The sequence below is a fragment of the Budorcas taxicolor genome, chromosome 5, assembly GCF_023091745.1.
Source record: "Budorcas taxicolor isolate Tak-1 chromosome 5, Takin1.1, whole genome shotgun sequence".
Classification (NCBI taxonomy): Eukaryota; Metazoa; Chordata; class Mammalia; order Artiodactyla; family Bovidae; genus Budorcas; species Budorcas taxicolor.
In genome coordinates this window covers 157877889-158164381 of record NC_068914.1, presented here as the reverse complement: position 1 = coordinate 158164381, position 286493 = coordinate 157877889, and the positions used below count along the sequence as shown (strand labels likewise).

Genomic DNA, 286493 nt, shown 5'->3' with positions numbered 1-286493 from the left:
CTGCTCCTCTGAGTAACTGCAGGGTTGTTCTGGCCCATGTCTCTCGGTGCTCTCCTGGTACATTTCTCGTTACAGGTCAAAACCACAGACCGGTGTTTTGGTTTAGTAGATACCAGGAGACGTGGTTTTCATTGTAAATAATAATTGACTGGCCACCCATTCCCCTGGACCCTCATCACTCCTGGGTATATGGAAATTCAGGTTCTGGAAGTCCAGGACTGAGATCACACGCTCATCACAGTCCTCGGGTCCCTGGGGGAGGCAGGCACCGCGCGTCCTGTTCACCCCTCATGGCGGTCTTGAGAAATCTCCTGTCTGCATTCGGTGCCAACAAGACAGGAGCTCAGAAAGGCCGGCTCAGCCACAGTCACCCCGAGAGGTGGCATTGAGGCAGGCAGTGTTCCTCCACTAGACTCAGGACACTGCTGAGACCTCACTGCAAAACCTGGATCCCTTCAGTCCTTTCCTGGAGCGGTCAGTGCTCCCTCGAGAGCAGGGCTGGCCCTCAGGCTTCCTTCCAGGCGCCCCCTCACCAGCTTCTCTCCCTCCAGGCACCAGCTTGCTGCAGGAAGTGGTCTACTTGGTGAGCCAGGGGGCCGACCCTGATGAGATCGGCTTGATGAACATCGACGAGCAGCTCCCGGTCCTGGAATACCCACAGCCAGGCCTGGACATCATCAAGGTGGGCTCGGGGCAGGCGTCACAGCCCACGTGAGCCCCTTGGGGCCTTCCTGTGGTTGCTTCTGAGGGGTTCCTGGGGCCCCTTTGGTTGGAAGGAAAGCAGCGAGCTCCTGGGACCCCAGGTGGCCGGCAGGGAGAGACTGCCGGCCTGAGCTGGTGATGATGACCCTGGAACCGAACCAGAGGGTGATAGGGGGTAACTTCGAGGAAGAAAGGAGGCAGCTGCCGGGAGTAGGGGGGCAAGGTGGAGGTGAGGGGCCTCCTCCTGTGGTTCATCCTGCCTGTTGGGGGGACTGGGTAGGATGTGTTTGCATCATAAATACTTGGTACCAAGAGTGAAACAGACATCCCCGAGTCCCGTCTGGCCCACCCCTCATGTTATCTGTTTTTTTTTCTCTGCACCCTCCCCTCTGCCACGTCTCAGTTCAGGCCTCACTTCCCGCGTGGCCCCCTGTCCATTCTCCTGTGAGATGGGCATTCTGAAGCTCTGAGAGCACCCCCACACCCCCAGGTCAGTGTTCGCATTGCTGCCGGCCGAGCCCCACTGTGGAGCTGAGTGGGCGCCCGCTGCTGGCGCCCTGCTCCTGGCCTTGCGGTCCCGCCCAGAGCTGAGCTGACCCTGTGACGTCAGAGCCCTTACAGCACTTAGAGCCCACAGGACAGGAAAAGCGAGGGTCCTGGTGGTCGAAGGGTGGCCCCTCCGGACAGGAGCAGCGTGGACGGGCTAGGGCCTGTCGGCGGGGACCCCTGAGTCAGGGCCTGGGGGCGGAGCGCTGGCTGATGGAGGGGCCGGGCGTGGCAAGGTGCAGCGGGGGGCCCTGCGCTGAGACCACTGCAGAGCCCAGCGGCCCTCCTCCCTGAGCTTCTGTTTCCTCTGTGGCCCTTCATGGCCCGTCCTGCGGCCGCTCTTGGCCGCTCCAGGCTGCAGCCCGCCCTCGTGTCCTCTGAGCAGACCCTTGCCGGTATACTTAGACTCAGGCTGTGGGTGCCTGCGTCTGGCTCGTGTCTGCCCCCGCCACGGTCCAGCCTGGGCAGGGCTGGGGGTCGTATCTCAGGGAGACGTTTCTGGGGCAGGGGTGCTGGTCCTGACTCATCCAAGGCCCCATAGGGCCCAGGGCCCGTCAGAAAGTCTGCGTGTCCTCTGACCGCCTCCCCTCTCTGCCCGCCACAGGAACTGACATCTCCCCGCCTCATCAAAAGCCACCTCCCCTACCGCTTCCTGCCCTCCGACCTCCACAACGGCGATTCCAAGGTAACCCTGGCTCCCCACTGCTCCCAACCGCTTCCTCCTCCTGGAACCAGGGACCCGTGTGCCAGTCCAAACTGTGGTCTGTCACAGGCACGAGTTCCCAGAGAACCTTGGTGGGGTGGGACCCCCGGAGAGACGTCCTGGAGTCTTGTCGCTAGTGTTTTATATCTGTGTTGCTTACCTGGGTTCTTCCTCACAGTTGAACTTGACCAGCCAGGGCTCAGCCTCTGCCTGTTGGAGACCTAAGGACTCAACAGCTGCTTTCACTGTCTGCTTTTTTTCCGTTTCCTCAACTGCATGAGATGTTGGAGACCTATAGTTCTCGTCACCAGGAGGGTCAGGACCATAATTTTTCCGTCTTCTGCTGATTTTAAAGCAGAGCTAGAGACACCGCAGCGTTCATAGCAGCCCAGTGTCCGATCGCCAGGCTGCGGAAGCAGCCTCAGTGCCCGTCCCCAGATGAATGGGCATGAAAGGTCTGGCGGGTGTGTGCGGTGGGAAGCCATTCGGCCGTAAAGAGAGAAGGGGGTTCTGCCATCTGCAGCAGTGGGGCTGGACTTGGGGGGCCTTAAGCCAGACAGAGAAGGACAGAAACTGTTTGGCATCACTTGATGTGAGTTTTCCAGTGGAATCTGAAAAACTGCAGCAAACTAGTGACTGTAATAGGAGCAGCCAGACTCAGAGATGAAAAGGAAGCCAGTGGCTACCAGTGGGGAGAGGGAAGGGGTAGGGCCAGACAGGAATGAGGACTAAGAGATACAGACTGTTGTAGAAAATGGACATGAACTTGGGCAAACTCTGGGAGACAGTGAGGGACAGGGAGGCCTGGCGTGCTGCAGTCTATGGGTCCCAAAGAGTCAGACATGACTGGGCAAGTGAACCACAGCAACAACATGTATAAAATGAGCTACAGGGGTATATTGTACATCATGAGGAATATAGCACATGTCTTATATAATAGGAATATACTCTTTACAAATTTTGAATGACTATTTTATACATGTGACATATAGAATACTGTATATCAGCTATCAGTTCAGTCACTCACTGACTCTTTACGACCCCATGGACTGCAGCACGCCAGGCCTCCCTGTCCATCACAAATTCCTGGAGTTTGCTCAAACTCACGTCCATTGAGTAGGTGATGCCATCCAACCATCTCATCCTCTGTCGGCCCCTTTTCCTCCTGCCTTCAATCTTTCCCAGCATCAGGGTCTTTTCCAAGGAGTGAGTTCTTCACATCAGATGGCCAGAGTATTGGCGCTTCAGCTTCAGCATCAGTCCTTCCAGTGAATATTCAGGACTGATTTCCTTAATGATTAACTGGTTTGATCTCCTTGCAGTTCAAGGGACTCTCAAGAGTCTTCTCTAAAGTATCAACTGTAGTTTAATAAAAACAAAAAACAAAAAACAAGTAGTGCTAGAGGACAGAAATGTGATTAAACACGCAAGCAATTGTCCTAGCTGATGCTGCCGTGTGGACAGGAGTCCATCTCTGCTGAGACAGGGCCACAGTGAGACGGTATTTGGTCCTGGCGTGTGAAGGGCTGGCCTCGCTGTGGGTAACGGGGTAGGAGAGGACCTTGTAGATCAGTGAAACCCGCTCGGGGTGGCCTTCCTGGGCCGGAGGGTTGCAGACTAACCTCCTCCGTCTGCCCGCCTGTGCTTCCTTCCTCCCCCTGCCCACCCCCACCACCGCAGGTCATCTACATGGCCCGGAACCCCAAGGACCTGGTGGTGTCTTATTACCAGTTCCACCGCTCGCTGCGGACCATGAGCTACCGAGGCACGTTCCAGGAGTTCTGCCGGAGGTTCATGAACGACAAGTGTGAGTGTCTGTGTGTGACGTTCCCGCGGGGGTGCTTCCCATCACCCCAGGGCTGTGATCACCGCGGGGCCGGCCTGCTTCCCTGCTGGTGGGCAGCGGAGCATGGGCTGAGGGGGGTCAGGAAGTTTCTGCCAGGCCGAGCGGGCATCTGACGCCGAAGCCCGTGTCTCTCCCCACACCCCTGTGGTTCTGAGAAGTCCCTCAGTTAAAAGCATCCGTATCCCTGCCTGGATTCCAAGCTGTGAGAAGTGGCCTAGATACCCCCAGTTATTGCCCGAGGCCAGCGTGGAGGCTGCGGCTTCGTGTGAGGGCCCCGGGCCTTCAGCTGGATTTGAGGGTCAGGCTTGAGCTGCAGGCCGGTGTGGCAGGTGGGGTTCACTCCGAGGGAGGGGCGGGACGGTGCTCTGGGCAGGAGGCTTGTTCCCAGGGGAGAGGCCTGAGCAGGGGCTGAGCATGCCAGGGCCCCTCCATCCGTGTCTGCCCCCCCGCCGGGGAGGAGTGGACCAGGGAGGGAGCTGTCCCCTTGGCCGTGGGGTTGGTTCTGGTCCCCCACCTGCCAACCCTGGCTTCTCTGCACACCTTGCTGCTTAAGACTTTGCACCCAGGAGAGTTTTGAAATTAATTTGTCTGGAGACTCTCCTGCAAATACACTTCCTGTTTTATTTCCCAGCTCAGGAAACCCTCAGCCTGGTTGTCCATTCGTTGTCTGGCCCAGGCAGGGCAGGGGTTCTGCAATGAGATTACGTGGCAGGAGCAGGATAAAGCGCTTAGAGGCAGTACAGGAGCGCAGCACCCCAAGTTTACATGGGACCTGGGGCGGCTGAACTGGAGCCTGGCTGAAGACCAGACCTCCTGAGTGAGCTCCCCACAGTGCCTGAGGCCCTCTCTTTGCTGCCCTTGCGTCTCTGCTTCATCCCAGCCTGGGGAGGAGGGACCCCGGATGGGAAGGGACAAGTGTAGGGCCCCAGCGCTGTGCCTTAAGGCCCTGAGAACCTACTGAAGGCCTCTGTTCAGCCTCCCTTCCCCCAGCCCATCAGCTGGCTTGGGCCCCTCCTGGTCTGTCAGGCGTTTGGTTCCCAGAGCCGTGTTTTAAGTCCTGGTTTGCGTTCCCGCCTTTAAAGCATCCACCAGCACGGGAACACCACCACTGCAAATAGTGGGTGTCCACCGCATTCACACTGCCCCCTGCTCAGGCCGGAGGAGTTGTAAGTTACCCAGTACAGGCCCCTCCACCTCGTGAAGGTCATGTTACTGCCCAGCACTGACGTTCAAGGCTGTACACGCTTGCTGTGGTCCCCCAAAGCCGCTGCACCCAAGCACCCAGTCCTGTTTATTCCCCGCTCTGAGAAGGCTTGCCTTCTCTGTCCACGGTGCTGAAGAGCTTGAGTGCTGTGCAGAAGAGGCAGTGAAACTCGCTGTCTGTCCACTGACAGCCAGGGCGCACTGCTCCGAGGCCTGTGTTGGGGGTCGTGACACACACACTACAGGGCGGGAGTTGGGGGGGGACTGGCCCTGAGTGCCAGGGGACAGGAGCAGGGTGGAGGAGTGCCTGCATCCCCCGTCTTCTTGGCCTCCCTGTCCCCGAGTCGCCCCCCACCCCTCTGCCACCCCATCCTCAGGCCCTGGTTGTCTGTCTGTGAGTGTTCTCTGGGAGGGTGGGGGTGTTCTGGTCTCCCATGTCCATTCCCAGTGGACCGTTCAGTCCTAGGACGCCGGTCTGCCTGCCAACTGTGGGTCCAGACTTCGGAGCGTCTGCTCAGGGCCCCCAGGGTTACCAGCCTGCCAGTGAGTTGGTCAGGTCCCTTCCTTCTCTGGACTCGTCCCCATGCTGAAGATCGGGACGGCTGGCCTGGCCCTCGTGTCCTGCCCTGTGCGTGGGTCTCCTCCCAGTGTGGGAGGAGCAGGGATGTGCCAGGCTGACGGGAGGGTGCGAGACCTGGAGTCTGAAACCTTGGCTGTGGGAGACTGGGCCAGGAGGGCCAGGGTTCATCCGGCCGCGGGCCCAGTGAGGCCTTTGGCTGTAGCCTGCGCTGTTGATTCATTTCTGCCCACTCACCCCCATCCCCTTGCAGAGCGCCCCCTTCCTTCTCCATAAGTGGCCTAAAGAGGGCCTTCTGCTCTGCTCCACTCCCCCGCCAGTGCCGCCCTGACCAATACCTCCACTCCCAGGACCCACGTCTGGCTGTGGGCCTAGGCTGCTGCTGTGCCGTGCCTTGCCAGCGGAATGGCAGACTGCTGATGCATTGGGCTGGCGGGGTTGGGGTCCCCATGTGCCAGCCTTGGTCGTGCGGGTACGCATGGCTCTGGCACTTGGGGGACTTCAGTAGTACACATGGGACCCCCAGTGCGTCCCACCAGAGAGGACACACAGCGATGCCCCCGCTGGTCCCCAGGGGCCGAGACCTGTACCTGCTTCTCTGGGGGCAGCAACCTAGTGGTAGGGGGTTGGGGGGTGGGGCGCAGGTTCTGTTGTCATGCCGTTCACAGAGGAGGAGGTGCAGACAGGTTCAGGGCCTGCTCCGTCTCACGGCCAGTGAGGGTGTGAGAGGCCGGCTGCCTCTGATCCAAGTCCTCGTCCTCTGCCCTCCTGCCTGGCCACTGTCTGATGGTGCTGTCTGCCTCGGACCCCGCCTGCCTGTGCCCCCCCTGGTTCTCTGAGGCCCCTTTGCAGCCCCCTGCCCTGCTTCCTGCCCAGCCCTCGCGGATCGCTCCAAGCTTGCCTGGCATGGGAGGTGCCTGCCCCAGGCCTTGGGGCTCCCTCCCAGCGCTGGTCACTCCCGTGTGGCTGTCACCAGTGTCCTTGGGCTTTGCCATCAGGCTGGGAGCTCCTCTGGCCTTGGGCTGTGTGTCGTGTCCTGGGGTTCGGGAGGTGGATGCGTGCTCAGTTAAGTGAGGGCCCCGGCAGTGTGGCCACCACTCTTGACTGGCCCCTGTTATCCAGCCAGACCTGCTTCCCAAGGCCCCACCGGCCCAGGGTCCCCCACATTCTCTGGCCGAGACCTCCCTCTGGTCCACCTGGAAGCCCCCTTGGAAGCTGCCCTCACAGTGAGGGGTGTCAGTGTAAACCAGTGGTGAGAACCCGTAGTTTTTACGAAGAACGCTGTGAAGCGGCCTGGCCACACTGACTGTTACATGGGTCCCCCTGTGGCCATGGGACCCCAGCCCCAGGCCACAGCCCAGAGAGTCGTGGGACACACTGGCTGTGCTGGTGTGAGCTCGCATGTTGGGACGGCCTGCTGCCCCTCTTGGTGCAGAGCCTCCCGGTCCTGCCTGTGTTTGATATGTGCGGGCCTGGCAGGCCCCATGTCAGCTCTGTCTAGAGTGCCGCGCCCCACCCCACCCCACCCCACCCCACCCCAAGCTCTTGTCTTCCCGACTGCAGACCAACTGGCCCTGGGCCCAGCTCCTCTGGGTGGCCCTCTCTTGCGGTCACCACGTGTCCAAGAAGCTCCTGGAGCCGGCATCTGCGCACCCAGGGGACGGAGGCCTCCCTGCTCAGGGTCGGGCCTTGGGCGTCTGGGAGGTGGGGCGGAGGCCAGCGGACGGGAGTGGTGGGGCAGGCGGCCAGGGGGCGTGCTGCTGCCTGAGGAGCCGGAGCTGCATCGCAGCTGCTGGGCAGAGGACTGAGCCGCCATCCACGCGCCCGTCCCTCCTGCGACCTCTCCTGTCCCCTTGTGTCCACAGTGGGCTATGGCTCCTGGTTTGAGCACGTGCAGGAGTTCTGGGAGCACCACATGGACTCGAACGTGCTTTTCCTCAAGTACGAAGACATGCACCGGGTGAGTGCCTTGGGGGGCGCCTGCGGGGGGGCGCCTCGGGGCGGTGCCTCGGGGGCGTGTCCTGAGGGGGTGGGTGCCTGGGGGTGGGTGCCTCGGGGGCGTGTCCTGAGGGGGTGGGCACCTCGGGGCGGGTGCCTCGGGGGTGTGTCCTGAGGGGGTGGGCGCCTGGGGGTGGGCACCTCGGGGTGGTGCCTCGGGGGCGTGTCCTGAGGGGGGTGGGTACCTGGGGGGCGTGTCCTGAGGGCATGGGTGCCTCGGGGGCGTGTCCTGAGGGGTGGGTGCCTCAGGAGTGTGTCCTGAGGGGGTGGGTACTTGGGGGGCGTGTCCTGAGGGGTGGGTTCTCGGGGGTGTGTCCTGAGGGGTGGGTGCCTTGGGAGTGTGTCCTGAGTGGGTGGGTACCTGGTGGTGGGTGCCTCGGGGGCATGTCCTGAGGGGTTGGGTACCTGGGGGCGTGTCCTGAGGGGGTGGGTGCCTCGGGGGCGTGTCCTGAGGGGTGGGTGCCTCGGGGGCATGTCGTGAGGGGGTGGGTACATGGGGGGCATGTTCTGAGGGGTGGGTGCCTCTGGGGCGTGTCCTGAGGGGCAGGTCCCTGGGGGGTTTGTCTTGAGGGATTGTGCCCTGGTGGTTAGGTGCCAAGGGGCAGGGGTGATGCTCCAGGCTCTGGTCGGTCCCACAGTGGAGCCCTCAGGGAGGGTGGGACCTGCAGTGCCTGGTCATCAGGGGTGCGTCTGGGACCCCAGGGTTCCAGGTGGGCCCAGAGCCCTTGACAGAGCTTCACCTCCAGCCCATGCAGGCCCCCAGTGGCCTGGGCCGTGCGCCACTCCCAAGTTAGGGGTGGCCTGCAGTGCTTCCGAAAGGTCTGTTTATTTTTATGCTTCGACAGTGGTGGAGCACCACCAAGCACCCTGTCCAAGGTGAGGGGACCAGCTCGGGGTGGCCGAGTCTGCGTTTCTCGTCCAGGCTGTCAGTCTGTCTGTCTGTGGGGGGCGGGGAGCTGGTGTGCAGGCTGCTGACCACCCAGCGGGTGTGTGCTGGTATCTGGCCTCTGCTCCCTGGGGCACGTTCTGGGCAGCGTGTCCGCCGTCACATGTTTGTCCATCCACTCAGGGCTTCGGGCATTTGGGCTGTTTCCATTCTGGGTAACTATGAGCAGAGTTCTGTGGGCGTTCCCGTGTCTGGGTGGACACTAGTTGTCTTTTCATCTTTTTTTTCCTCTACCTCTGTGCTGGGATGGGGGGGCGCGGGGCTCCAAGGCAGGGCGGGATGAGGAGCCCGCCTGTCCAGCTGCAGACGCAACTGTAGGGCCCAGTGCCAGCTGGCAGGTTCCTCCCAGCGCCTCGCTTTTGAGTCACTTAGTATTTCATCCCGAGAGAGCAGGGCGTGCAGTTTACAGAAAACTTCAGAGCTGAAACACAGCCCGCTTCTGTGGCCTGCTGTGGCCTGCTGTGGCCTGTGGCCCGCTTCTCCAGACTCGCCCGGAGGCTGTGTCTGCCTTGCAGGCCTGCGGGAGAGGAGACAGCCCCTAACACTCTCCTCACGTGGCCCAGCCACTGCCGGCCGGTGTTTGGTCTGCCAACAGACAGCCCTGGCTATGGGCAGGATGCTGGGCACAGCGAGGCTGGGGCAGAGGCCGCGAGGGGCTTCAGTGATTCCTGGGGCAGGACGTGGCCATGGAGGGGCGGGGCTGTGCGGTGAGCTGGTGGGCAGGGCCCCTCGGAGACGGTGAGGCAGCGGTAGCTGTGCCGTCGGCAGTGCGGGGGTGCCGGGGCCCATAGACGGCTTCGCGTCAGCGTAACGAGCGTCACTGAATCTTCACAGTGAGCCAGGTTCCCTGCCCCGAGAGGTGGGCTGGCCCTGGGGCCCCAGGGTCCCCCGGGGCCTCCTCAAGGCTCTCCTGAGTGCCGTTTGTTTTCCAGCTGATGGCGTGGAAGGAAGGGGAGAGCGAGCTGGTCCTGCCCCTGGCACAGTGCCCAAGCGCCTTCCTTTACTGCTTGCTACTTTGGGACATGGCCGCCGCTACATCAGGGTCTGCTTCCAGATTCCCAGAGGTCCGGGGCGGGAGCTAAGCGCCCTCGGGCGGTCTCTTAACCCGGATTCTTATTTCCTGAAGATTATGATGTCTGGTTTGTCTCGAGGACTTGAGTTAGGCCATGCATAAAAGGTCCCCTGAGTGGTGTTCTGCAAAGGTGCCGCCTCCGACGGGCTCCCGCATCCCCACCCTTGTCTTCCAGGACCTGGTGACCATGGTGGAGCAGCTGGCCAGGTTCCTGGGGGTGTCCTGCGACAAGGCGCAGCTGGAGTCGCTGATCGAGCACTGCCACCAGCTGGTGGACCAGTGCTGCAACGCCGAGGCCCTGCCCGTGGGCCGGGGTACGTGCCCACCCGGCCCCTAGGGCCCCCGCCCCCTCCCTGCCGGCGTCCTCACGCTTTCCAGACCCCATCCTCCCCCTCCCCGTCCCTGAGTCAGGGTTCAGCCTCATATCTCCAGAGCCTTCCACTCCCCAGGGGGAGCGGAAGAAGGTAACCCAAAAAAGGGCCACTGAGGATCCTGGAAGCCCCTGCTGCAGTCAGCCTGTGACCCTGCACAGAGTGCAGAGTTCACGGTGGGGCGGCTGCTGGCGGGGGAGTGTCTCAGGCTCTTTGGGCAAGAGGTTTTCAGGCAGACACCTCCTCAGACGTCCCCCACCCTGGCAATGGGTTTGGGGCTGTGGAGTTGAGGAGCACAGAGCGTGCACACAGCTTCCTCGAGCTCCAGCTGGCTCTAGGGGTCTGTGTGAGCAAGGGCGTCTCCCTCTGTTCCCCAGGGGAGGCAGCCACTCAGGTGAGGTGCAGCGCATCCCAGGGAAGGGGTGTGTGTGTGTGTCTGTGGTGTATGTGCTATGTGTATATGTGAGGGGTATGTGTGTGCACACGGGGTGTGTGTGTGTGTGTACGCATGTGAGAGAGTGACAGCAAGCAGGAAGTGCAGACCTCTCCAGGGCTGGTTGGGCAGCTGTCACAGAGGCCAGCACGCCCTCCCGGCCCGAGAGGCCGGGGGTGGAGCCGTCTGCGGTGCGGGCAGGCGTTCCCGCAAGAGTCCTCCCAAGGTCCACGGGGGCCGCTCTCTGTGCCCCGAGGGCTCGTGCTCTTTGCAGCTGCTTCCCGGTAGACGGCCCAGGCATTCACATCCGTGGCACCTCAGATCGTGGCCGAGGCTGGTTCCTAGCTCCCGGGTCGGAGGGGAGGGCTCAGGAATGACACCGCGCTCCACGAGCAGCTGCCCAGAGGGGAGAGAGGAGCTCCTCCGCGGCCTGCCGGGCTGCTCTGGCCCTTCGTCCTCCCTGTACGGAGCGCTGGTTGGGTTGCCGACCCATGTGGCTCCCAGGCTGTCCTGAAGGTCAGGCGGTTGGGTGCCTTCCTGTCAAGGCAGGCGGGCCACTCTCCGGGAAGACGTGTGTTAACGAGCCACGTCACCCTGCCGTTTATTTCCTGGCTGCATCTTCACGAATGTTTATAATTTAAGATTTATTTGCTCTTTTTTAGTTTTGCTTTGGCTGTGTTTTGTTACCCTTGGGTGTGACCTTCTCCAGAAGCCCCCCTTCCGGCTCACTCGTGTGGTTAAGAAGTGTCAAGAGCATACTGCATGCACAGATGCTTCTTCCGCTGTGTTTGCTTTTATCATCGTTTACCTTGGTTTTGCTTTATTTCAGTTCTTCGGTTTTGTTTTCTTTTAGCACATTGCCTCTTTGCTCGGAAGACCTCCTTGCGTTGGTGAGAATGCAGGGGCTTGAGTAGCCAGCTGCATTGCTTAGATTTGATTCATGTCACAGCATAAATTGCACTGTCTTGAGTCCAAATCCTAAACCAGGTGGGTGACTCCTCTGACGAGCTCTCGGCTGCCTCAGCTGAGAAAAATAATCATGGAAAAAAAACATATGGTGTGGTGGGTCTAGAGCTTGTAATTCTGACCCTGAGGTGTCCTTAGAGGGTAGCAAGAACAGCCTCTTGCTTCTTTTCCTCTCCATCACCAGCAGATAATTTTTCATCACCGAAGAGAAAACCCGTATCACTTTGGATCTGTTAGCTCAGTGTTTCAGGGTTGCAGTTTCATACATTAGGTCCTGCCAGGACAGGGGCGACTGTTACTAGCGCAGCTTAATGAGAGATGCTTGCTGGGATGGTCAGAGCTCTGCCGTCAGAGATGCCGACGGTGAACATAATTTTAGGCGAGCATCTCAGTGCCCTGAGGCCGGTGTGTAAAAAGCTTGGCCACAGTGCTCTAGGTGACACACTCACTGCAGACGGAAGGGCAGGAACCCGTTCCTGACTTCCTCACAGTCACCATTCGTAGTGACCAGAACCGAAGACCTTGTAGTTAAGGAAGGTGGGTTCAGCAGCTTTCGTCATGTTGATCTCTCTCCCTTCACAAAGAAGGGGAAGGCCCGTGCCAGCCCATCAGTTTGTTGGCTCCAGGCCCCTCATGTCCTGCAAGGGGTGGGCAAAGGGGGTCTGACCAAGCCTCACTGGACTGTCGCTGTGATAGAGCAGCCACAAGGGCCTGGGTGGGACTGATTTTGGTGTCGAGTTGGGAGCTCTGATGGTTTTATTCCCTGTCAATTCTCCCCTGACGTCACACGGGCAGGCTTCTCGAAATCTCCACCCTTGACCTGGCCCTGGCAGCTCCCTGCCCACCATGAAACGTTCTGCCTTTGTGGGGATGATTTTCGGTTTCCCTTTAAAAATTCTCCAGAAGCAACAGCCGCCTTGGTGGAGCTGTTGAGCTGCCTGAGTAGTGGTGTCACAGAGCACACAGATCCCACATGGCGCCTGAAGCGCAGACCCGGGCCACGGACACTGCCCATCCTCGGGGGTGTTGGGACTCACGCGCCTGCTCTGCCTGGTGCTGGGGGCCAGTGGTGGATGGGCAGTGCCTCCCCAGGGCCTCAGCTCTGCACATTTCTGGTCCTGGGTGAAAGCACACCGGGATGGCCAGACTCAGGGAAGCGGGCTCAGCTAGCCTGTGGTTCACTCGGCCGTCGTGGTCCCCACGGGACAGGTTCAGAGGGGTCCGGGGATAGGTGTGAAACCTTCCAGGTCCCTCTCCCCAGCTCCCTGTGGTTTGGCAGCTGGGCTGACCGCCAGTGAACTCAGCATGCCTGCCCCTGTCTGTGTTGCAGGAAGGGTCGGGCTGTGGAAGGACATCTTCACTGTTTCCATGAACGAGAAGTTCGACCTGGTGTACAAGCAGAAGATGGGGAAGTGCGACCTCACGTTCGACTTTTATTTATAATATCAGCAACCGCACACTTGCATGCTCACAGTACCCAGACACTATAGCTCAGAGTCCCGTTTGCACTCATTTGTTCCTTGCTGGACAGACTCTGGAAGTGAGACCCCGGGGGAGGGAGGGGACATGGCCGGAGAAGCTGGAGAAAGTGGGTTTGAGTTCTGATCCAGAGCAGCTGTCTCGCCTTTGAAGTCTAAAACGTCTGCCCACAAAGATGGCGATTCTGCTGGACCACGTGTCACGTCTGTTAACATATGCAACTAGAGTGTCTGCCTTTATTACGACCCACACTACATATTGTATTTTATAGAGCTTTTCACTGGAAACCTGAATAAATGTCAGTAAACCAAATAAAAGTTCATTTCCGAGGGGCTCAGGAGAGCCACACCCAGGTGGTAGGAAGCGCTCAGGGTTGACTTTATTTTTTTTTTTTTGTCATTCACACGGCACAGCCATTCGGTCCTCCCCTGGTGAGGACCGGGGTGAGGCTGGGGTTGGGGGCCCGAGCTTCCCCGGTGGCTCTCAGTTCTCAGCAGCTGCCCTGAGTTGCAGCAGGAGCTGTTCGCAGGGCGGGGGGTGTTTTCAGAGGCTGCCCTCGGGCCAGCGGCCCCGAGGCCGACGCAGAGGACCCGGAGGGGTGGGCATGTGATGCGGTGACCCAAGAATGGCCCCCTACCCCCACCCCCTACCCCAGCAGAGACATAACCTGCTCAGAACCTGACTTTTCATTCCACGGTCTTTGATTCCCTGAAGCAGAAACCTGCTTATGTTGGCAAACAGATGGCTTGATAGTACTTTCTAGAACTCCTGGGTTTATACCTACTGTTCATTGTTGCGTCTGGGCCTGCGGCTCTCAGCCCCAGAGACCCACCGAGTGCGTGTGGCGCCCCGTCTTGGCCCGGATGGCCCGGTGGTGTCGCCTTGGTGCTGCTCCAGGGCCTGGAGGCGGGGGTCCGCCCTGCCCCGCCTCCCGCTTCGTTTGCTGGCCCACGGCAGGCTGGAGGAGTGACGAGAGGTGGTGGGCGAGCTGCAGGGCTGATCGACCTGCACGCGTGTCGCCGCCCCTGTGCACCGGGTTGTCCTGGCTGTCCGTGGCTAGAAAGTGCCCGGGGTGGTGGGGCCAGAGGAGTCGCCTCCTCCGCGGGAGGGTCTGTGCTGAGAGCGGACGCGAGCGCTTCAGTCGTTTTGTCGAGGAGAGCAGCTTGGACGGGGCAGGTGGTCCTCGGCATTGTGCAGTGGGCTTGGCAGCACCTCTTTTCTGTGTATCTGAGAGGGTGGCTGCTTTCTGTGAAATTTGTTTTCTATTTTTCTATTTTTAGTACTGTATGGATGTTACTGAGCACCACGTGTGAGACTTCTCTGTGCTTGCTTGCATCTTTAATAAAGACATATCCCATGTCTCGTGTCCAGCCTGTGCTGACGGGGGGTGGGGGCAGTTGGGGGGCCCCCCACCCTGCCATGGTCCCCTCTGGATATCAGGGCGGTAAGAGCGAGCCCACTGACGCCCGCCCCTGGGGTGAAGGTCTTGGCCTGGATTGGGTGGGCTGGGTCACCGGGACTCAATATTCCAAGGGCTGAGTGTCCCTTGCTGTGGGTCCCGCCACCTTTTGGAATCTCTTTGCAGCTGAAGTGAGAGGGAGGGTGTGGGAGAAGAGAAGTGGGAAGAGGTTTGGCCGCACGTGGGGTCCAGGGCTTTCGGGCTCAGTCTGGGAAGGTCCCTTTCAGCAAGGCAGATGGTGGTGTAGAGTCTGAGCTGCTGACTTTCCTTTGCCTCCGTGAATTCCAGAGCCCATCTAACTGATGCCTTGTGGGAGGGAAGTCCAGGATGTTCTTTTATTGGATAAAAAGCCTGGACTCTGAAAAGTCATGCTGATCTTCAAATGAACTAGCTCCTTTGGGTCTCCGGTGAAGTCCCAGAATTTATTTTGGTGTCTGGGATGACCTAGACCCCCCTTGGGCCCACATCCAGTCTGCTATGTTCCGGGCGGCGGGGGAGGTCCGCTCCTAAATCACCTGCAGATCACCTAAAATCAGGCAGATTATAATAAAGGTGGAGCCGCTGAATAGAGAGGCAGGGTGAGGCTGCATGTTCACGGAGCTCAATGAGCGTCCCCTCCAGCCCTGCCCAGTGGATGTTTCACCACAGTCCCTGGATCCACTCAGGACACACTTCGGATGGCCGTGGGCGCTGCTGGCGGCACTAGGGTCCCCAGCCTGTGTGGCGTGCCCGCTCTGGCAGGGAAGTGATGTCATAAAACCTGGGGTGTGTTCAGGCCCAAATGGGCTGCTGGGGACCCGTGTGCTCCTGAAGGACCAGGGAGGCCAACAAGAAGAGGCCCCCTGAGTGGAGACCAGGGGCAGGTGAGGGACCCCGGGCTGAGGGCCGCCTGGGGATGGGGGTGTGTGCTGGGCAGCGCTCAGAGGCTGGCAGCCGGTGCGGCCAGGAGCCCAGCTCCCAGAAGGCCTCAGGGGTCATGAGAGTTGGATTTTATAAGAAGAAATGAAAGCCCAAGAAGGCTTAACTGAAGGAATGCTGCCTGGAGGTGCCCCCCTACCCTCGACCCCTCTGCAGGTAGAAGGGGTAAGGGGCCGGTACCGGCCTCCTGGTTCACCAGATCCACAGAAGGAGGAGGTGGTTGGCTGTGTTAGAACATCCCCAAGGTACCTTCTGCCCCAGCCCCTGGCTCTGAGTGCTCTAGGGTGTCATGTGCTGGGAGCAGTTGCTGCCTCTCACACTTGGGGCAAAGTCAAGGGCAAAATGACTTGAGGCCAAAGGTGCTGTGGATCCTACGAGTGAAGCCAGGTTGGAGAGCAGAGTGACCCGGGGGGTAGTAGCCCCTGGGGGTGGGTGGGGTTTGAGGGGCCAAGGTGAGGGATAGATGGACAGGGCCAGAGAGGCCTGGGCAGTGGGCTGACCTTACGGATCCCACCATGGGGTTCTTGCACGTCCCCGTCTCCAGGGAAGTCCCGGCTTGCCTGGCCTTTTGACTTCGCAGACTAAAAAGATTCCAAAAGGCACTTGGGGGACCTGCATAGGCTGTAACGCCCAAGCAGCGGGATTCAGCCACAGCCCCCCACCAGCTGGACCTGTCCCCATGGCCTCCAGGCTCTGACACGGCCATCCAGGACTCATCAACCATCCCCCCCACCCCCCACCACGCGCCTATTCCCTTCATCTGAAATGCCCAAGAAGGCCCTCTCACCTGAGCAGGTAAGCCACGTAAATTCTCCAATCCAGCGTGACAATACATACACTCTCCATCACACTAACTTCACGGGATGGTCACAAGGTTTAAAAGTGGCTTTGAAAACACGAATGTAATTCACAGAAGCGCAGATCTGTGCCTGGCCGTGCTGATGAGCACCCCCTAGTGGCCAAGTCACAGGTGACAGCCGATGTCCGCGGGGAGGCCCCCCAGGCCTGTGGATGCAGGCGGGTGTGCATTCCTTGTCCGGGGAGTACCACGTGTGACACAGCTTTATCGCCTTTCTGAGCGGGGTGGCTGCTGTTTGCAGTGGTGGAGAGGGTCCTTGGGTGTCCCAGAGGACTCCGCCCTGTGGATCCTGTCCTCCCGTAGAGCCTGGTCCCAGCCCTGCCCACAAAGCATCACCTTCCCCCTCTCCCTGCTGAACAAGCGCTTTCAGACTGGGGTGGCACGTCGGCCAGGTGGTCCAGCCTCCCGCAGTGAGGAATGCCCTCTGACATCCCTGGATGTCCAGTCCCGACAGGCTCACCACCTTCTGGGACGGTCATTCCATTGCTGGGGGTCCTCTCCGGCCACTGAAGCAGACCCCCACCTCTCAGCCTGCCTCCTCTCTGGCCTCCCTGAGATGCCCAGCCCTGCCCAACCTGGTGAATGTCGCCCCTCTACTCCCAGGTGTTCCCTGCCTTCCTCTCACCCTGCCCCCGCCTACTGCTCTGCACTGGTCTCCCCGTGCAGTGACACCCTGAAAGCAGGACGGGGCTGTATTTTCCTAGGTCAGAATATGGCATATAATTAGCACCTAATATTTTCTGAGAGGCATCTTGCACTGTTGGAGTGGGTTTCATTTTTTCTGAACACCGTCTGCCCTGCCCCTTCTACTCACTGCTCCTGGTCCTGGCCTTGGGGGGCCCATAACTTCCCAAGAAAGACCTAGGCTGGTGCCCTGCCTCCTCCCCAGTCAGGAACAGAAGGAGTGGTGCAGAGAGCCAGCCCTCCAAAGATGCCGAGCAAGGAGAGGCGACTTGAGTGACAGCAGGGAGATGGCTGAATGGAAGAGACAGGGCGAGAGCTGGCCTGTAAACAGGCGGGATGTGAGCAGGGCAGGCACCAGAGAGGGGCATGCAGGTGGGAAGAAATACAATGCACTGCAATGAGTCAGGCATTCAGTTCTAACCCACTCTGCCCCCACTGGTGGTGGGACCGAGGGGACGGCCCCTTTTCATCTCATAACGAGGAGGTCTCAAGTGTTTTGACATCCTACCCTGTCCAAGCATGCTGTGATTCTTAAGTGGTCAAACTGCCTATCCATCCAACCCCGGAGGAGCTGATCCATAGGGGAGAGCGTGACGTTTTTAGCCGGGGGTGGACTTTGCTGGCGAGGGCAGAGAGGATTGGTTATGTGAGCGCCTGGCACACAGCTTGGGCCCAACACCGCCTTCTCCGAGGCGTGCTGAGCCTTTGCCAAACCTACACATCAAATGACAGTCTGATTCTCACACTTGGATCCCTGTAAGCTAGTTGGCACTGGATGTCTGGGCTGCAGTCTTTAAATCTGTCCCCCTCACCATTGACGAAAGGAATCTGTGCTCTATTAAAAGCCTTCTTTAAAAACCAGAGAATGCTAAATGTGTTTAAAATATGAAAAAAAAAAATCAACCAGAAAATGCGTTTTCCCCTCTTGAGAGTTGTCATCTTTACATGTATCCGTGGTGTCGGGCACCAGCTGGGAACAGAAGTCTTAAAATATCGCGAGCAAGGCCATCTCTGCAGAAGGAAAAACTCCCAAAGCCAATAAGACTCTCTTCTCCAGTCTTTTGCATCCTCAAAAAAAACTTAAGTGATTTGGTTAAAAATCTCCCCCAACCCTATTTTTCTCGTCTCTTATTTCTCCCCTTTAGAGTCCACAGTACATGTGATTTCCAGAAAAAACTTTTTTTTTTTCACTCAAATGCAGCTGGTACCTTGGCACCCATCTCAGTCTGCCCAAGAACCCCTGGCTGTTTGGTCCTCTGCCCAACTCAGCCTGTCCCCTTTGCCTGGACTCCACCCAGACGACACTGACTTAAGCTTGAAGCTCAGCTCGGGTGCGGTCTACTCCGAGAAACCCCTAGCATCTCCCGCTGCACCTCCTCCCAAGGGTGGGGACCACTGCCGTGCCCCTCCTAACAGACCCTGAACCCAGGGACTATCTGCTTCTTGAGAATCAAACCATGTCTCACTCTCCTTGGTGCCGAGAAGTCAGCTCAGAAAAGAAGTGCTGATGTCCGAAGCGTCCCGACTGGCCACTGAATTCAGCCTACCCTGGGCGTCTCAACAGCCTCGGACTTCACCAGCACATCATCTGTGACTCACTGCCTGGGCCCTCTCTGGCCCGGCCACACAGCTCACTCCTACGCCCCCCGCAAGCTCTTCCTCAACTCGGCTGGACCGTTTTGCCCTCTTGAAAAGCCCTCCTTGCTATTTCTGCTGCTGCTGCTAAGTTGCTTCAGTCGTATCCAACTCTTAGCGACCCCATAGATGGCAGCCCACTAGGCTCCCCCGTCCATGGGATTTTCCAGGCAAGAGTACTGGAGGCGGGGTGCCATTGCCTTCTCCGCTGTTATTTCTAAGTGTTGCCAATTCATGTCCACCACCTGCCTCAAGCTGGCCTCAAAAGACAGTCTCCAGGAGGTCACCATGAATTAACTTAGCTCTCTGACGCTGCCATCTTGTGGGTACCCAGGCTTCCATTTTTACCAAAATGTCAGAGGGGTTGCAGATTGGGGCAGACAGATTGTCAGGGGCTGGTGGCTCTCTCCCTCCTGGGTCCCTACCACACTTGGGACTCTGCAGCAGAAAAGGCCAGAACCTTTCTTAGTCCAGAGAAGGAGTGACGTGGGTGTCCCCACTCTCTCCATGAGACAAGCCGTGGCAGCAAGTACTTTTCTCCTTAGAATGGAGTGTGCCAGGAGTGTGCCTTGAATTCTCAAAGAGTAATAACTCTCTATAATGGGATATTGGTTTACATTTGTTAAGAAAACATTTTGTTCCTGGTTTCAAGTTTCCTTTCCCGAGGAGGTGTTTTCAGCCGCAAGTAGAGACTATAAGTAGAGCCGTGCCTCATTCATCACTCTGTCCCCAGCCCGTGTTTAGCACAGCACTCCCTTCCTATCAGGTAATCAATAAATGCTTGTTACCTAACTAAAGGCAAATTAAATGCTAAACACCACTAATTACAAGCTGTCGCGAGATCCTGGTTCTCCGCAGAGAGAAGTGCTTGTGATTGTCAGGGGTTTGCTAGCTGCCCAGGTGTAGGAAACACGAAATTGTTATTTTCTAACTGCTTCTTTGTTCCGGAGGGAGGGCCGTTCCTCTCAGATTGCTGCAATAAGACGTTCGGAGGGCAGAATTCATTAAAATTCTAAACACTGGTATTCTTCACCGTGGAATCTTGTTCAGGGGTAAGATAAGTGGATTTTGATTCCTGTCTTCGCGAACAGAGACAGGCAGTAACTGTTAAGGGAAATGAAAGGCGTCCCCATCTACTGGCACACAAAAGGGGAAAGAAACCCAGGAGCGGCTACCCGTCTCTCCACAGATGATCCTAAAATGGTCCCGTTTACAGACGATAATCAATTATTTGTAGCGACAATGTTTAAAATGTGCAATTTAGTTTCTGGTTGATTGAACTAAAATGAGCAGCTGCGTCATCTGTCAAGGTACATATCCCGCCTGGAGAGGAAGTACCTATTTTAGCAAAGACAAAAAATAACCACGGTGGTTCTTTCCAAAGAGACGCCTGTACCTCATTTCTTTTCGTTTAATTTTATTTTCGCCTAAGGACAGCTCAGGAGAGTCTGGTCTCCATTCTGCGAGGCCACCAAAAGCACCACCGCCAGAGAAATCTCAAGTAGGCTTCCCAGGGACGTCCTCCACTTCTCTTTAGACGGACCATGCATTCATGGCTGGTGCCAGCTCGTCCATCCTTTATTAATAGACGAGGTGGAAAATAGCACTTAACTTTTGAGGGGTTAATCAGTCCCTGCTACTTGTTACTCTACATGAAAGCATAACCTCCACCTATAACAACGCTGTTGATTAACCACGAGATGGTCACAGCCTTGATCTCACAGCCTGGTCTCCCAGAGGTACTGAGCTGTGCTGAAAATGTAGCTGTGAGTATTCAGCACCTGGAGGGCACACATAGCTCTCCACCACCCCGAGTTTCTTCTGGATCACTGAGGGATGAGCTGGCTGCTGGATTATCACAGGCGTAAATGTACTTCCCTCACCTTTCCATGGGTTTGCGTCTCCAGATTCCATCAGAGGTTTTCAGAGGCAAAGTCTCACAATGGTTGTGTAGTAGAGGCTGTAGCAATTTCTCGAGCAGGGAATGTAACTGGTTTCAGTAGTACTGAAAGGTATCTTTTTTTCATTTCGGCTGTGCCACATGGCATCTGGGGTCTTCCCTGACCAGGGATCAAACCTGCGTGCATGCGGGCTGGATTGCTTCACTCATGTCCCGACTCTTTTGTGACCCCATCGACTGTAGCCCACCAGGCTCCTCTGTCCATGGGATTTCCCAGGCAAGAATACTGGAGTGGGTTTCCATGCCCTCCTCCAGGGGATCTTCCTGACTCAGGGACTGGTTCTTGTCTCCTGCATTGGCAGGCAGGTTCTTTACCACTAGTGCCACCTAGGGGTTTACAATGTTATTTATTTTACTATTTATTTTTGGCCGTGCTGGGTCATCACTGCTGTGTAGGCTTCCCTGTAGTTGTGGTGAGCGTGGCCGCCCTCTTGCTGCGGTGCTTGGGCTTCTCGTGGTGGTGGCTTCTCTTGTCTCAGAGCTTAGGCTCCGGGGTGTTCGAGCTTCAGTAGTTATGGCCCTTGGGCTCAGCAGTTCCAGTTGTCAGGCTCTAGAGCACAGGCTTAATAGTTGTGGGGCACGGGCTTAGTTTTTCCATGACAAGTGGGATCGTCTCAGACCAGGGATGGAGCCTGTATCCCCTGCATTGGCAGGCGGATGCTTTACCCCTGAGCCACCCGGGAAGACCAGAGCATGGAGTCTTAACCACAGGATGGCCAGGGAAGTCCTACACTCTTGAAAAGTACTGAGGATCCCCCAGAGCTTTTCTTTTTTGTGAGTTATATCTATCACTATCATACGAGACAGTAAAAGTGATAAAAAGTTTAACATTTGTTTACCAATTCATTTAAAATAACAATAAACCTGTCACACAGTAACATTTTATGAAACGATTGTATTTTCCAAAACAAAAAGAACGAGTGAAGAAAGGCCGTTTATATCTTTACGAATTCTTTAATATCTGCCTTAACAGAAGACAGCTGGATTCTCCTGGTTTTGTTCTCATTCAGTCTGTCGCAGTGTCATGCATCATGGAGCGTCTGGAAAACCCTACTGTACACTTATGAGAAAGTGAGAGTGAACACACAAACAATACCTTACTCCGAAGATGGTTTTGATAATTATGGACTCTCTGAAGGGGGTCTCAGGACACTCAGGGGTCCCCAGACCACCCTTGGAGATCTGCTGACCTGCACAGTTCAGTCCAAGAGCTGGTGAATGGCAATGGGGTTTAGGACACAAGGGGCAGAAGTGGCCTCTGTGGAAAGCACCCTTTTGGTTCCAAAGTTCCAAAGCCTCTTTTGGAACAAGAGCAGAAGAGATGGGGGCCAAAGTGATCGTAAGGCAAACGTACATTCCCTTCTTATGGACTGGTTTTCTCAGTGGGGCCTGAGGTGAGGTCACTCACTTAGGGTGATGAGTTAAAGGGTGTGGGAGGTCTGAGCAGAGAGAAGACATGAATTGACTTTCTCAATGAGTAGAAAACTACCTAGCCAGTGATGGACAGTCAGATCGACAGGAGGAATCCTTCTCTGGGGCTCTCGGCAGGTCACCCTGTAGCTTACCAACTGACAGAACCGTGTGGCCGGGATTCCTCAGTGAGGCTGCGCCTCTGGGGCCATTGCTTCTCTCACCTGTGAGTTAACACAGTGACGAACAGGGTGACGCATAGTAGGACCTGGGACTCCGCCTGCTGCCGCTTAGTTGCTTCAATTGTGCCCGACTCTGTGCAACCCTATGGACTGTAGCCTGCTGGGCTCCTCCGTCCATGGGATTTCTCCAGGCAAGAATACTAGAGTGGGTTGCCATGCCCTCTTCCAGGGGAACTTCCCGACCCAGAGATCAAACCTGGGTCTCTTGCACTGCAGGCAGATTCTTTACCGCAGAGCCACCAGGGAAGCCCGGGACTTAGCCTGCCTGGGTTCTAATCCTGCTTTTGCCACTGACTCACTGTGTCTGTCTGTGCCTTAGTGTCCTATCTGTAAAACGGGAATAATTACTCCTAGAACCTACGTCCTAGGGCTGTTATGAAGATAAATGAAGATTAAGTGCATGTAAAGTATTTAGATAGGTGCCTGGTAAGCGCAGTGCTCCGAGGAGTCAGCCACATTATCGCTACTATTACTGGGCTTTCCTGATGGCTTAGGAAGAACCTGCCTGCAATGCAGAAGACCTAGGTTTGGTCCCTGGGTCCAGGAAGATTCCCTTGGAGAAGGGAACAGCAACCCACTCCTGCATTTCCAATGGGAAATCCCATGGACAGAGAAGCTGGTGGGCTACAGTCCATGGGGTCCTAAGAGTTGGACAGGAGCGACTAAACCACACACCATTATCCACATGACTTACTGAATTGCTACTCAGCCTGTGAGCATGGTAAAAAACTGGCTCATTGGACAACTATTTATTTACCTATCTACTGGGGTTGGAGGAAGACTGGGATGTGAGCGCTGAGGATACCAGGCTGGGAAAAGCAACCTTGTCCTGCCTTTTCCCCAGATCACCGGGAGGAGGACACAACTGGACACAGGAGGCGACAATCAGAATCGCTAAGTGCTAACACGCAGGAAGGGCGCAGACGCGGTCGGGGCTTAGACACCTGCCTTCATCCTGAGGCCTTCCCTTGCGGCTCAGCTGCTACAGAATTCGCCTACAATGCGGGTAGATCTGCGTTCAGTCCCTGGGTTGGGAAGATCCCGTGGCGAAGGGAAACGCTACCCGCCCCAGTATTCTGGCCTGGAGAATTCCACGGACTAGTCCATGGGGTTGCAAAGAGTCGGACACGACTGAGCGACTTTCACTTGGACTTTCTTCATCCTGACCCCAGGCTCTGGGTGGGTACGCTTGGTTTTTTTTTAACAGGTGAGGAGTCTGCTTCGCAGGATGAGACTAACCTCCCCCGGCCACGCGGCTCGAAGAGGTACTCTGCGACCCGTCCGACAGCTCGCGCGACGGCCAGGTTAACAGAAAAGCGCTCCCACGTTGCCCGCCACCTTGACTCTCGCCGGGGTACCCGCCCCCCGGAGGCCATGACCTCGGGCGGAAGCTCCTCCCCCGTGGCGGGGGGCGGAGCCACCGGGCAGGCCTGGCCACGCCCCTCGGCGACAACTTCCTAGTCGACTTGGCCAATCGGAGCTCCGTTTCTTCCCGGGTGGGGAAACATGTTCTCCAGTCAGCGAGCGCCGTCGTCGCTTGGGCAACAGCGTCCTAGCGACACCGCGTGGGCTGGTCCTCTGCGGCCAGGGGGCCCTGGAGTCCGCGCGCGGAGTTGGCTCCCATGAGTCGGAGGATTGAGAAAGGGGCCGGGGTAAGGCGGAGCGGCCTCGGCAAGAGCGCACGAGCCCGGAGCGGGGAGTGTGGGGGGCGCTGAGGAGGGCCCGGGAGGACAGCTCTGGGGTGCCACAGCCCCGGGACACGTCGCATCCCCTCCTTGTCTGTGGCTAAGAGGCGGTAGTGACCCGTTTACTCGTTTCACGCACGTGTGTATGTGGCGCGCTTGCCTGTGCTAGAAGCCGTTGTCGGGTCTGGGGGCTCCTGCGGTGAATTCATTGTTATTTTTCAGTCGCTCAGTCACATCTGACTCTGCGACCCCATGGACTGCGGCTCGGCAGCCTTCTCTGTCCTTCACTATCTCCCAGAGTGAATACTCTCCTGCAGTGAATAGCCCCATCCTTTTTATATTTCTATAAAGACCGACTATAAACAACGTAGAAGGCGGTGAATCTGTCTCCCAGTCTCTCTGAGGGTCACATCACTCTGACTCATGTTTTCTACTTCGTTTGTCCCCACAGCAGCCTTTCGAATATTTTAAGTTCCGCCTTGTAGATGAGGACTTGAACCCCGCAGGGTGAAGGGGGCTGTCCCTGAGAATCACACCACTAGAAGTTGCAGGGCCAGAATTCAAACTGAGCACTTCTGTCTCATGTCAGAATCTTCAGGCTTTCTCGAACATTCCTCTTCCTCAAACTGCAGAAGTGATCCCTGCCTCCCTCAGAACTCTGTTTGGAAGCACTCTCTGAAATGTTCAGCGGTTATTTAAGACCATTGGCTGAATTACCCCATACTTCCTTTACCTTCTGTCCTGAAAATCTTTGCCTTTCAGGATGCCTTGCCCCTGTTAAGAAGACTCTTATTTCGTTTTCAAGAGGAATAATTTAATAATGTTTCTTAAATTTTGTGTGCCACTAAATGAGTGGACTTACAGAAATGCTGTAAAAATTTTTTTTTTATTTTCAACTTTCACATACTGCTGTTCCTTTTCTTTTATCCATTGCCTTCAACAGATGTGTTTACTTGGCTAAATCTGGGGAACTGAAAGTGAATCAGGCAAGGGCCCTTTGATTATCTGTGAACATGTTTGTCTCCTACTCAGCCTTACTGCAAGCTTTAGGAGGGCAAGGATTTATTTCAGTCACCTGTGCTCATGGGAACAACACCATGAGTTTAGGGCCTGGCTCACGGCAGGTGCCTGTGCTTGTAGATATTTGTCAAGAATTGCTTACCGGAGACGTTAAATCTGCTGTCCCCTTTGTCTTCCATGTCCCTACCCTTTTGCAGCTGTCCACCTCTCCCGTGCAGAGATCTCTGCATCGCCCTTGCTGTGACCCCTCCAGCTGACTGGCACATGGAGACAGAACCAGCTCTAGCAGAATGCTCAGGAGTCTGGGGCCCGCCTGGAGCAGGAATCCACTGGGAGCCCACTGGCTGTTAACAAGACAGTTGCTTTCGTAAAGCCTCTTGACAGATCAAGTGAATGTTTAAGGTTAGTAGATGAGGAGAGTCACTGAAGTTTCTCTTGGATGACTCCTTCCCCTGCCAGGGTTGAAAAATAAGCTGTTTAATATAGAGGAGAAAGTGTGATGAGGCAAGAAGCTAAAGTCACTTTCTTCCTTTAAATATCACAAGAGAGCTGACCTTTTTGTAAAATGTATTTATCTAAAATTACCCCAGATCTGGCTTCCCCTGTAGCTCAGCTGGTAAAGAATCTGCCTGTAATGCAGGAGGCCTGGGTTCGATCCCTGGGTTGGGAAGATCTCCTGGAGAAGGGAAAGGCTCCCTACTCCAGTATTCTGGCCTTGAGAATTCCATGGACTGTATAGTCTCAGTTCAGTTCAGTTCAGTCACTCAGTTGTGTCCGACTCTTTGCCACCCCATGAATCGCAGCACGCTAGACCTCCCTGTCCATAAGCAACTCCCGGAGTTCACTCAGACTCACGTCCATCGAGTCCGTGATGCCATCCAGCCAGCTCATCCTCGGTCGTCCCCTTCTCCTCCTGCCCTAATCCCTCCCAGCATCAGAGTCTTTTCCAATGAGTCAAATCTTCGCATGAGGTGGCCAAATTACTGGAGTTTCAGCTTTAGCATCATTCCTTCCAAAGAAATCCCAGGGCTGATCTCCTTCAGAATGGACTGGTTGGATCTCCTTGCTGTCCAAGGGACTCTCAAGAGTCTTCTCCAACACCACAGTTCAAAAGCATCAATTCTTTGGCGCTCAGCCTTCTTCACAGTCCAACTCTCACATCTATACATGACCACAGGAAAAACCATAGCCTTGACTAGACGGACCTTAGTCGGCAAAGTAATGTCTCTGCTTTTGAGTATGCTATCTAGGTTGGTCATAACTTTTCTTCCAAGGAGTAAGCGTCTTTTAATTTCATGGCTGCAGTCACCATCTGCAGTGATTTTGGAGCCCCCAAAAATAAAGTCTGCCACTGTTTCCACTGTTTCCCCATCTATTTCCCATGCAGTGATGGGACTGGATGCCATGATCTTCGTTTTCTGAATGTTGAGCTTTAAGCCAACTTTTTCGCTCTTCTCTTTCACTTTCATCAAGAGGCTTTTGAGTTCCTCTTCACTTTCTGCCATAAGGGTGGTGTCATCTGCATATCTGAGGTGATTGATATTTCTCCCGGCAATCTTGATTCCAGCTTGTGTTTCTTCCAGTCCAGCATTTCTCATGATGTACCCTGCATATAAGTTAAATAAGCAGGGTGACAATATACAGCCTTGATGCACTCCTTTTCCTATCTGGAACCAGTCTGTTGTTCCATGTCCAGTTCGAACTGTTGCTTCCTGGCCTGCATACAGATTTCTCAAGAGGCAGGTCAGGTGGTCTGATACTCCCATCTCTTTCAGAATTTTCCACAGTTTATTGTGATCCACACAGTCAAAGGCTTTGGCATAGTCAATAAAGCAAAAATAGATGTTTTTCTGGAACTCTCTTGCTTTTTCCATGATCCAGCGGATGTTGGCAATTTGATCTCTGGTTCCTCTGCCTTTTCTAAAACCAGCTTGAACATCAGGGAGTTCACGGTTCATGTATTGCTGAAGCCTGGCTTGGAGAATTTTGAGCATTACTTTACTAGCCTGTGAGTTGAGTGCAATTGTGCGGTAGTTTGAGCATTCTTTGGCATTGCCTTTCTTTGGGATTGGAATGAAAACTGACCTTTTCCAGTCCTGTGGCCACTGCTGAGTTTTCCAAATTTGTTGGCATATTGAGTGCAGCACTTTCACAGCATCATCTTTCAGGATTTGAAATAGCTCAACTGGAATTCCATCACCTCCACTAGCTTTGTTCGTAGTGATGCTTTCTAAGACCCACTTGACTTCACTTTCTAAGATGTCTGGCTCTAGATTAGTGATCACATCATCATGATTATCTGGGTCGTGAAGATCGTTTTGTACAGTTCTTCCGTGTATTCTTTTCACCTCTTCTTAATATCTTCTGCTTCTGTTAGGTCCAGACCATTTCTGTCCTTTATTGAGCCCATCTTTGCATGAAATGTTCCCTTGATATCTCTAATTTTCTTGAAGAGATCTCTAGTCTTTCCCATTCTGTTGTTTTCCTCTATTTCTTTGCATTGATCGCTGAAGAAGGCTTTTTTATCTCTTCTTGCTATTCTATGTATAGTCTATGGGGTTGCAAAGAGTCCGACATGACTGAGCAACTTTCACTCCAGATCTAGGTTTGTGCAGTTATACAGATTGGATCTTTATACTAGTTAAATGTTGATTCACTTTCCACAGAGTGCTGTCTAGGACATCCACGCCATTTAGAAGAGGAGATGTAAAGGGAAGGAATGTTTGGGGAAACTCTGTGAATGGAGATAACATATGAACATGATACACTTCCAGTAGGAAAGAGCTTCGTTTTCTACTTTTTTTTCTCTTGGTTCAATCTTTTACTGCTATTTTGCTTAATATGTTTCAGGCACCACCGTTATCTTTTCACCTGTTTTTCTGCAGTTTGACTATTTCTATTACCATTGCTCCTCCTGGCTAATACTGAGCACTCACTGTGTTCCAGGCACAGTTTGGAACCTCTCATTACCTTCTTTAAATTGAGTGCTTCTTGCCTAGGAAACAGTACAGTTATTATCCCCATTTTATAGATGAGGTAGCAAGGATGTAGAGCAGGTACAAAGAGGGCTGCAAAACAGATAGGTGCTGGCATGTGGCCTCTGCTCCAGGACTGCCCGGGGACAGAGCCTGCTTTCTCAGCCAGTCCTCTCATGCTCTCAGAGATGTGTGTGCTCTGCACATCCCTCTGCACGTCTGCACTGGGCTTTGAGGGGACTTGTAACAATACATACAATATGGTAAATAGGAAAGTAACTTCAAGAAGGAACAGTCAGATAATTCGTAATGATTAATATAGCTGGGCTGCAAATTTGGCCGTGAGCTTCTTTTTCTGTTTATTTTTAATCAAATGAAAGAGTCTTTAAATTTTTTATAGTGGTTTATAATTTTTAAAAATTTCACAAATGATTTCACGTAATCCCGTAACAACCCCGTCTTCCTCCTCACCTCCATCTTGCCCGTCCCCCCTTCCCTCTCCCCACTGGTAACCACTGATTTGCTCTCTATATTTGTGAATCTGCCTCTCTTTTGTTTTATTAGCTATGAACTGCTTACACTCAGGAAAAAGAAAATTAAAAACAAAACAACCAAAAAAAGAAAGAAGTTGAAGTTATTTTGTCTAGGCAAATAAGGCATTTTCATTCCTCTGGAAAAAAGAAAGTGTTTCTAATGCCTCCATTGAAAGGACATTTCTCCGGGGGTTCATCAGCAAGTCCCAGAGGACCCGGTTTAACACAGAGTGCCCAGCGTGTAGGCTCAGTGTCCTAGCTATTAAGGGAAACGAATGTAGACTGTTGCATTTGTATAGAATTTTTGAGTAGTACAAGGCACAAATCAGAGTCAAAACTTACAAAATACATAACAGAATAAGATTAAACAATAGCCAGCAGAATAGAAATTTTCAGGAACACCTCCTGAATTTTGTTTTTCGGTAAATGGTGTTATCCGGTCCCTGGGGTTGGTTCCAGTCATTTGTGTGCTTAGCAGTTACCTATTGAACACCTGCCATGCACCAGGCCCTGGTCCAGGCAGTGAGGACGCTGCGGAGATGGTCAGCCACCCTCCTTTGCCTTTGGGGGCTCCACCCTGTCATTTTCTTCTGCTGGGCCGTTTCTGGACTGACTTTGGTCTGCCATCCTTTTTTGCCCTTCCTGTAAAACCCAAGACCATGCTTAGCACCTTGCACCGTAACGGTCTCCCTGCCTTCCACCTGGGCTCTGATTTTTCTTGCTCTGCCTTCCCAGGACCTAAAGTCTGTGGCAGCCATCAAAGAGTGAGCACAGCCTACTGCGTGTCAGTCTCTTTAGATACATTATCTGGGTCCTGCGACAGCTTTTTTTGTTTGGTTGGTTGTTTGGGGCCATGCCCCGTGGCATGTGGGATCTTAGTTCTCCAACCAGGGATCGAACCCACATCCCCGGCATTGGAAGGCAAAGTCTTAACCTCTGGACCACCAGGGAAGTTCTAGCGTCAGCCTGTAGAGGGCTTCACTCAACCATTGTGGGTCACTTGCCCCTTGAAGGCCTGGTGGAAGCCATGTATCCTCCCTGTGGAAAAATCCTCTCACACCCTTTGGAATTTAATCTCAGAGAGTTTGAAGGTCCGGAAGTGCACACACGTGAACCTTGTCCCTAGATCCCAGATTAAGAATGTGCACGCATGCTGTCGCTCAGTCGTGTCCAACTCTCTGTGACCCCATGGACTGCAGCCCGCCAGGCTCCTCTGTCCATGGGATTCTCCAGGCAAGAATACTGGAGTGGGTTGCCATTTCCTTCTCCAGGGGATCTTCCCAACCCAGGGATCAAACCTGTGTCTTGATTAGCAGGTAGATTGTTTACCACTGAGCCACCTGGTAAGAATACTTGATTTAAAGAGAGATATTATCTCCATTTTGCAAATGAGAAAACTGGGTGACGAGGAGGTTAATTACCTTGCAAGTTTGCATGGTCGATAATGGAACCAATTTTGACTCCATGTCTTCTTGACTCTAAACCCTTGATGCTCAGTAAATGCGGGAGTAAGTGTGTAGAAGGTCCAAGAGGGAGCTTTAAAGTGAATATGCCCCTGCTGCGACAGAACATCATTTGATGTCAGAATAGATGGGGAGAAGATTTTTCTCAAGGATCTGGATTTAGCTGCCAAAATCTTCTGTGCTGCTTGCAACTTGTCCCCAGTTTTGTCAAGTGATAATTCCACCCCCCTCCCCCCCCATGATTCCAGTTCCAACAGTTTTCGCTTCTGATGCCATTTCTGTTGGGCTGTGCACGTTTCTTACTCTCGTGTTGAATTATGTTTTCTCTGGATGCCAAGGCAGATGGATGGCACTTTTGTTATGATTCTGATATAAATAGCATCTGTTAAAAACTGGACATCAATGCTATCTGACAAATAAACAAATACATCCGTAGGATAGCCTTCTAATCGTGTTTTTGCCAGTGGTTAGTAAGTGTATTTGATGGTCTGTGACTTGGTGCTTGTTTGGGGGGCACTGGTTTTATTTTCCTTGCTAATTTCAACCTTACTATACGTTTTGATAGACTCATATTCATGAATGTCTTAGAATTCTCTTTATTTAGAAAACCTAAACTGAGGACGACGTCAGGCCGGGGGTGACCTAAAGAACTCATTGCAGTGCCTTGCTCACGCTGAGAACACTGGTTAGCTTTCAAGGTCGAGGGTGAAATTAGTCCAGGCTCCTTACCCTGACCGTGTTAGCTGTTAATAGCCACGGTCCACCCAGAACAAGGATGAACAGAGTGCGCCCTGTGTGCCAGGCCCTGTGGCAGGTGCTGAGTAAAGATGGTGAGTGCAGCTGGCTGTCTCCATGGGAGGTGCTCCCTGGCGAGTAGGGCCACAAGTGAACAGCCGAGAGAAAAGCCTGGAAGCCGAGAATCAAAGTGAAGGTAGATGTGGGGCTAGAGGAAATAGCACCCTGCTCCAGTATTCTTGCCTGCAAAGTCTCGTGGACAGAGGAGCCTGGCAGGCTGCAGTCCATGGGGTTGCACAGAGTCATATACAACTAAGCGACTGGGCACACACACACACAGACACACACACACACACACACAGCTGGTTAACCGTGTTGAATTGGGACACCCACACCCACACCCACACCCACACCCACACCCACACCCACACCGCTGGTTAACCGTGTTGAATTGGGACTTCGCTGGTAGCTGAGTGGTTGAGACTCTGTGCTTCCACCACAGGAGGCATGAGTTTGATCCCTCATTGGGAAACTAAGATCCTGTGTGCCATTCATTGTGGCCAAAAATAAAATTAAAAACAGACAAAAACCAATGTTGTGTTAGTTTCAGCTGTACGGCAAAGTGATTCGATTATGCACCTCCCTATCTTTCTTCAGATTCTTTTTCATTATAGGTTTTTTTTAAAAAATATTTTATTTGGCTGTACTGAGTCTTAGTTGCAGCATGCGGGATCTTTAGTTGTGGCATATGAACTTAGTTGTCACGTGTGGGATCTGGCTGCCATTGCGTTGGGAGCACAGAGGCTTACACAGTAGACCACCGGGGAAGCCCCTCAGTTACAGCCATACAGGTCGCTGAGTACAGTTCATTCCCTCTGGTCCTCAGTAGGCCCTTGTTGTTCACCTGTTTTTTATGTAGTGCAGTATATCTGTCAGACCCCCAATCCCAATTTATCCCTCCCCCCTTTCCCATCTAGTAACTATAATGTCTGTGAGTTCTATTTCTGCTTGGTAAATAAGTTCCTTTCTATAATTTTTTTTAAAGGTTACATGTAGAAAAGATATCATATGGTACTTATTTTTCTCTGACTTTGTTCACGTAGTGTGACAGTCCTGGGTCCATCCATGTTGGTGCAAATGGCATTATTTCCTTCCTTTTTATGGCTGAGAAAAATGGGATATTATATATATACATACATATATATATTATGTCTCACAACTTCTTTATCCATTCATCTGTGAATGGACACTTAGGTTGTGCTGCTAAGATGTGTCTTTTTGAATTAGAGTTTTCCTCTTTTCTGGATTATATAAGGCATGATTACTTTTAAGGAGGATAGGAAGGCCTCATGAAAGAGGGGGCTCTACCCTCGGTCTTGAAAGATGAAGTGTGGTGGAAAAGGAAATTCTAGCAGGACTGAAAAATTCGAGCAGGAGCACGACCCAGTATACAGAGGTGAGGAACTGCGTGGTATATTCATTTGGCTTTTGTGTGAAATGCAGCGGGCATGAAGCTGTGGTGTCTGGAAGTTTCTTGTGGCCAGGTTATTAATGATGTGAGTGACCTTATACCCCACAATTAGGAGTCTGACTTCAGTTTATATACCTGGAGTAGTCATACAAATGCATGTTGTGGTGTTTTTTTTTTAATTTAAAAAATGTAGATTCACAGAAAGGTTGCAGAATTAGTACAGAGAGTTCCCATGTGCCCCCAGCTTCCCCCATGGTACCATCTTACAGAATAAGCATAGTACACTTAGCAAAACCAGGGTGCTGTCTCTGCTGCAGTCCTAGTAACAAATAGAGACTGTATTCAGATTTCACCCATATCGACAGGACTCAGTCTTTTTTCTCTTGGTGCATAGTTCTGTGAAATTTTAGCACGTGGGTAATTTTGCCTTGCACGTTTTTTAAGCCAGGGAGTAATGTAACTGTGTGTGTGCTTTAGCAAGAGAGATCCTGGCCACAGAGGAGGATGGATTAGAAGGGAGTTGGAAACCTGGATGCGATCTAAGGGGCTGTTTCTGGAATCCAGTGAATGAGGATGAACTTGGGGAGTGAAGGGAGGGGTGGAGAGGGTGGGGGGACCAAGGTCACAGGTGTCCTCCAGGTACTGCAGACAGTCCCTGCTGCCACTTAGAAAGAGGGCCAGATCCCAATCGTTGAGAAAGAAGCAGGCCTCAGCTGTCATTACGGACCGTGGTCAGTTTTCTAAGGGCTGCTGCTGCTGCTGCTAAGTCGCTTCAGTCGTGTCCGACTCTGTGCGACCCCAGAGACGGCAGCCCACCAGGCTCCCCCTTCCCTGGGGTTCTCCAGGCAAGAATACTGGAGTGGGTTGCCATTTCCTTCTTCAATGCATGAAAGTGAAAAGTGAAAGTGAAGTCTCTCAGTCATGTCCGACCCTCAGCGACCCCATGGACTGCAGCCTTCCAGGCTCCTCCGTCCGTGGGATTTTCCAGGCAAGAGTACTGGAGTGGGGGTGCCATTGCCTTCTCCTAAGGGCAGTAGGAAGCAATTGGAGTTCTTAAAGCAAGGAAGTAATGAAAGGAGGTCAGCATTTTAAAATGTGGCGGTAGTCTGTGTGTGTGTGTGTGTGTGTGTGTGTGTGTGTGTGATTTGTGTATGTGATGTGTGTATATGGTTTTGGTGTATGTGTGCGTGTGTGTGGGTACGTGCTTGTGGTGTGTATGTATAGCGTGTGTGAGTTTGAGTTATGGGAAAAGAAGTGGTGCTCATGGTGCTGGCATAAAATATCTCTACGTGAGAAACCCAAAATTTAGCGTGAAATTCATGTACAGGACCAGCCTGTGGCGGTGGGCACAGCTCTCCAGTAACGTGCAAAACCGCTAGATTGCTCTGCAGACCGAAGGCTCTGTTCCCGTGGTTTGGTGAGCTAAACAAAAAAATCCACCTAACCCTGCCGCTTTCTTAATTTCCAGAATTCACCAATTCAGAAATAGTTTTTCTTGAAGGAAATGAAACAAAATAGCACCAAAACAAACACCATCACCGCCCCCAGTACCGCATGGAGCAGTCCAAGGGCCAGCGAGCCGCTGCTGTCTCCTGAAGGTCTGTGTCAGCTGACGGGTTGGAGGGGCGTGGTGGGCTCCCTGGATGGTGCCGGGCTCAGAAAGCTGGTGGTGTTAACCGTGATCACTTCCGTCTGGTTTCTTTCTGTTGTTCACCCAGCAGGCGTGTGCAAAATGCTGCTTCTGGGGCCAGAATTGTCTAGGAAACTTGCATATCGTATCAGCAAGCATCGGCCTATACATTTTGAAGTTGGGGTCCTCCATTGGGTGCTCCTTGTGATCCTGGCTGTTAGACAGCTACGGCGAGCTCTGCAAATGCCTCCCCGCGGGCCAGCAGAGCCCCCTGCACGGTGCAGGTCCCCGTGTGCTCCTGCAGGTGGCAGCAGCTGCCCAGCTTCCCGGTACCGGGCTCAGGCGGGGAGTCCGTCGCCTGTGCCCTTTGCCAACATCCGAGGACTTGCTGGGCCGGCTGCGATAAAAACAGGACGCGTTCAATACTCCTGGTCGGCTCACAGGAGTGGGGAGGGCCCAGTGATTTCCAGCAATCACGTCTTAAAAGCCTGCCAGGGAGACCGTATTTGAGTTGGGAACAACCATTTGACGGCCGACGTGCGGTCAGTTCCTCCGAAGCAACTTGTTCTGTCGTCTGTTGCCGCATCTCAGCACACTAGGTGTGGTGGTGAGTCTGGAAATGATCGTTAGGTAAGAGTGAGTTTCTGAGGCACTTTCTGAGATTAGGTGTTTGTGTCCATGGTAGAGAAGGTGTATTATAAGCAAAATTGCAAGAAGCTTTTTCTTTTTCTTTAAGGCTCTGTGTTCTGGGCCAGCAAGGCATTCATGCTGGTATAAATGATCCTGAACCCACAGCACTCAATTCAGTTAGACTCAGGAAGCAGTGTCTTTGGACCGCTGTCATCAGCTGTGGTTTCTGCTTTCAGGGCATTGATGGTTCTTAACAGGGAACGTCTATCCAACAATCCTAAGGGTCATGGATGCGAATTAAGAAAACCTTTCACTCAGGTCACTGGTTCTCAGTACAGGGGACGAGAGTGAGAAATCACAGATGATGCCAAGACTTGTACCTTGGCTAATGGGAAAGAGAGTTAGGATCTGGAACAAAATCCAGGAGTGGCGGGCGGGGTGTGTGTGTGTGTGTGTGTGTGTGTGTGTGTGTGTGTGTGTGTGTGTGTGTGTGTGTGTGTGTGTGTGTGTGTGTGTGTGTGTGTGTGTGTGTGTGTGTGTGTGTGTGTGTGTGTGTGTGTGTGTGTGTGTGTGTGTGTGTGTGTGTGTGTGTGTGTGTGTGTGTGTGTGTGCGCGCGCGCGCACGCACATGTGCATTCTGGGAGGAGAATGCTGTTTGGATGACCAGGCTTCATTAATTTTACAAATACTTTTGGAGCTGCAGAGGTGTGCTGGGCACACTGGGGCAGGGGGTACCGTAGCATCAAACCACTGTTTTATTTCATGCAGTTTATAACGAAGTGTATAATTTCCCAAATGAAGGCATAATTACCTGCTGAGATGCGTGCAGCTCAGGGGAAGGACAGGCTGTAATGAGAGACTCTACCAGGAGGATGTGGATGATGCGAGCAGGGGGATGTCTCCAAGGACGGAGTGGGCACATCTCCAAGGACGGAGTGGGCACGTTCAGATCTGGAGGAGAGAGGAGTTAGCCGGGTGAGGAGCAGGACGGGGGAGCTGGGCAGAGAGGCCCGTGGGGCCGAGGGAAGCAGGTGGGGAGGATGACAGAGGCCGGAGCTGGGTCCTGTGCTGCCGGGTAGCCCTGGCAGGCACGTTGTGTCGTGTATCTAGCGTACGTTTATTGCTGTTCAGTTCACTAAGCCATGTCCGACTCCTCGCGACTCCATGGACTGGCACGCCTGTCTGTGGCTTCCCTGTCCTTCACTGTCTCCTGGTGTTTGCTCAAACTTATGTCTAGTAATTCGATGCATGTTTATTAGAGAATGTTTAAAGACTGATGTTACCACCATCCCAACATAGCTATTTTTGTCTATAAAATAGACCCTGTCCACCCTTGGAAGTAACATTTTTATACCATGTGTATATAGTATACCTTTCCTCTTAACCTTGTCCTAAACATGTTTTTCCATTTCCACGTGTTCTATGTTATTTATAATAGTGGTAAATAATCACCTGCTCAGACTTGGCGAGCCTTGTGTTATATATATTTTTGAAATATTTATTTGTGATTTATTTGGCTGTGTTGGGTCTCAGTTGTGGCCCACGGGACCATCATGTCACGCGATGGGGAGGGGGGTCTTCCGTGGCGGCTTGAAGCTTAGTTGCCCCGAGTCATTGTGGGATTTTAGTTCCCCAACCAGGGATCGAACCCACGTCCCCTACATTGCAAGGCGGATTCTCAACTGCTGGACCACCAGGAGAGTCCCTTGTATTTTATTTTGAGTTAATTTCTGAGCTGGTGCGGGTGGGTCTTATGGTGTATATGGGTAGATGTGAAATTTATGCTGCAAGAGAACATGTTTGTGAAAATGAGGTTTGGGAGGAAGGTGAAAGCCCCCGCTGGGGTCTGAGGAGACCTTGGTGTAGCGGAGGGTGGGGACCCTGGATGGAGGAAGGCTGAGAGGCTCAGACTGGGCTGCTGGCTGGGAAGGAGGTCAGTTTATAAACCGGGAATTTTTCACTAAATTGAATTCAGATGACTGGCTAAATTGTTTTTTACGATACCCTATCATTTGAAATATATTTGTAAATCAACTTGCATTCTTATAATTCCTATGTTTAGAGCAGTGAGGGGTTGCCAGCCAATTCTAAGATCTTAAGGGAATATGGGACCCAGATGAGGGAGGCAGACTGGGCTTCACACATTAGTGCCACGAACCCAGGAATCCTAATGTTTGACTAGTTGTTTATGTAGACGTTGTTTATTTACCACGTTGTGTCCGACTCTTTTACGATCCCGTGGACCGTAGCCTGCCAGGCTCCTCTGTCCATGGGATTTTCCAGGCAGGAACACAGGAGTGGGTTGCCATGGCCTTCTCCACTATGTAGATGGCTCGCTTTTAATTTTCTGCATGTTCTGTTGAGGAGGTTGCAGAATCATTAGACTGTTTTGCAAATGCAGGGTACCCTTTCTTGACCATTGATAGTTTTTTTAATCGCTTTATTAATATGTACAGACTTCATGGTTCTTATCTCTGTGTTGGCGTGAGCTTTCCCGCAGACCACTCACAGGCACCTGGGCCAGTGCACACCCCTGGCACAGTTGGGCAAAAAGCCCGGGGACTCTGGGTCTTGGCCTCATGAGTAAATCTGGCTTTTCCTGCTAGTGTTTCATTTCTCTGCCTCTAAAAATGGATGAAAAATGAAATGAAACGTTAGTTGCTCAGTTGTGTCCAACTCTTGTGACCCTGTGGACTGTAGCCTGCCAAGCTCCTCTGTTCATGGACTTTTCCAGGCAAGAATACTGGAGTGGGTTGCCATTTCCTTCTCCCAAGGATCTTCCCGACCCAGGGATTGAATCTGGGTCTCCTGCTTTGCAGGCAGATGCTTAATCGTCTGAGCCACCAGGGAAGCTAGAAATGGGGATAGCGGTATCTAACTCACAAGGCTGATGATTAACCAGTGGCCAGAAAAATGGGTTCTTGAGAGGTGACGGTGGTTGAATCCCCTAAATACAGCATGTGCTGGTCTTTTAACTCCATTTTGATGTCAAACTGCGAACTTTCCTCATGAGCTTCCTTAAAAACTATAGACTTGTCCTTGTAAATCAGCTTCAGGTTCTTGTGAAGTAGTGGTCCCAGCTTGTTATTAAAACACAGACGGCTGGGCCCCCTGACCCGGGAGATTCAGGTTGGTTGGTCTGGGTGGAGGCTGGGAATTTGCATTTCTGAAAAGGCCCTAGGTGATGTTGGTATAGCTGGTTCAGGGACCACATTTAAAGCACCACTGAAAGCTGTATGTCTGCTTCAATAGCCTTTTAAAACTATATATATATATATATTTGGATGGAAAAGAAATGCGCAGAGAAAATAATAGTAACAACGGAAAACCATGTTCTGTCTGCTTGAGGAATCTGGAAATGCAATAATAGCTCCAGTCCTGTTGAGATGGACCCCGAGGACGTCTCTTGGGCGAAGTCTTGAAGCCAGCCCCGGAGCCGGGAGATGCAGGTCAGGAAGACAAGGCATCACTGTGACTCTACGTGAGCTGTCAGGGTAGCCGGACGTGCTGCAGAGTACCTCGTTCCTGCTCTTTGAAACACGTGCTGTTTTCTTCAAATCCTGAGTTAGGTCTCGAGCTCCTGGGAGGGCCGGGTGGGTCATACTCTTCTTTCTGGCCCTCCACTCGCGCCTGCAGCACTGGCTGGAGAATGAGTGGTTGAGAGCAGAGTCAGTTGGCAAGTGCTTCCACCAAGGATGTTTAGGTGGGACACCCAGACAGGAGGCTCCGTGTTCAGAGCTGTCCGGATTTGGCTCTCTGAAATATTCATGTTGTAATTGAAGTTTCACTAGCTTTCACAGTCCTGCAGTTGGTAGAAATGAGGATCGGAGAAGACCCAACAGGTCATCCAGACCACTCTCCCGCTGGAAGAGGCTTGGTCCCTGCAGTGCACTCAGCAGCATTAGGAGGAATTACTTTTCATATGATTACTATTTTTTTTTTCTCGTTCTGTCTTCAACTAAGTGTTTCTTGAATTGAATCACTTTGCATTCAAGTAATAAAATGCACAACAGGCAGTCCATTTCTGGGTGATTATCTCACTCCTCAGGTGGTGTAATAAGGCAGGAGGCCAGAGCCTTGGCATGCCTTATTGTTATTAGGAAGGGAATTTATGGACAAAATAAAGAAGGTGGCTGTTTGCATCAGCAATAACCACAACGAGGAGCGCGGTCATGGCCAATCCCCCCCACCCCCGTGCTCGGAGCGCAGGGCAGGCAGGAGCCCAGTACCTTAACCGTGTAGGTGGCGGTCAGGGGCGGGCAGAGGCGCAGCACCACTGCCTTCGAGCTTGTTGTTTATTTTGCAAAAAAGCAGCCAGAGAGCCTTGGCTGTTGACTTGATACCTGGGAGGGGCCCGTCTCGGGCACCAGCTCCAGGCTTCACATTGTGTGCCTGGGCCAGTCGCTTCCCGCTGTGCGCTCCCGAGTCCCCACCTATGAAATGGAAAGAGCCGTAGGTGGTTGGGCTGGGAAGGGTTAAGTGATGAGTTTTTTTTTCATAAATCTTAAGCGCATTTCCCGGCTCAAAGGAATCCCTATTAAATGCTAATAGGATTAGAATAATTTTTTTTCCCTCCTTAAAATTCTTCATAAGGTGGAGCTTCTGTGTCTCTTCTTCAGCCTGTGCTTCCACCAAGGATGTTTAGGTGGGACTCCCAGGCAGGCTCCGCGTTCACAGCAGTCCGGGTTTGGCTCTCAACGTGCCCCATCGTTCCTGCACCCTCGGGTGTTCCTTCCTGAGCATGCTGTGGCGTGTCCTCACTTCCTTCACACACGCCCTCCTCTTGCCGCTTCACACGTGCTGTCCAAAAAGGAAAGAAAGAAAATGAAGTCGCTCAGTCCTGTCCGACTCTTTGTGACCCCCGTGGACTGTAGCCTACCAGGCTCTTCCATCCATGGGATTCTCCAGGCAAGAGTAGTGGAGTGGGGTGCCATTGCCTTCTCCAGGAAATCTTCCCCACCCAGCAATCAAACTCTGGTCTCCCACATCGTGGGCAGACGCTTTACCATCTGAGCCACCAGGGAAGTCTGCTGTCCAAAACGCGGACCCAGAAGAAACCCAGCTTGGTGGCCTCCCCATGCAGCAGATGACCGTGGCTGGAGAGGAGCCGTGCCCGCCTGCTCTGTCCCCAGGTTCCTGTCCACGGGCCTCGGGTGGGCTCTCTCAGCCCGCTGCCAGTCGTGCGCGCTGCTTCCCTGCCCTCCTGCTCACCTTCCCGCCCAGCCGGCTGGCCCTTCCCCCTCAGTCCTGAGATGCCTGTCCCCGTCCTCATGTGCTGCTGCTGACCCGACTTCCCTTTCCCTGAGAAAAGAGAGCCGGCAGAAGGGGACTGCCGCGCGCCTTCCGCTCTGTGTCTGCTCACACGCTCTGCCGTCTTGGTTGTCGTGAGCCACCCCTGTGCCTAGAAGAGGCTCTGGCACCCGAGGAGATCCTGTCTCCACTGGCAAACCCACCAGAGCCACCCATTCCCTCCCTTCTCTCCTGCTTCATCCCTCTTGTTCCCCAAGGCTGGTCACGATCACGAGTATTCAGACCCGCTGCTGGTTCTCCTGTGATAAAGACGGCTCTCTGTGGATGCCCATCTCTCCTCTGCTGCCCGCCCCCCACCCACTGCTGCTTTACAGCCAAGTTCTTGGAAACAGGTGCCTCTGCCTGCTGTCACTTATTCTTTTCTGAGTTCATCTGAACTCAGGCAAGCTTCCTGCCAGCCACCCAGTTCCACCAGTGTGGCTACTCTTCAGGCCATCGGTGGCTCCTGCCTGGCTTCGTCCCTCGTCAGTTCTTGGTCCTCATCCTATGTGATTATCTCTCTAACCTTTGACGCACAGCGTCACCCCCTCCTCCCCGACACGCTTTCTTCACTCGGTTGCCTGGACACTCCAGTCCCCCGGTTTTCTTCTTCTCCCGCTGGTTTTTCTTCCTCAGGCTCCTTTGCTGGTTCCTCATGTCCCTGAGCTCTGAAAGTCAGTGTACCCTGAGGCTTGGCCCTGGCAGCTCTTCCTTCTCACACCCCCTTTCCTGGTGGGCTGGTCCGATAGTGTGTGTTTACATGCATTGTATGCTGATGATCCCCAAACTTCTATCTTTATCAGACCTCATGCATCCAGCCACCTCTTCAGTATCTCCACCGGGCTATCTAGCAAGCATCTCAGGTGTAATATGTCCAGAAGGAGTTCCCGATCTTCCCCTCAGACTCGGTCTACCTGCTGTCTTTCCCATCTCAGTTCGCAGCCCCTCGATCCAGCCTTTCTTTTGCACACCAGATTAGATCTGTAAGGGAGGGCACTGGCTCTTCCTTTAGAATGTGCCTGGAATCTGATCACTGCTCCACACTTTCCCCAGAAGGACCCCACTCCCCGCCACATCTTCTCTTGCGTGGGCGATGGCAGGCGACTTGTAGCCGCTCTTCCTGTTTCCTCTCTTGCCTCTGTCGGTCTATTCTTGACATGCAACCAGAGGGATCCTTTAAATACAAAGGCCAGAGCGTAATCCTGTGCCTAACCCTCCAGCTGCTCAGCGTCTTCACAGCCTGGCGCTTGTGGGGCCCAGGTGCTTTCCCTCCGTCTGCCGCCTGCTGCCTCTTTGCCCTCCTGGCGGCTCTGCTCCCTCTGGCTTCGTTCAGACCTTTGCTCAGTGTCACCTGTCCTCCTCCTCTGCTCCATTTATCCCCGCAGCAGTTACGCATGTGTATAGTGCTAGTGCTAAGTCGCTTCAGTCACGTCCCGACTCTTTTCAGTCCCGTGGACCACAGCCCCCCAGGCTCCTCTGTCCACGGGATTCTCCAGGCAAGGAGACTGGAGCAGATCCCCTTCTCCGGGGATCTCCCCGACCCAGGGATCCAACCTGCACTTCTTGTCTCTGGCGTTGGCATGCGTTCTTTACCACTAGCGCCACCTGGGAAGCCCACTCGTGTGTTTAACTTACTTATTTTATTTGCTGTATGTCTTCCATTACTAGAAGCTAAGGTCCCTGAGGGCCATGATTTTGTCAGTTTTGTGCATTGACCGCCCCCCAACCCTGCCCCAAGGCTTCAGTCTAGAAGGAGCTTAATAAGCACCTTTTGATTGAGCATGTATTGAGCCATGTTCTTCTGGAAATTTACCAATGCTATGATTCTAGGTTTCAGTGCAGTTAAGTGTGTCTGGTTGAAGAAGGAGATATGTGGGAGAGTGGCGGAAGCTCTCAGTCTCACCCAGCATTAGCCCTGGGGCGATCCCGGCCTGCAGGGACCTGCCGACAGTCGGTGGCAGATAAGACAGATGCAGACTGATGCCGTGCTGGGCAGTCAGGGCTGCCCGAAGAGAGGGAAGCCGAGCACTGGCCAATGTGGGTTTCCTGTACTTGAGGAAGTTCCGATCCATTTCTTCAACCCTGTAAACTTGAGATTCTTCAGATCCAGTGCTTTAGAGGTGTTGGCTAGCCTGATTCTCTGTACTCAAATAGTGCCGTGCACTTCCACCTCAGTTTGACTATTATTAGTTATGCACTTACGTTTCAGCATGAGGCCCAGTAGGGAAGCCTGTTTTCTTTTTCAGCCGTGCTGGATCTTCACTGCTGCGCGAGATTTTCTCTAGTTGCAGGCAGCAGGGGCTACTCTCTAGCTGCGGTGCACAGGCTTCTCATCGCGGTGGCTTCTCTTGTGGCTGAGCCCCGGCTCTAGGGCGAGAGGACTTCAGTAGTTGTAGCCCACGGGTCAGTAGTTGCGGCTCCTGGGCTCCAGATCACAGGCCCAGTAGTTGTGGCACACAGGCTTAGTTGCTCCGCAGCATGTAGGAGCTTCCTGGACCAGGGATCAAACTTGCTTCTCCTGCATTGGCAGGCGGATTCTTTCCCAGTGAGCCACCAGGGAAGCCTGAGAAAACTTTTTTTTTTTTTTTAGCTGCAAAGGATAGCCAAGTTAGGAGCCTCAGACAGGTGCTGGCTGTAAAACTTCCTTGTAGCCCTGAACTTAGGCCTCTTGGCTCACTTGAGGCAAGGGAGAGTTTGTCTCTTATACCTAGAAAGCAGTGAGTCAAAAATTTGCCCTGATTTCTGAAATGCCAATAAGCCACAGTCTCTGAGTTGCAGATTCCTAAATGCATGTACTAGCGTGGTGACCACTGAGGGCTAGTGCCTTCTGCTGGCGGGTGTAGGGAGCACAGCCAGTTTTGCTCGAACTGTGGGGCATGAGCCTGGGTGGGTGCTTCCCCACAGCGCCCCAGAGAAACAGGACATCCCCAATGCCAAAGGTGCCCAGGGCGGCAGCTGCTCTCTTTGCCTCCGCCTCCTCCCCTCCCTCTCCTCCTCCCGCTCCTTTTTCAGTCCTATTCTGATATAGTTCACATACCATAAAATGAATCCTTTTAAAGCATACAGTTCTGTGGCTTTCAGTGTATTCACTGAGGGTGTGACCGTCACCACTGTCTAACCTTTGTTACCTCCAAAGAAACCCCGCACTCATTAGCTGTTCCATATCCCCCTTCCTTTAGACCCTGGCAACTGCCTAATCTGCTTTGGATCTTCCCAACCCAGGGATCAAACCTGGGTCTCCTGCATTGCAGGCAGATGCTTCACCGTCTGAGCCACAAGGGAAGCTGGCTCCATTTCTATAGATGTATTTATTCTGCGTGTTTTGTATCAGTTGAATTATATAGTATATGGTTGGCCTTAGTATAACATTTTCAAGACTCATTTGTGTTGTAGCATGAATCAGTGTTTCATTCCCTCTTATGGCTGAATTTTGTACGTGGTGGTTTAGTCACTCAGTCATGTCCGACTCCTGAGACCCCATGGTCTGTAGCCCGCCAGGCTTCTCCGTCCATGGGATTCTCCAGGCAAGAGAACTGGAGTGGGTTGCCATTTCCATCTCCAGGATTATGCATAGCCCGCTGAGTGCATAGACCACTTTTCGCTGATCTGTTTCCTCGCTGATGGGCCTTTGGGCGGTCTCCACTCTGGACCCTGTGTGTATACTGCTATAAACATTTGTCTACAGCTTCCACGTGGACATTAGGCTTTCAGTTCCTCACCGATGCTTGCTATTGTTTGTTTCTTTGATTATACCAGCCCGTGTGTGCTGGGTGCTTAGTCGCTCAGCCGTGTCCAGCTCATTGTGACCCCCGTGGACTGCAGCCCACCAGGCTCCTCTGTCCACGGGGCTTCTCCAGGCAAGAATGCTGGAGTGGGTTGCCATGCCCTCCTCCAGGGAATCTTCCCCACCCGAGCATCAAGCCCAGGTCTCCCACACTGCAGGTGGATTCTTTCCTGATTGAGCCACCAGGGAAGCCCCCTTGGGTGTTAATTGATGCCTTCTTGTGGTGCTGACTTGCATTTTCCTGATGACTCATGATATTGAGCATTCTTCATGCACTTGTGTATCTTCTCGGGAGGAGTGTCTGTTCAGACCCTTTGCCCATTGTTAAACTGGGCTATTTGCATTTTTATTATTGAGTTGAAACGGTTCTTGATGTAGTCTACATACTAGATTCTTATCAGATACATGATTGACAAATAATTGACTCCATTCTGTGGGTTGTCTTTTCAATTTCTTGATAGTATCCTTTGAAGCACAAAATTTTTTAATTTTAGTGAAGTCCAGTTAACATTCCTTCTTTGGTTGCTTGCATTTTTCATGTCATGTCTAAGATATCATCACATAATTCCAAGTCACAAAAATTTACATGTATGTTTTCTCCTAAGAAGTTTGTATTTTTCGCTCTTAAATTTAGGTCTTTGGTTGATTTGTCATTAATTTTTGTACATGGTGTGAAATGGAGGTCCCATTTCCTTCTTTTGGCTGTGGATATCCAGTTGTTCCAGCACCATTTGTTGAAAAAACTATTCTTTCTACATTGAATGATCTTGCAGCCCTTATCAAAAATCAATTAATGCTGCATCTAAGGGTTCGTTTCCAGATTCTCCATTTTATTCTGATGTGTTGTGCCTTCATTTTCACTTATCTAGAAGTATTTGCTGATTTCTTTCATGATATTTTTTCTTTGACTTACTGGTTATTTAAGAGTGTGTTGTGTAATTTCTGTATATTTGTGAAAACAGAAGCAGAAGATATTAAGAAGAGATGGCAAGAATACACAGAAGAACTGTACAAAAAAGATCTTCACGACCTGGATAATCACAATGGTGTGATCACTCATCTAGAGCCAGACATCCTGGAATGTGAAGTCAAGTGGGCCTTAGAAAGCATCACTACGAACAAAGCTAGTGGAGGTGATGGAATTCCAGTTGAGCTATTTCAAATCCTGAAAGATGATGCTGTGAAAGTGCTGCACTCAATATGCCAACAAATTTGGAAAACTCAGCAGTGGCCACAAGACTGGAAAAGGTCAGTTTTCATTCCAATCCCAAAGAAAGGCAATGCCAAAGAATGATCAAACTACCGCACAATTGCACTCATCTCATACGCTAGTAAAGTAATGCTCAAAATTCTCCAAGCCAGGCTTCAGCAATACATGAACCGTGAACTCCCTGATGTTCAAGCTGGTTTTAGAAAAGGCAGAAGAACCAGAGATCAAATTGCCAACATCTGCTGGATCATGGAAAAAGCAAGAGAGTTCCAGAAAAACATCTATTTTTGCTTTATTGACTATGCCAAAGCCTTTGACTGTGTGGATCACAATAAACTGTGGAAAATTCTGAAAGAGATGGGAATATCAGACCACCTGACCTGCCTCTTGAGAAATCTGTATGCAGGCCAGGAAGCAACAGTTCGAACTGGACATGGAACAACAGACTGATTCCAAATAGGAAAAGGAGTACGTCAAGGCTGTATATTGTCACCCAGCTTATTTAACTTCTATGCAGAGTACATCATGAGAAACGCTGGGCTGGAAGAAGCACAAGCTGGAATCAAGATTGCTGGGAGAAATATCAATCACCTCAGATATGCAGATGACACCACCCTTATGGCAGAAAGTGAAGAGGAACTAAAAAGCCTCTTAATGAAAGTGAAAGAGGAGAGTGAAAAAGTTGGCTTAAAGCTCAACATTCAGAAAACGAAGATCATGGCATCCAGTCCCATCACTTCATGGGAAATAGATGGGGAAACAGTAGAAACAGTGTCAGACTTTATTTTGGGGGGCTCCAAAATCACTGCAGATGGTGACTGCAGCCATGAAATTAAAAGACGCTTACTCCTTGGAAGAAAAGTTATGACCAACCTAGATAGTATATTCAAAAGCAGAGACATTACTTTGCCGACTAAGGTCCGTCTAGTCAAGGCTATGGTTTTTCCTGTGGTCATGTATGGATGTGAGAGTTGGACTGTGAAGAAGGCTGAGCACCGAAGAATTGATGCTTTTGAACTGTGGTGTTGGAGAAGACTCTTGAGAGTCCCTTAGACTGCAAGGAGATCCAACCAGTCCATTCTGAAGGGGATCAGCCCTGGGATTTCTTTGGAAGGAATGATGCTGAAGCTGAAACTTCAGTACTTTGGCCACCTCATGCGAAGAGTTGACTCATTGGAAAAGACTTTGATGCTGGGAGGGATTGGGGGCAGGAGGAGAAAGGGACGACTGAGGATGAGATGGCTGGATGGCATCACTGACTCGATGGATGTGAATCTGAGTGAACTCCGGGAGTTGGTGAGGGACAGGGAGGCCTGGTGTGCTGCGATTCATGGGGTCACATAGAGTCGGACACGACTGAGCGACTGAACTGAATTTTTTGTTACTTCTAATTTCATTCCCATGTGATTGGAGAACATACTTTGGTGTTTTCAGCCCTCTTAAATTTGTCGAGGCTTGTGTTATGGCCTAGCGTATGGTGTCTGTCCTGGAAAGCGTCCCCCTGTCTCCCTGGGAAGAACGTGTATTCTGTCGTCGTTGGGTGAGCTGTTCTGTAGTCGTCTGTTAGGTTCTGTTGGTTTAAAGTGTTGTCGTTCAGGTGTTCTGTTTCCTCGTTAATCTTCTGGCTAATTGTGTCCATCCTGAAAGTGAGTATGAAAGTCTCCGGTTATTATTGCTGCAGTGTCTGTTTCTCCTTCGAGTTGACCAGTTTTTCCTTCATGTATATTGGCGCTCTGTTATCAGCTCTGCGTATATGTTTGTTTTACCTTCCTTTATTCTTTCTTTAATGCTTTTTCCTTACATAGGTCTGAGTTCTGCTGCACATGAGTTTTTTTTTAATCTTTCTGAAGAATTTATTTTAATAATTCTTACAAGCAGGTCTACTGGTGACATTTCCTCAAGTTTTGTTTATATGATCAGGTCTTTGTCTTTAAATCTGAAGGATGTTTTGGTGGATACAGAATTCTGCATTGGTGGATTTCTTTTTTCCTTTTGAGACTTGAAATATTTCATTCCACTCTTTTCTTGTTTGCATGGTTTCTGAAGACAAGTATGTGTAGGCCATACTTTTTTTGTTGTTGTTGCAAGTGTCATAAAATTTTTGTGAAAACTGGGCATTTTAAGAATGTGGCAATTCTCAAATCATCTTCTCTCTCCTTTCCATTTTGTTTGTTCAGAGGCTCTTCTAAACCAGCTTGGTAAGTTCTGTATTGTTAGTCATGTATGGCCACCAAAGTGTCCCTGACTGGTCAGCAGCTGGGACAGAACTTTCTTTAAATGCCTGGACACAGCAGCCTGATAGTCTTTGCTGAGGGCTCTTGGTGTGTATTGAGCCTTCTGTCCACACTCAGGCAGGAAGTTTACAGCCCTGCCTCGGCCTTCACCTCCTGCTTGTGCAGAGCCTCCCAAGTCTGCCAGCGCTGAGGGCATTCTCAGCTCTTCCTGAGCAAGCACATAGCCCCAGACATGTGCACCTCCTTCTAGATCCCCAGGAATCTGTGGGAGCTTCTCAAAGCCCCTCTGGACATCTTGTTCCCCAGCTTTTCCATTTAAGCCATTTGGTTAGTCTGTTATTTGCTCCACCTGTTATCCACCCGCCTTGGTCAGCTAGAATTTTAAGCAACAATTGCCCCTGAATTTTTTTTTTTTTTTTCCAATCAAATGCCTTTTGACAATAGCTGGTCCTCCCTGGGAAAGCTCTGAATCAGTTCAAATAAAGACAGCCTTGAGTGTGGGGGTGTTTCAGGGAGCCCTCAGGTAAGTCATAGAATGAAGAGTTTATGCGAATGGGGCTTTGAAGGTGTTTCCACCCTGTTCTTCCCCTTCCTGGGTCTGGTGGGCTGCTGGGTTTTCCCTGTGGTGGCAGGATGTTGGTTTCATGGCTACTGCAGATTTGGGTATGAGGGGAGATGGGAACAGGGGAAGTCAAAATGCCACAAAACGGGGGTTCATTCCCAGATTCTGGCATCTCCCATGGGTGAGTACTCCCCAGATTGCTGTGCACTTGGGTTAGTTTCCGGAGTTCTGAAACAGCTGATTCTGACAGTTCTTGCCAGTGTTCTTGTTACTCTTTTGGAGAAGGTTTTCAGAGGCCTTCACCCTACCATTTCTGGTGCTGTTTTCCTCAGCTACACCCCTGACTGTGTGTTGGATGAGCTCAGAGGACCTGAACTTGCCACCCCTACTGCCCTGCCTGCCAAGAATGAGTCACTAGTAGTTGAGGTACACGTGTCCTGTCCAGATGCCTCTTTGTTTTCCCATCTTTGAAGATTATTGGATCTGCTATAAAAGCGAGTCTAAAACCCACAATTTTGTATTCACTTGAAGAGGGGGCCTCTGAAACATTGGTGAGGTCCTGACCAGCGCATTTTTACCATCCCTGGCTGCCCTTTCAGAAAAGGAGGAGACGGGAGGCTGGCCTCACTGGGGGATGTGCTTGAGGGTCATGTGACCTGTTTTTGTTCATTTTCCAGGGATTTAACGTGCAAAATGGCAGTTGTACCAGATTGGCATATTATGTGTCCTTATACACGGAAATTCACACATTCAAGACCTCACTCTTCACCTTGCAGAGTGTATTCAAGGAGTGCTTTCCAAAATATGTTCCGACCTTCTTCATGTGAGTATTCCTGAGCAGATGCTACTGATAGCAGACATCACTGTGTATGTGCAGTACATGCTGGACTCGGCACAGAGGCCTCACATGATATGTTGTCAGCCCAGTAAAGCTGTGAAATAGATTCTGTTACTGTACCTATCTTCTGTATGGGGAATCTGAGACCCAGGTTTATGAAGCCACTTGCCCAAAAGTTACATGGTTTTTAGGTGGCAGGGTTGGGATTTGAACCCAGATATTACAGGATCCATGGAATTAAACTACTATATTATCTAGTATACTACCTCACTTAGGTTTTTTCTTAGTTAATATACTATATTTTTTGAGTAGCTTTTAAAAAAAAATTTTTATGCTATGCCGTGCAGCTCGCAAGATCTTAGTTCCCTGCCCAGGGATTAAACCTGGGCCACGGCAGTGAAACCACCGACCGAGCCTTAACCCCTGGATCACCGGGGATGCTCTGAGTAATTTTAGGTTTACAAAGAAACTGAGTTAACGTGCAGAGAGTTCCTGTACACTTCTTCACTCCCATCCCCAGGTTCCCTCATTGCCAGCGTTTGCAGTAGTGTGGGACAGTCATTACAATTGACACACCGTTACTGATACATTACTAGAGTTCACGCTCTTTGTTTTGTGCAGTCTCTGGGTTTTGATCGATGTATGACGATGTGTATCCACTGTTACCGCATCTCACAGAACTGTCTCACTGCCTGGAAACTCCTCTGTGCTCTGCCTGTTCATCCCTCCCTCCCCCTGACTGCAGGCGGCCACCGGTCTTCCTGCTGTCTCCGCGGTTCTGCCTCTTTCAGAATGTCACTTAGCTGGAATCATGCGGTCCATAGCGTTTTCAGATTGGCTTCTTTCACTTAGCACTACGCACTTAAGGCTCCTTCATGTCTTTTCATGATGTGACAGTTCATTTCTTTTTTTCTCTGAATAACATTCTCTTGTATGGATGTATAACCGTTTGTTCACTCCTCAAGGACATCTTGGTTGCTGTCATGCCTTGGCAATTATAAATAAAGTTGGTATAAACATTTACATGCAGGTTTTTGAGTGGACCTAAAAACCTAACTTATTTGGATCAGTCAGTTTTAAAGCAATAAAATTTGACATTATAATGTCTCCAAAATGTGCATCTTCTCATTTGTTCCTTCCTCCCTCCCTCTCTTTCTTCACACACATTTTCTGAGCCCTAATATATAAAAAGGACTGTCCTAGGGACTGAGGATAAAGAGCAGGTCCTGTAGAGGGTCTGCCCTGGAGGAGCCCATGGTCTTGGAAGGAAGAGGAGGCGTCTCAGCCAAGCAAGACCAGGGCTGGACCAGACACGCGTACGCTGTGGACGCACAGCCCGAGGAACCGGAAGGGCTCAGAGCAGCACAATGAAAGGACAGGCCCAAGGAGAGGCGAGCTGGTCAGAAGTCATGCTGGCCACCGCGCTCACCTGCTGTCCATGGGAGGCCACGGGCACCCGCCGGAGAGCCGGAAGGAAGTCCAGACGATTTCTGATGGGCGTGTGTCTGCTCGGGTCTCTGGAAGGAGGGGAGAATGGATGTCGGGGTGACCGGCAGTCTCCACCACAGACACTTATCGTCACTAACAAATCTGCTCCACGCCCACAGTGTTCTGCAGATATCTCCTCGTTAACTAGCTTTCTGACTACACAAAGAAGAATGGAGTGAAGCAGGATTACCGGATTAAGGGGCGTTCACACTCCTTAAGGCGTTGCCAAATCGCCTTTAGGAAGCTTGTAGCTCCACATCCCCACAGATAACAATTAAAAGTACTTGTTTCTGAGCACCCTAACACAGACTGTTGTCTTTGACCTCTTGTCCACTTGCTATGCATAGACCACATTCTGTTGCGCTGTTAACCTGCATCTCCCCAATGGCAAGGTGACCTTTGATGGTCAGGTCCATCAGATTCATGTCTTCCTTTGACGAGCTGCCACTTCATGCCCTTTGCCTGTTCACCCACTGTGGGTGGGTCTTTTCAGTTATTTGTGTGAGCGCTCTTTGTTAAAAATATGAATGCTTCCCTGGTGGCTCAGATGGTAAAGCGTCTGCCTGCAATGCAGGAGACCCAGGTTTGATTCCTGGGTCGGGAAGATCCCCTGGAGAAGGAAATGGCAATCCACTCCAGCACTCCTGCCTGGAAAATCCCATGGACGGAGGAGCCTGATAGGCTACAGTTCATGGGGTCGCAAAGAGTCGGACACAACTGAGCGACTTCACTTCACTTTATGTGCCATCAGTGTCTTTTTTCATCTGTCATTTGCCTTTTATTTTTATGGATGGTTTTTAAAATGTACTGAATTATTTTTCCTTTTCTAAATAAAAGTAATATATTTTAAATAAATACACTTCAATAAAAATGTCCCTTAGCACCCCTTTCCTCTCCAGAGTGGGTCACCATTGAGTGTTTGGCTGTCAGCGATGGCACATCATTCATGCACACACACGTGTAGATATGTATTTTCATAACTCATATTAAATACACACAATTCATGGGTAAATCTGTGAGCCACAGATACTAGACACCCTGTTTCCTTTTAAGATGTTTTTTGCTTTATGTTTCAATTTGAACAGTTTCTGTCGACCTGACTTTATACTCATGAGTCCTTTCTTCTGCTGTGTGGACGGTCTGCTGTTAAGAAAATTAAATGAACTCTTCACTTTGATATTGTATTTTTCATTTCTAGCTTTTTCATGTGCTTTAAAAAAAGTTTCAGCTTCTCTGCTGGAATCCCCCACATGTTCAGCATGTTGTCAGTTTTCCCTTAATCTCTTTAACATATTTGTCATTCTTAGTTTAAATACTCGATTACTTCCGCATCTGTTCTCTCTGTGGGTCTTTTGATGACTGGTTTTGCTCCTCATTGGGTCATCTTTTCTTATTTCACTTGTCTTGCAATTTAAAAAAGATTTAGCAGCAGACATTTGTGTAAAAAAGAGTAGTGTGTACGCGCTTAGTCATGTCCGATCCTTTGCAACCTCACGGACCGTAGCCTGCCAGGCTCCTCTGACCATGGGATTTCCCAGGCAAGAACGCTGGAGTGGGTTGCCACTTCCTTCTCCAGGGGATCTTCCCAACCCAGGGATTGAATCCATGACTCCTGCGTTAGCAGGCGGGTTCTTTACCACTGGGCCATCAGGGAAGCCCCCAGAAAGAGTAGGGAAGTGAAGCTGCTCAGTCGTGTCCGACTCTTTGCAACCCCATGGACTATAGCCTCCCAGGCTCCTCCGTCCATGGGATTTTCCAGGCAAGAGTGCTAGAGTAGGTTGCCATTTCCTTCTCCAGGGGATCTTCTTGACCCAGGGATCGAACCCAGGTCTTCCACATTAGAGGCAGATGCTTTACCGTTTGAGCCACCAGGGAAGCCCCCCAAAAGAGTAGAGACAGAAGTAAATCATATTTACCACCAGAAAAACGAATGCTGCTTCCGCTCAGGCTTCTGATGAGATGCCTGGCTCAGTTTATTTCTTGGTTTAGCTGTGTCTGGATTTGGTGTCAGTGGTGGTTAGATTCAGGTGACCGCTTGTTTCAAACACTTCCCTTCAGCAGACCCTGAGATCTGAGCAGCGTGGATACTCCAGCCATCTCTGCTTCCTGGCCCATCTGCCAGCCTGGTGTCCTGGGGGGGACTCTGCTTCCAGCCCTCCTGCCACAATTGGAGGAGGGTTTCTCCAGCTCAGCCTCCAGCTTTGTGCACCTCAGGAGGTCCCCCTCCACCTTGCCCGCCTGCCTCCAGTCTGCAGCGGGCCACCAAGGGATACTTGGTGAGGGTCCCATAGGCTTCAGAGGGGCTTGCCTCTGGTCTGTACTCAGCCATTGTGAGCAGCTGCCTGACCTTTAGGGAAGACCCCCATGTCTCAGGGCATAGCTCACAGCCCCCTGCCTTGCTCTCAGCTTCAGGTGCTGCCGCTGCCATGTGGGAAGGCCCATGTGGATGGGTGCAGACTTGCTGTGTGCCTGAGGCTCTCAAGGCAATACAAGTCCATGGGATCGGCCCACACGGCTGCTACATGCTTCCCATCGGTGGTTTTCTCTAAGCCCCTGTCTAGGATGAATCTGCTTCTCATCCCAAGACTTTGCAAGAAGGAAAGGAGTCCTGGGTGCTTTCTCTCCAAGGAGTGGCTGGTCCTTTCTGTTTTCTTTGCATCCTCAGTTCTTTGATGGGTTTCAAACCCTTCTCTCTCTCTCTCTCTTTTTTTAGCTTATCCTCCTGGTTCTCTTTGCTGGGGTCAGAATGACAGTCTCTGTGACTCTCTATATCCTAAATGGAAGTAGAAAATTTTGTCAGTTCTCCTCCAGAAAGATCCTATCAATTCGTACTCCCACCAGCAGGTTATGCAGGTTTGGTTGTTGCTTTCATTTTAAACCAAAGAAGTCATATTAGCCTTATGAAATAAAAAGTTTTCCTTCAGGTAAAATCAGATAGTTTCAAATCAATATTTTCTGATACTTTAAAATTAGAATCGTTGATTGCTAAGAAGGGGGTTCTTGGGGAGCATTGAAAATACACGTGAAAAGTCTGAAAAAAGATTTCAAGACAGAGACAGACATAAAGGGGTCCCTCCGTGATGCCGGGTGCAGGAGGAGGAATTCCAGGGTGCGTGGGCAGAGGGAGAAATATTTGTCACTAGCTGACATGGGGCCCTGCAGCTCCGCCACATCAATCAGCTGCTTCTGAGGTTCAAAGCATCAGAACGGCAGAGGAAAGCAGGCAGCCGCCCCTGCACAACCAGCGTCCTTGGGGATTTAAGTCCCTTCTTCTCCCCCAGGCTCTGAGCCCAGTCTTCTGCCTGCCTGACCTCTCGTATGTAAGCACTTGGCTCCATGTCCTGAAACACCAGCGCAGCAAATAGCAGCTCTATTGTGAGCCCCGTCCTAAGCTCCAGGTTGCATCTGCGGTTGCCCCCTGACCTTTCCGCTTGAGCATCACCTAGCGGGCATCTCAAACACAAACTGATCGGACATGTCTTGACACCTGGCCTTCTCTATCCCGGTAAAGAGCATCATCCTGTATCTAGTTCCTCAAGTGCAAGGAGTTATCCTTGATTTCATTTTCTCTTCATCCCCCAGCCCCCTCCAGCTCACCAGGCCAATCTATCAGTGAGACTTTGTCAGCTGTGTTTCTAGGTTATGTCTCTAATCTGTCTCCCCCCCGCCCCCGCCCCCGCAAAATCCTACCCCCACCACAACCTGGACCTTGTTCAAGTCACCATCACTTCTTCTTGGATCTTGGAATTGCTTCCTCACTGAACTTCTCATTTCTTGCCCCTCTGTAATCTACTCTCCTCATAGCAGCCAGAGTAATTTTTTAAAAGCCATATACGTTAATAAGATCACTCACTGCTTGAACTCTCCTGAGTCTTCCCATTGCCCGTGGTGAAAACCCCAGTCCCCGTGCAGGGATCTGAGGTATCACGTACTCCGATCTCAGCCGTCACTGCCTCCCTGTCTCGCTGGACACACGCCTCTGTCCACAGAAGTCTCTTGCTTCCCTGGACCCGTTAGACTCACTCTTGCTCAGGGGCTCTTTACCCGAGGCTCTTCTCCCTGTTGAGGACACTCTTACTGCAGCTGCTTGCCTGGCTCATTCTGTCCTGGTTTCAGCTCATCAGACTGCTCAAGAGAGGCTTCCCCCAACTCCCCAACCTGAGACAGCTCCCCGGCCACCCTCACCTCCGTGGTCTGTCCTGCTGCCTCTAAGCACATGGCACCATCTACCGTTACATCATCATTTATCTTCTGTTTCTTGTCCTGCTTCTCTCCTCCGGAGTCTATCTAAGCTTTCCAAGAGCAGAGCTTCCGGTCTTACTCACGGCAGTCCCGCCAGTGCCTAGAGCAGCGCTGGCATATGACAGGTGCTCAGAAATACCTTTTGAATGAATGAATTCCACATCCTTTCAAGCCGGTGTTTCAAAAGGGTCTCTTCTCTTCCTGCCTGCCTGCCTGCTTTCCTAAGGCTCCCACATAGCCAGTCCCCACACCTGGATCTCCAGCACCACCCTCTATGACCTCTAGATTTGTGTATTCAGTTTTCGAATGGACGTCCCCACTTGGATATCCCAAACTGAGCTCCTTAGCTTTCCTGCAGACTTTTCTGTTCCAAGTGTCCATTGCTACGAACAAACTCCCCCAAACATAGAGGCTTGGAACCTCAACCATCATGTGTTTTGCTCACAGATCTACAGTTAGGTCCCTGGGATGGCTTGTCTCTGCTCTTTGCTCTTCAGTGGGGGAGGTGCCAAGGCAGGGGGCAACTTGACATCTGGGGCTGGAATCTTCTGGAGGCTGGCCCTCTCGAATGGCCAACAGGTGGTGTGGGCTCTTGGCTGGAAGCTCAGCTGGGGCTGTTGGCCAGACACCTCCACGTGGCCTCCAGGGAGCCTGTGTGGCTCCCTGACCTCCTCACGGCACGGCAACTGGTGTGAGCGTCTTAGGAGGGCCAGGCAGAGGCTATAGTGCTCTCTTTGTGGCCGTGTCTTAGCAATCACATCGTGTCAATTCTGCCCTAGTCACAGACTCATGCACATTTTAAGGGGGAGGGATGTACACCCCACTTTCTGGTGGGAGGAGAGTTAACACGATATCATAAGAGAAGCATGTGTGGTGGGCATCTTATGTGGCCATCTCAGACAAAACCGCCAACCAACCCCATCTCCATATTCCTTTTCTCATGGCTCACCCAGCCACCCACACGAACTTCGTCCTCACCTCCTACCTCACCCAGCGCATCACATCAAAGTGTTCTGTGGACCTCCTCTATTTTAACAGCTCTTTTATTCACCTCTACTTTGCACTCGCTGACCATCACATTAGTGTAGACCTCCGTTAAGACTCATCTGAGCTGGCTGTAATCACCCAACTCGTCTTATACCACCCCTCTCCTCCCCTTTCTGTTTCTCTCCTGTGTGATACCAGAGTGAAGTTTAAGAATGAACGAGGGCTTCCTTGGTGGTCCAGTGGCTAAGACTCTGCACTCCCATTGCAGGGGCCCAGGTTTGATCCCTGGTCAGAGACCTAGATCCTAAATGCTGCAACTGAGAGTTCTCACGCTGCGAGTAAAGATCCCACGTCCCGCAACGAAGATGGGAGATCCCTCATGCTGCCCCTGACACCTGGCTTAGGCAAATAAATCAGTATTCGAGAATGAAGATTGGGCCATGTCGCCTTCTCAGTGACAGTCCTGCTGTAGCATCTCACAGCCAGAGCGCGAAACCAGAGGACAGGGCCACCTGCCTTGTCTCCTGGCTCTCCCAGTCTCCTCTCCTGGCCAGGGTCTGCTCTATGCGGCCCCTCCCCCGGCCGTCCTCTACAGCAGCCCCACTTCCAGCCCCCTATCTCACTCTCGGGGAACACAGCCTTGCCGTGGAAGTGTCACTGTGTCCTCTAAGATTTTCCTGAGACCTTCAGCCTGTCACCCCAAACCAGCCGTCTATGTTCTGGGTCTCCAGTGTTATCCCCGTTAAGTCATCCCCTCCCTGGAGGTCGCTGTGGGTATTGTGAGCGAGAAGAACCCCCAGCACTGGGCACAGGCCTCATGTGTGCACAGTGAGCAAGCTTCAGGAAAGGCGGGCACTGGGGTGACGGCCTGTGCAGCCCCTGGAAGGCCGGAGGGGTCCCTGGATCCAGCCGCATTGCTCCTGAGCTGAGGGCACCTGGGAGCTCTTCACAGCAGGTGGGGGCGCTGGTAGGTCCTCTGTTACCACATCAAACAGAAGGCAGCTCAGTCACCCTGCAGCTGTGAGCAGGCCCCTCGCGGCCTCTGGGAAGGTCCATGCTGACACTCTGAATCTGCTGACATCATCTGGCCCAGGTCACCCCAAGGCTAAAGCCATCGTGTCCCCATGCCAGAAAGGTTCCACTGCTTGATGAGGAATCCTTGTTTCAAGGGAAATGCCTAGAGTCACCCTCTCCACGCCACCGCTTGTGAATGATTCGACGAAAACCGCAGCGACATTCAAGACATTTCACATGTCCAGAATTTACTGCGTGAGACAGAGGTACTAAATGGACTGTGGTCACCAAGATGAAAAGTGAATACAATGGTTTAAAGGTTTATGTGATACTGGAGAGGATGTGGAGAAAAGGGAACCTTCCTACACTGTCGGTGGGAATGTAAATCAGTGCAGCCACTGTGGAAAATGGTATGGAGGTTCCTCAGAAAACTAAAAATGGGAGTTACCGTATGATTCAGCAATCCTACTCCAGGGCACGTATCCGGACAAAACTATAATTCCAGAATTATACATGTACCCCAGTGTTCATAGTAGCGCTATTCACAATAGCCGAGACACGGAAACAACGTAAACAAGCTACATTTTACATAGTGAGTGAGTGAGTGAAGGTCGCTCAGTGGTGTCTGAATCCTTGCAGCCCCACGGGCGATAGCCTGCCACGCTCCTCCAATCCAGGGGATTCTCCAGGCAAGAGTACTGGAGTGGGTTGCCGTTTCCTTCTCCAGAGGATCTTCCAGACCCAGGGATCGAAACCGGGTCTCCCGCACTGTAAGCCAGATGCTTTACCGTCTGAGCCACCAGGGAAGTCCTGTATATATGTATATGGAGTACTGCTCAGCCGTAAAAAGGAATGAAATAATTCCATCTGCAGCAACATAGATGCAGCTGGAGATTATCATACTAAGTGAAGTGAGTTAGGCAGAGAAAGACAAATATGTATCACTTATACGTGGAATCTAAAGCACAACACAAGTGAACCCATCTATGAAACAGAAACAGGATTATGGGCATAGAGAACAAACTGATGGTTGCTGAGCAGCTCAGGTGAGGGATGAAGAGGGAGGCTGGGGTTTGCAGACGCAAATTAGCATGTATAGAACAGGTAAACATCAAGGTCCTACTGTGTGGCACAGGGAACTATATTCAGTATCCTGTGACAAACCATAATGGAGGGGAATATAAAAAAAAGAATGTGTGTGCATGTAAGGATATAACTGAGTCACTTGGCTGTACAGCAGTAATTAACCTAATACTTTAAATCAACTAATGCTTTGATCAAAAATAAATTTGAAAGAAAAAGCTTTATTTGCGATGACATTAATTCTTAACTAGGTTTTAACTTCAATATCCCGTGACATAGGTCCTTTCTAGGGAAGAATCTTTGCCTTTTTCTTTCATTCTAATGTTATTGCTGTTGTCTATATTGATTGAAATGTCAATTTCAGAGGTGAAAACAATGACTGCAGACTTGCCGTTGCAGGTCACCTGCTTGTAAACCTGGATATAGTAGAAGAAATACTGTTTTAGAAGTCTGCTGGGCCCTAGTACACAGTGAAATAGTTTTCATCATCATAGCCTTAAGCATGTGTAGTAAACAGCTCTCTCTCTCTCTGTCTCTCACAGCCACAACTGTTGCAAATCCAGTGCTGTCGTCCTTAGATGTTAGACGGATTTTATTTCAAAAAATCGCTGAGCGAGGAGATGAGTTGAAGAGAGCCTTTCAGCTGCTCGACACCGCTCGCAGCATGACAGTGACCAAGAGTGAGCTGCGGAGGGTCATCACAGCCTTCCTGCTGCCTCTCACAAGAGAGCAGTTTCAGGACGTTCTGGCTCAGGTATCGGGCGAAGGAGGCTCGGAGCCACCCGGCATGCAGCGGGGAGATGCAGGAGATGACGGGGGCGTGTGACCTAGCCTGGCTTTCCCCGCGCTGTCCCACACAGAGTTTCGTTTGTCACAGTTCAGTGAAGTCCTGGCAGGTTTGGGGCCATCACTGTGTGCTTGGGTCATATTTTGTACGTGGCACTATTACAGTCATTCTCTTTTATTGTTTTTCAAGGCTTCCATATACACAATATTTGGGGGCCTTGCTTGGTGGTCCAGTGGCTAAGACTTCATGCTTCCAATGCAGGGGGCTGGGATCACTCCCTGATCAGGGAACTAGGTGCCCCGCCCCGACCCTGCCCACACGTCACAGGTAAGTTCCCAAGAGTAACTAAAAGCGACTGCATGTGTGGTGATGAAGCTCTGTTCATTTTTAAAGGTGTGTTTCCTGTCTGTTTTGCGGACTGCATAATATCCATTGATCTGTCTTCAAATTCACTGACTTTTTCTTAGCATCTCCGTTCTGTTATTAAGTCTATTCAGTGAATTTTTCAGAGAAGGCAACGGCACCCCACTCCAGTACTCTTGCCTGGAAAATCCCATGGATGGAGGCGCCTGGTGGGCTGCAGTCCATGGGGTCGCTGAGAGTTGGACACGGCTCAGTGACTTCACTTTCACCCGTTGGAGAAGGAAATGGCAACCCACTGCAGTGTTCTTGCCTGAAGAATCCCAGGGATGGCGGAGCCTGGTGGGCTGCTGTCTGTGGGATCACACAGAGTCGGACACGACTGAAGTGACTTAGCAGCAGCAGCAGAAACAGCAGTGAATTTTTAACTTTAGACATTGTATTTTTCAGTTCTAGAATTTCCATTTGGTTCTTTTTTATAATTGCTATTTATCTGCTTAGATTTATTGATTTTCTTTCAATCATGAACATATTTCTTTTAACTCATTGCGCATATGTAAAATAGCTGCTTAAAAGTCCTTGTCTGGTAATTCTCATCTTGGGGTTGGCCTGTTTTGATATTTTTTTCTCTTGAGAAGGGTCACATTTCTCTGGTCCTTCGTTTAAAAAAATCTTTTTTTATTTTTTAAATTATCAAAGTACAGTAGCACATTTAGTGGAGATTTGGAACATATAGAACAAAGTTACATATAGTTCGACTATATATTACAATTATTTTTTCAGTAGATAAGTTAAAAATTTTAGTTGGAGTTTCAATATCAAGCGAGAATGGCATTCTATCATGTGTACTATCATGTAAGAATTGAATCGCTAGTCTATGTCTGACGCAGGATACAGCATGCTTGGGGCTGGTGCATGGGGATGACCCACAGAGATGCTATGGGGAGGGAGGTGGGAGGGGGGTTCATGTTTGGGAACACATGTAAGAATTAAAGATTTTAAAATTAAAAAAATAAAAATAAAAAAGAGACAATTCACAATAAAAATGTAACTTAATGAGAAAAAAAAATTAATGAATAGACAGTAAAGTGGAAGGGGATAGTAGACCTGAAAAGCACTATGAACCAATTCAACATAATTAAGATTTATACAGTTTTCACATAACAGCAAGATACAAATTCTATTCAAGTTCCCATAGACTATATACCAGGGACATAAAACAAGGTGCAAACATTTCATGGTCTAAAGGTTTTGAAATCATACTGTCCTCTTATCACTGTGGAAATAGGTTAGAAATCAGTATCAAAAGATATTTGAAAATAACCCACATATTTTCAAGGGCAGTGTGTCCTTTACCAAAAGATCTTTGACTTAGCCATTGAAAGCCTCAATGAAGTTAAAAGACTGAAAAAATACAGAGGGTGATTGTAGAGAAGAAAGCATTTAAATAAGAAATTAATACCAAAATGATAAATTAATATCAAAGATACTTTAAAAACCCCATGTATTTGGAAATTAAATGTCCAGCAGTACAGTATACTAACGCATATATATGGAATTTAGAAAGATGGTAACGATAACCCTGTATGCAAGACAGCAAAAAAGACACAGATGTATAGAACAGTCTTTTGGACTCTGTGGGAGAGGGCGAGGGTGGGATGATTTGGGAGAATGGCATTGAAACATGTATAATATCATATATGAAACGAATCACCAGTCCAGGTTCGATGCATGATACTGTATGCTTGGGGCTGGTGCACTGGGACGACCCAGAGGGATGGTATGGGGAGGGAGGAGGGAGGGGGTTCAGGATGGGGAACATGTGTATACCTGTGGTGGATTCATGTTGATGTATGGCAAAACCAACACAATATTGTAAAGTAATTAACCTCCAATTAAAATGAATAAATATATTAAAAAAAAGAAAAAAAATTTGCAGTTGAAATACTAATTTCGCCTAGTCATTCCAAACATAAAAATTTTCCCCAAACGGACTTAATTTTAGCATTTAAATTAATTAACATTAAAGGTAGCAGTTCATTTCGTCAGCTGCCCTGGCCACGATCCGTGTGCTTTGGAGTCTCGTGTGGCTCTGGCTGTTGACTATGCAGCCTGGTGCCCTGGAGACACTGGACTCTGATATACTGACTCCTTCAACTTTCAATGCCTTTGCTTTGGCAGGCAGTCAGCTTCCAAATTCTGTCTTGCCTGCAGCAGGCAGTCATTCATATCTTGGTTCAGCTCTTTTGCCCTTTTTTTTAAATTTTTTTTTATTTTTAATTGGAGTATGGTTTCTTTATAATATTATGTTGGTTTTGCCATACATTAGCATGAGTCAGTCGTAGGTATACATATGTCCCCTCCCTCTCGAACCTCTCTCCCCCCTGCACCCATCCCACCCTCTAGGCTGCCAGAGAGCACTGGGTCGGGCTCCCTCTGTTATACAGCGGCTTCCCATGAGCTGTCTGCTCTACGTGCGGTGGTGTGCGTCCCCACGCCACTCTCTCCATTCGTCCCACCCTCTCCTTTCCCCGCTGTGCCCGCAAGTCTGTTCTGTATGTCTGCGTCTGCACTCCAGCCCTGCAGAGAGGCTCAGCAGTACCGTCCTTCTAGATCCCATATATATGTGTTAATATGCAATGTTCGTTTCTCTCTTTCTGACTTACTTCACTCCGTGTAATAGGCTCTAGGTTCATCCACCTCATTAAAACGGATTCAAATGCATTGCTTTTTTATGGCCAAGTACTATTCCACTGTACATATGTGCTCCAACTTCTTTCTCCATTCATCTGCTGATAGACATCTAGGCCGCCTCCGTGTCCTAGCTATTGTAGACGGTGCTGCAGTAAACACTGGGGCTCGCGTGTCTTTTCCAATGTGATTTCCTCAGGGTCTATGCCGAGTAGTAGGATTGTTGGGCCATGTGGTAGTTTCATTCTTAGTTTTTTAAGGACGCTCCATACTGTTCTCTGTAGGGGCTGGATCAGTTTTCACTCCCACCTCTTTAGTCTTTAGCTGGGACTCTTCACGCGTGACCTGCACACGCCTGGTTCAGGCGTCAGCTGGAACGTGGACAGAGTGTATACACAGGAGGTGGGGCTCCTCCTCTGTCTCTCTCCTGTTTCAGATCCCCCTCACGTTTCTAATGGCTGCGATTGCTTTGAGTTCAGTGTGTTGGTTCTTCAGGCCAGAAAGACAGTGGGGGTTTTGGTGGGGGTGGGTGGGGGCAGATTTAGCTGCTTTGTGCTGACTACTGATTGTGGCCCCTCAGGTTCAAAGCCATTAAGAACAGGAAACTCTGTACTTGTCCTTTCTTCTGAAGTTGTAAAGGGTTTTCCTCCCAAACCTGCCTGCTTTCTTTCACTCTCCTGAGCCTTTAGATAGTCCCTTTTGGGTATTTTGACAGAGTCTACGGGAGTTGACTGTGGGAGGTTAGTCTGTTCAGAGCTTTCTCTGCCACAACTTCTGCCACTTTGTGTTTTTAAAAAAGCAGTCCCAGAGTCAGGGACAAGTTGGAAGTATAGTGCAAAGAACAACTGTTTTTCCTAAGCCATTTAGAAGGAAGCTGCTTCATTACCTCAAGTGTCTCAGTGTTCAGTTCAGTTCAGTTGCTCAGACGTGTCTGACTCTTTGCGACCCCATGAACCACAGCACGCCAGGCCTTCCTGTCCATCACCAACTCCCAGAGTTCACCCAAACTCATGTCCATTGAGTCGGTGATGCCATCCAGCCATCTCATCCTCTCTTGTCCCCTTCTCCTCCCACCTTCAATCTTTCCCAGCATCAGGGTCTTTTCCAATAAGTCAGCTCTTCGCATCAGGTGGCCAAAGTATTGGAGTTTCAGCCTCAGCATCAGTCCTTCCAATGAACACCCAGGACTGGTCTCCTTTCGGATGGATGGGTTGGATCTCCTGGCATGTTTCCTTAAAACCGGCCCTGTTCCGTACTCCCGCAATGCAACCGCAATGGTAGAGACAGGAGCGTCGTGTCACGGCGACCGACTCAGCCCAGGCCCGGGTCGCAGTCGTGCGGTGCATCTGGCAACTCTCCTTTCATCTGCGCGTCTCGCAGTCTGTCCTTAGTCTTTAGGACTGTGACACTTTGAAGACTGCAGACCCGTTATTTTGTAAAGTGTCCCCAACTTGAGTTTATCAGATGGTAGGCGTTTCCTGGTGGCTAGATTGAGGCCTGCATCTTCGGCAGGAATGTCCCAGAAGCCACGCTGTGCTCATCTCATGACCTTTTGCTGGGTTGCAGGTGACTTCCGCCTGTCCCGTTCCTGCTGCTGTTCACTGCGGTCGCTCCATTAAGGTGGGAGCTATAATATAGACTATATATATAGATATAGCTATATATATAGACCCCCCTTTCTTTCCCCAGCAGAATGTTCTTTGTGCACCTTGTAATTAATAAGCAGTTTGTAGGAGAAATCTCTGAAGCTGTGTGGATGTGTCATTCCTCACCAAACTTCATGTATTCTTTATTGTTTACATATTTGTGGGGACTTGAGATTTCCTGTTTAATAAGTGGGTTATGACCCATTGCTTTCATGATTTATTTTGATATTTAAATTGTCCCTAATTGAGCCACAAGAGCACCTTCATGCTGGTTTCTGTGTCCTTTTGACATGTCCCCAGCATTTTTTGAGCACTTTCTGACTTCCTGATACAAGCGCACCTGAACTTTCCATGCTCAGTCCTGGAATCATCCATCTCTTCAGAGAGCTCTGGTTCTTTTTAATGGAAACAGGCATCCAGAATCTGGGATCTAGGCAGCAGGGCTGCTCATTACTCTTGGACGCCACTGCTCCGGGCCCTCTAAGTGGGCAGAGCTCCAGGGGCCTATACCATATGTACATCGGTGTACATACATGTGCGTGCGTGTGGGCAGAGCTCCAGGGGCCTATTGCAGATGCACATCCATGTACACACATGTGCGTGCGTGTGGGCAGAGCTCCAGGGGCCTATTCCATATGTACATCGGTATGCATACATGTGCGTGCGCGTGGGCAGAGCTCCAGGGGCCTATTCCAGACGCACATCCATGTACACACATATGCGTGCGTGTGGGCTCAGTCAGTCAGGCCCGACTCTGCGACCCCATGGACTGCAGCCGCCAGTCTCCCCCATCCATGGGATAGATCAGGCGAGTGCACTGGAGTGAGTTACCATTTCCTCCTCCAGGGGATCTTCCCAACCCAGGGTCTGATCCTGCTTGTTTCGCTTATTTGAATATGCTGGCATGTGACTCATCACCCATCTCCCATCTCCAGCGCCCACACACCTAAGTGGATGCCCTCTGCCCGCCGTGTGGGTGCGCTCCCTGGCTCTGGACCAGGGCTCCCCCACATGGCAGACACCACGTGTCTCTGCCCCGTCTAATGACTGCAGGACTGAATTGTGAGGGACAGACAGGGAAGAAGGGAAGGGGAGGGAAGGTGAAGAGCTTTCCTCCTCTCCTTTTAAAAAATGTTTCCCCTTTATTCGCTCCCAGAATCTCACAAATACTATATATTGATTCTTTCACCTGTCACTTTTATTATATCCACATTTAAATGAGAGCTTTACTAAGATATGGTTTCCATATCACAACATCCAGCATTTAACGGCGGGCGGGTCTGTGGGGTTTCTGCAGTGACTCTGTTTATTGATTGTCTGGCTGTGCTGGTCTTCACTGCTACACAGGCTCTTCTCTGGCTGTGGGGAGCAGGGGCCACTCCCTGGCTGCGGTGTGTGGGCTTCTCACTGCGGCGGCTTCTCTTGTTTCAGAGCACGGGCTTTGGGGCACCCAGACTTCAGGAGTTGTGGCTGGTGGGCTCAGTAGCTGCAGTTCCCAGGCTCTAGAGCACACGTTCAATAGTTGTGTTGCACGGGCTTAGTTGCTGTGAGGCTTTGTGGAATCTTCCTGGACCAGGGATTGAACCGGTAACTCCTGTCCTGACAGCAGATTCCTTCCCGCTGAGCCACCAGGGAAACCCTTGAGGTTTTTAATATATTCACAAAGTGATTCACAATCAGCACTGTCTGATTCCAGAACATTTCATCATCCCTTCATCATCCCTTCATCATCCATTTCATCATTCATTCATTAGCAGTTACTCTGCACTCCCCTTCCCCTAATCCCTGACAACCGTTAATCTACTCCATGTCTTAAGAGCTTGTGTAGTCTGGCTGTTTCATAAAAAGGAATATGGAGTACACGGTCTTCTGTGTGTGACTTCTTTCACTCAGCGTGACGTTTAGCTCTGCTAGACATCCACGCTGCAGCATGAAGTGGTACTTCGCTCCTTGCTATGACCGAATAGTACTCTGCTGCCTGGAGACGACGCAGCTTCTTTGCCGTCGGGTGCTGGACCTTTGGGTTGTCTCTGTGTTTTGGCTTCTGTGAGCAGTGCTGCTGGGACTTTGACGGGCAAGTTTCTATGTGGACATGTGTCTTCACTTCCCTTGGGCACACACCTAGGAGTGGAAGTGCTGTGTCGCGTGGTAATGTTCTCTTGCTTGTAAAGAACATTTGTCCTCACAAACATTGCATCCGTTCCATCCCAAGCTTGATTGAACTGATCTTTTCTTTATACCAAATGGAAAGTGAAAATATTATTTCCTGCTAATGTCTCCCTATATTCATGAGCTAATGTTAATTTAAAATTCTGACAGCCTCCCAAGCTAATCAGCTATGCAGGAAGAGGAACAGCACAGAAAATGTGAAGTGCGTATCTGTTTTTTTTAAAAGCGACATCTGTTTTAAAAAGAAGTCACTGAGAACCGTAGAACTTCAGAGCCTTTACATAACAGGTTCCCGTGGTCTGTCTTACAATCAGCGTGTGTTTCTAGAATCTTGAGCTCTCGTGACCCACGCATAAACCCAGGAGACTGGAGTGCGGTGCCTTCACAGGAGGCCAGGTTCACTGGGAAAGCAGGGCACAGCTTGTCTCGCTAATCCCTGGACTTCACAGTGTGTGTGACTTTTCTAGGTCTTTTAATGACTAATCCACGTGGTGACACCCAACTTTCTTTTTCAATAGTCAATATAAGCCTAACTGGCAATCTATAAAACTGGTCAAATAGTTCATGGAAATCTCACCCTTAAAATTAGAAAAGAAGGGGCTTCCCTGGTGGCCCAGTGGTAAAGAATCCACCTTCTAGTGCAGGAGACATGGGTTCAATCCCTGATCTGGGAAGATCCCACACGCCATGGAGCATCTAAGCCCATGCACAAATGCTTAGCCTGTGGTCTAGAGCCCGGGAGCCGCGACTGCTGAAGCTCTCTCGCCCTAGAGCCTGCGCTCCACACCAAGAAGCCACTTCCATGAGAAGCCTGCTCGCCACAACTCGAGAGTAGCCCCCGCTTCCTACAACTAGAGAAGAGCCCACCCAGCAATGAAGACCCAGTACAGAAAAAATAAATAAAAATGTACAAAATGCATTAAAAATCAGAAGAGAATTTTCCAGTTTTAATGAATTTATTTTAGCTGTAATTTTATCTCAAGAACCGTGTCAAGAATGTTTGAATGTCAGGGTGATGATAGACAAAGCGTTGTTTGTTAGCTACCCTGTTCCTTAGTTTCATTAATAGTGAGTGATATGAATTTTTTTTAAAATGTGTCTCAGTCTCTGAATATCAATATAAGTTAAACATTTTGAAAGAAGTTGCACCGGTTACTAGATGCCAGAGAAGGAAAGCAAAGTTCTATTCTGGTCTTGGTGGTTGTCCCAAGGAAAGAGGAGCCTGGGAAGGTTCTCATCAACATGCTGGACGTGGATTCACAAACTGTGCTTCGCCAGCTGCAGTCTAAGAATTTGCTTCCAGTGATTCATCAGTGGATGGTTTTGAGTCTCAAGACATTTTTGCCAGAATCGCAAATCCCAGAGAAGTGAATCCTTAGCTGAGCCTTTCCTTTTAGACTGGATCCTTGAGCTTAGTTTGGAAACTAGGCATTGCAGAAATGTATCTGCCACCTTAAAATTTGCATCAGATCACAGGTAGTACCTGTGTTCTTGCCTGGAGAATTCCATGGACAGAGGAGCCTAGTAGGCTGCAGCCCATGGGGTCACAAAGAGTCAGGACATGACTGAGCGACTTTCACTTCACTTCACAGTTCAGTTCAGTTCAGTTCAGTCGCTCAGTCGTGTCCGACTCTTTGCGACCCCATGAATCGCAGCACGCCAGGCCTCCCTGAAGTAGCACTAATTTAACAGGTGGTGCTAGTGGTAAAGAACCCGCCTGCCAATGAGACGTAAGGGAGTGGGTTCAACCCTTGGGTTGGGAAGATCCCCTGGAAGAGGAGGGCATGACAACCCACCGCAGTATTCTTGCCTGGAGAATCCCCATGGACAGGGGAGCCTGGTGGGCTACAGTCCATGGGGTTGGAAAGAATTGGACATGACTGAAGCAACTTAGCACGCACGCATACGTAGCAATATGAAATGTGACAAAAACCTCAACAGTTGATGGACTTTTTTTTTTTTTTTAGCCGACAGGGTGGTTAGTGTAGTGAAATGAGCTTGGGCTCTGGAGTCACAGATTTCTGAGTCCAAGGCAGTGCTGTGCAGGGAGGTCATTCCTCTGCTCTGTGAAATGTGGAAGGTTTCAGCTTCCTCAGAAGGTGGTTTGGGGATGGATGAGTTAAAATCAAGAGCGGTGCCTGTGCCCATTTACGAAGTATGAGCTCCTTCAATGTCAGCTTCTTCTCTTCCGTGTTGACTCTTATCACTGCTAAGACCAAGAGGGCATCCAGTCTGGGAAACTGCATGTTTAATCTGTCCTTGCCCTTCTTCTGTGGGACTAGGGAACCTCTGAGGTGCCTACCCAAGTTGTATCTACTGAAAACCACCCTGTCAGAAGTCAGAGTCCTGGTGTCCTTTCCAGAAAAAGGCTTTGCAGAGGCCCACCCTGTGAGCCACTCTCTCCCCGGTCCCATGTCCTAGTTACACATGTTTTAAACAGTAAAGGGAAATGTGTCCTTTGGGGAAGACCGAGATAACTGTGCTAGGCTTTGAGGCTGGAATTTTAAGGGCTAAGTAAATATCAAACTTGGTTGTATGGGCTCAGGAGCCGTTCAGCTGTATGGGAGGTTGTACTTGTGTATTTGCATGAAGCTTAAAATATATATTTATATTGATTGTGTGTTTATTTTAATTTTAGTTTCACATGCTTTCTGGGAAAGAATTTTGTCACTATTTAAAAAAAAAAATTGGCTTTTTATTTAAAAGTAATTTCAAGCCTCCAGCAAGTTTGTAAAGGAAAGTATGGTACAAATAATGGCCATTTACCCTTGCCCAGATTTGTTGACTGTGAACATTTAACCTCATTTACTTCTGTAATCTTTCATTCCCTCTGCACATATGCAAGCTATATATATTTGAAATACACAAATAATGTGTATGTAATTTCTTCTGAACCATTTAAGACGAAATTGCTTATCCTAACGGTGCTTTCTTTGTTTTTTGGCTGTGCTGGGTCCTCATTGCTATGCACGGGCTTTCTCTCGTTGCTCTGAGCAGGGGCCATTCTTCGTTGCGGTGCAAAGGCTTCTCATTGCGGTGGCTTCTCTTGCTGCAGAGCCCGGGCTCTGGGCTCTGGGCTTCCGTAGTTGTGGCTCTCGGGCTCGAGAGCACAGGCTTCAGCAGCTGTGACACGTGAGCTTAGATGCCCCACAGAACGTGGAATCTTCCTGGCCCAGGGCTCGAACCCGTGTCCCCTGCGTTGGCAAGCAGATTCTTAGCCACTGGACCACGAGGGAAGTCCTATTATTGGTCCTTTACTTCTAAATACTTCAGTGTGTATTTCCTCAAGAATAAGAACTGTTCTCTTACCTAATCACAGCACACTTATCAACTTCGGTAAACATTGAGGTAGTAACACTTTTATTTAATCTAGAGTCCGTATTAACCCACCTGGCCCAATGATGTCCTTTGTAGGATTTTAGATTTAAAAATAACTTTTTTTCTACCTTAAAAGCATATGACTGTATAGAAAGGGTACATGATACTCAGAGAGTAAATTGTGCTGTGGCCTCAGACTGTTGGGAAATATATATATATATTTATACACACACACACATATATATATATTCATACATATGTAAAATATATTAGAATATATTTCTACTACTGTTACTTTATCTTTTTAAAAGACATCTATTTATTTGGCTGAGCTGGGTCTTAGTTGAGGCATGTGGGATCTGATTCCCTGACCAGGGATGGAACCTAAGCCCTCTGCACTGGGAGCGAGGAGTCTTAGCCACTGGACCACCAGGGAGGCCCCTACTTTATCCTTTAGAAAGACCTGTTGTTGTTGTTGTTCAGTCGCTCGGTTGTATCCGACGCTCTGTGACCCCATGGACTACAGCACACCAGGCTTCCCTGTCCTTCACTGTCTCTCCAAGTTTGCTCAGACTCGTGTCCATCAAGTTGGTGATGCCATCCAACCATCTCCTCCTCCTGCCCTCAGTCTTTCCCGGTTAGATGGGCCTAGATTTTAGCTAATTCTGTAGAGGGCTTGGTGGCTTTCGTTGAGCACAGACTGGCATTCTGGTGTGTCTGCTGCTCGTGCTAGGTTTGCTGAGGGCGCCTGCCGACTCAGACGCCTGGGCCGAGTGGCTATAAGCGTTCCTGGAGCGCCCGCCCCGCTCAGCGAAGCCTGCTGTGCTGCCCGCGGCTTGGCCCTGAACTCGCTAACGAGCTGCCATTCTTCTTGTTCGGGTGTAGATCCCCCTCACCAGTTCTGGGGCCGTTCCGTACCTTGTATTCCTGTCCAGATTTGGAGGAATTGACCTGAGTATCAATGTTATAAAGAGGTAAGTTTTTTTTTCTTCCCTCGTATGAAATTGTGAAACTTGAAGTGATGTGAGATAGGACACAAGCACATTAGAGCTAACCATGTCAACAGATACAATCCTCAGGCAAAAAGTTGACTTAGAGAAGATTCTGATGTCTAAACGGGATATGTTTCAGGATAAGAGAAATAATATTGTATTCAAAGTGGAAACACAACAAATTAAAACCAGACCAACATGATTCACAGGTGGTGCTGGTGGTAAAGAACCTGCCTGCCAGTGCAGGAGATGCGGGGAACTCGGGTTTGATCTCTGGGTCTGGAAGATCCCTTGGAGAAGGAAATGGCAGCCCACTCTGGTATTCTTGCCTGGGAAATCTCATGGACAGAGGAGCCTGGAGGGCTATAGTCCGTGGGGTCACAAAGAGTCAGACACGACTGAGCACACCCAGAACAACATATTTCATATGTGGGGCCTTTCATATTGGGAAATAAGGAATTTAATTTTTTTTTCCACCACACTGCAAGGCTTGTGGGATCTTAGTTCCCCAACCAGGGATTGAACTTGGACCCTGGCATTGAAAGCACCACATCCTAACCCTGGACCACCAGGGAATTCCTTGGAAATAGGAATTTAAATTTTGAAGTAAGAGTATTAAGATGCCACATTTTAAATTTGTTCTTTTTTCCATGCATTTTTAGTGTCTTTCGTTGGCTAGCGATCATATTTTTATAGCTAGAAATGAAAAAATTTTTAGAAGATCTTTGTATGAGGTCCTCATAGCTGTAGCCTGAGCATGGGGCTCGTTTGTCCTCATGCTGAAGCCTGAACTTTACTGTCTCTGTCAGCTGTAAAGTTCTTTGATTCTAGTGTGTGGTATAGAAAATATTGTTTTATAGTAGAAGAATTATTGACTCAGATTATTCTGCCTCTAAATGAGGAAGCTTCATTTTCTCAGGAATTGTGTAAACAATTCTAAGAGAATTAAACTTGGTTCTGAAATATTAGCACATTCTGGTATTGTGACTTTCATGATCGCAGCCATCTTGGATGTAGCTCAGTTGTGAAAATTAGTGCAGCCTTGCAGAGAGGGAAGCGGGATTGCTGATTACTGGGTACGGTTTCTGTTTTGCGAGGTGAGCAAGTCCCAGAGATCCCTTGCATCGAAGTATGGATATATTCACATTACTGAAAGTGAAAGTCACTCACTCATGTCTGACTCTTTGTGACCCCATAGACTATACAGTCCATGGCATAATCCAGCCCAGAATCCTGGAGTGGGTAGCCTTTCCCTTCTCTAGGGGATCTTCCCAACCCAGGGATTGAACCCAGGTCTCTGGCATTGCAGGCGGATTCTTTACCAACTGAGCCACAAGTGAAGCCCAAGAATACTGGAGTGGGTAGCCTATCCCTTCTCCAGTGGATCTTCCTGACCCAGGAATCAAACTGGGGTCTCCTGCATCGCAGGCGGATTCTTTACCAACTGAGCGAGCTATACAGTAAAAATGGCTAAGATGGTAACTTGTGTCCTTCCCTGGTGGTTCTGATGGTGAAAGAGTTCGCCTTCGATGCAGGAGACCTGGATTCGATCCCTGGGTCGGGAAGATCACCTGGAGAAGGAAATGGCAACCCACTCCAGTATCCTTGCCTGGAGAACCCCATGGACAGGGGAGCTTGGCGGGCAACAGTCCACGGGGTCACAAAGAGCCAGACACTACTGAGCGACTAACACTTAAAAAAAAAAAAATCAGTGCAGCAGCCCCACCAAGAATGACAAAGTATCATCTGCTCTGGGATCTGGGACTTGTGATCTGCTGATGCTCTCTGTAAGTGATGAGCTAGGATAACTTCCAGACTCATTCAGAAGAACGACTGGTTATTTCATAGGCATATTCATACTCTTGACCTACTGAAACCATCCCCATTTGGGGGATAAGTAACATAATTTGAGTATTCTTTGCTGAAAAAGCTCAACAGTTGGAAAAAACTAAAAGCGGAGAGTTCTTTTTTGTTTTTGTTCAATTGTGAAATCTCAGTCTAATAATTTGAGATGAAAAGTATCATACATTACTTTCTTAAACACAAAAGACTGAATATTTAAAGTAAATTAGAAAGATTTCCAGCTTACTCATGAAGCTAAATTTTCTTTCTTGTTTCAGTTCAGTTCAGTCGCTCAGTCGTGTCTGACTCTTTGCGACCCCGTGAACCGCAGCACGCCAGGCCTCCCTGTCTATCACCAACTCCCAGAGTCCACCCAAACCCACATCCATTGAGTCAGTGATGCCATCCAACCATCTATCCTCTGTCATCCCCTTCTCCTCCTGCCCTCAATCTTTCCCAGTATCAGGGTTTTTCAAATGAGTCAACTCTTCTCACGAGGTAGCCAAAGTATTGGAGTTTCAGCTTCAACATCAGTCCTTCCAATGAACACCCAGGACTGATCTCCTTTAGGATGGACTGGTTGGATCTCCGTGCACTCCAATGGACTCTCAAGAGTTTTCTCCAACACCACAGTTCAAAAGCATCAGTTCTTCTGCCCTCAGCTTGCTTTATAGTCCACCTCTCCCATCCATACATGACCACTGGAAAAACCATAGCCTTGACTAGATGGACCTTTGTTGGCGAAGTAATGTCTCTGTTTTTTAATATGCTGTCTAGGTTGGTCATAACTTTCCTTCCAAGGAGTAAGCGTCTTTTAATTTCATGGCTGCAGTCACCATCTGCAGTGATTTTGGAGCCCAGAAAAATAAAGTCAGCCACTGTTTCCCTATCTATTTGCCATGAAGTGATAGGACTGGATGCCATGATCTTATTGTTTAAGGCCATGTGTTCGAGTGAATTGGAGAAGGAAATGGCAATCCACTCCAGTACTATTGCCTGGAAAGTCCCATGGACGGAGGAGCCTGGTGGGCCGCAGTCCATGGGGTCACTAAGAGTCGGACACGACTGAGCGAGTTCACTTTCACTTTCAGTTAGAGTGAATAGAAAATTCTGTTTCTAGTACTATGGTAGGCTACCTCCGTGGACAACACTTCCACTGAAAACAACTAAAATGGTGGATTAAAGGTAAAATATTTTAATGCATTACTGAGCTGGAAAGAGGAAGTAATTCTTAGAGGCTAAGCATGCGGTAAGACCTGGAATCTAGAGAAGTTTTGTATAAAGACAGTTTTTGCCATGAAGTCTTGGCCAAATCTTGGTGAATTGGTGTTCCAGTTTTGTTTGGTCTTTGGAGTGAAAGGCATAAGAGACAAAGCCTCCAGGGTGTATCCAAGGTGGAAAAGCCAAAGAGAAGACCAGTACCTGTACAGTGGGGACCCCTATACCGTCCTGTGAGGATAATTATCAAAATATAGATCTGCATCACAGACACCTACCAATTTCAGCACTGGCATTGGGTGAATAGAGGAAAGACTGTGATCACAAGTCAATGTTAATGAAGATCTGTACCTAAGATAATGCTACCTGTGTGGTCTGAAAAGTCTCAGGCTAGTAATTTACTTAAAACTGGTCCTGGACTGGGTGTGCCCTTCAAGGGAGGGATACATCTACAACATAGCCCTTAAAGAAAACCACAGATAAAGTGTCACACAGAAAACCTTGAAGACATATGAAGAGACAAAGAATGAGGACCGCAAACAAACGGAAATCGTATCCAGTAGAATGAGATCTGCAAACACGCGCAATGTTGGACCTATCAGATTCAGAATCTAAAACCAGTGTTTTAATATCTTTAAAGAAATGAAAGAATGGATTCAATACACGAATGCAAAACAAGAGGCAACAAAAATAAAGATTTGAAGAAATACAAAATGGAACTGCTCATACCGAAAGGTAACAGCTACTGTGGAGTACAATTTTAGTGGATGGGTGAAAAGAGTGGAGTCACCGCAGCTGAAAAGCGCGTCAGTGGAGTGGAAAACAGGCCTGAAGGTGGTGTCCAGAATGCAGCACAGAAACAGAGATACAAAACATGGTGGACGGGAATAAGGACATGGGAGGCGGGAAGAGAAGGCCCAGTGATACTTCTTGGTGGATTTCCAGATATGTAGGAGAAGGAGTGGGACAGGGACCGTATTTGAAAACGTAATGGTTTAGAATCTCGAGCCAGATAAATAAAAAGGGATGCCTATCTAGACATATCACAGTGAAACTGAGGAACATTAAAATCAAAGAGAAAATATTCAAGGCAGTGAGAAGAAAACCGGGGTTGACTCCAGGGGAGTAACAGTTAGACTGACAGTGATGTCTCAACAGTGACAACGAAAGGCATGAGACTGGGAGAAGCTCTGCAGTGTGCTGAGCTAAAACACTCGCCTTCCTAGGTTTTTTTTTTAAAGCTATATTTGTAAGAATAAGAACGAGAGCTGTTTCTGTGGGAACCCCTGGCCGCCTTTCCTCCTCTTGCCATGGTGTCTGCTCACCCACTGGGATCGGACTGTTTGGAAAAGGGATCCACATCTGGCTCCTTTGCCTGTGATGTTCAAGGTTACCTTTCACCTCCATCTCGTAAACTTTCTTCACACTGACTTGTAGGAAAATGAAGCAGCCTTTACATTGGAATATCCTTCCCAGGTGGCTCAGTGGTAAAGAACCTGCCTGCCAATGCAGGAGACACAGGAGATGCGGGTTCCGTCTCTGGATCGGGAAGATCCCCTGGGGAGGGCATGGCAACCCACTCCAGTATCCTTGGCTGGAGAATCCCATGGACAGGAGAGCCTGGCGGGCCACAGTCCACGGGGTCACAAAGAGTCGGGCACGACTGAGCAAGTAACATTCCCACTTTCAAGGTCTGGACAGCATCTTTGAATTTGTGAAGATTAAAGACAGCAAGAAACATAAAAAAAAAAAAGCCTGAGGATTAAATAACGACATTTCAGACAAAAACTGAGATGGTTCATCTCCTAGATCTCGACTAGGGAAATGCTAGAAGATATGCTACCAGCGAAAGGCAGGTGATCCCACGGAAACTGCAAGGCCCTCTGTGATCCGGCTGGCCTCCTGATGGGACTCTGCTGCTCTGCTCTTGTTCATTGTGTTCCCAAACTGATGACATTCTTTTTGCTCCCATCTTGGCACTTTTGACTGGTGGTTCCCAGTGTCTGCAGCGCTTCCACCAGATAAGCCTGTAGGTCACTCCACCCACACTCTTGAGGCTAACACACAAGTGTGACTTTCTCAACATAGAACGTGAGCTCCACAAGGGCAGGCAACTTTATCCATTTGACTTACTGATGTATTCCAAGTCCCTAGGAGAGTGCTTGGCACAGATCAGGTGCTTAACGTGCTTCACAGGTGGCTCAAGGGTAAAGAATCTGCCTGCCAATGCAGGAGACACAGGAGACATGGGTTCGATCCCTGGGTTGGGAAGACCCCGTGGAGTAGGAAATGGAACCCACTCTGGTATTCTTGCCTGGGAATTTCCATGAACAGAGCAGCCTGGCGTGCTACAGTCTTTGGGGTGGCAAAACAGTTGGAAATGACTTGGTGACTAAACAGCAACAACAAAGGTGCTTAATATATATTTATTGAATAAGAGGTTGCAAAAACACCAACTGAAGTGAAATGAAGTAAAAAGTTGCTCAGTTGTGTCTGACTCTTTGCGACCCATTTATAGACCTAGGCCTGAATACTGGAGTGGGTAGCCTTTTCCTTCTCCAGGGGATCTTCCCAACCCAGGTATCAAACCCAGGTCTCCCCCATTGCAGGCAGATTCTTTACCAGCTGAGCCACAAGGGGAAGCCCAATGACAACCAGCAAACGACACCTATAGTCAACACCCTGAATGACTCTCGTGGATGTAACACTGAGTAAAGGAGGAAGACGTGAACAAATACTTCTGTTCACATGTGAAGTTCAAACCAGACAGACTGAACTTTTTTGTTTAAGGATACTACCTAGGTGGTAAAATTATAAGAAGATAAAAGATAAATGTAAATGAAGATAAAAGTATGTCAAGGCTGTGCATTATCACCTTGCTTATTTAACTTATATGCAGAGTACATCATGTGAAATGCTGGGCTGGATGAAGCACAAGCTGGAATCAAGATTGCTGGGAGAAATATCAATAACCTCAGATATGTAGATGACACCACCCTCATGGCAGAAAGCGAAGAACTAAAGAGCCTCTTGATGAAAGTGAAAGAAGAGAGTGAAAAAGTTGGCTTAAAGCTCAACATTCAGAAAACTAAGATCACGGCATATGGTCCATCACTTCATGGCAAATAGATGGGAAAACAATAGAAACAGTGGCAGACTTTGTTTTGGGGGGGGGGGGCCTCCAAAATCACTGCAGATGGCGACTAAAGCCATGATATTAAAAGATACTCACTCTTTGGAAGAAAAGTTATGACCAACCTAGACAGTATATTAAAAAGCAGAGACATTACTTTGCCAACAAAGGTCCGTCTAGTCAAAGCTATAGTTTTTCCAGTAGTCATGTATGGATGTGAGAGTTAGACATAGGGAAAGCTGAGTGCTGAAGAATTGATGCTTTTGAACTGTGGTGTTGGAGAAGACTCTTGAGAGTCCCTTGGACTGCAAGGAGATTCAACCAGTCCATCCTAAAGGAAATCAGTCCTAAATATTCACTGGAAGGGGTGATGCTGAGGCTGAAACTCCAATGCTTTGGCCACCTGATGTAAAGGACTGACTCCTTGGAAAAGACCCTAATGCTGGGAAAGATTGAAGGCAGGAGGAGAAGGGGACAACAGAGGATGAGATGGTTGGATGGCATCACCGACTCAATGGACATGAGTTTGAGCAAGCTCCAGGAGCTGGTGATGGACAAGTAAGCCTAGTGTGCCACAGTTCATGGGATTGCGAAGAGCTGAACATGACTGAGTAACTGAACTGAAAAGTAAATGATATCCTAAGTGCTGGGAGAGTGGTTACTACGAGGAGGAGAGAAAATATTTAAACTGGAAAAGGGCAGATGGGGCCTCTTTGTATTTGGCTCTAATTCTTTAAAAATCATTTTTTTTAAAAAATTGTGTTTATTTATCTATTTTTGGCTGTGCTGGGTCTTTGTTGCTTCATGAGCTTTTTTCTAGTTGCATCAAAGGGAGCTACTCTCTAGCTGTGATGTGCGGGCTTCTCACTGCGGTGGCTTCTCTTGTGGAGCACAGGTCTTGGGCACACGGGTTCAGTAGTTGCGGCTCGTGGGCTCAGTAGTTGTGGCTCCCGGGCTCCAGAGCACAGGCCCAGTAGTTGTGGCACACAGGCTTAGTTGCTCCGCGGCATGTAGGAGCTTCCTGGACGGGGGATCAAACTCGCTTCTCCTGCATTGGCAGGCAGATTCTTTACCTCTGAGCCACTGGGGAAGCCCCAACTCTCATTCTTAATTTGAGAAGTTGTTAAACAGGTGTTTGCCTCAATTGTAAGCAAACTATGCTTATGTGCTGTACATACTTTTCTGGGTCAGGGTTACATCTCATAGTAACAATTTAAAGCAATGAATTTAATAAACAGATGAGATGCAGCCAAAGAAATAAGTGAACTGGAAGATCGGTCAGAACCATGAGGCAGAGTGTAGCACAGACACAGAACATGTAACTGGAGCTCTTACAAAGAGCGCAGCGAGACAAAGGACGGGAGTGACGCACAGAGACCACAGCCCGGCCCGGCCCACCGATGGGAGGGGCTGTCCTGTGGATCCAAGAAGCCAAGTCTCCAGCAAGATTTAAAACAGAGGTGGGGGCAGAACCCCAAGGACCAAAAGATTCAAAAACAGTAAAACGGGGACTTCCCTGATGGTGCTGTGGTTGAGACTCTGCTCTTCCGCTGCAGGGGCCCAGGGTTTGATACTCTGGTTGGGGACCTAAGATGCTGCGTGATGTGATGCGGCCAAAAAAAAAAAAAAAAAAAAAAACCGATTAAAAAAAAAAAGAAGCCAAAGGGCAACACTTACACAAAAGTGACTTTTCAAAAATAATCTGTCGATTTACTTCTTTCTGGCTAGCTGGGTCTTCGTTGCAGTGCGCGGGCTTCTCACTGCGGTGGCGTCCCTGTCGCCGAGCATGGGCTCTGGGCCTACAGGCTTCCGTAGCTGCACCTTTCGGACTCAGCAGTGTGGCGCCACGGGCTTAGCTGCCCTGTGGCATGTGGAGTCTTCCCGGACCAGGAATCAAACCTGTGTCCCCGACATTGGCAGGCAGATTCCTATCCACTGCGCCACCAGGGAAGTTCAAAAGTGACTCTCAAATGGATGAATAACTATGATGTGTTGGAAGACCATCACTGCCTTCCTAGGACTGTTGATCTAAAGAAAGCAGTTCAGTTCAGTTGCTCCATCGTGTCCGACTCTGCTACCCCATGGATACTGTACCCGCCAGGCTCCTCTGTCCCTGGGATGCTCCAGGCAAGAGTACTAGAATGGGTTCCCATTCCCTTCTCCAGAGGATCTTCCCAATCCCGGGGTCAAACCTGCATCTCCTGCATTGCCGTCTGAAGAGGGGCCCTTTGACAAGTATGCTGGTTGTCATTTCCAGAGCAATTGCTACACGATTAAAAATGGACTGTGTAACTCCCAAACTCAAAAAAAAAAAAAGAAAAAGAGGCACAAAAACTGAATGATAAACATTAGATCAACCCAAAAGAAGGCAAGAAGAATCAGAAGAAGCAGGACAAATGGAAATCCTGAAAATATCAGTAATTATAATAAATATTCCATTTAAATGTAAAGTCCATGAAAAGAAAAACCTAAACATAAGTTTATAGGAAGGTTAAAAGTGAAGAGATTTAAAAAGACATACCATTCCAAGAAATACCAATCTAGAGAAAGCTGGAGTCACTGAGTTAGTATCAGGTGGGGCTCCCTTAAAGGAGACAGAGATGGAGTTTGGGGTGGCAGAGGAACTGCCTTGACCAAATGCAGAGGCAGAAGGAGGAGGGAGGAGGCTGAGGTTGAGGGGGGCAGCCTCCCTGGGCCCCTGGGCCCGCTGATGGGGGGTACGCAGGTATGTCTACCTTTTACTCCTTAAATCTTAAACATATGCTACCTGTAGTATTTTGTATCTCTTCAATACTTAATGAGAACAGTATTAAATATATGACATTTAACAGAGAATTGTAAGGCTGGATTCCTGGTTTCATCTTTAACTTGGGTCCAGCACTCAACTCCTCTGAGCCCATTTCGTTCTATGTAAAATGAAGTTAATTTCCCTTTAAAGCGCTCCAGTATCTTCCCCTCGTCCCACTGTGAAGTCCAGGCTCCTCATCAGGGACCCCCGCACTGCCGGGCTGGTGCCCGCCTCCATCTCTGAGCTCACCCCGTGTTCCTTGGCCCTGCTAAGTGGGCTCTGGTCCCCCATCCCCCGCAGTGCCAGCCCTGGGATGTGCCAGACTCCTGCCACCTCTGGGCTTCCTGCCGCTGCGTGCTGCCTTTGCTTTGCTCAGAGAGCTGTTCCTCCGAGAGAGTGGCTCCTGGCTCCTCAACGTGTGGGTCTCTATCCCAATGCCCCATTGTCCACCCTGTCCAGGAGACGGGCCTTTCCTTCTTACCCTGTCTCTCCCCGACCCCGCCCGCACCGCCTGCCTTTATTGTCTTCACAGTACTTCTTATTACATCAACTTACCAGCAAAGGTCTGTCTAGTCAAGGCTATGGTTTTTCCAGTAGTCATGTATGGATGTGAGAGTTGGACTATAAAGAAAGCTGAGTGCCAAAGAATTTATGCTTTTGAACTATGGTGTTGCAAAAGACTCTTGAGAGTCCCTTGGACTGCAAGGAGATCCAGCTAGTCCATCTGGAAGGAAATCAGTCCTGAATATTCATTGGAAGGACTAATGTTGAAGCTGAAGCTGCAATACTTTGACCACCTGATGCGAAGAGCTGACTCATTTGAAAAGACCCTGATGCTGGGAAAGATTGAGGGCAGGAGGAGAAGGGGATGACAGAGGATGAGTTGGTTGGATGGCATCACTGACTCAATGGACATGAGTTTGGGTAAACTCCCAGTGTTGGTGATGGACAGGGAGGCCTGGCGTGCTGCGGTCCATGGGGTTGCAAAGAGTCGGACACAACTGAGCGACTGAACTGAACTGAACATTGCTTATCTGCTTGCTTATTTCCTGTCTGTCACCGTCACTGGCATTAAGCTTTTTCAAGATTGGAAATGGTCTTCCACTTGACACGCTATCCAGACCTCGGTGCAGGAGGCGCTGGATAAATACTGTGAAGTGGCATCTGGTGTTCTTTGTCCCCATCCTAGCCCCACGGTTGATTCCAAAGGGAGTCTGAAGTGGTTTATGGGTGGACAGAGGATGCAAAATCAGAGTTAATACAAGCAGATGGAGCCAAGCAGCTGGTTACAGACGTCCAGCCAGGCTCAGCCCTTTTCAGCAGGGCTCAGCGTGCACTGCGGTGTAAACGGGAGCCCGCAGGGTCAGAACGCAATGCCGCAGCCCAGGGTGGGGAGGGGGCGGCAAGGCCAGGCCACCCGCGTCTGAAGACTGGGTCTCCACTTCCCCATCGTGACCTTCGGCCCGCCCAGCCTCCTCTGTAAAGCGGGATGTCTGCTAACCCATGGAATGAGGCCTCATGGAGTGCAGGCCATAATTAACTCAGTCCCTGCACCGCCCTGGGAGGTGTCGATGTTGTATTTCATTTTACAGAAGAGGGGCCCCAGGCCTGGAGAAGCTAAGTAACTTGCCTGAGTTCACACTTCTGGCAAACGGTAGTACATAAGAAACACCTTGCATTTAAAAATATGCAGTGTAGAAATTCTTATCATTTTCATCTCTGTGTGTCCTATGTAAACGTTAATTCAGTGAAAACATGCTAACAAGAGGTTTTTAATTGTTGTCTTTAAGGGGAGGTGAGAATGAAATGAATGGCTGTCGGACGTTAAAAGAGCTCGAGGCCCAAGTAGGAGAAAAGGTAATAGAGATCTTTCAAAGTTCTTCTGCGCCCCCCAACCCTACCCCCCGCCCGCCCCCCCCACCCCCCACCCTGCCACTTGTCAAAAGTAACTGCTAGCAGAGGGAACTGATGGAGCTGATGCAGAATGAGCTGGGTCTTGTCATCTGCGTTCTCATGTCAAAGTCGCCTGACTCAATAGATGGCATGTGAGAGCCCGCGTTCCCTCGCCTTCGCCCACTCCGATGGCATCCTCTGTGAGGAACCATGCCGGCAGAAGTCCTGGAATGTTAATTACCTGTGCTTTAACTTTGGATCATCATCCGTACGGTGGCCCTTCGGTTTCTGTCTACAACCGAGGCAAGGTTTTCTTTAGAATGAGAAAACTTACTTTTCAGCAGTAAGTGCCAATCAAGAGCAGCATGGTAAAAATAACCAGAGCAATGCAGGGAGATAGACATTTATGTATGGAGTACTTTAGCCACAAAAGCTCCCGCCTGTGTTTAGGAAGGAGCATGTAGCTTCGTTCCTGTTCGCCGATTACAGGTGGATAGCAGGGCACAGCTCGGGAGGGAGGGGTGTTCACAGCGTTTAGGGTTGGAATCGGACCCCTATTTAAGATGCGTGTGAGCCTGCTCAGTTACATGAGCAGTTTGAGAATCATAGTTTAATTCACTTGATTCAATATGTTGGTTAGAAATGTGACAAATTTTCTTTCCTTTTTGAACTCTTCTGAGATTTTCATACGTTTCCAAATCAAACAGAGCCAGAAACCCACAAAATGTTTGTCTAAACCCCACAAAATGTTCTCCCGGCTTGTGCCGTTAACATCAGAAATTCGTCTTAGTGTGATAAGTTTTCAGCATTATGTGCTCCCAGAAATCTGCTTTCTCTATCGTTTATATCAGTAGGAACCCTGGTACAATCACTTGCTGCTTCCATTGTTGTTCACTTGTTATTCTGTAAGAGATACATAACACACTGGATATTATTTATGGTATATGTCCTCAATTTGTCTCTTCACAAACTGTGTTAATCATGAAATTATCCTGGGAAATTCAGCTGTTTACGATGGGCATCCTGTCAACTTAGATGCCGTTGTGGATCAATAATGTGGCATGACGGTTAGGGGAGCCTGTGGACACAGGTCCGGCTTGTAAGTTACTGAAAGTGAGGCTTCCAAGAGGAAAGCTGGAGGGGACTTCCCACTGGCTGGCTGTCCTTTCATCTCAGCTGTCTTTTCATCCCAGCCTCCTTCCAATAAAGCCCTCCCACTAAGAGTGAGTTTCAACCAGGGCAGTTTTCGGCTGGTTCTGGAGAGAACAGAAAGGTGACAGCCAGGGCTGAGCAGGTGGGGGAGGGGACCCCTGCTCCCTGGCTCTCCCTGCCGAGCAGTCAGGCCCACGCAAGCTGGAGCCCCAGCTCGACCGGAGACCCTGGCCCTGGGCAGGCAGGTGGCCTGGGATGGGCTCTGCCATTTACCAGCTGGTGGTCTTGGGAAAGTCCTTGCCATCGAGTTCCTTCATCCGTGGTTGGGAATAGGAACACCCATCTCATGGTGCTGTTGTGTGGCTTAGAAACATCCGGTATAAAGGGCCTGGAACACTTAGGCGATGCCATCTGTCATTATTATGGCGATTACTACAGTTTCCCTTGACGAATAGGTAGGAACTCATGAATGTCATCCCTTCCCACGGAGCCCAGAATAAACAGAACAAACCCAATACCCTCCTTGGCTGCTGGCTGTGCAGTAGCGTGTTTCCAGCTGCCACTTGGGTCCTGCAGTCGGACCACACTCGAGCACTGGTGACAGAGAGGAACACCTAGCAATTAGTGAAGGAAGGCTGTCTTCATACATATGTTGTCATTGCTGGGTGAGCCACACATTTGGGGAGTGAGAGATGCTAATGCTTTTGTTTTAAATATAAGTCCACGAGCCTCACTGGAGCCAAGAATGCATGCAAATGTCTCTTGTGAATTTTGGGAGCCAGACTTTGCTAAATGTGTGTGTGGTCTAGCCGTCCTAAACCAACAGGCAGTTAGCTGCTGGCACCCCAAACTGCCCGAACCCCAGTGCTTGTGTATCTCAATTGATTTCTTCTGCTGTGAGCTTGGTCTGATGGCTGGTTCCTCAGCCTTGCCCTAGTTCAGGTTCACTTAGGCCCTCCAAGGGGCTTTCCTGGTGGCTCAGTGGTGAAGAATCCACCTGCCAGTGCAGAAGATGCAGCTTCAGTCCCTGGGTTGGGAAGATGCCCTGGAGGAGGGCTCGACAACCCACTCCAGTATACTTGCCTCGAGAATCCCTGGACAGAGGAGCCTGGTGGGGATATAGTCCATGGGGTCGCAAAGAGTCAGACATGACTTAGCGAGTAAACAACCATAACAACCAGACCTTCCAAACGCCCTAGTCTGGGACTTCTACCTCCAACTGTATTTCCTCCCTATGAGTCTCCTGGGATTTCCCAATAGCTCAGATGGTAAAGAATCTGCCTGCAGTGCAGGAGACTCAGATTTGATCCCTGGGTCGGGAAGATCCCTTGGAGAAGGGCATGACAACCCACTGCAGTATTCCTACCTGAAGAATCCCATGGACAGAGAACCTGGTGGGCTACAGTCCTTAAGGTTGCAAAGAGTCGGACCGAACTGAGCAAGTAACACTTTCACTTCCCTTTCACTAGACCCTCCAGTGTGTCTTCACATTCAGTTGAACCCCAGGTCTCCCTGAGCCTCGTTTTCTCTCTCCCATCAAGGCGGAGATAGACAGGGTGGTCTCTGGGTCCAGACTCTCCGCCCTTCGGGGACTGTGACCCGGGGCTTCACATGAGGAGGCTGCTGTCTGTGTCCTGGGGCCCCGTATCGGGGAGGAGGAAGCTCTGCACGCCCAGGTGGTCCCCAGGGTGCCATCCTCAGGCTCCGGGTCCGGGGTCCTGGTCCGATCTGCACTCAGGTTCTGCCCCGTGGGCACTCTGTGTCTGGTGCGCCCCCGCTTGCCCTCCCCTCTCTGCCCTGGCTTCTCCCGGGTCATGGAGATGACTGTGTCCCTGGGCTTCTGTGCCTTTGGTGGGTGTCTCCTTGGCTGCTGTCAAGCTCTCTGGTCTGCAGACCCCTTGTGGTCTCAGTCTGCTGGGAGGCAGCAGGGCTCAGTGGGTAGGACGCACCCCTGGCATGAAGCCCCGTCTCTGCCTGCCCATGGGCCCTCAGGCCTGTCACTGCTCTTTGCCACCATCTCTGAAGGCGAGGCAACAGCACCGACCTGCTGGAGCGGCCACGAGAATAAGTGGGAGTAATGCCAGCGACGCCCTTGCATACAGTGGGTGCTCGATAAATATCCTTCCCTTTATCTGTCCTGCCAGGCCCTCCTGTAACCTTTCCTGTGGGAGCTTTACCCACCTCCAGGTGGCAGCCCATCAGCCACCGCCACCAAGGTGTCTGGTTGTTCTGCCTTTTGAGAAATGTCCAACTGAGCTGAGATGATAAGGAACTTCTCGTCTTGTCCAAGTCTGAAGGGCGCGTAGATCAGGGTCTGCTCACTCACATCTCCTCCAGTCACCAGGAGGCGGCCAACATTCCAGGTCTGACACATGGATACTGCAATATCAGGGTTTTGGTTTTTTCCCAGCATCCCCTTTCTGCCAGTATGACTCTCCCTAAACACGGTGGAACGTCTCCTCATGACTCATAGCCCAGTGTCTTGTCCCCACACAAACCCGTCACTGGCGGTGGTGTTGCTCCAACCCTGGTCACTCCCTGGTGCAGTGGCTGGACTCCCTCCCCTGAGGCATGTGACCATGGGCTGGGGGCGGGTGGGAGCTAATATCTGAACAAATGGAAGATGGAGGGTTTCGTTAGAAAGAGACGGGGTGGGCAGACGTCAGTGGCTTTGGAGAAAGTGACTGACAGTGTCTGCTTCAGCCACCCAGCAAAAGGACCTGCAGGCTGGCTGGGCCTTAATCCTTTGGACAGTGATGTAATTTTTTGGATTTTGCCAGCTACGATACCAATAAGAGGTGGCAGAGACTGAGCATTTACTAGGAGCTGTTCCAAGTGCGTTACTGTGTTTACATATTCAGTTTCCAGGAGAACCCCCTGGGGCAGGTGCTCTTGGGATCCCTTCTTGATGTGGAGGAAGCTACAACAGAGGCTGAGCAGTTGAGCCCTGTGTGCACAGCTGGGGACAGAGGAGCTGCAGTTCCTGCCTTGGCAGCTGGCTCTGGGGTCCTGGCTACTAATCACCAGCCACCCTGCTTCTCAAGGAGGCCCTTTAGGAAAGGCAGTGACACGTCGTTTGTGTGTGGGTGCGTGTATAGTCACTCAGTGCTGTCCGACCCCGTGGACTGTGGCCCACCAGGCTCCTCTGTCCCTGGGATTCTCCAGGCAAAAATACTGGAATGGGTTGCCATCTCCTCCTCCAGGGAATCTTCCCGACCCAGGGATCGACCCCAAGTCTCCCGGGTCTCCTGCATTGGCATTGGCCAGCAGATTCTTTGCCACTGTGCCAGCTGGGAAGCCCCAATACCTTGTTTGCCTGTAGCAAATGTGACTCTTGCTTATGCCTGGAGGTGGACCCGGCCTCCCTGATCACCGCCGTATGAACGAGTGGAGGTTGTTTGCTAACCCCAGAGTTGCGTTGTTGGTTGTGTGGCATCCACTTCAAACGGGCATTTGGGAGTTTTCTTTCCCTTTCCTGCCCATCTCGCACTCGTTCCCAACTCCTCAGTTGCTTACGTTCCTGTCGGCCCTGTGGGGCCCTAGCCTGTCCTGCAGCTGCGGCAGCACCCTAGAGCTAGGACTTAGTTCTCCACCGGCTTCAGGTGAGGACTCTGTCAGGACAACAGGGCCAGAGCTGGGCTGCGGGGCATTGCCAGGGCAACGACGTTCAGGTCTTTTGACCCTGTTTCATCTTTCGTCAACTCCTGACATGAGCGTGAGGTGGAGGTCAAAGAAGGGGCAAGCAGGGGAAGAGAATCATCTTGTCCTGCCCTCGAGCTGGGGGGCGGGCGGATGCTCCCTGTAAGTCGTGTCCTGGGAATGGCCAGGACACAGGAAGCTGTTCTCAGTTATGTAAGAACTTCAGTGTGTGTTTAGAAAGGTCACGACGAGTCTCCTCCCCTCCACAGGCAAGAAAAAAATTGTTTTAAATTGAAGACTAGAATTCAAGAATGTGCAAGACAGCAAAAAAGACACAGATGTGTAGAGCGGACTTTTGGACTCAGAGGGAGAGGGAGAGGGTGGGATGATTTGGGGGAATGGCATTGAAACATGTATACTATCATGTAAGAATCGAATTGCCAGTCTATGTCCGATGCAGGATACAGCATGCTTGGGGCTGGTGCACGGGGATGACCCAGAGGGATGTTGTGGGGAGGGAGGTGGGAGGGGGGTTCATGTTTGGGAATGCATGTACACCCGTGGTGGATTCATGTCAATGTATGGCAAAACCAATACAGTATTGTAAAGTAAAATAAAGTAAAAATAAAAATTTTAAAAAAAGGGGAAAACAAAACAAAACAAAACAAAGACATGAGAAAAAAAAAAAGGAAAACTAAACACACCTCACCCAAAGCCCTAGGTCGTTGGCTCTCATACCACGTCACCACCCCATCAAGAATGCCTTTCAAGTCTGGGTGCCGTGATGTCAGAACATCTGGTCGACCCAGTCAGCCGCGACGAGTCTGTCTGTGGGACACCGAGTGAACTGACACGGGTTTTTATGGGATCACCCCGGTGCCTTGGAGTCGCACAGATGCAGCTCAGTCATTTCAGGAGCGATTAGTAAATAATTAGAGGCACTAAGCTGCTTGCTTGCTCGGTAATATCGTCACAAAAGTGAAGACATGCAAGTGATGGGTATATTCATTTTCTTAAATAGGTGGATTTTCTTAAAAAAGAGATTTAAAAAATTATCACTTGAGGAATAAAGAAACAGTCGTTAGGATCACAGCCATTTCATAAACATACCTTAACATTAGAACACCACATTAGCACGCACGAATGTATCAGAATACAGCCTGTTTGCCTAATAAAAAGACTGTGTCAGGCTCAAAATGAGGCCATTTACTAAAACATACAAGCTTTTGGTTAATTTGTAATATTCTCCTAATCCCGCTTTTATCATCTCTCCTCCGGTGCACTTGGTATTAATTGCCTATTATAGCAGGTATTTGAACACATCTCCTCTTTCATCTGAAGAAAATATTAGCATATCGCGGGGCTGTTGGGACAGCTTGTATCTGAGGCACTTTCTCCTCCTGCAGAAAAGCCTATCAATCATAACCGAATATAGTGATTAATAATGTCACAGCTCTTGTTCCTGTGTCTCTGTGCAGCTAAATGAAGAGCTGTGCTTACATTTTGATCTCAAGTATTTCACATAACAAAATAATCAGCTGCCATTTTATTTTAAAAAAAGATATTGAAAATGCTCCTACCCCAGGACCTATTTTTGGTTACTCTATTATTAATTTACTAAGGGCTTCATCAGGAAAGTTAATCAAAGATGCTGTTATGTCAGAATTTATATTTTTTCGGTCTAAGTTTATCTTAAAAAAAATCTTTCTTACATGTGGCAAGTCAACACAAGATTGCAGGAATAAATGTTTAAAATAGCACAGTGTGGGGGAGACGGGCCAGTGGGTGGGGGACAGGCCAATGGTGTGGAGGGGACAGGGCAGTAGTGTCAGGGGGACAGGCTGGTGGTGTTGGGGGGACAGGCCGTTGGTGTTGGGGGGACAAGCCGGTTGTGTGGGGCAGGCCGGTGGTGTCGTGGGGACCGGCCGGTGGTGTTGGGGGGACAGGCAGGTGGTGTCAGGGGGACAGACAGGTGGTGTCGGGGGAACAGGGCAGTGGTGTTGGGGGGCAGGCCGGTGGTGTTGGGGGGACAGGCCGGTTGGAGGGCAGGCCGGACCCCTGGCTGAGTGTGCATCTGAACCAAGACACTCTCTGAGTGGCCCCCAAGCAAGCTAGTTTTTCTGGGAACTGTTTTCTCAGCAGTGAAATGGGGAAGCAGTTTTCCAAGATTTTTCCAATAGTGTTGAGACTATGGGAAAAAATATAAAATTAGCTTACCATAGTGCAAGGCCCACGGAAGTCTTTCAGAAAATTAGGAGTTTGCATTTGGAATGGATAAAACCAGAGAGTTAATGTGGAAAATTGAAAGTGCTCGGTCATCTACGGTTTAAAGCTACTACACGGGCTGCGTGCTGTTGGCCCCCGCGTTTCTGCCTCCATCTGCATCTCCAGACTCACCACTGTCCACAGACCAAACCAGGGCAAATGCCGACGCCGCCCAAGAAGCCTTCCTCCCTGGACCTCCCTCCATCTCGGCGAGTGGCTCCAGTCCGTCGGCGAGTCCCGTCCGCTGCAGCTTCTGCCGTATCAGAGCCCCGTGTGCTTTTGCATCCCCATGGCCCCCGTGGACGGCCCTGCCAGTCACCCCGGGGGTGGTTCTTCTTGCTGCCCGCCTTGCCCCTCACAGTCTCCATTTTTTGCGACACCAGAGCCGTCTGTTCTTAACGTGAGTCAGGTCTCATCTGACTCCTTTGCTTAAGACGCTGCATGGTTACTGGTCACTTACTGAATGAAATTCGGACAAGCACCCGGGTGTTTTGGCACTCAGCATGAAGTTTCCCCCCTGGAGTGGCACGCCTCCACCCCTGAAAGTCTTTGGATTACACTATCTACAATCGCTCAGCACTCAGAACATCCTGAGGTTTTGTTTATCTGCCCATCACTAGGAAATACGTTTCCTGGGAGTGGGCGCCTTCCCCACCCTGCTCCCTGTTGTCACTTTAGTGCCATGAACAGACCCCGGCACCTGATCTGAGCTCAGTAAGTATTTACAAGAGAAGTAACTAAGGTGCTGCAGGAAGCATGCACAGGAGAGACACCACGAGGAGGGCGAGAGTGGAGCTTGAGCTGGACCGTGGATGGGCTTTCCATCCACGTTGAGGACAGGGCAGAGGGCGAACGCGGGGCGGCACTCAGGACTGCAGCCTGGCAGGAGGAGAGGGCGCGGAGGTGAAGCGGGCAGGGGACGCGTGGCCGGGCCGGGGAGGAGACCAGCTCTGTGACCGCTCCACACCGAGTTCTGTTTCTCAAGGCAGAAGGGACAGAGCAACTCCTGAAATGCAGACTAGAGAAAAGGGTGGAGGTGTTTGAAGGTGAGCTATTGTTAACCCTAAAGCATGGGACACGGGGTGGTGGTGCAGCTTGTTGATGTTCCTGATGGGGTGATGTCCTGAGAGCGGAGGATTCACGCGATGACGTCAGCAGAGGAGGGCTGCACGTGAGGGGAGAGCAGCTGGGGTCAGGGGTGCCTGTTGGCAGGTCCCAGGATAGTCAGTCCCTCACCGGTGTCGTCAGACTGTGCTTGCTGCACACCTCTGCTGTGTGGGGTCCTGGCGGTCCTGGGGGACCTGCCTGCCTCTCCTGGGGTGTAGCTGTGTGAGTTCTGGGGTCAGGGTGACGGGGGCCCCAGCATGCGTGGGCCGTGGTGTCTGGGCAGGAGCTCCCATCCCAGGCCTGTGGGTGTGGTTAGGAAGAAGGAGAGACGCGAATCTAGACCCTTCTAGATTTGCCACCCTCTTGGGGCTTATTTTGTAGCTGTGTCGGTTGTTCAGTGAGTAGATAGAATTCCAATTAGATATCTTTAAGCCGTTGTGGTGTTGGAGAAGACTCTTGAGAGTCCCATGGACTGCAAGGAGATCCAACCAGTCCATTCTTTTTTTTTTTTAATTTAAATTTATTTATTTTAATTGGAGGCTAATTACTTTACAATATTGTATTGGTTTTGCCATACATCAACATGAATCTGCCACGGGTGTACACGTGTTCCTCATCTTGAACCCCCCTCCTACCTCCCTCCCCGTACCATCCCTCTGGGTCATCCCAGTGCACCAGCCCCAAGCATCCTGTATCCTGCATCAAACCTGGACTGGCGATTCGTTTCTTATATGATATACATGTTTCAACGTCATTCTCCCAAATCATCCCACCCTCTCCCTCTCCCACAGAATCCGAAAGACTGTTCTATACATCTGTGTCTCCTTTGCTGTCTCGCATACAGGGTTATCGTTACCACCTTTCCAAATTCCATATATATGCGTTAGTATACTGTATAGGTGTTTTTCTTTCTGGCTTACTTCACTCTGTATAATCGGCTCCAGTTTCATCCACCTCATTAGAACTGATTCAAATGTATTATTTTTGATGGCTGAGTAATACTCCATTGTGTATATGTACCACAGCTTTCTTATCCATTCATCTGCTGATGGACATCTAGGTTGCTTCCATGTCCTGGCTATTATAAACAGTGCTGCGATGAACACTGGGGTACACATGTCTCTTTCAATTCTGGTTTCCTCGGTGTGTATGCCCAGCAGTGGGATTGCTCAACCAGTCCATTCTAAAGGAGATCAGTCTTGGGTGTTCCTTGGAAGGAAGGATGCTAAAGCTGAAACTCCAGTACTTTGGCCACCTCATGCGAAGAGTTGACTCATTGGAAAAGACTCTGATTGGGGGCAGGAGGAGAAGGGGACAACAGAGGATGAGATGGCTGGATGGCATCACGGACTCGATGGACGTGAGTTTGAGTGAACTCTGGGAGTTGGTAATGGACAGGGAGGCCTGGCGTGCTGCAGTTCACGAGGTTGCAAAGAGTCAGACATGACTGAGTGACTGAAATGAACTGAACTGAAGCCGTTTGTGGCAGGTGAGCATCTTAAAAATGAAAGTCAAAGGTCGGGGGAGATATATGTGGTGTATATACAGAAAGTTTCTCTTTTCATTGTGGCTGCAAGGAAACCCCAAGCCAGAGCTGGATTTTTGTTCTGTGGTAGAAACTATGCCCTGGAGGAGGGCATGGCAGCCCACTCCAGTTTTCTTGCCTGGAGAGTGCCCGTGGACAGAAGAGCCTGGTGGGCTACAGTCCATGGCGTCATGAAGAGTCAGGTATGACTGAGCGACTAAGCGCAGCACAGCAACAGTGACTGTTAGGGGCTTTAGCTCTTCTCCCCGCCCCCACCCTGATGAGGGGAAAGGCTACGCACTCCAGTATTCTGGCCTGGAGAGGTCCAGGGACTGTATATGATCCACGGGGCTGCAAAGATTCGCACACGACCGGGCGACTTCCACTTTATGGGCTTCCCGTGTGGCTCAGCTGGTAAAGAATCCACCTGCAATGCAGGAGACCTGGGTTCGATCCCCAGGTTGGGAACATCCCCTGGCGAAGGGAAAGGCTACCCACTCCAGTATTCTGGCCTGGAGAATTCCACCCGGCTCTTTTTTAGCCAGATCCGATCCCTTTTCTCCGTTTTCACGGGCCTCCTTTGATGTCTTTCTGTGTGAGCTTGCTCACTCTTTGGTAGAGACAGGCTCTGCGCCCCTCCAGTGAGTCAATGCCGAGTCCTCTCAGAAGTCGGGGACAGGGGAGGGTGGGGACATCGCAGGAGCAGGAAGGGAAGTCGGCCCCTTTGTTAAAGGTGAGCAATGCTGGCCACTGCGCCTCCCACACGTCCCCAGATTGAAAGTTTGTGTTTATGAGGCTCTGAATGTAGTCTAATTTTTTCCTATCTGGTTTGGCTCATCTCTACCAGCTGGTAAATAGGAAATGTTCACGGTAGGAAGCCAATACTCTGCAGAGTGTAAACAGATGGAATCGATATAAAGTGACAAGTTAGACTGTGCTATTGAGAATACAGAGCCAAAACCAAGAACATAACAGTCAAGCTACTTATTCCGTTCCAGTTCATTTAGTCCTGAATAGCGCTTCATATCTGCACAGCTGTGTTGTTCTTTTTTATTTTTCCCCTTTCTTTCTTCTGGGTTGATAATGACAATTTCAAAGAAAAACTTTAATTAAAGATTTTATACGAAATAGCCAAAAGTAGAATAATAAGGAAAATGAGCATTGATGTGTTTATTGTAAGAGAAATCTTTTTCCTTGGCTTCAATTTTAAAAAAAAAGAGAGAGAAGTGTACTCCTTAAATTTAAAATGAGTTTCGTCGTGGCAGCAGAAAGGTGCCAGACTGACAGGGTGGCAGCCGAACCCCGAGCTCCGCTGAGGAGCCAAGACACGGGCCGGCCAAGGGCCCCCTGCTCAGCGCCCCCGGCCCCAGGCAGGCGGGTGGGCTGCGGCCCCCAACCCCCTGCTGCTGGAAACCACTGATGAAGGTGGCTCCAGGTGAGGAAACAGGAAACAGCTAACAGGAGCCCGTTCGAATGGCCGCACCCTGGTAAAACCTCTAGGCCGTTGCCCTCTGGCCCCAGGAGGGTTTGCCATCCCCCAGCCCCGCCACCCCAGAAAGGGGCCCCGACAGAGCCAGGCCTGACGCAGGGGTTGGGAGGCGGGTTCTGGGCTCCAGGGAGGGAACAGAAGGCCCTTCCTCACCTCCTTTCAAGTCTGGGTGGTCATATTTATTTGGGTTCACAGCTTTCTCCCCTGGAGCTCCCTTCCCAGTGCCATAAAGAGAATTTTAAACAAAGAACCGTGGAGTAAGAATTATCCACTGTTCGCAGTTTATTGAACCCGTCTGAACTCAGCGGGGGTACAAACAGGAAGCAGTTTGATTCTTTGCTTCCCAAGCAGGGGCTGGCGAATCTGCCGCCTCCCAGAAGGAAGGCGGTCTCAGAGGGTCCGGGGATAACAGGCCCAGCGCAGGTTACACCTGCCAGCTTCAGCAGCCCATCCGCCCGCCTTCCAGACCCCGGGGCCCCGGGGGGGTGGGCATGGGACCTGCCCCTTCTCCCCCCTTTGGCCTCTTTTCTCCCCGGTTCATCAGGGGTGTGATGAGGGCTGAAGAAGAAGAGGGGGCCTCCCCGCCCCCGGCCTCCTCTGTGACTGCTCATGGGGCACTCGGGGACTCACAGGGATGGCGCTTCAGGGGCCCTGAACTGTGTGGTTTCCCGGGGAGACAGAGCAGCTCAGGGCTTACCTTCCCCTCTCTCCCGGTGCCCCGCCCCTGTTGTCCCCCTCACCTGCTCCTGCAGCTCCAGTCTCCCCAGCTGGTGAGCAGCTCCTGGGAGCAGACCAGCTCCCTTCTACCTTTCTTTCTCTTTAAAAAAATTTTTATACAATTTGTAAAGGTTGCTTTCCATTCACAGTTATTACAGAATATTGGCTGTTCTCCTGTGTTGTAGAACACATCCTGGAGCCTATTTTACACCCACTAGTTTGCATTAATATCTCCCACCCCTGCATTGCCCCTCCCCTGCCTCCATTGGTAACCACTAGTTTGTTCTGTGTGTCTATGAGGCTGCTTCTCTTTTCGCTGTATTCACTGGTCTGCCATAATTTTTTAGATTTCACATGTGATGTCATGCAGCATTTGTCTTTCTGTGTCTGACTTCCTTTCCTTAGCATCATGCCCCCCAAGGCCAACCATGTTGCTTTGCAAATGGCAAAATTTCTTTCTTTTTTTTACCACATCTTCTTTATTTATTTGTCTGTTGATGGACACTTAGGTTGCTTCCATGTCTTGGCTATTATAAATAGTGCTGCTGTGAACACTGGGATGTATGGTATATGTGTCTTTTCAAAGTAGTGGTTTTGGTTTTTTGGGGATATATATTCAGAAAACTAGGATCATGGCATCCGGTCCCATCACCTCATGGCAAATAGATGGGGAAACAGTGGAAACAGTGGCTGACTTTATTTTTCTGGGCCCCAAAATCATTGCAGATGGTGATTGCAGCCATGAAATTAAAAGACACTTAATCCTCGCAAAGAAAGTTATGACCAACCTAGACAGCATATTAAAAAGCTGAGACATTACTTTGCCAACAAAGGTCCGTCTAGTCAAGGCTATGGTTTTTCCAATGGTCATGTATGGATGTGAGAGTTGGACTATAAAGAAAGCTGAGCACCGAAGAATTGATGCTTTTTAACTGTGGTGTTGGAAGACTCTTGAGAGTCCCTTGGACTGCAAGGAGATCCAACCAGTCCATCCTAAAGGAGATCAGTCCTGGGTGTTCATTGGAAGGACTGATGTTGAAGCTGAAACTCCAATACTTTGGCCACCTGATGCCAAGAGCTGACTCCTTGGGAAAGACCCTGATGCTGGGAAAGATTGAGGGCAGGAGGAGAAGGGCATGACAGAGGATGAGATGGATGGCATCACCAACTAGATGGACATGGGTTTGGGTGGACTCTGGGAGTTGGTGATGGACAGGGAGGCCTGGCGTGCTGCAGTTCATGGAGTGGCAAAGAGTTGGACACGACTGAGCAACTGAGCTGAACTGAACTGAACCAAGGAATGAAATTGCTCGGTCATGCAATGGCACCCCACTCCAGTATTCCTGCCTGGAGAATCCCATGGGTGGAGGAGCCTGGTGGGCTGTAGTCCATGGGGTCACTAAAAGTTGGACACGACTGAGTGACTTCACTTTCACTTTTCACTTTCATGCACTGGAGAAGGAAATGGCAACCCACTCCAGTGTTCTTTGCCTGGAGAATCCCAGGGATGGAGGAGCCTGGTGGGCTGCCGTCTGTGGGGTCACACAGAGTCGGACACGACCGAAGCGACTTAGCAGCATGGTGGTTCTATTTTTTTTTTTTTGAGAAACCTCCATACTGTTTTCCATAGTGGCTGTACCAAGTAATGTTCCCAGCAGTAGTGTAAGAGGATTCCTCTTTCTCCACATCCTCACCAACATTTGTTATTTGTGTTCTTTGTGATGATGGCCATTCTGACAGGTGTGAGGTGATATCTCATTGTGGGTTTGATTTGCGTTTCCCTACTGATTAGTGATATTGAGCATCTTTTCATGAGCCTGTTGACCATCTGCATATCCTCTTTGGAAAAATGCCTACTCAGTTCTTCTGCCCATTTTTTCATCGAGTCGTTTGTTTTTTTTATATTGAGTTGTATGAGCTGCTTGTATATGCTGGCCATTAATCCCTTATCAGTCATTATCATTTGCCAATATTTTCTCCCATTCAGTAGGTTGTCTTTTTGTTTTGTTGATGGTTTTCTTTTTTTGCTGTGCCATGTGTGTGTGCCAAGTCTCTTCAGTGGTGTCTGACTCTTTGCAACCCTATAGACTATATATAGCCCATAGGTACCTCTATGCATAGGATTCTCCAGGCAAGAATACTGAAGTGGGTTGCCATGCCCTCCTCCAGGGGAGCTCCCTGACCCAGGGATTGAACCCGAGTCTCTTGTCGCCTGCATTGGCAGGTGGGTTCTTTGCCACTAGCACCACCTGGGAAGCCCCTTCTTTTGCTATGCATAAGCCTTTAAGTTTAATTAGGTCCCATTTACTAATTTTTGCTTTCATTTTCTTTGCTTTAGGAGATGGATCCAAAAATTATTGCTGTGATTTATGTCAATGAGTGTTCTGCCTATGTTTTCCTCAATAAATTTTATAAGATCCAATCTTACATTTAGGTCTATATCCGGTCTACATCTCATCTATTTTGGGTTTCTTTTTGTATACGGTGTTAAAGAATGTTCTAATTTCACTCCTTTAGATGTCAGTCAGTCAGTCAGTCAGTTCAGTCACTCAGTCGTGTCCGACTCTTTGCGACCCCGTGAATCGCAGCACGCCATCACCATCTCCCAGAATTCACTCAGACTCACGCCCATCGAGTCAGTCAGATGGCCATCCAGCCATCTCATCCTCGGTCGTCCCCTTCTCCTCCTGCCCCCAATCTCTCCCAGCATCAGAGTCTTTTCCAATGAGTCAACTCTTCGCATGAGGTGGCCAAAGTACTGGAGCTTCAGCTTCAGCATCATTCCCTCCAAAGATATCCCAGGGCTGATCTCCTTCAGAATGGACTGGTTGGATCTCCTTGCAGTCCAAGGGACTCTCAAGAGTCTTCTCCAACACCACAGTTCAAAAGCATCAATTCTTCGGCACTCAGCTTTCTTCACAGTCCAACTCTCACATCCATACATGACCACAGGAAAAACCATAGCCTTGACTAGACGGACCTTAGTCGGCAAAGTAATGTCTCTGCTTTTGAATATACTATCTAGGTTGGTCATAACTTTTCTTCCAAGGAGTAAGCGTCTTTTAACTTCATGGCTGCAGTCACCATCTGCAGTGATCTTGGAGCTCAAAAAAATAAAGTCTGACACTGTTTCTACTGTTTCCCCATCTATTTTCCATGAAGTGATGGGACCAGATGCCATGATCTTCATTTTCTGAATGTTGAGCTTTAAGCCAACTTTTTCACTCTCTTCTTTCACTTTCATCAAGAGGCTTTTTAGTTCCTCTTCACTTTCTGCCATAAGGGTGGTGTCATCTGCATATCTAGGGTTATTGATATTTCTCCCAGCAATCTTGATTCCAGCTTGTGCTTCTTCCAGCCCAGCGTTTCTCATGATGTACTCTGCATAGAAGTTAAATAAGCAGGGTGACAATATACAGCCTTGATGCACTCCTTTTCCTATTTGGAACCAGTCTGTTGTTCCATGTCCAGTTCTAACTGTTGTTTCCTGGCCTGCATACAGATTTCTCAAGAGGCAGGTCAGGTGGTCTGGTATTCCCATCTCTTTCAGAATTTCCCATCTCTTTCAGAATTTCCCACAGTTTATTGTGATCCACAGTCAAAGGCTTTGGCATAGTCAATAAAGCAGAAATAGATGTTTTTCTGGAACTCTCTTGCTTTTTCCATGATCCAGCAGATGTTGGCAATTTGATCTCTGGTTCCTCTGCCTTTTCTAAAACCAGCTTGAACATCAGGGAGTTCATGGTTCACGTATTGCTGAAGTCTGGCTTGGAGAATTTTGAGCATTACTTTACTAGTGTGTGAGATGAGTGCAATTCTGTGGTGGTTTGAGCATTCTTTGGCATTGCCTTTCTTTGGGATTGGAATGAAAACTGACCTTTTCCAGTCCTGTGGCCACTGCTGAGTTTTCCAAATTTGCTCGCATATTGAGTGCAGCACTTTCACAGCATCATCTTTCAGGATTTGAAACAGCTCAACTGGAAATCCATCACCTCCGCTTTAGATGTAGCTGTCCAGTTTTCCAGCACCAGTTATTGAAGAGTCTGTCTTTTCTCCACTAGATATGCTTGTCTCTCTTTTTGTAGATTGACCGTAAGTATGTGGGTTTATTTCAGGGCTCTCTCCCGTATTCCATTGTGATTCTGTTTTTCTGTCAGTACCATACTGTTTTGATTACAGCAGCTTTGTAGTATAGTCTGAAGTCAGGGAGCATGATTCCTCCAATTCTGTTCTTCTTTCTCAAGATTGTTTTGGCTATTTGGGGGCTTTTGTGTGTTTCCCTACAAATTTTAAAATGATTTTGTTCTAGTTCTGCAAAAAAAAAAAAAAAATGCCATTGGTATTTTGATAGGGATTGCATTGACTCTGTTAATTGCCTTGGAGAGTATGGTCATTTTGATAATATTGATTCTTCCAATCCAACAACATGGTATGTCTTTCCATCTGTTTGTGTCATCTTCAATTTCTTTCATCAGTGTCTGAAAACTATTTTGGAGTACAGGTTTTTCGCCCCCTGAGGTAGGTTTATTCCTAGGTATTTTTATTCTTTTTTGAGGTGATGGTAAATGGGATAGTTTTCTTAATTTTCTTCCTGGTACTTCACTGTTAGCCTTCTGCCTTTCTTCTTCTCCACTTAACTCATGGAAAATTCACATATCCTGTCCATGCCAATAATAGTCACACAGACTGCTCTAATCTGCCCCTCCTGCTCTGGTGTCTCTATTCAGTTCTCAGTTCCTCCCCCTGGGAGAGTCTAGAGCAGATCACTGTGTCCCCAGAAATGGCATGCCTATCTGCCCTTCTGCAGGCACCTGTCCTGTCTGTACAGGGATTTTGTTGGCTTACCAGTGCTTCTTCCCCATGAATGAGGCAATCACTCATCCATCCATCCATCCATCCATTTTTCTCTCCATTAATCTATGCATGCATATAGCCATCTATCCCCTCCATCTGTCCATCTATCTAAATCCATCCATCCATCCTTCTATCTGTTCATCCCTCCATCCATCATCTATCCATCTATCCATCATCCATTCATCCATCCGTCATCCATCTATCCATCCATCATCCATACGTTCATCCACTTGACAATTATCCATTGATCCAGGCCCCATTCTTGGCCCTAGACTCCTGTCCACTTGTGACCTTCTGCTCTCTCAGGCTTCTGTTAACCTAGGTTGGGCGGTGGGGAAGGGAAGGAAGTAGACGAGTTGCCTGAGTGGGGCAGTAGCGCTGATTCAGCCAGTTGCTATTCCGCAGCATGTGTGTGTGTGGCCATCTGGTTATTTCTATCTCTGTCCTCAGCCTTTGGTCTTGATCAGTGATCCCTATCAGACCGCTGTCTATTGAGTCTGTTCCCAGTGAGGCACCTGCGCACGTGAGCTCATTTCATCTCTGCACTCTGATGCAGTGCCCACTCATTCCCATTTCACAGATGAGAACACTGGAGTTGCAAGGAGTCAGGTCTCTGTTCCAAGGTTACCAGAATGATGGCAGCCTGGGGCACTTTGGTTCTCCATGGTTGCTACCGCCTCTGAAGGAGGTTTCTTGTCCCCATTCCTCCTTGGCTTTACTCTTCACGGCAGACATTCTCTGCTCCTTATAGTAACATTCGTGAGTCTGTCCTCTATGAGTTCATCCAAGTCTTTTGGAGAAAAATTTAATTTAATTTTGCTCCTATCATCCCCCTTCCCCCAAAGTAATTGCCTCCTTCTTTTTTTACTTCACTCTTCCGTGGGCTTCCCTGGTGGCACAGACAGTAACATGTCTGCCTGCAATGCAGGAGAGCCAGGCTGGGAAGATTCCCTGGAGGGAAATGGCAACGCACTCCAGTATTCTTGCTTGGAGAATTCCATGGACAGAGGAGCCTGGAGGGCCACAGCCTGTGGGGTCACACAGAGTCGAACACAACTGAGCAACTCACGCTTTTCTGTGGAATGGGGCTTTTTTTTTTTCCTTTTCTTGAAATGTTTGGTGAGTGAGTCCTGGTTTATGTAGCCACACTTCAGACCTTTAAGGCTTTCTCTCCGGCTTCTCCCAACCCTGCTGTCCAGAGGGCAGACTCCAGCCTTGTTAGTGCATCTTCTCCGTGGTTGCCGTCCCTGGATTGCTTGGCTCTTGACCACCTCCTGGGCTCAGTCATCTCCCTAGATGGGGACTCTGAGGCCAAGAAGAGGGTTAGATGCTGCCTTCTCACAGGGGCCATGGTGCTGCAGGGGCCACGGGGGCCGGGGCACAGCTGGGCAGAGCTGTGCACTCCAAAGCCTGGCACAGGGCTCAGAGCTTGACAAGAAGGCTCTTGGCCGGGCCCCTGACCACCCAGAATGGAGTGGGGACTGAGTCTGGGCCAGGAGATGGGGCAAGTGGCTGGGAGGAGTAGAGTAGACTTAGGGGGCAGGTCTTCAGAGAGCCTCAGGCCATTTTCTGGCTCCCAAGTCTTTAACTCAGAGTCATAATTAGCTATCATTTTGGTTTTCTTCTTATTTACTTGTTTTTGAAATATTTATTTATTTGGCTGTGTGGGGTCTCAGTTACCACTCAGGATCTTCGCTGCGCCACGTGGATCTTTTGCACCAGCTCTCTAGTTGAGGTGTGTTGACTTAATTGCCCTGAGGCCTGTGGGAACTCAGTTCCCTGACCAGGGATTGAACCTGCATCCCCTGCCTTGCAAGGTGGATTCTCAACCACTGGACCACCAGGGAAGCACCCCCCCCCCCCTTTTTAAAGCTGCTTCTGTCTGTGCACCTGATGCTGCCTGAGACCCCCGTGGGGGTGCAGGCGAGGGAGTGGAACAGGATCGCGAACGTCTGTGAAGATGGTCAATATTTTTATCCTGGTCACCCAGACTGTTCAGCCTGGGTGCTCAACTCTGCTTCTGTAGGGGAGCCTCTGGAGGAAACTTATTTACACAAATGAACAGGCGTGGCTGGGTGCCATTAAAGTCTACTTTTGGGTCTTGAAATTTGAAACTCGTAAATAACCTCCACGTGTCACAGAATACCCTTCTTTCGATTTTTTTTCCCCCAACCACTTATATAGGTACAAATCACTCCTAGCTTTCCAGCATACAGAAAGAGGCTGCAGGCAAGAGGCTGTAGGACCTGGAGTGCAGGAGGGCTTCCCAGGGGGCACTAGTGGTAAGGAACCCACCCGCCTGCCAATGCAGGAGACGTAAGAGAGGCAGGTTCAGTCCCTGGGTTGGGAAGATCCCCTGGAGGAGGGCATGGCAACCCACGCCAGTATCCTTGCCTGGAGAATCCCATGGACAGAGGAGCCTGGTGGGCTACAGTCCATGGGGTCACAAAGAGTCGGACACGGCTGAAGCTACTTAGCATGTACTTGGCACGCACGCACGGAGCGCAGGGAGCTCTTCTCCCACAGGCCCCAGAGCCGCGCCAGGAGAGCACCCTCTCCTTTCTGAGAAGCTGGGTTTGGAAGGAGGCCCTTCCCTTGTTATAAGCTGCACAGCCCTTTTCTCCCACCATGGACTTGGCCCTCTCTGAGCTCCCGCCCTGGGAAGCCGGGGGGAAGTGAAGGGTGATGGATCTCCTGGAGAGCCGAGGTCAGGCATAGAGTGGGGAGGTCCCCTCCTGGGGGGAGGAGCTGGGTACCCCTTTCAGGCAGGGCTACACCAGGATGTCAAGGTGGAAGTCAAGGGGACAGTGATGGGTCGAGGTGCAGTCAGGATAACCAGACTGGGCAGGGGCAGGGCCAGGGCCAGGAGTGCATCTGGGCAGCGGTGACCACAGCGAGCTCACTGTGCAAGTGTTTCTAAGCACCCGCTCTGTCCAGGGACTGTTCTAAGCCTGAGGACACAGCAGCGAGTGAAACTGAAACCCCCTCCCTGGCGTTTACGCGTCAGTGAATAAGGAAGGCAATCGAAGGAAATCTGACACGTCCAGGTGTGGGCGAACGAGCAGGAGGAAAGGGAGGAGGCGCGCTTTTGTGCAGGCCATGGGGAAGGCCTCTGGGGCCGAGACCTGAATGAGGGCCTCAAGGGAACCCGTCGTCTGGAGGAAGCCGGGCGTGCAGAAGCCTCGCCGGAAGAGAAAGCGCAGGCTGGCCTGTGTCGCTGGAGGGGGCCGGGTGAGGTCAGGAGGTCGTGGGGTCAGGTTGTCCAGGGCTCTGGGCTGTGGTTGAAGAGACCCCAGAGGGCCTGTGATGTGAAGGCACTCGGTGTGGGGTGGGTTGTGGGGAGCAGGGGGCTCAGAGGCAGGGACTCTTGATGCTGACGTGTCCCGGCTGAGCCCAAGCGGCGGGCGTCTGGCCGGCCCAGAGAGGAGCCGGGTGCTCCCCCGCGGTCCGCCTGGTCTCCCTGCCCCTCTCCCTGTCCTCGTCTCCCTCCTCAAGTGCGAGGGCAGTGGGCTGGGGCAGGGCAGGCCCTTCCTTCCCTTCGGGCCGCTTCTTCCGTCCAGTGTGGGAGCAGCCCTCACACCGCGGCCCCAGCTCCGGTGCCTCTGATAAACCTCACCAGCTGCAGCTCCGCCAAGGCGCTGCCAAGCTTCAGTCTGAGACTTGGAGACATCCCTCCGGTTGGGTGTGCGCTCCGTGCCAGCTCTGCAGCTCCCTGCTCTCCCCGCGGGGCCCATATGGGTTGCTTCGGGTTTTTTAAAAAAGCACATCGCCTCCCATCCTCCCGTTTTACCAGAAGAGGTGAATCAGGACTTGGCATCAGACACAGTGCTGAGGGTTGATTTTTTCTTTTTTTTTTTTTTTTTTGGCCTCGGCCACAAGTGCCCTAGTGGCTGGGGCTCCATGCTTTCAGACAAAGGGGTGGAGCTGAGAGTGGACATGCTCGAGCCCTTTCGCGGCAGCCCATGCTGTCCAGGCAGCTCTGGGCTTGGTCTTCTGGGTTTTGAATACTGAGCTTGGTTCAGCCAAGGACCCCCAGACAGTAGAAGTGGGAGACGTGTATACGGGTTAGCACTGGGCTTGGCGCATGACAAAATCCAATGACTATTTATTCAGTGATCCTGTTACCGTAGCCTTGATTGCACTGAATGTAATCCTTATTGCTCTCAGGGTTGGCTCCAGGGAGGTGTGTTCGCAGACATAGAACACAGCTTCCTCAGAGTGTGGCTTTCTCCCAAGCAGGTGCAAAGAAGCTGGATTCATTCATTCGTTCACTCTGCTGAGGCAGGTGCTCTAGACCCCGGGGGTGACGTGGTCGACAGAACTCTGCTCTCAGGGAGCCCACATCCCTGAGGGAGAGACAGGCAGTAAAGACAGGCTTGAAATTAGTTGTGAGGAGTACCAGGAAGATGAGGGCTGGGCGTGGGGTCAGGGGAAGGCTTTTGGGTAAGATGACACATGGACCAAACTCCGAGAGAAGCAAGGGAAGAGCCAGTCGGTGTCTGGGGAGGAAAGTTCTGGGCAGAAGGAAGAGCAAATGTTCCTGAGGCCAGAGTCACCTGGCTTGCACTCCTGAGGAGCGGCAGGGACCGGGACAAGGCAGGATCACTGCCAGGAGCCAGTCTGCGGGGCCCTGGCCTTTGACCTGGAGGGATCAGAGTGGTGGGCGGGCTGTAGGCAAAGGGGTATGTGCCTGGCCCTGGATACACAGGCCCCCTGCTGCGCTAGAGCCTCAGCCGTAGGTTGGGCGTGGACACAGGGAGCCCAGGTGGGAGGTGGTCCCACCAGCCCAGCCCAGCCTAGCCCAGGGGTGCGAGGCAGAGACACAGGCTGGAACCCGGAAAAGTCATCACAGGAGGGCTGCTGGGCTCTTAGGACTGAACATGGGTGTGAGAAGAGAATCTGGTGGGCAGCCCTGCCGCAGCGGGACAGGCAGAGCTGGTGTCTGCTGGACTCTCAAGGGGGACAACCTGACTAGAGCTGAGAGGCAAGGCCAGAGCTGGAGACAGACGGCTGGAGCCATCCTGGTTACGAAGGCCAAGGCCAGGGCCACCGGGCGGGAGTGTGGTTAGACAAGCCAGGAGACCCAGGGCCTAAGTCTGTGGCTGCCCAGACTTCAGAGGGACCAGCAAGGAGTAGACCAAGCCCAGGCAGGAAGCCAAGGAGAACCCGGAACAGGTGCAGAAGCTGGGGTGGAAATGTGCGCCCAGAGGAGGGGGCGCTGAGCCAGGTGGAGGGCTGACGCGTGGGCAGCAAGATGGGCCCCAGGAGACCCTGGACCTGGCCAGGCCACCACCCCGACAAGGTCACAGTCTCTGTGCGGTGGTGGGGACAGAGCCCACTGGCTACAGGGGAGACACTGGCGACAGAAAGCACAGACAGCTCTTCCGGGGGGATTTCTGCACAAGGGAAGAAGCGGCTAGAGGCAGAGGCCAGGCGAGGAGGGAGGTCTCCCTTCTAAGGTGGTTCAGGTACTGGACATCATTGCATGCGTGAGGGCAGCAGGGTCGGCGTCCAAAGCAGGATGGGACCGGTCCCTGGGTGCCGAGGACAGGAACTATCCCTGGGTGTGGAGGACGGGACCCGGTCCCTGGGTGCAGAAGCACAGGGCATTGGGTTCCAGTGGCTTCTGTTTTCCCTGTAAGTAAGGAGGAAGGTTATCTGTGATGGAGGAAGGAGGCGGATGGGAAGGGAGGTGAAGAGCAGAGACGGTGGGGAGCGGAGACAAGGATTCCCACGCACCCGCTACAGGCGGGGTTGGTGTCTCGAGTGAGGGGACCCAGGTAGGGCTCCATGGCCTGTCCTCTCCGGCCATATCAGGCACTTGGAAGAGGCTGTGAGTAGGATTTGGCCAGTGTTAGGGTCTCGCCCAGACAGGAGGAGGCAGGCGGAGGGGGTGGGTGGAGAACAGAGGTAGTGGGTCATTATAAAGATGGACCGTGAAAGTCACTCAGTCGTATCCGACTCTGCGACCTCATGGACTGTACAGTCCATGGAATTCTCCAGGCCAGAATACTGGAGTGGGGAGCCTTTCTCTTCTCCAGGGGATCTTCCTAACCCAGGCATCGAACCCAGGTCTCCTGCATAGCAGGCAGATTCTTTACCAGCTGAGCCACAAGGGAAGTCCGAAGATGGACCGTGGTAGGGGTATAAAGATGGAGTGTGGCGGGGTCGTGGAGGGAAGAAGGTTGTAGGGGGTCAGCCCTCAGGGAAGGGAGCTGAAAGTTAGGGGGTCCTTGGATGTGAGGCTTGGTTTTGGAGAGCAGTACTTATTGGTGACAAGGGGTGAGTGTGAGCAGGGAGGTGACCTCCAGACGGGAGGAGGACGCAGGGCTGAGTCAGAGGTTGTCCACGTGGACAGCACGAACGGTGCTGAGGCAGGGCAGGTGTGCAGGGCTGACGTCCTCCGGGCGGGGCAGCGGAGGGGACAAGATGACCCGGCCAGGAGGAGCCAGGGACAAGGCCATGCCCCCTCCAGCCCAGTGCTTCCTCTGGTGAGATCCCCAAGGCATTCACCCTGGGGTGGGCGGGCTGCCAGGGGGCTCCTTCAGGTCAAAGGGAGCAGTAAAGGGGGCAGTCGGCCGAGCTGTTGAGGAAATTGGGAGCAGCCCTGTCCATCTTGCAGCCTTCCCTAAGCCCCTCCTTGCGGTGCACTGGCTCCCCTCTGCGTCCGGGCTGGACTTGGTCTGATCTGGAGTGGGATGTGGAGTCAGGCCTCCCAGGATCCGGCTGGACCGGACGTTCATCACCCTTCCTGCACAAGCCTGCCGTCCCATCCGCTGCACTCACTGTCCTCTCCTCCTAGCTCAGATGCCGCCTCCTGCAGGAAGGCCCCCGGGGGGCTCCACTGGAGGCGCTTGTCCTCCTCTGTGAAGACCCACAGCTCCTCCTTTGTTTGTCTCTGGTGTTGGGCTCTTGTTCCCATGGTTCCTATCTTGGGCAACGTTTGTTTACATGTCTTCTTGTCTCTGCGGGAGGTGAGGTTTGGGGATATACTTGATCCATGGACCGTGGATGCTGGGGGTTGGATGCTGGGTAACTCGTGCAGCCTCCTCAACCTCAGTTTTAACTAAAAGTGGGGAAATGGTGCTTCCTTTGTGGGGCTCTGTAGGACTCACTCATGTGGTTCTGGCCTGGCACGCTGAGCCCCAAGCCCCAAACCCCACGTTGAGCTGTTTCTCTCCTCCACGCAGAAGTAGCTTACGGCCAGCACACAGCCCTGTTTCCCTGGGGCCTTACCAAATGCCTTTCAGGTCCGCATGCTCAATAAATATGCATTTGCTGAATTTGGGAAAGATTTGGGCAAGATTGCTATAAAACTTTTCCTGTAATGTCTTTTAAAAATTCAGAGGGGGTTGAAATATATACTCATATTTTTCTAGCTCCTAGTAAAAATAGTTTGCATATGGCTATGAAAAATAAAAATTGTCCACGTCCAGCTATGCCAGAACTATAGTTTTAAAGTATCAAGTAACAAAAAAGATTTTTTGTATGGCTCTTACAAGGGAATGAATTGTGTATGAGACCTACCACTTTACATCAGAAAGAGTTTTTTCCTCAACTTACTAAGACCAATTTATAGAGAAAATTGCTTTGAAAACATTCAAGAAATGGAAAGTGTCCTTTTTTCCGTAGATGAGTCATTTTGCAATATCGATGAGTGTGCGTCTTTGGAAACATTTTATTTTACAAGAAGTGTTTAAACACGTTCACCCTCCCAATGTTTTATTACCATCCTGATTTTTAACACTGGATCTTTTGACTTCTCCTAAATCGCTTTTTATACACAGATTTTCAAAAACATTAAAACCGTCATCAAAGCCCTTATGCTCATTGATGTTAACACGACTGGTCTGGTCCAGCCACACGAGCTGAGGAGGGTTCTGGAGACCTTCTGTTTGAAGATGAAAGATGAGGAATACAAAAAGTAAGTAAGCAAAGGTACGCTGAGATGCTGCTCAGCAGAAGCGCCAGGCAGTTTCAAAATGGGACTTGTCAGGTTTACTGGATCCAGGCAGCGTCTTCCCTCCTACCTTCTCTGTCTTGACTGTTTTCTTTTTCTTTTTTTAAATAGTTCTGACACTGGATTATTTTTTAATATTTATGTTATTTATTCATGTGACTGTGCCAGGTCTTAGTTTTAGGATATGAACTCTTAGTTACAGCACGTGGGATCTAGTTCCCTGACCAGGGATCGAACCCAGGCCCCCTGCATTGAGAGGTGCAGCGTCTTAGCCACCGTACCACCAGGGAAGTCCTTGTCTTGACCATTTTTAAAAGAGATACCTAGTCAACGTTTCTCCCATGTTCCTGAAGCTCTCCGCAAATTCTCAAAAATGAGAGCTAATGGTTCCAATTGCTCCAGCCTACCTCGGGTGAGAGTCAGTTGGCCTGCAGCTCCAAACACATCTCGATTATTTGAGCCATCCATCACCAGGGTCTCCCTCTGCCTGCCTGGCACCACGCCCTCCGCTGCCCGGGATTCCGGTTCCCAGATGATTCCTGCTCCAGGCCTGGGGTTAGGAGAAGAGTGAAAATTTCACCGTTCATTCTTTGGTTGCTGCGCTCCTTCTTGGCCCTCCATCCTGATATAGCAACAGAAACCGACTTTTCCTTTGAGAACTATGGTTGCCGAGGTTGGGGCGGGCATGGCAGAGCTGGGGGAATACAGGAGCTACTCCATGGCATTTGAAAACCGCGGCCACCTGCTCCTGACTTGAGGGCAGTGTGTGGAAGCGGCACATTTTTTGAGCCTCCAATAAGCTCCAGATCATGTAGAAGAAGCCAAATGCTCAGATTTTGTGGCTATCTGACTTTTGAATGGAAGCCTCTGGAGGGGGCACCCATGTGTAATCTCAGTCAAGAGGTCCTCTTCGACTTCCTGCCTTTTCCCGATTTTCTCAGCACCCTCCAGGCCATTAACAAAAGTACCAAGCCTGATTATTTCTCCCTGAGCCTAAGGGTTTCACACCACACCAGAGTTATAAATAGCTAGTAAAATGGGCCGTTGTGGTTGCTTACATTGTTTTATTAAATAAAGACAATGTTGCCTCTGTTAGGAAAGGAATTTGCTCCCAGAGCAAGGAGGACTGGAGGGCATATGACAACAGCCTCACGGACCATGGCAGGGCATAGAAAGCTTGGAGATTTAAAATATGGATATTTCTGAGTCTTTTGAATATTTTCTTCTTCTTTTTCTCTTTATAATCCACCTCAGAATATAAAAGACATAATAGATGTTTTAATTTTTACATCTTTCCGACTGGGAAAATGTCCAGAATAAGATCCAAACAAAACAAATTAAATAATTTTGTGCACGCAATTATAGAACAGAAGCAACACTCTTCTAAAACAGGCAATCAAAATACAAAACAGTGTTTTATTTGACAATAAACCTTGTGTTTGGCACTGCAGTCTCCCAACCTAGTAAATCTATAAAAAATGTTACTGTCTGTTTCCCTATCTCACAAGTATTGAATAATAAAGAACTCCACAAATTTTTATTTGAGATTTTTTTTTTAAGCCTCAAAAACAATACTGTTTGTGTGATAAGGCTGGAGGAACTTAACATAATAGAATTGCTTTCCTTTAGAACTGAAATGGGGAAGATCAAAAGTAGACCATTTCTTCAATTGCTTTAATGCTTTTCTTATTGAAGCTGGAGAATATACTCTTTCCTTGAGAAGCTGCTTCAGTATTAGCTTTGCCTTTTCAGTGTTTCAGCAGGAAACAATGCATTTTTGAATCCTTCCTTTTATCTAACAGCTTTCTCTTTAATATCAGCCTTCAGCATGGGGCGGGGTAGGGGGAGCACAGGGAAGGAGGAGTGGGCTGGGCTCTGAAGTCAGGCATGCCTGGGGGCAGGTCGTGTCTGCCCTCCCTAGACTCCTGGGCCGCTCTGAGATTCAGCATTCTCTTAAAGACATGGGGACTCAGGAGCCCGCCTCTCCAGCTGGAGGACTTGGAGGAATGTGCCAAGGGTTCCTGCCATGTGCCTGGCACGTAGTAGGTGCTAGCTTCACAGCGATAATCTCATAATCATGAAGACTCCACGGGTGCCTCTACTCTCTGAGAAATAGCTCTCTGAGGCTGCAGAATGCCATCCAGCCTGTGGCAACAAGAGCTGGGGGAGACGATCACGGCCAGGTCCTACGCCTGGCCCGACTGTCCTGAGACCCGCGGGGTTTTCTCTTGCTTTCCCATCTCGCACCCCTCTACTGTCCTGTGCATTCCCCTGCAGGACGAAATATTTGAATCTGGGTAAAATCATTTTTGTGACCTTGAAAAACAAAGAAACAAACAAACTCAGTTGGTCAGTCTGCTGCCTGGGCAGATGAGTGCAGCCCAAGGCGCAGTTGTAGGTGGTGGTGCTGAAGAGTTTATGGGTCCATTGGCATCCTTTCCTTTGTCCCTGAAGGCAGCCTTCCCATGTGGCCATCTTGACCTGGGCACCTACACACGTGTGGGTTCTCCCGCCTGCAGATCAGGTCCCTGGGAAAATGGCCTTTATTGCTGTGTCTTGGGAATGTGTCTGACTTGGGATTGGGAATGCCTTGATTCTTGTTTAGAAAAAAAAAAAAGGCTTTTGAGATACTGCATCCTTGGGAAGTACCGAGGCTTCATTTCTGAATCGTATCTGTAGGAAATACTACCATGGGATTGTGGCTGCCTGTTCTCAGCGACCGTGTAGCAGGTATTACGAACGCCGGGGGGCTGAACTTTAGGAAAGGTCGGGATCCTCTTGAGCCAGTACCAGTTGGAAGGAATGCTGAGTTTTCACAGGAAGCAGGAGAGCCAGTGATGGGTTTTTTTTTTTTAATCAGGATGCTGACATTTTCCTGGAGCGGCAGAGCAGCAGAGACTTTTTGCAGGACAGCAACTCGGAAAGGAGCCCATCAGGGGCCGCCTTCTGGGTTCTTGTGCTTACAGCTTATGTTTGCCAGGCAAAGTCTACGGATGAAAGATGGAGCTATTTAGGGAGTCTCAGTGTTAACATCTGGCAGTTATCATATCTCAAGATAATTTTTCTTATTAGGACAATAGGCAGGATTCACCAAAGTGGAAAAAAAAAAGGTATGCATGGAAATGAATACACGACATTACTCTTTGTTAAATTTGGAAAACAGAAAAATTACAAATACTTTAAGTGATAATTACTAAATTTTTAGAAAGCAGCATGAAATTAGATAATTATAAAAACCAACACATATGGAGACAATATAACCAAACATTTAAAAACTGTCAATTTTTTTGTATAAATGTAATAATGCAGAAATTATCTAGAAAGCCATTTATCAAGTGGCAGATTTGAATAATAGAAATTTCATTTTAGAAAGAAAAAAGAAAAGAATCCAAACATTCCATTTATCTTGACTTTAAAAAAAGAGTGTCTCTGTATATTTCAGGAAGAGACATTGCTTAAGTGTTTTAAAAATTTCTCTTTCTATACATGCAAGTCCTAGAAGGCTCCAAGAAAAGCTCCCCCCTCCCACCTTTAACTGCTTTAAAATGATATGCCATCCTGGGCACAGCTTCTCTCTGTGAAATGACGTACTTGCTCAAGAAGCTGGGCTGTGTTCTGTCCTCCCCCAGCTCTAGATTTGTCTGGTTGTGGAAATCGTATGCTGACTCATGGCCCACATCCATCCCCCACCAATTATTAAAGGAAATGGGACCTGCTTTTGCTGGTGCAAAAGGTGCAGAGGTGCCCCTCACCCACTCCCACCAGAGAGGGGAGAGGACCCTAGGGGTGCAGGCAAGGGCATTCCTTTCTTGGGTCCTAAGACATTCCTGTCCAATCATAACCAATACACAGCCCTCTGGAGGCAGAGTGGTGAGATTTCCGCCCCCCGCCCCCGCCAAATGTCTGCATTTTATTTGTTTAATTTATTTTTTAATTGAGGCATAGTTGAGTATGCTAGTTTCAGGGGTATTTTGCATTTTAAAAATCTTACAGTAACATTTCCTAGGGTTTACTTCTATTTTCTAGCTCTAGCTGGAGAAATGCATTAAAATTAATGCTAGCCCCAGTGTAAAGGTACCTCAGTAAAAAACCTGCTTCATTTCTTAGATGCTCTGTATCATAATTTCTGAATACTAATGAATGTTTCTATTTTAGGTTTGCACAACGCTACGATATTGATAAAGACACTGCAGTGGATTATAAGGTTTTCTTGAAGAACCTCAGTTCAAATAATGACTTGAACCTTAAATATAATACGGGAAGTCAAGGTCAGTCTTTTTAAAACGCACAGCTAAAGCTTTCAGTATCCTTTAGCATGGTAATTTCCCGTCTGTGACTCTGCCCTGAGGAAGTGCTTTAAAATACGGAAAATGCGTTATCCACCAAGACAGTCATGGCATCCTTATCTGTTAAGATGACATAAATGTCTGACAACAGGGAAAGGGTTAAGTGAGTCACAGCTTATCCACATGGTAAACTGTGCAGCCACAAGCAGTGATCTTCACAGAGTTAATTATAACTTGGAAAAATGTATGTGCGATATCAGTAAATGATTAGAAAGGAACTCTGAACTATGGATTGTCTTTTAAGTGGGACGTCTCTGGGTATTTGATTCTTTCTGCTACCTCTGTGTTTTCAAAAATTACTGATAGTGAACATGTAACTACTCTTTTAATGATGGGACAAACCTTGATACAAAAGGGGAAATAGTTGAGTCGGTGTAGTTATACCGGACACTTAAAGCCAGGCTCATGTAGGCATACAGCCTTGAGAAGGAAGAGCTTTCCTCATGCCGGTGGAAATCCCAGCCTCTGGAACGTAATGCCTGGGGTTGCACAGTTCTGCAGAGAGCAGGGGTCCAGCTCCTCCAGGGTAGACATATGAAACATACAGCAGGAGGTGCTCCCTTCCAGGCTCTAGGTTGTTTGAGGCAAGCAGTTTTCTTGCCTCAGGGGTTTGCCACGTGGGACTGGCTCATTCAAGATGGGTTGTCACTGTCTGAGAGCAACACAAGTGATTCCAGCAAATATGCATGGACTACTTTCTCTGATTCCCTGATCTGCCTGACTAGCAAGCTTAAAAAAAAAACAACTATAAATTCTCAGATTTCAGTCCAGTTTGACTAACCGAGATAGTGTATAGCAGACCCCGGGACTCTTACTTTTCAAAGCCTTACTAGTTTGGGGAGTTACTAGACAATATGGCCAGCCAAGGACCCTTTCATCCTTTACATTGTGTTAGCTCACCTGCAAGTCACTGTACTAACAGGCCCTTCACTGAGTACAAAGCCAAATAAAATACTCTTGACTTTAAGAAGTATGTGTGTGCGTGTGTGCATGCAGGTGTGTGTGTGTTTGTAGGTATATGTTAATAGGACTAGTCCTGTTAATATTTTAATAAGGTGGATAAGATAAAGCATGTCACATAAAATAATCTTAAAAAGACATCTGTTTATTGTGCTCTGTGTAGTTACTTTATAAACCTTAACTTTCAATTTTTTCTCAACAGCTTTGTGAGGTAGATATTATTATCCCATATCTTAAGAGGAGAAAACTTGGACTCAGAGGTGTTAAATGAATTTCCCCAAGTATCATAGCTAGTTTGTGGTAGAGTCAAGATTTGAACTGTTAAGCTCCGACTCTTTGTGACCTCATGGACTATACGGTCCATGGATTCTCCAGCCCAGAATCCTGGAGTGGGTAGCCATTCCTTTCTCCAGCGAATCTTCCCAACCCTGGGATAGAACCCAGGTCTCCCTCACTGCAGGCAGATTCTTCACCAGCTGAGCCACCAGGGAAGCCCAAGAATACTGGAGTGGGTAGCCTACCCCTTCTCCAGCAGATCTTCCTGACCCAAGAATCAAACTGGTGTCTCCTGCATTGCAGGGGGATTCTTTACCAGCTAGCTACCAGGGAATCACTCAGTTCCAAAAAAAACTATTTAAATGCCTAGAAGAGAAAAACGAAGTGTTATGGCGTTCATGGGAGGAAGAAGGATGTCTGATTAAGGGGGCACTTTTGCAGGACTGGGGTTCACAGGATGTGTGTGACGAGCACCAGGGGAGTGAGCACTCTGGGCTAAGGGCCCTTGGGGGTAACATGTTTGGCAGAAGCCTGGGGCTGTGCACACTAAGCTCAAGTGGGATAGGAGGTGGGATCTAGCCTGATTATAGAGGATGTTCGAAACCAGTAGGGTTATGTGCCTAACTTGGTAATCACAGTAAGCGACCTCATCTCCAGAGTGTTCGTTCATTGCCAGCCACCAGGCTGAACATGCTCCTGTACTGGGTCTTTTTGTATTTCCAGCAGCCCTGGGAGGCACGCACTGATGTGGATGAGTAACAAGTTAAAATAGACAACCAAACTGTCCCTACCACCCAGGAATAACCACTATCAGCATTATTCCTGGCATCTGTTCATACCTCAATACGGAAAGGAGAGACAGCTCTCTAACACTAGTAATATTATACATCTTTGAATAAAGCTTCTGTTCCACTTTTCAGATTCATTTTGATGGTAGAAACTATCCTTATGTCGAATGGCTTTGCTCTCCTCTATTGAATACATTCTCTTGAAGTGCTTTGTTCTCTTTGTCTTCTTCCTCTGTACACGTAAGGATCATCTTAGGTCTTTAGCTACCTCTGTGATTTGATTTTCACTAAGGACCATGTTGCTATGTCCCCTTTATTTATCCGATGATGTTGTTTCCTCTGGCCTACTCTATTGTTTTCCTCTCTCACTGTTTTACTATCTTGTTAGTGAACTCTTGTTTTAATAAATTTGTGTTCTTATTAAAATGTGCTGTAAGTAATTCTGTACTTGAATTATGTTTTCTTCCCAGGTAGGAGCCTTGATTTTTCACATTATATTCCTCTCCTTCTTTCTCTGCCCACCATCCTCTTCCCCTAACTTTTTTCTTGTAGAGTTTGTGTCAAAAGAAATTTGCACTGATTGAGCATATTTTTTTCCATTATATTAGTACATCTTCAGCTAATCCCAAATAATATTATACTAATTCACATGAAGGGCTTCCCTGGCGGCTCAGGGGACACTGCAGGAGACACAGGTTCAGTCCTTGGGTTGGGAAGATCCCCTGGAGGAGGAAATGGCAACCCATTCCAGTATTCTTGTCTGAGAGATCCCATGGACAGAGAAGCCTGGCCGGCTACAGTCCATCGGGTTGCAAAACTTTGGACATGACTTAGTGGCTAAATAACAAAAAACAATTCACGTGAGTTACAAGAACTTTAAGCAGCATTTTCTGGATTCTTCTCTCCTATCCTTTGTTATATTGCTATCATATATCATACTTTATATACACCAGACACACAGGCAAGCTGTGCAGCTAGGCCAAAAAGAAAAAAAAAGCAAAATCAAAAGACTCCTCCGAAACCCAGGGTACATTTTTCAGCTTCTGTTGTTCTGCTGAGATTTCTTGTCTGTTCATTCATTAGTAGTATATTGTCCTTCATATTCTCAAACACTGTTACTTAACATTTTTAAATACTTTAAATTTTTTAACTGCTAATTTCAACATCTAGGTCATTTCACTATTTGATCTTTATTGATTTCCTTTTTAAAAATGTGGCTCATAGTGTCCTATGGTTTTTTGTTTGTTTTTTATCTATGTCTAGTAATTTTGGAAATTATCCTAGATATAGTAAATTTTGCCTTGTAGAGATTATGAATTCTATTAAGTTCCTCTGAAGAACTTAAGTTTTTGTTTTGGTAGCCAATTTACCTTCAGTTCTGTTCAGTTCAGTTGCTCAGTCGTGTCCGACTCTTTGTGACCCCATGAATCACAGCACGCCAGGCCTCCCTGTCCATCACCAACTCCCGGAGTTCACTCAAACTCACGTCCATTGAGTCCGTGATGCCATCCAGCCATCTTATCCTCTGTCGTCCCCTTCTCCTCCTGTCTCCAATCCCTCCCAGCATCAGAGTCTTTTCCAGTGAGTCAACTCTTCGCATAAGGTGGCCAAAGTACTGGAGTTTCAGCTTTAGCATCATTCCTTCCAAAGAAATCCCAGGGTTGATCTCCTTCAGAATAGACTGGTTGGATTTCCTTGCAGTCCAAGGGACTCTCAAGAGTCTTCTCCAACACCACAGTTCAAAAGCATCAGTTCTTTGGCGCTCAGCTTTCTTCGTAGTCCAATTCTCACATCCATATGTGACCACTGGAAAAACCATAGCCTTGACTAGATGGACCTTTGTTGGCAAAGTAATGTCTCTGCTTTTCAATATGCTATCTAGGTTGGTCATAACTTTCCTTCCAAGGAGTAAGTGACTTTTAATTTCATGGCTGCAGTCACCATTTGCAGTGATTTTGGAGCCCCCCAAAATAAAGTCTGCCACTGTTTCCACTGTTTCCCCATCTATTTGCCACGAAGTGATGGGACCAGATGCCATGATCTTCGTTTTCTGAATGTTGAGCTTTAAGCCAACTTTTTCACTCTCTTCTTTCACTTTCATCAAGAGGCTTTTGAGTTCCTCTTCACTTTCTGCCATAAGGGTGGTGTCATCTACATATCTGAGGTGATTGATATTTCTCCTGGCGATCTTGATTCCAGCTTGTGCTGCTTCCAGCTCAGTGTTTCTCATGATGTACTCTGCATATAAGTTAAATAAGCAGGGTGACAATATACAGCATTGATGTACTCCTTTTCGTATTTGGAACCAGTCTGTTGTTCCATGTCCAGTTCTAACTGTTGCTTCCTGACCTGCATATAAGTTTCTCAAGAGGCAGGTCAGGTGGTCTGGTATTCCCATCTCTTTCAGAATTTTCCATAGTTTATTGTGATCCACAGTAAAAGGCTTTGGCATAGTCAATAAAGCAGAAATAGATGTTTTTCTGGAACTCTCTTGCTTTTTCGATGATCCAGCAGATGTTGGCAATTTGATCTCTGGTTCCTCTGCCTTTTCTAAAACCAGCTTGAACATCTGGAAGTTCACGGTTCACATACTGGTGAAGTCTGGCTTGGAGAATTTTGAGCATTACTTTACTAGCATGTGAGATGAGTGCAATTGTGTAGTAGTATGATCATTCTTTGGCATTGCCCTTCTTTGGGATTGGAATGAAAACTGACCTTTTCTAGTCCTGTGGCCACTGCTGAGTTTTCCAAATTTGCTGGCATATTGAGTGCAGCACTTTCACAGCATCATCTTTCAGGTTTTGAAATAGCTCAACTGGGATTCCGTCACCTCCACTAGCTTTGTTCATAGTGATGCTTTCTAAGGCCCACTTGACTTCGCATTCCAGGATGTCTGGCTCTAGGTGAGTGATCACACCATCATGATTATCTTGGTCATGAAGATCTTTTTTGTACAGTTCTTCTGTGTATTCTTGCCACTTCTTCTTAATCTCTTCTGCTTCTGTTAGGTCCATACCATTTCTGTCCTTTATTGAGCCCATCTTTGCATGAAATGTTCCCTTGGTATCTCTAATTTTCTTGAAGAGATCTCTAGTCTTCCCCATTCTGTTGTTTTCCTCTATTTCTTTGCCCTTAGTAAAAGACTAGACTCTGTCTTCCCCGAGGGGGTTAACATGTGAAATCTATGTTCTGCTGTTTTGGGCTTCGCTGGGTGTCTTGTTTTCTGCTTTGCACATCTGTAGTTTCTGGTGTTAGCCAGAGATTTTGGCAGGTTTTATTCACAGGCTTTGGAGATTCTCTTCTATCCCCTTTTCCTATTAAAAATTTTTTTTTTGCTTTGCTGATTTTTACCCTTTTTCCTTTTACTTATTTTCTTAAGTATTGTAAGAAAGGCATCTCCAGTTCATACATTTACAGTGACCCACTTCTGGACATAGAACAATATTTATTTTCTACTAATTTTTCATATTTCTGGATTTGCTGCTTTTGTTCTTAATAAGCCATTGTCATCTTGCTTATCAAAAATGCCATCCATTTGCGCACACGAGGAAAGGTCACTGGGGTGTGGGTTCCTTTTTCCTGCACCTGTGACGTATATAGCTGTCCACTGAAGCTGTTTTGCATTTCCTCTCTATTCCATTTCAAATCAACCAGAATCCTTCCCAGGAAATTTTGGGAAAATCAGGAGGGGCAGGAATTATTAAGCTGCAGAGAAGAGGGAAAGCTGCTCTGGCTGCAGTGAGAGAGGAGCCAGTGAATATGGCACAGCTGAGTTTGTCAGCCCCCTTCTGTGGCACCTAGAGCTGCTCAGCCCACTTCCCGCATACTGTCCTGCGTGTAGAAAAGCCACCCACAATGCATTGCTGCAAATGGATGAACTTCCTGCTGTGAGCCCCGGTTAGAGTAGCAGCAGCCCCCCAGGGCAGAGCGAGCACAGGAAGAGGAGTCGGAAAGCAGGGGGGAGACCCACCTCCCCGAGTGAGACCGGCCTGGCTCCCCACCCCTCAGTGAGTGAGGCCCTTGCAGCTTCCGTGTTCCGAGAGCCCACGTTTCAAGCACTCCGCATACTGGAACCACAGAACTCCAGACTGTGTTCTAAAGGCCTGGCTTTGTATTTTATCCTGTAGCCACAGGGATCCACCAGAGGAGACTTCCTTTTTTTTTCTTTTACTTTTCTTCTCTTTTTTTTCCGTTTCTTTCTTTCTTTTTTTTTGTGTGTGTGTGTGAGGTAGAAAATGGAATTCCAGATGACTAGCAGTTTGTTAACTGCAGCTGAGTAGTTATAAGTGTGCTTAATTTGAGTGGAGCTTATTTGCAGACATTTTAGGAAATAAATCTGGGAAACCATTTGTGATTCTCTGCAGTCGACTTTGACAGAGAAAACGGCTATATCTTAGATTTATTTTATTCTCTTTTATTATAAAAGTAATGCATGCTTGTCGCAAAAAGGCCAGAAAGCACAAAAACACAAACTCCCACTTCCCTATAATCCTGCCGCTGTGTTCTTTTGGTGTATTATCCTCCCAGGTCTTATTTCTGATGCATAGATGGATGGATGGATGACAGAAAAATACCCAAAATAAATGTTAAAGTGAAAATTAAATTATGATAAATTGTCTTTTCTTTCAATCATGAAACAGTTTCAAGGGAGATTTTTTGCATTCATGGTTTAGACAGGCCCTTTGTTTTTAATATCTGTGAACCATAATTTATAAAACCAGTCTTCCATTAGTGGGTATTTAAGTTGTTGCATTTTCCCCCTGCTTATAGACAGTACAGAACATATCCTTGCACACATGCCTCTGTCCTGTTTTCCTCTAGTATAAGGTTCTAGAAGGGAATTTGAGAATATTCAAGTACCAGGTTTTCTGCATACAAGCCAAAACTGATTTCTTTCTTTGTCATTTGCCTTAATCCCTGCCTATTTGACAAGTAGGAAAAAATTAACTGGTGTTAATTAGACCTTTTAAATTACGAATGAGTCTGAGCAGTTTTTCATACCTTGCTTGGCTTTTTAAAAGTCCTTTTTAAAAATGTCAATTACATGTTTAAACCTTAGTCTATTGTGTGATTGGGGATTTATATTTATCTTACTGATTCATGAGAGCTACTCATATATTGTGGAAATTAAGTTGTATTTCTCACATATATTAACAATAGTTTTTCCCAGTCATTTTTCTTTCATTGTCACCTGTGTGTTTTTTAACCAAATCAAAATTAAATATTTATGTTGTCAGGACGCTCTGTTATTTACATGATTTCTGGCTCTGATGCGTGCTCTGGGAAGGACTTCTCACACAGTGATTGTGTATCTCACACAGCGATTCTGTATCGATTACATGATATTCATCTTAATTTTATTCTACTACTTTTCTGGGTTTATTAGTCTACGTAGTGTACATTTGCTCTGTCTAGATTTACTCTAGATAAGATAGCAAGTAGATTAATTTTATTTTTTTCTAAAATGTCTAATAATTCTAATAGCACTCATTATAAATGTTTATGTTTTGGTTTATTTGAGTCTTAATCTTTAACATGCAGGTGATAATGAAAAGGAAGTACTTAGTACTTGAATGTATGTTTGACAGTCTTCATAAACTGAAGCTCTTTTGTTTTAATAGAGGTCCTGTGGGAGAATCAACGAGTCAAAAGTTCCAAAAGAGAAGAACCCCCCAGTTCCGCTGTATCTGACAATATCTGGAAAAACTACTCCTTGGATGAAATTGAGACGGGCTTTTGCCTAGAGGTAAGATTGTTTTCCCAGTGCCAGGGTTATCTAAACTGTGAACCGAGAAAGTCAACAGCTCTGGAAAACCACCAGCCTAGATACTGTCTCTAAACTGTGTTTGGAACCCGCCGACATCTCCCGGAACACTGAGACCTCTGCAAACAAAAATGCATGGATAATAATGACCTCGATGAGAGATTGATTCTCAGGCACCGCCTTGGTGCCACTCACGCTCTTAAATCTAGCAAGAAATATTTAGACCTATATACAGACATGATACAACTTTGCTGAGTAAAATAAAGGAGAGCCTGAATAGATGAAGAGGTCTTTTCTAGTTCTTGGACTGGAAGATTTAGTATTAACACATGGTCTCTCTACATCTGGGTGTGTATATTTATATATGTACACACATATACATATATATTTTTTGTTGTTCTGAAAAGTTACAATAGAGGGCTTATGCTGTCACATATATAACATTTTATAAAGACATAATAATTAAGACAATATGGCAGTGGTACAGCAGTGAACATTCAAATTGAATTAAAACAATAGTTGGTTAATGAATTGATCTTGATATATGAATTTAGCACACAATGTGTGGCCTTCCAGTAGAGTGATGGGGACAAGGGAGGAGAATATTCAGTAATTATTATTGAGATAATTCCCTAGACAGCCATCTGGGGAGAAAAGCTTGGAACCTTCCACTCTTCACACCAAAATAAATTCTATATGCACCAGCTATTTAAGTTTGAAAATAAAAAATCTGAGTGAAAATTTTTAAACTTGAAATTTAGACGTTTAAGCATGAAATAGAGCCCCCAAATCATTAAAGACAAAGATTGATAAATTTGTCTTAAAATGAAAAAGCATTTGTACAGCAAAACTTTGCATAAACAAATGATAAACTTGGCAAAGCGTGTGCCACGTAACTGGCAGATAAATAATAACTGTCCCTAACATATGTAGAACTTTTTATAAATTATTAATTTAAAATTTTCAGCAGAAAATTGTCAATGAGAAAAAAGTAACCAAAGCCAATATAGATTAAGGGCATTGGAGGAAGGGGCACATGAATATTCCATTGGTAGATTAGTAAAAACTTGTTTTCCTTAGTTGTAGTTAATGAACTTATTGTTTTCATGAAAACACGGCCATTCCAAAACACATGACCGTTATGAAAAGATGTAAGCAATTCTGAAAAGTATAAAGAAGAGAGTAATAAATTAAATCCACCACCCAGAAATAATCGAAGGCAACATTTGGTGAACATAATTCTAGGCTTGTCTTTATATATTAATAGAAGGATGGCTGCATCAGTGGGTGGGTGGGTGGATACACAGAGAGAAATAATTTTATAAGAAGAGAATCATGTTCCTCTTTACAAATAAGGCATATTTAATTTAAATTTCTTGGAGTTTACCAGAAGTGGAAAAAAAATCATCACCGCTCATGGGGTTTTCGGAGAAGGCAATGGCAACCCACTCCAGTACTCTCGCCTGGAAAATTCCATGGACGGAGGAGCCTGGTAGGCTGCAGTCCATAGGGTTGCTAAGAGTCGGACACGACTGAGTGACTTCCCTTTCACTTTTCCTTTCATGCATTGGAGAAGGAAATGGCAACCCACTCCAGTATTCTTGCCTGGAGAATCTCAGGGATGAGGGAACCTGGTGGGCTGCTGTCTGTGGGGTTGCACAGAGTCGGACACGACTGAAGCGACTCAGCAGCAGCAGCAGCAGCATGGGGTTTTCTCGGCAAGAATACTGGAGTGGTTTGCCATTCCTCCTCTAGTGGACCATGTTTTGTCAGAACTCTCCTCTGTGACCCGTCCATCTTGGGTGGTCCTCTATGGCATGGCTCATAGCTTCATTGAGTTACGTAAGCCCCTTCACCGCAACAAGGCTGTCATACCACTCTAATGGCAGAAAGTGAAGAGGAACTAAAGAGCCTCTTGATGAGGGTGAAAGAGGAGAGTGAAAAAGCTGGCTTAAAACTCAGCATTCAAAAAACTAAGATCATGGCATCCGGTCCATCACTTCATGGCAAGAAGAAGGGGAAAAAGTGGAAACAGTGACAGGTTTTCTTTTTGGAGGCTCCAAAATCACTGTGGACAGTGACTGCAGCCATGAAATTAAAAGATGCTTGCTCCTTGAAAGGAAAAGATGCTTCTCCTTTCCTTGAAAGGAAAGCTATGACAAAGCTAGACGGCATTTTAAAAAAGTGGAGACATCACTTTGCCAACGTAAGGTCCGTCTAGTCAAAGCAGTGATTTTTCCAATAGTCATGTATGGATGTGAGAGTTGGACCATAAAGAAGGCTGAGCTCTGAAGAATTGATGCTTTCGAATTGTGGTGCTTGAGAAGACTCTTAGAGTCCCCTGGACAACAAGGAGATCAAATCAGTTGATTTCTAAAGGAAATCAACCCTGACTGTTCATCGGAAGGGCTGATGTTGAAGCTGAAGCTGCAATACTTTGGCTATCTGATGAAAAGAGCTGACTCATTGCAAAAGATCCTGATGCTGGGACAGCTTGAAGGCAGGAGGAGAAGGAGGTGACCGAGGATGAGATGGTTGGGTAGCATCACTGACTTAATGGACATAAATTGGAGCAAACTCTGGGAGATAGTGATGGACAGGAAAACCTGGAAATCTGGCTGCGGTCCATGGGGCTGTAAAGAGTCGGACACAACTGAGCGACTGAACAGCAACGAAAAATGGGGCTGCTTCTGTGCCCGGCAGTGTTATAAGCGTCCCTCAGGTTTTCAGGCCTCATGGCAACTCGAGAAGCTGGGTACCGTTATCATCCTGGTTTCAAGCTGAGGAGACTGAAGCTTGAGGAGGTTTAACAACCTGCCCAGGTTACTCTGCCAGAGACTCTCGGGCCCAGGTCCTCTTCATGTCACAGTCCTCAAGTGAAGCCAAAGATATTTCTGGACTTTCGATATTTCTTTGCCACAAGAAATATTCGGTCCCAAGAAGGACTTCGAGACAAGAAAAAAGATTAAGAAAGCCGTGACGAGTTGGAGAAATGACGGTGTTTTGAAGGATGTCTCAATTACAGACAGTAAGGGCTGGCTCTGCTGTGAAACTCCTTGAGACTGGCACTTCCTGTGTTTCTTCCACCCTCCCTCCCCTCACAGTTTTTTGCTGTTTGTATTATGTTCTTAGAGTTTCTAATATTTACATTCTGTCCTGCTACCATAATTCCCCCAGTTGTTTCACCCTCATTTTATATCTGCATGAATTTAGGACGTATCGCTCCCCTTGCTTATCCCTTTCAGAGTACTTTATTTTGATTTGTTCTTGGGTTGCCTGGATTTCATTGTCAAGTAATTCCCTCAAGAAAGGCTCATGGGTGCTTTATTCCCTTTGGTTTTTTTTTTCATACTATCTCTCTCTCTTTTTTTTTTATTTGAACAACAACTTGGCTGGATATAATTCTTCCACCATTCCTTCTTTTACTCAAAATGTTGTTTTTCTACAATGTCTTCTGGCACTGGGTCTTCTAGAGAAGAACCCTGAGGTCAACAGATTTTTTTTTTCCCTTCCTGTAGATAACTTTTTTTTTTTCCTACCATGATGCCAAAAGTATTTTTTCTTGATCCTTGAAATGCAAAAGCAAAACTCAGCTGGCTTGGCATGGAGCATTCTGTCAATTTCCTGGAACACAGTCTATTCTTTTGATGAATGAAGATTCAGTTCCTCATTCCAGGAAAAATTTCCCTGTGTCGTGTCACGAATACCTGCTCCCTCCATCCTTCCTGCCCCTCCTGTCTCCCTGGCATATTTCTTTCTTTCCTTCAGCGGTCTCGCCGCTTATCCTGACATTGGGCCATCTTTGTCTGTCCTTGATGATAATCATCCTCTCTTAGTATGCCATCATCTTCATTTTTCCTCTGCTTTCACTGAGATTCTGTCAAGCCATTCCTGCTTTTTTTGGCTTGCGAGATCTTAGTTCCCCAAGCAGAGGCTGAACTCAGGGCCCTGGCAGTGAAAGTGCGGAGCCCTAACCACTGGACGGCCAGGGAGTTCCCAAGCCATTCCTTTAGCATTAATTTTAATTTCAGCCTTGTCTTTTATTGCTGTTCCTAATTTGTTATTAGTTCCTTAGTAACGTTTTTGTTTTCTTTTTTTTTTTTCATTGTTTTAGCATCTTCAAGCTTTTCTTGTGATGAATTTGTATTCTTACTTAGCTCCTTTTTATCGTATGAAACCCTCGCTGGTGATATATGTATGTATTTTGCTGCTGTGTGTTCTTACAGATTGGGTTGTCTTCTGCTTGACGTTTGTTTGTTTCTTTTCTGTAGAGTGTTTGCACAGTTGCAAAGCCATCTATTTTCATCCCATTTGCGCTTGGCTTGAGATCCACTCGTATGATGGATGTAGTCGTATTTTCGCTGCTGTACAGTTTTCCATTAGCTACATATACACAAATTATAGACTGTCCCGTGCTTGGACATTTGGGTGGTTTCTGGTTTTGTGCTAATTCAAATGATGCCACTGTGAGTGGTTGCCTACATATCTTCTGGTGTGTATATGCAAAAGTTTCTGGTGTGTATGTGCAGAGGGAATGATACCCAGGCATTCCTTGCTAGGTTGTAGGGAACACATTCTCATCCTTCACTGGCAATATCCAATTCAGAATACCAATTTGCACTCACATTGGGAGTATAAGGGAATTCCTGTTGTCCCATGTACTCACCAACACTTGAAGTCATTAGTTTTTTACATTTTTATAAGTCTGATGATATTTAAATGGCATTTCAGCAATAATTAAATTTTATTTCTCTTTTTACTGATGTGTCAAATAGCTTTTTTACACTTTGCAACCTTTCTTCAGAACATTTTTGGTAAAACTATATCCATTTTTAACAAAGATTTATTGAGTGCCTGTGTGCCTGTGTGCCTGCTAAGTTGCTTCAGTCGTGTCTGATTCTCTGTGACCCCATGGACTGCAGCCCCCCAGGCTCCTCTGTCCATGGGATTCTCCAGGTAAGAATGCTGGAGTGGGTTGCCATGCCTTCTTCCAGGGGACCTTCCCAACCTAGGGGTCAAACCGGCATTTCTTACATTTCCTGCATTGAGAGGCATGTTCTTTACCACCAGCGCCACCCGGAAACCTCCTGTTGAGTGCCCAGCACTTGCCAAAGTGTGATTCATTTTAGATCATTATTAGTGAACAAAACAGGCACAACCTTGGCTTTCATGGAGATTGCATGACCATATATCAGGGAGAGAGATGTTAAGCAAATACACATTTACAAATATCATTTTCCTAGGGTGGTGTGACTAGAAAGGACGGGGTGTCATGAGAGAGTAATGAGGCATCTCATTTCAATTGGGGATCAGGGAAACACTTATAAAAAACACTTGTAAAAAACCGAAATAAGTGTACCTTTTGTTTGTCGGTCAATACTGTGATGGTTGCCTTGTGTTGTTTCAAAATATAATGCAGATACACACTAGTTCTTATGGGAGAAGTTTCATGACATGTTGTTAAATGAAAAAAAAAATTGTTAAAACTGAAAGTGTGGTATGGTCCCATTGTTGTAAAACTGTAATATACTCTTATGTGATCATGTTGGAGTTTTTGGAATACCATATGAAAACCTGTGGGTTGTGAGACTTCCAGGTATCTTTATGGCCTTGTTTATACTTTGCTGAATTGCTTGCATTTTTTTCTTTTGTTTCATTATGAACAGTAACGATGAAAATTCCAAAAAAAGTTCGACGTGTTGCAAAGACCTGACTTCTGTTTCATTTCTAGGCTTTTTTCCCCTAAGTGCTCTTGATTTTGTCAAAACACTTTCCTAGGAAAAAGCCATATTGGAAACTGAATGTCATTAAGATAACAAAATCGGATTTCATCAATCCAATAAATATACCGAGACCAGACTCTACGTCTGGCTTTGGCTTCTCTCCACAAGTTTTCTCCCAGGCAGCCCCCTCTCCCTGAGAGAGAGAAGGGTACATTTAGCCACATTTTGGGTTAATTTTATGCAACTCTAAGGAGCTTAGGCCCTGGGAGTCTCTAGATTCTTTTAAAGATTTCCCCCTTAGATTTCCGATATTCCTGTGCACCCTGAGGAAGTCTTAATGAATGTGCTTCTTCTTAACAGTGAATAGAGACCCTTGTATGTATGTTTCCATGTTCCAGCAGCTTTAAAAAAAAAAAAAAAATTGGCCATGCCACATGGCATGTGGGGATCTTAATTCCCAGACCAGGGATCGAGAAATACAGCGTTTAAAAACATCACCTTCTACACCAAGTTGATGGTTCTTTTGTTTATCTTCTTATCACAGTTAGCAGGAAAAAGTGAATTCATACAAAGTGGAGAGGGTTGGAAATATTGAAGAATATTGTTATTACTCAATAATAAACAGCAGGAAAACCTTTGGAAATAAAACCAATCTTCACAGCATTTTTATGAGTCATATAAAAATCAGTGGTTAACCTACTTTACTGCATTTTAGAAGTCCCATAAGCAAAGCTCATTCACCCTGATTCTTTGTAATTCCCCATGAAAAAAAAAAGGATAATTAAAGAAATGTCCAATGTGTACAAGGTTTATGAAATTCTTATATTAACGATTTCCCTTACAGTAAAAGTAACTTCTATTTTTAATAAGATGCTACCAGCTTTTTGTTTGATTGACCTGACTTAATCAGGAGCAGCCTAGCATGGGCTCACAGTAAGGATGGCTTGCAAGTATATTAAGAAAGATGTATCAAACTGGCAGATCCACCAAGTATTTTTAGCACTGAAATTTGAGTTAGAGCTATTATATGTGCTGTTTTTCCCCAAGAAAGTTGTCTGCCTTGTCAGTTGAGTAGCTGCGGCTGGGGATACTGTTTTGTAGTAAGCTCATCAATTAAACATTTGAAGTTCAGTACATGCCATAGTAACCTTTTTGATCAGTTTTGGGAAAGAAAATGTGAAGAGGTTTTGGTGAAAATAAAGTGGTTGGATGGCTCTGCGCCACTGATTTCTGTGAATGCCGCACTCTAATTTTAATTCACCACAGCTTTCCAAGTGCTATGAAAAGGTTGAAAAGGCCCTGAGTGCAGGGGACCCCTGCACAAGTGGATATGTATCTTTGAATTACCTAAAGATTGTCCTCGACACCTTTGTATACCAATTACCAAGAAGAATTTTCATCCAGTTAATGAAAAGGTAAGAGTCCCATTGTTTCCTTGACATTTTTCCCCCCAGATGTCAATTGTGAGAATAAGGAACAGCTTCATTTATATTTTATTAATGTTTTAGACTATTTTTTGCCACTGAAAATTTCAAACACATGCAAAAGTAAAGAGAATAACGCACTGAACCCGCAAATGTGCCCACCACCCATCTCAAACCTTCCACTCCTGGCCAAGCATTTCATCCCTACCCTGGCCCGCCTCTCCTCTACCTCAGATATTTCTGAAGCAAATACCAGACATCATATTTCATTGAAAAGATCTCACTATGTCTCTTGATAAGAACTCTTGTAAGAAACATGGAGCAAATACTGTTTCACACTTAATAGAATTATCAATAATATTAATAAACATCCAGTCAGGATTCAGATTTAACTGATTGTCTCCCATTTTCTTTCATAGCGAATTTAATCTGTACACTGTGATCTGCCACAATTCGTTTTTAATCTATAGGGACCCTCTCCATTTGTTTATTTTTTTCCTCCTTAAGATGCGTTCATAGAAAAGGTCTGGACTGTTTGTTATGTGGAGTTTCTTAGAATCTGAACCTGACTGATTGCAACCCACAGTGGCGTGTAACCTGCCTTCCTGTCTCCCTCCCCCACCCCCTGCCCCTGAACTGGTAGATCCAGGTTCAATTCTGGGGGCAAGAATGCTTCCCAGGTGGCAGCAAGCATGCGTGCGCTGCTCGTCTTTCTCCTTGTGATGTCAGCGGCTGTGCTGATCATCCCTGTACCCATCAGGTCACTGGGGATTGTGAAGGGGTGACACTCTGTGCGTCTCTTTTCTCCGCTTCTCACCCGGAGAGCTTCTGTAATGAGAGCTTCCCCTCTCCCACCGTCTGGTAACCGTGAGACACAGTGTAGAGAGGCAGCAGCTGCTTGGTTCTTTCCCTTCGCTTACTGCTTTTCAAAATAATGAGTTGTGTTCCCAGCATCCTCTAGAAGTGAGCAATGAGTGATTCTTCTTGACAAAAATATATGATTATGAACTCATGAGTGTTGACATATTTGGTGTGTTTCAATTTATCAGAGTTATTATTCCCCTCGATACTCAGCTTGCCCTGTTTTGGCCAGGGGAACCTTTCCGTGTTGGCTCTGAGTCCTGCTGGGTGACCCTCGTAAGTCCTTGGGTAGCACTCCTTGGTGTCACGGAACGCCCCAGGCCCTTCTGGGGCATCTCTTGCCCACCCCTGGAGTCAGCCATTTCTCCCAGGACCCCTGTTTCCCTTCAGTTGGAAGTGGTGTATGTAGACCGACCTCTGGGTGAGGAATACTGTTTTCAGTTTACCCAGCTTTCTGTCCAGGTAACTAGAAATCCTTTTCTCCGGGGACGTAGGGTTGAGGCTGATGGAAGCTTGTCCTGCGAAACTCTGAATCGTTGGAGGGCACCTCAGGGTTACCCGGAAAGGCGAGGCATGAGAGACAGAGAACGGATCTAGACCACGGCACCTCCTTCCCTTCTCGGCGCCCTGTGTGTCACCGCCACTTAAGCCTTTAGGTTCCTTTTAGCTCTGCATGCATTTTTTGTTTAATCAGTCAGTCACCAAGCAATTCCTGAGCACTTGCCTAGGAACTTGCTGGGGACTAAGAAAGGCATGATCCCTGCCCTCGAAGAGCTTAACCTGCTGGCGGGGAGACTGATGTCAACAAACACACACGGAATGAAATAAGATGTGCAGTGTGATGAAGGCTCTAGGGCTTCCCTGAGAGCTCAGTTGGTCAGGAATCTGCCAGCAATGCAGGAGACCCCGGTTTGATTCCTGGGTTGGGAAGATCCCCTGGAGAAGGGATAGGCTACCCACTCCAGAGTTCTTGGGCTTCCCTGGTGGCTCAGCTGGTAAAGAATCCGCCCACAGTGCAAGAGACCTGGGTTCGATCCCTGTGTTAGGAAGATCCCCTGGAGAAGGGAAGGGCTACCCACTCCAGCATTCTGGCCTGGAGAATCCCATGGCCTGTGCAGTTCATGGGGTTGCAGAGTCGGACACGACTGAGCGAGGTATATGAAGGCAGTGGAGAGGTTGGCAAGGACATGACGGAGAATAACGGGAACTCAGACCATTCTACGGTGGCTGGCCTGGAGGGGCCTCTCTGAGCGAGTGAGGTCAGGGAGAGCAGCCCAGGGCAGAGCCTCCGGGGCGGGGCCGAGGCCCTGTTGGGGGGCTGCCCCAGGAGCCCTGTTCTGGGAACTCGCAGAAGCCAGGGCCTGGAGCCAAGCTGACAAGAGAGCAGGAGGGCGGAGACCTGCGGCGGAGGCAGGCAGGGCCGGCAGGGACTGGGGCTTGTGGTAAGCGAGGGGGTCGCAGACAGGCTTTGTGGGGGGACCCCACCTAGAGACCCCGTCTTCAGGCACACGGCTTCCTCCTTGGCCGGCACCTTCTTTCCTCAGAATGTATTTCTAAAAGTCTTATTCACCTGCAGTGTGAATGCTTTCCCGAATTTTTATGAGAATTGCCAAGAATTGTTTTCTTGGAAGATAGCAGCGACTTACATTGCTGTCAACGTGGTGTGAGGGTTCTGGTTTCATATTCTTTTCAGTGCTAATATTAACATTGTATTAAAATATTGATGACCTAAGAGGTGTAAAACGGTAACCCCCTTATTGCTTTAATTTATGTCTCTTGGAGGGATTGCTGAGGTTGGACGTTCCATGAGCCCAGAATGCCCTTCAGGTCCTAATTGGTCAATGGCCCCACGGATGGTTTTTCAAGTCACTTTCATCACCTTTTGGTTTAATAATTTTTCATAATTATTTCATTATTCACAGAGAACCCTTTTGCGTCATGGGTGCTGCAGCTGTTTGTCCCAGCTTGCTGTTTCCCTTTCATTGTGACTCCTCATTGTTTAGAAGTTCACATTCATTCCAACATCATCAGATGCACTCATCTTTGCCCTTTGCGGCGTCTTCTGTTGCTCCTACCAGTTACCATCCTCATCTAGGCTTGATAAAAACTCTTTTCTACCCTGCTTGTTTTTCCATTTCTTTGAACACAAAACACTTCAGTCCCTCCTGAAATAAGGTGGGTGTCCCACCTAAAATATTTTTTTTCCAAACAGATAATTTATTTACACCACCACTTTTTATGTAATCCTTTCCCTCCCCTTGTTTTTAATGTCCACGTTGTGCCATTAACTCTATCCATAATTTGGTTTAATGTGTCTTTCTGTATTCTCTCCTGCCAGTCTATAGATCCCTCTTGTTCCGGGACGTTTCTGTCCAAGGTTCTGTCTACAGCTGGCCATCCGACAGCCCTCATGTTTTCTGTTAAACCTTGGGAGAGCACACGGAGGTGCCTGCGCTGCCACCGTTCTCTGTTTCTCATCTGTTACCTTGAGTTTACATAGTGACTGTTGCAGGCCTTACCCCGATTATGTCACCTTCTACGCTAAGAAGGGAGAATCTGCTTCTGCCGTGAAAGCAGTGGGCTCGTGAATGAGAGGAGGGATTAGTGTTCCCGGCAGGTGGCTCTGGGGTGGCAGGGGTGCTGGGCGCAGGGGCGGGGGTGCTGACTTCTGCTCTCCCGTGCTCTCCCCTCAGGCCCCCCAGAAGGTGGCTGGGACACGTGGTGTTGCTAGAGGGAACTCTTTAATTCCTCCCGATGTTTCTATTCTGAGCATCACAAGAAGCCATGAGTCGTCTTCTAAATTTAGGCTTAGACTTTTTGTTAACATATCAGGATGTGTCCACGATTGCACTGGACATATTCTGCATGAGTTTTGTGTTTGAACAGTTATTTAAGGGTTCATTAGGAAACCTGTGCATGACTGTTGACAGCTCTGTTTATAATCACCCCAAACTGGAACCAGCCCAGGATACCTCAGCAGGTGACTGGATCAGCAAGCTGCTTTACACGATAGACTATTTCTCAGCAACAAGAAGGAAAGAACTATTGATACACATGGATGACTCTCAGAGACGTGCTGCGTGAAAGAACCCAGTCTCGAAGGTTCCTACCTTAGGGGTCTAGTTATCCGATGGTGGGCGAGAGGAGACCCTCATCACTCCAGCATGGGGGGTGGGGGAGGGCCTGACTCCAGAGGGCCAGCAGCAAGGAGGCTGTGGGGGATGAGGCAGTCCTGGGTTCTGTGTGGGGCAGTGGTTCTGTGAATCTGCATGTGTGATAAATTCATGTAAATGTGTACACACAAACCCATTTTTACTGCACTTGATATTGAGAGATAAAGTTTTAAAACTCATCCCTTTTTTAAGGCAAACAATACAGAAAAGAATAGAGGAAGTAAAATGAAATCTAAACTCTCGTGCCCTACAAAAAGATTTCAGAAATTATCCTATCACATTTAAGAATGGAAAGAACAAAAAAATAGGCATTTTTTTTTTTAGCTTATTTTTAAAAAATACTCCAGATCTAGGACCTAAATTAAAAACTCTTAACAGCTTGGTAATGAGACATAAAATCTTGATCCAAATAATATGTTAGGGATGTTAAAAGCTATTTTCCATATATATATTTTAATGTAATGGTAGGCTGTAATTGAACCGATATCTTGACCTTTATTACTAACATGCTGTGCTTTTCATTGTCGCCTAATCTTTTATATAAAATAGATCTATTAAAAACCAAACCAGTGTTTAAATATGAAGAATGAGGTTTGCAGGAGAGTTGAGAGGATGGAATAAATGCTGTGACTTGCACGTTCACCAGAGCCTGGGCTTCATCCATCCATCATGTGAACAGGTCCCCACTCAGAAGCATCTCCCGGTGAGAAATGTCCCATCCACACTGGGAACATCAGTAGCCTGGCAGAGCTAAGCAAACAAAAAACAAGCCATTTAGCCCAGATTACATGAAGTGTAGAAGCAATACCCTGGGACATGTTTCCAGTTATTGCCCAAACCTTTTTTAACCCACACGCCTAGGACCTCTTCTATTTGTGTGACATTCTAGAAAAGGCAGACCAGTGGGGATGGAGGAGAGATGGTAATTGCCAGGCCTGGGAGCGGGGACGGTGTGACTCACGGCAGGCAACACAAGGAGGTTTTGGTGTGAGGGAGCTGCTCTTTCTTCGATTGTGGGCTTTTTCATCTGGAAGTGCACTGGGCAGGGTCCAGGCAGAAAACAGACGGCATGTAAGTTTACTGAAGGAACTTTTACCCTGGTGAGGGCAGGACGAGATGTGCAATCTGTAGAAGGGAAAGCATTTCTCTCTCCTAAGTCTGAAGGGGCAAGAGAGGAGGGAGTTAGTGTGAGGAGCAAGAAGGGTGGTTGAAGCAGGGAGCCACCCGAGAGCAGATAAGGCCTTCAGCAGGAGTGTGGCCAGGGCCACGCTCAGCCCAGCGGGAGGCCTTCAGCAGGAGTGTGGCCAGGGCCACGCTCAGCCCAGCGGGGAGGCCTTCAGCAGGAGTGTGGCCAGGGCCACGCTCAGCCCAGCGGGGAGGGGCTGGGGGGCAGCCAGCCTGCTCTCTTCTTGCCATCCACTCGCCTGCTGCCGCCTCCCACTGGCCAGCCCATCTGAGAGCCAGAGGCCCGACAGGCCGGTTGGAGCAGGTCACCCAGATGCTGTGCAGAGGGGAGGAGGGCAAAGAGTGGATCCGGACGAACATGTCCAGTGCTGGCCATTCTCAGCCTTGGCACCCTTGGAGAGATGAAAGCCCTGGTCCTTTGTAGAGATGAAAGCTTTGTATCCCCAGGCAGGAGCTGCTCAAAGTCCCCACACGAAACCTAGGATGTTAGTATGAAATATCCATAGCTACATTCGAGATGCCAGGGACTATGTGGATTTGCACACGTGAATGCCATCATCACCTGATTACATTTGCAATAATCTGGTCAGTTTCTAATACCCAAGTATTAGTAGCGTTTGCATGGGCAGCCAGGTGATTTCAATGAGAAGGTTGTAGAAATCAATCCTTTTCCCACCCCTCATCTCTAGGCTCAGAGGTTAAAGTGTCTGCCCGCAACGCAGGAGACCTGGGTTCGATCCCTGGGTTGGGAAGTTCCCCTGGAGAAGGAAATGGCAACCCACTCCAGTATTCTTGCCTGGAGAATCCCAAGAACGGAGGAGCCTGGTAGGCTACAGTTCACAGGGTCGCAGAGTCGGACACGACTGAGCGACTTCACTTTCACTTTCATCTCTACACGTTGCCAGTGGCACAGTGTCTATACTTACCCCACAGAAGTGGTATTACTTTTTGTTCACTCTCTTATGAAGGGTGGGGTCTCCTCCTTGGCCTTTCCTACCATCACAGCCCTTATTCCACGGAGAGCAAAACCAATGTGAGGATTCTGCAATGACTAAGAACACTTACTCCAATTATATTTCCTGAACCTGGAGGAGCAACCACGGGATGAGTCGATGCTCTTACTGGAGCCACTGTAAAGTGGACTTGAGCTCCAGCTCGTCGTTGTTCATTTGCTCGTTTGTGTCCAGCTCTTTGCGACTCCATGGACTGCAGTACACCAGGCTTTCCTGTCCACTATCTCCCAGAGTTTGCTCAAACTCATGTCCATTGAGTCGGCTCCATCTACTGCCTCCATAAGCCTCTGACCTACACACCATACTGGCACTTTGGTTCTTCAGAGATTATCATTAGTCTGGAGCCACTATCTATTCATCCTGAATGTGAAAAACAAATTTATGTTTCTTCTCGCTAACCCAGAGATGAGTCACATGCCGCTATAAGACCCCCACCTGGCTCCATGGGATGGGAAAGAAAGATTGGGAATAACACTGGACTCCCAGCATCAGAATCCAGAGGGACAGGGGCCTGAGGAAATCAGAGGAGCCCCTGGGGCATTTTTAAAGTCTTGTTGAATTTGCTTCAGTGTTGCTGCTGTTTTATATTTTGGTTTTCTGGCCCTGAGGCATGCAGGATCATAGCTGCCTGACCAGGAAGCCAACCTATACCCCTTCCATTGGAAGGTTAACTCTCAACCACTAAACTGCCAGGGAAGTCCCCGGAGGCATTTTTAAGAATTAAAAAAACCAGCAATATCCACCTTTGTAACTTTGGTTAATAATGGTTACTCGTGTGATTAGCAAAATTATCTGCTGGCTCTATTTTTTGAAAATTATGTTTATTCATGTTGATTATAAAAACTGTACAGGCTCAAACTAGAAAATAGAAAAAACGATAAAAAAAAAAAACTACCCGTAATTGTAATGGCCAGAGATGGCCGCTATTAATATTTTGGTCTATTTCCTTCCAGAATTTTTATGTGTGTGCATGTACACGTGCTTAACATAGTTGATGCCATGTGAGAAATAAATTATGTTCTGTTTTCTTACAGCATATTACATCAGGAGGATTTTTTTTGTTGTTAATTAAAAAAACCTTTGAAATTAATTTTTAACAGCTGCCTAATGTTTTATCAGCCCTTAAGTCAAAGGTTTTGAATGCTTCCAAGGTTTATATTCCATTTTGCTAAGATGCCCTTCAGAAAAATGTTGATTTATTCTCAGGGGTGAGGTTCATGAGAGTGCTTTTCGCCAGCATTTAACATTGCTGTCTTTAAATACTTGCCAATTTGACAAGTGAAAGCACAGTGCCTGGTTGCTATTTTGATTGATATGACCTTGCTTGCCGTTGAGTTGGCACGTGTTTCACGTTTAACAGTAACTTCCTTCATGAACAACTGTTTGCTCAGGTCCTTTGACCATTTCCTGTGTTTTAAAAATATTCTGGTCCAAGTACAAGTCATATAAAGTTCTTTCTCAAGTGTATAGTTTAATGGGCTTCCCTGGTGGCTCATATGGTTAAGAACCTGCCTGCAATGTGGGGACCTGGGTTCGGTCCCTGGGTTGGGGAGATCCCCTGGAGAAGGGAATGGCAATCCACTCCAGTATTTTTGCCTGGGGACTCCGATGGACAGAGAGGCCTGGCGGGCTACAGTCCGTGGGGACACAAAGAGATGGACACGTCTGAGTGACTAACCCACACAGTTTAACGAGTTTGGGCAACTGTGTGTTTCTAGTAGCCACCCCCTTGGTAAACGTATGGGCGCTTCCGTCGCCCTGTGGTGTGCTCCTGCGCTTTGACAGCAGCCCCTCCCCCGACCTCTCAGCCCCAGGACCACTGGTCTGCTCTCTGCCCCTGTCGCTGTAGTCCGGCTATTTCTCGGCGTTCTCACGAATGGGATACGTGGTCTTTTGTGTCTGACTACTCTTTCTTTCACTTTCCAAGGTTTAAGATTCACCCATGTCGCTGCACATCTAAATGTCCCACTAACTGTTATTGCTGAGTAGCATCCCATAGTGTTTCCCAGTTTGTTGGGAAATATCCCATAGATATTCCCTGTATGAACATTCGCATACAGGTCTCATTTTGTGTGGACGTGTTTTTATTTCTCTTGGGTAAAATACTTCGTAGTAAAATTGCTGGGTTGTATGATGAGTGTGGGCTTCCTGGGTAGCTCAGTGATAAAGAATCTGACCAATACAGGAGACTCAGGTTCGAACCCCGGGTGAAGATCCCCAGGAGAAGGAAATGGCAATCCACTCCTGTTTTTTTGCCTAGGAAGTCCCATGGGCCGAAGAGCCTGGCGGGCTACAGTCCAGGGGGGGTCAGAAAACAGCGGGATACGACTTAGTGACTAAACAGCAACAACAATGATGAGTGAATCTTTAAATTTATGAGACCCTGTCAAACCACTTTCCAAAGTCACGGCATCAATTGTAGTCCCACCAGCACTATGTAAGAAAGCCAGATGCTTCACTTCCCCACCGAAGCTTGGTACTGCCGCTCTCCCTAATTTTAGCCCTGCTAGTTTGTGCAGAGCTATCTCTATTTTTAACTCTTGTTTTTTCTGATGACTAATGATTTTGAGACTCTGTTCATGTGATTATTGGCCATCTGTATCTCTTCTTTTGCAGATCGTTTGTCTCTTTTTACAGGACTGTTTCTTTTCCTGTTATCGATCTGTGCATGTTCAGTTCCTCGCTGTGTCCTGCATTGGCCTGTGTGTTCTTTACCACTTGTGCTGTTCGTTATGTCTTCTGGATATTAGCTCTTTGTCACATACGTATTTTTCAAATATTTTCATTCAGTATGGCTTGCTTTTTCATTTTCTTAACTTGGTCTTTTGAAGCACAGAAGTATTTTTGTTTTGATGAAGTACATTTTATCCATTAAAATTTTTATGGGTAATTTTTGGGGAATTCATTTTCAGAAATCTTTGCCTAACCCAATAGCACAAGGATTTTATCTTGCTTTATCTTTTCTTCTAGAAGTTTAGTAATTTTAGCTGCTATATTTAGGCCCATTTCTAGTTAATTTTTGTGTATGACGTGAGGTTCATTCTGTTCCTGCACAGATATTCATTTGTTGAAAAGGTGATCATTTCCCTAATGAATTATTTTGCACCTTTGTCAAAAATTAGTTGACCACATATGTGTCAGTATGTTTCTGGACTCTGTCCTCTTCCAGAAGCTGTAAGAATACATCTTGAAACAGTGCCACACTGTTGTCTTGATTACTGTAGCTAAATAGTTAAGTCTTGAAATTAAGTTGTGTAAGTCCCCTACTCTTGTTCTTTTCTTTCAGAATTGTTTGACTATTCAAGGTGCTTTGCCTTCCTATATATTCATTCAGCTTGTCAATACGTTTTTTTAAAAAAGAAGGAAAGCAAGTTTGCTAAGATTTTGTAAGTAAATTGGGCAGATTTGCCACTTTTCTGAGTACATTGGGAAAATTTTTTTCACTTTGATAATATTCAGTTTTCCGTTCCATGAGCATGGTACATCTTTCTGTTTATTTAGGTCTTTAATTTCCTTAGGCAAGATTTTGTTGTTTACAATGCTCAGATATTGCACATAGTGTATGTATTCCTAAATATTTTTATTTTTTGATGCTAATATACATCAATTAAAATTTTTTTCATTTGCTCACTATTCATGGCTAATACTAACAAATACAACTGATTTTTTTGGTTATTGACTTTACAATACTGTGACCTTACTAAATTCACTGATTAATTTGTTCTGATACTTTTATTGTGGATTCCTTAGTGTTTTCTAAATAGACAGTCATTGTGCCTCTAAGTAAAGGCAAGTTTGCACCTTCCTTTGCAATCTGTATGCCTTTTTTTTTTTCTTGCCATATGTTACTAGGTAGGACATTAAGTATGACAGTGAGGACATTAAGTACAATGCTGAGCAATAGTGGTGGGATTAGACACCCTTGCCTTGTTCCTGATGTTAGGTAGAAACCATTCCATCTTAAACTGTAGTGATGTTAGCCATGGGTTTCTTGTAGATGCCCTTATTAGGTTAAGGGATTTCCTTTCTATTCCTGTTTTGCTGAATTTTTAAAACTGTGTATGTTGATTTTTGTCATATGTTTTCCTCCATCTATTCTGATGATCATGTACCTCTCCATTATTCCATTAATATTGTGAATTACATGGACTGATTTTCAGATGCTAAGCCAATTTTGCATCCTGGGATTAAACCCCACTTGGCCCTGATAGATTATCCCATTTATATACTGTTCAGTTTTATTTGCTAAAATTTGTCAAGGTTTTTTTGGTATCTTTTCTTCATGAGTGATGGTTTGTCTCAAGTTGTCTTTTCTTATAAATGCGTTTTGAGAGGGCAGCACTGGCCTGGGAAATGTGCTGGGACCTGTTTCCTTCTCGTCTGTTTTCTGACTGGCATCACAACTACTGCTGCTGGCACTGTTACTGCCCCTACTATTGCTACTATCTTCCTTAAATGCTTGATAGAGCTCATCTGCGAAGCCATTTAGCTTTGAAGTTTTCTTTAGGGGACTGTTTTGAATTACAAATTCAATTTAAAAAATTAATGTAGAACTATTCAAGTTTTCTGTTTCTTCTTGGGTCATTTTTGGTAATTTGTGTTTTTCAACAAATTTCATTTCATCTTGGGTTTCCCTGGTGGCTCAGAAGGTAAAGCATCTGCCTGCAGTGCGGGAGACCTGGGTTCGATCCCTGGGTCAAAGAGATCCCCTGGAGAAGGAAATGGCAACCCACTCCAGTACTCTTGTCTGGAAAATTCCATGGACGGAGGAGCCTGGTAGGCTTCAGTTCATGGGGTTGCGAAGAGTCAGTCATGACTGAGCAACGTCACTTTCATTTCATCTTAGTTATGTCTGATGCTCTTTTTATTCCTCTCTGAGGAGCCAACGTCTCCATCTGCTATCATTTTTGTCCAGCCTGAAGAACTTCCTGTGCTGAGGAATATGTGCACTGACTCCAAATTGGGAAAGGAGTACATCAAGGCTGTATATTGTCACCCTGTTTATTTAACTTATATGCAGAGGACATAATAAGAAATGCTGGGCTGGATGAAGCACAAACTGGAATCAAGATTGCTGGGAAAAATATCAATAACGTGAGACATGAAGATGACACCACACTAATGGCAGAAAGTGAAGAACTAAAGAGCCTCTTGATGAAAGTGAAAGAGGAGCATGAAAAAATTGGCTTAAAGCTCAACATTCAGAAAACTAAGATCATGGCATCCGGTCCCATCACTTCATGGCAAATAGATGGGGAAATAATGGAAACAGTCAGAGACTTTATTTTTGGGGGCTTCAAAATCACTGCAGATGGTGACTGCAGCCTTGAAATTTAAAGACGCTTGCTCCTTGGAAGAAAAGCTATGACCAACCTAGACAACATATTAAAAAGCAGAGACATTACTTTGCTTTCAAAGGTCCGTCTAGTCAAAGCTGTGGTTTTTCCAGTAGTCATGTATGGATGTGAGAGTTGGACTATAAAGAAAGCTGAGCGCTGAAGAATTGATGCTTTTGAGCTGTGGTGTTGGAGAAGACTGTTGAGAGTCCCTTGGACTACAAGGAGATCCAACCAGTCCATCCTAAAGGAGATCAGTCCTGGGTGTTCTTTGGAAGGACTGATGCTGAAGCTGAAGCTACAATACTTTCACTGCCTGATGCGAAGAACTGACTCATTGGAAAAGACCCTGATGCTGGGAAAGATTGAAGGCAGGAGGAGAAGGGGACAACAGAGGATGAGACGGTTGGATGACTTCACTGACTCGATGGACATGAGTCTGAGCAAGCTCTGGGAGTTGGTGATGGACAGGGAGGCCTGGCATGCTGCAGTCCACGGGGTCACAGAGAGTCGGACACGACTGAGCGACTGAACTAAGTGTACTAAAGATGGATTCCCTCAGGTTTCTCTTATTTAGAGAAGTCTTCGTTTCTCCTGCATTTTGGAATGATACTTTCTTAGACTGACAGCTCTGTGTAACCGTTCTTTCTTCCAGCACTTTAATGTTCTGTTCCACTCCTCTTGGTTCCATTGTTTGGAATGAGAATTCGTCTGTTAAGCAGTCGTCCTCTTGTGTGTGATGACTTTCTTGTTGCCCTGACTCTCAGCTTTGTGACTGTGGTATGCCTTGGCCTGGCATGTTTCAGGCACCTACTGCTTAGTGTTTATTGAGCATCTTAAATCTGTAAATGTATATTTTAATCAAATTTGGGGGAAATTTTGGCTCTTATATCCTCAAGATTTTTTTTTCATACCCTATTCTCTTTTTTCCTTCTGTGACTGCAATTACGTGTATGTAAGACTGTCTTATGTCTTTGAAGCTCTATTCATTTTATAAATATATGTGTATTCTGTGTTTGTTATATTTGGTGGTTTTGGTTGATTTATATTTGTATTCACTCCTTCTCCCCTCTGTCTTCTCCATTATTTTGTTAATTCCATCAAGTGATTTGTAAAAAATTTCAGGTAGTATTTTCATCGTTCTAAAATTTCTGCCTAATTCTTTTTATTATATCCACTTCTCTGTGAGATTTCCTATCTTTTGACTCCTTTTAGGCATGTTTTCATTTATATCATTGATGATGCTTATAATCTATTGCTTTAAAAATTCTTATCTGATAATACCACCATTTGGCTTATTTGGGATTCCTCTCCATTGACTTTGTTTTTCTCCTTACTAATGTTTCATTTTCCTGGCTTTTCATGTTCCTGCAATTTTAGATTCTATCTTAGAAAGTTTGAATGTTAAATCCCGGAAACTCTAACTTCTGTCATAATTATTTTTCAAGGAGTGTTGTTTTTTTTGTTTCGGTAGGCGCTTATTTTAGTTGAACTGAAGCTGCATATTCTGTTTCTGGGTGGCAGTTGTGATTTTAATTCAGACCTTTTGTGTTCAGCTACACTTTTTAGTAGGTCCTGATCACATGAGATTCAGAAACCAGCCAGAAATGTGGTGGGACAGAATTTGGGGATCTCTCTCTAGTCCCTTCTTTTTTCCAGGATTTCTGTTTCTCTCTAGGTTTATAATTTATCTGGGCTTATTAACCTTCTAGTTTTCTAAGCTACAAAGACCACTTTTTTTTTTTTTTTCCCCCTACTGGTGCCTTTGCTATCCCTCATGTTACAGTGCCCTAGCCTGGGTTAGATGCACCGAAAATATCCTGACAGCTCCTCTCTTCTCAGCATAGATCTCCCACCAGAGTTCACTCTTTAGTTGCTTTTGTGTGACATGCTTAGTTGCTCAGTTTTGTCTGACTCTTTGCAACCTCATGGACTCCAGGCTCCTCCGTCCATGGGACTCTCCAAGCAAGAATACTGGGGTGGGTAGTCATTCCTTTCCAGGAATGGAACCCTGGTCTCCTGCACTGCAGGCAGATGCTTTACCAGCTGAGCCACCAGAGAAACCCCTACAGTGCTTTTAGGTAGCCGCTTTTGGCATTACACTCAGAGCTCGTTTTGATTATCTCTAAGAGGATTGATCCAGAAGGATCTTACTCCACCACTACTGGAAGAAGTCAAGTTAATATTTTCATATTAATTTGTAAAGCACTTTATGTTTTTAAAATATTAACAATTTGTTATGCATCATCATGAAAGATAACTTTGTAAGTCTATTGTTTGGTTCAAACTTTTAATATTTCTGATATACAGAAATTTATTATTTTGATGTAATTAAATAAGTTTGTGATTTCTTCTCTTAAGTTTTGTTTAAAAATCCATTGTCATTCAAATACCAGATAAATATACACCTAGTTTTTTTCTTTTTTCAATGGTCCTGGTTTTTATGTTTAACTTTTTAATCTCTTTTGAGTTTATTTTTCGGTAGTATATAGATTGATATTTTTCCCAAAGAGCAAGGTAATTTCCTAAACTTAATATATGCAGCTGATCATATTTTTAATAGTAGTCATAATGTTTCCAATATAGAAAATTAATTTTTAACTTTTTAATTTTTTAAGGTGAAAATATATAGCATTAGCAAACTGTATCAAAACAGTGCTTGAAGTCTGGAAAAGAAAGTTTGAGTAGGAAAGATGAAACTTTGTTTTGTATGTTAATAGCAAGGCATTAAACCACTGTCGCAACCTACTTGTTGTACACCTGATGCAATCACTTAGTCAATCAGTCGCTCTCTTTCTCATGACCCCATACATGGCGCTAAGAGCAGAAGTAATAACCAATCAAGCGTTAGCTGGCATAAAGTAATCATAATTGAAGTGCTGTACAAGTGTTAGCTGCTGCTGATTCTGATACTTAGGTGGTGATAAAGGCAATAAAGGATAGCGGCCTGGAGCTGCAGGGCAAACAGCCCTGCCTAGGGAAATAAGGGGAGGCTTCCTTGAGAGAGTGATGATTAAGTTGAGGCTTGCAAGAGCAGCAGAGTTAACTACCTAAAGTGTGGGAGACAGTCAGGGGGAATGTGGCAGTTAGCAAAGGCAGCAGCGAGTTTAAGGAACCTGCGGCAAGAAAAGCACGAGCGCTTTGAGGAACCTAAGGAGCTGGGAGCAAGGGGCAGCGTGGTATGGGATAAAGTTGGAGGTGTGAATAGGGTCAAACTCTGCAGGCTGCGCTTACTGAGGGACTGTAATTTTTGTCCTAAGAGTAATGGGGAGTTGTGGAAAGATTTTAAGCAAAAGAGTGATCACATTTGCATTTCAAAAAGAGCAGGCTGATTAGAGTGTGAAAACATTTCAGTGGAAGGCAACAATAGGTACAAGGAGACCAGTGAGATTATCGCAAAGATTCAAGTGAGAAAAGATGGTAGCTTGGCACCACACGAGGATGTATGAATGGATGGACAGTTGGGTGGATGGGTGCAAATGTAAACCTCGGTTGAGATGGTAGCACTACAGTCTTGTGTGTGCCTGTGTGCTAAGCCACTCAGTCGTGTTCAACTCTGCAACCCTGTGGACTGCAGCCTGCTGGGCTCTTCCCTCCAAGGGATTCTCCAGGCGAGAACACTGGAGTGGATTGCCGTGCCCTCCTCCAGGGGATCTTCCCAACTCAGGGACTGAACCTTCGTCTCTGACGTCTGTCTGCATTGGCAGGCAGGCTCTACCCTGAGCACCACCTGGGAAGCCCACTGCAGTCTTAAGGCAACTTAAGTTTGTTTCCCACTGTCCCTTTAAATTTCCTCAGTTGGATTGGTTCTTTTCCCCCTGGATGAAAAGTATGAGCAGACTTTGATTTTTCTGGTTTGTCTCAAATCACACAAGCAGCCCCAGCTTACTAGTTGCAATAGTTAGCCGCAGATCATGGTCAAAGCTGTAGACCTGAATTAAATGTGAATCGTGTTCCCGGCCCAGTCAGGGCCTGCTGGGGGCCACAAATGGCCTCTTCCCCTCTCCCCACTTTGCACTTCTCTTCCTTCCCCATATTGCAGACTTGGGTTCTGACTCCTCCAGGGCGGGAGTGCCTAGAGGAAGGAGAGGAAAAAAGGGGAGCAGGAATGTTCGCACTGGACTGGCTCTCCCATGAGCTGGAAACTGAATTCTGTGGGCCTAGCAAGTGTCTTTTGTCTGCAGGCGTTTCCTTTCAGGAGAGCTCTGGCTGGGTCTCTGGGTTTCACACTTGGCTCTCACATCTGCAGTTCTTTGATGAGGGCAAATGCATCTCCATCTCAGCTGATCACTTACTTCTTCCCTCCTCGGCCCCTGGGAACCTGGAGATAGGGAAGGAAAGCCTTCCTTTACTAAGGTCCGTTCATTCTTCCAAGTGGCCTTCTTGGGGGGGACCTGGATGAGTCTGTGTATTTGTGTGTGCTCTCCCACATGTGGCCCATGTGAGATTCACAGGAGATCCTCCGTGTTATTTCCCTGCCGACTCTGAGAGTAAGCCAGCAGTCTTGCCAACACCCACTCTGCCCGCCGCCATTTTCAGTCAACGGCTGAGCAGCTCATCTACACGATTTCTGTTCTCTGATACACAGGACCCTCCGTGGCAGGAGCGCCCCGGTAGAACACTTCTTCCCACAAGGCTTGAGATGTGGGTACACATTGTCCATCCAGCTTAATGCTGGGCTTGGGGCTGTCTCAGACATAGCTAAAGCTTTTCATCCCAGATTTTCTCTCTTATTCCTCTGTTTTCTGGAGCTAGAACAGGAACATCTTGGGGCTTCTATTCTGCCTACCACTCCAATCGAACTCTTCAAATAATGAATTTGAAAGAGTTATTTCAGGAGCATTAGAATTGTAATCTAATCCCTTTGTTTCTCCCTTCAATGTATGCTACTGTGAACAGAACATAGAGATATGGAGATGTACAGTCAGTTTGTTTTTTCCTTGCTTTTAAAAAATCAATTTACAGTATTATTTTACTAAATTATTTTGTTTACCTTATATACAAAATTTCATATAAATTCACCACTGCCATTTTAGTTCAGTAGTAAACACCTAATCCATGAAGTGTTATAGAAAAAATTGTTTAAAATACTATCTTTGTTTTTTCTAATCCAGATTTGGACTTAAAACCACCACTAAAGTCAATTGGAAGCAATTTTTAACATCATTTTATGAACCTCAATATGAAGGTAGCAATAAAGCTCCCTTGACGAAAAGAAATAGGTATGTAAAAGAAAAAAAAAAAACCTAAAGTTTGGTTACACATATCATAATATGCAAAAGGATAGAGAATATTTGAATTACTTTTTCTTCATTTATTGAATGACAAATTAGTCTTCATTGAATAATTACAGACTTTTACATAATAATGTATAGCTTAAGCTGTAAGGTAGGTATAATTATTATTCCAACTTCTAGATGGCAAAATGAGACATGAAGGGGGTCTTCGCTAGATCATAGCTTCGTGAGTCATGGAGGCAGAATCGGAGCCTAAACGTCCTCAGTGCAGACATCCACCCCGCCAAGATCAGTCTCTGAGCATCAAGTATCTCCTTGTGGAACTGGGTACAAGCGTGTAACTCCTACATGCTGTGTGGAAAAGAGCAATGTATGCTGACTTCCAGCCGCACTCTGCATGGTGCATATACTGTGGATTATTTGCCCTGAGTGCCATTATTTTCATTTTCATTCTAATGTCTGTTATACCTTGAGATGTACATTATCACATAAATTGTGGTAGGGGCCCCGAAACATAAAAGCCACTTAATAATATGACATTTTAGCGTTTAGACTCTCACTCCAGGAATGTGCACCCTGTACTGATTGCCCGATATGAATCTTACGGAAAAAAACAAAACAAAACAGCCTTTATAACTTCAGCACATTCATTGAAAGCACTATGCTCTATTGTAAAGTGAAATACACCACAGGGTTAATTCCCATTTCACTAGCTCCAATCCCTGTCTCAGGGTTTATGAATATTTAATGAACTGCCCTGGTCACCAGCCTTCCAGGTATTCAGAGCCCCTCGCCCCGTGCCACACCCCACCCCACCCCGCCCCCGCCAGCCATACAAGCAGTGCTGTGAGTTCGTTTCTTAAGTGAAGTTACTTCTGTTTATAGTTTTCTTGTCCCACAGAACCTAGTTCAGGACTGTACAAATTAGCCTCTGAACTTTATTTACTTTAAAAAAGTAGTTCTCAACCGGGCACCATCTTGGCCCCCCAGGAGACATTTTGCCACGTCATGGGACATGTTTGGTTGTCCCAGCTGGGGCAGGGGTGCTACCACTCTCCACTGGATGCAGCCCGGAGATGCTGCTAAACATCCCTCAGTGCACAGCATGGGACCTCCACCCCCTCTCCCCTCCTACCCCCGCAACGAAGAACTGTCCGGCCCCAGTGCCAATGGTACTGTGGGAGATAAAACTGATGCAGACATACCCATTCATGCCAGTGTTTGTGGTCTTCAGAAAAGCCAGGTTCCAAGTCACACGAAGAATGCAGACCCAGCATTTCTGCTACTTCCTATGTTCCATAAAAGTGGTGGCAGGAGTGTGTGTGTTTGTATGTTCTCGTACAACTGGAAAAAGCTAAGACAGCTGTACAGATGCAGCAGTGAGCTCCCCTAAATGATCTGAGAGATGTTCAGAGCCAGTCTGGTTCACCGCCATTCTTTATTTCGTGGGACATGTCAAACCATCTAATTGAACCCTGAAAAGGGAGGCTGGCAAGTGTACATTGCCAGGAGGTTCTTCAGCCTCCCCTGTGATCAGAATCCCTGGTGAAGTTGGCTCTGAGATCCCCGGTGGGTGATCAAACGTACATGCAGGCTGCTGGCCCTGATCTCAGGGGATGAAAGCAAGAGGCAAGTAAGGGAGACGGGCCTGATGACAGAGGTGGTCATGGCGGTCATGCCGCTGTCAACGGTGAGGGGCAGCTTGTGAAGGTCGACGTCCTCACTGTCCCAAAATGAAATGTGTGTCCTCGGTGATGATGTGGGCGAGTGGGCCACAACACGCTGCCTCTACAAGGAGGTGCTGCTTTCAGCAGTGATCTCAACAGTGATCAGTTTGTTCTTAACCATGATCTCAGCGTCTTTCCTGGTCTTTTTTTGAGACCAAAGGCCTGAACTGGCCTGACGGCTGGCCACAACTATTCGGCAAGGGAAGGGGAGAGTGATGGGGCTGCAAGACTAATTGATGCCTGTGGGAACTGCATGCAAGCTGGCTCCCTGATTAGGTACCACGTTGACTGAGTGACAGATGGGTCCACACGAGCATGTGACACTTTTTGGAAGAGGAGCCATCCAGAAATAGAGCGTTAGTATAGATGTTGTTAGGGTAATTTTCTTTTCTTTTCTTTTTTTCTTTTTTTTTTTTGCATTAACAAAAGGTCAAGAACATTACCTTATTCCTGTCTTTCTCTTAATTTTGTAGCATCAACTTTAGAAATCAGGTTCATAAGGAAAACATTATCACGAAGTTATTTAGACATGAAGATCACTATACATCGCTGAAAAAAGCACTGCTGCTCATCAAGTCTGTAAGATTTTGAAACTCTGGTGAAAAACTCACTGTTGTGAGGAAGGCTAACACTCAACAGGACCAATAAAAACTGTATACTCATTCATTTATCACTCAACAAATATTTTTGAGCTCCCATTATATGCTATGGGCTTCTCAGGTGGCTCAGTGGTAAAGAATCTGCCTGCAATGCAGGAGATGTAGGTTTGATCCCTGGGTGGGGAAGATTCTCTGGAGAAGGATATGACAGCCCACTCTAGTATTATTGCCTGGGAAACCCCATGGACAGAAGAGCCTGGTGGGCTACAGTCCACGGGCTTGCAAAAGTTGGACAGAACTTAGCGACTAAACCACCACCACCATTATATGTTGGCGCTTATTCTGAGTGCTTAGGGATGCAAAGCCTGACGTCATGAGCTGGGTCTAGTTGGGAAGATAGGGGACATAAAGCTTACTGCAATGTAGTGAGATGAATGCCAGGGGCTGAGAACAACATGTCTCAAGACTGTTGAGGATGGAGTGACTCATCACCATTAGCTGTATAATTAAGGACCAACCTTGACCTGTCAAGCTTTCCTCCCATCCCCACCCTAGAGTTTATGGGTTCGTAACCAACTTGTAGCCCTGAACGGGAACATTTTCTTAGTCCCAAAATAGTCTGTTTAACTGCTTACCTGTCCTGCAAAGGGAGGCTTGTTCATGATTTTGCTTTAAACATTAGCTTCTGTCCCACTTTCACGTTCATTTTAGAAAGCAGCATTCGGATGCTTTTGGTTCAGAGCCATGTCTCCACAAGTTAGTTATTTGCTGAGCACATCCAATTACTGAATCTCTAGTAAATAACCAGGAGTGCACTGAACTACTTTGCCTCAGGCTCAAACACAGAAGAGGAGTCCCCTGGCCTCCAGGTCCTCCTGACCAAGCCCGCCACCGGGGGACAGTCTCCACTGTGGGCCGGGCTCGGGGGAGGCTCCCAGGGCCTGGAGGAGGGCTCGTCGGTTCCGGTTTGCGCTCCGCTCTGGAGGCCGCAGCTGCACGCCTCTGTCTGTCTAGAATGCTTCCGCACAGTGTGGATTCCAAGCTCTGGGTTCTGCTTTGTCCAGAGGAGATGCTCTAGCTGGTGTGCCAGGCACAGTTCATCTTCATACCTACTGACCTGTTCTCTGAGAACAGCCAGGAATAGGGAACCCATTCTACATGCCAGGCTCTGCCTCCAGTGATTTTTGTGGTGTCCACTCATGTTAGCCTCTCAACACCTCTGTCAGGCAGGCACTGTCATTACCTTCACTCGATCCTGTTTGTTTCACCCTCATTTGCTGAGGAAAGGAGGCTGGGGGTGAGTGCCCGGCCCGATGCTCCCTCTGCTAGTGAGCGGTGGGGCTGAGATTGGAAGCAGCTGCCCCCCCGAGCTGGCGCACTTCCACCCTGCACTGAGCCGCCCGTCAGCACTTACCAGGCCGCGGCTTTAAGATAAACGAAGGCTCCCATGTGTTCACCCCCCTCAACTTTATTAGTATATTGAAGAAGTAATTTAATTAAAAACGGTGAAATCTTCACCTCCGCTAATGGAGGGCTGTAATAATGCTTACTGAGCCAAATCTCAGTGACTTAACAGTCCCTGATGCACCTCTGGACAAATAGACTGATGAACGTACACAGAAGCTGGGGATTGAGTGTCTGCTCTGCGCCAGACTGAACCCACGGGTGAATAAGGCGAAGTCCCCACTGCCGTCGAGTTCACCCTCGGAGTATCGCAGGAGAGCCACAGGCATCACGTACCGGGAGCCACAGAGGTGGGGTTTCCAATGGGGATCCCCCCACCCCACGCCTGCCAATCATTTGCCTGGGTCTTGGCCACATTCTGGGGCCTGGTAGGAGAAGGAAAGCAGAGGGAAAGAGCCAGCAGTGGGCACGGAATGGCATTTGGCCACAGAGGTCGGCCCTGGGAAGCAGAACCCACTGCCGCCGTAGAGAAGGACGCAGAATTGTTAGAAGACAGGCTTTCAGCCTGCTCCGAGTCGCACACCCCGCCGAGCCATGTGTGCTGCCTGAGTATGCCTCTGCCCTCGTGCCAAGTGGACCCCTCACTCCACTGACGTACGTTTAAGTTGAGCGTGGCTCATTTTCTAGCGCCCAGAAACAGTTTGTGCCCTGCCTGCTCATGTGCTTCATTCTCAGTGCGGTCATCTGCAGCTCGCATGATATTATGGGTAGAACGTCCCAAAGAACCTTCCAGAAACTATTAGAATTCATCGTAGAATTGAGAAGGTCATTGGATACAGGGTCACTATACAAAGATCAGTAATATTTCTATAAACTGCAATAAGCAATTGGAAAAAGAAGTTTTAAAATATTATTGCTAATAATCCTTAAAAAAAGAAACCCCAAATACCTGGAAATATATCTAACCGAAAATGTGCAAATCCTCTGTATTGAAGACTTGGAAGATTGCTTATACACATAGCCACCTGCTACAAACTCAGGGTGTATAGAAGGAAGACATGCTTCTCAGCTCATTCTCTGAGGCCGATGTTACCTTGATACCAAAGCCAGTTGAAGAGATCACAAGAAAAACCACAGACCGATATCCTTCATGAATATAGTTGCAAGAATTCTCAAAAATATTAGCAAACCGAACCTAGCAACGTGTAAAAAGAATTAAATGCTATGGCCACACGAGGTTCATCTCAGGATGGCAAGGTTGGTTTAACTTCCAAAAGATCAATTATCATCACACACAATAGAAACAAAGGACAGATCTGCATGACCATAAATGCAGAAAAAAAAAATTTGAAAAATTCAACACTCATTCACGATAACAACTTTCAACCAACTAGGAATAGAAAGGAAATTCCCTAACCTGATAAAGGGCCTTTATGATAAACCCAGACCTAACAGCGTAGTTGGGCTTCCCTGATGGCTAGTAAAGGCTTTGCTTGCCAATGCAAGAGGCAAAGATCTCAAAGGTAGGAAAGATCCTACCCAGGGATAGGTAGGAAGGAATTGGTGATAGGTAATAGGTGATAGGTAGGAAGGATAGGTGAGAAGGAAATGGCAACCTACTCCAGCATTCTTGCCTGGGAAATCCCATGGACAGAGGAACCTGGCAGGCTATGGGCCATGGGGTTGCAAGAGTCCGTCACAATTTAGTGACTAAATAACAGCACAGTTAATGACAAAAGACTGAATACTTCCCCCAAATCAGGCTGCTGCTGCTAAGTTGCTTCAGTTGTGTCTGACTCTGTGCGACCCCATAGACGGCAGCCCACCAGAGTCCCCCGTCCCTGGGGTTCTCCAGGCAAGAACACTGGAGTGGGTTGCCATTTCCTTCTCCAATGAATGGAAGTGAAAAGTGGAAGTGAAGTTGCTCAGTCGTGTCCAACTCTTTGCGACCCCATGGACTGCAGCCCACCAGGCTCCTCCATCCATGGGATTTTCCAGGCAAGAGTACTGGAGTGGGTTGCCATTGCCTTCTCCACCCGAAATCAGGAAAAACACAATAATGTCAGCTCTAGCTACTTCTTTCCAACATTATACTGAAGTTCTAGATGATGTAATCAGGAAAGAAAAGAAATAAAAGGCATATACATTGGGAAGAAAAAAGTAAGACTGTCTTTAATCACGGACCACTTGGTCTTGTAATAGAAAATTCTAAGGAATGCACTCACACACAAACTGCTAGAACTAATAAATGAATTCATCAAGGTTACAGGATACAAGCTCCATGGACAAAAATCGGTTGTATTTCCATGAATTAGCAATGCACAGTCTGAAAATAAACTTCAGTAAGCAATTCCATTCACAGCAGCATGAAAAGAATAAAAAACATAGAAGTAAATTTAACAAAAGAAGGCCAGGTTTGTGTACTGAAAATTATAAAACATGGTAAAAAGTAAAAGAAGATGTAAATAAGTGAAGAGACATTTAATATTCATGGATTAGAACACTCAGTATTATTAAGGTGGCAATTCTCCCCAGATTGATCTGTAGACTCAATGAAAGCCCATCAAAATTCCAGCTGGCTTTTTTTTTTTTTTTTTGCAGAAATTGTAAATCTGATCTTAAAATTCATTTGGAAATGCAAAGGTTGCAGAATAGCTAAAACAATTTTGGAAACAAAGAGTGACGTTAGAGTACTTAAACTTCCAGATTTTGAATCACAGGAAAAAGTTAGAGTAATAAAGACAGGGTGGTACAGGCATGGGATAGACATTGATCAATAGAACATAATTGAGGGTATGGAAATAACCCCTCACATTGATGGTCAATTAGTTTTCAACCAATTCAGCAGGTGAAAGAATAATCTTTTCAACAAATGGTGCTGAGACAAGTGGGTATGCCAACAAAAGTCATATAGTCAAAGCTACGGTTTTCCAGTAGTCATGAACGGATGTGAGCGTTGGACCATAAATAAATCTGAGGACCAAAGAATTGATGTTTTCAAATTGTGGTGGTGGAGAAGACCTCTTGAGAGTCCCTTGGACTGCATGGAGATCAAACCCGTCAATCCTAAAGGAAATCAACCCTGAGTACTCATTGGAAGGACTGATACTAAAGCTGAAGCTCCAGTACTTTGGCTCCCTGATGTGAAGAGCCAACTCTTGGAAAACACCCTGATGATGGGAAAGATTGAGGGCAGGAGGATAAGGGGTTGACAGAAGATGAGACAGTTGGATGACATCACCGACTCAATGGGTGTGAGTTTGAGCAAACTCTGGGAGATAGTGAAGGACAGAGAAGACTGGAGTGCTGCAGTCCATGGGGTCACAAAGATTCTGTCACGACTTAGTGACTGAACAATGCAAAAAGATGAAGTTAGACCTTTTCTTTACATTATATACAAAAATTAACTGAAAACGGACCATAAACCTAAATAAAGAGCTAAAACAGTAAAAGTCTTAGAAGACATATGTGTAATTCTCTGTGACCTTGTGTTAGGCAAAGATTTTTTTAGATGTGATACTAAAAGCATGATCCACAAAACAACAAAATGTATAAACTGGACTAATTTAGAATTAAAAGCTTTTGTTGTTCAGAAGATACCATTAAGGAGGTGAAAAGACCACAAACTGGGAGAAAACGTATGCAAATTCTATACCTGGTAAAGGACTTATATCTAGAATATATGAGAACTCTTAGAACTCAATAAGAAGACTACCCAAATTTAAAACGGACGAGACTTTAATAGACATTTCACCAAAGAAGATATAGGGATACCCAGTTGACACTGGAAGCGGAGCTCGACGTTGTTAGTCATCAGGGAAATGCAAATTAATAGGGCAGTGAGATACCACCTCACACCCCCTGGAGTGGCTACTGTCAGCAAGACAGATGGCAGTAAGTGCTGGTGATGCCGTGGCAATGGCACTTACACACCCCCGCTGGGGTCATACAATGGTATGACTGCTACAGAAAACAACAGAGCCACGTCCTAACCATTTAAAACAGATTTACTACATAACCCAGGAATTCCACCCCTAGATATGTCTGCCCAAGAGAAATAAAAACATATGTCCACACAAAGGCTTGTGTGCAAGAGTCCACAGTAACATTATTCCTCATTTCCAAACTGGAAACAGTCCAAATGTTCATCAACTTATGATAATACAAAACGTGCCGTATCATACAATGGAATAGTAGTAACCGGAATAAAAAGAACAAAATACCGATCCATGCAACGTCATGGATGAGCCTCACAAACGTTATACCTGTTGAAAGAAGGCAGATGGAAGGTGCATACAGATAAAATGTTGTACAAGTCTATTTACATGAAATATCCAGAAAAAAAGCGAACATGTATAGGGATAGAAACTAGATTAGTCCCTTAGGATAGGGTAGAAATGGAGTGACAGCAAATGGGCACAGGGTTTCTTTGGGGTGATGGAAACACTCGAATTAGAGAGTGATAAGGGTTGATTTTAGAACTTACACCCCAAAAAGATGTGCTTTTCGTTACAGGGGACTGGAATGCAAAAGTAGGAAGTCAAGAAACAAAACGCCTGGAGTAACAGGCAAATTTGGCCTTGGAATACGGAATGAAGCAGGGCAAAGGCTAACAGAGTTTTGCCAAGAGAACGCACTGGTCACAGCAAACACCCTCTTCCAACAACACAAGAGAAGACTCTACACGTGGACATCACCAGATGCTCAACACCGAAATCAGACTGATTATATTCTTTGCGGCCAAAGATGGAGAAGCTCTATACAGTCAGCAGAAACAAGACCAGGAGCTGACTGTGGCTCAGATCATGAACTCCTTATTACCAAATTCAGACTTAAATTGAAGAAAGTAGGGAAAACCACTAGACCATTCAGGTATGACCTAAATCAAATCCCTTATGATTATACAGTGGAAGTGAGAAATAGATTCAAGGGACTAGATCTGATAAATAGAGTGCCTGATGAACTATGGACGGAGGTTTGTGACATGTACAGAAGACAGGGATCAAGACCATCCCCATGGAAAAGAAATGCAAAAAAGCAAAACGGCTGTCTGGGGAGGCCTTTCAAATAGCTATGAAAAGAAGAGAAGTGAAAAGCAAAGGAGAAAAGGAAAGATACAAGCACCTGAATGGAGAGTTCCAAAGAATAGCAAGAAGAGATAAGAAAGCCTTCCTCAGCGATCAATGCAAAGAAACAACAGAATGGCAAAGACTAAAGATCTCTTCAAGAAAATTAGAGATACCAAGGGAACATTTTGTGCAAAGATGGGCTCAATAAAGAACAGAAATGGTATGGACCTAACAGAAGCAGAAGATATTAAGAAGAGGTGGCAAGAATACACAGAAGAACTATACAAAAAAGATCTTCACAACCCAGATAATCACGATGGTGTGATCACTCACCTAGAGCCAGACATCCTGGAATGTGAAGTCAAGTGGGCCTTAGAAAGCATCACTACGAACAAAGCTAGTGATGGAACTCCAGTAGAGCTATTTCAAATCCTAAAAGATGATGCTGTGAAAGTGCTGCACTCAATTTGCGAGCAAATTTGGAAAACTCAGCAGTGGCCACAGGACTGGAAAAGGTCAGTTTTCATTCCAATTGCAAAGAGAGGCAATACCAAAGAATGCTCAAACTACCGCACAATTGCACTCATCTCACAAGCTAGTAAAGTAATGCTCAAAATTCTCCAAGCCAGGCTTCAGGAATATGTGAAGCGTGAACTTCCAGATGTTCAAGCTGGTTTTAGAAAAGGCAGAAGAACCAGAGATCAAATTGCCAACATCTGCTGGATCACCGAAAGAGGAAGAGAGTTCCAGAAAAACATCTATTTCTGCTTTATTGACTATGCCAAAGGCTTTGACTGTGGATCACAATAAACTGCAGAATATTCTGAGAGAGCTGGTCATACCAGACCACCTGACCTGCCTCTTGAGAAACCTATATGCAGGTCAGGAAGCAACAGTTAGAACTGGACATGGAACAACAGACTGATTCCAAATAGGAAAAGGAGTACGTCAAGGCTGTATATTGTCACCCTGCTTATTTAACTTCTATGCAGAGTACATCATGAGAAACGCTGGGCTGGAAGAAGCACAAGCTGAAATCAAGATTGCCGGGAGAAATATCAATAACCTCAGATATGCAGATGACACCACCCTTATGGCAGAAAGTGAAGAGGTACTCAAAAGCCTCTTGATGAAAGTGAAAGTGAAAAAGTTGGCTTAAAGCTCAACATTTAGAAAACGAAGATCATGGCACCTGGTCCCATCACTTCATGGGAAATAGATAGGGAAACAGTGGAAACAGGTCAGACTTTATTTTTGGGGCTCCAAAATCACTGCAGATGGTGATTGCAGCCATGAAATTAAAAGACACTTACTCCTTGGAAGGAAAGTTATGACCAATCTAGATAACATATTCAAAAGCAGAGACATTACTTTACCAACAGAGGTCCGTCTAGTCAAGACTATGGTTTTTCCAGTGGTCACATGGAGGTGGACTGTGAAGAAAGCTGAGTGCCAAAGAATTGATGCTTTTGAACTGTGGTGTTGGAGAAGACTCTTGAGAGTCCCTTGGACTGCAAGGAGATCCAACCAGTCCATTCTGAAGGAGATCAGTCCTGGGTGTTCTTTGAAAGGACTGATGCTAAAGCTGAAACTCCAATACTTTGGCCACCTCATGCGAAGAGTTGACTCATTGGAAAAGACTCTGATGCTGGGAGGGATTGGGGGCAGGAGGAGAAGGGGACGACAGAGGATGAGATGACTGGATGGCATCACCGACTCGATGGACACAAGTTTGAGTGAACTCCAGCAGCTGGTGATGGACAGGGAGGCCTGGAGTGCTGCGATTCATGGGGTCGCAAAGAGTGGGACACGACAGAGCGACTGAACTGAACTGAAAGGTTGATTATTGAAAATCATAAATATTAGTTGTTGACGACTCCTACTTGGACATTAAAGAATGGTCACTCCCCCACCAAAAAGTACCCTGAACATACCCTCTAAATTACTTAATTTTCTCCAAGGGAACCTGTCCTTTTCACGTTTTGGACCCTGAATCTGTAGTTGGCGTTCATGCACTGTTGCATCACTTAAAGTGTTTGGTCAGATTGATATTCACAGTCTCTCTTTATGAAGAGATGGGGTCCTTTATTTCCCCTGCCTTTCCAGTAAATAGTTTCTCTCAGTTTTGATAGTCAATTTACTTATTGATAATTTTTTATTCTGGGAGAAGAAGTTTGCCCCCCAGTATTTTGCTCATGTTTTCTTTATGGTGCGTGGCTGAAATTTTTCTCGCTAAGTAATTGTCCATTTATGTAATTGACGAGGTTGGTGGTAGTGCAAACAAGCATAATTAATATTCTTAGTAAATTGGCAAGTTGCAATTGAATTTCCAGGAAATCCTATGCCCAGTGTGGCTGAGCTGCAGGGTCCTCAGGTGGGTTAGGGCAGGAAAAGCTGTTTGGCTTCTGAGACCACCAGCATTCAGCCTGTCCTGGGGAGAGGGTCAGCCTCTTTCTTGCCACATCCTGACAAAGAACATCGTAGCAAGGGCACTGGCAAAGTTCTAGATTCCCTCCCCTGACTGCTCTTGGCACGTGGGTTATACAGTGAACATCAGCTGAAGTTTTCGTATTTCAAATCACAATTCTATTTGGCCCCAAATCTTGATTTATTAAGTGCTGCCCAATACACGTCATGCTTTTCCTTCCTTTTTTTCCTTGTTTTAAAAAAATTCCCTTATAATATTTTCATGCTCAGAAACCTGACGGACAGATAACAGGGCAAGAACTGCAACGCGTTCTAAATTGCGTGGTTGTAAACATAAGTGATTCAGAATTCAAAGAACTAATGCGAATACTTGACCCTGGGTGCACCGGGTGTGTCAACGTCAGCAAGTTTATTGAGCTAATTGAAGAGAACCCTAAGGTGAGTTTTGCCACAACTTCACGTTTCTTTTTTCTGTTTATGGTAGGAGACGTAAGTGTTGTTAGTGAAATAAGAGATGCAGGTGGAATATGGTTTAAATAACTGAATGCACATTTTCCACCAGAGTTAATTGTAATTTTAAGTAAGAGTTGTGTTTAAAAGCTGTTTGATTTTAACTTTTAGTTTCTAAACCTGGATTTGACCCCTGGGTTGGGAAGATCCCCCTGAAGAAGGGAAAGGCTACCCACGCCAGTATTCTGGCCTGGAGACTTCCGTGGGCTACAGTCCATGGGGTCGCAAAGAGTCAGATACAACTGAGCAACTTTTGCTTTTCTAAATCTCACTGAAGGACGAACGTTGACATTTGCCAAAACTTGCCTTGAATGGCAGCACTTGATACACCAGATATAACTCCTTTTCACAGCATTTCAGTAGCACTGCTAGAACCTGCCTGCCCATGCAGGAGACGTAAGAGATGCGGTTTCGATCCCTGGGTCGGGAAGATCCCCTGGAGGAGGGCATGGCAACCCACTCCAGTATTCTTGCCTGGAGAGTCCCACGGACAGAGCAGCCTGGGGGGCCACAGTCCATGGGGTCGCAAAGAGTCGGACTTGACTGAAGCGACTCAGCACGACTTAGCATTTGAAATAAAACAAAACAACTGCTTATTGCCTCTAGTGGCAAACACTTAGGGTATTTATTTCTTTTGGTTGAAAGTTGATAGTTTTGTTATTATTAATTCTTCTATAACTTTAATAGCTATTTAACATTTTAAAATTTTAAGAACTTTGGAAAAATCAGATTAGTTTCAGATAATGCATGCCATGGACATTAGCAGAGTCTCATTGAAATGTTTGTTGAAGATTTCTTTTTACCAGGTACAGGTTAGCTTTTAGTTTAAATTTTATGGTTTGTGTACATTCATGGTAAGTTGCTTCAATTGTGTCCGACTCTTTGGGAACCCATGGACTCCTGTGACCACCAGCCTCCTCTGTCCATGGGATTCTCCAGGCAGGCATATAAACAGATGGATTAGAAACACTGGAACACGAGATGTGCAAATAGAAGAAAATTAAGATCACCGCTAATTCTCACATGGAGGAATTGTATGACGTTTTTACTCACTCTTGCATGTTCTTCCAAACCTTTATACCTTTATACACACACACACTAGTTTTTGCAGCTTTGTTGAGGTATAATTGATATATAAAAGTACACAATTTAACATACAGTATATAATTTGATGAGCTGGATATATGCATATATATATTTTTCATATATGATATCTATTTTATTTTAAAATGAGATATGTAATTAGTGACTTTTAAATTTATCATCAGTTAACATATTGTTAACCCTTAGTGTCAGTAAAAATTACTGTAAAAGATACAGAGTAGTCCCCATTGTTATAATCTGGGTGTTCATTATTTAATTTCTAGGTGATGGATTTTTTCATGCTTGTTGTACTTTTTAAAATAAACACAAGTTGAATGTTGTTATCCTCATTTCCAGATAGGAGCTGGTGGGCTCAAGGTCTAAACTATTGGCTAGTCAGGGGCAAAACTGACAGCCCAAAGTCCGTCTGCCTCCTAAGCCTCCACTGCCTTTATGAGTGATTTGTATTTATACACATTTTCTGTTTCCCAATCAGCTGCACAAAATACCTGCCTGTAAAGACACCAAGATGCCTCTCTTCCTGGCTTGGGATTCAGTAAGTAACACTTTCCTGTGTGGCCCCAGGGTGCTACCTCCCACCCCAGGTTACAAACATGCAACTTGGTAAATATCATTTTTTCTCCCCCCCGGTAGGTGGAAGAAATTATTCATGACTCGATTGCTAAGAATCCATCAGCTTTCTGTAATATGCTGCGGTCATATGACCTCGGAGACACAGGACTCATTGGGCGAAATAATTTCAAGAAAATCGTGCGCGTATTCTGCCCATTTTTAACAACTGAACATTTAGTAAAGTAAGTTTTCAGGTAACAGAATTAGTTCATGTCACATCTTCCTTAAAGTCTGTTTGATAATTCTAAACCTTCTTCTACGTGTTTTCTGCCGTGTTAGTAGGTAGTACTGGTAATAGCTTCTAGTTATTGAGCCTGTACTAAGCCTTAAACGTTGGTTGAGAACCTGGCATATATACTATATGACTGAGTCCTTGCCACAAGTGTGTAGGGCTGCATTACAGCTCCTTTTCCTGAAGAAGGAGAGGGAGGCCTGAGGACGTTCAGCAAGTCCTTGGAGACACATGGGAGTGAGCCATGGAGCCTGGGTCCCATCCTGCTTGCCATGACCCCTGTGGTCTGAATCTTCATGCTGTTTTACCTCCCAGGGTGTCTGGTTGTGACCAACCAGCCCATAAATGGTAGCCTGATTTATAGTTTATATATATAATTTATAGTTCGTTTTAGTTTAAAACTTACTTTGTGGTAGCTGAGCCGAAGCTGGAGGGGACAGGGATATTAGAGAAAGAAGAGAAGGGTGTCCTGAAGATTCCATGGGTCCTGCCTGGTGTCTGTTCCACCCTCCAGGTGGATGGGCTTGCCCCCTGTGGTGTTCCCTCACTACAGATGACCTTGACAACCAGCAGGCTGGAGTGGGACTCAGGTGGGATGGTGCCTGCCACAGGCTGCCCTCAGAAATGGGTGGCTAGTGCTCCCCAGGGTGTGGGCAGTAATCTGGGAGATTCCTGTAGGTGGAAATTCAGAGGCATCACAAGGATGCTCTTTCAGTCCTTCCAAATGGAATGTTAAAAATCTTATTTTTTTTTACTTTGCTTCATATTACATTGGTTTAAAGTGACCCAGTTGTTGGCCTCTCTTTCTATGAACACTCATAGCCCATTTTCCCCATGGCTTATAAGAAGTGGGGGCAAGGCTTTCCCCATAAGGAGGGGCTTTCGAGAGCTTGGTGTGCTGGGCCAGCTGTTTGCATCCATCCAGTTTACAGAACTCTTGCAAGAAGATCAGTTTGCTTGGGGCAGGGGGAAGAAACCAAGCAAAGGGGAGAAGCAAGTGACAGCAAGCCCAGAGGCGGTTCTGGAGGAGCTCAGGGAGGGGTGAGGGCTGGGCTGGGCAGCGGGCGAAGGCGGAGGCCACGGGGATGTCCATGTCTGCAGGGCTTGCTTGTGACTGTGCTGAGTGCTCAGACCCAGGGGAGAGGGAGAGAGAGGGAGGAGCCCAGGGCTGGCCGGGCAGCTCAGTTGTCCTTCCACTTGGTCTATCACTCAGTGAGTGTTGCATGAATCTCCTGCATCTGGCCATCCTGTTATATCAGTAAAAAAAAAAGTGAAGTCGCTCAGTCGTGTCCAACTCTTGGGGACTCCATGGACTGTAGCCCACCCGGCTCCTCCATCCATGGGATTTTGCAGGCAAGAGTACTGGAGTGGGTTGCCATTTCCTTCTCCAGGGGATCTTCCCGACCCAGGGATTGAACCCAGGTCTCCTGCATTGCAGGCAGATGCTTTACCATCTGAGCCACCAGAGAAGCCCCTGTTATATCAGTCAGTTCAGTTCAAGTCAGTTGCTCAGTTGTGTCCAACTCTTTGTGACCCCATGAACTGCAGCACGCCAGGCCTCCCTGTCCATCACCAACTCCCAGAGTCCACCCAAACCGATGTCCATTGTGTCAGTGATGCCATCCAACCATCTCATCCTCTGTTGTCCCCTTCTCCTCCTGCCCTCAATTTTCCCAGCATCAGGGTCTTTTCCAGTGAGTCAGCTTTCTGCATCAGGTGGCCAAAGTATTGGAGTTTCAGCTTTAACATCAGTCCTTCCAAAGAACACCCAGGACTGATCTCCTTTAGGATGGACTGGTTGGATCTCTTTGCAGTCCAAGGGACTCTCAAGAGTCTTCTCCAACACCACAGTTCAAAAGCATCAATTCTTCTGCCCTCAGCTTTCTTTAATAGGTTTACAGAAATGCCTTCATTTACTGGCGGTGTTGGCGGGGGGGTGGGGTGTGGGGGTGTCTAACGTGGGGGAAAGAGATGCAGAAGCGCCCAGCGCGGCGTGCGAGCCCCAGAGTACCATGTAGGCACAGTTCTGGAAGCCCGGAGGGTGGGGCCAGGGCACAGAAGGCGAGCAGCTTCCCAGGGATGTGAGGTTGGAACCCGGAGAAGAAAGGGAAGAGCCTTGCAGGACGTGGGGCAGCAGGGGATGCTCCCGCGGGACAACTGGGCGGGATATGTGAGGAGAGCGGCAGGGGCCCGCCGCACGGGGCGGGAAGGGCAGGCGGGAAGGACAGGCACCCCCCCAGGGGGCCGGAGTCATCCAGTGGGCAGGGTCCTCCACAGGGTCTGAGAGCCGCCAGGACAGAGGGCTCTGAAAATGCCCCTGCCCCCGCCCGTGGGCCGGCAGGGCGCGGGCGCACCAGTCCCCGTCGCCTCGGCCGTGCGGCCCACAGCCGAGACCCACAGCCGAGAAGCAGAGCTGGGGGCCAGCCGGAGGCCGCGAGAGCGTCTAGAGGGGGCGAGGGGCCGTGCCCGGTCTGTGCTCTGCAAACACGGCTCTGGCTCCAGGGAGCGGGACGGGTGTAATGGGGGAAAGGGGAAGGAAGGGGCCGGAAGGAGGAGGGGCAGAGGAGCGTGGGGCCGGCTGCTGCGGGGTGGTCTGCGCAGCAGAGGAACCGCCCACTGACTTTGGACAGGGAGGCTGATGGCCGAGCGCAGCGGTCTCCGGGGATGCCCGGGGCTGCTCCAGCCACCAGGAGGGAGAGACAGGGCCGCTGAGGGAGCAGACGGGGTGAAAGCGCCAGAGAAAGGGCTGCAGGAAGACGTGGGGCTCAGAGGGGAGCCTGGGCCGGGACGAGACCCCGGGGTCCTCACACCGACCGCTTGCTGGTTGGTTTGTTCGACAAGCGTTTGTCTGGGGTCGAGGGTGGACTGGCTGGCTGAGGTGAGCAGGCCTCGGGCAGGACCTGAGGGCGCCACCAGGCAACCAGGGCCCCGGCTGGTCCCGCAGCAGAGGAAGCCGAGAAGGCCGGGGCAGGGGTGCCTGAGGCTAGGGGGGCAGGGGCCCAGCGAGGTCAGAGGTCACAGAGGAAGCAAGTGGGGTGAGCAGTTGGGTGGGGGGAGACCCAGCAGGTCCTCAGGATGTGTGTGGTGCAGAGAGGCCAGGGTCAGGAAGGGAGTCCCCTGGCTTCACAGACAGGCTCTGGCAGGCCTGTGGGCTGGGAAAAGCCGAAGACTGCAGCCAGCATCTGCGGAGGAAAAGCAGATGGAGCCAGGGTGGGAAGAAGGGTTGTGGGGGTGCTGACCTAGGAGTCCCCCCCTCCAGACTTCTCAGTGCAGGGGGAGGCGAGATCGCCAGCTGAGTGGGCAGGTCGCAGGTGGAATGGGAGGCTTGGGAGTTAAACGTTTGCAACAGCTTCCAAGGGCCAACAGAGGGGAACCTCTTGAAGTCCCCGTTTACTTGTCCCTAAAAAGAAGATGACGCCCAGTGGCATTCATGTTCTACCTGAGTACACTTTATTTTCTTTATATCAACTCCTCTTTTTCCGAAGTATATTTTTTTTAAAGCCTTTTCTTATATGTAAAAACATCATCACTCGCTGTAAAGAGATTACACTAAGTCTGCCTTTCATGAAAACAGTATGATTAAATCCTAATGAAATGTCTCTATCTGCCAAAGGCTCTGAGCAGAAGGCTTGCTATTGCTTTGTTAAAATGTAGGTTAATAAATAGAAAAGAATAAGAGTTATGTTCGATACCACTTAAAGTAAAAGAAATGGGAATTTGCAAACAAGTGGAAAGACAGAGCAGGAAGGAGAAGGTGGTTCGCGCATGTGTGCTGGTGGGTGTGTAAATGAAAAAGCCTCTCTGGAAAGCAGTTTGGTGTAACAAGGGGCTTCCCTAGTGGCCCAGATGGTGAAGAATCTGTCTGCAATATGGGAGACCTGGGTTTGATCCCTGGGTGGGAAAGATCCCTGGAGAAGGGAATGGCTGCCCATTGCAGAATTCTTACTTGGAGAATCCCATGGACAGAGGAGCCTGGCAGGCCCCAGTCTATGGGGTTGCAAAAAGTTAGACATGACTGAGTGACTAACACTTTCACTTTTTTCACTTTGGTGTGAAAAGGACCATCCCCTGCCCACTTTGTCCCTGTGGTTCTTCTAGGAATACGTACCATGAATACATGTGGAGGTTCAGGGTGTGTTTGGAATACCACTGGCTGACCTGCCAGGGGTGTTGGGTTGGGGTCGGGTGGGCAGGAAATGAGGATGAACCCAAGCTTCTGGCTGAAGCACCTGGGGACTCAGGGTTATCATCTGAGCTGGGGGAGGCTGAGGGGGACAGTTTCCGGGAGTAGAAATCAGAAGTTTCATTTTAGACACGTTAACTTGGAAAGGAGATTGGTGGACATCTCACCACCCAGAGTGGCAGGTCACCCCATTCGCCTCCTTCTCCACCTTCCCCGACCCCACCTCCCAGGTGCTCTCCACCTGTCGCCCGGCTCTACTTTTCCTGGCTCCTGTCATTTGCTTATGTTTATTACCTGTGCCACCCACCAAGGATGTAAAATGTGGAGACTTTGTCTCTTCAGGCTGAAGCTCCAGTACCTAGGAGTGGAAGAGTGCCTGGCTCATGGACAGGGCATCTTAAATGTCAAGTGAGGAAATGAATGAATGAATGAATGAACTTTAGTGGGTTGATCATGCAAGCACCTGGATTTTTGAGATGCAAGCCTTTCTATCTCTTCTCCATTATGTAACCAGTCTTTGTCTAAGCTACAAAGTGAATTTGCTCAATCGTGTCCGACTCTTTGCAACTCCATGGACTATAGCCTACGAGGCTCCTCTGTCCATGGCATTTTCCAGGCAAAAGTACTGGAGTGGGTTTCCATTTCCTTCTCCAGGGGATCTTCCCAACCCAGGGACCGAACCCGGGTCTCCTACATTGCAGGGGCAGATGCTTTACCATCTGAGCTACCAAGGAAACCCTACAGAGATGATCACATTAAAACCCTGCTTGAAGCACTTGGGTGTCCTCTTGCCATTAGGAAAACACCAGCTGCTTTAACAGAATGTGGCTTCCCAGCCCCTCAGGATCCTCAAGCCCCTCTGGAACTCGGGCTCTGTAGCCAGAAGGCCTGGGTTCAAATCCCAGCTCGGCCCTGAACAAGCTGTGAACTTGGGCAAGTGCTGAGCATAAGAGCTGTGATGAGAATCAAATGAGGTGATAGACACAAAGCCTGCCACCCAGGGTCAAGCGCACATGGAGCTCTCATTTGCTGCAGCCATTCCCGCAGGTCCCAGCTCAGCGAGGCTGATGCTGAGCTCTCTGTTGTGTCCGGGTTTTCAGATGATCTGTTCCCTCCTTTCAGAACGAGCCTTCCCCAGCCTCTTGCAGCTCCGTGAGGTGGGCTTGCTGTGTGTTGGGAGCATGGAAGTCATAACCACTGGACCACCAGAGGAGTCTCAAACTAACCCATACTTAAATAATACAATTGGAAGAAATCCATCAAGTGTGTATATCTCTGTGAACCCATCACAAGCTATCAACCCAGACTCTAAACTTTTTCATCGTCCTTAAAACTTCCTTGTGCCCTTTGCAATCCCTCTCTTCCACCCACCTGGCACCATGTCACTGCAGATGACTTGGCATTTTCTAGGATTCTCTGTAAATGCAAGCGTACAAGATGCCAGGTTTTATCCACCAAGCATAATGTCTGTGCGGCTCACTCGCGCTGTTCTGTGTATCCACAGTTGGTTCTTGTTCATTGCAGAGTAGACTTCTGTTTTATGGCCTTCCCCAGCCTTGTGGATCCACTCGTCTATGGATGGGCATTTGGTTTGTTGCTAATTTTTCTCTTATAAGGAAAGCTACAGGTATTATACCAGTCTTTGTGCAGACATATGTTTTTATTTCTTCCAGCCAAGTGCCTATGGGTAGGATAGCTGGATCCTCTGATGAGTATACCTTCGGTTGCCCCACTGTCTTCCAAAGTGGGAGCGCCATCTCACACTTCACCAGCCGTGGAGGAGACCTGTAGCCACTCACCTCCTTGCCAACACTTGGTAGGCTCCTTCTTATTTCAGCTGTTCTAATGGGCGTGTTCTAATTATTTTTAATATTCAGACTCTGCAGTAAGTTTCAGGATATTGCTTCAGGAAGAATCCTTTACAAGAAACTTTTGGCATGCCTAGGAATTAATCGACCGCCCACTGTCTCTCCAGTTTCCGTGCCAAAGGGTCAACTGTTAAACGAACAACTTCAAAAAGAGGAGCAGCCGCTGCCAGACCTTTCTGAGAGGTAAAACAAAACAAAAGCACGTATTAAAACCACGGTGCCCGCCGCAGGATATGTTAGTTGCTCAGTCGTGTCCGACTCTTTGCAACCCTGTGGACAGAGCCCACTGGAGCACGCCAGTCTCTTCTGTCCATGGAATTCTACTGCAAGGTAGACAGTAAATATTTGTTGACAAAAATGAGTATTTAAATATTTGGGATTTAAATAAGAAAGATGGCAAATGATGAATGCAGTGATTAGAGTCAGGGCGTTTTAGAGCAAGCAGAGATCTTAGGACTACGCTACACTGACTTATTAATTCCAGGATTGAAAGCACTGAGACCTGAGAGGAGGTCTGGGGACTGGCCTCACATTATTTGGGCTTCCCAGGTGGCGCTAGTGGTAAAGAACCCCCCTGCCAGTGCTGGAGATGTAAGAGACATGGGTTCCATCCCTGGGTCAGGAAGATACCCTGGAGGAGGAAATGGCAACCCACTCCAATGGAATCCCATGCTCAGAGGAGCTGGCAGGCTACAGTCCATAGGGTCGCAAAGAGCTGGACACAAATGAAAGCCACTTTGCGTGCTCAGGTTCACAGACTGAGTGGACACCCTGGGGGGAAGGACCCAGGACTTTCAGCTCCCAAAGAACTCAACTATTGCCTCCCTGCAGTCACACTTTTTGCCAGAGTTGTAGCTTCCTTACTGCTGTATAATATTTATTGCAAAATATACTCATAACACTGGTTAACATTTTCTAACATGAATGATAGAATTACTTAAATGACTGCCAAATTGAATCGTAACAGTAAAACGTACTTAGTAAATCCATTAAAAGTCAGACTGATGAATATTCTAGCCCTTCATTTTGAAAAATATAGGTTTAGCCTAATGAAAAGATATTATTTTAACTTGCTTGTTCTATAGCTTATAATAAATCCATAAGGAAAGATAAAATGTAGGACTAATTGGCCGACTTCACTTTGTCATATCCCCTTTAAAAAATTCTCAAGTGTAGAGCAATGGGAATATTTTAATGCTAAGGTGATGAAATTTGAATATCTGGGCACTTTAACAGTAGCTGCTTTATAGATGAGTAGAAAGATGGTATTTTAAGAGGAAGGTAAAAGATTCTATGAAGTGCTACGTCTGCCTCCCAAAAAAGCCGTGAAAGAAGTACTAGCAGTTTAGCATTTCATCAAACGTGGGCATTTCTGGAGCGCCCTTAGGGCTGGCAGAAGCAGCAGGTGAGGAGTCGAAGTCCTTTCTCCGGACCATCTCATGGCTATCGAAACGAGGTCTAGGAGACTGCAGGAGGGCTGGAGAATAATTAGCCTTCAAAGGCAGATTCTCACACTCAGACACAGAGCACACCGCATAAGATCTGTATTATATAGATTAAATTGATTTCACAAATCAACTTGGATTAATTGCGGACATCCCTTCCTTCCCCTGGCTGTCTGATGCTCTTTGATCTGGTGACCACGAAACAGCCTGTGTAACTTAAGGCTGTGTAGCAGGCTCTGACTTTGTATTTTCCCAGTTCACTAAAGTATCCTTTCTCAGCTGTGTCTTCCCACTCACATGCCAGATTCAGGTAGCTCAAAGCACAGCTGAAAACCTCAGGGCTGACACCAGCCCCTGCCCCAAAGCTCCCCACCCTGGCCTGCTGCCTTGTGCTGGGACCTCGGCCGGGGAGGGGAGCTTACCTGACACAGTGACACAGAGCTGCCGGCCTGGCTCTGAAGCTACGAGCCATGGGCGTGTAAGAAGTCCCCGAGTCCCTCCCTTGACCTCAGCGTCTGTCTGCTCGTTTGTGAAAAGGGGATGGAAAGCCCCTGTGTTGTCCTGGGCTGAACCATAAGCGGGTGAGTTCTGTAGCAGGGGTCCCCAACCTCCGGGACCTCATGCCTGGTGATCAGAGGTGGAGCTGATGTAATAACAATAGAAGTGAAGTGCACAATAAATGCAGTGAGCTTGAATCACCCCCAAAGCATCCCTCCCCCGTTCCATGGAAAAACTGTCTTCCACAAAACTGGTCTGCGGGGCCCAGAAAGGTTGGGGGCTGCTGGCCTATAGAAAGCGCGCTGCTGCAGCTGTGTGCCTGCTTGTGATTTTAGAGCCAAGCCCACTGAGAGCCAGGGTGCCATGGCCAGGAACATGACGAAGGAGGAAGTCATTGAAAAGCTCAAAAGCTGCATACGGCAGCAGGACCCAGCTCTCAGAAAGCGGTTTCTCGACTTCACCAAGGAGCCCGATGGCAAAATTAACACGCATGACTTCAAGAAGGTAGGAGAGTAAGGTTTCTCTGCGTTTCTGCGTTTCCTCCTTTCCGAAAGGAAGTTCAGTTGTCTTACTGTGCCACTGCTGCTGAGTCGCTTCAGTCGTGTCCGACTCTGTGCGACCCCATAGATGGCGGCCCACCAGGCTCCGCCGTCCCTGGGATTCTCCAGGCAAGAACACTGGAGTGGGTTGCCATTTCCTTCTCTTACTGTGCTACCAGGCTCTAAAGGCACAGCATTAAGTTTTTTTTCAGTCAGGGTTTATTCCAGGGCAAAACGGATTCATTTCTAGGCATCTTCCGACAATGTAAAAGGATTCTTCTGGCCAAAAATATCCTTGGCAACTTTCTTCAGACTATGCTTCTGATGTGAATGCGGCTGGTTTTTGATAGTTAACCTTTCAAAACAAAGGGTTCATTGGTGCTTTCCTTGGCCATCCACTGAGGACCCGGCTCCGTGTGCGAGGTGGGGCAGTGGCGGGGGGGGCGGGGCGAGGCTGCTCAGGGCCCCCCCAGCCCTGCCCGTGAGGGGTTCCCGGGATGCTGTGATAACAGAGCTGCGATTTGTGCCGCAAAAAAGTGGGGAAAAAAAGAAACTGGCAGTGAACATGGGAAGCTCAGAGTGCTGGTTTGCATGTGCTTATGGGAACTGGGGAGGTTCATACCAGAAAGAGCTCACTTTGAAGGGTTCTGCACAGACTTCTCAGGAATGAATTTGCACGATTGCTTAAAATTCCTATTATGATCCCCCTGGTTCATCATCTGCAGCTATGTTAAAGGGAAACCTTGCCGCTAATACGTAGTAGTGTCCATGTGGACGCCTTCAGAAGAAGGCAGTGAAATATATTTCCAAGAAGAGAAGTAATCAAATTAGCAGCTGCAGTTTATCTAGTGCCTGCCCCCATGCCAGGTGCCAAAATGGGCTCTGTCCGAATCTCATTTCCAAGCCTCTCATCGGCAGCAGTGTGGAGGGTGGGTGGAGGAGGGGGCCGGCTGGTGTGGGGAGGGGGCAAGGGATTAGATGGCTGTGGAAACAGTCCAGACCTCCCCTTCCCCAAGCAAGAGACACGGAAGTGGAGGATCTAGGTTTGTGAGCCTAAGGGGCCCAGCAAGGAGACATGGGGGTAACAGGTGAGTGAGAGGACAGAGTCAAGGATGGTTCCACAAGTTCTGGCTGCGGTGAGGGGGGGAACCAGGAACTGGGAGCCAGCCGTTGCCGACTGGCAAGAGCAGCTTCAGTGGGTAAATGGGCAGGAGTCATGGAACCCTCCCAGGGCCTGGTCCCAGGTTCCACCCCGAATCACCTGGCAAATGGGGCCTCTTTGTGTTTGACTCTGATTCTTTTTTTTTTTAATTAAAGCTTCTTTATTTTTGTTCTGCTGGGTCTTCGCTGCTGCGCAGGCTTTTCTCTAGTTGCGGCAAGTAGCTGCTCTCTGTTGCGGGGCTTCTCATTGAGGTGGCTTCTCTTGCTGTGGAGCACAGGCTCTAGGCTGCATGGACTCCAGCAGTTGCAGCTCGCAGGCTCCCGAGCTCAGGATCACTTGTTGTGGCGCTCAGGCTTAGCTGCCGCGTGGCCATGGCGTGTAGGATCTTCCTAGACAGGGATCCAACCTAGGTCCCCTACACTGGCAGGTGGGTTCTCAACCACCAGGCGTGCAGGAAAGTCCCTGTTCATTTCTTTATTCTGCCTGTTTATCTTCCTCCAGTAAAAACATATGCTCCAAAGGTAGACATTTTTATCTCTTTTGGACAGAGATGTATCCCAGTACTTGGCACGCAGTAGGGCCCAGAGGACATTTGCTGGATGAACAGGTGAACCTGAAGAGTTAACTAGAATCCCCAGGGGAGCCTGAAGGGCCACCACCTGCGGAGTGAGGCAAGCAGCCACTTCAGAAGCCAGTTGGGGTTCGTAAACATGAGGCTGGTTCCCCTCTCCACCTGGCGCACCCACCCTGGCCCCGTTCTCTGCCCCCTGCCCGTCCCTACATCCCGGCCAAGCGGAGGGGCAGCTGCAGCTCTGCTCTTGCTTCCCGATGGCACTGGCATGCTTCTCCCCTCCCTGGTTGCTGGCTTCCTGGAGACATGCCAGTGGGTGGCAGGGGGTGCGGAAGGAAACAGAAAATACTAGAGGATGGAGATGCAGGGAGAGGAGTCTGTTGTTTCAGGAGACTTGACAACCAGTTCACGGCAAACACAGTTAGGGGAGTATTCCACTGGCTTCCCACTTAGTGACTTGTTGGGTTTAACTTCTGAAAACCTCCTGTCGTGACCAGCCGTTTAACTTGAAGATCAATAATCGTGGGGTGACTTTCAACCATCCGCTGGGGACCCAGATTTCAACTCGATAGGCTGGTAACCTCAAAGCATTATGTAAATGTAAGTTTTCATTGTTAAATTATTTACCAATGAGAGCGATTCTACCACTGGTGAAGTCAGAGCTGGGGAAATCATGGGCTTATACTATAGAAAGAAGCCAGAATTTAGATTGGATATAATGCAAGGCATCCAGATGTTAAAGGTTTGCGAATACCCAACTTCAGTGGCAAGGAAACCTTCGAAACCAACTCTGCAGAGAGCTTTAAGTGTTAACGATGACTAATTCTATAATGGGAATAATAGCAATGATAATGACCTTGATGATAATGCTAACCGTTGCTAGACTAGTGATGGTATCGCTACACTGACTGAAGACTTACTGACTCTGCCAGTGTGCAGGCGCTGGGGGTGTTGCTTTACAAGCATTATTTGTAACTGTCACAGGAGCCCCATGAGACATAGATCACATTATACCCACTTCGCAGAGGAGGAGACCAAAGCTTAGGACTTCAGATCATGGCTCAGCGTGGTTCAGCTGGTAAGCCATTCAGACACTCGAATTTGAATCCATGCCAGTCTGTATCAACCTCAGACCCTTGCTGGGAGTGATACTGGCTTGGTGGGCGTCATACAGGCCGTGTGTGTGTGTGTGTGTGTGTGTGTGTGTGTGTGTGTGTGTGTGTGTGTATGCGTGCTTAGTCACTCCGTCATGTCCAACTCTTTGCAGCCCCATGGGCTGGGGCCCTCCAGGCTCCTCTGTCTGTGGGATTTTCCAGGCAAGAATACAGGAGTGGGGAGCTATTCCTTTCTCCAGGGGGTCTTCTTGACTCAGGATTGAGCCTGGGTTTCCCACATTGCAGACAGATTCTTCACCTTCTGAGCCACCAGGGAAGCCCATACAGGCTAGCTGGGTACAACCGATGGCAGCTTTGAGCTTGCATCTGGCCTCAGAGTTTTGTGGAAAGGAGATTACTTTAATAAGAATGCCCCTTCACTGCTTCCTACCAGTTTGATTGTGGGGAGGCAATGTTCTTCCCCTCTCTTCCCCCAGTCTTACCAGTTAGGAGTGCAGTGGCCGCAGAGTTTCAACCCCAGGGCATTGGGAGTGAAGCTCTAAGTCCTATATACTCACTTGCCCAGTTCTGTGTCCATGTACTTGTTCATCCTTTGAACACAGGCAGTGCTTCGCCATTGGCTTGAATACCTTGCAAACCATCATTTGTAAAAATCACTACAGATAGTGACTACAACCTTGAAATTAAAAGACGCTTGCTTCTTGGAAGAAAAGCTGTGACCAACCTAGACAGCATATTCACAAGCAGAGACATTACTTTGCCGACAAAGGTTCCATCTAGTCAAAGGTATGGTTTTTCCAGTGGTCATGTACGGATGTGAGAGTTAGGACATAAAGAAAGCTGAGCGCCAAAGAATTGATGCTTTTGAACTGTGGTGTTGGAGAAGACTCTTGAGAGTCCCTTGGACTGCAAGGAGATCCAACCAGTCCTCCACCCTAAAGGAAATCAGTCCTGAATATTCATTGGAAGGACTGACGCTGAAGCTGAAACTCCAATACTTTGGCCACCTGATGCAAAGAACTGGCTCATTGGAAAAGACCCTGATGCTGGGAAAGATTGAAGGCAGGAGAAGGGGACAACAGAGAATGAGATGGTTGGATGGCATCACCAACACAATGGATATGAGTCTGAGCAACCTCCGGGTGTTGGTGATGGACAGGGAGGCCTGGTGTGCTACAGTCCATGGGGTCACACAGAGTCGGACGCAACTGAGTGACTGAACTGAACTGAATACCTTGCACTCTAAATTAGAAGTGCTGTTTATTCTTAGCAGCCATCACCTTCCCTGTGGTGGGGGCAGGAGGTGATGGGCTACACAGGTCCTCTTAGGAGAGACCCATGAGAATAGAACCCAGAGCCAGGCGGAAGCTGACAGGCCCCTGTGTCCCTGCATGGTCATCACTGGACTCTGTTGCTGTTTTCACCTGCCAGGTCAGGCAGCTTTTGTCTGTCATGCAGGCTCTTATTTGTTAACTGGTAATGGACTTTCCCCCTTTCCTCTCTTGATTGTAGGAGATACCAGAGTTTCTGGTTGGTGTAAGATAACCAGGGACCCCACACTGAGTTGAGAACCCTGAGAGAGGCAGAGCTGCTGGGGTTTTCATGAACTCATGGTCAAGTATGCAATTTCCACTATGGGAGGGAAAGGACTGTTCTTTCTGAAATTGTACTAGCTCTGGTCTGCGTATTTTGCATCATCCATTAAATCATTGTTCACAACAACCGTGTAACACATATTCTTTCTCTCAGGAAATCCCACTCTTCTGCTTCATTGCTCGGGCCTCTGCACCACAAATCCTGTGACTTCCATGTGTTTTTAAATGTCCCAATTTATTTAAATAATGAGTCAAGAACTTGTAATGTTGCCGAAAACCATTTTGAATTTTAGGATGATCTAGAATCTTTATATTCCTTCTCCAGATACGTTTCCCCCCTTTCCCTATCCTTCATCTGCTGAATTAGCAGCAAACCCCCAAAACAGTAGCTTAAATGTTTAAAGTGGCTATTTTTCTCCTGTAAGAGAGGCGTCTGAGGTTGTTGCTATAGGGGCAGTGCAGCAGCTCTACGTTGTCTTCAGATTGTGCTTGTCTTCCCAGGTTGCTTCTAGCTTCTTACTCTTTCAGTCTTATCCTCATGTATACAAGATAGCTGCTGGAACACCAGCTATCACACACATGCTTCAGGCATAAAGAAAGGAAAAAGGGAAGGGCAAAGGCTTGAGCCAGAGAAGGCTTTCTTTTTTAAAGGGCTTTTTTTGGAAGCTCCTCAAACTTAACATTTTGTTGTAATGTATCATAAGCTTCCACGTACATACACACTTTTTGGCTGGGCACATTACTACCTCCAGAAAAAGCAAGGTCCTGCTCCTATGGAAGAAGGAGAGAATACACATTAGGCAGGCAAATACAACAGTCTCTGCCATCCTTTCTCTCGGTAAACATTGTGAGAGTGCCTGTTCCGCACTTGGAATAGGACTAAGCCACATGGGGAACATGGATAAAGCAGAAGTTTCATTGCTTGGGACTAGTGACCCATGGGGAACATAAAATGACTAAACACCCAAGGACACATAAGTCAAGATTAGTCTAATTGAGTAATTAGACTAATTGAGCTATTCCATCCATCAGGAATTTGAGGGCAGCTTTACAATTCTAGTTCCCTGTAATTGGCTGTTCCTAATGGGAAATTGTTATTCTTCATCCTCAGTAAATACACTGAACATTGTTCAGCTCGCTGTTATTCTTAGTCCCATTTCTGGGGTCCCAGCAGAGGCCCCGGCGACAGACACAGGCTGCAGAGCTCATCAGCCAACAGACACAGAGCCCCCAAGACGTGGATTAGGGAAGCCAGAGTCTGTAACAGCCCAGCCCAGTGTCCCAGATTCTTAGCAGCGTTGGCCCCTTACTTCTGCACCTTCCTGAAGGCAAGGATATCTCACCTTGCTTATCAGGAGGTGAGCTTCCTCACTTCCTCCCAGCAAAGTACCTTAAACCCTTTGGGTGCTGGTCACACTCATATATCTGGGGAACGGGTGCCCACCCCACTCACTGCCATCAATCTGCCACACAGTCTTCTCCATCTGGGGACAGGGACCCTGATTAAACCAAACCCCACAAACACCCTTGAGCATCTCTTGGCTGTTCCTTACCGCTTCCTGATCTTACACGTTTGTTTCAAGGAGGCGAACCAGTTGTGTGTTTGAGGTCCCTCACATCTTCAGTTTTGTTGCTCCAAGCTCCACACACCCATCAGAAGTCTATATTTACTTTATCTCCCAGCAATAATTCTCTTGACAGATGCCAAACCTGGAGCCTCTCGGCATCTGGCCATGCCCAAATTGGCCAGTTCCTCCAGGCCCGGGCAGCTGCAGACCCTCAGTGTCAATGGACCGCACCTCTAGGGATTTGTTTTTGCCTGTGTGTTCTCAGGGTCTTCCTCCCTGTCGGGCCTTTGTCTCCTAGGCGTGGAGACTTGCATTGTCCTTTTTTAAGTTTTCAGTTCAGGTCCTTAGACTCCAGCCCTGGCCTGTTCCAGAGATGAGCACATGTCTGGAAGGGGGAGCCAGACATGCTCTGAGCCTGCCCCCTCTGACTTCGCCACTCCGGCACCATGTAACTAGTGAACGCTCTGCTGGAGTGGCTCTCCGTCTGGCCCAAACCTATTTCTCAGTCCAAAGTCCACTCCAGAGGTGTCAGCTGTTCCCAGGAGAAATGCAATCGCCTATCCTCAGTTTGACACTGAAAGCGTGAAAGCGAAAGTTGCTCAGCCCTGTCCAGCTCTGAATACTGGCGTGGGTAGACTTTGCCTTCTCCAGGGGATCTTCCCAACCCAGAGATCGAACCCAAGTCTCCCACATTGCAGGCAGATTTTTTACCAGCTGAGCCACAAGGGAAGCCCAAGAATACTGAAGTGGGTAGCCTTTCCCTTCTCCAGGGGATCTTCCCAACTCAGAGATTGAACCGAGGTTTCCCACATTGCAGGCTGCTTCTTTACCAGCTGACCTATCAGGGAAGCCCTTGACGCTGAAAGGTGAGTCCTGTCCACCTTGGGGTTTTGGTCCCTTGAAACCTCATGGCTTTTGCAGCTTTCTGATGCCTTTTTGTTGTTTTTACTTGATTTTTTCTAATTGTTTTCGTTGGGAATATTTGCTTACTGTGAATTGCTCCATCCTACCCAAATGCAGAAGTTGAGATCTCTCAATTTTCCCTTTTCTTTTTTTTTTGATTTCTCTCCTTCCTTTTTAATTTTTAAATTATGAAAGTATGATAACACATTTACAGGAGACTTGGAAAATACAGAGCAAAGTTACATATAGTTTTACTATATATTACAATTATCTTTTAAGTAGATAAATTAAGATTTTTTAGCTCGGGTTTCAGTATCAAACTCTCAATAATTAGTAGAATGAATATACAGAGAAGTAGAAGGATATAATAGACCTGAAAAGCACTATGAACCTATTCAGCATAATTTTTTTGCACTTTGTCTTATGTCCCTGGATATGTTCCAGTGTCTCCTAGTTTATAGCCTGTGGGAACTTGAATAGAATTTGTATCCTACTGTTGTGAGAAAATTGTATAAATCAGTTATATTCAGTGCTTTTTATTTATTTATTTTTTTTTGCCATACATTGACATGAATCCACCACGGGTGTACATGCATTCCCAAACATGAACGCCCCTCCCACCTCCCTCCTCAATTTTCCCTTTTCAAAGTAACAACTTTATTTGACTTGGTTTTTTTCTCTTGTATAATTTGTTTTATATTTCATTATTTCTGATGTTACCTCCATTATTTTCTTCCTTCTACCTGCTAGGGATTTAATTTGCTTTTCTTTTTCTGATTTCTTGAGGTAGAATGTTAGATCGTCACTTTCCAGCCGTTGTCTCTCTAGTGTGTGAACTGACAGCTACCCATCGTCCTCTAGGTGCAGCCTTAGCCGCGTGGTACAGTTTTCCGTATACTGTGTTTTCACTGTCATTCATTTCAACATATTTTATAATTTCTGTCGTGATGTCTTCTTTTCTCCAATTGTTTACTGTTTAATTTCCACACAGCTGATATTTTCTAGTTTATCTCTTATTATTGATTTTAAAATTGATTCCATTGTGATCACAGAATAGATTTTAAAGTCTACACGCATCGAACCTATCATCCTCTGCTCTAGCAGCTGGGCTATCAAAGGGTGTGATTTTAAAGTTAAATCACTTCAACTGATCCTTCTAAATATGCTGAGGCTTGGATTATGACCCAGTATAGAGACAATTTTGGTAAATGTCCCAGAAACACTTGAAAACAATGTGTAGTCCATCACAGACCTTTAGTTTTCTAAGTAGGTCAACTAAGTTGATTTTATTGTGTTTTTCAGACCTTTTGTCTCCTGATCAATTTTTTGCCTGCTCATCCTATTAGCTGTTGAGAGAAATGTGTTGAGGTCTCCCAATTGATTGTGGATTTGTCTATGAGATCCTTTTTAGTTCTGTTGCTCGTTGCCTTGTTCACTTTGAAGCTAAGTTTTTGGGTATACATAGACCCAGAATTGCTGACGCTTCCTGTGAGCTTTCTTCTTTATCATTATGACATGACTCTCTTGATACAGAGTGATGCTGCCTGCCTTCAAGTCTATTTTAGACTGATAATAATATAGTTACTTCAGCTTTCTTTTGATTCCTGTTAGCATAGCATATTTTTTCCTATCCTTTTACTCCACATTTCCTGGGTGCTTATATTTAAACTGCCTCACGTGGACAGCATATAGCGGGTATTTTAGAAAACAGACCATGACAGCCTCAGTCTTGCACTGGCAGTAGCCACTTCATCTGACATTTAGTTACTGATAGAGTTGATTCTCCTGGAGAAGGAACCAGCAGCCCGCTCCAGAATTCTTGCCTGGGAAATCCCATGGACAGAGGAGCCTGGTGGGTACAGTCCATGGGGTCACAGAGAGCTGGACATGACTGAGCGCATAAGCACAGAGTTGATTTCCTATCTGTAAATATCATCTCACTATTTTTTTCTATTTGACCCAGCTGTTTCCTGTACTCTTTTCTTTCCTTTCTTACCTCCTTTTAGATTAACTATTTCTACCATTCCGCTTTCCCCGCTCTCAGCCTACTGATGTGTATGTTCTTCCGTCAGTCTTTAGAGGCTGCCTGAGAGATTTGATATGAATCCTTGTCTTATTGTATGAACTTAAATATGTTGTTATTTTTACCACTTCTCTAGCAATGCTAGATATAAAACTAATTTCATTCACCCCTTCCTATCTTTTATGTTACTATTGGCATGCATTTAAATTTTACTTCAATGCTGAATCCCATGGGATGCTATTTTTATGGTAAATAAGATATCATATGTATCTGCATGCTTACCCTTGCTATTTCTCTGCATCTTATGTTTCTGTATGCTTGTGCCTGGACTAATTTTTTCCGTTAATTTATCGCTATTATTTTTAGCTAGAATGGCTCTTTGCTGCTGCGCGTGGGCTTTCCCTAGCTGCAGTGAGCGGGGCCTCCTCTCTAGCTGCAGTGCAGTGCTTGGGCTTCTCATTGTGGTGGCTTCTCTCGCTGTGGAGCATGGGCTCCAGGGCACGCGGGCTTCAGTGGTTGCGGTACACAGGCTTAGTTGCCCTGCGGCATGTGGAACACTCCAACAACAAAACCAACCACCCAAACAAAGGAACTCCCTTCTAGCGTGTAGTCCTCAAAGTTTTTTAAGAAAAGGCAGAGGAACCAGAGATCAAATTGCCAACATCAGTTGGATCATGGAAAAAGCAAGAGAGTTCCAGAAAAACACCTACTTCTGCTTTATTGATTATGCCAAAGCCTGTGTGGATCATAATAAACTGTGGAAAATTCTGAAAGAGATGGGAATACCAGACCACCTGACCTGCCTCCTGAGAAATCTGTGTGCAGGTCAAGAAGCAACAGTTAGAACTGGACATGGAAAAACAGACTGGTTCCAAATTGGGAAAGGAGTACGTCAAGGCTGTATATTGTCACCCTGCTTATTTAATTTATATGCAGAGTACATTATGCAAAATGCTGGGCTGGATGAAGCACAGGCTGGAATCAAGATTGCTGGGAGAAATATTAATAACCTCAGATATGCAGATGATACCACCCTTATGGCAGAAAGTAAAGAAGAACTAAAGAGCCTCTTGATGAAAGTGAAAGAGGAGAGTGAAAAAATTGGCTTAAAACTCAACATTCAGAAAACTAAGATCATGGCATCTGGTCCCATCACTTCATGGCAAATAGATGGGAAAACAATAGAAACAGTGACAGACTTAATTTTGGGGGGTTCCAAAATCACTGCAGATGGTGATTGTAGCCATGAAATGAAAAGACACTTGCTCCTTGGAAGAAAAGCTATGACCAACCTTGACAGCATAGTAAAAAGCAGAGACATCTTTACTTTGCCAACAAAGGTCCGTCTAGTCAAAGCTATGGTTTTTCCAGTAGTCATGTATGGATATGAGAGCTGGACAATCAAGATAAAAAAGCCTGAGTGCCAAAGAATTGATGGCTTCAAACTGGTGTTCAAGAAGACTCTTGAGAGTCTCTTGGACTGCAAGGAGATCTAACCAGTCCATCTTAAAGAAAATCAGTCCTGAATATTCATTGGAAAGATTGATGCTGACACTCCAGTACTTTGACCACCTGATGCATAAAACTGACTACTTGGAAAAGACCCTGATGCTGGGAAAGATTAAAGGCAGAAGGAGAAGGGGATGACAGAGGATGAGATGGTTGGATGACTGCATTGTCTCTTTGGACATGAATTTGAGCAAGCTCCTGGAGCTGGTGATGGACAGGCAGGCCTGGCGTGCTGCAGTCCATGGCGTCTGTATATTGTCACCCTGCTTATTTAACTTATATGCAGAGTACATTATGCAAAATGCTGGGCTGGATGAAGCACAAGCTGGAATCAAGATTGCTGGGAGAAATATCAATAACCTCATCTGAGGTTATTGAGTGACTGAGTGACCGACTGAGTGACTGAATGGAACTGAACTGATGCCTGTGTGCCGTCACTCCAGTCATGTCCGACTCCTTGCGACCCCGGGGACTGTAGCCCCCCAGGCTCCTATGTCCGTGGGATTCTCCGGGCAAGAATACTGGAGCGGGTTGCCATATCCTATCCAGGGGATCCTCCTGACCCAGGGATTTAACCTGCCTCTCCTGTGTAGTAGGTGGGTTCTTTATTACTGAGCCACTGGGGAAGCTCTTCTAACTCAGAGCATGGGCTATTCTTTGAGCCCTCATCCCTGAGAAGTCCTGAATTCTGTCTAACCTTAGTTTCCTCAGGACTCAAAAAGGTGAACCCCCGCAACAACAAAAAAAAACCTTCCACTTTTCTGAGGTTTTCTGCTTTGATTCCTAAGCCTTCTGTCAATTCCCACTCCGTGGCTTCCGAATTCAGCCAGTACCTCGAGGGGAAAACTGACAGTATCAGGGTCCGTTTTCTGTTTTCCCTTCTCACCAGGAAACTGAAAAGTGAAGTCTCTGATTCTGGTCTCTACAGTCCCACGCTCTGCTTGTTTCTCTCTCTGCTGGTAGCGGCCACCTGCCTGGGCCTTCAGCCCGGATCCTGAACCCTGGCTCTGCTCCCAGAATGGGTCTGTGACCTCCTTCTCTTCCGAGTTCTGAAGTTCCCCCTTCACTCCGACTTGTGTCCCTTTGAGCCCTTGTTGTCTCAGCAGCTATCTGTATGTCAGACAGGTGTTTTGCTGTCTTTTGTCTGGCTTTCTGTTTGTTCTCAGTGGAACCAAAGAACTGCAAGCTGCACACCAACCCTTCCCTTTTTGATGGGCATTCATTTCTTTTTCTCTCTTTTTCCCCTCTTCAAACAATCATTCTTTATGTATCTCTATGTATTGATGCTTTCATCTCTATGGAATGGATTCCCTGGGGTAGAATTGCTTAATCTGACCCCAGCCTATACCCTGCCCCACCCCAGCCTCCAGCCGCCACAGCTCTTCCCTGACACTCTTGTTTGCATCAGTTTCAGCCTGGTTCTCTCCCCCAGCCCCTTGCAGCCCTGCCCTCCTCCCTGAGGTGGACCTGCTACTCAAGCAGTTATCTGTGTCCTTTTTATTCTCTGCCCTGTCCCAAGCATCTGAAACAGGGCATAAGTACTCAGTATTCTTGGAATGAACCCAATCAATTTTGGAGCATTGGAGAATTGCATTTTAAAACTCTGCCTACAGCCATACCACCCCCTGTATGCACCCGATCTCATCTCAAAGGCCGATTCTGAGCCACACTCAAAGTCTCAAAGTGAAAAGCTTTGAGTCAAAGCTCAGTCATGTCTGACTCTTTGAGTGCATGGAATTCTCCAGGCCAGAATCTGAAGTGGGTGCCGGGAGTCAAATCCCAGCTCTGTTGCCTAACAACTGCGTAACCCTGGGCAGACCTCTCTGTGCCTCAGTTTCCTTCCCTCAGTGGAGATCGTTTTAGTAGCTACCTTGTAGGATAGTCTGTATGTCAGTCACTCAGTCATGCCGGACTCTGCGACCTCATGGACCACGGCCCACCAGGCTCTTCGGCCCATGGGATTTTCCAGGCAAGGATACTGGAGTGGTTTGCCATTTCCTTCTCCAGGGATTGTAGGATAGTGATAAGGATTAAACGAGCCAATACGTGTGTAGTAGCTTCTTAGGAATTTGTAACAAATCACCACAAACTGGGTGGCTTGAACCACAGAAATCTCTTCTCTCACAGTGCTGCGGCCAGAATCTGAAATCCGGGCGTCGCAGAGTGCTGCCGCCCGCCAAGGTTTATTTATGTGAGGACCCTTCCCTGCCGACTCTGGCTCCCAGCCTTGCTGGCTTGGCGGCCCCTGGCTGCCCTCGGCTTGCTAAGCTGCCCTCACGCTGACCTCTGGCCTCTTGCTTGTGTCTGAGTCTTCACCTGTGTTGTCCTCGCTCTCCAGAGTCCCTTCTTTTTATAAGCACTTCCGTCCTTGGACTTGGGCTCACCCCTAATCCAGTGTGTGCATGTGTGCCTGCCCAGTCATTCAGTCATGTCTGACCCTTTGTGACCCCATGGGCTGTAGTCCACCAGATTCCTCTGTCCATGGAATTTTCTAAGCAAGAATACTGGAGTGGGTTTCCATTTCCTCCTCCAGGAGATCCTCCCGACCCAAGGATCAAACCTGCGTCATCCTGCATCGGCAGAGGGATTCTTTACCGCTGAGCCATCTGGGAAGCCTAGTCCAGTATGACCTCATGGAAACTCAATTACATCTGCAAAGACCTTGTTTTCATTAAGGTCACATGTGCAGGAAACTGGGTTAAGATTTAAGCATATCTTTCTGGGGACTCAAGCAACTCAACACAGTCGGTTAGCCCTTCCAGTAGAGCCGGCTCCCGAGGGCAGGGTTTTGGTCTTTTGTTCACCTTTGAGTTCCTGATGGCTTGAATAGTGTGTCGAATGTAGGTGTCCCCCAAAAGCTCTTGAATTAATTAATACTGTATTAGCTCTTTGTCTTCCGCACTGCAAATATATTTATAAAACCTATCATTTGTCTCTTTGTTTTATCCTTTGCCATTAAAGTGTTTTAAGATTTTTGTACAACCCAGTGTATCTGTCTTCCATTCTTTTTTCCTCTTTTCTTTCATTAAAGATGAACTCTAGTCTTGCTTAATAAGTTTCCTTCTTCCCTGGTCCCTGTGGGTCTCCCTCTCATACTTTGCAGATAATCTAGACTTTCTTGCGAGAATTTTTTACTGCTTTATTTTTTAAATATGAATTCCGAATCCATATGGAGTTAATTTTTTTGGTACTGTGTAAAATGAGGCTCTTCTATATTTTCCCTTTGTCGTTTGTGAAATTCTCATTATCCTAGGGCATACATCTGAAAATTCTCATTTTGTTGCACGGTTCTATACATCCTTTTCTATATCAATGTAATTTTTTTTTAAATTTTAGTAAAACAGATCTTTCCTTATTTTTTTTCCTCCCTTCTTGTATTTTCTTGGCTACTCTCAGGCCACATTTAAATCTTTCCATATAAACTCTATCCATATAGAGTCACCTCCCAGATGCATTATTAAGATCATAATTGGACTTGCGTTAAGTTTATATGTTAAAAACGTATCTGCTTTTGAAATTGAGAAGGGAGAAATAAAGTCAGGCACAGAGGCGGGTGTGGCCGCCCGGTGGCAGCTTCTCCCGCCACCTTGACCTTGTGCTCGGCTTTGGGCCCCGTGGTTTGTCTTCACCTGCCCTTTGAACAACAGACATGACTCCAGGACTTAAGAACAGTCTCCTCTGAAGCAGAAATGTCTTGTCTGCTTTCAACTGCAGTCTTCACAGCTTGTTACTAAAGTATTGGATTCATTTGCCCATGGAATGTGCTAAGATTTTACATGTGTGCAAAAAAGCAGTCTACATTCTAGGGGCTTGCCTCCAAGGTTAGACATGTCTGGTCCATTTGCGAGTCACCCCGGGAATCTCCTTGTTACTGAAAGCTGCCAGGTCACCTTGTCTTTTATTCTCCTTTCACAATTTCTGAAGGTTGCATTTAGGCTCAGCATTTTCGTCACTCTGAGCCTTTTAAACACAATTTTAGTCTTGTTGTTCTAGGGGGATAATATAGTTTAAAAAACTCCACTAAACCAAATCATATTATCACTGTTTTCATTGTCATCATCACGCCTGCATCAGGAAAGGAAAGAAAAAGCCCCACTGTTTTATAGCTTGGTGACTGTAGTTATCAAACCCTCAGTGTGTCTTGAAGGTCCAGAAGATGGGGGGATAGATTGTTTTTGGAAGCATTTTCAGCACCATCACCCATGGGTCAGGTGGAACTGGGTCTGGACCAGAGAGATCTCACCTGAGGGCTAGGCATGTCTAGATTTGGGAGAGTGGTTGGATTGTGATAGTGATATCTTTCTAGAGGTCATAGCTCTGCCACCAAATGTACAGGATCCCATAGACTCGTGGAGCCGGAAAGGACCTCAGAGTTCATGCACTTGCTGTCCTTCACCCCCTCTTCATGGCCCTCCCTCTCTGCTCTCCAGTACCTCAGGGGATAGTTAGCCAGTGGTGCTGGACATGGAGTGTGGCCGAGATAGCCTGAGTAGCAGCTGTGGGTCAAGCGTGGCCTTGGGCTCCAGCGATCAGCTGTTAGAAGAACTTCCCTGGAGCAGCTGCTGTCCCATCCGCGTGGTCCCCAGAGTGAATGCATGTGAAACGGGCCTACAGCCACCCTGCAGGCTGAACCAGGAACCTCCCGCCAAGGCCATCTTAAATGAGCCAAACTGCGCTTGAGCCTCTGACCCACTGGTTCAAGGACAAATCTTTGTTTTGTCATTGGCCACCACATTTTGGATGATTGTTATGCGGTAGCTGGCTCACAGAGCCTCTGTCCCTGCTATCAACCTGCCCCAAATATATGGGCCACAAAGCCTCGGGGAGCACCCAGACCCGGTCTCAACCATGTCCTCCGCAGACTGCCAGGCAGCTCGCTGGAGTGGGGAGTGGCACACTTCCCGTCGTTCGTGGAGCCCGAGCCTCAACTGTGAGTCTAGACTCAGCCACAGCGCTGGGCTGTTTGTCACTGGTTACCGAGCATCCCTGGGCAGTACCCCCGCTGGAGTTATTCAGGTGTCTCTGTGCTCAAGCCTGTCCCCAAGGACAGGTGCTGGTGTCTCTGGGCTCCAGGCTCCTCATCTGTAAGTGAACCTGTAAATGCCGCAGCTGACACGCTCCAGGCTCTCCCCCCGCGGAGTCAGGAGACAGTGGTATCTCATGGTGTGAGGCCGACACGCGTTCAAGCCTTTGCTCCACCGCTCACAGCCAGCTTTCTGGCAAACGGCTGTTTTCACTTAGCCGTCCTGAACTCTGACTTCCTCCTTTGTAAGGTGGACTTGGTCATATTTCTGTTGAGGAGCTGTTGCTCTGCTTACTAAAGGGTAGTGTGTGGGAGTCACTTAGTACTGTGACCGCGCCTGCTATATCTTGAGTCAGGGTCTCTTTCTCGGTGACACTTGTGAAGTGTCCATTGCCCTCTGGAGACATGTTTGCTGCTCAGAAGTCGGCCCTGGGTCTTGTCATTGAGCCGTTGATGCTGGGACTGTGCTCGAGATGCTCCCCAGCTTCAGATCCTGTTTCTGAGTCCCTGTCTCCGGAACAGCCCCCACCATCGGTGTCCTCACACAAGGACACTGAGGCGCTCGGTGTCTTTTATCTGAGATGCTCCACACCCTCCACACTCTGGAATATTCACAATATTCCTGCCACCTACGAAACTGAAAGGAACTCCCGTTCCGTGAACCGCACTTATAACAGGCAACGGGCTCTCGAACTGAACGCACCGTGGCCGCTGCAGGTGATAGCACCATGATCGCCTCTCATGTGGGTTTGCATCAGCTGTGAACACCCTGCTTGCTGGGGCCACACGGACAGTCAGATTGTGTGCCTGAATATTCACAGAAACATTTGCCAAAAGAGTTTCAGCTTTCTGTCTGAGTACACATCTGTTTTGAAAGTTCGGTACTCTTTTCCAGCCTTAATGCTCTAATCCCTCATAGCAGATTTGCCTGTGATCAGGTCGTCTTGATGACTGAATTCTCTGATTGTTTCTACCCTCTGATGACTGAGGCAGCTAAGGGTCAGGAGGGGCTGGAAGAGCAGGAATTCCTGGGATAGGGGATGGAGGGTGGGGAGATAGAGTAAGTCTGAAATTCTAGAGAAGCCTTTTTTTTTTTTTGCCTGTTTCATTTTGACTATGAATGTGTATGTCAAGAAGTAGAAGTAATATTATTCATTAAAAATAAAACCCAGAACCCACATTGGTTCTTTCACAAGTAACGTGTGGGAGAATCTCCAGGTAGGGAGGAATGGCTGAACAAGCAGTCTCCAGGTCTGTCCACCCGACTTCTACCTTCGCTTCACATCTTGGTCTTTAAGTCTCTGGCTTCTGTATAAGCTAGAGTGTAAACATGAGCCTTTCCCTTGGTCCCCCAGACTGACAGTTTGCAAACAGAACATGACTAAGTGCAGGGTTAAGGGAGGAACAATAAAGATCATGGCTGACCCAGCACCAGAGCCGCGCACCTTCACAGGTCTGAAGCTTCTGCAGTTCAGGTCTCAAGGACAAGTACAACCTTGCAGTTCTAAGCCCGCCTCCCTTTCCTCTTGCTTCCTTGTGTCTGCCTCCCGGGACAATGTCTTCTCGTCCTGCCTAGCAGTATTCTGGGTAGTCTAGCTGCTACCTAGCCAGGGCTAGATGACCACTTGCCACTCATATCTGCCTCACGTGGACTCTCTCCCATCAGGCGCAAGATTCACCCAGACCTGCAGTAGGGGAGGGTCTTCCCAGGTGGCACTAGTGGAAGGAACCCGCCTGCCAGTGCAGGAGACGTAAGAGGCGTGGGTGTGGTCCCTGGGCCAGGAAGACCCCCTGGAGGAGGGCATTGCAACCCTCTCCAGCATTCTTGCCTGGAGAATTCCACAGAGGAGCCTGGCGGGCTACAGTCCACTGGGGTCACAAAGAACTGGACACAAATGAAGCGACTTAGCACATAGTAGGAGTTGGGAGAGCATTCAGGGTTCCCTTACACTGACATCCCTGCCTCTTCTTGTCATTCAGCATTTACTGAGCACCTACTGTATGCTCTTGGGGTACATAGGTGGAAAAGAAGTGCTGGAAATTTCTCCAACCAACAGCCATTTATTTGTCGAGTGCCTGAGGGACTGTTTACAGTATAAGCAAGCAGAGGGACTATGGATGCTCAAAAAAGAGCATTATCCCTGCAAGCGGGTGGGTGGGAGGGCAGCTGGGAAGACGTTTGCTGTGCTGGTCCTCGCTGTGATCTAAGGATGTGCATCAGGGAGTTCTGCTTCTCATGTGAGTAAATCAGCTGCTACTAGACCAACGTTCCTAGAGACATAACTATGAACACTGGACAGTGTTAAACAAGTCAGTAAATTAATGAATAAATAGCTAAATAGAGTACCCAAAGGTCCTGGAGAATGAAACCAAGCAACTAGATTCTGGAGAGGAGTCAACTCTTGGAAATGGAAATAGCATGGGGAAATGTTCCCATGTTTTCAGCTTCTCATCTGAGTGAAGGCTGAAGTTGGTGCCATGTACGGTAGATAAAATACTGATAGAAGCCAGCAGCCTTTCCAGCCTGAAGAACCAGAGAGCAGAGGGAGGTCTGAGTGACTGATGCCACTGGGGAGTAGAGGGGGATTTCTGTAGAGGACGGAGCCAGAATGTGGGTGCTTTAAGCTCTGTTTATGAATTCTTACCAAATCTCTGGCTGACCCTGATGATACAAAAGCAGGGCAGACTGCTAGGAGCCTGGCTCAGGATAAAGGAGACAAACTGAGATTTAAACTGCTGCCCAGCAGACAGAGTCCAGCCAAGTCTACTGTGTACTCAAAACAGGTAAAATGTAACAGAATCCAGAATCTCCACACACCATAACATTCAGAATGTCCAGGAAGCCCACCCAATCTTACTCAACATATGGAGAAATAGGGAAGAGTGACCTTTCTCAAGAGCAAAGACTCTGAGATGATCCAGACGTTAGACTTAGCACTTGAAATTTTTAACCGTTAAAACCATGCTCAGTCATGCAAAGGAAAGTGTACTCATAATGAATGAAAACATAGGAAATCTCAGCAGAGAACCAGTCCACGATCAAAGCGATGTCCCAGGAATGGCGGAAGTGACGATTCGGAGAATCAGAACGTGCCGGTCACAGTTTGTTCTTCTTTGAGGAACTTTCCTAAGGAAAACGCCTCCTAGAAAAGACCAAAGGACAAGACTTCAATGGTTAAACACTTGACAGTCGGTTTTATACGTGTTGCAGTTTAGCCCTACATTGTGTTATAAATCGCCTCCACGGGTTGCGATAAATCGAGTTGATTGGTGGCCCTATTCATCCCAGGAGTGAGTGGCGCAAGGGGAGGCTTGAGAGACGCTCATGTCGGTGAAGACCTTGGCGCCTCTCTGGGGCCTGCGCTCCTGGGCATTGCGTGTTCGGTGGCACTCTGTGCCCGTCGGGGATGGCACGCCTACAACCTCAGGACAGGCTGCCTAAGGCACGCCCAGCCTCCCCGGGCTTCTCACCGCTCCAGGCTGTGGAAACATTCGCCTACAGACATTTTCTTACCATCCATTACATATGTTTTTATGAAGGGACTGAGCAGGAGGAATTTGCAATGAATAATTCATGTGTAATTGTTTTGAAAATATAAAGTTTTTTTTTGTTTTTTTTTTCAAAGAAAGCCACCGACCTCTCCGTTTCAGAGCCCCTGCTGCTGCTGCCTGGGTGGGCTGTCTAAACGCGTACCCTGTCCCGAGCTGGGACAGACTCCTGCGCAGAGCGGGGCGGGCGGGTATATGTGCAGATAGCGCAGCGCCGCCGTAGTCCCCAGCCACGCACTCTGCCCAGGCCCCCAGGTGGGCCCTCGGGGTAGTCTGGGCATCCAGCGCTGCTCCCTGCCTCCGCCGAGCCCCCAGGCAACACTGTAACACCTGTATCCCCGCTTCCTTTCTCTCTGCTTCCATTCCTGCACCAAGCCCGACCCGCAGCCTGTTTACTTCAACACACAGACAAGCCCAGCCACAGCCAGGGCCTGACCAACTGGGCAGGTGCAAACACAGCGAGCCGCAATCACATTCAGCTCATTACTCACACAGATGGCCAGAGAGGCCCGCTTCCGGGTCCTGGCCCACACGCTGGAAAGGGCAGCACAAAGCAGGAGCCAGTGGCTGCCCTGCTGCTATGAGTGCCTTGGTGCTGCTAAGTGGGTCTATATTTTACGGCTCTAGCCTGTGGGGGCTGGGGCGGAAGGCACCACCTGTCAGACCCTGGGAACCGAGGAAAATCTGTCTCCTGACGGCCTCCTGGGACATGGAGAATGGCAGGTGGCCTCGTACCCTCTCACTGGCGGCTTCCCCTTCTCTGGTGTCCCGAGGGCATCGCAAGGTGGTCTGCGGAGACCCAGATTAGCCTTTGCCTACTGGTCTGTTTGGATCCGTGTGAGGGGGCTCTTCCCCCACTTCCTACTGTCATTTCTTATCTGTTTCCACTTGTTCTGTTTGTCTGGAGGCCAGTGACCTTTTTCCAGCAGTTGCTTTTATCACAGTGGTTAAGAAGAACTGAGTTTGGATCCCAGGTTTGTCCCTACCTAATCATGTGTTTGGGGCAACTCTCATAGCCTCAGTTTCTGCATCTTTAAAATGGAATTAGTAAGAGTCCTTTTCTCACAGCTTAAATGAGATGTTAATACCTGTAGAGACCTCAGGACAATGCCTGGCATGTAATAGGCATCATTGTTCAGTCACTCAGTCATGTCTGACTCTTTGCGACCCCGTAGACTACAGCACACCAGGCTTCCTTGTCCTTCATCATCTCCCAGAGCTTGCTCATACTCATGTCCATTGAGTTGGTGATGCCATCCAACTGTCTCATCCTCTGTTGTCCCCTTCTCCTCCTACCTTCATCTTCCTCAGCATCAGTGTCTTTTTCAACGAGTTGACTCTTCGCATGAGGTGGCCAAAGTATTGGAGCTTCAGCTTCACCATCAGTCCTTCCAATGAGTATTCAGGACTGATTTCCTTTAGGATGGACTGGTTTGATCTCCTTGCAGCCCAAGGGACTCTCAAGAGTCTTCTCCAACACCACACTTCAAAAGCATCAATTCTTCAGTGCTCAGCTTTCTTTATGGTCCAACTCTCCCGTCCATACATGACTACTGGAAAAACCATAGCCTTGACTAGACGGACCTTTGTTTGCAAAGTAATGTCTCTGCTTTTTAATACTCCGTCTAGGTTTGTCATAGCTTTTTTTCCAAGGAGCAAGTGTCTTAATTTCATGGCTGCAGTCACCATCTGCAGTGATTTTGGAGTCCGACAAAATAAAGTCTGTCACTGTTTCCCCATCTATTTGCCATGAAGTGATGGGACCGGATGCCATGATCTTAGTTTTCTGAATGTTAAGTTTTAAGTCAGCTATTTCCCTCTCTCTTTTACCTTTATCAAGAGGCTCTTTGGTTCCTCTTCCATTTCTGCCAAAAGGGTGGTGTCATCTGCATATCTGAAGTTACTGATAAGCACTGCTAAATCATGATGATGTTGATGGTGATGGTGATGTTGATGGTGATGGTGGTGATGATGGTGATATTGATGGTGATGGTGGTGCTGATGGTGATGTTGATGGTGATGGTGGTGATGGTGGTGATGGTGATGGTGGTGATGGTGGTGACGATGGTGCTGATGGTGATGTTGATGGTGATGGTGGTGATGGTGGTGGTGGTGATGGTGGTGATGGTGGTGATGGTGGTGATGGTGGTGACGATGGTGATGATGGTGATGTTGGTGATGGTGGTGACGATGGTGATGATGGTGATGTTGATGGTGATGGTGGTGATGGTGATGATGGTGATGGTGATGGTGGTGATGATGGTGATGGTGGTGATGTTGATGGTGATGTTGATGGTGATGGTGGTGATGATGGTGATGGTGGTGATGGTGATGGTGGTGATGGTGGTGATGTTGATGGTGATGATGGTGATGGTGTTGATGATGGTGCTGATGGTGATGTTGGTGATGGTGGTGACGATGGTGATGATGGTGATGTTGATGGTGATGGTGATGATGGTGATGGTGATGGTGGTGATGATGGTGATGGTGGTGATGTTGATGGTGATGTTGATGGTGATGGTGGTGATGATGGTGATGGTGGTGATGGTGATGGTGATGGTGGTGATGGTGATGATGGTGATGGTGGTGATGATGGTGATGGTGGTGATGGTGGTGATGTTGATGGTGATGGTGGTGATGATGGTGATGGTGGTGATGGTGGTGATGTTGATGGTGATGGTGGTGATGTTGATGGTGATGGTGGTGATGGTGGTGATGTTGATGGTGGTGATGGTGATGGTGGTGATGGTGGTGACGATGGTGCTGATGGTGATGTTGATGGTGATGGTGGTGATGGTGGTGATGGTGATGGTGGTGATGGTGGTGACGATGGTGATGATGGTGATGTTGGTGATGGTGGTGACGATGGTGATGATGGTGATGTTGATGGTGATGGTGGTGATGGTGATGATGGTGATGGTGATGGTGGTGATGATGGTGATGGTGGTGATGGTGGTGATGTTGATGGTGATGATGGTGATGGTGTTGATGATGGTGCTGATGGTGATGTTGATGGTGATGGTGGTGATGGTGGTGATGATGGTGATGTTGATGGTGATGGTGGTGATGATGATGGTGGTGATGGTGATGGTGATGGTGGTGATGATGATGGTGGTGATGGTGATGGTGATGGTGGTGATGGTGATGGTGATGATGGGTTCTATCTCATCCCATCCTCCTGCTCCCTCCCCCCGATTCAGCTTCCTCCACAGAGTGCAGTCTGTGCAGCACTGGCCCCACTATTTTTCTGCTCTCCACCTGCTCTGGCTTCCTGTGCCGCCACAGCCCCTGACCAGCACCATGTTAGTGGCTTGTCTGCATGTGCCCCACCCCGCAACACTCAGGCAGGGCCTTTACTCTAGCCCGTCTCCATGCAGCCTTCCTGCGTCTGTCCTGGGGGAGTCCGGTCATCCTGGGTATCTTTGGTCCTTAGGTGCACAGACACATTTTGAATTAAGATTCAGTGTCCTTTTCTGGAAGGAAAGTCATATTTTCTCATTTAAATTGTGAACACTTCGTAAGAGTCAGGGGTGCTGTCTTCTGTCCCACTTCTAGCATCCCTTCGGGGGCACTCACCTCCAGGCAGGTAGCTGTGTCCCGGTTGCTGACTAACTGGCTCTTGGCAAAGGGCTGCCAATGTCACCTGCCCCTGGAACAGCCCAGACCATCAGTTCCTCCTGGGCAGAGTCATTGAGGGGATCCTGCCTCCATCTGCAATGCAGGGAAGTATGTTTTCTCAGTCACCAGCCCCCCCAACCCCCACCTGCCGCACACACAAAACAGGGATTGTAGGTCAACAGTAGGTTATGTGTGGTGGAGTGAAGGGATCCTGGATGACTTTCAGCGAGTGGATCACACAAGGAGAGGAAAACAGGTGTCCGTGGATCCCCCACAAAAAGCATAGTAACTTATCGTTTAAACTGATGAAACTCTGGTCAAAATTCTAGTTTTCCCTCCTCAAATCGCCCTGCTTTACTCTACTCTGTTCGTGTTTCCTAGCGTGTATGTGAATATACATAAACCTAACTTTTGAAACTTGAAAGCTGCTGCCGTCGCAGCAAATGTGAATTTGGACACCTGGACAGCACAGCCAGTGACAAGCTTTGCAGCGATGCCTGCAGCCTGCATGCCAGGTTGACCAAAGCCAGGTTGGGCCAGGTTGGGAGCCCGCCTGCACCTCTGTTCTCTTGCTCAACCAACCAGCCTTGCCCAGGGTCCCAGCCCCAGGACACCCGGCCCCGCCCGTGGGAACCTGGGGGTGGGAGCAGACAAGGAACAGCTAGACTGGCCCGCAGAGGCCGTGGTGATGAGCTCGTCATGGGGCTGGAGGGTTCAACCAGCAAAGACCCAAAACCACCTAACAGCCTTTCCCCCTCACTTGTCTTCCTCATCAGGTCCTAGAAGATAATGGAATGCCCATGGATGATGATCAGTACGCTCTGTTGACCACAAAATTAGGATATAAGAAAGAAGGGATGAGTTATCTTGATTTTGCAGCAGGATTCGAAGGTAGCTAACAGCCAAGTACCAACCTGGCTCCCACGTAGGGCCCCACAGGTCTTTCCGCATGGGGCCCTAAGGCCGCTGGGGTTGAAGTAGTGTGCGCTGAGATGTGGAAATCACATGCGTCCTAAGACTGAAACAGACATTCTTGTTTAATTTTATCTGTGTTTCGGCCTCTTTTTTTTTTTTACCCCCACTCAGCTGCACTGTGAGTGCCGAATTTTGTCTGGCAGAGCCTTCTACAAATAGTAAGAGCACAAATGGTTTCTAAAATTGACTCCCAAGCCTGTGCTCCTCCAATCACACCTCGTGTCCTCTAAGGTTTTCCTCCTAAAAGTAGGTGCTGGTTATTGGTCATCAGAGCCACCTGTGCACCAGCGGGGCTCGTGTCCTTCCTGGACCCAGAGGTTCTGAAAGATTCAGTGACTTGGCCCAGATCAGCCAGCCCTTGTCCCTCCCCTCCCCCCGCCCCACAGGGTTGTCAGGGGACTCGTGGTCCACAGTGCAGTCTGCTCAGCGCCCGGGTCCACAGTGCAGTCTGCTCAGCGCCCGGGTCCTCCCATTTGCCCCTTGCCCCTGTTCAGCTCTCCCAGCCACACTCCCGGCAGATGGACGACCAGCACCCAGCCTCCTGCTTCTCAGCTCTTGTCTCTCCCCTCCCTTGTCTCCACTCTTACTGAAGTTTAGATGGACAAATAAGCCCTCCGGAAAAGCTGCAGAAATCCCATGTATATATCCACGAGTGCACGGATTATATGAAAGCACTGCAGGCTGGACAGGGCAGAACCCAGACCCTACTTGCTTTATGCTGTCCTTCCCCGGGGCTGGTCTGAGCGATGACTGGATAGTGCAGTGGGTCTCGCTCGAGGAGCTGGCAGCTGTGACTCCGCCAGGAAAGAGGAAGGTCCCATCCAGCACCCCCCACCAGATTTCATTTGCTGATCCTAAAGGAGAGAGGTCCTGCAATCCCCTACCCCAAAGACAACATGAGAAGCTGTGGAATTTTAGGATTTTGACACTTCCTTTGGCTATACGCTTTGACCTTTTTGAGGCAATAAAAAGATGAGAAAGGAACCCACATTTATCTCAGTGAGTGCTTCCGGTGCCCTGGTGCATCCATCACCGAGGCAAGTAAATCGGGGGCCTAGGGTGAGCAGTGACTTCCCGAGGTTCCAGAGCAGGGGGCCTATCATGAGTGGGCACCTCGCCCTGCAGCTTCCTCTCTTTCCCCTCTCCCCCACTCCTCTGTCCCCCATCAGTCCCTCCAACACACGGCCAGATGCTGGAGGTGGGGAGATGGAGGCTCCAGGCCATGGAGGGTGGGGGTGGGCAAGGCAGAGGGGATCAGGCACCAGGGGCAGGTGTTATCTGCCAGGCGTAGCAAACCCGGGGTGGGGAGGCCACTCCAGACCCAGGCAAGGCAGAGGCCAGGTTCAAGGCTGGACTAAAGGCTGCCCATAAGTTCCAGAGGCCCTGCCTGCCATTCATCCCCCAGGCCACATCAGGGAGGGGGTTACAGCATGTGTAGAGAGTCGCGTCCTAAACCAAGTCCGAGGTTGCAGCCTGGCTTTAGAGAAGGCCACATTCAAGTCATTGCAACCTGAGGGAAATGGGCTGGTTTTCAAGTGGAGATTACACTTTCTTCCTCCGTTTCAGGGAAGAGAGAGACGGCCTCATTCAGTCATTAACCGGCTGGGCTCTGGAAGCCGGCGGGCCTGGGGTGAGCTCTGTGACCTCGAGGAAGTTGGACCCCTATGTCCTCGTCTGTAGAATGGGCATAGTAATAGGTCTCCTTGTGCATAAACCAGGCTTAAGGAGAGACTCTGCCTCTTAGGACCGTGGAAAGGGCCAAGATTTGCCAGAAGGTGTCCGGAGGCCTCCAGTCTAACATCCAGCACAGATGTGAGCAGAACCTGTCCGGTGACTCAATTACGTGTTCCTGCGTTGAGGACCTGATTCTAGGAAACAGAACGGGCAGGAATCCCCTTTCTCTGCCCCTGGTAACTAAGGGATAGACAAGCAGGATGTGGTCCCTGTCCTAGAGCAAGGACGGAGGGGCCAGATGCAGAAGCGTGCCAAGCGAGGGGGTGGCCCTGATGGTCTGAGGACAAGCTCTTCTCGTGGTGACAGGGGCACTTCTAAGGTCAGAACAGAGTTCACGCCATGGTCCGTCACAGAGTCATAGTACCGGCGAGAGTTCTAGCAGGACTGGGAACCGAAGAAGTTAAGCGTTGAGATAGAAGTAGAGGCGCACCCACCGCTAATGGAAGCCTCCTGATTCGCTGTTTCAGAGCCTAAGATGAATGGGGCAGAAGTGACCCCACCCCAGACTCCAGCTCTTCCCAAAGGTGACGTGGACAGCTTCTTTGTCACTGCTGAAGAGTGCCTGAGACAGTTCCCCCGGAGACTGAAGGAATTCTTCCGGGTAAATCACGGCCTCCCTGCTGCCTGTCTTATCTGGACCCAGCCCCCCGCCCCGTCCTGCTCACTGTTCAGCCACAGCAGGTATGAGCCCTGCAGCCCCAGAGCTCTCCTTGCTAGACTCAGGCTTGCCCCTTCTCCGCTTCTGGGGAAGGGACTTAATTCTGCGATCCCCCCTCCTCCCTTGCTGACACTCTGCTAGGCCTGCCTTCTGCCCCTCAAAGACGCTGGAGAAGTAAGGAGACCCTCCTCACAGGACAGGGAGGGGTGGGAAGGGTCCCGAGTTATAGCGAACTTAGGGTCCTTTTGACCATCCTATCCACTCCTTCCTGAGCTCACCAGACAAGCTTTGTGCACTTTCATGCCATAAGCTGGATTCTCTGCTGAAAGCTGGGGCTGAAAACTGGGAGCCCTGCTCAGGGAGCTCAGTCCAGCCCCAGACAGATGGTCAACAGACAACTCAGACACATTGCGACTGGCTGTCATAGAGGGACTGGTACTGTCTATGGGGGCACAAGGAAAACAACCGTTAAGGAGGCTTCCTGGAGGAGGTGACCCCCTAACGGAATCTTAAACCCTTAGCCTGTGCTGGCCAGGCAAAGAAAGGAGCAAAGAATAGAAGAGTGGGCTTACTCAAGGCGGGTGGCAGACAGGCCACGGGCTTTCAGGAAAGCTCCCAGCTCTGCGTGACTGAGGCATGGGTTGCATGCAGAAGTTGTAACGAAAAAGATGGGGAAAATAGCAGCCATTCAAACGCAGAGGCAGGGACAGAATGGCCTCAACTATTTTTGTGTTGAGAAGTGAAGTGAAAGTGAAAGTAGTCAGTCGTGTCCGACTCTTCGCGACCCCATAGACTATACAGTCCATGGACTTCTCCAGGCCAGAACGCTGGAGTGGATAGCCGTTCCCTTCTCCAGGCGATATTCCCAACCCAGGAATCGAACCCAGGTCTCCTGCATTGCAGGCAGATTCTTTACCAGCTGAGCCACAAAGAAGTAAAACAGGGTCATTAAAGTGGGAAAGAAGATCAGTTTGATAAACTTACCATTTAGCTTCAACATGGGGCAGAGGCCCAGTGTGTGGAGACCCCAGGGTGAGAAGACCCCAGGTGAGGAGACCCCAGGGTGTGGAGACCCCAGGGTGAGGAGATCCTGGGGTGTGGAGAACCCGGGGTGAGGAGACCCTGGGACATGGAGACACCGAGGCATGGAGACCCCAGAGTGTGTAGGTGCGAACACCTCAGCAGATGAAACAATGTTGAGTCCAGGGGAGGGGAGGTGTGGCACGCCCTGTGGGTAGAGCCAAGCCCAGGAGCAGGGCAGCCAGTTTACTGTGCTTGAGACATCTTCCCGGCATGGATTGCCAATTGGAAGTTCATTTTGGTTATTACCAAGCTCCCATTTTACAACAGACACGCTTATGATTGTCTAGCTTGGATTTGCAGGATGGTTTTGACTTTGACTGATGGCCCAGCCATCAGACCATGCATCCTGATTCTTGGTTTGAAAACACACAACCATCATAAGCAGACAGGGAGAAGGGTTCGTCCTCATCAGATAATCCCATGTGCCCAACCGAGAAGAGCACGGGGCAGGCAGGGTTCCTTGTGGGGTGGACAGCCTGTTTCTCTGAAGAGCGAGAGCCTGGCGGGAGGCAGAGAGGGCAGAGGGGGAAGTCAAGGCACCGGGTCAAGCCGTCCCTCGTGCTGGTCAGCTGGACCCTGAGAGGCCATTGCCTGCTACCCCACCAGTGAAAACCCAGACCCCTGTTCTGGCCCCTCTATGCTGTCTCCTGTCGCTCATCTTTCCCAGTGGGGCCACAGAGAAGCCAAGCTCCCTGCTGGCACCATCGTCTTCCTGGCTTTATTATCAGTGAAGCTTGGTTACAGCACACGTATGTCCTGTGTTTCCTAAGATGGTCTCTATTTTAAATAATTAACTAACAGATTGATTTAATAAATGTACACCAACACCCACTCCATCCTGCAAGGAACTTTTAACCTAGTGGGTGAGACAAGCAAACCCCTAACTGCCAGGGTATGCATGATACAGACTCAGGTGTCGGTTACATCCCGGACCTTGGCGGGGGCTCATTGCCCTCAGGGTGTATGTAAATGGAACAGAGTGTGTTTTGGTGGTTGACTGGGAAGGTCCAGTCACTTTATTTCCTTTCTTGAGTTCCTATTTGTGAGGAATTCTTGACTCTCTCTCTCCATCAATAATGAAAAATCTATCCTGTATTAGTTGCAAATGCTGTTAGTCCTGCTGCTGCTATTTGCTTAGTGATCTGTAGCCAGATGAGTGGATCTCAGCACAGGTGCGTCCACGGACAGCAGCAAAGCTGAGCAAGGTGGCCTCACCCTCCCAGGCCAGGCCGAAGACCACGAACAGTGGAAGGAAATAATTCATTTTAGCAAACAGGGGGCATCTCCCCTCCCTGACTGTGGTGAGGAAAGCAGACACCAAGACCCCCTTGGTGACCTGGAGTCATGACCTGGGCACAGGTTCCCATGGCCCTTGTGGGCTCACCTTCAACCTCACCCTCTAGACAGGGTCTGTGCAGGTTCAGGCACGTGTCTGTGGATTCAGGTACGTTTTGAAAAAAGCAAACAGGACCAAGCCCGCCTCTCCCCTCCACCACACAGAAATAGGATCTTCTATACGTATGCTTCAGCCACTGTGTTTTTCGCTTCACCATTTGTCTTGAATGCCTGACCCTGCAGAGTGGTCTCCACACATTGCTCTGCTCAGGGTGGCCCCTGTCTCTCAGAATGAGCCGGGGTCCTGCCTGACTGGCTGCAGCCCCTTTATGACCCATCTCGACGCCGCCTCACCCCAACCCTGGGTCGTGCTCCGGCCAGCGCCCTTCCTCCTCTTGCATCCTTGCACATTTCTGCTGCTTTCCCCAGATTGTGGCCTGAGCTGCTGAAAGAAGGCGCTGCCACTTCTTGAGCTGGAAGGCCCCAGAGGATGAGCTGGAGGCCAGGAGTTTGATTTGGACCTTGCTCATTCTGACATCCCGGAGAAGGCAATGGCAACCCACTTCAGTACTCTTGCCTGGAAAATCCCATGGATGGAGGAGCCTGGTAGACTGTAGTCTATGGGGTTGCGAAGAGTCAGACACGACTGAGCGACTTCCCTTTCACTTTTCACTTTCATTCACTGAAGAAGGAAATGGCAACCCACTCAAGTGTTCTTGCCTGGAGAATCCCAGGGACGGGGGAGCCTGGTGGGCTGCCATCTATGGGGTTGCACAGAGTTGGACACGACTGAAGCGACTTAGCAGCAGCAGCATTCTGACGTCCAAGGGGAGATGCTGCAAAGCCTTTGGAGACCTGCATTTGGCTGCTGTGGGAGGGCTGGGAGCTGCGAGGTGGAGGGAGTCGTGGCAGAGACAGGCCCGTGATCCCAGTGGGTGGTGCCCCTGCAGACGAGGCTGCTGGATGGTGGCACCTCTGAGGGGCATGGGCAACCCTTCATGTCGGCTCCCACCGTATTTAACATAACGATTGCACACATTGGTGAAGGGATTGCACACTTTGGTGAGTGAACAAGTGAGTGAATACAAGTAGGTCTTCCACAAAACTCCAGCTGAGTCGAAGCAGGTCTTGCTTTATATGACCTCTGTGGAGGGTCCTAGGATATGGAGGTGCAGGCAGAGCCCCCAGAGTGGCTGGAGAGACCCTGGGCGGGGCCATGTGAGGTGCTGGTGGGACCAGGGGTGGGGACGACAGCCACAGGGGCTGTGCTCCAAGCCCGAGACCCAGGGAGCCCGAGTCGGGGGAGCGGGAGTGTTGGCCCAGATGGACCCGATTCAGATCCCACTGCCGGGCACTTGCTGTCCAACCTCTGGCAACAGTAATAGTAACAAACAGCGTTTTAGACCCTAACGGAACCTACCCGTCCGCTCCTAAGCACTTCGCCTGCTTGGCATAGTCAGTCCTCACGATGACCCCGTAGGCAGGGACTCTGTCCTCCTCTGTGATGGGTGAGAAGCCTGGCGAGGTTCAGTCTCTTTCCTCGGTCACTCTGCTAGCACTGGGCAGAGCCGGGCTTGGAAACTGAGCAGCCTGGCCCCCTGGATGTGCCCCGAGCCCTGCAGCCCGGCTGCAGCCTCAGATTCCCTGCCGGCCTCTGTTCCCTCACCTGCAAAGTGGAAGTCACCGCAGCGCGACCTGCAGACGCAGAGGCGGGGCTCAGGCAGGCGGGCAGGGCCTTCATTTCAGCCCAGGCATCAAACCGGTGCCCATCCTCTGGGCAGTTCCTTGGTGGAGTTCAGCTCAGTGCTGGTTCTCCTGTAGACAGCAGCTGCCTTTCTGAAAGGCGTTGCCATTTCCAAAAGCCGTATGAAAACATCAATAACCAGATTTTTATATGTTCTGGAGAGCTCCAGCATACTCGGTCTTCACTTCCGATTTTGGAAGTACCACTGGCAGAAGCCAGAGGGGCAGGAGGGAGAGAAAAGCCACTCCAGGCCCTTTCCTAAACTCTGAGCACTGAGAGAGTGCCTGAGGACAGAGTTCACCGTTGCCCTGGGAAAGCAAGCCGTGGCAAGGGGACTCCCAGAGCAGGGAAATCTCCAGGAAAAGCCACAGCGGAAGCACAGCCCTGCCCTCTTGTTGGGGATGAGTCCACAGCGCAGGGCGGGAGTGGGGTCGGCTCCAGGTTTCCGGGGCCGGGCTGTGACGCTGTGTCCCGGCTCCAGGACCCGTACGCCGCCTTCTTTAAGATGGACACTGACAGGGATGGCGTCCTCACCATGTACGACCTCCACCGCCTGCTGCAGCACCTGCTCTTCAACCTGAAGGACGAGGAGTTCGAGCGCCTCCTGGGCCTTCTCGGCCTGAGGCTCAGCATCACACTAAACTTCCGGGAGTTCCGCAACCTGTGCGAGAAGAGGTCATTCTGTACAGATGACGATGCGCCCCAGAGACTGCTCAGGTAAGAGGCCAGCGCGGGGCGGCGTCCATGCAGGCATGGTGCCAAGGGCCGGGGCTGGGGGCGGGGCGGCTGCCGTCCCGATCTGTTCACTCTGTCATTTCCTTAGTTCAAGAAAAGCCACTCTCAGGATCTCACGCTCAGTGCAGAAAGACTAGAAAATGCAGAGACAGGTGAGAAGATACACTTGATCTGAGCACCCGCGAGCATTGTGGTTTTTTTTTTGTACTTCAGTGTGCGTCATCCCAGTCTGGTTAATTTACACGTAAATATACACACGTACTTGTATGTTCTCGTTATGAACCCAGGGCCAGGTAGATACGCATGTCGCTCAGCCTTCCAAGACCTCTGGGAGCACCGCATGCAGAGGGCGGGGCTGGGTGCTGTCAGGAGAACATGTGGACTCCCCCAGGCCTGAGCCCTTAGCTTGGGCAGTAAGCCTGGCCTGGGGAACCACACAGCACCTTGTGGTGATTGGTGGAAACCGAGTGTCCTCTCTGTCTTTTTTCCATGCGCATAAATCCACCCATGTACCTGTATATTTGTCTCTTTAAAACCCTGGGGTCAGCGGCGCCAGCCGCTCTGGGAGATGCAAGGACCCCTTCCAGCTGTTTGTCAGGCAGAACTCCCCACCCCTCACCCCTGTTCACCCCACGCCAGCCTCCCTCACAGTAGGAGAATCTGTGTGTCCAGCTGAGGCCGTGACTTGTTCGTCTCCTTGGGTTCGCTCAGTAAAGGCATCTGCTCCTTGAAGTAGTGACGGGCCTCCCATCTTACCTGGGACCTGTCACAGTCGCCTCCCCCACTGAGATCTGCTGACAGGCATGGATGAAGGAGACATTCAGCCGCTCCCTTACCAATTATTACAAGGACAATATCAATATTTTTTGAAATGTTACCCTCCCCTTTGCTAGCTCAGGGCTGCCCTTGATACTCAGTGATTCAGCTCAGTAGTGGCATCATCCCTGGGCCCTTCTGCCCTTAAGGCACCTCCAGCCCCCAGGGGCTGCAGACAAGTGCCTACCCCCTTGCAGACAAGGGCATTCCCCAGGAGGGGGAGCCCCGAGAAGCCCCTGTCACCGGGCCAGACTCTGTGCCACTTGTGCAGGCGGCAGAGGCCGCTGACCTTGCCCTTTAATTTTCCCTTCTGAACTTGCTGGTTTTATTTTGTCTCTACTTAAAAAGCTAGCAAGGAAGAAAACCACTGTAGTCTCTTTCTAAGTGAAGCGATCATAGAACACGTGAGTTGGACACCTGCTTCCAATTGCTCCAGTTGTGAGGAGCTTTAATATGAGACTTGATTGCTTAACATTCAAACAAAGCAAGAAAATATCCTTCAGAAAGAATTTTCTGGAGAATGTATGCAGAACGGATATGGAAAATTTCAACCACAAAGTGCAGCCTTCCCATCCTCGTGATTCGGCCGTCTTAGTTGTGTTATTTGTTCATCCATCCCACGCTCACCGAGGGTCTGCTGTGAGCTGGGCATCACCCCAGGACTCGGCGGTGCAAAGGTGGATAAGATGAACACTCTCCTTGAGGGACTTGGGGCTGAACTGCTGCTGCTGCTGCTGCTGCTAAGTCACTTCAGTCGTGTCCGTCTCTGTGTGACCCCAGAGACAGCAGCCCACCAGGCTCCCCCATCCCTGGGATTCTCCAGGCAAGAACACTGGAGTGGGTTGCCATTTCCTTCTCCAGTGCATGAAAGTGAAAAGTCAAAGTGAAGTCGCTCAGTTGTATCTGACTCTTCGGACACAACCCCATGGACTGCAGCCCACCAGGCTCCTCCATCCATGGGATTTTCCAGGCAAGAGTACTGGAGTGGGGGTGCTGAACTGGGACAAGTACAAAATCACAGGAATACAAGGATATCTGAATTGCCCCAGGAAGGGGAGAGACCAAGCCTGCTTGAGGTGAACAGGAAAAGTAGGACATTTCAGTTAGATCTTGAGATGTGAGGAGGAGTTTGTGCAGTGCGAGTTACCAGACTGTGGTCCAGAGCCAGGGCGCAGCATTTGCAGAACTGCAGAGGAGGGAGCGCAGAGCCTACTCGGGACTGAGCAGAGCGTGCAGGCACAGAGTGGCATGCACAGTGGGCGAGGAGGCCTGAAGTTGCAGGAGGGCCTGGTGAGAAGGGGCTTGAGTGTCAGGCTTTGTCAGCAGGCCAGAGAGGATCCTCTGCCGTGGCGTGTCGGAGGGCGTGTTGTGGCATGCAGACATCCTTCAGCAGCCACAGAGTAGAGGGTGGATGCAGAGGCTGGATCCAGGAAGACCAGCTTGGGCCTCAAAGGTCTGGTGTAGTCCGAGCTCTGAGACCCAACCAAGGCGCTGCTTTAGAAAGCCAAGCCTTCCCATGGCCGGAGCCTGAACCTGTGCTTTGTGAAGATGTATCTTTTCATACCCTACAACCCTTCAAGGAGGCATCGCTACCTGAGTTTGCAGATGAAGGAATTGGGGTCTCGAGGAGAGTTTCTGACTGGTCCAGAAGGACCCAGGTGATGGGCAGTGGACAGAGATTGGAACTCAGGGTGCCTGTGGGGAGGGGCCACCTCCTCTGTGTGGAGAGTTGGTCTCTTTCACCCCCCAGTCTCACTGTTCTCTGCTAGCCAAACCTGGATGCCTTCCCTTTTTGGAAGCCATCCTGCCCTCTCACTTGGACCCCTCTACATTCTGGGCCTTTACTTTCCACCTGCATCATCAAAGTGCAATACTTTTGAAAACTTTGAAGGTTCATAACTTTGTTGAAGACAGGAAGACCATCTTGTTTGCTTCATAACTGCACAGCATTTTCATCTTTAGATGTGTAAACACCAGTTAGAGTGATTAGCCCAATGACCTGATTCATTTACATCGTCTGTTCCCTTGTTTAAAGCACACGGGCCTTGTCCATTTATCTGCTGACAACCCACATCACGTTCCTTCCGGTGCGTGTACATCATTAAAGATGAAAGGATGCTGTCAGGTGTCCTCTTAGCAAAATTAGACAGCCAGCTTCTCGTCACAAAGCATTGTATGATCCAGTCCTTCCTGAGGAATTTCCTTGCTGTTCTTGGATGTGAACCACTCACTCACTCATCAGGAGATTTGGCTTCTATGATCCAGTTCACCATCACCTTCTGGTTCTTCTAATCGTTGTGAAACATCTTGCGATCTCAGTTTTCTTCCCTTTGCCATCTGGGCATGAAGTAAGAATTCTCAGTTCTCAACTGTGTTCAGTGAAAGCTAACGTAAGAGCAGGATGGGGTCCCTGGCGTCTTTTATACCTTTCTGAAAGACACTGTTACACTCAGGGCAGTGCAATCAGAAAACTGAGGGGCGATGTAATCGGGGGATCTATTTCAATGTGATATCATCCTGCCGCCAGGAGACTCTATTTTCGTTTGTTTTCCTGTTATTATTTAGTCTCCTTTTTCTTTTTAGCAGAACTGGAGACAATGAATGAAAAACAATTGGATGTTTCCTAGAATAATGAAATAGATCTAGGATCATTAAATCAAGCTCACTAAGACCCCGTGATCTGTCCTATTCTAAGAGGGCTTAATGGACGCATGTGGTAATTGCAAGATAAAAGGAGTTTTATTTCATAAAGAAAATAAATGCCCTTTTTGTGTTTCTTTGGAAGATCTCTAAGAAAGAATAAAAGTCATGAATGCCACTTTCTATTTTCTGGATCATACAGACTTGTTATTTATTCTTTAAATATTTGATGGAATTCAGCTATGAAATCATTCAGTCCTGGAGTTTCCTTTTCAGAAGAATTTTAGCTGTAAATCCGATTACTTTAATAGTTACAGGATCACTTAAGGTTTCTATTCCTTCTTGACTGAGCTTTAATAATTTGTGTCTTTTAAAATATTGGTCCATTTTGTTTAGCCTGTTGAATTCATGAGAATAGAGTTGGTCACAGTGTTTCCTTACTCTTCTTTCAATAGCTGTGGGGTCTTTAGTGATAGCCCTGTTTTCATTTTTTGATATTGGTAGTTGATGTCTGCTCTCCTTTTTCGTTGACCCATTTAGCTGAAGGTTTTATTAATTTTATTGATATTTTCAAAGAGCAAGCTTTATGTTTCCTTCATTTTTCTCGGTTGTTTTTCTGTTCAATTTCATTGATTTCTCTTCTATAATAGTTTCTCTTCCTTCTTGCTTTAAGTATGCAGTTGATCCTTGAACATCCTTGAACAACACAGGGGTCACAGGAGCTGATCCACCCCCACAGTCAAAAATCTGTGTAGAGCTTTTGACTCCCCCAAACTTAACTACTAATAGATGACTGCTGACTAGACAACTCACAAATAACAAAGTTAATTAACACACAGATTATATATGCATTATATACTGTATTCTTATAATAAAGCAAGCTAGAGAAAAGATAATATTGTTAAGAAAATCATGAGTGAGTGAGTGAGTGAAAGTCGCTCAGTGGTATCCCACTCTTTATGACCCCATGGACTATACAGTCCATGGAATTCTCCAGGCCAGAGTACTGGAGTGGGTGTCCTTTCCCTTCTCCAGGGGATCTTCCCAACCCAGAGATCGACCCCATAAGGGAGAGCAGATGCATTTACAGTACAGCGTCTATCAACGCTGCAAGTTCCTGTTGTGTGTTACGAGATGAGTCGTCTGTCAGCACCCATGTCTGTGTTGTCTCCTATGATGCAAAGCACTGGAGGTGGCATACATGCTGGTGTGCAGCTCTACACCTCAAAGATGGAAAGATAATGTGAGAAAGAAGTCCATATTCACTTAGAGGTATAACAGTTCATGCACGGATAACAAAGAAGCAGCAATATGACTTCTTTAAAGGATCTTAGTGTAACTGACACAGTCGCTACCTGGTGGCCTAGCCTACACAGCAATGCATTAATCATTGTAAAATCTGTATGGCATACAGTGCCTGTGTGCATGCATGCTCGGTCACGTCCCACTCTTGCCACCCCAGAGACTTCGGGCCACCCAGCTCCTCTGCCCATGGAATTTTCCAGGCAAGACTACTGGACTGGGTTGCCATTTCCTCCTCCAGGGGATCTTCCCGACCTGGGGATCAAATTCATGTCTCCTGTATCTCTTGCACTGGCAGGCGGATTCTTAACCACTGAGCCACCTGCAAAGCCATGGCATACAATATTACAGTCATATTCAAAATGCAGTATTGGAATCATTGTTACTCTAAAAAAAACACACCCCTTACCTGTGATGATAGACTAATATTCAGTTTCTCCAATCTGAGAGAGAGAGGGGGCAAGAGAGGGAGAGACATACTGCCTGGTAATGTAATTCTTTGAAAGTAAAGTTATAAATCAGGAAGAAAATTAAGGCATTACTTGTATATTAAATATCACCTTATGTCTATGTAAGGATAGACTAGTGTCTACAAATATTTTATGCATTTATGACAGACGTTTTTCTTAATTTTTTTCAATATTTCTAGGCTGTGTGGCTCATCTGTGAGTTTTTTCATGTTATCACAAATCCCCCAACATTTTCCGATGTATTAATTGAAAAGATTGGCATATAAGTTGACTTGTGCAGTCCAAACCTGTGTGGGGCAAAGGTCAACTGGAGTTTGTCCTGCATTTTTATTTTCTTAAGCTGAAAGCTCAGATTTTTATTTGAATTATTTCTTAATGCTGTCAGTTTTCTCATAGGCATTGATTGAGCTGCATTTCACAAATTTGGACAAGTTGTAGTTTTTATTTTCACTCAGTTCAAAATATTTTCTAATTTCCCTTTAGACTGTTTATTGAAACCATGGATTATTTAGAAGGATGTTTTTTCTTCAAAATATTTCCATGGTTTCCAGCTGTTTGTTATTGATTTCTAATCTAATTCTGTTAAGTTTAGATAGCGCACTTTGTATGGTTTTAATTATTTTAAATTTGTTAAGGTTCATTTTATAACCCTAGAAATGGTCCGTCTTGGTGAATGTGCTGTGCTTAGTCGCCGAGTCATGTCTGACTCTTTGTGACCCCATGGACTGCAGCCCGCCAGGCTCCTCTTCCATGGGGATTCTCCAGGCAAGAATACTGGAGTGGGTTGCCATGCGCTCCTCCAGGGGACCTTCCCAACCCAGGCATGGAACCCAGGTCTCCTGCACTGAGGCAGACTCTATCCCAAGTATACTTGCAAATAGTGTGTATTTGGCGGTTGCTGGGCGGGGTGCTCTGTAGACGTCAATTAGATCAAGGTGGTTATAGTGTTCAGAGTCTTGCTTAGTTTCTATTAGTTCCACCAGTTACCAAGAGGGGCATGCTGATGTCTCCAACGACGATTTTGCATCTCTTTCTCCCTCCGTTTTTAATCCGTTTATGCTTTGTGTATTTCAAAACTCTGAGAAAAATGTATGGTTATATCCGCCATTTCTGCTTCTCTTCTTTTCTTTCTGAAGTTCCAGTTTTCTCTCTGCTGCCATTTCCTTCCCCTGAAGAATTTCCATTAGCAAGTCTACTGGAGACCAATCTCAGTTTTCCTTCATTGATAATACCTTTATTGTTCTTTCAGTCCTAACAGTTTTTTTTTTTCCTGAATATAAAATTAAAAGTTGACAATTCTTCTGTTAAAGCACTTGAAAAATGTTGTTCCATTACCTCTTGGCCCCTGCAGTTTGTGAGGACAAATCTACAGTCACTCAAATGGTCTTCCCCCTGTGGTGGTTTAGCCACTAAGTCCTGTCCGACTCTTTTGTGACCGCACGGATCGTAGCCCACCAGACTCCTCTGTCCATGGGATTCCCTAAGCAAGAGTACTGGAGTGGGTTACCATTTCCTTCTCCAGGGGATCTTCCTGACCCAGGGATCAAACCCGAGTCTCCTGCACTGCAGGCAGAGTCTTCACCACTGAGCCGCCGGGGAACCCGTCTCTATATGTGCCATTGTTCTTAGGTTGCTTTCAGGATTTCTTCTTTATCTTTAGTTGTCAGCAGTTTTAGTATGAGGGCTTCCCAGGTGGCGCTAGTGGTAAAGAACCCACCTGCCAACGCAGGAGACGTAAGAGACGCGGGTTTGATCCCTGGGTTGAGAACATCCCCTGAAGGAGGACGTGGCGTGTTTGAGCGTGATTTTCTTTGAGTTTATCTTTTTTTGAGGTTTGCTCAACTTCCTGAATCTGTAAATTTAGGTTTTTCCACCAAATTTGAGCAGGTTTCAGCTATTACTTCCCAAAATTTTAAACTTTTCCAAGTACCAGCCTTCGTCTGTTCTCCTCTCAGCACTCCGGGGACCTGGGTGTTAGATCTTCTGCTTTTGTGTCGCAGGTCTCTGTATCTTAGTCCCTGGAGAGGTTCTTTTCTTCCCCTCTGTTGATCAGGTCAGATTATTTCTAGTCATCTGTTTTCAAGTTCACTGACTCCATCAGTGATAGCTCTGTCATCTTCCTTGAGCCAATCCGGTGAACATTTTATTTCAGTTGTTGTATTTTTCAGTTCTAAAGTTTCCACTTGTTTCTTTTTTTTTTTTAACTGCTATTTCTTTGCTCTGAACTTATGTCTTTCCATTTATTTTAAGAATGTGTACTCTTTACCTCATGATTATAATAGCTGCTTTAAAATGTGGTATTTTCAACATCTAGGTCATCTTGGAGTTGGTGCTTGTTTGTCTTTTATCTTGAAAATTGCTGGCATTTTCCTGGTCCTTCAGATACCGGGTAATGCTGGACTGTATTGTGGACATCTTTAATGTTCTATTGTGACCCTCTGTTCCTGTTAAAATCCTTGGCAGTGTGTTGGTTGGTTGATTTTCAAAGCAGGCAATCAGTCCAGTTAGTTTCAGAGTGCACGTCCCGACCTGCCCTCCGTGGTTTCAATGTCAGTCTATTTTCCAGGGCCGTTGCAGCTCTATCAGGCCAGCCCATGAAGGCAGCTCCCAGGAGCCAGTCCTGACTGCACTTAGCTTCTCAACGCTTTCACCGGGCTGCCTTGGGTTCGTCTCACGTGTGCACACATCAGAGCGTGTGCCCCTGGAGCTCCCTCCATGCGGCTGAGCTTCCCTTTCTCTAGCTCTCTCCCCTCTGTGCTTTCCTCCCACCCTCTCCAGCAGTCAGCAACCCGCTTTTTGGCCTTGTGGTTGGAAACCCTTAGGTTTCGGTCTCTCTCTGCTGTTCGTGCGTCTCATGACTGGGTCCCCCTCCAGGGCGACATGGTGAGAGAGAAGGAGAAGGATAATGACGTGGATTCTCCAGTCCTCCTTGAGCACAGAGACCCCCTTCACCTTCCCCTCTGGTTCGAGAGAAGGATTTCAATTTGGGGTACCCACTTGGCCAGTTAAGGTCTGTCTAGTCAAGGCTATGGTTTTCCCTGTGGTCATGTATGGATGTGAGAGTTGGACTGTGAAGAAAGCTGAGCGCTGAAGAATGGATGCTTTTGAACTGTGGTGTTGGAGAAGACTCTTGAGAGTCCCTTGGACTGCAAGGAGATCCACCCAGTCCCTTCTGAAGGGGATCAGCCCTGGGATTTCTTTGGAAGGAATGATGCTAAGGCTGAAACTCCAGTACTTTGGCCACCTCATGAGACAAGTTGACTCATTGGAAAAGACTCTGATGCTGGGAGGGATTGGGGGCAGGAGGAGAAGGGAATGACAGAGGATGAGATGGCTGGATGGCATCACGGACTCGATGGACGTGAGTCTGAGTGAACTCTGGGAGTTGTTGATGGACAGGGAGGCCTGGCGTGCTGCAGTTCATGGGGTCGCAGAGTCGGACATGACTGAGCGACTGAACTGAACTGAACTGACTTGGCCAGTACCATTGCTTGGCGTAGAAGTGCGGTTTTGTAACTGGGCTTGCTTCCCTTGTGTCTCAGCCGGTAAAGAATCCGCCAGCAATACGGGAGACCTGGGTTCAATCCCTGGGTCTGGTACATCCCCTGGAGAAGGGAAAGGCTCCCCACTCCAGTATTCTGGCCTGGAGAATTCCATGGACTACAGTCCATGGGATTGCAAAGAGTCGGACATGACTGAACGACTTCCACTTTCTCTTGCCTCAGATCAGGAATGGAACAGTAAGAAGTGACAAGAAAGGGGAGGATTCCCTCATATCCTTTGTACTTCAGGGGCTTGCCTTCCTGAAGAAAAACAGGTCAGAAAAACAGGCTCTCTCTTGAGGCTTTTTCTGTCCACATCCAATGCACAACTCCACAATTAGGACTGTTTTTAAGCAGCCCTTAAACTGGAAATAAGGAGGGAAAAAAACCCCGACTTATACACCATATAAGTCGATCTTCAAGTTTTGATCCCCTCCCCCACCACCAGTATCCTATTACTTACTTTTGGGTGTCCTCAAGAGAGTTACTTTTTGTATTCTGTCCAGAGTTGTAAGCAGTGGGAGAGAAAGGGTGAAGTAGACGTGCCTGCTCCATTCTCCCTGGGACATCTCAGGACCCTGGCCCTGGCTGGAATGTTATTCCCCAGGATTGCACCGCACCTTCTCATCACTCAGGCCTCAGGGAGCCTCCCTCTGGCCTTCTTGGCTGAAGTGCCCCCGACCCCACACTGGCCCCTCATTCTCAGTCGCATTCAGTATCTGACGTTACCTGATTCACTTATTTTTCCAAGTGTCTGCTATACGTTCCTGCCATCAGAGTGGGAGTGCCTTGTGGACGTGGGTTCTGTCTGCCTTGCTTGTCACTGTGTTCGTAGGACCCAGGGCAGCAGGTGGGAGGAGTTCGTGACTGGTGGGCTGGCTGATAGGAAGGCTAGATCTAGCTGTCAAGATCTAAAAGGGCAGGCCGTAGGAGAGGAAAAGGCCATGGAAAAACTTCCAATCTCTCCAGAGGAGACAAAGATATAAAACGGAACAGAGAAGAAATGAATGGGAAATCAGTCAGAGTCCCTGGTTTGAGCATGAATCACTAAGAAAAATAATCAAGCCTCATAGCCCAATAAAGAAATGAGAGTGTTTTGGATGTGTGTTTAGACAGTGGGATCATTTTGGTAGTGACTTGACTTTGCAGAGATGGAACAGGCCTCTCAGGGCCTCCATCCTTTTTGGGGGAAGTCCAGGTGAGCCCTCTGGGGTCAGGTGAAATCTAATGGTGACGCAGGGGACTGTGTGTCATTAGGACCTACAGTCCTTCAAGCAACAGTAGTGAAAACGCAACGTAATCCACCCAACCTTCCAAAACCTTAGTGGTAAAGTAGCATTGCAAGGAAATCAAAGAGTTAATCCTAAAGGAAATCAACCCTGAATATTCACTGGAAGAACTGATGCTGAAGCTGAAGCTCCAGTACTTTGGCCCCCTGATGTGAAGAGCGGACTCATTGGAAAAGACCCCGAACGCTGGGAAGGTTTGAAGGCAGGAGGAGAAGGGGGCGGAAGAGGATGAGGTGTTTCGATAGTATCACTGACTCAATGGACATGAGTTTGAACAGACTCTGGGAGATACTGGAGGACAGAGGAGCCTGGTGTGCTGCAGTCCATGGAGTCGCAAAGGGTCAGTGACTGAACAGCAACAAAAATGAAGTAGCAACAGGGGACTAGACTGGCTGATCTTTGGATCCCTTTCCGTCCTTGAAATTCCATGATTCTGTGAAGTCCGGTAGGCAGTTGGAGAGAGATGGAACAGGGAAGCAGGTGAGGTTGCCGTGCCAGTGACACAGAGGTGTGGACGAACAGCAGCAGGCGGTGGCCGAGGGCAGGAACAGGGACGGCTTTTCAGACGGCTAGATGAGCTCTGGGGGGAAGGAGGGAGGAGGAGTGGGGGGCAGGTGGAGAGGGAGACGCACTCGCTGGGGGCACATGTTCGCCAGGTGGTAGGAGTTCCAACACACGCTGTGATTTAAAGAGCAGCGTCACGAAGGGGATGAGAAGGGGAGAGACGGTTAACAGTGCCACGTGTTAGTACAGAGACTCCCCGGCTTGGCAGTGTAGAAGCCACAGTTCACCTGTGTACCCCACAAGCTGGCATCTGCCAGAAGAGGAATGAAAGTGGGCCCAGCCTCATGTGGTCCATGTCAGCAGGAGGAGGGGGAAGACTCTGCCCAGCCGCTGCCGGTCCTCTGCACCTGCCCGCTGAGCGGGGGCAAGAACTCTTGCCTGCCAATCCACGGGGAGTCAGAGTCTATGTGATTCACCAAAGCGCCGCTCTGAATAAGACCCTTTCCCAGTGACACAGAGGTCAGCAGCCCAGTGTGGGCTTCTGGGGTAACGAGGGCCACCGTGTTCTCAGTGACCAGTAGGTACAGAGTGCCGTCATCAGGGAGCCTGGGGGCGGTCCCGGACAGCTGAGATTAGCAGCAGAGTCTCTCAGGAGGATTTAGAGGAGGAGCCTTGAGAGCAAATGATCGCTGCTTAATTTGTTGGCTCCAGTGCCTGCTGTCTGTGATGTTTTTTTTTTAATTGTGTTAGTTATATTTTTATTTTTTGGTTGCAACGGAGGGCTTCCCTTGTAGCTCAGTCGGTAAAGAATCCGCCTGCAATGCAGGAGACCTGGGTTCGATTCCTGGGTCAGGAAGATCCCCTGGAGAAAGAAATGGCAACCCCCTCCAGTGTTCTTGCCTGGAGAATCCCATGGACAGAGGAGCCTGGCGGGTTCCCAGTCCACGGGGTCGCAAGAGTCAGACGCGGCTAAACCCTTAGCATTACCATGTTGTGGCTGCCCTGGGTCTTCACTGCTGTGTGAGGGCCTTCTCTGGACGCGGCGAGCAGGCGGCTTCTCTCTGATCGCGGTGTGCAGGCTTCTCCCCGCGGTGGCTCCTCTTGTTGCGGGGCATGGGCCCTAGGCACACAGGCTTCAGTACTGCAGCACACGGGCTCAGTGGTTGTGTCTTGTGGACTTAGTTGCTAGGAAGATGTGGAATCTTCTAGGACCAGAGGTTGAACCCATGACCCCCTTTATTGGCAGGCAGGTTCTCAGCCACTGGGCCACCAGGGAAGCCTTCTGCTGTCTGCTCTAAATGTAGGATGGGAGCGGGATGCCCCAGGTGAACTTCTCTTGGAGACGGCGGCCGCGGGCCTCACTTGCCCCGACCTTGCACTGGGCTAGGCACTCCAGGGGTGCTGGGAGAACTGAGCTCCTTGAATTGAGATACAAACGTTAAGCAAAAAGATCCCGCGCGCATAAAACCACGGTGGCCCTCTCACCTCTGTGAACTGAGCCACCTAATGGGTCCTTTCCTCTGAGGACTGACGTTAGAGGAGCTGCCGAAGCTGTAGCTTCAGCTGGAATGAAAATGATGAGAAAGGCTCGCCTCCAGCCTGGGAGGGCCCTGAGCTGAGGGGCCAGGATTCCCGGAACTGGCTGTGTGATTTCGGCAGGCTGTTTCACCTCTCCAAAGCCCAGCGTCCCCCTTTGCAAAGTGGGGTGACGATGCCAACGTTGCTGGGAAATCCGTGTGGCAAATGACCAGCAGCTGCAGCCCGACTGGAGCTCGTGGGGGTCATGGTTACCTCAGAAACCACATCCGCCCCACCCGGCGTCGTATAGAGCTGCAGAGCGGCTCGGATCGCATAAACCTTTGCTGCATTTTTTTCTTTAGATTTTTTTCCCCACAAGCATCTCACCTGCTGGAACATGAATTATACTTCTCTCGAAGGGTGACCTGGGGGACTTCCCTGGTTAAGACTCCATGCTTCCAGTGCAGGGGGCATGGTTTCCATCCCTGGGTCAGGAAGATCCCCTGGAGAAGGAAATGGCAACCCACTCCGGTATTCTTGCCTGGGAAATCCCGTGGACAGAGGAGCCTGGCGGGCTGCAATCCATGGGGTCACAAAGAGTCAGATGGGATTTAGCAACTGAACAACAACAACAGGGGGCTAAGGTCCTGCATATTGCACGAGACGACCAGAAAATGAAAAAATAAAGGGCAGCGTGGGCTTTTCTGCTGTTCTCTTCCTGGTTTTCCGGGCTCCTTTGGGGAGAAATTCCTGTGAACGTCCCTGTTGGGGCTTGCTCACTCACCCTCAGGCAAGACACCCCAATCACCCACGTGCCCATGAGTGAACAAGGATCCGAGCAGGGTGACCTCAGAGATAGAAGTGGCAAAAGGTTTTATAGGATCTGCTCCCCAAATTTGTTGTGAGTGGAAGAGTTCAGGGCACCCCAAATTCCTTCAGCCACAGTCTTCACTGTGCTTCGTGGTGCCCTAACCACACTCTTTTTTGATAGTGTCTTCAGCGCCCACTGTTCTGTGAGTAAATAGAATTTTGATCATTTTGTATTCCACAGATTCAACCTTTGAGCATGAGCTGAGACCGAGTCTGTAGGTCATGTTCCCCTAGGGTTCCCAGACTGTTTGCTTTGGTCCGAGTTATCACACCCACTTGTACATTCAGAAATGCAAGTTTTTGGTTGTTTTCATCCAAAGACAATGTTGTGCTGTGTTTTTTTTTTATCCCTTTGGGATTGAACGAACCCTTTTTGTTTTGTAAACCGCTGGAAAATTTGAATAGCATTTATCTGGAAATAAGCAAGGACTCCTAACTAAATTTAAGATTTCCCTAAGGTGAAGCTAGGGAAGTAAGACTGTATTTTAAGAATTAAGTTAGACCAGATGTGAAATAGCAGACTTTTATAGTACCTTTGTCACGAATGGGAGTAGGGGAACCCCTTGGGAGATTAATGAGTCTTTTAAATTGAAACAGAATTATTTATAATTTTTTTTTTCTTTTAAGACCAAAACAGAAGGTCGCAGATTCAGAACTAGCTTGTGAACAGGCGCATCAGTACCTTGTCACCAAAGCAAAAACCAGATGGTCAGACTTGTCTAAGGTGAGAAAGCGACTGTTTCCTTAAAAGGGAAGGGCAGCTATTTGTGTTCCAAGGTCATTGGGATGATGGAGCTGTTTTGATCCAGTCACTGAGATAGGAAGGCAACTTTTATACCAGTGTAGAGCCTTGGGGGCTGCCGTCTATGGGGTCGCACAGAGTCGGACACGACTGAAGTGACTTAGTAGCAGCAGTGCCTCCTTTGATTCTTAAAATACCTTTTCAAAATAAATTCTCACATTCAAGGTCAATTTTGTCTTTAGGGGGAAAAAGTGATTTTAGGAGTTACATGGACTGAAATTCCTGGCTCTATCTCAGGTTCGATATGAATTAAAAATTTAAATGAAGCAATGTGAGATGCTATCATATTTCTTTTTACACCGTTATAAAGTGTTAGTCACTCAGTTTTGTCTGACTCTTTGTGACCCCATGGAGTGTAGCCCGCCAGGCTCCTCTGTCCATGGAATTCTCCAGGCAAGAATACTGGAGTGGGTAACCATTCTCTTCTCCAGGAGATCTTCCCTACTCAGGAATTAAACCCGGGTCTCCTGCATTGCAGGTGGCTTCTTTACCATCTGAGCCACCAGGGAAGCCCCCACAGTTATAAACATGCATTTTAAAGAGATATTTCTTCCTTTCCTGCCAAAATCATAAAAAGCACATTTTCAAGGTGAATACCCTCCATGTGCAGTGATATAAATTGTGATTACAGTGTCAAGATGGACACACACTCTAACAATGACAGCTATACCTGCAAGACAGTAGATCTGAAATGCAAGCCCAGCTCCTCCTGAAGTTTAGACTGTGATGTCACTATTTCTCAATGCAACAAGGACCCAGTAACTTCACTTTTAAAAGTATTTGTAAACTGCATTATAGGAATACTTTCACACTAGTCTGAAGAACATCTCTACTTTATTTCACTTGGCCATTTTCTTTCTGTGCTCTCTCTTGGCCTGTGTCCAATGTGAAGGCCTGGTTTTAAGCACCCACACCGCCTCTTCCTTGGTCCCCATCCTCATAGCATGGACTCTGCCATCCTGGGCCAGCAAATCACATGGACTGAGGCCAGACTGGCCTTAGAGTAGTCCCCTGGGCTGAAGAGTGCAGGGCGTGATCTGGACTGCACATGGTGGGCACACAGGGCCCATACCCCAGCAGGGAGAGGGCAGAGCTAACACCGTCAGCCATGTGCCCGCCTTGTTCCTGCTTCTCTCCCACCTTCAAGCTCCCTCAGGCTGGACCAACTCAGGAAAACAGCCCCTTCTCCCCAGCCTGCCTCTCCTCTCGGCTGCTCTGCCCTCCTTCCCTTACGGGAGCAGCCGCCTCTCCGGTCCGCTCTGCGCTGCTCCCTATGGGGCCACCTCCAGGACCCTTCGCCGCTTCTTCCAACCCCGCCTTGACATCGTACGAACTGAGTGCCCAGGGGGTGTGCCTGCTCCCTGCTGGCAGAGCTCACGGACCAGGGGAGGGACAGTCACAGAGCAGAGGCAGGTTATTAACAAGGCGGTGGACGCCGAAAGGAGCGGGCTGCTGGGAGCGGCCGGAGGCTGGGGAGGCCTTGCTTCTGCCTTGTTCTGTCCACCCTCCCTGAAACACCTCCACCTCAGCTCCCTGACGCCCTGCAGGCCCCCTGACTCCTGGCCCAGCCCCCCCGGCCAGTTGACCTCCCTACCCTGTCCTAGCCCTTTCACTCCACCTTGATTCCATGGCCTCTCTTAGCTGCCTTCATCCTTGGTGCTGGGCACAGCCCCAAACTACGTGTGGAAGAGCCGTGGGGACCCCAGAGCTCTGGGCTGCAGCCATGGTGTTCCCCCCATGGAAACCTCTTCCATCTCTCCTAGAACTGAGCCTGGTGGGAGTGGAGCGGGGAGGGGACACGGAGGATTATGGAGGAAGAGGGATTTCAGGGGCCTGGAAGGGGGTGGGATGGGGGGAGGAGGTGCTTTCTCCAGAACCGAGCTCTGGGCCCCCTCACTGGCCCCGCAGGACTCAATGACCCAGAGCATGTGGACCACCCCATCCCTCTCTCAGTTTATATTGAGTGCTGCACTGAAGGGATTAGTTCGGAATTCTAAACTGACAGAAAGTAAAGCCCAGAAACAAGATCCGCCGTATTCCAGCTTGACCGCCTGGTGATGGCATGCGGGTTCCCATGGGCGCTCACATCCATGCTCTTCACTGCCGGGCCCCAGCATTTAGAGATGGTGAAGGTGTCTCCCTTCCGCTGCATTCCTGTTGGGAATTCATGAAATAGCACCTGCTAATATCCCAAGGGGTGTATTCTCCAGGAAAACTGCACTTGAACAAGGATTCAGGGTTTAGTTATCTTGTGACCTGCATATATAGGGTCACATAGCCCGCCAGGCTCCTCTGTCCATGGGATTCTCCAGGCGGAATACTGGAGTGGGCTGCTATGCCCTCCTGCAGGGGATCTTCCTGACCCAGAGGTCATACCTGAGTCTCTTAGGTCTCTCCTGCATTGGCAAGGGGGTTCTTTACCACTAGCACCACCTGGGGAGCCACCTAAGGTCATGGGGCTCCCCATTCCTGCCACGCACCACTGGGGGCGCATCCTGCTGGATCCTCAGAAACACAGAGGCATCGTCCCCTCTGGGGGCAGCTTAATACGCTCATGTCTATTGAAGTATTTTTGGAAAATAAGGTCATTGGTTTCTTCAGCAAATATTATTATGAGCTGACTATGCCCTGTTAGTGAAGTCGCTTAGTCGTATCTGACTCTTTGCGACCCCAATGGTCTGTAGCCCCCCAGGCTCCTCTATCTGTGGGATTTTCCAGGCAAGAGTACTGGAGTGGGTTGCCATTTCCTTCTCCAGGGCATCTTCCCAACCCAGATATCGAACCCAGGTCTCCCACATTGTAGGCAGACACTTTACCGTCTGAGCCACCAGGAAAGTCCTTGTTGCAAGGTACTACAGATACAATGACCAAAAATAAGATAAAAGGAAGACATGCCTGTGCGCCCAGAGACTTGTAGCGTAAACACCAACAAGAACTAAAGAATGGTACGGATCACAACGGCAGTGGTGCGCATACAACGGGGTGCCCAAGAGGAGGTCACTGGTAGAAAGATGAGCAGGGCTTGGACAGGCGTGCAGGGGAGGTGAGAATGCCAGGCCTGAAGCTGAACCAAGGCAGGGGGTTTGCGGGGCTGACCGGCACAGTGGGGACAGCACGGATGGGGCAGACCTCGGGGCAGACCACGTGGTTTTCAGTGTGCGGCAGTGGATGGATCACAGCCGGCTGCACGTGCTGCCGCTGTTTTTAAAAATTGTGGCAGAGGCTTCCCTGGCGGCTCAGTGGTAAAGAACGTGCCTGCCGACGCAGCAGACATGGGTTTCGTCCCCGATCCGGGAAGATCCCACTTGCCATGAGGCAGCTAAGCCCGTGAGCCACAGCTACCGAGCCTGTGCTCGAGATCCCGGGAACTGCAGCTGGGAGTGCGCGCTCCACAACTGCTCCAGGCCCTCGTGCCCTGGAGCCCTCCCACGGCGACTGTCCCGCAGCCCCTGCACTCGGCAGCTGGAGAAGAGCCTGCGCAGCCACAGAGACCCATCACAAAATAAATGCGCATATGAATAGTATTTGTATGTTTTCAGATTTCAGTGGTGTGTGGCAGGAGTAAATAAATGAATAAAGTTATTGTTTTAAATTGTGGTAAAGTAGACATAACATAGTTCTTCTGACTTCAGGGCCCCAGGAAGTGCTGGCCCGCTGGAGCGGGCTTTGGGAGGGGGGTGGTTGTGGGCCTGGGTCCAGGGTCAGCCTGCAGGTAGGCACCTTTACTTCCCCAAGGCTGGGATCTTGGGTTCCCTGACCAGAGATCGAACCCCGGGCCCCTGCAGTGGAAGCGCCGAATCCTAACCACTGGACTACCAGGAAGTCCAGTAATGCATCTTAATTAGCCAGTAGGCAGCTCCCTCCTCCTTGTTCTCTTATTAGAGTTTTTAAATCAGTTTGTCAAATTCTACAAAGAAAAAAAAAAAAAACTATTGGGATGTTTGGCAAGAAATGACATCTTTACTACATGGGACCTTCCAATGAATGAACACAGTGTAGTTCCATTTATTTTGATCTTTTAAAATGTTTTTCAAAACAGTTTTAGACTTTCTTATGTAAAAACCTTAACAATCATTTATAAGATTTGTTCCTCAGACTTTTCTATTTTTGGTGCTGTTGTAAATGTTATTTTTTTAAAGTTCATTTTCCATGTCTGATGTATTAAAATGTGAGTGATTTTACCTATTGATATAGAATCCCGGGGCTTCCCTCGTAGCTCAGATGGTAAAGAATCTGCCTACAATGTGGGAGACCTGGGTTTGAGACCTGGGTTTGATCCCTGGGTTGGGAAGATCCCCTGGAGAAGGGAACAGCTACCCATTCCAGTATTCTGGCCTGGAACTCCGTGGACAGAGGAGCCTGGTGGGCTGCGGTCACTTGGGTTGCAGAGAGTCGGACACGACTGAGCAACTTTCACTTTCACTTCTCATAGAATCCAGATTTATTGCCACTTTCTCTTATTATAATACTTTATTTGTGAATTCCTTGTACACCTGTATATACAGTCATGTCATTTGTGAATAATGACAGTTGCATTTCTCCCTGCCCTGTTGTTATGCCTTTTACCAGTTTTAACTTGCTTAACTACACTGGCTTGCACCTCCAGTACAAGGCTAAATAGAGAGCAATAGAGATATTCTTGTCTGATTCTTAATCATCCAGAAAACGTTTCATGGTTTCGCCATGAAGTATGGTGCTTGCAGAGGGCTTGGGAAGTGAACCCAGTGTGTCTTCCGCCCAGTGTGTTGGAAGGAGGAGGAATGAACTATTGTTCAGAAAGTTTAAGACAGTGTTCAACGCCCTGTGTTACCCGCTCTCCTAGTCTGTGGTCCTTTAAACGCCTGGCACATCCCCAGAGACCTTTTGCACCCCTTGGGGGTGTTAAAATGGTACCATGTCACCTCATCGTAACAACTATAGAGTCCATGTCCCTTGTTTTCCCTCTGACCGCCGGAGGCCAAGTTCTCCAAAAAGTGGAGATGATAACCTCAAACAGTGTGGGCCACACCTCACCTCCTGGGCTCTGGTTGGCCCTTAGTTCTAACAGTGTTTGAACCCAAATTGTTGCTCGGGAAAAAAAAATCCCAGCCACACGCTCAAGACCACTCATTACCCGGAAACAAGCCTGTTCTAGCATGTAACACTTGACGTTTTGCTCTGTTGTCTTGTTGAGCAGAATGAGGACTTTATTTGGAACGTATACGAAAGAGTAATTAGGGACTTCCCTGGTTGTCCAGGGGTTAAGATTCACCTTCCAATGCAGGGGGCGTGGGTTCCATTGGTGGTGAAGGGGCTAAGATTCCACCTGCCTTGTGGCCAAAAATCCAAAACATAAAGCAGAAGCAATATTGTAACAAATTCAATAAAAGACTTTAAAAATAGTCCCCATCAAAAAAAAGAAATCTTAAAAAAAAGTCAACAGGAGGCGATGTGCGTAAGGGGAAGTCTTAGACTGTCCCAGATACTCTCTGAGAGCATTTTACATGTTACTAAACGCTGTCTTGTAAAACTGTAGAATTTTATAGAAACCGACAGCGAGGGCAATGGCATCCTCCGACGACGGGACGTGAAGAACGCGCTGTACGGCTTTGCCATCCCCCTCACGCCGAGAGAGTTCGAAAAGCTCTGGATGAGGTGAGTGGCATCTGAAGACTGTCCCTTCCTTCCTGACTGCCAAATTCAGCACCGGGCTTTCATCACAACTCGGGGGTCAGGCAGGGCCAGGAATATTATTCTGTGGTTGTACCTGCCCTATTCACCCCCGAAAGCAGCTTTGGCCAACAGGCCGTCCTTTCGGAACACAGGAACCAGGTCAACACTTGTCACCAACATTGGACGTGAGGGTTTTGCGTTTCTCAGGAACTGCGCATTTGAGCACATCCTTTCACTGTTTCGGAGAATGAAGTCACTCCCCAAAGACTCCTCTCTAACACAACTACCTCCGTGGACAGATCTGCAGTGGGTTAAGGGAAACGCAGTCTCCCCATTGCCCGGAGATGGAAATCGATGCTACACAAGTGTTTTATAGATTAGTAATTTGTTGGAAGAAAATAACCAAACTTTTGGCAACTTGGAATAGTTTCCCGAGGGTGTCTTAAACTGAAACTAGGAGCTAGTATTGGCTACATTTTTCAAAATGTACTTTAGGCTAAGCTATTTCTGAACCAGGCCCCCCATCACAGTGTTCCCTGGGTGGATGTCTAAGTTTCGAGGTGTGCTCACCATGTGGTCCATTTCCAAGTTCCAGCTCCGTCTCTGAGTTGCTTCCTCCTCCATTATATGTTAGTCGCCGCTGGCAGCCCCCAGGGTCGTACCCCAGTACTGCAGGTCCTCTCAGGGGCCAGCTCAACGGCGCAGCTCATGCAGTTTTTCTTCAGCATTTCATCTGTTTAAAGTGGAAAGCTATAACGTTGGCCGAGTTTAGAATTAGGTGGGCTGTTTTGTGTCTAATTTAGAAAAGCATCGTGAAGTTCTTACAAAACCCTTATTTTTCTTCTAGATCAGTTCCAACCCAGGGTGAGTTTGGTCTCCCTGCCTGTTTTCCCTTTTAACAGACTGAGTGAGTGGGTCCACCTGAGGACTCAAAGGACAGGATCGCAGCGGGCAGACGCATGGAGCTCTCACCACGTAGACATTTCGGATGATGCGGTGATGACTGTGTCATTCCGACATTTAGGGAGCTGTTGGTGGGCACGAACACCACCCCCCCAGCACTGGTGTGAGCGTCGCCTGTTATAAGTGCCAGAGCAGGGACAGGTCCAGCAGACAGGGAGCTGAAAAGAGGTGCTCTGGGTGTGGAGGAGTGATGCTGAAATGGTTCCTAGGGTCTAGATGGGGCAGGCAGATGGGCGAGGGGCTCTCCAAGCGATATCTGGGCTCCAGGCTGAGGAAGGAAAGGCGAGGCTGATCGCCCGGTGCAATCCTCGCTTTCGGGCAATCCTAACGGGACATCTGGAACAATGCAGTCTGAGTGGCTGCGAATGTGGGTCAAGTCTTGCTTCAGGAAGATGAGTCAGGAGGCCGTTCAGAGGAGAGATTTAAGGGGGATGTGGGGCATAAGGGGACGGCTGTCTCCATCAGGGAGGGGTGGGATGAGCCCCCAGGCTGGGTGCCAGCCTTAGGGATGAGGGGTATGAGAGTCAGGTGTCCCTGGGGGTTCCCTGTGGAAGGAGGGCACGCCTAGCCCTCTTCCTGATGGGAGACAGGCAGGCTTCCCTGTTAATGGAAGGGAGACTCTCACCATTACTTTCCGCTAAAGTTTCTTCATCCGTGTATTTCCACTATCCTATAAATACACAATGTCTGCCCTGTGCTGCAAACTGAAATGAGGACTTCATCCACCTTTGTGTAGCCGGCTGTCCGCCGTGGACAGTGAGTGGCTGAGAGTTCTGCAGCCACGTGGTCATGACCCCTGCCTCCACCCCTTCACAGCGGTGTGGCCCCTGTCAAGTTACTTAACTTCTCTGGCCTTGCTGTACTCTGCTAAGTTAACTCCAGTGGTCAGGGTCAGGGTCAGGGTCAGCTGCAATAACAAGCAAGGCCGACATCCCAGGGGCTTGCCCCGGTAAGGACGTCACAATTTAATGTGGGTGGTGGAGAGCTCTAACCACAATCATTCGGGGACCAGGAGCCCGCCCCCCATCCCCTGATCTTACGTGTCTGGCAGCAGAGAAGGGGAATGAGCACAGAGGACCATCTGGTCAGCTTTGTAAGGTCCGGGCCTGGACATGTGACTGTCACTTTGCCCAGACTCTGTGGACCAGAATCCCTGCATGTGGCTGTACCCTGGCCAGGGTACGTGGCCAGGGAAAAGGGAAAGAGGAGCAGAGGTGGGGAGCCCATGATGGCGTCTCCACATGCAGAGTCACCTCCAGGGTGGGTGGGAAAAGGAGCGATGGAGACAGAGGGGGCCCCAGGAGTGTGTGCACAGTGTCCTGGTGGGGCCACAGAAGCTGCTCTCATATTTACAGCTGAGCGGGACCTAAGGGAGAGACTGATTACAGAGATGTCAGATGGACCAGAAGTCTGAAAGGGACTGTGGAGTTACTCAGAGGCCAGGAGGCTGCTGTCCACCCCCCAGGGCTGGAAGAGCAAGGAGAGTGTTACCCAGAGACAAGGGGCTGCTCCCCACCAGGGACTGGCGGGCAAAGGGGAGACAAGGTATTTCCTGGAGACCAGGAGGTGGCCTCCACCCCCCAATGCCTCTTGGAATCTGCTGGCATCTCAGTCGCTGGGCTGAACAGGACCCCCTGGGAACAGCCTGGCCTTGCCCTCTCCCTACCTCCAACGGACACAGCTCCCCGGGAGCAGCTTCCTGGGGAAGACAGGCAGAAGGACAAACACAGGGTTGAGAGCCACCAGATGAATGTCCAGCCAAGTGGCAAAGGGGGGTCACATCCCAGGACTGCGGGGTCACCTGGGGGACCCACACATCAGCTGAACCACATCGTGAAGGGAAGGACAAGGTGGGGACTCTGTCCTGAAGGCCAAGTGTTTAGTAGGGACAGATTAAGGCAGGTTTCCACAGTCTAGAAAGATCAATCTGGCCACAGGGAGGAGGATGAATTGCCAGAGAGGCGAGGGAAGCACGGAGGTGAATTTGGGGCTGTCTTGGGGTTCTAAGTGAGAGGACGGGGTACACTTCCCTGGGTGGGGGCCTGGAGGACTGGGAAGGAAGTGATAGGTGTGACAGAGTTAGGAAGTGACAGTTAGCCTTTAGCAGCCTAGAAAGGGGCTTCCCTGGTTTCTCAGCAGTAAAGAATCCACCTACAAGGCAGGAGAGTACAGTTTGATCCCTGGGTTGGGAAGATCCCCTGAAGAAAGAAATGGCAACCTATTCCAGTATTCCTGCCTGGAGGGCTCTAGTCCATGGGATCACAAAAAGTCGGACATGGCTTAGTGACTAAACAGCAGTAGCAGCTGGAAAGAGAGGCTGAGTGATGAGATCAGACGTTCCTTGGACTTGTCTGATGAGCTTGGGCAGAAATCAGGAGGCCACCCTGAGGTGGCTGAGTAGCCCACAGCTGAGGGCTGTGCTCTGAGCAGGGCTGTGCCTTGTCCCCTGGAGCCCAGGGTGAGCTGTGTGACCTTGGACCAGTGGCTCACCTTCTCTGAGCTTCAGTCAGCTATCCCATGGATGGCATGGCCATGTGACCAAACAGTATAATGAGGCAAAGATAAGCATAAAATCTTTACTTCGCAAAGATAAGCATAAAAATCAGTAGCAAAAAGATCACACAGATTTGCAATTACTTTCTGATAGCAATATTAATGCACACTCATTTTAGAAGACTTGGAAAATCCAGAAAAGCATCAGTCAGTTCAGTTGCTCAGTAGTGTCTGACTCTTTGCGACCCCTTGGACTGCAGCATGCCAGGCCTCCCTGTCCATCGCGAACTCCCAGAGCTTACTCAGACTCATGTCCATTGAGTTGGTGATGCCACACAACCATCTCATCCTCTGTCGTCCCCTTCTCCTCCTGCCTTTAATCTTTCCCAGCATCAGGGTCTTTTTCAATGAGTCAGTTCTTGGCATCAGGTGGCCAAAGTATTGGAGTTTCAGCTTCAGCATTAGTCCTTCCAATGAATTTGAATATTCAGGACTGATTTCCTTTCGGGTGGACTGGTTGGATCTCCTTGCAGTCCAAGGGACTCTCAAGAGTCTTCTCCAACACCACAGTTCAAAAGCATCAATTCTTCGGTGCTCCGCTTTCTTTATGGCCCAACTCTCACATCCATACATGACCACTGGAAAAACCATAGCCTTGACTAGATGGACCTTTGTTGACAAAGTAATGTCTCTGCTTTTTAATATGCTGTCTAGGTTGGTCATAGCTTTTCTTCCAAGGAGCAAGCGTTTTTGAACTTCAAAAAAGCATAAGGAAAAGGAAAAGATAACAGCAAGAAAGCAGCTGCGCCCCACTCAGCAGGCGTGACAAACTCGGTGGTGTGGTTTCTCATCCATTTTCTGGGCATTTCTGTGACCTCGGTTCACCGTGCTCACCCTCCCCCCTCCTCCCTCCACTGGCCTGCTCCTCTCCACGGTTCAGCGTTTGCCGACACTACTCACCCCAGTCTCCTCCCTCCGCATCCCCACCTGCCTGCTGCACAAAGCAGAAGGTGTGGCCTGGCAAGGGGGCGGCCAGCACTGGGCTGCCCAGGGTCCCCCTGCCACTGAGCCTCCCGCAGCTGCTCATACAAGGGAGGGGCATTCTTCCACCCAGCATGAGTGACGGGGACCCCAGGCAAGGTGGGAGCAGCTGGGGCCAGTGTGACACTTTCTGCCAGCTCCCGGGGTCTACTGGTGAGAATAAGAAAGCCCACCCCCAAAACTGGGTAGCTGGAAGTGATCAAGAAAATAACATTCAGCTCTTTTGAAAACACAGAATTAGAAAACATGGAGAATATAGACAAAATAATTGTCATCACCCGTCGCTCACTCAGCACTTAGGCGAAGCACCTGCACTCTATTAGAGCTTTGAGGCGTCCGGAAGGTCTCGTTAACACCGCGGAAGTAAATTAATGCATTAACCCCCAGATCTCAGTGACTTGGCACGTGGATGTTTCGGTTCTTATTCACCCGAAGTCTAGCATGTCTAGCAGCTCTTCTGGACACTTCTCTTCCAACCGGTGATTCGGGATCTGGCTTCCAGAGGTGGCTTCATTCCTCAGCAGGGTCCCCGGGGGTCTGCAGAGTGAAGCAGGTCAGCCCAGAGTGACTCACCTCTGCCCCCAGCCCATGGCCGAGGGATGGGTGGGCTGTGGCCCCCGCGGACCTCTTGGGGCGGACAGAGTGGGGCAGGTGCGTGTTAAGCAAGCCTGGCTCACCAAGGGTTAAAGATACACAGCCCTCAAACCTGGAGGAGGCCCTAGTGAAAGGAAACCTCCTAAGTGAAGCGATAGGATCTTTCAGCCCAGGATTTCAGGAGCAACACGTTTGGTTTCAGAGAGACGGCTGAGAATAAATTACAGGATGAATGTGCATTCGCTCATTCCTTCATCTGAGGCGATCATTGAGCAGGAATTTCCTGAAACTTTCGAGATTGCAGGCCCAGTGCCAGATTCAGGGGTTTCAGAGATGAAGGCAGCCCCTTGCCCATGACTCAGCCAGGAAGACAGCATCCGCATGCCAGGAGAGAGAAGCCGGGCAGCCTGGGCTGTGGGTGTTCCGGGAGGGACCCTCGGTGTGCGATGCCTGACCCTAATTCCCAAATAAGCAGTCATTAACCAGAGCGGGGAGAGGGCATCCCAGCTAGCGGAGTGGCCCAGAGTTGGGGGGCGGGAGTGGAAGGCCCCCAGAAGGGGGAGGGTGCTGCCTGTGTCAGCAGAGCCCGAGGGGACAGGGAGCCCCAGGACCAGGGCTCCGGGGGACATTCCCTTCTGGGGGCTCAGCGTTCTGAGCCCCTTCTGTAGCCTAGTTTTCTTGGGTAGATTTCTGTTATTTCGGACCTAAAACCAACTTTGCCAGGAAACTACGAAGCTGGTGTGTTATAAAAACACAGACGACTCAAGCAGGACAGCCAGCAGCCTGGGAAATTTGACTATAGAGGTCTGTTGTGTACAACCAGCTGGTCACGCAGACCTGGTAGAATGTTCTGGAGGTGATGCCCAATTTATGCACATTTCTTGTTTGGGTAGATACGCTGTACATTAGCATTCCAAGATGAAAAGCAAAGACTATTACAGAATCCCTGTGTCCTGTGCATCGGCTCACATGAACACGTGTGACTCACATGAAGCTTTGGGTTGTCTCCCTAGGCTCTGCCAAGAGAACCTACCAGGGGCTGTGCTGGACTGGAGAGCCGCGGGATGGGAAAGGATTTGGAAAGGCTGAAGGAACAGTTCAGGAAAGGAACGACTGGGACTTCCCTGGTGGTCCAGGGGTTAAGACCCCGCCTTCCAATACAGAGAGTGCAGTTCCATCCCTGATGGGGGAACTAAGATCCCACATGCCACAGAGTGTGGCCAAAAAATTAAAATAAATAAATAAAACTTGTTTAAAAAGAAAGGAAAGAAAAAAGAGAAGGTTGAATGGGACATGCTGATGGCAGGAGTCTAGTTAGAAGAGCTGGACATGAAAGGGGGCTCAGCTTGGCGAGGACTAACCCGGCAGGCCCCTCGCCCTTCACAAAGGGTGTCCTAGCAGCTGACATCCTCTGGAACCAGGAATGCTGGGCAGTCCCTGAAGGAGTGGGTCTCCCTTCTCTGACGTGGCTGCATCCGAGGCCAGACAGCCACTTACTGGGGCGCATAACGGCCAGACTGTGGCCCTGGGTGGGGCCGAGGCAGATGGTATCCGGTCTGTGCCCCCCCGCCAGCCTGGGTGAATGTGCCCACTGGGCACCAACCCTCAGGCAGCCGGACACTTCGCGCTCTGCAGGGCAGCTCTCTGAGTAGTCACGCTGCCCTCGCCATGGATGTTCCCCGAGAGGACCCACATGTCCGAGCTGCCCAGGACCGCGTCTCCCTCTGCTGCCAGCCTGGGTCGTCCGTGGGGCTCACACCAGATGCTCTGAGTCTGGGGTCAGTGGTGTTGGAAGGTTCTTCTGTCATTTCTGTAAGAATCAAGCGCTAAACCGAGCCTGAACGAGTAAGACTTTCTCAGCCCAGCGATCGATGTGAATGTATTCACGCCGTGTGTACAACCGAACGGCTGTGTGTGCAACAGACAGGCAGTAATCTGATTATGTCATAAATTAGTGGCCATTGCCACATGCAAATGTGAGTTTTTATGGGCCCTCTGCTTTATATGCACATTTTTCCTGGTGCATCTGTTGCCGAACCATTTTAAAATTCAACCTTTATAACCAAGTTGATTTTTTTTTAATGTGACACAAAGGATTATGTAATGAAGGGTGAGGTTATGTAAGCTGAATTAACTGTCTTATTATTCACATGCATAACAATATTCTAGTTGCAGTTGTGCAGTCTTGCCTTCTGTTCCTTGGAGATGCGGAGAGACTGTGTATGATCTTTATCAATGAAGTGATTAAGAAGTGTCTTTTCATTCAGTCCAAGTGTCACGATTTAGAGTTTGTGGCTGGGAATCCCGCGAGTGTCCCCCGCGGGGACAGCAGGCCTTCCTTAGGGACACGCACGCTTCATGGTCACTTGCTCAGTGACCAGGTATTGATAAGGAAGCGTTTGCAGGGTGGGTTGCTGGAAGCTGTGAGTTTGCCCATCAAGGTAAAACAAGGCACGTTTCTCCCCAGGAAGCTTCCCATCAAGCCAGGAGGGGAGATTCGGACTGGAGCGGGGGACGTGGAGGCAGGGTGTGCTTGAGCCTTTGGGTGGCCCTGGTCCCAGTTCCCCAAGCACACCTGCCCCCGGTCCTCATCACGGCCTGGAGGGCCCCGGGGCAGCGGAGGTGCAGTCCTTTGACCTTAGGACCAGAGAAAGAGAGGCTCCAGACGCGTGCCCTGCTGGCCGGGGCTTTCTTGCCAGGCCGGTCATCTGTGCACCTTCTCTCAGGAGCCCTCCCCCTGGGGTGGGGCGGCCTCGGGGAGCTTTCTTCCAGGGGTGTCTTTCTAGAGTGAGTCACAGCTGCATCTGGTGGCATGGGGCTGGCAGAGATGTGATGCAGCTCAGGGTAGGACCACGGCCCAGGGGTCGCCCTCGGAGCTTGAGAAATGGCAGCCCCTCCCCCTCCCAGGTTCCCTGATGGAGACCTAGACGCCCCCTTTGCAGCTGCCTGGTCACCAGCAGTATGGGGAGCCATTTGCTAGCGGCACCAGCCCTTCCTGCCACCTGGAATAGAAAGCCAGGTAAGGCTTCCCGGGGGCACTAGTGGTAAAGATCCGCCTGTCAATGCAAGACACACATGTCAATCCCTGGGTCGGGAAGATCTGTAGTAAGAAATGGCAACCCACTCCAGTGTTCTTGCCTGGGAAATCGCATGGACAGAGGAGCCTGGTGGGCTGCAGTCCATGGGGTCTCAAAGAGTCGGGCAGACTGGGTGACTAAACATGCACACACAAGCCCAGGAATCAGAGCCCCCCGTGGGCCTCCTCTGGTGGGTGGGCCACTTTGTTCTATTTTAGAAAATTCATCGAATGAAGGTAGAATGGTATTTTGGGAGGGTTGCAAGCCCTAAGGCTGTACAAATAACAGATGCCACTATGCCAAAGACTTTGATTGTGTGGATTACAACACACTGTGGAAAACTCTTAAAGAGATGGGAATACCAGACCACCTTATCTGCCTCCTGAGAAATCTGTATGCAGGTCAAGAAGCAACAGTTAGAACTGGACATGGAACAACAGACTGGTTTCAAATCGGGAAAGGAGTACGTCATGGCTGTATATTGTTACCCTGCTTGTTTAACTTATATGCAGAGTATATCATGAGAAATGCTGGGCTGGATAAAGCACAAGCTAGAATCAAAATTGCTGGGAGAAATATCAATAACCTCAGATACGCAGATGATACCACACTTATGGCAGAAAGTGAAGAACTAAAGAGCCTCCTGATGAAAGTAAAAGAGGAGAGTGAAAAAGTTGGCTTAAAACCCAACATTCAGAAAACGAAGATCATGTCATCTGGTCCCATCACTTCATGGCAAATAGATGGGGAAACAGTGGAAACAGTGATAGGCTTTATTTTCTTGGGGTCCAAAATCACTGCAAATGGTGACTGCAGCCATGAAATTAAAAGATGCTTGCTCCTTGGAAGAAAAGCTATGACCAACCTAGACAACATATTAAAAAGCAAACACATTACTTTGCTAACAAATGTCCGTCTAGTCAAAGCTATGGTTTTCCCAGTAGCCATGTACAGATGTGAGAGTTGGACCATAAAGAGAGCTGAGCACTGAAGAACTGATGCTTTTGAACTGTGGTGCTGGAGAAGACTCTTGAGAGTCCCTTGGACTGCAAGGAGATCCAACCAGTCCATCCTAAAGGAAATCAGTCCTGAATATTCATCGGAAGGACTGATGCTGAGGCTGAAGCTCCAATACTTTGGCCACCTGACTCCTTGGAAAAGACCCTGATGCTGGGAAAGATTGAAGGAGGGAGGAGAGAATGAGATGGTTGGATGGCATCACTGATTCGGTGGGCATGAGTTTGAGCAAGTTCCGGGAGTTAGTGATGGACAGGGAGGCCTGGCATGTTGCAGTCCATGGGGTTGCAAAGAGTGGGACACGACTGAGCGACTGAACTGAACTGAACTGAACTGAGAAAGGTCTGGAAGTTTCTCCCAAATCCTCAGTAACAGTGCCAGCAGTCAGGCACTGATCTCCGCCTGCAGGTGTGAGAACCCCCCACCCCCATGCTCACAGGTGCAGGCCAGGAACCCAAGCGCAGACAGTGGGGAGGCGGTGATGGGAGGACCTCGCTGGTGTTAGACCTCACCACTCTCCCTGCCTCTTAGTCCCAGGAGGGAACACTCCTCACCTTCTGGGACAGAGTACCTGATGAAAACAGGCCTGGGTGCTGGGAAGGAGGTGGAGGTGGGGTCTGCAGGCCTGTGGGTGCAGAGAAGGGAGTGGACAGGGGGCCGTGGGCTAGCACCCACCTTGGGGGCTTCTTACCCCACATCCTCCGCCCACCGCTGCTCCCCTGGAGAGACGAGAAAGTCAGGTAAATAAATCCATTTTCCTTGTCATCACTCAGTCGAAAGGGTCACAGAGGACCCAGGGAGCATGTGATTCTGCAGTCCTACCATGTCGGGTGGGCTGAGCACAGAGAGGGGCCTTGCCTCCCATAGGAGAGCCGGCCACGTTGATGCTCCAGCCGACAAAGCCCCAGACAACAGCCAGCTGGAGCGTTGCACCCCAGCTCCATGTAAATATTTGGTCCTCAAAACACTGAGTTCATCTGAGAAAAAAAATCACCTTGATAAAATGCTGTTTTTACCAGTTAGAGAAGAGGACCAAGCTCTTCTGCAAGAATAAATGCTTTTCTTTAAAGAAAATTGAAAACTTGCCTTAAAACTTTTTATTGAAGTAATTCTTTCTATTCTATTTGAATAATGTTGGGGAGATAAAAACCCTCCATTATGCTTTTTTCTTAAAAAAAAAGAATTATAATTCAGAAAAATCTCAATAATAGAAAATGGCATAAAAGGTACGCAGCGTAATTCTTATCTTGTTTTCCTTCCTCGCCTCTCTCGTTGGTTGTGTGTAATTGGCATCTCTTCAAAGAGGAAATGGGGAACTGGAATCAAGGGGCGTTCATTTATTTGAGTGTTAAGACTGAATGTGCTTTTTTTTTTTTTTTGTCGGATTTTTCTTCTGAACCTTAGCATAGTTCTTCTTTTGTGGAGGTGCTCAGTAAAAGACCCCTGAATGAGTGGAAGGGTTCATTTTCATTTCCGTGGTCACGGTCATCTTTCTACCAAACGCTGGTGGGTGAATCCGGCTGCTCTCATGGGGTGAACCAAGACCACCTCGAATGAGGTGATCCCCCTGTTGACTGGAGCAGTGGGTTTCAATGGAATGTTGATGAGCATATGGATGGCCTGGGGATCTTGTTAAAAACAGATTCAGATCAGGCCTTGGGATCCAGCACATCTGACTCCCTCAGGGAGGCCAGTACTGCAGGAATCTAGGGTGTGAGGAACCAGGCAGATGGAGTGTAGACGGGGTTAAAGACCGGCGCATGCCCCCTCGGCAGCTACAGCTGAGAGTTTTGTGCTTGTCTTTAAAGGTACGACAGTGAGGGAAGAGGGCACATCACTTACCAAGAATTTTTGCAGAAACTGGGGATTAACTACTCAGCAGACATTCACCGGCCCTACGTGGAGGAGTACTTGAACTTCATGGGTCATTTCACAAAGCCTCAGCAGGTGCAAGAAGAGCTGAAGGAGCTGCAGCAGAGCACAGAGAAGGCCATACCAGCCAGGTGAGTTGGTGAGCACCTCGCGGGGGCCGGTGTCTGTCCCACACTGACCCTGGTTGTTCTGAGCCTGTCCCTCCCGGGGCTGGCAGTGCTGCTGTGAAATTATCACACTCGTTCACTGCTGTAGATTCTAGTGTGTGTGTGTGTGCTCAGTCGTGTCTGGCTCTTTTGTGACCCCATGGACGGCAGGCCACCAGGCTCCTCCGCCCATGGAATTCTCCAGGCAAGAATACTGGAGTGGGTTGCCATTTCCTTCTCCAGGGGATCTTGCCGACCCAAGGATGAAACCAGCGTCTCCTGTCCTGGCAGACAAATTCTTTGCCACTGAGCCACCTACAAAGCCCCTGTAGATTCTAGAAACTGGTGTTAAGTCGCAGAGCCGTGGAAACAGTGACGGACTTTATTTTCTTGGGCTCTAAAACCACTTCAGACAGTGACTGCAGCCAGGAAATTAAAAGATGCTTGCTCCTTGAAAGAAAAGCTATGACAAACCTAGATAGTGTATTAAAAAGCAGACATTGCTTTGCCAACAAACGTCTGTAAAGTCAAAGCTATGGTGTTTCCAGTAATCATGTATGGATATAAGAATTGGACCCTAAAGAAGAATGAGCACTGAAGAATTGATGCTTTTGAACTGTGGTGCTGGACAAGACTATTGAGAGTCCCTTGGACTGCAAGGCTATCAAACCAGTCAGTTCTAAAGGCTGAATATTCATTGGAAGGATGAATGATGCTGAAGTTGAAGCTCCAGTACTTCAGCCACTTGACTCAAAGAGCCAACTCATTGGAAAAGACCCCGAATGCTGGGAAAGACTGCAGGCAGAAGAAAAAGGGATGACAGAGAATGAGATGGTTGGATGACATCACCAACTCAATAGACACAAGCCTGAGCAAACTCTAGGAGATGGTGAAGGACAGGGAAGCCTGGTGTGCTTCAGTCCATGGGATCGCAAAGAGCTGAACACGACTTAGCAACTGAAGAACAGCAGCAAAACAGAGCCATGATGGAGTTAAAGAGCTATAATCCTACCCAGCCCTACCCAGCCACACTCTCAGGTCATTCATATTGTATAGGTCACCCTTGGGCTGCAGAATCACTGCAGATGACGATTGCAGCCATGAAATTGAGAGACGCTTACTCCTTGGAAGGAAAGCTATGACCAACCTAGACAGCACATTAAAAAGCAGAGACATTACTTTGCCAACAAAGGTCTGTCTAGTCAAGGCTATGGTTTTTCCAGTGGTCATGTATGGATGTGAGAGTTGGATTATCAAGAAAGCTGAGGGCAGAAGAATTGATGCTTTTGAACTGTGGTGCTGGAGAAGACGCTTGAGAGTCTCTTGGACTGCAAGGAGATCCAACCAGTCCATCCTAAAGGAGATCAGTCCTGGGTGTTCATTGGAAGGACTGATGTTGAGGCTGAAACTCCAATAATTTGATGCAAAGAGCCGACCTATTGGAAAAGACCCTGATGCTGGGAAAGATTGAGGGCAAGAAGAGAAGGGGACGACAGAGAATGAGATGGTTGGATGGCATCATTGACTCGATGGACATGGGTTTGGGTGAACTCTTGGAGTTTGTGATGGACAGGGAGGCCTGGTGTGCTGCAGTTCATGGGGTTGCAAAGAGTCGGACACAACTGAGCGACTGAACTGAACTTGAGAACTGAAGCTTTTAGGTCTGTACTAACATACACACCTGGCCCCTCCTCTGGGCAACTGGAATGCAGGGCTCAGGAGGACATGCCTGTCTCCCCTTGGTTTAGAACAGTGCTCGACACCTAGCAGGCTCTCAGTGAGGACTTGTCCAGTGAGTGCATGAAAGGACACACTCTTAAACTCAGCAGTTCAACCTTGGAGTATTTATCACACAGAAATAATTCAGAGGAGTTCAGCAGGTCCAAGGTATGACTTGCAGTGTGTCTTCAACAGCAGCAACAAAGTAGACACCTGTCTATTGCAGAGGAATACCCTAGCTTGTAGAGAACACGGCTGCAAGGAAGATGAGGTGGTGTGTGCCAGTTATAGTCATCATCATGGAGCCTGTGGGAGTGTTTGTGATGGAAGACTGGTGGGCAATGAAATTTTAAACAGTCTGTGTGCCTTGATGGTAACCACACCAAACATACGTGCCTGCCCACGAGGACCAGAAGATGCTGTGCAGAAGGCATCATGTTGTATTTGGATGGTGAGACTGTGCATGGTTCTTTTCAACGCTTAAAACTAGTCACTAAGGCCACATTTTAAACTGTTTAAAGAATGGATAATGAAAATGTGTGTGTGTGTGTGTGTGTGTGTGTGTATGAATATGTATCTACACAAACAATGGAATATTATTCAGCCATAAAAAAGAATGAAATCTCACCAGTGTTGATATCATGCATGGATCTTGAGGGCGCTATGCCAGGTGAAATAGATCAGTCAAAGGAAGACAAAAACGGGTGGTCTCACTCGTACGTGGAATCTTAAAACGACAACAACCAGAGCAAGCTTGTAGATCTAGAAAATAGGTTGGCTTTTGCAGAGGTGGGGGGGGGCAGTGTCAGAGGGGGTGAAGGGGTCCAAAAGCACAGCTTGCAGTTATGATAGGGTACGTCCTGGGGACGTGAGCACAGTAAGGTGAGCGTAGTTAGTAGTACTGTGCTGTGTGTCTGAAAGAGTAAATCTTCAGAAGTTCTCATCCTGTGGATGGTGACGAACAGGGTCTAGACTTATCCTTACACCTTACACCTTACATCCTTACACTTATCCACACACCATGTCACAGTGTATACGACGTCAAGTCATTATCTTGAGCCCCTGAAACCGACACGATGTTATATGTCAATTATGCAGCCATAAAAAGTTAAACGCGGGAGAAAATGTTGCCACGTTTGATGTGACGTGAGGTGAAACAGACGCTGCGTCAGTCCCGGTCCTGGGCGGCTCCACGGCGCTCTCACCTGTGTGTGTGCCCGTCTGCCGTCTGCCACTGCAGCTCTCTGTCCACACCATCTCCGAAGGAGTGAATGAGCTAAAGAATCCCCCGGAGGAGACAAGCACTCCAAGGACACAGAGATGGGATGCAATGGCTGAATGGGGTTTAAGAGAAAGGCCTGTTGAACGCACCCCTGAGTTAGGTCCAAGTTGCTAAGTTATAAAGCCCAGAGGCAGAGAATTGAGTTGGTGAAATTTCAAGTAAAACTATGCACAAGATTGGCATAAATCACATATGCCATAAAACGAGTGAAAAAGTGGAATTTATCTTTCCCAGACAGGGCTGGCCTCATTATCCACGCGTGTGCCCCCTTCCCTCCCCTCCTGCCGCTTGTGAGTAATGAGGCTCGGAGAGGAGCCGCGCATCCTTGGCGATGCCCACACACTTTCTCTTCCCACTCCCATTTACTGGGCGCGTGTGGATCCGTGGCCGGGAGCGCTCCGAGCCAGTGGACGATGCCCCTCACGTCTTCACAGCACCAAGCTCGGCGAACTGACGCACGCTCAGCCAGTGCCGTGCCGTCATGCTCTCCTACCCAAGAACACAAGCCTGGTCCATAAAAGTTCCCGACCGGCCCCTGTTTTCTCAAGGATATCACACTGTGAAGTTGTCAACTTCAGGTTAGCCCACTTTTCAATTTTGGTGTCAGTGGATCTTCCAGAGAACCCTTCGGGATGCAGCATTTCCTGGACTTTCAACCTCCTCCTTTATACCAAACCCTGATAAGATTCACAAACAGGAGTCATGCTCACCAAAGGGACTGTAATTTCACGTTTGCTTCTTTAATTTAAGTGAATCAACTTTGTTTAAAGTGGCCTGAATACATTTTTAAGATTCAGAAGAGTCCTTTCTCGAGCCCGTATTTATTTTCCAGGCCTTGCTCTTTTGGGGCCCAAGTCTGAGTTGAAGATCCAGGGTCAGGGCAGCATCAGTAAACGAGCCACAGAAGCGCAGCTGGCGGTTCTGAGATGTGAACTGAGAGGCTCAGGAGCAAAACCGGCCGAGTCACCCAGGGTTCTTCCCCCCGTGCCGGCCTGGCCGCGGGCCTGGGGGCTCTGTGGCCCCACCCTCGTGGGGCTCCCGTCTCGCATCCAGACTGGGGCCCAGACACTGCGTCGGCTGCCACCGGTTCTGTTGGGCAGTTGGCTGGATCCCAGGCCCGAATCCTCACTCACTGTGTGCACAGACTTACTCTGCAAGAGAGGTGATTATTGCCTGGAAACCAGTCCAAGAAAGGCTCAACGCCTCAATTCTCTAAAAATATGTATCTCCAAAAAAGTTCTGATTTTTTTTTATACCTTCGTTTGCTTCCCTTTTTGAAGGATTAAGTGGAATGTAATAGTTGTGATGAGGAGTAACCAGTTTGTAACATGCGGGAATCTAGGCAGTTGCCTCTCTCGACACACATCCTCGGACAGTTAGTGCAGCTCATTTGTGTCAGCTTCTTAGAGGCACACATCGGCCAACTCGGAACCGGGGGCCAGTCGGGGAAGGGAGACGGTGACCCGCACGGCCTCAGCGTCCTTGCCTCCCCTACCCCAATATACTCTCAGACTTTGCTCTCCTGATTTCTGACTTTTCTGTTGCTATGGAAAATTTTTTTACCAGGCACACTCAAGGAACCTATTTGTGGGTATGTATCCACAAAGGGGAAGGCAAAAGGAGAAAAGAGTGGCAGAGGATGAGCTGGTTAGATAGCGTCACCGATTCAATGGACAGTTTTCTCAATGGAGAAAACTCCAAGAGATAGCAGAGGACAGAGAAGCCTGGCATGCTGGGGTCATACAGTGTCGGACACAACCTAGCGTCTGATGACAGGAACAATCCACAATACATATCTTGGGTGATAGACAATTACCAGAGAAGATTTCGAGTTTGGAGTTTCTGGCTTCCTCTTTTCCCCAACTAAAAAGCTCACCGCCGAGCTGGAGTCAGATCGGCACAGTGTTCAGGGTGGTAGGGAGAGCTTTCTGGAGACCTAGGTAAGCCGGAGTTATAGAATAGACTCCATGCTCCGTAGGTCCGGAGCGAGACGGCTCATTCTCAAAGATGTCCACATGTTTTTATTCCCTTACCAATAATTTCTGTTAAGTCTGGGAAGAATTTTCCTGAAAGACGGAATCAGAAACTTGAACACGTTCCCAAGGAAATGAGCCCTGGAACTGAAGCAGGAGCTACAGCTAGATATCGTCCCTGTGTCCCTGCGAGGGACAGCTGGCCAGCCCGGAATCCGCATGGGCGGACGCTGCCCCCTTCCTATAAAATGGGATGACAGTTACCCGCCTCCCTTGGCAAGAAAGGATGGGAGATGGAGCATGAAGGCGGCACAGGTCCTGGCTTGCCAGCTGATCCACACAAAGGATGGCTGCGCTTCTTCACAGCAAAGGACCTGACACCAGGCAAGGGCTCCTCGGACCCCTGCACCCCCAGCACTCACTGACGGGGCCCAGGCTCTTCGGCGTCCTTAGTCCCACTCCTGCTTCAGGGCCTTGGCACTGGCTATCCCTGGGCCCGGAGAGGGCTGCAGGGGGCTAAATCCCAGCTGAGTCCTTCAGCTGCCATCTCTGCTCAACTGTTGCCTCCCCAGTGAGGCCCACTTGCACCCACTACTGTGGGTTGCAGCCCAGCCCACTGTGAACATTCCTAGCCCTGCTCGCCAGCGCTCAGCCATCCCACTGACCCATCGTACAGGACATTGATGTCTTCTGTTTATCATCGGCCTTGCCCCACCTGGAATGGAAATTCTGCTAGGGTGGCCGCTCTGACACCTAGAGCAGTACCTGGCACATGACAGGCACCCACCGAGGCTTCGTCAGGGAGAATGGAGGTATATTTCCCATGTCTGTGATATCACTGTATTTTTAAATGCTTCACTCCGTTTTTAAAATACTCATTCTAGTATAAAGCCAAGGTTGTAATTTCTCTAACATAGTTTTGCTGATAAGAATAATAATAAAATGATAATGATGATTTTTTTTTCCCAGAGTACCTTTCAATGTATGTATTACACCAAGGGTGCAAAGCATCTTCAAGATTAGCTGGTAGATGAATCATCAGATCATCCCATTAGAATGATCATGGAGCTCTTGCTCCAAAGAAATTATTGGTTTTCCCTGCTGGAGTGTGTGTGTCTCAAATGTATTCTCTTTCAGGGATAAACTTAAGGACCACGATCAAGATATCAGCAAAGCACTCGCCAAACTAGATAAATCCAAAACTGGCTTCATATCCCTGTGCCGGCTGCAGAAGCTGCTGCAGGAGTGTGGCTGTTCTCTGAAGGAAGAGGAGCTGATTGATCTTCTAAACAGGTTTCCTTTGAGCAAGTTAACTATGGTTCTCGCAGCGCTGAAAATCAGGCTGGTCATGTCGCTTTCATGAATTTTTCCTTCTCTGTCCACTCAAACAGGCTTTTGGCATTGAGGTAACCCCCATGCCACCAAAAATTGAGTTTCAACCTGTGTTCAGAAGTAAAACTATAATGTACTCCCAGAACATTTATAAGCCAATGTGACTCAATTAAAAAACAAAAAGAATGAGCCTTCTAATAATCCTCTGGTCGGGCTGTGTTCTAATGGGTTTGAGTCAACCCAAAGCAAACAGACAGCAACTTGACAAATACGTAATTTTCCTGTGGGTGTGTCCAGCAGCACAATCATCATTTTTTTTTCACATTACTTTCCTTTCACCCATCTTATTCATACGCTTGGGCAGGAGTCAAGTCGTCCTTCAAGGCTTATTAAAAACAGCAGCTCTCTGCCCTGATGTCCCCCACCCCCACCTTCTCCTCCCTCAGTAACTTCCAATGCTTTAAATGCCTATTTTTGGTACTTAAGTTAATAGTCTTAAGTGACAAAGTTAAATAGCTACTTATTGATTTTTCACTTTTAAGGCAGTGTCTGTCGGCTTCCTATCAGGAAACTGTGGGTCTAACTCCTTTTCACCCATCGCATAGTCACCAACCCCTTCCCTCCCCAGCCTCCCCCACCCCATGGAAACCCACGCACATTTACCCCCATGGGCTCCCCATGTCGCCACGTCACATTTTGCTGCAGTTGAGTGTTCAGGGTTTATATTTCTGTGACGAAATGATCACTTTTCTTTTCCTATGTAGTGTATTGTTTTCCCTGGAGTTAATCATTATTTTTTGTTTGCTTCGTTTCTATGTACTTCTTATCATTAATTAAACCCCAGTTCACTCCCATTTGTGAAATCTCTTTCTAGTGTGTTCAGACAACCTCAGCTGATCTGTCAGCTTCATCTTCTCAGATGTGCCTTTTCATGTTCCTCAACTCAGAAATTTTCTTGATTTGTTTCATTAACGAGCTCCTCTCCTGTTTGTTTCTTTCTGAGCCTCCTACTGTTACTGACTAGTGAGCCACTTAAAGTGTCTCCCAGTATTTTAAACCTTTCCTGTCCTCCATCCCTTTTTCTCCTTGCTCCGCCTTCTGGGAGATTTTCTCAGTTTTAGTTTGCAACCCTTCTTTTGAGATTTTTATCCCTGCTAATAGTACTTTTCATATTTTTAATTACCAGCGCATGTTTTTAATTCTCAGAATACTCCTTTTCTATAGTATCCTGTTCTTGTTTCATGGATATACTAGTTCATTCCTCTGAAACTATTAACAATAGATTTTTTTTTTAAGTTTTCTTCACTTGAGAAATGTCGCTTCTCTCCTCAGTGTTGCCTTTTCCTCCCATCTTCCATGTTAGACATTTCCCTCAAAAATATGCCCCTAATAAGAGTGAGATACTAAGAAGCAGATTAAAAGTTCTGCACAGATACGTAGAGCTAGTCAACTTTGGTTGAACTACTTTGGCAGGGTAATCTGGCAGGCAGTTTCCTTGGAAGACTCCCAGTGTCAGAATCTTTAAACCTTTTCTTTTGGGCTCGTCAGATTTCCCAGGGACTCAGATTGCCAGGTAAGACATAAAATGCTATGTTAAGTTTCAGATAAACAGTTTTTGTTTTTTTTAGTGTATGTTCCATGCAATATTTGGTATACATTTACACTAAAGTTATTTTTGTTCATCTGAAACCCAGCTTGCTGGGCCCGTCCCTCAGGCTCTCTGACTGAGCCTGAGCCCTGGGAATCTACATTCCTAACAAGGTCCTGAGTGATGCTGATGCTGCTGGATCAGAGCACCCTGAGAACCACTGTTTGACACCTTTTAAAAACTCCTTCTGTCACTTTAGGAAGAAGCGAACTAGTTATGTGCCCCTTGAACTGCAAACTTTATCCTCTTGTAATTTTGAATCAAAACAATTCATTTGATTGCCCCTCCTCAAACTGCTTCCACATGCAGTTTCTAACTTGCCACGTCCCATAGCTGTGCAGGCTGGCAGTCCTATGACTGAGCACCTGCATCTCACGTTCCTCTCTTTGTGAGGTGAGGATATTAGCATTCCCTCCCTTCCCACTAAAAAGTGTGAGGAGTTGCTCTAGAATTTGCAGCCCAAGCGGACAACTAGCCTCAGTCCCACGTCAAGTAACACATCACTGCTTCACGGGAGGTGCAAGCACCGTATTACAGAGTACGTGTTCCCAAGCCCTGTCTGCTGTTCCTTAGGGGTCCTCAACCCCTGGGCCACAGACGGGTACTGGGCCGTGGCCTGTTAGGAACCAGATGGCACAGCAGGAGTTGAGCAGCGGGCCAGCTAGCAAAGCTTCCCCTGCCGCTCCGCATCACTCGCATTACCTCCTGAACCATGCCACCCCCATCATCAGCAGAAGAACTGTCTCCCACAAAGCTGGCCCCTGGCTCCAAAAAGGTTAGGGACCTCTGCCTTATAACATTGCTGTTATCCGCCTCACCTGTCCATTTGCTAAAATCACCCAATACATTGTTATTGTAACGTTGAGCAAACAGTGGTTTATTAGACCAACTAAGAATAAGAAAGATAAAAATATTATTATTTTTAGAATATTTATGTATTTATCTGGCTGTGCCGGGTCCTCGTTGTGGTACTTGGGATCTTCCATCTTCGTTTCGACATGCTAGAGCTTTAGTTGCCGCGTGTGGGATCTAGTTTCCTGACCTGGGATTGAACCTGGGCCCCTGGCATTGGGAGCATGAAGTCTTAGCCACTGGACAGCCTGGAAGTCCCTCAAAGACATCATTTTACCTTCATTTATTCCTTCTCCCATGCTCTTTCTTCCTTTAGGTAGATCCATGTTTCTGGCTCTTTGATTTTCTTTCTCTCAGAAGAGTGTGTTTTAGCATTTTTGAAGGCCAGGGTGGCTGTGATGAATTCCCTCGGGGATTGTTTGTCAGAGAAGGTATTTATTTCTCCTTCACTTTTGAAAGATAAGTTTCACCGAATATAGTATTCTAGGTTGGTAATTTTTTTTTTCCTGTCAACACTTTCAATATTTCAGTCCACTGTCTTCTTACTTGCATGATTTCTGATGAGAAACCCCATGTAATTCTTATCTTTGTTCCTCTGCAAATAAAATTTTCTGCCCTCTCTGGCTTCTGTAAAGATCTTCTCTTTGTCTTTGATTTTCTAGTATTGCCCAAGTTACCACTTATGTGTTCCTGCTGGCTTACAGCTCCAAAGGTCTTTGTTCCAGGAAAGCAGCTCTTGGCTGTGATTCTCTGTGTTCACCCATCTCTCCAAATTTGGAGGTAACGTTTTGCCCTGTGACCTCAGTTTTCTGATGGGACCAAGAAAGGCCATTGGTTTTCAGTCTGTTCGGCTTCCTTCTTATTGTAAGGATGAGAGTGGCCCTTCCAAGCTCTTAGGCACGGAGCCCTGCTACCCCCTTTCTGTCACCTTTTCTCTCCGTGTCCCACCTTTTGTCAGCTGCGATATATTTTTTTGCAAAAGCTGGTTAACTTTTACATGGCCTGCAGCTGCAACCGGATCCTCTCTGCTTGATTCACAGGTTGATTATAAAACTCAAATGCCATTAAACAGCATTTCAGAATTATGGCTGTGTACATGTCCATAATTCATAGTATTCAGTGTCCAAGCAATGAATGAAAATTAACTTTCTTCTCAGCGGCTCTACCCCTGGGCCTCTGTGTCCACCTCAAGCCATTTGCGGAAAGGCTGTAAATGAATATGTACAGAGTCATTACTATGAAATGCTGTAAACTCTACTGTAAACTACTTCCTAGAACAAAGAGAGTAGGGTGATTTCTTTACCCATCGCTGATTTCTAAAGTGGGGCTCAGTGTCTTCTGGAGTTCAGCATCGTCAGCCTTCAGCCCCCCCCAGCGTCTGCCCCCTAGTTGTCTGCTCCGTTCGATTTGCCATGGGCTCACTCCACCCGAGAGCTTGGCTCCTCACGTCCTGCTTCCAGGTCTCCACCAGGAGCCTCCCAGACCGTCCAGGGTCGGAGCCCCTGTTGCTTACGCCCACATCTTTTTATTTCTGAATTTGCATTCTTATTTTGCTGGAGTATTTTCCTAAGAAAAAGGGGGACAGGAAAACAATTTTCTCAGTTCTTTGTCTGAAAATGTTTTTTGTTTTCCTTTGTACAGATTGTTAGCTTGCTGGAACATAGACTCCTAGAGAGCAAGTCATTTTCCCTTAAAATTTTAAAGGATAGTGTTCTATTGCCTATGTGTATATACATGTATATGTATACATGTATGTATATGTATGTACATGTAAGTGTATGAGTGTGGATGTGTGTGTGTGTTTGTAGAGAGAAAAGAAGGACCATTTCATCCTCAAATGCCTGTATCCTCTTCTTCCTTAAATAGGGTCTCCTCTCACTAAATCTATTTCCGGCTGAACATGAATTCAAATGCATTCAGTGAATAAATCACGAAAAATAGCACCAGCTAAATAATCAACTAAATGATTACAAGAGACTCTTGTTAAAATGCAGTTAGGCCTGATAACTTTCGTAAACACCACAAGGGCTGTGGAATTTCTGTAGTCCACCTGTCAATGGGGTGATCAACTTTTTTACGAGTTGAAACCTTAATAAGGATCCATCGCTCAGTTGCTTGTTTCTTCTCAAAGACCTCTTGATGATAAACATCTCTGTTATTTATAATTATATGTAGATTATTCTTTTCTAGATCCAAAATAGACTTTTCTAAATAATACTGAGATTAGCATATGCATTTGATTTTATTACTAAATTTTAATACCAAGTTGGCAATTTACCCTGCCGATGAAATGGAGCTGATTATCCTCTTCCTTGGCGTCTCGGCCACGCGAGCCAGAGACGCAGGGCCCGTGGAAAGCAGCTCTGCAGCTGTGGTTGGAGAAACACGGCTCTTGGCTCCTTCTCTTTAGAAGCTGCTATTCCCGTTGCTGGAAACCTTCCTCTCCACTTCCTGGTGTTCCGAGCTGTTCTTTGATACACGCTCCATTTTGCGAAGGAGTGCATAGGGGTTAAGATGCCAGTGATCCCCAGGGAATCTGTTACAGAAACGTGAACTTTGAGTGTCATCAAGCTATGTTTTGCATTATTTTACATCTTTAATAAATAAGCTCTATAGTCTCAGGAAACTTGGATTTGCTCTCGCAGAGTCTTCTTTTAGAATTAAAGATATTTTTCTGTGTGTTGGAGTGGAGCGCAGGAGCCTCTTTTTCTGCATGGATGTCCTTGTTCAGATGCACACCCACATGGAATTTCTTTCTAAAATATTTTTACTTATTTATCTGCTGCGTCGCATCTTAGTTGGGCCATGTGAGCTCTTTCGGTGCGGTACCCAGACTCTCCAGTTATGACGTGTGGGCTTAGTTGCCCCGCAGCACATGCGGTCTTCGTTCCCCAACCAGGGATCGAACCTGCATCTCCTGCCATGTAAGGTGGATTCTTAACCACTGGACCACCAGGGAATTGATATTTGAGAAAATACTAAGGTGTGTAGGTTTTGTTAAAATGTTTTGGGTGCTCTCAGCTTGCCGACATAGTTTCAACCACTCTGAAAAAGAATTTAACATCTATTTTACTCAGCCCCTCTTTTCCTTGTCACTGGCTCTGACGTGCTCCCCTGATTTCAGAGTCCCTGCCATTTCTCAGTGAGGGCCGTGGTCAGCTAAGGTCTCGAGGAACACAGCCCCTGCCCCCACCTCCTGAGTCCTGCCTCCATCCCAGCTCTGCCATCACCATCTGCATCTCCCCAGATCACGCCTCCGCACACGTCACGCCCGTGCTGAAGCTCCTGCACCTGCCCCCATCACAGGGCCGGATTCCTCCAGCCAGTCCTCCTCCCCCACCCTCTGCTCTTCAAACCCTGTGAGCCTGACTGTCCAGCCTTCAAGACTCAGAGCGCCAGCGCAGCGCGGTCTGTGGTCCCAGCAGCAGCAGCGGAGCCGCACCCTCTCCCGCCGTAGCCCTTCCCTGAGCCCTCTTGCAACAGCATAGCTGACCCGTGTGCGGCCCCTACAGGCCAGGAAAGGGCGCCTCACCTTTGTTCGTGTCCTCTGCACTGTTTTGTACTCAGCAGGTGTTTGTTGATTGAGTAAGTGATGGCATTTTTAACTAATATATTGTGTTCTTTCTTTGGGGACAAGTTGGGGAATCGGCTGGCACAATAACTCCATCAATTACCTTGACTTCTTGCGAGCAGTGGAGAACAGCAAGCCGACGAGACCTCAGTCCCAGGAGAAAGAGGAGAGCGTGCCCATCAATTTTGCAGCCCTAAATCCAGAGGAGGCTCTGAAGAACATCCAGGAGGTCGTCGCCGCCTCCAGCCTGGCTTTGTCAATGGTATGGCAGGCCACACACGCCTTTACGTGGGGACTGAGGCCCTGGCACCATGCCAGCTCCTGAAAACCACCTCACAAACCGGCCCCTCCCCCTGGACCCCTCCCCCTCCCTCCACTCTCCTGGGGCATCAGAACCCGATAGTGGGTCGGGCAGACTGTTTGTGTGAGCACACGTGTGTGTCCAGTTTTGCCCCGTGCAAAGCTGCCATGATCACAGCCAGCATGTGTTGTGTGAGGCCGAAGCACTCGCCTCCAGCAGAGGCAGGATCTGCCGTGAGGGCAGCGGTTTCGGGGCAAAGAGGGCAGAGGATGGAGGCCTCAGGAGAGAGTGGGCTCCTGGGCCCATGTGGGTGGGCAATGCCATCTCAAGGTGGCCTTGAAGAGGCTGCCCAGGGCAGGGCTGTGGCCAAAGACTCACTGTGACCGGAGCCCCAGGAGTGTGAGAAGGGAGTGCCCCCAGTACACTGACGTTGAGGCTGACATTTCTTGACCCCGTGGGGTATGTCAAGACCCAGCCTACATGGGGATAGTGCCATGGGATGCATCCTCGGAAGACAGTGCCTGGGCCATGCTCCTGGCGAGGGGCTGGTCCCCCTTGAGGGTCCCCACGTGAGCTGCCCTCTGCAGCAGACGTGGGAAGAGGAGATGCCGTGTGCAGAGGGCAGGCCTTGCCGCCTGATGAGACGGCGAATCCAGAGCCACCCGTGCGATGTTGGGTGTGTGGTCCAGACGGCACAGTGGGAGCAGGGCTGTCTCTGTGACTGCGATACACAGACCCAAGGACCCGCCCAAACACCCAGGCCCGGGGTTTTTTAACTCCCTTAGCGCTGGGAGGCAAGCTGGGCTCCTGAGTCCAAGCCTCAGGGGTCAGGGGGAGAGACGAGAGGCCAGAGGCAGCCCAGCCAGCCTGTGACTGTTCGGGAATGCCAGCGAGCGTGGCCTTCCTCCCGGACAGCAGAGATGGCCTGTGTGTAGGAGTTCACGAGGATCTGACACTTTCGTGTCTTTTTTTTTTTTAACGACTATCTAAAGATCACGGATTAGTATGGCCTCGCTGCGGGTCAGCTGGAATCCCCTCTATATACCCTGTCGACACCAGGTTGCCCGGGCCCAGGGGTCGCCTTCTGAGGGTTGCAAACTCAATGTGCACGGGGGGGCCGGAAGTAAGGAAGTGACGCAGGGGCTGGGGGTGGCCGCAGCAGGCCGGGCGCACAGCCCTGTCCAGAGGGCAGCTTCTGCTCAGCGCCTCCGCTGACCGACCGCTGCTAAGCTGAGAAATGGTCCCAGCTCGGCTAGATCTTTGCATTTTTTATGAGCAGCTATGAAAGCTCCTGATTTCTCAATGCCAACACATGTTTCAGATCTGTCAGAGGCACCGTGCAGGCCAAATAAGTCCACTGCAGGGTGGCCCTGCCCTCTCCCAGCTCAGGGTGGTTCTCAAACTGAGGTCCATAGAAACTGCGGGAGGAGCTACAGTTCTCACTCCCGAGAAACACTCTTTAGGAGGTGAGGTTTTAAGCAGGAGAGTGAGATTCTCTGGCCACAAGACTGCAGGTGGCCTGAATGGGGAGGGTGGCCTTTGTGGCAGGGAGGGAAGGAAGGAATGACTGTCTGGGGAGAGGGGTCAGCACGGGGACCAGAGACACAAACGGCGTCTCCGCAGGTCCCGGGGGACCCATCTCAGTGCAGCCTCATTTCTGAAATGATGCAGCAACACCTTGTATATCTGTGCAGAGTCTATAGCTCCCTGCTGCTGCTGCTGCTGCTGCTGCTAAGTCGCTTCAGTCGTGTCCGACTCTGTGCGACCCCATAGATGGCAGCCCACCGGGCTCCGCCGTCCCTGGGATTCTCCAGGCAAGAACACTGGAGTGGGTTGCCAGTTCCTTCTCCAATGCATGAATGTGAAAAGTGAAAGTGAAGTCGCTCAGTTGTGTCCGACTCTTCGTGACCCCATGGACTGTAGCCTACCAGGCTCCTCCGTCCATGCCTTTGCATACCTGAGCCTCCCTGCCCCCAGCCTGTGGCTTGTCAGGCTGGACTGATGCACGAGGAAGCCACCCAGCCCCGGGGAAGTGTGGGTCACGTGGCCACAGTGAGCCAGACCCCAGCTCACCTTGCGGCTCCACGGGGCCTTCTAACGCCCTCAGGACAGGATGTTCAGTCAGCGCCCTTCATCTGGAGGGTTGTTCCCCTTACCAACCTGTTGAGATCCACTGTGCACAGGTACCTGGGACGGATGTGACTTCAGGTTTGCTGTAGTAAAATTTAGACCAACGTGAGTTCTGAAGTCCCGGTTTCTGTACTGAAGACGTTCAGAACAGAGAGGTTGAGGCCTTACTGTGGATAACACGGCCAAGGTTCAAAGCCTACCTCCCAGCCGTGGCGCCAGAGGCTTCCCACCATCCCTGGCTGTGTCGTAATACCACAGGCAAACACAAACTCGCAGCCAGACAGCAATTTGAGGTTAATTTAGTGACACGGATAACACCACCCCCTGGACCGATGAGGGTGCCTAATTAGTCCTGAGTGACAATTAACTGCAAGGGAATTTGGGTTTCGGTCTGCAAGCACGTTCAATTCTCACTTAAACTAAGATCTTAACCTGCACCTTGATATAGGTTTTCTAATGCAAGAGAAACTAACAATTTTGTTTCAACAGATGGGGGAAACGTGCTTCCTTTTTATAGCAAATGTTTGCACTTTGGTTTGACTGCTGTTCTGCTGGGTCGACACTGTCTTCCCCAGCTCCTCCAGCACAGATGTCGGTAGTGGGGTGTCCCTGGGAAGGAAGGCCGTGCAGGCTCTGGCCAAGGGTGGGCAAAGGACAGCAGCCTCAGGGTTCAAGCCCTGGGGTGGGGATGGGAGGGGTGGTCCCCGAGTCCTCCTCCTGGCCACACTTCTGATGTTAGACTCCTATCACGAGACCCCTGCCCTACATCCCAGTGCAGTGGAATTTCACCTGAGCCTCTAGTTATGAATGATTCATTCAGGAGCTCAAGTTTAATGATGAAGAGGCCTCAGGCAGGTTCCTTCACCCCTCGGCTTCAGACCAGTGAGGGTGGGGTTCCTGTTTCACTCCTCTTCCTCTTCATATCCAGGGAGGGAGGGAAGTGAGTTTCCTCAACAACACATCGGCTCCTGTACCAGGCGCACCTTCTACCTGCCTCTCAGTCCTGGGGCATTCATTTAGTAATTTAGAATCTACAGGGAGTGCCCATTCACTTGCTTTTATTTGCATTCCAAAAAGCAATACTTAAGAAAAAATATTTTTGAAATATTAGACTGTAATATCTGCTTTATTTTTTTAATTGTAGGCATTTTCTGCATTGGATAAAGAGGACACTGGGTTTGTAAAGGCTTCGGATTTTGGACAGGTTCTTAAGGATTTCTGTTACAAACTAACAGATAACCAGTATCATTATTTTTTGAGAAAACTCAGACTTCATCTCACCCCCTACATAAATTGGAAATATTTTCTCCAGAACTTCAGCAGTTACATTGAGGAGGTAAGAGTGTCCGCAGCACATAAGCATTTCTCTTTGGAAAAGGGCTAAAATTAGTCTTGGAAAAATAGATAATTGATTAAAACTGTGTCACATAAATAGGCAGCCACCTGAGTTAATTAGCTTTTTATAAATGAAAAGTTGATATTGATTCTATGTCGAGTGTCAGAAGGTACATATGTATCCTTTATTTCACTGAAATGTTATTTTATTTTACTGATTTTCAAAGAAGTTTAGGAGAGGCTTCAAAGTTCTAGGAGTCATAGATCCCTGAAGATGATCTGGTGTCCGGAGAAGTCCGGCCCTGAGGGAGCTGGGACCCACTTAGGAGACCCTTGTTGGGACCCAGTGTTCCAGGCTCTGGGCCTTGCAGCAGCCAAGCCTGGGGTAGGTAGGGGTCAGCGTGGTTGTAGAGGGGTCCTGGGGGAAGTCTGAGAGGACTTCCTGAAGGAGAGTGGGTGGCTGCTCTCCATGGGGCTCTCGTTCATTCCCGGGACCACTTCTCCGGCTGCGTGAACTATCCCTTCTTAGGCCATTTCCTCCATCTCTAACTGCACATGAACCAGCGTCAGTAGTGACGATCACAGGCTACTGTCAGTGGGCTTGGACCTCTTTGGCCTCCATTCTGTGCTGAGTCAGAGGGCGCTATGGTCCCTGCCTTCCTGGAAGGGGAGATAAAAACAGATGTGAAAAATACAAAAATAAGGCGGCAGCTAAATCTCAACAGGCTGTGCTGGGATGTATTTTATTACACACACACACACACACACACACACACACTGTCATAGCTGGATTCTCCTTGCCTGGAGAATTCCATGGACAGAGGAACCTGGCGGGCTACAGTCCATAGGGTCGCAAAGAGTCGGCCACAACTGTAGCGACTTAGCACACAGGCACACGTAGCTGGAGGCTCAGGTCATTTCCGACTGCACACATTTGTATACAGTCAACATCTGAGTCCATAAATCCTCAATCACTTACGTGGGATAAACTCTCGGAAGTGAGATGGCTAGAGCAAACAGTATGAACATTTTTAAGGTCTGAGGCTCAACGCAGTAATAATGACAGCAGCAGAGTCTGTGTGCGAGGCACTGTTCTTAACCCTTTATACGCACGAACTGGTGTATTCTTCTGCTGTCACGAAGAGGCACACGCTAGTAATATCCCATTTCATGGACGAGAACGCTGGGGCATGGATGTCAGGTCGTTGGCCAGTCACTCCCGGAGGTGGTGGCAGAGCTGGTTAGTGGCCCCCGAAGCCTGGCTCCCGCCTCCGGGCTTCTAAACACTGTGCCAGCTCCTCTGGGGACTGCGAAGAGTTTCATCTTTGCCATTTAGATGGTCATTCCTATGTACTATTGTGTTTCCTGGTTTAAAACTATACATATATATATATATACATACATATATAGATACATACATATGACATTATATCAAACTCTGTCTTCAGAGCTTTAGGTTTTCTTGCTGTACTATCAGGAATTTAAGATTTATTCATGTCATTACATTGGCGTCAGTTCACTCACTGAAGCTGCTGTAGAACTAGCCAGTGAAGTGACAAGTGGATTCATTCTGTTGAATGAGCAAACCCCATTCAGTTGTCCTGCTGCTCATGGTGGGCAGGTGGTTTGCCGTTTTCTCCGCAGCAAGCAGAGCACAGTCGGCCTTCCGTGACTGTGTCCTTCGCACACTCAGGGTCACTCCGCGTGGACCGACTGGGTCGGGGAGGGGGCGGGACGGCACAGGTTCAGCTCCACACACCCCCACGGTGGCTGCAGCGATCAGTGTGTACTCCGGCCGGCCCTGTGGGAGAGCTCCCCATGCACCATATCCTGGAGCCCTGGGTATTATCAAGATTCAATTTCTGCCAACACTTTCTAATGTTATCAGCCACCCAGGCCCCCTCCTCTGGGAACTGCCTGAAAGGGCCCCACTTCTTTGTCGGGTGGTCGTTGTAAATATCTCCTCCTGATGTGTGACTTGTCTTTTCTCTTTGCTTATGGTGACTCTCCCTATTTTTATGTGACTTATATCTTTTCGCTGATTTTAAAAGAAATACCTGTTAAGAAAAGTTTTGAAAATACGAGTGTTAAAAAAAAAAAAGAAAACAGTCATTTCACCCCACGATGATGGTGCAACAGTAACAAGCTCCATCCTGCTGAGCGAGACCTTCTGAGCTCCGGGTCCACCCCGTGCATCACCTCACCTGGGATGAGGGAGGGGATGGGTGGAGCAGGTGGGCTCGGAAGTCGGGTACCACCCTCCTGCTTCCTCAGCCGGGTGGATGCCGGGCAGTTCAGCTTCCGAGCTGGTCTTCTTCCCAGGGCCCAGGGGCTGCTTCGGAGAGCTTATCCGTCTATTTCTAGTGCATCCCCGCCCCGTTCTTTTATTGTGGTGAAACACATAGACTGTAGTGTCACCGTCTTATCCTTTTCCAAGTGCACAGCCCAGGGGCATTAAGTCCACCCATGTTGCTGTGTAACCATCTCCAGAACTTTCTTGATCTTGCAAAACCAAGCCTCTGTCCCCATTAAACACTTAACTCCCGACCCTTCTCCCCCAGTCTCTGGCAAACCCCGTTCTGCTTTCTCTATGAACCTGACAACTTTAGGTGCCTCGGATGAGTGAAATCATACGATATCTGTCCTTTCGTGTCTGGCTTGGTTCTCTAAGCGTAATGCCTTCAGAGTTCATCCTTTTGTAGCACATGTCAGAATGCCCTTCCTTGTTAAGTCTCATAATATCTGTTGTGTGGATAGACTGTATTTTGCTTACCCATTCACCTATCAGCACACACTTGGGTTGCTTCCAAGTTTTACCTCCTGTGAATAATGCCGCCGTGAACCTGAGCATACAAACCGAATGCGTGTTTTTACACAGTGGAGGTTACGCTGTAGGTGTAATCGCATATCTTGCTTTTTTTCTCCTTAACATTACATGTCACTTCAAGTTCTTCCAAACACAAGTTAAATGTCTGTATAACAGTCCATTGACTCTTTATTTTTAAGCATTTAGAGTTTTTTCCCCCCAAGTTTTTGAGATTGTCATTTATTTTGCAGTGAACACCTTGTATGTCTACGTCCACATTTTGGATTTTTTCTCCTAAAGAAAGAAACTGAGAAATGAAATAACTGGGTTCAAAGGATAGGAATGCTTTTATTGATCTGGAAAGCAGCCCCATTTAAAGGAAATAATTTCTTTTTCTGTGAGGTTGCATCCTATGAAATTGCCGTCTTTAGAGCCTAAATGATTGACTCCTGACAATTTCATATGGTTCAAGCTAATAGTGATAGTTGCCATTTGTATCCATTTACATGATTAGCAATCATTGTGATGGAGAAAATTAAAGTCACCCTCGGGATAAAGTGTTAACATTTGGAATGAAAGTGTTAATCACTCAGTCATGTCCGACTCTTTGCAACCCCATGGACTGTAGCCTGCCAGGTGCTCCTCTGTCCGTGGGATTCTCCAGGCAAAAATACTGGAGTGGGTTGCCACACCCTCCTCCAGGGGATCTTCCCGACCCAGGGATCGAACCTGGGCCTCCTGCATTGCAGGCAGATTCTTTACCACCAGGAAAGCCCAGTATCTTGATATATTTACCTCTAGCCTGCTTCCCTATACAGACATCCTTTGGCGGGGGGGGGGGGGGGGGGGGGGGGGGGGGGGGGGCGGGGCGGGTCAAGGACAGGGAGCATGTGCTGCTGAATTGGGGGGTTGCTGGGGCTTTTCCTCAACTCTTAAAAGACTTTCTGTAAACAAACATTTATTATTTGTATCAAAGTAGTATATGCCCATATAGAAAAAAAAAGGAATTGTTGCAAAAGATTCCAGAACAGAGACCACTTGATCAGCTGTTCACCCCAGTCCCATCCCACAAAGCAGCCCCTGTAACCCCTGCTGATTCTCTAGCTATACCTCCTTATCCCTCAGCTTCTTGTCCCCCCAGTTTCTTAGCCATCCCCCCCCCTGGAACTTTCACCATTTCCCACCCCAGCACCCAGCCTCTCCTCTAGGCCCCTGCACATCCCTCCCGGAGCTGCCTCTTCCCCTCCCATGACATCACTGGCATTTCCGCGTCAACAGTGTGTCTCTAAAGCGTGGATCTGGTGGGATGTGCCCCCTCCCACCCACTTTGTCCATCAGCCAGGGCTTCCGGTGGGCCGCTGTGCACCCAGCACTGGGCAGGGTCCTGAGGTAAGCCATTGAGCCAGGCCTGTATCCTAGCAAGAGAGACAGATGAGCAATGAGAACACATATCAGATATCAGCATCTGATCTGTGCTGTGGGGTCAGATAAAGCTGGGCAGAGGAGGGCCCGGTGAGAAGGGGCTGTCTGAGCTGAGACCCGGTGGAAAGGAGGGAGGGAGCTGTTTGACCACTGGTGGGGGGCGGCGCCCTGGAGAGCCCAGCTGGCTTGAAGGTTGGCTGCCGGGGCTGGGGCGAGGGGCAGGGCAGAGAGGGCTAGGAGCAGGCACCCAGGGAGCAATGGGGTGGGCGGCCTCGTAGCACTTTGAACCGCGTGGAGACCCAGAGAAGGTTTGGGGAGAAGAGTGTCGTGACCATGCAGGGCCTCGGGGGAGAAGACCTGGGGGCCGGGGGCCCAGCAGGGAGGCTCCTTTGGCAAGTGGAAGGCGAGAGAATGAATCAGGAGCAGCCCTTCGACTGAGGAAGGAGGCAGGGGGCAGGTGTCCTGGGGCATCACCGACGCCCCATCGCTGGACTCACAGTGGCTTCCAGGCCTCCAACTGCTACAGCGTGGCCTTGCCAAGCACCCATGAGCACATGCCCAAACCCTTCCCATGGCCCCCCCGGCCACGCGGAGTCCTCACGGGCCCCGTTCCGAGGTTGCACCATTGGCAGCGGAGGAGGCCCGACCCTGCTCACGGGTCCCTCTGAGCATCTCTGCCGGCTCTGGAGTCCCTGAGCCCAGAGCATGGCGAGGAGGGGTGTTCCCAGAGCCTCGAGTGTTGCCCCCTGCTTCCCCCCATGCTGGTTCTACCTGACCTCATCTCGGAGTCCCCTGCAGCTCCGGAAGCACCTTGCTGAACATTCCTAAGAGGAGGCTTTGGGACTAATTGTAACGCGGGTGACGGCAGGAAGTGTGCTTCGAGACAGAAGGGAGCCAGGGGGCTGGAGGGGCTGCAGCAGGGATGCCGGCACCCCCCGGCCCACTGCTCGGCCCTCCTGCTCTGCCCGTCCGCATGCACTAGGCGCTTGGGGTGAAATGGTATCAGCCCCTGAACTGGCTCGGGGAGGAGGTGTGAAGATGGAGGTGCCTTTACCAGAAGAGCAGGTTGAGGCTGGGACTGCTCACCTGAAGGATGGGGCCACGGGGCGACCACGGATGTTCCGGGCACGTCCATCTGCTGTTGGGGGAGGGGGCAGGGGCAGACCACCTGGGCCCCACACCCCTTGCTCCAGAATTCAGGTCCCAGACCCTGGAGACGTCTCAGCAGGGATGTGGTCAACTCCCACGAGGGTGGACTGGGATGGCGAGGCGGCTGTGGATGAGCCAGGACCTGCCCCACCTGGTAGCGATTTCAGAAGTCTAGTTGCAGGCCAACGACCATTCTTGACAGAAGGAAAAGAAGTTAACTAACAACAGGAACAGTTAATGCATCCTCCTCGAGCTCATTAAATAGGACACCAGCCATCCCTTCCTCTAGGGGATGCACGGGCGGCAAGTAATTAAAAGGAGATTACCGAAATGTAATTAAGGCAGTCGGGACCTCTCCTCGCAGAGGAAGTTCGCTGTGAATAATCCCCAGCTGAACTGAATCCGCTCTTGGAGAAGGGACAGCTGCAAAGGTAGGGGAGGCGTCGCGAAAGGCCTTGCGGGAGCTGGGAGCACCCGGAGCGTGAAGACGGCGGCTGCACCCGTCTCTTAGATGGGGTGCCAAATGCCCCCCAAATCTGTATAGATCTATCTCCTGTGTCCATCACACACTGCAGGGAAAAGCGCCTCAGCTCCCATCACACCAAATGCTGCGGTACTTTCCAGATCCCAGGGTGCAGCTGAGCCCTGGCGTTTCGGCCCCTGCTGCCCCGTGGCACACCCCTGAAGCGCTCCTCAAAGTGGTGGGGGGCGCGTAGCCAGTACAGATCGACCATCCTAGCATTGGCTCCACGTGTGGGCCCCGCGTTCCCCCCAGGGACCCCACACCACCACCCAGCCCCGAGCCCACAAGCTGCGGACCACTGAGGCAGGCACCAGTCAGCTTTGCCGGCCAGAATCAGGATGAGATTCTCGCCTAGGTGGCACCAAAGAGGAGCAAGGAGATATTATGAAAACCGAAGCACTCCCGGGGCCTCAGTTGCAAAGTAAAGAAAGATTAACCAGGACAAGCTGTGGACGTCAGCACCAACACCTTTCTCACAAGATTCTTGCAAGCCGGGTGAAGACGTCACCTGAGTGTCTGCCCTCAGCAAATACCACTTTTTCATTTCTGGGAAAAACATTTTACCTTCAAAAAGCTACGTGCGAGCTATATAGAGTATCACTTGTTTTTAGAAAATCATTTCTGTTTAACATTTAAGTCTTAAAGTGAAATTTCAGTATCCTTGGTGAATATAAAATAATGCTCAGAGCAGACATAGAATTTTTAAAAGACACAGTAGGAACCCATATAAAATCTTTCTACTTTATTACCATGGAAATAATGGAATTTTTAACAAAGCGCATCCTTATTCAATGCAGAGTAATTATTTTGCCACATTTTAGCTAACCGAGACCCAGTGAGATCAGTCCTTACCTGGTGTTTATAATATATCACCTCTGAACTTATCCAGCAAGAGGTTAAGCAACTTGGAAATGATTTTTTTCCAAGAGAGAATTTAAGGTTGTAGTTTTCAACCAAAGAAGAGACTGTAACCCACATCAAAATGGTTGTAATCTTTCATGAGCATCATGTTTATATTGGTTGCCAACACTGTTACTTTGATTTATTTTTCTTTTTATTGTAAGTATAATGGTGTCCATGTATTTTTAATGAATATTGTAAAGAATGGGGACATTTCCTTTTCAGGAAAAGGTCCAAAGATTATTGGAAATAAATTAAACAAATTATTAAGATATGCCATTCCAGTTATTTACTCTTTCCCCTGATGCCAAAAAAAAAAAATCCAAGTGCTCTAGATATAATTTGGGGGATTTTTGAATGTTTCCCCTAAATTTCACTGACTTTCCACTTCCAATGGAATACTTGCTTCCTGTTGTCATTGTTGTCCTGGAGACGGTCGAGGACACGGCAGCTTGGGAGGGATATCTCAGGTCACTTGGACACTTGGGGTGACCTTGGTGACAGTGCAGGGTGAGGGGCTCTGGGCCACCGTGCCTGAGCTAAAGGAAAAGAAACACAGTCAACCGCCTGGGATGAAAATGACACCGTCATACCAGACGAGCAGTCAGGGGCCAGCCTGCTCAGGTTACCTGACCACCAGTCAGCATGACGCACTGTCCTTCTCACGAGGTTAAAATGCATGTGTGCATGCTAAGTTGCTTCAGTCGTGTCTGACTCTTTGTGACCCTATGGACTGGGCTCCTCTGTCCATGGGATTCTCTTAGGCAAGAGCGCTGGAGGGGGCTGCCGTGCCCTCCTCAGGGGATCTTCCAGCCCAGGGATCGAGCCCGAGTCTCTCTTGTCTCCTGCACTGGTAGGCGGTTTCTTTACCACTAGCACCACCTGCAAAAGACCCAGTTCTCCCAAACCCGAGTGGTTGAAGCACCCCACAGTCCAGGGCCCCACCTGGACCTGGAGCTGCCAGTCGGAAGGAAGAGCAGTGCCCCCGCCACCCGCGCCTTCGTCAGCTTCCAGGAGGGGTGGGCGGTCGGGAGGACTGGGCACCTGCTGCTCTAGCAGCTGCCAGACAGGCCCCGGCTGGAAGCAGGACAGGCTCGCCCGCCAAAGCAGACTCAGCCTGGTCTCCACGCGTCTCGCAGAAAAGCGAAGGGGCCGTGCCAGGCTTGCAGCCACCTGAGCCCGCTCACCGCCAGCAGGGCCAGCCTCAGCCCGTCTCCAGGGGTCCCTGGGCAACTCTTCCAGTACCTCACGAGCATTCCCCTGGTATCCGGGCTGGCATTCCCTCCCTATTCGTACCTAGGCGGGACGCTCTCTGCCTGTTCAAGTAAGCAGACTGTGGTGTAGACTCTGCCCCAGAGACCCTCACTCATTTTGTCCCTCCAGGGATTTGTGATCCAATTCAATTGCCGTGTTTGGATCAATTAAACACCAGCATTGAGCTGTACTACTGATTCTACAAGGTCGTGACCGTATCAGGAAGCTAGGAATCAATCTAAGAAGTCATTGTCCCAAGCAAGCCTTGCAGAGCAAATCCAGGATGGCACTTGCGTCTTAATTGTTACCCTGTACCTGTGTGTCTGTCTTGGAGGGGAGCTGCTTGGGTTCTGGCTTTAACTGCCCGATTCAACTGGGAGCTTCTTACCTCCCCACGTTTAGCAAATGTGAACAACGATGTGCGGGGCCCTGGGCCAGCCCTGGTATCCAGGCTGGTGGGAGGACAGGTGAGCACGCACACACCTCCCCAGGGGCAAGGACTGCTCCGGCAGAAATGGCCCCAACCATTCGTGAAGGAACCAGAAAGCTCCACCTCTTGGCCTTCACTGAGGCCTGAATATGAATGGTCCCTGATAAGAGACTCGGAGGAGGAAGCGCGTCACCTCCCTGGTAATCAGAGGCCCGCAGTAGGCTCTCAGTCTGTGTTGATGCCTTTCTTGGGTAGGCTCTGTACTCGTGCGTGTGGTGGGGGCTGGGGCCACGGGAGGATGGGAGAGCACAGCTCTGAAGTCAGGCCGTGTTGAGCTCCGTCATCAGCTCACAGGGGAGCAGCCCAGGTCCTGATCTCTTCAGGGAGAAACCCCACTTACTTATCTAGAAACAGGGAGGACACAGCTGCCCCCAAGGGCAAGGAGAGGGTCAGAGGAGCTTCCGCGATGCTGTAGCTCAGAGCCTGGATGAAAGAGCACAGCAAAAGGTGGCTCCCAGGACCGGGTCTCAGTAAACCTGGGTTCAGTTTGAAGCTTGAAGCTTGGCTTGAGTGTAGCCCTTCCAAAGGAAAAGGAAGCTGAAATCTCCAGATCTGGGTCTGTTCATCGCCCAGAAAGAATCCCTGCTCCGTCAGAGACTCCAGGGTGGGCAGCGTCACACCCCAGGAAACCCGAGTGGTACCTGCAGTTCTGGCGTATCTCTCTCACTTCTGCACGCAGCGTGCTGAACTGCCAAGGCCGATCCGTCCATCACTAAGGCCTCCAGACCTCCCAATACCCGAGCGTCCACCCTTGGCCCCGTGCGCGGGGGGTCCCTGGGAGTTGCCGAAGTTGGTTTCTTGATCCAGCGGGAGGTGTCTGTATCAGCACATTTGCACGCAGAGCTTTCACTTTATTTTCATCTAGATTTTTTAAATGTCTTATCTTTTTTTTTTGACAGGCAGTTTTGCTGCTGTTGTTATTTTTAGCATTCATTAATTCACTGTAAATACAAATGAAGATACAGTACAATTAATTTCTTTGCTAATCAAAATATTTGATCAAATGAAGCCATTTTTCAATCCTTAGAAGCAATTACACTGCTCTTTAAACGGAAGTGGAAGAATTCTTTCCCGAGTATTTCTAATTAGGAGTTTTTGCTACCTGCTCTGTTCTTGTTCTGTATGAACTTTCAGGATTTTATTTTCACTCCTCCTCTAAGGAATCATGGGAAAAAACTGTTTAATTGTCTCCCTAAGTATTCAGAACAAAACTTAGTAGAAGAACCATGCAGTCTGATTAGCTTAATTATATCCTTCCTAAGACTTAAATCAATATACCGATGTGTTTCTAACCTGAGAGCTGGAGCAGGCCTTGCTGAACCGTGTGGTCCCAGCCAGGTGAAGGCCACCTTGGACGCCCACAGGATGAGCGACATCAAGTCCTTTTGCTCGGTGACCATCAAGGAGCAGTGAGAGCCAAAAGGCCCCCTTGTCTTCTCTGCAGTCTGAGCTCAGTACCTTTTATTCCTCACTAGCCAGAAATTCAGAACCGAATCAGTCAGCGTCGCTGTGTAACAGAGAGCCCCAGCACCGCCAGGACTGTAAACACTTGTTCAGCTTTTTGCGTGTGGGCTGGCTGGCCTGGGCTCAGCTCTGGTGGCCTCCCTGGGATGTCTCTGCTCCCTTGGACCAGAGTGAAGCAGGTGAGCTCCTCTCAAGACAGCACCACAGACACAGCGGGGCTTGCCGACCACGCAAAGTCTTCTTAGTGCTTCGACCCCGTGGCTCTGGCTGACGTTCCCTTGGCCAAAGCAGTCGTATGGCTGAGCGCAAAGCTGTGGGATAGGGAACCATTCTCAGCTCTTCGGTGGGAGGAAACCCAGAGCCGCGTGGCAAAGGCTGTGGGGACGGGAGCTGAGGAAGCAGGCCTTGAGTGCCGCGTGCCTCCAGGAAGCATACACTCGCGTGTCTCCGTCTCCAGCTGCACTGGATCTCTGGACAGTTCGCCCACCCTCCCTGCCGTGTTCTCGCTTCCCTGTTGTCTAGAGAAGTTGCTTAGGATACTATGTCATGGAAAATTGATAAGTCAGCCAAGACGTGGCTGGACATAATTTATTGACAGGGTACTAGAAGGCTCTTTTCTAAAATCACTCCCTTAATAGAGCTATTGAAATGAGAGTACAATGAACCCGAACATGAGCTAACGGAATTCCTGGGTCAGTGAGCCGTCCAGAGCACACCCTGCCTGTGTCGCTGATTCTCGTCCTTGGCTAACTTTCCCCACCTTGTTTGAACTGGGGGGCACAGGCTTCTCCCTTGGGGTTTCCCCATGCGTGCATGCTCAGTTGCTAAGCCATGTGCACCTCTTTTGCAGCCCCATGGATTGCAGCCAGCCAGGCTCCCCTGTCCGTGGGATTTCCCAGGCAAGAATACTGGAGTGGGTGGCCACGCCCTCCTCCAGGGGACCTTCCTGTCCCAGGGACCAAACCCATAACCCCCTTCAAATATGAGTTCCCCCCAGCAGAGCCAGAGCTGATTCCGGACCCAGTGGGGTGCTCCCTGTCTTTCCCCTGTCTCGTGGAGTGATTCTCGTGGGGAGTTCCCTCCGACTGGTGTGGCTGTCACGACACTACAGATGGAGAGCCTTGGCCCGGAGAAGTGAGGCGCCTGCATAAGGTCCGGCTGGAAGATGGGAGAGCAGGGCGGTACCCTGGCCATCCCGAGTCTGAGCCCACGGCAGGCCCGAGGCCGCTGGCTAGGCTGGCTAGAAGCCCAGGTTCTCCCCCGCCCCGGGTGTGTGACCACACCTAGACCAGGCTCCCACCCCGGGCAGGTTGGCTTAGCCTGCAGGCCAGAGCCGGCGCCAGGCACCTCTCCCTTCCGATGGCTTGCGACAGAGACCGTGGCAGCCAGGAGCCAGGACTCAAACCCACGTCTGCCCCGCCTCCTGACTCAGGCCAAAATGTCTCTTACAAAGCCGGCAGGAGCAGCGCGAAGGCCGCCCGTGCTGGCCAGCCATCGGGTGAAGCGCCGCGTGTGTCATCCTGTTGAGATCTGAGGCTGCCCTTGGAGACGGTTTGGTTTTATCCCCGTGGGTAAAGGGAGGGTGGAGGGTGTGCGTCTTGCTCGAGGCCACCGGAAAGAGCCGTGCGGAGTTGTGTTCAGCCCTGGCCGGCGCCAAAGCCCTCAGTTGACCGTGAGCTGTCCTCACCATCCACCCCGGCCCCTCCTCTGGACCGGCCCAGCCTCTGACCCCCTTTGGCTTGATCCAAATCAGCCAAAACTTGGATTCCTGGTGTGGCTTCCCTGACAGTGCTCCAGAGGCATGTGCGACCATCCCTTCTTCCTGTTCTGTGTCAGGCGCTAAGTGATGATGGCAAGTGCGGCCTGAGCCCCAGGGGGACAGGACAGGTTCTGGGGGGGCGCCTGCACTGAGCCTATAAGCTTCCCCCGATGGTCACCCAGCACTGTGTGTGCTTGGAGACACCCCAGTCTGAGCAGAAGGCAGCATCAGAGATGTCAGGGCTGTGTGGGGAGGGGAGGGGCTTTGAGCTGGGGCAGAAGAGGTGGCTCTGGGAATTCAGCACAGGTCTCCCTCTGACCCCACAACTCAGGCCGCCTCCCTCTGACCCCCCAATCCAGGCTGCCTCCCTCTGACCCCCAATCCAGGCCACCTCCCTCTAACCCCCCAGTCCATGCCTCCTCCCTCTGACCCCCCAATCCAGGCTGCCTCCTTCTGACCCCGCACTGGTTGGAGCCGCCTCTTGGGTGAGTCCAAGCAGTAGCAGGATTTAGAACCACTGGATTTCACTGTAAAGCTTGGTTTTTACTAAATGAGATACTTGGCTACATTTGAGTCCAAGAAAAGCTCCGCAGACGCCCGGTGCTGTTAGCCGGCTCTTTGCTGACTGTGTGCTTCCTGTCTTGGCACATTTTTCCTTTCATGTATTGTGCTGCTGCCGCCGGGCAGTCACAAAGGGGACCGGGAGTTTTCTTTTCGGCGCAGGTGGTCTGTATTTCTCTGTGATATCAAGAGGGACGAGTGTTTAGTAAAACAAGGATCTATACGAATACCCTTGAAAAAATGAGAGAGGATTCCTTCCAAACATGGAAATCATCCTGTAATTGGGTCAAACAGTAGTGCATAAGATTCCACTATTTTTTTTTCTCTCATTTGTAAAGTCACCGGAAGAGCCTTGCAAGCATCCAGTTGTCAGATGACAGGCTGCAGGAGGAGCGGGCTCACCGCTCCCGCTCCAGACAGTCGTGGGGACGGAAGCAGGGCCCGACGCCCCATCCCTTCCCCAAGCTGTCTTGCAGCTGCGATCCCTATCCTGAGGAGGCCTTTTATGTAAAGCGTAGTTGGTTTTGGAAAGTGACATTTGCATCTGAAGATAGTGGTGTCTTTTCTGATGAGGAGAAACGTTGCTTCCAGTTATAGAAAAAGCCCTATTTTCCCCCATTCAGATAGAACGGTCACGTGACAAGTGCCAGGGACATAAAAGCGCCAGACCAAGAGCCATCTGTCCCTCCCCGGCGTCTCCAGTCACCCGGAGCACGGCTTTGCAGAAAAGCAAGGTGGGGACCAGAACATGGGCGCCTGACCGCCTCGAGCCCAGTGCCCCTGATGGGCAAGCCGGGAGGCCCTGCCCTCCCGAGGCCAGTGGGTGCCCCGGGTGGCACGGGGTGGGGAGGGCTGGGACCGCATGCCCAGGGCCCGGGGACCTTCTGGTCTCAGGCTGGTCCCGTGTACACCAGGGCGATGGCCGTGGTGCCGCTGGGGGCGGGGCCCCCGGTGACCTCTGTTTCAGTTTGTGTCCTGTTTGTAGTTTCCAAGTTTTCTGCCATGAACACACAATAATCACCTCTGCTGGCAGCCCAAGAATATTCTCCAACCAGCCGTGAAACCAGCTTTGGGACAAATCCGAGTCGCCCTCCCTCTCTGTGTCCTCAGTCTGGCCCCTGATGTGGCTCTGGGGGCTTGGGGAAGAGAACTGGAGGGTTCAGGAGGCCAGCGCTGCTCCCCCGACCTTCCGGGGCCCGGGGACCTTCCGTTCCCAGCTTGCCGCGTGAGGTTTGCGAGGATGTGTGCCTCCTTCACCTCCGGGCTCTGAGGTTTCCTCCTCAGGGAGCGATTCCCATCAGCTGTGTCGAGAGTACACAACCCGTCTCGTAATCTCTGCTCACCTGTGAAACTGGCTCTCCTCTCTCTCCCCGGCCCCAAGACCCTCCCCTGGCAGAGGCTATTTAAGGATCATCTTTTACTTCCATCTCCCGCACATCAGCAGAAGAGCCAGGCATGCAGCAGACGCTCCCGGGGCGTCTGTGGATGGCCCCATGCAGCCATCGTGGGTGTGCATTGCGTGTTCATCCTCTCTGGGTGCATCACCCGTGTGTGGGTCACATGCCTGCCTCAGGTGCTTGGGCTGCCCCCGTTCCCGCCCCTCCCTCTGGGGCTCTGGGATTCAGTGTGACCCACGTGTCACTGTGATTTCCTGCCCAGGCAGAGGTGGGCAGTCACACCGAGCAGGGCTCCTGGACCCCCACCCCTCCTCTGCATTGCTTGCCACCGAGCCGTCCCTGCCTCCTGACCTCCGGACCCCAACCCGCGGGAGAGGGAGGCAAGACTCGCAGCTCAGGAGCCCCAGTCATCTGCCCGCCTCTGCCCTGGCTTACTCCTCCTCCAGAGAACAAGTGTTAGTGCTGGTGTGTGTGTACACACGTGTGCGTGTATGTGGTCATGTGGACCAACTTGCTGCACCCCTTCCCACTCTGCACACCGCAAGCATTTTACCATACTGTTAAACTATTTCTTGAAGCCTTCCAAATAGCTGCATTGTAGAAATACTGTGGTTTATTTAGCCATTCTCCTGATTTAGACAATTTTGACCTCCAAAATGTTGCTAATTTTTTGTGAACTGTGTAAATAATACTGTATGTGTGTTAGTTGCTCAGTCGTGTCTGACTCCTTGCGACCCCCTGGACTGTAGCCCCCCAGGCTCCTCTGTCCATGGGATTCTCCAGGCAAGAATCCTGGAGTGGGTTGCCAATTCCTTTTCCAAACAATACCGTAACGATCGTGATTTCACGAGTTCACCTTGTTCACTTCCTTGAGGAGAGTCTTCGAAGGGCAGGCGCCAGGCGGGAGCACAGGCACCCTCACGGCTCCGCCTACCTTATTCTGCCTTCCCCAACGCTGATATTGTCACTCCGGAAATTTGTGTTTCTTAGAAGAAAAACAAACGGAATCTTGGTTTCATTTCCTTTTTTTTTTAAAGAGTGGTGAAATTTTTTAAATAACTATTTCGCTTGTGGCCGCACTGTGTCTTCATCGCGGCACGTGGGCTTTGCGTCAGCTGTGATCGGCGGGGGCTGCTCTTCAGCTGTGGTTGCGGGCTTCCTGTAGCAGTGGCTTCTTGTTGCAGAGCGCAGGCTCTGGACGCCAGCTCGGCACTTGTGGCACGTGGGCTTAGCTGCTCCACAGCCTGTGGGATGATCCCAGACCGCGGGGTGAACCTGTGTCCCCAGCCTTGGAAGGCAAGATTCTCAACCACTGGACCACCAGAGAAGCCTCTAGATCAGAGCTTTTTAACAGAAGACCTAGGGTGGCCGTGCAGAGCAGTCATTTGTTTGATTGGCTGTGTTGGTGACACTGCTTATCCATTCTTTCTCTGAACAAAGGTCAAGGCCCCACTGTGTGCCGGGTTCTTTAAAGCACTCGGGGACTCAGCAGTGAGCAAAAGACCGGAGCCCTGGCCTTGAAGTTTATTTTCTGTTGGGATGGAGAACAATTAGGGTAAATATAAGGGGGATCAGAGAGCGGAACGTGGGATGGAGAAGGAGAAGGGAAAGGGCGCGGGAGTGAACGGGTCGTTCGGCTCAGGAACGTGGTGTGAACCCTGAGGGGAGGGCAGGAACAGCAAGTGCCAGGGCCCTGAGGCAGGAACGAGCTTGTGTGTATGAAGCACAGCAGGTGGCTGGCACGGAGTGAGGTCAGAGGTCCCAGTGGGCGGGCTGGCGGCCCTTGTGATGCCCTGCCGGTTGCTCCAAGCAACGTGGGGAGCCACTGGAGAGCTGTGCATGACCTGGCCTGCACTTTACAGAGGTCGTCCTCAGGGGAAAGTGGTGCTGGCTTTCTGATTATGGCTTGGCCCTCCCGCACCCCTCTGCCCAGAGGACAAGTGCTAGCACATACGTGCATGTGATGCTCCTGCGTGTGTACTTTTAACAGATTGAGGGTGGAAGGAAGGGGGCTGTAATTTGTGGCAAGACGATGGTGGCCTGGACCAGGAGGTGAGGGTGGAGCAGTCAGCTTCCAGGTATGCACTGGGCGTGGGGCCACTGGGGTTTGGGGGAGGTTTGGATGATAGATGATAGACAGATTGCATGACGGACGCATCACAGAGGACTCCAGGCTGGGCCACTGGGCGTTTCCATTTGCTGAGATGCAGGCCTCGGCGGGGGCGGGGGGAGGGGGATGGTATTTTGAAGCTGTTAACTCAAGAGGGAAGAGAGAATCCCTTTATGAAACTGGGATGTTCAGTTTTGCTTAGGAGGGCTGCCCTCACCCAAAGATATCTTGGAGTCAACCAGAGCCACACTGCACCCTGCTGCTTTTTGTTTTTATTCCACTTATAAGTGATATCATATGGTAATTGCCTTTCTCTGTCTGCCTTACTTCACTCAGTGTGACAATATCTAGGTCCATCCCTGTTGCAACAAATGGCACTGTAAATGCCAGAACAATGTAAACGTTCCTTTTTATGGCTGAGCAATACTCCATCGCGATGGCAGCCCACTCCAGTGTTCTTGCCTGGAGAATCCCAGGGACGGGGGAGCCTGGTGGGCTGCCGTCTATGGAGTCGCACAGAGTCGGACACGACTGAGGCGACTTAGCAGCAGCAGCAGCAGCACCCTATCGCACGTGTCCCACACCTCCTCCTTCCTGCTGCCTTTGTAGGTTTGCAACAATGGGCTTTGTGATGTCAGGGCTCAGTCACAGAAGAGGCTTCTTCTCTCTCAAGAACAGCCTGAGTAGGTGTCCACTGTTCTACTTGTATGTCCGGGGCCTTACTGTTCTCATTCTGTTGTTCTGTTTATATCAAGTTTGTGATGTTTTTATATCTGGTGACTCAAAAACATCGTTGCTAGCCTCTCCCAAAAATTTCATGGCAAATCTCACATTATTTATGTCTCTATATTAAAGTTTAATATCTATGTCTAATGGGTCCCCCCTCAAATAGCCATTGTGATTTTTGCTAGAGTTTTATTTATTTATAATTTGAAAAAGGTTTTCTCTTTTGAAATGGAGTCTTCACATCCAGAAACATGGTATGTGTCTGTTTTTAGTTCAGTCTTGCTTTGATAACCTTCAGTAGAATGTGTCTGGCTTCCTTCATATAGGTCTCATGCCTTTCAGATGAAATCTATCCCAAAGTATTCAATAGCTTTGTCATTAATGTGGATTTTTTTTTATGAGATAATTTCTAACTAGTTATATTTATTGTATAAGAAAAAAGGTATTGCGTTTTCTTCAATTTTTACTTTAATTCAGCCGCTTTCATGATTGTATTGAGATTTTCTAGTTGTACAATCATACCCAAGAGTAATGATAAATGTTGTTTTTCAGCACTTGTTTTCAGCTGTTTATTTCATCTTCTTGTCTTATTTCAAAGGCTAGAGCCTCTAAAAATGTGACTAGCAGAACTGACAGTGAGCCTGCCTGTCTTGTTTGTAACTTTAATGGAAATGTGTCCTATTTCACCCGTGTAACACATTTACAGATAGTGTCTGATTAATACTCTTGTGTTTAAGATGTTCATTTTACTCCTGTATAGTATGTGTGCTCTTTTCTATTCTATACCATTTTATCAGGAATGACTGCCAAATTTTGTTAGATGAACTTTGCCATGCATTGATATGTGACCTTTGCTAATTATAAGGAAGACTTCCTAATTCTTGGAGTAAACCCTAATTGATTTTGGTGTGCCCTTTTAAAATACAGCACTAAATATTCCTAAAAAATTGGTTAAAAAATTTTTTTTGTTATATTTTCCATTATGTCTGTAAACTAGATTGGCTCATATTTTTAAAGTGTTTCCTTGATTATATTTTTGTGTTAGAGTAATATACAATGAACTGGAATACTATATATCCCTTTTTGTATTCTGGAATAATTTGACTAATGTAAAAATTATCTAGCTTCCCTGGTAGCTCAGCTGGGAAAGAATCCACCTGCAATGCAGGAGGCCCTGATTCAGTTCCTGGGCCAGGAAAATCCCTTTGAGAAGGGATAGGTTACCCACCCCGGTATTCATGGATTTCCCTGGTGGCTCAGATGGTAAAGAGTCTGCCTGCAATGCAGAGACTGGGTTAGGAAGATCCCCTGGAGGAGAGCATGGCAACCCACCCACTCCAGGGCCTGACATCTTTTTAGTGATAGATGGTAGCTCTTCTAACAGCTTTTTAAACTTCTTTTTTGATTACCTGTCTATTCGTAATGTTACTTATGTTAAATTTAGTAATCTATATCTTGCTAGAAAATGATTCAATTTCCTCTGGAGTTTAAAGCATATTAACCTAAGATTGCCCATTTTACTTTGTTAGAGTTCTTCCATATCTGTTGTTAAAACAGAAGAATTTCTGATTTGTTTTTTGTGTTAACACTTTCAAAGGGCATTCACACACCCCGTCTCATGGAAGCCTAGATTCCTCCCTGAAAAAATGAGGAAACTGAGGAAAACTTGATTCAGTGGCGTGTGGATGTCACACGGCCAGTTAGGGCCAGAGTCAGAAGGGTCTCCACCTTCCCTGTGCGACACGACACCCGTGTTCTTTCCAGTTATGCTCACCCATGGCACGTCCTCCTCAGGCCCCAAAGGTGTGACCAGCATAAGGATGGACTTCGAGCCTGAGTCTCCGCCCAGCAAAGATCCCTCTACTCTCTGACCACTGATGCCCGTCATGGTGTTTAGGGAAAGGACTTCATACTTAGACACAGGAGGCATGTTTTCAACTGTTCAAAAAAGTGTAAGATGCGTCTGTAGGATCACTATTTTTTTCTAGAATGAGAAATGAAAGGCGTTCATTCACTTTGCAGATGGCTCCCAATGGACGTATTTGAAAGCATCTGTCAAACTTTGGGTGGTCGAGGATGTAGTGGGCTGTGGTTTGAGTGTAAGGGTGTATAGCCACGCTTTTGTGGGTGTTGTCAACAGCATCCCATGTTTGATACACTTTCGTAGAGGAACGTTCTGCTCTGTCCTGCAGGAAAGTAGCATATAATACACATACTCCTGTGGAACTGCTGAACTTGAGTCATGACCAAGTTTTCACATAGGTTGTGGGGATTGGATGCGATCATCTGGCCAGGTGCTGGTGCTTTGAAAGAACCAGCCTTCTAGCCACCAGTAACTAATGGTTTTGGCTGGAGAAGCCCAGAGGATCTGAGAATCCACCCTGGTTTGGGGACAGCCTTCATGCCTTGTTACCCCTGGGTTCTCATGGAGCCCAGCCGCCGCCTGCCACCCCAGGGCCCCACCCCTTCCACATACTCCTGGAGCCCACCTGCTGATGTGGTGACCAAAGGTCTAGCCTCTGGGGCCTTTTCTTAGTGGCAGAAAACAGATGCTGCAGGCCTTGCCCTTCCAACTACCCTTGCAGGAGGCTCAGGACTCAGTCACCAGCCCCCTACCCAGCCCCAGCATCTCCCTTCCAACTCCAGTCTCCTCGGTGCCCAAGGTAGACACAGAAGCCCTTGTCATTTCCAGGGCTGTTGAGAATCAATCAGTAACTGAACTCACTGCTCTTCCTGTGGTCTCTCTGTCCACCACACTGATCATCAGCAGATGCTGAACGTGGGCTGCAGGCCTCCACAGGCCCCTCTGGCTCACCTGGCCACATGCTTGTTGCCAGCCCATCAGCCTGCCATCCAGTAAGAAGATCCTCTCTTTCCTCCTGGCTCACTCCTCCCTGCAGAAAGCTGCCCTGTACCCAGACTGGTCCTATCCCTCCTCAGGGCTCCCCAGCACCATGGACAGTGTCCCCAGGCCCTGTAAGCACCTCCCAGGGGTGCAAAATGAGATCTAGGCAAGCAGGCCAGCTCCGTGGTCCCTGCAGCCTCCAAATACAAGACTGTATACTCGCCAGGATTAAATCCCTGTGGGTCTCAAAGTCTCAGACTTAAAGGACACTTAACCAACAGTGGAGCTGCAGCATAATATGGTAGCAGTCAACAAAAAGAAACACCATTCACAGGACTTCCCTAGTGGTCCAGTGGCTAAGACTCTACTCTCCCAAAGCAGGGGGCCTGGGTTCCACCCCTGGTGAGGGAACTAGATCCCACACGCCGCAACTAAGAGTTTGCATGCCACAACTAAGACCCGGCACAGCCAAACAAATAAATTAGCAATGCCATTCACATCACAGCTGTCATGAGCATAAATCAACCCGTACCGAGGGCTGGAAATGAAAGCAGTCTGGATCCGCATCGCTATTGATTCCCTTACCACCCAGAGCAGACATCCACTGTGTGTGTGTTCAGCAAACCGGAGGACAGGCCGAGTGAGTGAATGGCTGGGGGTAAGAGGTGTGCCCTCCTCGGGCCCAGCCCTGGCCCTGCCCTGCAGGCTCAGTCGCTTTGCTCCCCGCTCTGCGGCTGGTCAGCCCAGGCTCCCGCTTTCCAGGCAGATCTTCACCTGCAGTCAGGCCTCTGGGTCTCTCTGACTCCTGGCTCAAGTTCCTCATGAAGCTTGCCTCCCGGGCCCCACCCTTGCCTGAGGTGCCCAGAGCTAAGGCAATTCATTATTCACTAAAGGGATCAATTTTCTGTTCTGTTTTGCCCAGACCGCTGTGGAGTGGGCTGAGAAGATGCCCAGAGGTCCACGGCCCTTATCGCCCAAGGAAATGGCAAACCAGGAGTTGCTGGCTCGCCTGCACAAGGCTGTGACCTCCCACTACCACGCCATCACCCAGGAGTTTGAGAATTTTGACACCATGAAGACGAACACCGCCTCCAGGGACGAGTTCCGGTCCATCTGTACTCGCCATGTCCAGGTTCTGACGGACGAGCAAGTAAGGACTGCATTCTGTTCAGCCTCCTATGCAGTGTTGTTATGAGCGTCAGTCAGGCCGGTTGTTTCCCAGAGTATAGAGAGTTTAAGGGTTTTCTCTATTTTTTAAATATGAGAAGGGTTTGTTTTGGTTTTTTTTTGGCAGGTGGGCAGAGAGGGGGTTACTGTTGTTGTTTTAAATCTTACTAAAGAGAAACAGGAGCCTTCTGTTCCTGTAACAGGTATGGAATTCACCATCTCAATTAGAATGCAAGTCATGTCAACTTGATTTTTAAAATCAAATTAAACTCGGCTCCAACTCCCATTACCCCTCTTACTCCTTCCCTGGATCATCCCGGGCCCCAACTGATCCAGAGAGACGGCAGGTTTCTCTCCACACTTGAGCCGGGGTGGGGGTTGGAGATGGAGGTGAGGCTGGACAGAGCGGGTGCTCAGCACGTCCCACGGGTGGACCATGTCCACGTCCCCCACCCAGACCCCAACATCCCAGGGGCTGAGCAGCCAATAGCACAGAGCACCAATGATCCGAACACACGCGTGGCCGTCCCTTCCCCCAAGAAAACGGACTGCCGCCAGCCCGCTCCTGCACGCAGACAAACCGAGGCCCTGTCCATTCCCAGAGAATAATTCAGACGAAAAAGGAAATCCAGAACACTCACAAACGCAACCCAGCCTCCCCTCTTCCTCCCGGGTCCTCTCCGACCTAGCCCAGGCGCTTCCTACAGCTCCCCGTGTGGGAATGTCATTCTGTCCCACCCGCCCCCCCCCCCACCCCAGAGCTGGGAGAGACTCCACCCCAACCTTAAGACTCCTAGTCTCAGAGGTTTAGGGGGAGGACTGAAAATAACCTTGAGCGATGGTCACACCCACCCTCCAGCCCTACTCAGGCCGCTGAACTCACTACCCTAAAGAACGAATTTGTTAAAGATATTCCTAATACGAGCATCAGATTTCACTTTCCCAAAATGCCAGCTTTTCTTAGGCATTGAGATCGCTTTTTTGCTAAGAAAAGTCAAGCGTTCTTTCCAAAGAATTCTGTCCCAAAGAACAACCACACCAAGTGAAGCTGTTTGAAATACATCTCTCCATTGCTCCCAATGGATGGAAGCCTTTCAAATTGATACAGTTGCATTTATTATTCTGTGGAGCCAACTAATAAAGGTTTTGCTAATAAAGGTTTTGCTAATAAAGATTTTTCATTCCATCTAAATGAGTAAAATTTTACTCTAATTATAGATGTAAATTAATGACATGCTGGCGTATCTGGCATTCTCAACAGAGAATTTGATTTTAATGGTCTACGAAGAAAAAGCTTCACCATCCGCAGCACAGACACCCCCACCCCCCACCCCGTATCCCCTGCCACACAATCAAGCACTTACTTTTAAACGCTGCCTTCTAAAAATACACGGACATATCTCAGAGACAGACTGCACCATCGAAAGCGTCAAAGTCTGGCATAAGTACCACGGTTTAAGTTGGGTGATGATTAGCAGAAACTGTGCTATACTGGGGAAGGCTGCTTCTACATACAGGCTGGTAAACAGAAAGCAAAAGCCCCCGAGATCCATATGTTTTCTCCTCGCGTGAGCTGCTTAGCCAACAACCTTCTCAGGTGGATGGTCCTGAGTCTGGCAGAGTAAGACACAGAAGTAACGTGCATGCTGGACTGGACATGTCTAGGCCCTTCAGCCCAGCACGGGGACGAGTCCACCGGAGACACTGGGACAGGTCCGGCCAGGTTCAGTAGCCTGCCGGTACAGATTCTAGGACTTGGTTTATCTGCGTTATAAACTTATCTCTAAAAGATCCAGTCGTCGTGAATCCGAGGGGCCAGCTTTCTTGACTTAACAGAGCTCCCTAAATCGAAAAGTGCCCCATCTCTGGAAAACTTTTGGCACAATTAACCTTTCAGGAAAGGAGAGTGGCTTTCAGAGCAGGTGAAGCTGGACATTGAAGGTCTTCATGGCTCTGCATAAAGCATGTTATAAAAGGCCATAGAACTGTGTCCACTTGGATCTGGCTGAAGGAGACAGGGGCCCCACGGGGAGAGCCTGTCCCAGTGAGGCGATTTAGACCAGCCCACGCTGACTGCCTAAAGACTGTGACTACGCAGCTGCATTAGGGAGAGGAACTCAAACACTTCTGAACATTCCAGATGTGATGCTTCTAAAGCAGACACCTCTAGGAAGTGAGAGAAATGCAGGCAGGCTTGGATTTCAACCCTGCTTCTGCACTCGTCCAGCTGTGTGACCTTGGAGCACTCAGCCTCTCTGAGCTTTGGTGTCCTTCTCTAGGAAATGGGACAGTGCTCCCCAGGCTGGTCCAGGAGCCCTCCACCCAGGCTGCAGTTCTGCCTTCTCCATCTTTGACCCCTGCTGTCTCTGCCTGCCCCCGGCCCCGCCCCCTTGTATCTATCTGGTCAAGTGAATTCTTGACCACGCCTTTCCCTGTTGGGGCTGACCACGCCCAGCTTTGCCCTACCCACCTCCCCCACCCAGCTCTCCATCATCGCCCCTTGGCACACTCTTGCGTGTCCTTGCGCACAGCGCTGTCTGTCTTGGCTGCACAGTGAGTGCCCAGTGGCAGCAGACACCCTCTTCTTCACTGAGGAGTGGACTTCTGGTCCTCTGAGCAGAGTGCTGACATCAGGTCCTGGGGAACCAAGGAGGGCCTGCTCCCTGCCTCCCTTGAGTCTGCATCCCAGGAGGGTAGAGAGAGATTAAATGCCTGTGGGAACATCATTTCTGTGATTCCACACCACTCTCTGCTGTAAAGGGAGGTGCAGCATGCTAGGAGAACAGAGCTAGGGGCTGGTCTGGACCCAAGGGGTCAGGGTGTGTTCCTTGAGGACACAGTGCTGGCATGTGGGCCCAGGAGACACACCCTGCTCATGGGGTCTTTGTTCCTTGAGGGGCAGATGGACAGTATACAAAATATGTTAAGATGTGTGTATGTTGGATGGCCATAGAAGCAAAAAATAAAAACCAGGAAAGAGGGTAGTGCTGGGGAATTGTAGGGAGGGGTGGGGGCAATACATTGTGAGGACGGCAGTCAGGGGAGGCCCCTGAGAAGGAGACATCTGATTAAAGACCAGGCCAGGTGGATGGCTGGGAGCAGATGAGGTCGGATCATGGATGTGTTTCGGAGCTGGAAGTAACAGGATTTCCTCAGTGAATCTAAGTGCAAGAGAAAGACAAGGGGCAGAGGATAAGGAGGCCGAAGGAGCCAGGGATGGGGTGGTGTGGGGTGGGGGTGGGGGGCAGACGACAGGGTAGAGGGGTGTTGGGTGCCTCACTGATCTGATGTCCACAGTCACACACCTTTGGTCCCACTTCCACTTCCTGTTCACTTCCTCTTTTGCTCAACCGCATCTTTACTTGCCCTTTCAGGGACAAGTAAGCCAGAGAGCTTCTCTGTTTCATGCTCATCCTCAAAAGATAGTTTGGCTGGGGATAGAATTCTAAATCCAAGTGTTCTCCCCCTGACACTTCAAAGTGATCTCTTCGCTGCCTTCCAGCATCTCTCTGTGCGGGTGAGACATGCTAATTATCACATGCTTTCTCCAGGGCCCAGATCCCAGCGAGGAAGAAAGGCAGGGGCTGCCAGTGCCAGTTGCCTTTTACCAGAGGCCCTGCGCGGAGAGACTGGGGGTGAGGTGTGAGGAGACGGGAGCCAGGTGGGCGGTTGTGATAAGCCCTAAAGGCTCCACACACAGCTCGCCCAGGCGGTTCAACCCTGGGCATGGTCCCTACTTGCCAGGTGGTCCCGAAGCTGCCTTGGCTGGTCCTAGAGACTGGGTTCCTCCTCTGTTGGCCTCCAGGCCTCTATCCTGAGTGACCGTGGAAATCCAGTGCCCACTGTTGGCACAGGCTAGCCGTGGCTCTTCCCAGCTGCCTCTGTTTCCACGTCAGGTGGTGGGCGATGGCCTCATTCTAACTGCCTGTCTCACACGGGGGCATCTCGTCCCTGTTCCCGGGAGAGTCCCACCCACCACCTGCATCCCACCAGGCCTCTAGTGCCACGCTGCTCTTCTCTGTCTCTCTTTAATCCCATTTCTCTGTTGTGTTTGAACGTAACCGTGCATTTTAAAAAACAGTTTCCACCTCTTGGCCGAAATTCTCCATCTGTTCATGCGTGTTGTGCAGCTTTTCTGTTACATCCGTGGACACATTAGTTCATGGATCTAACGTGTTGTTTTAATCTCATTAGTTTATTGTCCGTAGTTGTTTTAACGTCCTTGTCTGATAATCCCCACACTGGGGGTCATCTCTGAGTCTTACCTGTTGACGGCTATATCTCTCGGCAATGGGTCAGTTTTCGTTTTGTTTGTGTGTAGAACTTTATAAAAAAAAAAAAAAGTGAATTACAGACAGCATGTGCAGGAGAATGGTAGACTGGTGGAATGCTGTTTATGGCTGGAAGCAGGCTCACCTCTCCGCTGCCAGGCTGTGAGTGTCGGGGTTTGTTGCGTCAGTCTGGTGGGTGATCGAGCCTCATTTGAATTTTGTTACTGCTACCTTCACCCCTTGTGTGCTCGGGGGGCAGATCCCTCCAGCAGAAGGAGCCCCCTGGGCTTGAGTGGACGTGCTTTGCCTCCCTCAGCGGCTTCGCTTCCCAGGAGAGGGTGTCTGGAGAAGTGGATGGTGTCTCACGCCTGTCCTCCACCAGTAGCTTGACGTGGCCCCTTCAGGAGCAGCAGCAAAGGCCACAGAAGGAGGGCTTGTGAGCTTGATCATTCCCTGTGCCCAAGACTCCCAGCCTGAGCACCAGCCCCCGTTTGGCCTTCGGGAATTTGCTAACATCTCAGCTGATTTCTTCCCACACTCCCACTTCCTCCTGAGCCCCACTGGGCATGAGAGCTGGGGTGTCAGGATCTCCTTGGAGCCTTGGGGCTTGATGGAATTCAGTCCTCTTGGCTCCTGCAACCTCAGCTCACAGACAGGCTCGAGAAGAGTTCTGAATCTGTAGGTATTTGGCTTTTTTCTTGCTGGTAAGATGGAGTGGCGTTCCCTTGCCGTTTGCCGCCTCACGAGCAGAAGCAGGACCAAGGTCCTGAGTCCTTCGTGTTTAGTAGGCCGCTGACTGCTTCTCTGCATTCCCAGGGGCCTTTCAGCAGGCCATGCTCCGCCACTTGACGTGGAAACTCACTTGCTTTTCAGCAGATTCACAAACCACAAGAATTCTGCCCAGGTTTCACGTCCAGCTCACAAGCCTGTAATTCTCCAGAATCCACTTTTGGGGTGCCCATTCCCAGTCCTCTCGAGGCCTCGCCTGTCCCCGCAGCACCCCACCCCTAGCCGCCATCCTGAGCTGCATCCCCGGCTCTACCAGTGTCCTGGGGCGTAACCTGTCAGGACTGGAGAGCCACGTGTGGCCTCCCATCCTTTCCCGGCCCACCCAGGCCCCTGTTATCCTGTTGCTGTGTAGTCACTAACCTATGTCGTACTCTTTTGCAACCTCATGGACTATAGTAGCCCGCCAGGCTCTTCTGTCCATGGGATTTCCCAGGCAAGGATATTGGAGTGGGTTGCCATTCCCTTCTCCAGGGGAATCTTCTTGACCCAGGGATTGAACCCGTGTCTCCTGCATTGGCAGGTGGATTCTTTGCCACTGAGCCACCAGGGGAGCCCCCGAGTCATCCTAGGGATGGGTATTCTTCCCGTTGAGACCCCTTCAGTTACAAGAAGATGAGAATAGGGTTTGTGTGGTCCTGCATTGACCTCACTGCCTCACAGGATTTCATCAGGAAGATGGTGGGCCCTGCCTCGTGTGCCTGAGAAAAGCCCCTTTTGTTGTTCTGGGCTGTTTTGTGAATATCTTCACATCTGTGCTTCAACTTCTTGCCGTATCCCATCCTTTGTCTCTGTCCTTCGTAGCATGACCTTCTTCCTGCCCGCCTCCCAAGTCTTGCCAAGATAGGAGGGCATGAGAGCCCACCGGCAGCCCGCCCTCCTCTTCAGCTGCATCTCTCTTCCATAAAGCCCTTCCTGATGGGTGCACTCAGAACATGGTTGAGCACCCTGTCCCCCGTCCCTCTTCATTTCTAAAGGGTCTTCCCGTCCAGTCATTTTTATCATGTGAGTCTTTGGGTATCTTCAGCCATTAACAAACATGCATTGAGACCCCAGTGAGTGTCAACCCGTTTGCAAGACAGTTGGCATTTAAAGATGACTTTCAGAGGCCCCTCCAGGGAGTCTCTCAGCCAGGTGAGGTGTCACCTACAGGGGTGGCTTCCTCAGGATGCAGGTAGGAAGAGAAGAGCACCTGGTTTCCTTGGTGGTCCTGGAGAACTTTCCTGGAGGAGACCTTGGTGCTGGTGAGGTCTGTCTGAGCCTCTGTGGCCACTTTCTCAAGGACCCTCACTTTTACTCCACGAGGTAGGTTTCCCTCATTGATCAAAACGAAAGTAACATGCAACTCTGGATGTGATAAATGACACTGAACTACACACACACACACACACACACACACACACACACACGAAGTTGTTACATAAGATGTAACCTGGGAGGGAAGTTGGGCAGAGGATCCCGGGGACCTCTCTGTATCATCATTGGAACATCCTGCAAACCTGTAATTATTTCAAAATTAAAAGCTTAGCACAAAAAGCTTAGACAAGTCAAGAAGATTGTCCCAAACTAAACCGTTTCTCCTTCTCAGGGCCTGGAACATTCTCCTACTCTTCCTCAGCCCTCACTACGTCTTGTCCAGACTTTCAAGCAGCGGCGGACATGGTCCCTTTTAACTTGCCCCTGGAGCAAACCCCAGTGGAGCAGGCAAGCCGAGTGGCTTTCTGACCAAGTCGAGGCGCAGGGCAGGAAAGTTCCCCCATGGCCTCAGGGTCGGAGATGCGGGCTGGAGACTGGGCCTTAGGGGCTGTAAAAAAAACAAACGGAAGTTAAATCACCATTCTTCTCAGCTCCCTGAAATCCCTCGAGCCACCTAGAGTGGCTCCCGTGGCACTGAGTCGTTTGGTGATGTCCCGGCGACACGGGGCCCTCACTCAGCCCGGCGACAGCAGCTGCACTGACGCCAAGGCCATAAGCTGCTCCCTGTCCTCCAGACGCCTCTCTTCTCATCTCCTGAGAGGGCACTGTTTGCCCTGAGGGTGACTTACACTGCACAGCGGCCCCGGGCTGTTCGCAGTGCTCTGGGGCTGTTCTGCAGGAGGGAGCCTCGCCGGGCTGCCCGGGGACCCAGAAGGCTGGGGTTTGATTTGCGTTTTCCCCTAGAACATTCTTCCGTCTTGCAGCTCAGTCTCTGTGACTAATGGCAAGATTTAATGGCCTTAAAGTGCTCGCTAAGGGCCCAATTCAATTAAAAAATGTCCCGCAGAAGCCATGGATAATCCGTGCCCCCCCTCGCCCCCCCGCCCCCCCCCCCCCAACCAACCCTGCTTTCCCAGGAAGCTGGGGCTGGACGGCCGGGTGTTTTCCATTTTTCAATTTTTGTTTAACTTGACGTGAGCCCGGGACCCAGCGAAGGAGCACATTGCCTTCGCTGGCTTCTGGTCCCCTTGCCTAGGGTGTGCGCTGACCCAAGGGTGACCTCTGCTTCTTTGCCAGTTTGACAGGCTCTGGGAAGAGATGCCCGTCAACTCCAAGGGGAGGCTGAAGTACCTGGACTTCCTGAGCAGCTTCAGCGTGGACAAGCCGGCCACGCCGCCGGCCACGGGAGACTCAGCCAAGGCGCAGAGAGGGAGCAGCGTCCCCGAGGTCTCGGAGCCGGGCCGGTCCGCAGGGTCGTCACCCACTCGTGACCCGAAAGCGGGGTCCAAGTCACGGAGTCACCCCTGCGTGAGTTCCTTCCCGTCTCTCGGCATCTCACTGGGTCTACGTTTTCCCCAGGCCAGGAACTTCATGTCCCCAAGGGTTCTGGTGACAGAGAAAGTGCCTTAGAATGAGCCCCCGGGCCCGGGGGCGGATTCTGGAGAGGAGCCACTGGTGGGTCCTCTCAGTCACCTGCCTTGGAGGGGAGGGAGGTGTGGGCATCGGGGGCAGAAGAGATGGAGGGGAATTGGGGGCCGGGGGGCAGGACCCGGGGGAGGGGGCAGGTCAGCCATTGTCAAGGGCATTGTCACCCAGGAACACAGATGCCCCCAGGGTGGACAGATCTGCCGAGGGCCACGTACCGAGAGATAAGGGGTATTAATGCCCATTTTACGGTTGAAGATCCAAGACTCTAAAGAGGGACCTGTGTGGGCTCAGGGTCCCTTGTTAGCACAGAGAGATCTGTCGGCGAACCCTGGCTGTCTGACCACACAGCCCTGGTCCTGGGCCAAGCCCCCCAGCCTGGGATGAAAGGAGGGGCTCAGTCTCGCAGAGGGTCTCCCTTCCTCTGTAAGAAGCATGACAGGGTCTCTGGGGGGCGGGGGTGGTGTTTGAGGGGATGGCAACCGGGCACGTGAGCACCCACCTCCATGCTTCATGCGGGGTGAGCCATCCAAGACGGAGCTGGCTGTTCATTCATTCTGTCAACACGTGTCTACTGCACACCTACTGTGTGCCGAGAATGAACACTGGCCCCTGCACTTGTGGAGTTTATGATCTCATAGGGGACGATGGGCAAGCCAGTGAACCTGCAGGTGGAGTGTTTAGCGCGTTACAGATGGTGAGTGGATCAGAGTCAAGGGGGTCAGAGCACCCCAAGAACATCCATATCCCAGTCCTGTGATGTGTACCTTACCTGCCGAGGGGGGAGTCAAGGTTGCAGATGGAGTTAGAGCTGCTTATCAGCTAACGAGATTGTCCCCGAGTGTCCAGGGGGCCCAACTGACTGTATCCAGTCAATGGGGACACAAAGGCACATGGGACATGCAGGAGAAAGACCCACCCACCATTGCCTGGTGGCTCAGATGACAAAGAATCTGTCTGCAACACAGGAGACTTGGGTCCAATCAGGGGTTGGGAAGATCCGCTGGAGAAGGGCATGGCAACCCACTCCAGTATTCTTGCCTGGAGAATCCCATGGACAGAGGAGCCTGGCGGGCTACAGTCCATAGGATCGCAAAGAGTCAGACATGACTGAGCGACTCACACACACACACACCTATCGTTGCAGCTTTGAAGGTGGAGGACAAACGGGGCCTTGAGCCAAGAAATGTGGGGGCCTCTAGAAGCCAGGAAGGGAAAGGCTATATTTGCACCCAAAACTGTTCTGGTTAAAACAGCAACATTAGCACTTTGGTTTTGACTTTCATTCTACTTCTGAAATAACACTGCCTATGAACTGTGCACCTCAAGACCCAGGTCACATCTGTCAGTTTCTCCTATGACATCCCTCTAGAATCTCCAGGTACAAGACCGTTTTCTTTCTTGCTAGACCCCCTTGAGCGTGAGCGGGACCCCGCCCCTGCAGAACTGCGAGCCCATCGAGACCAAGCTTCGCAAGAAGGTCCAGGGCTGCTGGCGTGAGCTGCTACGCGAGTGCAAGGAGAGGGACCCCAACAGGCAGGGCGAGATCCCCGGCCCCGAGTTCCTGGGTGCGTCCCACTCCGTCCCCCCAGGGCACTCGGGCCCACCTCCCGGCCCAGGCCCCCTCCTCCCGGTGGAGCCCAGGCAACCTGCGGGAGCATCTGGGGCACAAGGCTTCCTGATGCCTCCACCCTCACCCGGCAGGTCCACACCCACTGGACCAAGTCAGCACACATGACTCTCGGGGCTAGAACCTGCAGGCTGGTCGCGGTCTCTGGGCAGAATATAAACAGGGACGGGTTTTGAGAGCCCAGGAAGGTGGCCCGGGGGCCGGGGGCAGCCGAGGACACAGCTCGGCGCTGTTGGTTCAATGTTTGCCATGTATCACTTTGGTAAACTTCAAATGGGCTTCCCTGGTGGCTCAGAGGGTAAAGAATCCACTTGCGTTGCAGGAGATCCAGGTTCAGTCCCTGGGTCAGGAAGACCCCCTGGAGAAGGGGGTGGCTACCCACTCCTGTATTCTTGCCTGGAGAATCCCATGGACCAGAGGAGCCTGGTGTGGGCTACAGTCCATGGGATCGCAAAGAATCAGACAGGACTGAGCGACTCATAATTACTTGCTTACTTATCACTTTGGTAAACTTCAAATATTTATAAAAATTGGTTGGATTTATGCTCCCTCTAATTGCTGCATTCTGTTGATGCAACAAAAACCCAGAGCAACCAAAAATAATTAATTATAAAGAAAGAAAGCCAGACACAGATCCTCAAAGTGCACGATGGTTGTCTCTTCAGGCAGGTCCTTGTGTTCCAGAATGGAACTTTAAGATCATCATTAGAATGAAAACCCCAAATGCACAATTTGGTGTAGCCTAGCACAGGGTCGGACACGACTGAAGTGACTTAGCAGCAGCAGCAGCAGCAGCAGCAGCAGCAGACCCCTGAGAGTGTATCTCTGAAGCCCAGTTGAAAACACTTGCGCAGAGGGCCAAGTCTGAATTGCTGACCCCAGGGGAGCCCCTGCCGGCCCCATACCCCAGCACATGGAACCTTCCCTCCTCCCCACCTGCCTGGCCCTGCCTGACTCCTGTGCGGCGGGAACCTCGCTCCACGCTCTCGCTGCCTGCGGTCATGGCCCCCACAGTGCTGTGTTCCTACTGCTGTGACTGCAGCAACAGAGACCAGGCCAAGCTGGGCCAGCAGGCTAAGCCAGGACAGAGGGAGCCCAGCAGGACGCGGGGTCCCCTCTGTCCTGGCCACACTTACCCTGTCGCCTGCCTATGTGTTTCCACATCCGTCCAGCCAGCGGCCGCAAGCCTGCGAAGCAAGGACCCGGCTGGGGCGTCCCAGCAAGTGATGAGTGATGAGTGAGTGAGTGAGTGAAAGCTGTGATTGAACCGAGAGGGAACTGCCCGCCATCGAGTGAACTGATGTGCTTGCCTTCAGCTCTCGTGGAGAAATTCAACCTGGACATCACCAGAGACGAGTGCCAGCAGCTCCTTGTCAAGTACGACTTGAAGAACAACGGGAAGTTCGCTTACTGCAGCTTCATGCAGAGCTGCGTCCTCCTGTTAAAAGCAAAGGAGACCTCACTGATGCAGAGAATGAAAATCCAGAATGCGAATAAAATGGTATGTGAATCACCCGGAGGACAGGGGTGGGGCCGGGCTAGCCGGGTTCCTTTCTTTTTTCTCAGCTCCTCCTAAACTCTGTCGTTTCACTTCATGCAAGCGGTGCATGTATGAACCTTTACAAACCTGTAAAGGTCTGGAGACCCCAGGCTGGGAACCAGTAGCCAGGATCCAAGGCTCGCAAGCCGGTTGAGTGGCACCTGCCCAAGGGGACCTCTGTGGGTTGACAGAGGGAACAGTCGGTGGCTCACAGGACCGCCGGGAGCAGATTTAGGTCACTTAACTGGAGGCACAGGTGGGGGGCGCGGCCACAGTGAAGGGAAACACCGGTGCCTTACACGTGACCGCTTGCTCGCTCATCCGGCGTCTGAGACGGCAGGCCTTGCTCAGAGACGCGTGATCTTTCTTGCATAAGCTGCACCCACGATGCGTTGTCTGCAGTCCTGTTATTGCTTCTTTGAAGAGGGATGAGACCCTAAAGATGCTTAAATCTTGCAACTGGAGGGCCCCTGGATTTTTACCCTTTTTCTGTCATTTGTAACTGTATGATTCTCACCCACACCCAGGTCAACCACACGGTTAAGGACACGCCTTTCTCAAGTCTTTCCAAAGCATGAAGACTTTCCACACTCATGTTCTACCATCTGTAACACTGAATTAAGTTACTCTGAATTAAATAAGTACGAACAGGCATTGTTGACTTGGAGACAAACGCAGCCGATGCCAGTCACCCTCAGACCCAGCTGTGGGGACCAGAGGTGTGGGGCAAGCCCGGCAGCCCCCGACCCAGACCCCTACCCAGGCCCCCACATCCCAGCAGTGGCCGAGTGATGGTGTGCCAGCCAGTGCCGGGGTCCAGCCCCCGCAGGACCCAGGGGAACCTGAAGGAAAAACGGCATCAGCGATTGATTTAGAGAGAGATAAGGAAAGAATACTGTAAATAAGAAAATAGAGGAGAGAAAGAGGCTGATATTCCTTGGTTTACATAGAAAGCCAATAAAACTTCAAGACAAGAAGTTTGCTCTGTTCACGGAGGCCACAGGTGCCCTCCCGGTCTCCCGAGGGAGTGACGACGCAGAACGTCTTCCCGTTCAGGTCTTAGAAACCTGGGCAGATAAGTGAACGCAGGGAGCCTCTATGCTCCAAGGGATCAGCCTGGAAAAATAAAGTAAGAGAGGAAAAAAAAAGAAAAAAGAAAAACACGGGGTGACCAAGCTTCTTCAAGCGAGGCCCATTGTTTCTATTTTTAAAAGGGTCTTTTATACCTTTACTTGTACATAGAGGGAAATGAAAGATGCAAAGTCATACAGAGTCAGCCCAAACATTACATCTGTTTTGTCTTTATTGAAATCAGGATTTTTCTGCAAACCTTTCCCATAAACCATATTGTGTACATTATCTTTTGTCCTTGGAGGCCTGTGAACATTTTATGACCCTCTTTTGATAAAGGCTGTTCAACCAGAAAACTTATTTTCCCTTGAAATGTTTTTCCTTATATTTCTAATCTACATCAGCCTCAAAAAGTATTAAACAAGTTACATTTCTCACAGAGTAAAGGTGCAGTGAGTTACAAGAAAGAACCTATTAGCTCAAAAGTCTGATGTGGTTAATTTCAAGGCTACACTTGTTTTTCTTACTTTCCAACTATGTTAACTAATGCACTCCCAGGTGCACAGTGGATAAGAGATATGGGAACTTAGCAACAAGCATTGGTCAAATAACGAAATCCTACATTAACACTACTCTAATAACTTTTAACTCTTTGAAAGGCTCTATGTTTTAGGCTTTCCATGCCTCTCACAGTTGGGAGGATGTAAATAATCATATGCGTAGCTAGATATACCTGCCAAGCAAGCTATAATGCTAACAGAGGGGTTTTGATTGGAAATACTTTTCTCATGTCCAGGAGACTCATTAGCTATAGCCCTAAGTTGATTTTCTCCAGAGAAAGGTGGTCAGGAATAGCCCCCTGTTAATGTCAGAGGAGTTGGTGAAAGTCATGAAATAGTAAAACGGACAGATTCTGGTTTTGGGGTAGATGCTCGAGAAAGCCTAGGGAGCCCCTTGAGTTCTGAAGCCTTGCTTAACAGTTCTCTTCCACATGATCCTGTCACGGGTGGGATCTCCCGTGGCAGCTCCCGGCAAGCCAGCCAACAGTGGATTCCATACAGCGAAATCTGTCATTCTGTGCAAAATCAGGCCGCATCTCACCATAGTTTCTAGTTTAGACAAGCAAGAGCTAGCACCAAAGGCTTACAACAAACTATGGAAGGAAAACTTGGCTTTACGACAATTGTTTCTCTAGCTCAGTTATTCTGTAAGTAGAGAAAATACTTTCCTCGTTCAATCGTCAGAGGGCCAGCCTGCGAGCATAACTGGAGAGCCATGGAGACGCCTGCCCGCTCTGGCCCTCCTCGGCTTCTTTGGGCCTCAGTTCTGTAAGTGAGGGGTGGCCTGCTGGGAAGAGGCTCCACGCCCCCTTCCAAGCCCCCCATGTGCAGAGGCCAGCCTGCTCCTAGGTGAATCGCCTACCCTCACAGAGGTGTCCAAAGGCTGCTCATGGACTGCTTGGGGGGCTGGGGCTGACTGAGATTGTGTATAGGAAGTGAGAGACGCTCTGGGATAGGACCCCCCACCCCCCAACCAGGAGCCTGGGCCCCTGGGCAGATGTCCCAGCTCACCTCCATGTGCCCCTGCCTCACCCCCAGCTCTGGTCATTCACACAAACCCAACCACAGCCTCCACTCCGCAGCTCAGGACAGTCCTGCCTTCCATCCAGGAGCCCACCCTGGGCCTGATTGACAGGTGGTGAGACTCCCAGGAGCCTCTCCCAGGAAGGAGTGGGACCAGGGCCCGCCCTGCCCTTGCCTGGTCCCCTCTGCAGGTGGCCCCCGGCCCCACCGCGCCAGCTGTCTCAAGGGCCATTTCCTTTTCCAGCACTTTGAGGCTTTCTCTGTAGCCTTAACAGCAGACACACTCCTCTGACGAAGTGAGCTGGGGCTTTGCTTTTTTTTCTTTTAAATAATTCTAGTTATTTATTTATTTTGGCTGTGCTGGGTCTTTTTTTTGCTGCACAGGCTTCTGTCTATTTGCAGCGAGTGGGGGCTACTCTCGCGTTGTGCTGCGCGGGCTTCTCACGGTGGTGGCTTCTCTTGTTGCAGAGCGCAGGCTCCAGGCTTGTGGGTCTCAGTGGCTGCAGCTCCCAGGCTCTAGACCACAAGCTTTCCCTGCTGGCTCAGACAGGAAAGTGTCTGCCTGCAGTGCCAGAGACCCGGGTTTGATCCCTGGGTTGGGAAGATCCCCTAGAGAAGGAAACAGCAGCCCACTCCAGTACTCTTGCCTGGAAAATCCCATGGACAAAGGAGCCTGGTAGGCTGCAGTCCATGGGGTCGCAAAGAGTCGGACGCGACTGAGCAACTTCACTTTCAGCAGTTGTGGAGCACTGGCTGAGTTGCTCCGAGGCACATGGAATCTCCCAGGACCAGGGATCTAACCCATGTCTCTCCTGCATTTGTAGGCAGATTCTTAACAAGTGCGCCACCAGGGGAGCCCCGGGACTTTGCTTCTGGGGGGCACTGCTAGCAGCCAAGGACCCCTGGGTGGGGTGGTGTCCCGGGCTGGGATGGGAAAACCCTTTCTCAAGCCGGACTTAGGTGTGGGAAGAGCAAGTGCTCACAGAATCCCTTCTCTTCCGTGGGTGGGGACCAGCTGATTGGTAAATCGGCCGCTGAGGAAGCTACCGGGCATCTGGTGAGTTTCTGTCATAGGTGCTAAAGGATGCAAAAATTGAAAGCAATTTAACATTGTGCTAATGTGTTTTACGTGGTGCCATGTTAAAAATTAAACTTTCCCAAAATGTATTACACATTATTGCCTACAGTTCACCTCTGTGATATTCAGACATGTGTTGGGGCTAAATCATGCTAAAATATCTTGTTTTCAAATCTAATAGCACCTAAATGAAATAATCACAGTGTAGTGTGCTGTCTAATTACTAGATATAATTACAACCTTGCGATTTTTTAAGAAGTCTGTTCATTATAAGAACCTACTAGAAGATCCAAATTGAACCTCTTTCCCCCACCCCCCAAACTATTTCAGTTATCTGCCTGGCCATCCTCTCAAATACATGGGGACGGGTTCCCTGGGAGGTGGTCTGGTAGTGTTGGCATCAAACGGAGCCCCGAGGGGTCCTGATCCTGCCCCTTTGCCTCCTTGAGCCTCCATTTCCCAATCCAGGAAATGGGGATGAAGAGACCTACCTTCCTCCCAGGAGATGCTGTTTGTGATGAGCTTTGTTTAGTCACTAAATCATGTCCGAGTCTTTGCGTCCCCATGGACTGCAGCCCGCCAGGCTCCTCTGTCCACAGGATTCTCCAGGCAAGAACACTAGAGTGGGTTGCCGTTTCCTCCTCCAAGGGATCTTCCCAACTCAGGGATCGAACCTGCATCTCCTATGTTGGCAGGCAGATTCTTTACCACCGAGCCACCTGGGACGAACCTGCAGACTCCCTTCTAGCTGGGAACCCTGGGTGGGGAGTGAGCTCTGGAGGCCAAGACGGAAGCCAGGCCCAGGAGAGGAGCTCACAGCCCCTTGCTTCCCCCTTCGGCCACAGCCTGTCCACACCATCCTTCCCACCCCAGAGCTCCTCTCTCACCTCCTCGTGGGTTTTGGCTCTTCTCCCAGAAAGAAGCCGGTGCCAAGACCTGCTCCTTTTACTCCGCCTTGCTTCGGATTCAGCCCAAGATCGTGCACTGCTGGAGGCCGATGCGGCGCACGTTCAAGGCCTACGACGAGGGCGGGACGGGGTTTCTCAGCGTGGCTGACTTCAGGAAGGTGAGCGTGGCTCTTGCGGGGCTTCTCCCTCCAAATAGGACGCGGTTGCCAAATGCCAGCGGCCAGAAAAACCTCACCAAAGGAGCCCCCAGCCCCGGAGGAAGGCCCAGGCGTGGGCAAGCTGTCCAGATCTCACTTCCTGGGATCCCCCAGGTGACTGGAGGCTGCGTCCACTTGTCGTCTGCTGCCAACCCCAGGCTGTCCCCACCCCAAAGGCTTTTAGAATCCCGCCGGGCCTTCCCGGGGCACCAACACCTGAGTGCAGCCGTCTGCGGCCGCTGCTCCTCAGAGCCCGGCCTACACCCCACGCGAGGCCGCAGAGCAGAATGACGACCTCGGGGACTGAGGCACGTCCCGGGCGTGGCTACTCAGGGTCTGCAGACCCCAGCCCTGCCCTGCAAGAGCTCCCTGCTCAGTCCTCCCCTCTCCCTCCGCTGTCCTGGCATGGAGGGGCTGCCCACCCCGGACCATGCAGTCTGGTCAACCAGCTACCCCAGTAGAGACTGGACTCCGGGGCCTCTCCTGCCGGTCTAGGGGAGCACCTCGCCTGCCCCAGTCTACCAGCTGTGATCGTGACGCCCCTCAACAGCCCCACCTCTGGAACAGAATCTATGCTAGACTTTACCCTGCAGAACCTTTGGAAGTTAACATTTGGAGGGTTTCCTCCCGAAGGAAAGAAACGGGCCACCCTCAAGGGTGACTTAAAACTCCCACATTTGGAATAACGCAGAACTCCTCAAATTGTCAGCGGGCCTGCTCCCATTCTTTGCTTCTCTCTCCCATCCCTGCCCTAGCTAACCACTGAGGTTGAGAAAATAATTGAAGTCTAGAATGTTAGATTAAAAATCAAATATTACAGCCAGGAAAAAAAAACCGTCAAGACATCAAAGCAAGAAAGGGTTATTACCTCTCAGTGCACTTAGGAAAAATGTATTCCTTAGATTTCTCTGCACTTCAACAACTAAAACAAAAAATTTTTTATGTAAAAACCTTTTCTTAAATAGCAATGCAGGCAGATGAACGGCAGTTAGTGGGTCTGAATTTGCAAGGACCCCCTGGAAAATCCCATGGACGGAGGAGCCTGGTAGGCTGCAGTCCATGGGTCACTAAGAGTTGGACACGACTGATCGACTTCACTTTCACTTTTTACTTGTATGCATTGGAGAAGGAAATGGCAACCCACTCCAGTGTTCTTGCCTGGAGAATCCCAGGGACGGGGGAGCCTGGTGGGCTGCCGTCTCTGGGGTCACACAGAGTCGGACACGACTGAAGTGACTTAGCAGCAGCATGCAGGGCACTAGAGAATGAGGGGCCCCCTGGAGCAATCCCCCACCCCTGCCCCAGCAACACACACACAGTGGGTGGGGCCAGGCCTGTCGCTGGAGGTCGTGAATACCCTGTCACCTCCCTGACGTGGCCTCCAGCTCACAGCGCTGGTTAGTCACTCACTCATGTCCAACCCTTTGCAAGACTATAGCCTGCCAGGCTTCTCTGCCCATGGAATTCTCCAGGCAAGAATACTGGAGTGGGTTGCCATGCCCTTCTCCAGGGGATCTTCCCGACCCATGGATCAAACCTGGGTCGCCCGCATTGCAGGCAGATTCTTTACTGTCTGAACCACCAGAGAAGCCCCGCTCTTTACTTTGGGGTCAAATACAATTCTCAGCCAGAGAAGAGAAGGAAGATAACACCCTAGGAACTTGGCGTGGGTGACAAGCAGGGAGGGGGCAAGAGAAATGGAGACGTTGCCCTTGGCAATGAGACCTGATGGGTGCTGGGCCCTCCAGACCCCCAGGTTCACTCCCCTTTCTTGCTCTCAGCCCATCAATCAGCCCCAGAGGCAGGCCAGCTGACCTCAGCCCCACGGGCCTGGGGCCAGTCCTGCTGGCCCTGGAGGAAACTTGGGTTCTTCCAACCCCGCTCTCTAGCCTCCTCTGAGAAATGAATTATAACACAAAATATTCGTAGGAAATGTATAACCTAATCTTCATATTTATTTAATAGAGTATCTATCACAGTTTGTCTCAGTTGCATGTAACAGAGGTGAAATAAATCACAGCAGCTTAGACATGGTAGTTTTCTTCTCATGTAAAAGAATCCCAGAGGAAGGAAGTCCAGAGCTGGCATGGTGTCTGGACTGTCATCAGGGACATCTGTATTTTTTTTTTCTACCATCCTTAACACCTGGATTCCTTCCCCAAGGTCACCTCATAGCCCAAGACAGCTGCCAGAGCCCTAGCATCACTTCAGCATTCCAGGCAGCAAAGAGAGAAGGAGGGCATGCCTGTTTTCTTTAGAAGAGGCTTCCTAAAAGTCCAGCATAGCATTCTCATTTCATTTTAGTGGCCAGAACTGTGAGAGAGGCTGAGAATTGTCACCTTTCATTTTGGCTGGGCACACAGTAGCCTGGAAGAAAATCAGGGTCTGATAATGGAAGGGGAAGGGCCAGTGGATATTGGTTGGGAAACCAGCAGGCTCTGCCCTGGATGTATTACTGTTGAGTCGTAACTACACACTGAAGCCTGCGCCTGCCCTCCTCCCCTCCCTTGAAGCTGCACCCCCAGGCCTCCCACCTAGTTACGGCTCCGTGGCTAGTCTCCCCTCCAATCCCCTCCGCTCTGTCCGTCTTCCTCGTCCTCCATGTTGACCAGCCTCACAACACCTGTGCTGCTAGACAGGGCTGCCTTGCTGGAGGGATGGGGGGTGCGGGGGGAGGGCGTGACTCTGGAGGTTGGCTGTCCAGGCTCGGGGAGGGAGGAGAAGTGGGCAAGGGCCCAGCCCCTTCCTGGCAGCCAGCCCCCTTGGTCTTGGTCTTGAACGGCTCCAGTACCAGGGGCGGCTCCTCTCCCCTGCAGGTCCTGAGGCAGTACAGCATCAACCTCTCCGAGGAGGAGTTCTTCCACATCCTGGAGTATTATGACAAGACGCTGTCTTCAAAAATCTCCTACAACGACTTCCTCCGGGCCTTCCTCCAGTAGGGGCCCCGCACCGTGAGCCCAGCGCCGACAGACAGGGACCGCAGGGCCTGTCCCCACGCCTCGGGAAATCTATCAGCAGAGGGCCTCATGAACGTCCGGGGCATCCCCCAAAGCACAGCCCACACCCGCACCCAACCTGCGTCTTTCTGAGGTCAGCCCAGGCCTGGGCTCCAGGGTTGGCAGCGGCCGCTCTGGAGGGCCCCGGGCTGCCCCATTGAGCTCAGGACCGCTCTTAGTCTGAGTAGATTAAAATGTTAGCCTTTGCAAGAATGATTCTTGAGACTTTAAAAGAACCACCAACAATAAACTTGGAAACTCAGAATTTCTGCCAGTTTTATTCGTTAAGAGACTGCTAGGTGACTCAAGGACAGCCCCCTCCTCCACACAAGCCCTGGGGCTTCCCTGACGTGGGTCAGACCTGAGCCCCTGCCAGGCTTGTCCACAGGGCCCCTTCTCTGTCCTGGGGGCACAGACACCAGCCGGACCCCACGAGGAGCGGCCGACATCTGAGTCAGGCCCCGTCGGTGCAGCGGGGGCTCAGCCCTTCCGGGCCCAGCAGTACCCATTTCGGAACGCAACAGGGTCTGACAGACTAGGTGCTGAGCTATGTGCTTAGCCACTATTGTGCCCGACTCTTTGCAACCCTTGGACTATAGCCCGCCAGGCTTCTCTGTCCAAGGGTTCTCCAGGCAAGCACACTGGAGTCAGTTGTCATTTCCTCCTCCAGGGGATCTTCCCAACCTATGGATCAAACCCAGCTCTCACTCTTTACCATCTGAGCCGCCTGGGAAGTCACACCAGGGAAGACAAGCCAAGAGAAGTTTTAAATCACCATAATCCTATCCACCCATCATGAAGCAGATGGAAGGGAAACAGAGCCTGTTGCCTTCTGGAAGGTTCTGGAAGGAACTGGAGAGGCAGGCAAGAGGGCTGCCCCTGAGCTGTGTGACCCCAGCTGTCAGGGAGGGGTGGGGACCAGGACCCTCCACTGTCACCCTGAGTAAACTCAGGAGCACGACACAGCCCAAGGCCCTCCCTGGGGCACCACCCAGCACCCACTGCAGCCCCAGCCACCAGCAGGGCAGGTTCCCCGGGGACCTGGGCAGTGGCCTAGCTTCTCCTCCCCTTTCCTGGGGCCATCACCGCCATGACCACACCTCGTCCTCCTCTCCCTGCTCCCACTGGACGCAGCCATGGCTGCTGATCAGGGAAGGAGGCAAATGTTCAAACAGAAGCCACAGGGGCTCTTCGAGAGCCAGACCAGTACCAACTTCCTTTGAGCCCCACTGGCCACACTGCACTCCAGCCAGCCGGTGGGGTCTCCACTCCCACTGCAGAGAGGGAGACCCCGAGGCCCCGGCAGAGGGGAAGGATGCCCTGTGGGATGCATGGGAGGGAGGAGGCGGCTCCTGGAGTCCTGCTCAGCCTGGTGAGGGAGGCATCGGCGACCAGGCTGAGGAGGTCTGGCTGGGCCAGGACTGGGGAAACCCCAAGATCCCAGAGAATCTGAGGGCCCTGAGGGAGCTCAGAGGAGGAAGATGCCCACCACAGGGGAAGGGGTGCCCAGGCAGCCCGAGTTCAGGGAGGGGGATGTAGGATGGGGCCGTGGTTCCAAGTTGATGCCGTGGAGCAGAAATGCCCTCCACCCCAGCAGCTCTGCTAAGAGGGGAGGTGGGCGGATGCCCGTGCCCCAGCATTCGGGGCCCCTCCTGTGTGCCCACCCCCTGCCCCATGTGCCTGGCTTCAGCCTTCCTGAGATGCCTCTCACACAACCTTGCACTCTGCACTTGCTCCTCAGGGAATGCCAACTTGTCCTTCAGCACTCAGTGCAGAGCCGCCTCTTACAGGAAGCCTTCCTGACTTCCCCAGGCTGAGCTGGGCATTTCCTCTGGTGTGTTCAACGAGTGGCAAGTGGCTCGTCCTGACACAGAAGCAGGACTCAATGGGGTTATAACTGGCCACCTTCAGACCACCAGCCCTCCTGAAATATTCTCAGAGTATCTGTGGTGTCAGTGACACTGGGTTCAAGTTCCAGCTCTACCGTGACACTCAGCCAGGTCATTTTGCCCTCTCTGAGCCTCAGTTTCCACATCTGTAAAATGGGCAGTCATCCCCTACTCCCCCAGTATACACACACATGGAGAGAGCTTAGCCCTGCAGTGGGGTTTTTCTCTAAGAGTTAGCAGGGCTTCTGAGTAGAGGGTTGTAGGTGAGTGGGCTGTTAACTACACCCTCCTTTAACCCCAGGAGAGGTGGGGCAGCTACTGCTTTTCTGACACCTGGACCCTTCAAGCCTGAGTCAAGAGAGCAGTGCAGGACCAAGGGTGGGGGTGTCCTGCCGCCCCCTGCTCATCCCCTGGCCTGTGTGCAACTCTCCTGTCTGAGCTTACATCACCACATCTGCAAAATGAAGAGAATCCCTGCTTGCCTCGGGCTCATCCATCCATGGGTGTTTTCCCAGCCTCACAGGTCAAACATGCACCTGCCTCCTAGAGCCCCCAACAAGGCAGGTCAAAGACGATCAAAAGAGAAGGGATCAGGCCTGGTCAGGGAGCCCTGGGTCTATGGAAGCCCAAAGAGCCCTCGCCCCACACCTGGAGCTGGACCTCAGACGGAACCACAGCAAGAGGTCAGGGACGGGTTTCAGCCCAGGGCCCTCAGAGTCAAAGCGGGGAGCCTGGGGGCTGGGCTGCTTCCGGAAGGCAGCCCCGTGTCCCCAGGTGGGCTCTGGGGGTCCTCTCCTCTCTTTCCTGGGTCCTTATACCCTGCTCAGGTGTCTTCAGGCCTGGGTGTCCTTCCTAGGGCCTGGCCCAGCTGGGAGCAGCAGGCCCTCTGGGTCCCACGGTGCAGAAAGAATGGAGTGCCTGCTTCCTCCCCCCAGTAGAACTCATATGAGAGCAAATGCCCCCACCTGTCTCCCCTGTGTGTATCCACGTCCCTTGCTTTTGGCCTTGAAGTCCCTGTCTCTGAATAACGTCCATTTCCCCACTCCTTGAAGCCACTCTCAGCCACATGACTTGTTCTGGCCAATGAGCCACAAGTAAGCATGACACAACCAAGGCCTGAGAAGCACCTGTGGTTTGGGGCCTTGAGACACTGGGGAGGGCATCACTCCCTCCTGTACAAGACAAGAGATGAACAACTTTCCGTAAACCCACACGAAAATGGAGTTCAACACAAACAGTTCACTACAGTCTGGAGATAGACAGGTACCTACAAGGAGACGCCAGACCCAAGTGCTTGCTTTTATGGGCTAGACACAAAATACCATATAAACCAGCAAGAGGATTCAGCTGTAACATTTCAACAAATTGCCCAAAACCAAATGCAGGCTAGCCTGAGGACGTGGAGACTCGGGGGACTCTGACACGAAGGAGCTGGGATCCTCCAGGAACCGCCGCAGGAGCTCACAGACATCAGGGGGTTCTGGAAAAAGGTGCCACCTTCCTGTACCCTCTGTGGAGGGGCTAGAGAAGGATGCAGCTGACACTTTGCCAGAAGCCACCTCCCTGTCCCTCTAAGGGAGCAGAAAAGGGCTCCATGCAGAGACGAGGACACCAAGACCGCGCCCAAGGGAACCCAGCGCATGAGAGGGGGCAAAGCGGGCACTCCTCCTGGGGGCGGGTGGGGGAGAAACCCATGCAGGAGCGCGGGGGCACGGAGGAAGGCTCCCAGTGCTCACGGGGTCTGAATCAGAACCACCCCCTCCCCTATCACCACACCGACCATCGCAGAATAAAAGGGGAACCAGCTAAGAGAGCCGCAGGAGCCGGTCTCTCCAGGGGGCCGCACAGAGGAAGCCCAAAGGCAACGACAGTGCAGCCCAAGTTCTGATGAGATTGACCCGAGCCCCACACTCAACTCCCAACAGAAAGAAAGACAAATTCTTCCCCAAGCATGAAAATGCTTACCTCAGTATCTACTGGGCATCCTGGGTGGCGCTAGTGGTAAAGAACCCACCTGCCAATGCAGGAGACATAAGAGGCATGGGTTCAATCCCTGAGTCGGGAAGATTCCCTGAAGAAGGGCACGGCAACCCACCCAGTATTCTTGCCTGAAGAATCCCATGGACAGAGGAGCCTGGCGGGCTACAGTCCATGGGGTCACAGAGTGGGCCTTGGGGGCACACGCACCAGCCGGACCCCACGAGGAGCGGCCGACATCTGAATCAGTGACTCAGGGGCTTAGCACACACGCTCAGTATCTACGCTCCTTTTGTATCAGAAGTTAGCAAAGCACAGCCAGGGGACCAAATAGGGCCTGGGTTCTAAACCTGGCTCGGGAACTGGTCCAGCATGCCGCAACTAAGACCCAGTGCAGCCAAATAAATTTTAAAACTTTTTAACAGATTATAAATTAAAGCAAAATTTTGTAAATATTCTTACATATATGTATGTTTGTATGCTCGGTTGTTCAATCGTGTTCAACTCTTTGCAACTGTGAGGACTGTAGCCTGCTAGTCTCCTCTATCCATGGGATTTTCCAGGCAAGAAGACTGTGGGCTACAATTTCCTTCACATATGTATATATGAAAAGTAAAGGGATCTCTTTTTTATTCTTTTAAATAAAAAAAAAAAAACTAGAGTAGCCCAAACAAACAGAGAGCTCTTTTTGCTCTCTGTGAAAAAGAGCAAAGGCATTCATATCACCCAACTTCAAGCTTTAGCCATAAAATTATAATAATCAAGAAAATATGATTTTGGCAAGATCATAGCACTATAGATCAATGGAACAAAATAAAGTGTCCAGAAATAAACACACGCAAATGTAATCCACTGACTTTTGACAAATGTGCAAAGGAAATTAAATGGAAAAATAGCGTTCATTTGAAAAAATATGAAATTTGTCACGTATCTCACACCTTACACAGAAATCAGCTCAAAATGTACTGTAGACCCAAGTATAAAATTTCTACAAGAAAACATCAGAGAATCTGCATGGCCTGGGGTTTATCAACGGGCTACACCAAAAGCACAATCTATAATTTAAAAAATTGATAAATTGGACTTAATGGAAATGAAAAACTTTTGCTCTGAGAAACTGTTAAAAGAGTAAAAAGACAACCTACACACCAGAAGGTCTGCAGATCATGTATTCATTTCAGGTCTTGCGTCCAGTGCCTAAAGAACTTCAAAATCCAAACACAAGAAGACAGACAATCTAGTTTTTAAGAAGGGCACAAAAGATCTGAGCATGCATTTCCCAAGAGAAATATGGCAAATAAACACATAAAAAGATGTTCAGCATCACTAGTCATTTAAAAATGGAAATTCAAGCCACAATGAGATATAACACACCTACTCAAATAGTCAAAAATCTTTAAATACCAAATTCTGTTGAGGATGTGGATTAACAGGAACGTTCATGATTGCTGGTGGGATTACAAAAGCATTCCCTTCTCCAGGGGATCTTCCCAACCCAGGGATCAAACCCAGGTCTCTCGCATTGCAGGTGGGTTCTTTACCAGCTGAGGCCCCAGGGAAGCCCTTTTGGAAAACAGTGTGATTCTAAAAGGGCCAAATAAAAGAATCTTTTAGATGGTGGGACTGCTTCCTATAGTACCAGGGTCGTGGATATATAACTCTCAGCATTTGTTGAAACCCCCAGAACTGTACATCACAAAGAGTGAACTTGACTGGTGGTGGTGAGTTGCTAAGTTGTGTCTAACTCTTTTGTAAACCTATGGACTGTAGCCCGCCAGGCTCCTCTGTCCAAGGGATTCTCCAGGCAAGAATACTGGAGTGGGTTGTCATTTCCTCCTCCAGGGGCTGAGCCCTCATCTCCTGCATTGCAGGCGGGCTCTTTACCGTCTGAGCTACCAGGGAAGCCCCTTACATGGATTAGTATTCTAAAAAATATTTCCTAGCTCTGTCCACTAAGAGGGCCTAGAAATAGCGATACCCCAGTAGCAACTAGTCCATCTACAATCCAGATCTGAATTTCTACATAAAAAGAGCCAGGACTTGAAGGAGAAACAGCGAACGCACTGGGGCAAGGGAAATGCAAGATGAGCCTGCTCCAAAGTAAGGAAGCAAAACAAACAGACACAAGGAATGTGTCAGAAGAACACAGGAACCAATTTGAAAGAACTCCCAAACGGTCAAAGTTAGAACAGTCTGAGCAACCAAATAAATGACAGCATTAGGTCCTAACCTAAAGATTATCCACGCTGATATAAATAAGTAAATGGCAGGGAAGGGGCAAATCTTCCCTACAGAACAATTTCAAATAATAAATGTAGGAGGGAAGAAGTTGAAATAGAAAATCACCATGAAAATACCGCAGTAACCACTGCTCCAGGCAAGACCCATGGGTGGATGCGAAAATCAGGGGGAAAAATGTTAGGTGGTTCGAATAGCCTGGAGATGGCTCCTCCAAATAGGTGTAAGTCAATGTGGTGATTTTAGCCTATGTCCACGTTCTTGGATGCCTCATTCCCCTCTCCTTGAGTGTGAGCTGGCCTAGTGACTGTTTCTAACAGACTGAGTATGGAAAAGGAAAACTAGCATTTTCCAGTGGAGAAACTCAGCAGATATCATGTGACCATGATATCAAGATTAACAACCACATGAATGTCCCTGGTGGCGAGGCAGGTAAGAATCCGCCAGCCAACGCAGGGGACACGGGTTCGATCCCTGATCCAGGAAGACTCCACATGCCCTGTAGCAACTAAGTCCGTGGGCCACAACTACTGA

At 49.2% G+C, this 286493-nt stretch overlaps 2 protein-coding genes across 2 annotated transcripts in view; both read left to right on the top strand.

Moving 5' to 3' along the window:
- SULT4A1 (sulfotransferase family 4A member 1) overlaps positions 1-12806 on the top strand; it is a 26539-nt gene extending 13733 nt beyond the window's left edge. The window contains exons 2-7 of the mRNA XM_052641043.1: positions 552-682; positions 1853-1933; positions 3632-3758; positions 7443-7537; positions 9769-9907; positions 12694-12806. Of these exons, the coding sequence (XP_052497003.1) occupies positions 552-682; positions 1853-1933; positions 3632-3758; positions 7443-7537; positions 9769-9907; positions 12694-12806 (686 nt within the window). The remainder of the gene's footprint in view (positions 1-551; positions 683-1852; positions 1934-3631; positions 3759-7442; positions 7538-9768; positions 9908-12693) is intronic.
- A 35117-nt stretch (positions 12807-47923) lies between these two features.
- On the top strand, positions 47924-279798 carry EFCAB6 (EF-hand calcium binding domain 6). Its single transcript, XM_052640994.1, has 30 exons — positions 47924-48053; positions 57425-57636; positions 68739-68827; positions 79617-79683; positions 104255-104391; positions 108583-108695; positions 116419-116543; positions 123551-123699; positions 140391-140498; positions 142714-142819; positions 152010-152177; positions 153829-153888; positions 153987-154147; positions 160258-160431; positions 162527-162695; positions 186143-186257; positions 188543-188676; positions 193377-193612; positions 207209-207305; positions 212899-213017; positions 224029-224223; positions 230350-230505; positions 236682-236877; positions 240191-240382; positions 260710-260937; positions 268505-268735; positions 270261-270420; positions 271799-271983; positions 276671-276820; positions 279676-279798. Exons 1-30 carry the CDS (start codon positions 47924-47926, stop codon positions 279796-279798), a joined length of 4485 nt encoding a protein of 1494 aa, XP_052496954.1.
- Positions 279799-286493: the final 6695 nt, after the last annotated feature.

Bases quoted from the DNA above. Each gene is read 5' to 3' on its own strand.
- EFCAB6 (XM_052640994.1), top strand. From the start codon at position 47,924: ATGGCAGTTGTACCAGATTGGCATATTATGTGTCCTTATACACGGAAA. The intron at 79,684-104,254 runs GTAATAGAGATC...TTTTATACACAG, and splicing joins AGGCCCAAGTAGGAGAAAAG to ATTTTCAAAAACATTAAAAC. The intron at 154,148-160,257 runs GTAAGTTTTCAG...TTTAATATTCAG, and splicing joins ACAACTGAACATTTAGTAAA to ACTCTGCAGTAAGTTTCAGG.